The sequence below is a fragment of the Grus americana genome, chromosome 2 (genome assembly GCF_028858705.1).
Source record: "Grus americana isolate bGruAme1 chromosome 2, bGruAme1.mat, whole genome shotgun sequence".
NCBI lineage: Eukaryota > Metazoa > Chordata > Aves > Gruiformes > Gruidae > Grus > Grus americana.
Genome location: NC_072853.1, coordinates 985,130 through 1,212,098, shown reverse-complemented (window position 1 = coordinate 1,212,098; position 226,969 = coordinate 985,130). Strand labels below are relative to the sequence as shown.

Here is a 226,969-nt window from a genome sequence, read left to right as displayed (position 1 = left end):
ACCACACAGAAAGAAAGGAGGCTGTGGCCTGGAAGGGATGAGCAGAGGCCAAAGCCCAGTCCCAAGGCTGGGGCTGTGAGCTTGGGGAAGCTGCATCTTGCAGGAGCTGGGTCTCTGGCACTGGTTTCCAAGCCTCCTGCCCATGTAGGTGACTGTGACTGATGGCCTGGGCACTGGTGGGAGGCAATGGAATCTCTGGGATAGCATCTGGGAGCTCCCGGTGCATCCTGTACACAGCCCCATGCAAACCTCTGCAAAGCAAGACTGGCATCTGCGTGAACGCACGGTTGTGCGGCTCTTCGCCTGTTCCTGACACCGTCATGGGCAGCTGGACACATCCGAGCTACCAGCAAGCCTTCCCATCCCTGCTTCACATGCTCGGTGGCACGCTGAAATGATATAGGTCTGGCAGGGTGGTTTGCAGCAAGAGGGACAGGTCCTGGCAAGGGCTGAAAGATCAGCAGAGCCGGCAGCAGGACCTGCCCTGCCTGTGCATTGCAGGGCTGGAGGAGGTCCCGAGGGGCTGGTTGGTGAGGAAGGGCTGTGCACTGAGGTAAAGGTTGTGGTGTCTCCAGGCTCTCCCAGTGGCAGAGGATGAAAATAGAAGGCAAAGCCTTGTGTTTTCTCCTTGGAAGCTCAAGAGGACCATCCTGGGACTGAGGGCATCTCTCTGCCATTCTCCCCAGCAAGGGCAGTCGGGTGCAGGGCATTGCAGCTACACGGCAGCAGCCATGTACCTGCAGTTACTTTCTCCCTCCCCAGGCAAGCTGATCTCCAAAGTCCTGGAGTCCTCAGTACAGGAAAGACATGGACCTGTTGGAGGTCACGAAGATGCTCAAAGGGCTGGAGCACCTCTCTTGTGAAGACAGGCTGAGAGAGTTGGGGTTGTCCAGCCTGGAGAAGAGAAGGCTCCAGGGAGACCTCGTAGCAGCCTTCCAGTACGTAAAGGGCCTATAGGAAAGCTGGAGAAGGACTGTTTACAAGGACGTGAAGTGAAAGGGGTAATGGCTTTAAACTAAAAGAGGGTAGATTCAGACTAGACATAAGGAAGAGATTTTTTTTATGCTGAGGTTGGTGAAACAGTGAAACAGGTTGCCCAGGGAGGTGGTAGATGCCCCATCCCTGGAAGTCTTCAAGGCCAGGGCTCTGAGCAAGCTGGTCTAGTGGCGCGTGTCCCTCCCCATAACAGGGAGGGTTGGAACTAGGTGATCTTTAAGGTCCCTTCCAACCCAAACCATGAGATGATTCAATGATTCTATGAATGTCGTCCTGCAGACATGCCAGGACCATCTAGTGTGAATACCAGGAGCAGGATGTACAGGCTGCCTGAGATTGGCCTACCTGTCTTGTTTATCCATTTTGATTATCAGTGACTGGGTGGGTGCCTGTCCCATAAGATCCACTGTTCTGGCCTTCCCAAGCGATGCTGAGGCACCATCCCAGATGTCCCTCTGCAGAAACCCTGAGCATCAGGCTGGGAGTGTAAGCAGGACTCCAAGCTCTATCTTGTCTCCAGATGTGTCCTAGTTTCTCAGCTATTGTACATGCCTTCAGCCTTCCCCTCCCTCCCCTCCCTTCACTTTATGGGACCACCACCATCCTGTACTGAGTTTTCAAACCCTCTTGCCTCACATAATGAGCAGATCCTGGGCAGTCTCTCCATGCCACCAGCATGCTGAGTGCTTTACAGCCAATCTGAACCGTTGGCTCCATGCGTCCCATCTCTATCACATCAGATTTTGGTGTCCTCAGCTAGGCTTCTTGCCTGCCCTACTCTGCAGGCAGCCTTGTGCTCTTCAGAGCTCATCGCTTTACCTGCAAGCCCCAGGGAGGTATTAATGCATCTGTTCCTCCTCTGTGATACAACTTTTTGTGGAGAACGAACAAGGGGGTTTTTGTAAGTAAAATTCTAAGAATTGCCATTCCCTGGGCGCCCAAAGTGTGTTTGATCATGTTCAAGTGACACTGCAGGGATTGAAGGTACGTTAAGTAATTACAGGAGAGCGTTAAAATTCAATGCAGTTCTCACTGTTCAAAATGTGTCCAGATATTCACATTTCCATTGGATGACATGCAGGTCACCTGCATCTTTTGTTGTGACTGTGTCCCCAGGCATTTGCTGTTTGCTGCAAAGTTCCGATATCTGGAGTCGTGGGAAACCAATAAATCTCCAGCTTTCAGCTTGCAAAATAAACATGGATAAAAAGTGATAATCAAAACCCAGAAGACTACAAAATAGGACCCATATGGTCTTACTTTTTAGACAAAATCCCACTATTTGAAGAAGAGGGCCTGAATTTTTTTACCATGAGGGTGGTGAGGCACTGGACCAGGTTGCCCAGAGAGGTGGTAGATGTCCCATCCCTGGAAACATTCAAGGTCAGATTGGTCGGGAATCTGAGCAACCTGATCTGGTTCAAGATGTCCCTGCTCATGGCAGGAGAGTTGAACTAGATGACCTTTAAAGGTCCCTTTCAACCCAAACCATTCGATGATTCTATGAATGTCTGATGACTGTCCATGTTCAGTCTTTCTGCTTCATATTCAGACACCCTTCTTTAGAAACCTCTTTCATATCTTAATGGGTCAAGGTGTATGTGTCCATGTCCAGACTGTTTGTGCATGCATCAGTAAAACATTGCTCTCCATTGCACTGACCTCAAAACTTCTCAACCATCTCTGTTTCCAGTGTGACATCTCCCAGCCCACTCTGGGGGACCTAGTTTTGCAGGTTGGACGTGCTCTGTGGACTGGGTGGCCTCTGCTGGCCTTAGCAGAAGGTGACTCCCACCACTGCCCCTTCTCTGTCAGGATATTTCATGGAGCAGAGTCCATTTCCTGCCATGCATGGTAGTTGTAGAGAGTGATCAGGTCTCCCGTCAGCCTCCTCTTCTCCAGGCTAAACAACCCCAGTTCCCTCAGCTGCTCCTCATCAGACTTGTGCTCCAGACCCTTCACCAGCTTCATTGCCCGTCTTTGCACACGCTCCAGCCCCTCAACGTCCTTCCTGTAGTGAGGGGCCCGAAACTGAACACAGTATTCCAGCTGCTGCCGCCTCAGCAGGGCCGACTACAGGGGGACGATCACTGCCCTAGTCCTGCTGGCCACACTGTCTCTGATACAAGCCAGCATGTTGTTGGCCTCCCCGGCACGCTGCTGGCTCATATTCAGCCCGCTGTCGACCAACACCCCCCAGGTCCTTTTCCACCAGGCGGCTCTCCAGCCACTCTGCCCCAAGCCCGTAGCGATGCCTGGCGTTGCTGTGACCCAAGTGCAGGACCCGCCACTCAGCCTTGTTGAGCCTCATGCAGCTGGCCTCAGCCCATCCATCCAGCCTGTCCAGATCCCTCTCTAGAGCCTTCCTACCCTCAAGCACAGCAACACTCCCCACCAACTTGGTGTTGCCTGCAAACCTACTGAGGGTGCACTCGATCCCCTCGTCCAGATCATTAATGAAGCTATTCAAGAGCACTGGCCCCGCTACTGAGCCCTGAGGAACACCACTTATGACTGACCGCCAGCTGGATTTCACTCCATTCGCCACACCTCCTTGGGCCCGGCCGTCCAGCCAGTTTTTCACCCAGCAAAGAGTACGCCCGTCCAAGCCATGAGCAGCCAGTTTCTCCAGGAGAAGGCTGTGGCAAACAGTGTCAAAGGCTTTAATATTGTCCAGGTAGACAACATCCACAGCCTTTCCCTCATCCACTAAGCGGGTCACCTTGTCACAGGAGGAGATCAGGAGAGTCAAGCAGGACCTGTCTTTCATAAGCCCATGCTGACTGGGCCTGATCACCTGGCTGTCCCGAACGTGCTGCATGGTGGCGCTCAGGATGATCTGCTCTATAACAATGGGGCTGGGGGTCACCCAACTGGAAAGAAGCTCTGCAGAAAAGGCCCTGGGGATCCTGGTGGACACTGAGTTGAACATGAGGCAGCAATGTACCCTTGCTGCAAAGAAAGCTAACGGTGTCCTTAGCTGCATTAGGAGGAGCATTGCCAGCACATCTCAGCATTGGTGAGGCCACACATGGAGTACTGTGTCCAGTTCTGGGCTCCCCAGTACAAAAGAGACGTGAACCTACTGGAGAGAGTCCAGCGTTGGGCCACGAAGATGATGAGGGGACTGGAGCATCTCTCGTATGAGGAAAGGCTGAGGTGGGACTCTTTAGCCTGGAGAAGAGAAGGCTCAGGGGGATCTCATCAAAGTCTATAAGTATCTGACGGGAGGGTGCATAGAAGATGGATCCAGGCTTTTCTCAGTGGTGCGCAGTGTCAGGAGAAGAGGCCATGGGCACAACCTGAAACACAGGAGGTTCCCTCTGAACATCAGAAAACACCGTTCTACTATGAGGGTCACAAACAGTGGCACAAGTTGCCCAGAGAGACTGTGGAGTCTCCATCCTTGGAGATATTCAAAAGCAACCAGTTGTAGGTGGCCCTGCTCGAGCAGAAGGGTCAGACTAGATGATCTCCAGAGGTCCCTTCCAACCTCAACCATTCTGTGATCCTTTGAATTCTTCGCAGGTGGCTGCTGGGAGCACAGCATGTCCCCTGAGTGGCCATCTCCAACTCTGGCTGCTCCCTCTTGATGCTGTTAAACCCGTGTTTGGGTGCGGAACACAGAGGTCCCTTCTCCAGCTCAAGGTAGGTGGCGGGGGGAAGAAGTGGCAAGAGCCGAAAGGGAAATTTCTGATCGTCCCACAGACTCAGGTTGTGTACCAGCTATAGGAATGCTTCTGCAGACCCTTCCCCGATGCCCACGAGACCCATCAGAAAACATGAGACAGGCTCTGCAGCAGTTGTTGGAAAAAGTAGAGCTGAAGGAAAAATGATGTTCTCTGTGAGACTTGCTGTAGGATGGATCTGCTGAGCCATGCTAGGCAGAGAAACCTGCTCGAAGCCAGAGGAGCAAGGTGAGCTCAAGGAGACTCAGTTTGTGGCCATCCAGGGTTTTGAGCTGATCCCTAGAGCTATGGGTGGCATAGTCACACAATTCTGTCCCTCCAAACCCTTTGCCTTCTCCATCCTTTTTCTAACAAAGCATGCATGTAGACATCAAACTAAATCACAGGTAGGTTGTGCACCACACATGGGTCAGCAATCCTGGAGCAGGGATCAACCTTGGCTGGGGACAACCTTGCTAAGGCCCCTGTCCATCGCTGCCCTTCAGGCCTGGGCTCTCCGCCTACCTTGTTAGGAGGAAAACCGATTTGGAGGTGGACTTGCGCAATCATCACCTACATCATGGTGGTGTTATCCTTCTCCAAGGATGTAAGCAGGCATGGAGAAGAGTGGTTCCACCACTGACATGACTCACAGACACCAGCTCATGCCTGCTGTCCCCTCCAGAGCACAGCAACATGGATCAGCCTACCTTGGGATGAGTGGCCACCGGGGTTAGTCAGGGCCACGGGCCTTCACGTCACCAGGTCCTAGGTCAATGCCGCAGCTAATGCATTGGTTGCTGCTCGCATGCTGTAGCGAGTCAGAGGAGAAGACATCCCTGCCTGCGCTGGGCTCTACTCTGCTGTCCCGAGCTTTGGGTGGAGGTCATGGGGCTGCTTTTGACCCTCAGCTCCAAAGGGTTGGGGACAAGGGGTCCTGGACAACTTTGTGGTCCAGGAATGGGTGGAATGTTGTTGTGTGGGGAGAAGTCGTGGTAGCCCAAAATCCTTCTGGCCTTCAAGCTTGTTTTCCTTGCATGGACTGCCAAGCCCACACTGATCCTCCAAGAGCAGTAGATGCCATGCAAGCTGGTGGTTACTGGGACAGAGCCTGGAGTAACTGAGGCTGACCCAGTCACTGCTGAGGTCATTCACTGCTGAGGTTAGACCCTTAAGGTCACACGAGGTGACCCCGTTGAAGCAGGGGATGGCGTCCTCAAAGTTGAGAGCAGAGCCCTGTCTCGGACATACCACAAAACTGCTCCGTGGCCTGTCCCATCACACGCATGTTCACATTGAGCTCATCCAGGCACATGTTTTGGGGCTGGTTTTAATCTAGTTCCTTCACTGGATCTCTTCTGAGGTTGCAGTGAAGAGCACGTGGGCCAAATCACCTTGATTTCCAGCAGCCTCTGTGCAGGATCACATCTCCCCTTGGTGTAAGCGAAGATGATGACCATGGTCTTTCTTGGATCAAGGTGCCCAGGAAGAAGGAGGTAACTGCACATACACATCTCAAAGGAGCTTGGAGGAGAACATATGATGTTCTTGGGTCTTTCTGCTCCAAAAAACTACCACCTGAACATCAAGATGTTACGTCCATGGCAAAGACCATTAGATGAGCACCCAGGAGGTGGGCCGTGGGCACCCCTGCACTGGAGATGCCGATCCCAACACCATCCTGGTGAGACGCCCAGGAGGACAGTGGGCCAAATTCCTTCAAATTTGCAAGTCAGGAATTAGGTTGGGGCTTGAAAGGGAATAAAAGAGTTTGTGGGTGATTTCGTACCGTGACCGAACTTGTCCCCTCCTGACAAATTGAAGCCAATGAGCTGCTTCTCCCAATTCCTTTAGCAATGCAATCCCCAAATACTTGGGCATGGAGCAAAAGCTGCTCCAAGTTCTCCTGGTGTCCTCAACTCAAGTGTCACCCCAGCCAGGTGTCCCTCATCGGATGTGCATCAACCTCCTCCCCCCAACCATTTTGGGCTTCACTCTTGGGGTGCTCAGGCCATTGGGGTGCCCCCTGTTATGAACAAAAGGGGGACGGCATGGAGAGGTGTCGATGGGCGTCACGGTGAGGAAACATCTGATGGAGAAGGAGGAGCGAGGTGATGGGAAGGGGATTGGATAAGGAAACCAGGCTGGTAAAAGAAGAGTTTAGACTGGAGAGGACCCCCCAAGTCGGGGAGACTGGGCAGCGCTGGCATGGCCCCAGGGTGCTGGGGTGTGTGCGTCCCCAGTCTGGGGTCCCCATCCATCCCAGTGACACCAGGGAGGGACCTGGGTACAAGGACATGGGGGGAGGTCAAGGAGATGTGGGGGGACACGGGGGCTGTGGGGTGCTGGGGGACATGGGACCCATGGGGTGCTGGGGGGTACAGTGGGGTGCTGGGGGGACACAGGCCGGGGGGGGGGTGTGCTATGGGGCACAGGGGGTCACTGTGGGGTGCAGGTCCAGGGGGACCTGTGGGTCACAGGGTGCTGTGGGGCACAGTGTGTGTGCGTGGCAGCGTGTGTGTGTGCACACGTGTGATGTGTGCTAGTGCGTGTGCAGTTTGTGTCTGCACCGTGCAGCGCATGTACGTGCACAGTGCGCGGTGTGTGTACGTGCACATGTATGTACGTGTTGTACAGTCATACATGTGCGTGTGTGGACGTGTATGTGCACTGTGCCCACAAGCGTGTGCCACGACCGTGTGCGTGCTGCATCCATATGGACTTGTTTGTGCACACGCACGGCCACGGCGTGCACCGTGCGTATAGGTGTGCACCGTAAGTGCGCATACGCGTGCACTGTGCGCGGCGTGTTTGTGGACGTGTGAAGTGCTTACGCTGTGTATGTGCACACGCATGGACGTACGAGTGGTACAGATGTGTGCGCAGCGTGCTGCATGCGTGCACGTGTGTACGGAAATGCACGCTGCACCCGAGGTACGTGTAGCTGCACGTGCACGTATGCACATGCGGGTGCACTGCGTACACACGTGCACCCGCGTGTGCGCCACTTGTACGCGTGCGTACGCAGGCGTACATGGGCGCGCTGCAGGCGCGCGTGCTTGTACGCGCCTTGCGCACGCGTACGCACACCTGCGCCGCGTTTCCACGCGTGCGGGCGCACACGCGCGTGCTGTATGTCTACGCGTGTGCGCACACATGTGCGGCGTCGGCACGCCGGCACGCGCGTGCGCGTGCACTCTACGCGTATAGAGGCGTGAACTGCACGCGTACAGGTGCGCGCGCACGCGCGCGCCCCGCAGCCACGCGACGGCGCGCGCCCCCTGCCCACGCATGCGCGCGCGCGCCCGCGCCCCGCCGAACTACCACTCCCATCAACCCTCGCGGTTCTCCCCGCCCCCTCGGTGGGCGAGTGGAGGGGGCGTGGCTTGGGGCGGGGGGAAAAAGAGGGGGCGTGTCGGAACCTCCTCGGCTCCGCCCCCTCCACCTCTCCCCATTGGCGGCGCCTCCGTTGTCGCTGGTGACGGCGGGACGCGGCGGGGCCGCGGCGCGAGCGCCGGCCTCAGTCGGTTGGCGGGGCGGGGGGGGTGGGGGGTAACTCGGGGGGAGGGGGGGGGGTTGGATTTTGGGGTCGGTTTTGTCTTGGTCGGTTGCACCGGGATCATGGGAGGCCGAACCGGGACCGGGACCACCGCCGAGCGGTAGGACCGCCGGGAACATGGCGGAGAGGTGAGAACCGGTACCGCGGGGTGGGGGTGGGGTTGAGGGGGGGGGGGGGGGTTGCGCCCTCAGAGGGGGCCTGAGGCCTACGCGGGGGAGGGCGGTTGGGGCCTGCTCCCCCTATCCTAAGCGGCCCAGACCCCCCTCAGCGCCCCCGGGGGGCCTAAGGCCCCCCGGGGGCGCTGAGGGGGTTCTGGGCCCCTTTTTCTTACCCTTAGAGGGGGTTCTTCCTTGTCTCCCCCTCTCCATAGGGGTTATGGGGGTGTCCCCACCTCTTTGGGGTGCCCTGAGTGGTGTTTGCCCCCCCCCCCTCACCTTGGGGGAGGGGGGGGTCTGTTTGTGGCCCTTTTGAGTGAGGGGGGTGTTTTCTCCTCTGGGGGGGGATGGGTTTTATTAAGGGGGGATGTCAGAACCATCTTGGGGTTTGGGGCGGGTTTTTTTTTGGGGGGGGGGGGATTTCACACCTGCTCTGCATGGGGGAGGTTTGGATCCTAACCCCACCCTGCTCTCTGTGTGTGTGGGGGGGTGAATCCCAACTCCACTCTGTCCCCCCCCTCTTTTTTTTTTTTTTTTTTTGAGGGGGGCTGGATGCACCCACCTGGTTCCCTGTGGTTGCAGTAGGGAGATGGGGGGGGGGGGACTGGATCTCAACCCCACCCTGATTTCCAGAGGTGCATTGGTAAAGCGGAGAGGGGGGGAGAGGGCCTGGATCCCACCCTGCTCCCTGATGAAGGGGGGTTATGGAGGGGCTGGATCCCACCCTCCTCCCCGTGGGGGTAACGAAGGGGCTGGATCCCCCCCCCCATCCCACCCTGCTCCCTGTGGAGGGGCTGGATCCCACCCTGCTCCCCATGGTGGGGGGGTATGAAGGGGCTGGATCCCACCCTACTCCCTGTGGATGCTCTGCAGGGTGGGGATTTATGGATGGGATGGATTCCCCCCTCCCATGGGATGCAGCCAGGGGAGGTATTTTTACGGAGGTGTAAGGTGTGGCAGGGCTGAAGGGGGGTGCGTGGGGATGGGGGGGGGCGGCAAACAGGGTGCTGTGCAAGTGGGTGTGGATGCAGGGATGCGCTGGGGAAGGGGTGCAGGCAGGGATGGGGCTGCCTGCAGGGGCTGGGTGGGCTGGGGGAGGCGGATGGTGGGGCTGCAGCAGGGAGCGAGCGCAGAGGTTTGGAGGGGGATGCACTGGTCTCAGAGGGGGGAGAAATGGCCGAGTTGTGGTGTTTGTGCTGGAATGGGGTTTATTTATTTCACGTGTGCAGTGGATGGCGAGCTGCTGCTTGGGGCTTTTTTTTTTTTTTTTCCTCCTCTCTGCGCTGCTCTGCTGCTTCCCCAGACCTGCATTCTCCGGCTGCAAAAACTGCAGGATGGGAATTTTTTTTTTTTTTTTCCCCTCCTTCCTTCGCGATAGCAGTTTAATCAACCCTTGGGTGACCTCTACAGATAAACCCGCAGCTGCTGTGCTCCAGTACCTCACCTGGCACATGCAGCTGGGTTTTAAAAGAAAATTAATGACATTGGGGAGCTTGGTGTGAGCCCTTGGGTACCTGCAAGCAGCAGGTGGCTTGGACAGGGTGTGCCTCTGGCTGGGTGTATTTGGACCAGTTGTAGGCAAGGTGTGACACTGTGCTTCGTGTCACCAGGCCAGCGTCGGTGGCCATGCTGTTACCACTACCATCCGTGGATGGTTGGTTGATCTCCTCCATGAAGCATCTGCCCAGGACTGTAGCTGCAGCTGAATGTTAATATACCACATGATCGTTAAAAACAGCGTGATTGCACCTTGTGGAAAAATCTGTTGCCTTCATTTGCAGCAATGTTGAGAGCTGATTTCTTTGGTGCTAGGGGGAACCAACACCCTCGCAATTCCATCATCTGGCTGCTGAAAACTGTCTCGCTGCTGACTTTGGGGGGGGGAGACTGACAGTACTTGGTATTTGGTGCTTGTGGATGTGAATTAGTCTGTGGTTTGAGATCTTGGCTTACACTTGCACGATGCGATCTTCAAGAGGCATTTATCAGCCAACATTTAGTTCTGTTACCAAGTATTGTTCCATGCTGTACACCTCTATTTTTTTTTTTGGAAGGGAGAAGCTATATATTTCTTCCCCATCGCTTAGGATGGGTGTAAGAGGGAGAGCTCAAGACATCTAACGATGCTACCCTTTCTCCACTCAAAGGGAAGCACAGGCATCTCCCATGGGGTTTTGTAGATCCTTGTCCATCAGCAACCAGTAACTTCTTTTCTGCGTGTCTTGGCCAGTGCCTACACTCGGCTGATCAGGAGCTATCTTCCCAGCCTAAAATTTGGATTAATATAACTCTGCACTGGAGTTTGAATCACTGATGGCAGCGTACCTCATTCCACCAGTACCTGGAATGGCTTTCAAGTCTAAATGACTCTTTAATGTTAATCTCAACGACTTGAGTTATGCTAATACCCTTGGGAGAGATAATTTCCGTGTTCTTCCTTTGGGAAGAAAGACATATGTTGAGGCCCTCAATCTCTAGTGAAGTCTTTGCTCTGATGCTAAAAGAGCCGCTGATGGGATATTTCCCGCTGAAATCTATGGTTGCTGTATTCTTCCTGCTGCAGATCAAGACAAAACTAAGGTCTAGCCTGTCTGCGAGCCAGATGTCTTCGTGTAGTTCTCTTCCAAAGGAGGCTGCTAGCAAGACATCAAGATTTGTCAGTGGCTTAAAAAGAGGGGAGGGAGCAAACTTGCCGTCCTCCTGGTAAAATTAATATTGCTGATATAAAGGTGCCTGAGAAGTGCTCGCAGCTGAATTTCTGTGCTCTATTGTTAACTTCATTTGAGGAGCCTGTAACTGTAATTCCTGGCTATACTGTACATGGCTTAAATTAGGTCATTAACTACCCTAATAAGAGAAGCAGAAATGCCATAGTCTCCTGTAACCTGCAGCTCGGAGGGAGGGAGAGAGAGGAGAAGCAACCAGTTGGCCAAGAGCCCAGAGCTTCATAGCTTGCAGCTGAAGAAAAGGTGGGTGAATAGATGCAGGAGGATAAATGTGGTGAAATCTGGTGCTGGCTGGATCTTTGCTGGGAAGGTCCCGCCGTTGCGTGCCGTGGGACTTGCTGCTGGGGTGTTGTGTCGAGGTGGTGGGAGCGAGGAGAGGTTGGAGAATCGTAAACTCATTTAGGTTGGAAAAAGACCCTTAAGATTATCAAGTCCAACAGTAAAAGATTGGAAGGAGAGGGAGACTGCTGAAGTCTGGACTGTTGAAGTTTGTCCAAATCCTGAGTGACGTTGCATTTCACAAAGGATTTTCCTGATACCCATGACGGTGAGCATGTGATTGGTGAGTGCACAGTTTTGGGTTTGATTTTGGGAATTACTTAATTTTTTTTGCTGCTGCTGTCCTATCAGGACAGGAGCCAACTTCTACCCTGGCTGCAACCACAAAATGAGGTTTTTTGGTTAGTCCTAGACAGCTGCTTTAACTGCTAAACTTAACAGTGATGCCAGCTGTACTCTTGACCAGCTTTATGAAGATTAATGAAGATATGTTTATGTATGGTAACGAACCTGGCAACATAAGAGCAGTGAGATGACACAGGTTGTGTGGAGAGCAAGGCTGTCTTTTTATTCTGATTTATAAATATTTTCCATCTGCCTTGTTCTTCCTGGCCTGTATTGTGCATTTCAAACCTGTGATCATGGGTTATAACTATATGAGTGGTAAGATAGCATCATCTTGAAGCAGGAATATCGGGCCTAGACCTGATGGCTGAGAGAGCTTCTGCAACCCATCAACTAGTTGTAGGCTTTCCAGACATTTTAGGTTATGTAGTTGAATCCTAGATTCTGTCCAAAATAATAATTATTAAAAAAAACCAACCCAAAAAAAAGGATTTTATGGAATGCCTGGCTTCTGAAAAATAGGAAAATAGCATCTGCGCACCCGTGATTGATTTGACGTCAGACCTCCTGGGCATGTGTTGTCAAACAGCCCTGCGCAAGGGCAGAGCTGCTCAGGAGCACAGTAGATCTGGTGCGTGTTTGTTTTGCTTGCCTGTTTACAGAGCTGCTCCTCCACCTCTTTAATATTAAAAAAACCTGGTAAAATCTGGGACAATCCCAGCAGCCCGTCTGTACATAACTCTATCTTTAGAGCCGTGGCTTTCAGCAGTTGAATGCCTTATTGCCTGTGGTTGTGATATCTACAACTCATCTCTCAGTTAGGACTTCAAGTCTCTAAAATCCTGAAGCTGGTCCTGGCAGGATCATGGAATCGTAGTTGGAAGGGACCTTAAAGATCATCTAGTTCCGACACCCTCCACTAGCCCAGGTTGCCCAAAGCCTCATCCAACCTGGCCTTGAACACTTCCAGCAGGGAGTAAGGGATGTCCAGGCTGCATGTTGGGCTCTTCCTGACAGACTGAACTTTGCTGTGAAACCTCTCTTCCTAGAGAAGCGGCAGAGCCCTGTTTTCTGAAATAGTTCAGCTTAGGCTGGACATAGCATCGGAAAATCTTGTCATATGGAGCAATGTGACCCTTTGTGGTAAGAAAATGGAGGAGGCCTGTTGCATCGTGTAGCTCCTCTCTAAGGATAAGCCTGATGTTCTCAGGTAGAGTTCCAGGAAAGGAGTTTCTCAACTTTGTGCTTGTTGAAAGCTTGTTGAGGAGCTATCCCAGAGAATTAGGTGAATCCACAGTTCTGTACCTGGATTTGATGGTGACCTACTTTGGTCCTGAACAAGTCGTTAAGCTGCAGAAGATGCCATCAACTCCTGCCACCATGTGGGGGTTGTCATCTGGGAAATGTTTGTGGGGTTGAAGTCTTGAGCTGTAGAAACGTGCAGCATGTTGGTGTAGACAACTTCCTCCCACAAAGTAATTGCTTTAGATAGCAACCTAGGAGCAGCTTCCTAAATCCCCGTTCCAGCAGTGTCCTGTTGTGGTTTCTCCTCGTTCGGGTCAACTGACCTGACCATTATCTCCTGGGTCAATCTGCTCTGACTGCTCAGTCTGTATTTAGGCTGGTGAAGCTGAAGATCCAAGGCAAGATTTTCTGGGTAGGTTTCTAGGTAAACTATAATTTGGATAGCAGACACCGTGTCTCATGAGTAGGTATCTCGGTTTGAGACCGGTTCAGGCGAGGCCTAAGTCCTCAAACCATTCTGTCAATCGTATTCAGACCAAAGGCTTGGGGTGTGTTGTTCCTCTTCTGAAAGATGAAGGTTTTAGCAGCTCACCTCTAGTAACTTGTGAATATGCATGATTTAAAACAAACAAACAAACAAAATACCTACCCAACAACCTTTAAACGAAAACCCACAAACCCAAACGAAACCACTAAATACAACCGAGAAGTCTCTAGGGACTGGGCTGACTCCAGGAGTAAAAATAATGTATAATCTGGTCAGGTTGCAAGTTCCCTGATGGTGCAGCAGAGTGACGGAGGGGACTGGCTCCAAGGGATGGATTGTAAATCATCAGGTTTGGATTTTTAGGCTTGACTGTAGCCCCTGTCACTGTACGCCAGCGTTTTTATGGCATGCTTATTTGGACATGTTTGCCCCAGACAGTAAACATCAGTGAGAACTTCATTTTGGCTGCCGATTAAGATCACTACAAGTGTTACGATGACCTCTTCCCTCCAGTACCTTTAAAAAAATTATTTCTTGTTCCTGTCTTCAGCAGCCATGCTCTCCCTCCTGCATTTTTGCTTCAGTGATTATTTCCTTACATGCTCTAGATAGCGCATTGAACCTAGACCTTTCCTCTTCCTTCCCTGTCTCTTCTCAAAAAAAAAAAAAAAAAAAAAACCAAAAACATTTCTGCTGTAATACTTTTTTTTTTTTCCCACTTTGCAACTCATCCAGGCTGGCTATTTTTAATTCCAGTTGCCAAGAAGCAAGCAAGGGATAAATGTACTCCAGGTGCTGAGGGGAAAGAAGTGGAGCACGCTGTAGATGGCATCTGCACCGTGCCCTTGAAATTAGTCTTTACTCCTTAAATTGCTTGCTGGAACCCCCAAAGCTGGTTTTCTCGGTTTACCAGCTCCTGGCAGCAGTGAAAGAACCACATTGTGCTGAGAGGTGCCTCGTTTCTCAAATTCTTCATCCCTCGCTGTTTCTTTGGCCTTAATAGATCTGGTGATTGTATTTATTTTCTTGCTCTCGCTGCTGGGGCTGCTCCTGCCCTTTAAACATTCTCACAAACAGCTCTGCAAGAGCCAGTCCTTATGGATGCTCAATTTTTAAGGAGCCAAATACATTGCTCTGAGTTTCAGTACTGTCCCAGCTGATTGGCAGGCAACTGGATATCCTCATCTCTGCGCTCTCAAATGGAAAAAAAAAATAAATTTTTTTTTCAAATTGTTAAAGTATTTTTAAACAATAAACGGGAAGGAGATGGAAACGGGCAGAGAGGGTTCATTAACTGTGACGTGTAGTAACCCAGCGGTGTAATTTAGAGAGCAGAAACCACTATTCCCGCAGTGAAAGATGTGGAAATTTTTGATTGTTGATTAACATCTCATAAAACTTGTGGCAAATGAGGCCTGAAATAGACTGTCAGAGGGAGAAGGCTTTGCTTATTGTATTTTACAGACAGCGTGATCCTAGAAGGTTTTGTTCCTGGATTGAACGTTGATTGGAAGTTATGTTTCTGGTATGGAGCAGAGCTTTTTGACTTCTGGTTAAAGTTTGCTGACTTTAAACCGCAGTTTGACTGGGAAGCAAACCCTTGCTGGAAGGGAGGGAGAGGTGTAAGGGATGGGGGTTAGTGGTATCTGGGCTTGAATGTGGCATAGAGGAAAGATGCTTGGGGGTTTGCCGGTGTTATGGCCACCGGTGACTTAGCCAGCACTGGATCAGTCAATACCTGACCTAAAGGTGACTTGCAGGCTGCTCTTCTCTTATAACAGTGCTGTGCATAGGGACTGGGATTATAAATTAGAGTGAAAACCTCAGCAAACACTGGATAAAAATGCAGTGTTGCATGCAGAAACTTAGGATTTCTGACCTCGCTGTAGAATGGGCATATTCTGCAACTGTGTATATAGAATGGGTTGGGTTGGAAGAGACCTTAAAGCCCATCTGGTTCAAACCCCCTGCCATGGGCAGGGACACCCTCCACTAGCCCAGGTTGCCCAAAGCCCCATCCAACCTGGCCTTGAACGCTGCCAGGGAGCCAGGGGCAGCCGCAGCTTCTCTGGGCACCCTGTGCCAGGGCCTCAGCACCCTCACAGGGAAGGATTTCTGCCTCACATCCCATCTCCATCTCCCCTCCTGCAGCTTCAGGCCATTCCCCCTTGGCCTGTCACTCCCTGCCCTTGGCACCAGTCCCTCTCCAGCTTTCCTGTAGGTCCTCTTTACCTGCTGGAAGGCTGCTGTAAGGTGTCCCCAGAGCTTTCTCTTCTCCAGGCTGAACAACCCCAACACTGTTCCCATTTTACAGATGGGAAGAGAAGAGACCTTGATGTGTCAAAATCCGTGCAGTAAAATAATACAGGAGCCTGGGATCTCAGCTCTCTGAGCCGTGACTGGTTTTGACCATGCAGTCCCCTTCTTTACCACCGAGGAGTATAGAAAAATCTCTACGTTAAAGCTAGGTGCCTTCTTTGTGGTGTAGTCCCTACAGAAAACACACGTGCCTGGTCCATTTGTGCTCTTGTCAGATGCACGCGGTTTCTGGGCTGCCTCTTCCTGAGGTGATGACATTTCTCTGTCTGCCTCGTTGCATTTTTATTGATCTTCCCTCTCCACTCCGCACTCTGCTTGAATGTAAATGACTTCCACGGGCAACGTGTTTGGAAACCCAAGCTTTTTACCATCCAGAAACGTTACTTACTCTGTGAATTGAAGCTATAGTATTATGATTTTTATTGATCTTTCTGTAGTGCTTCTTGCAAGCCTGGGAGCTCTTCGCACACGGTTGGGAGAGATCATTGCATTAGATGGAAAAGTGCAATCGCAATCGACTGCAACGTGGCAGCTTCCTTTCTAGAAGAGAAAGAGGGACATTAGGGTGCATTTAAGTAACGGTGGAATTTAGGTTACTAGAGTCAACCCACGGTCTGTCCAGGAAGTTTAGACAAATAGTCCTTCCTTGAAGCCTAAATCCTTTAAAAGATTGTCCCCTACGAAACTCAGGGACAGCGTGCTGAGATGCAGAGTCACAGGTGGACTCGAAAAGGAAAATACTGCGTCTTGAAGAGCCTGTCTTGCTTCCTTTCGGTATGCTGGGGTGGCTTTTTTGGTGTCCATCTGTTAAATTACTCATGTTGGGGAACGCATTTCAAGCTGGCCAAGCAGTGCACTGAGTACACACGCAAGGCTTTGGAGGATATACGGATGTATCATCGGTTTTATTAGTAATTAAGCTGTCTCTTAAGTACTTTCTGAATCCTGTTGCCGACCTGAAGTTGGCTTTCTGGATGCTGTTGTTCTGCTTCAATAAGCTTCTTTACTCCCTTTAATCTAACGTGTGCATCTGTGAATCCACGTCCCCTCAAAGGCAGGGACAGGAGAAATCTTGTAGAGCCTTTTCTATGTGCCTGGTGCAACTGTGGTGGCTGAGGCTTTAAAAAAATAAATAACAAAAACACAAATGCCTCTTACTCGGGCAACATTTAATGTGGTCGGGAACATTTGGGAAGAATTAGGAAAAAGAAAAAACAAAACCACTAGGCGGAAAAATCACTGTTTGGAGCAGAGTTGAGGGTTCCGTGCGCATGCATCTCTGACCAGATCATCAGCCTCTCGGTGGGGCATGTGATTTTCTTCCACTTCCCAGAAAAGTAGTGGGATTTGGGTGAAATGAGCACAGAGGAGGTTGTTTGCCAAGGCTGCTGGACTCTGATTCCTGCTTTGCATCTGCTTGACTAAGCGTGACCTCTGTTCCTTGCTGCTTGGGGGTTTTGGTTGGTTTGTGGGTTTTTTTTTTTTTTTTGGAGTTGAGATCATCTTTCATCCCTCACTGGAGTTAAATCCAGTTGCTGTGTGGAGAAGGGAGCAGGTTGGCTCCCCGTGGTCCCTGGCAGCCTGTGCTGCCGTGGGTATTGCAAAAAGGGAGCGTGGAAGGGGGAGGACAAGAGGTTGCTCAATTTGCAGTAGCTACCTCGGGCTTCTGGTGGTTGTATCTCAAGAACATCCACAGCGCTGGCAGCTGAACACCTAAAGGAGCTGTTCACAAGGCAAGCTTTCTTCTTCCAGCAGTTTTCATTTCCGAGGTGGGAAGGAGATCCAGGTCTGAGTGATTTGAAACCCGTCCCCTTTGCAACATCCCTGGTGGATTTCTTACCTTTCTCCTTCATGGCAGTATACCTCAATGCTAATTTGAAAGGCAACGCTTCCTCCACCTCTCCAGTTCCTAAGAAACCTTCCCTTCATCTTTTTGACCTCTGCCTAAGGACTGCTCTGGGAAATAAGAGCAGGCATATCTCAGTACGCCAGTCTACATCCGGGATTAATATCAAAGCTCTTGTTAGAGCTTTTGTTTTTCTTTTTTCTTTTTTAGTCTCTGCCTAGCTTTGAGGAGAACAGAAAGGTGTTTCTTTGCTTCCTTGCACTAGGCAAGACTTGCTGTTTAGAAGGATCTCCACCCAGAGTTCTCCATTTGGGACTTACCATTTAGAATCATCAAATAACATGGGTTGGAAGGGACCTTTAAAGGTCATCTAGTTCAACTCTCCTGCCATGAGCAGGGACATCTTGAACCAGATCAGGTTGCTCAGATTCCCGACCAACCTGACTTTGAATGTTTCCAGGGATGGGGCATCTACCACCTCTCTGGGCAACATGTGCCAGTGTTTCACCACCCTCATGGTAAAAAAATCTCTTCCTTAGATCTAGTTTGAATCTCTCCTCTTTTAGTTTAAAACCGTTACCCCTTGTCCTATCACTACAGGCACTGTTAAAGTCTGTCTCCATCTTTCATAGATGCCCTTTAAGTACTGAAAGGCTGTAATAGCACAGAATGGCAGGGGTTGGAAGGGACCTCTAGAAATCATCTAGTCCAACCCCTCTGCTAGAGCAGGATCATCCAGAGCAGGTTGCACAGGATTGCGTCCAGGCGGGTTTTGAATATCGCCAGAGGAGGAGACTCCACAGTCTCTCTGGGCAGCCTGTCCCAGTGCTTGGTCACCCTCAGAGGGAAGAAGTCTTTCCTCATATTGAGATGGAACTTCCTGTGTTCCTGTTTGTGCCCATTGCCCCTGTCACTGGGCACCACTGAGAAGAGTCTGGCCCCATCCTCTAAACATCCACCCTTTATTTATTTATAAGTGTTAATCAGGATATGGATCCATATGGATCTTCATCCACAGTTATGCATTGGGACTGGCTGAACAGCGGCTCAAAGGTATGTTTCTGGAGAAGGCTGCAGGCAGACGTTCGCTCTCCTTGCGCTCCAAGCTTGATGATGCTCCAGCTCTGGTGCAGAAGTCGCACAGCACTGACAGTGAGGTGCTGGACCTTGATGGGGCTTCCTAACATAGGTGTGGATGAGAAATTCTGCTTGGTGGGTGGCAGCAGGCTCAGCTGGGGTGAAGGTCTCATGTGGATGATGCCGGGACCAGAGTAGCTTGCGTCACAATGAGTGTGTCCCTAATTGAGTGTGGCTTGATGAAATTGAGCAGTGGGGTTGCAAAAGGAAAGCACAGGAAGCTCTTTGGGTTTTAAAAAATTTCAGATTAAAAGAACTTTCATTAGGACCCCTGCCCCACCCAAGGCTGCAGAGAGCGTTCAGTTCCCTATTTCCACCTTCTGTGCCATTTTCAAGAGATGTTGTTGAATCTGTCAGAGCTCCCAACAGCACTGTTGTAAGAAAAAATTGCAAATGAATACATCAACACTGCTTTCATTTAGAAGCCTTTTGTTTTCCCCTTCTAGTTCTGCATATCTAATGTCTCCTTAATGTCACCTTGAGGAATCTATATTGTAGCGTGGTTGTTCAGTGCAGTGGATCGTATGTGTGAAAATAGGTGAAGTGTGTGTTCAAAAAACCACCACCCCAAAAAAAACAACCTCCATAGTGGTTTAGAGAACACCTTAGCACATTTTCTGTCTTGGCCTTTTATTTTTTTAGTAGGAAGTTCTCTAGGTTTTTGTTCAAGGTAAGTAATGTGCCTTGAACTTCAAACCATGACAAGTGCCTCTGCAGTAATTATTTTTCTGTCAAACTTGAGCTTGCCTAAGCAATACACCTTTCTTCATCAGCTGGAAGGGAGAAGGTGCGTGGACAGGGTTTTTTGTTACCAACAGAAGCAGGAATAAGCTTTGTAAGGAGACGAGGCTTGCTCTGAATGTATTGATCAGGGTTTTAAAGCCACCTGGACTGAGAAAATACAATGCCTGCCTTACTCAAAACCTGTTCTAGAAATTCAACAACTCAACTGTTGTAGCTTTTTCTTAAGAATAAATGATTTCCTGATGAATCCCTGCACCTCTGCATCACCTCTGTTTCTAGTGCTGATGTTCTCCACCATTCCTTTTCACCACCGTGGGATGGGCTTCCAAGCTGAGGCAAGATTCCTAACAAAAATAACTCTTCTATGAATTGTGTTAACAGTATCAAAAAGTAGGGTCTTGTACGGGAGAATGAAAAGTCAAGCCTGGGAACAAGGTTGACCATTAGCTACTAAAAGCAGAGCATGGAATGAGGTTGAGGAGGCCTTGTGTGGAGAAGACCTTAGAAAGAACATAGGATAATGCAGTGGGAGAAAACCAGGGCTTGTTTAGTCATCTGCAATCCCCCAAGTTGTCTTCTGAAAAGATGACACTCCAAACAGGAGACTAATACAAACCCTTGGGAGAAACCAAGCTTGGTGTGCAGGAGGAACAGGTTTGGCAGCAGAACCCTTCAGTTGTTGTCTGATGCTACTCTATGTAGGAAATATCTGGTCCAGACCTGTAAACCACAGGTTATATTGTGTCGCTGTAGCTGGTACTGATAGGCATACTTGTGAACGTTCCAGTCTATTAAAGGGGAATCTGTTTAAAGTTGTTCCAAAAGTGGATCCAAGATGATTAGAGATAGCGCTCCAAAAACACGGAGGAAAGTTTGGCTGGAGTTTATGGGTGGTGGTTATCTGTTTGAGATGCTGTGCTCTCATGAATGGTCTTGCTTGATCTTACCTGACTGTGGATGAGCTTTCCATCAGCTCTTTCCCATGCAGCACTGCAGGCATTATTTGTCTCTGTTCCTTGAATGTGTTACTTTAGTGAATCCGTGTGTCTTCTAAGCAAAGGGAGAGGTCTGTAGCCATTTGAATCTTGAGGTGCCTATTCTTTTAGCAATAGGGAAAAATATAAAAATCTGTGTATGTACTTCTGGATACTCCTGGCATATGTCTCTCCATCTGCACTTAGAGCATGCGGATAATGTGGCTAAAAACACACTTGCAGATAACACTGTATAAATTTTCCCCCTATGGAGTGCAAATATCTTTCATTAAGACTTTTAACTAGCCAAAAAGCAACCTTCCTGGGGTATAATTTTGCAGGTATACCTACGTATAAAGCAAGTCTACTCAGGCACTACAGAAAAGTCTCGTGTCTTGTAGTATAACCGCATGCTTCAAAGCACCTGACCCCTGGCTGATGACAAGGCAAGCCTTCAGAATGGAAGTGTGCTTGCTTTGCATTAGCATGGAGAACTGCAAACATTATGCATAGCTGCCCATACAGTAAAAACCAAAACAAAAATCCTTCGTTTTGGCACCCTGGGGTTAGATGCTACAAGCTAAGTTTCAAAGCTAAATAGACTGAGCTTAAGAGTAGGCCTTCTCTAGTGTAGATCCCACTGCTAAGACTTGAATTCCGATTCCCTTCTTTGTTTCATTTCACAGAAATGAAAGATGCAAAATACCTAAATGGGGAAAATTGAGGCTGGAGCAGTGTATTTAATATGCTAGTGCCATGAGCAGATTGGAGTTGGTTTCATTCTGGAGAACTTGTGAGCTTGGAAAAGGCACCGGCAGAGGCTAGTGGGGAAGACTGCAAATCTGCACATCGAAGTAATTAAAGGTTATCAATGACTCATGTATCTCCTTCCACCCACGTAACTGCGATACGAGTGCTTGCTTTCTCTTTTTGTAATGCATTTCAGAAATCATTTAACCCTCGGGATTATCTCTGCATTTTCAGCTCCCGTCCCAAGGTGGGCCTTTGGCTTTAGCGTCTGCGTGGCAGGAAAGCAGCTGTCACGTAACCACTTTGATCTTGTCTCCGGTCATTCAACTCAATTTCGTGTGGCTACTGGGATCTTGCCTAGCAGCAGAATCTTTTTTTAACAAAATGCTGTCTTAGCTCTAGAATACTACTTTTTTTTTCTTTTTCTTTTTTCCTTGATTCTTCGGTATATTGACAACTTAAAGTCAAAGCTCAAAGCACTGAACTGCAGTTCTGAATACAGGCACAGGATTTATCCCAAAGTGATGAGAGGCTTGTATGTGTGTGTTCATCTCGAGGACGTGGCACTGAAATTAAGAATATTTGGGGTAAGTTCTAGTTCAGTCTCGCTGCGCTGATTGCAGAATTGCATCGCGGAGGCCTTAAAGCCCTGAAGTTTGGTACCCTGAAGACCAGCCACCTGCCCTGAAACGGGGAATAAAGCGGGGTTTTGGGCAGTATCAGCTGCCCCGCTTTTTAGCTGCGGATTCCTACACGTCTCCATGGGACGGTAGGTATGAGGGACTGGGAACATCATACGGTGTCAGAGCTGAGCTGCGTTGAAGATTGACTTCGGCTGGGAATCTGGACTGGCATGAAACCACTGTATCGGTCTGAGGGAACTGTCTGAGATGTAATGCCCTGGGCTTGGGCTCAGGAGGGAAAGGAGCTGAAATAAGATTGTTTATACCAAGTTGGAGGAAAAGTTTATTAGCCCAGTATCCTGTCTCCTGACAGCGGACTCTGTCTTGTATCTTCTGTGGTCCTGGGAGATTGGCACGGAGCAACCACAGCTCTGGGTCCGTGACTTTATGCAGCTGCAAAGAGTTTTGTGAGTGACAGCAGAGCTTTTAAGGGGACTGGACTCTAGCAGGACAGCATAAAGAAATGGCTAGCATTTTTGTTGATCCTAGTGTCCTCTTAACAAAACTGTAGTACATATCTTGACTGTGTTGGGAGCACATGAACTTAAATATCTTCGAGGCGAATATCTCATAATGATTTAAATATCTAGATCTTAAATATTGCTAAGTATCCTTTCTTTTCCCATTCCCTAAGTGATATTTTAATCCTACAGTTTGCTGAAATATAATTGCCATGCTCTTCTGCAAGTAGACTCTTGCAAGATCTTTATCCTGGAGCTATGTGAAGGCTGGTTATCCCCTGTTTTTTAAAGGCAGCCTTTGTGGGAGGCAAAGGCACAGCTCCTACCAGGAGGTAGAAGGAGACCTTCGCTTCCTTGTTAGCTCTCTAGCATGGACACAAACTGGCAGCTCTAATGAAGTTAGGGACAAGGTAACTTGGTCCCTAGCATTCAAAAATACATCCAGAGAGTGTTCTGCACTGTTAAGTATCCTATTTTATGTTATAAAATGAATCCCCTTGCTAGGAAGGTGAGGAATTGGCTACTGGAAGACAAGATCCACTTAACTGCGGTGATCGATGGCAATCAAATAAAAACTGCACTCCCTGGACTATGAAACTAAGAAACATCTGTCCATGGTACCCTTTAAGGCAAGACGTGGCTGTTTGACCTAGGTTTTGGATGTTAACTTTTAACTTAACTGGTTTTAGCTTAGGAAGAACTTAAGGCTAGATGAAATTTTAAACCTGTTTTGATTCAAGCAGCGTCCTTGCCAAGTGACCTACCCACTTCAGGGTTGCATTAATCATATTTTCTTTCTAATACATCCCTAAGAGGTGTTTAGACTGGGAATAGAAAGGCACAAATGTCCAAGAGGGCAATAAAAACCTGCAAAGGTCTGTCAAATAACAGGGGTCAGTGAGTAGAAGCTAAGAAAGGAATGAGAGATAAATGACTTAAACCCTTTACAAGTAATAAACAGTAGGGACAAGGTGATGTGTCAGGAAGACAGGATTGATTGGCAAAGTGGAAATGTGGGGCAAAACCAGCATAACTGTGGCATTAATAGAGAGGGACATAAACTAGCAAGAAGAAAAATAGATGTGAAGGAAGGAGAGGATGCTCCGGGCTACGCATCAAAGTTGCATGCAGCGAGAGGAATGTAGATGGTTTTTGATAGTGATAAGGAATGAAGTGGAGTGCCAGCTCAGGAAACACAGGGAAGTTTGAAGTGGTCGCGATGAGGACATGGACAGCATTTGAGGTCTGAAGTGGCTGCTGGGTTCCTAAATGATACTTGTATTTAATGCATTGCCTTTACCTCTTTAATGCAACTGTGCGAGAAGTCATTTGGGTACAGTGGTGAAAACAGACAACGTAAAATATCCCAGCAAAACTTAATTCAGGGAGAACACAAGGAGACTTAATGTCTTTTCTGGTTTTGGGGGGTTTTTTTAGCGATTCTTGTCCTGGAAAGTTGTGCAATTAGGAATGCCTTCAAGATATTTGGTTAGGCAGTGGAGAAATAGATGAGCTTAAGAATTGCTTCCCTGGAGATTTGCCTGAAGCGGTAACACCTAGAGTGGACCAGACAAACTTTGTAAGCGAGAATCTTCTATGGGTCTTTTGGAATAGTTGCAAATACTGGCTGTAGTAATGTAAACATATCATACTCCTTTTTGCATCAGTAAGATATACAGCAGAAACTACTGGAGCCAGAACAACATATACCTCTATACAAGCACTGTCAAAAATAGAAGGGTGAACAGGGGTGATGTAGGAGGAAAAATTATTGAAAAATAATTTTATCTGCCCTGGAGGTCTGCAGACAGGCTCTAGCTGAAGCCTGGTGTGGGTAGCTGGATGACTGGAGTTAACTGTGACGTGGAATAATTTGACTTGTACAAAATGCCATTTAAACTGTTTAGCAAATGCTCTTTGCATCTGTTCATGCAGTCAATCTTATGAAAGATAACATCCTCTTAGCTTGCAAATTATGTGAAGGATGATTAGTTTATAAGGAAAAACTGAGACAGTGGAAGACTTCAGGTGAATATTAGAAGGTTTCTATACATCACGTATGAAGAAGAGCTGTCTGAGCAGGGAGTAGTACAGGTTAACAAATCGATATCGTTGCTAGCCTTCTTCTGTGCAGTTGCAATTTTCTACTCAAGGGAGTGGAAATAACACGGCCAACTCTACTCCATTTCTTAGGGTGAAATGCTCAGGGTTACTCCTGCGTGCTCATCTCCGCTTTGCTGCGTGGCGAGTATTTTGCTGGAAGTAGCTGTGCTCTCGGCACTTCCCTTGCTCTTTCATCTGAGCTGCTGTTAACGATACAGTTGGCATTAGTATTTGAGGATCTTGTAGCTCTTCCTCTGTCTGCTTCATAGAATCAAAAACTGAAAGGGAAAACCTGAGGTTGGGAAAGAGGCGTTGTCATTCATCCCAAACGACTGAGAGAATGAATGGGCAAGATGCCGAAGAGAGAGGCTGGTTGTACTGAAGTACGGAAGGATGGTCTGAGGATGCAGAGGCAGATGTTCCTGATCCTTCTCAATGAATGGACGTTTGTATTGTAGACAAACGCTTTGCCTAGAACTGTTTTATATGCATTCAGAGCTGGAAGTGAAATCTTTAGAAAGCAACAAACTGATGGTATCCAACCACCACCAAAAAAAAAAAAAAATCCAGTGCCAGTATTCAGTGATTAAAAATTGAATGCTAGCTGCGGTTAGAGGGTATTACTTTAAAGACAGTATAAAGCAACATCTGTGTATAGAATGCTTGGAAGTGATGCACAGCACTGTCCAATTTATTGCTTTTTTTTAGCGTTGACTGAACGGTTTGCGAGGATGAACAATGAGGGGAAAAATAAAGGGCTGTACCCTGTAACGTGAAGGGAATTATCTGAAGGTTAAGTATCTCTGTTGCTTTAGAAAAGCCGTCACACTGAACCTACGGTGATTGCAAAGGCAAAATGAATAAAACTTAAGTAGACGAACAAAGTAGACCTCATTACAAATTGGGCTCTGTGCATGCTGCCTTGGTGGTAGATCCTGATCGATATAGGTGGCGGAGGAAGGTTAAAACAAAGCTCTCCTAATGTTGCTTGTAGCTGAAGCTATGTGCTGCTTTCTTCCCTTGAAAGTCTTTTCTCCTGGAGACTAAATACTGCTTTTCTTAGTAGGGCTGTTGAGATACTTGGAGTATTTTTGGCTAGGAAAGATAATGAAGTCTTAATGCAGCAATCCATTTGATACAGAAGCTAAAAAGACACAAAGAACTTGAGTTAAAATCCAAGTGTGGCAGGACACAGAAATAGAAATGACAAAGTGTGGGGGATCTCATCTCCTAGCCACCTTCTTCCAAGTGTTCCTTCTGTTCTAGGGGCTGGGAGGTGAGATGGCAGGGCAGCTCAAAGCACATCCCTTAAACGAGAAAAGGGATGGGAAGGGTTCTGAGAAGCCTCTGTGTATTAAATAAATAAATAAATAAATAAAATCCAATGTATTGGTACTCTGAAGTCTCTTCTCATACTTTTCAGAGCCTAAATCTTAGAAACCTAGTGGGTTTCCAGGGAGAGGAGAGACGTGCTTGTGGGTATCCAGCTTGCTGTGGTGACTCCTAACGTGAGATGTTAGGAGTCACTGTCACTCCGGTCTTCAAAAAGGGCAGGAAGGAGGACCCAGGAAACTACAGGCCAGGCAGCCTTACCTCCATCCCTGGAAAGGTGATGGAATAGCTCATTCTGAGGATTATCAATAAGCATGTGGAGGAGAAAGTTATCAGGAGTGGTCAGCATGGATTCACTAAGGGGAAATCATGCCTGACCAATCTGATAGCCTTCTACGATGGCATGACCAACTGGGTGGATTAGGGGAGAGCAGTGTCTACCTTGTCTACCTTGATTTCAGCAAGGCTTTTGACACCATCTCCTATAATATCCTCATACGCAAGCTTAGGTAGTGTGGGTTGGATGAGTGGACAGTGAGGTGGGTTGAGAACTGGCTGAATGGCCCAGAGGGTTGTGATAAGCAGCGTGGAATCTAGTTGGAGACCTGTAACAAGTGGTGTGCTTGGGTCAGTACTTGGTCCAGTCTTATTCAACATGCGGGACAGAGGAAGAGGAGATGCTTTCGTCATGACATACAGCTCAAATTGCTTTGATGGCAGAGTCTGACCTGCACATCTCTGATTTGTGCTTTCATGGTTCCTGGGGAGGTGAGCCCAAGTTCGCCTTCCTGAGCGATGTTACTTGATGGTGTCAAGAAACCCTCCTCCCTAAGCTCAGATCAGCTCTTAAGTGGGAGGAAGGAGCTCCAGTTTAGCTGTACTGTTGTTCTAGCTTCTAACCCTTGAATCCACTGTACGGAATTGTGTTTCTAAGGGGGGATGCCTTTTCTTCACACTCCTGGAGATAAATGCAAACTCTTCCCGCTTGGTCTACCAATTTTGTGTGATGCACTTACTTTAACCACTGCTTTAGGTTCATTTATTGTTCACAAATTTTTCTTTTATCTGCCAGAAAGAAGAAAAAGCCTTAAACTGTTCCATAGGGTGAAAACATTTGGAGCAGATTTTTGCATCTGACTCAAGAACCCTTATGTCAGCTGGAGAAAGAAGAGTAATTGAAAATATTCAATACTTCATGAGCCACAGTCCAAGAAAATTTCTAATGCAGCTGTAATGTGATTTGGTTTTTAGAGCTCTCTGTATTGATTTGTCATTTAAAAACTGTCGTGCTCTGTGTCCATTGTACAAGGAGGGAGGAAAAAGAAAATGCTTTATAAATAAATTTCTGAGGACATACAGAGTGGTCTTGGAGTAATGGCTGGACCATAGTAGAATCCCTTATTGGCTCTTGCATCGTGCTTTGGCTGTTAATGGTGTGTAAATTTTATTTCTATTTAAAGCCACTCTGGGACTTAATTTTTCATGTTTCAAGTGCAGAGAGAAAAACGGAGGAATGGGCAGGATCTCCTTAGGGCCCTTGCTATAGGATGCATCTTGGTGGATGTCCACCTGTCTCCCCACCTCAAATTCTAGCTTTGCTCAGTTATTGGGGAACAAGCACGTTTTATACTGAACATGTCACAAACTTGCCTCTGGTTATGGCACTAGGTGCTTGTGCCATTTATCAGCCTGAGTAGCAATAAATTATAAATGTGCTAGAAAAAAACCCTTGATGTTTAAGAATATTTTTTTTTTTTCTCCTCTTCTGCACTTGCCATCTTGCCTCGTTTTTAGCTACAGTTTAGGCTGTGTGACCATGGCTTTTAAGAGCATGGGTCATTGACTTTCAGATTGGCAGGCAGGCTTCCTTCTAGCTCTGATATTGCTCTGAGCAATTAATGTCCAGAAAGGCTGAATTGAGCAGAGCGGGCATGTTGGGTGAAGCGATCACTGGTACCGAGTGCGGTGAAGGTATTGCTTAGAGCTGTGTAGAAAGAGCTCTCGACCCGTGTTCAGCGTGCCTGGCGGTTCCTATTACTCGTTTGAAATTTGTTGCCCAACCAGCTGAAATAGTCTTTTCTTAGGACTGGAGATCTTGTGTTCAGTTGAGGTAGGTTTGCCATGGTATCTGTCTTTGAGCAGGGCTCTTCTGCGTGCTCACAGTGCTCTGCCATCCGGCGATCTTAGCTTGAACTTGTGAGCAAGGACTTGCTTGGTTCTCACAAGTTTCCAAACTTTTGAGTTTATGGTAACAAACGTTTGGGTTTATGGTATCTTGGTTGTGATGATGTTGAGGGTTGGGAGTAGTTTTCCTTTCCCTCGAAACACTGGACCATGTTGAAAGCGCCCATGGAGTAGAGAGCAGAGCCAAAATATTTTATGTCCTTGTAGAAGACCAACAGAGCAGTCTGCGGTGTTGTCTAGCAAAGGTGCAGGGCCTGGGAGGTCCAGCTTCTGAAGGCCAAAGCAGTATATTACTGCCTAGTAATGAAGCTTTCATTGCCTTCCCTTCTGGGATTGCAGATAAAATGCCACTTTCCCCTTTTTCAGGGTAGACGCGTGGTGTTAAGCTGTGCTGGTGGGTATAAAAGTTCTGCTGACTGCAGAGAGGCAAAACGTCCTTTTATACCTGTCTCAGTGTGTAGATGCAGCCTATTTGCTGCATCTGCACTCTGCTCGCTTAAATTCCACGAAGATTATCAGAGGGCTGGAGCGCCTCTGCATTGGAGACACAGGCTGAGAGAGTTGGGCTTGTTCAGCCTGGAGAAGAGAAGGCTCCAGGGAGACCTTAGAGCACCTTCCCGTCCCTAAAGGGGCTACAGGAAAGCTGGAGAGGGACTCTGTATCAGGGAGTGTAGTGACAGGGCAAGGGGTAATGGGTTTTAAACTAAAAGAGGGCAGATTTAGATTAGGTATTAGGAAGACATTCTTCCCTGTGAGGGTGGTGAGTCCCTGGCACAGGTTACCCAGAGAAGCTGTGGATGCACCCTCCCTGGAAGTGTTCAAGGCCAGGTTGGATGGGGCTTTGGGCAACCTGGGCTAGTGAAGGGGCTGGGGGTTGGAACTAGATGATCTTTGAGGTCCCTTACAACCCAAACCAGTCTATGATTCTATTAAATGTGTCTTTGGAGGAGTGTTTCTTGCCTAAATCAGGCCAGGGATTCCATCTGCTTGTAGACAGAAGTGGACATCAGCTGATGACAGAGCTCACTTTGGAAGGATGCTTCTTGGGGGATGACCTGTAACAACTGAATCCCTTGGACCACAGTCTGAGCAGTATCCTGCCTGGCATCTGTCCTGACAGCTGTCAACATCCATGCTGTATCGATGAACCCAAAAGGAAAGTCTCATCACCCAACATGGAGCCTTAAACCAACAGAAGGACTCTGCATTGATTAGCATTGATCTGTCTTGGGCAGCAGTGCCACCACATCAAGAGCAGATTTCTCTTCAGATGAGCTAATGTTTCTGGCTCCTCACCAACTGTTAGGTCCCTTTAGTTTGAAACTTTACCATCAAGTTCTCTTGTTTCTGCAGATTCAGGGACACTCTATCAGGGAGTGTAGTGATCGGACAAGGGGTAATGGGTTTTAAACTAAAAGAGGGCAGATTTAGATTAGTTGTTAGGAAGAAAGTCTTCCCTGTGAGGGTGGTGAGGCACTGGCATAGGTCACCCAGAGAAGCTGTGGCTGCCCCTGGCTCCCTGGCAGTGTTCAAGGCCAGGTTGGATGGGGCTTTGGGCAAGCTGGGCTAGTGGAGGGTGTCCCTGCCCACAGCAGGGGGGGTTGTACTAGAATTGTCTTTAAGGTCCCTTCCAACCCAAATCATTCTACAACTGTCTCCTGCTGCTGCCACTTTTGAAGAAGTTCTGCTTAGTGACTACTCAGGCTGTTGATGCTGCTGACGCTTCTGGTGCTGGTGGAGGGCAGATAATAAGATTTACTGCAAACCGAATGCTCACTTTAACTTGCCATCCCATTTGTGCTGGTCTGCTCTTCTAGGAGTTGAGAAACAAGTGGATAAAAGGAGCTGAGGATCTGATCTGGAAGCCCAGGTGGTACAAGGCTTGAATGAAAATACAGCAGAACAGTGGGGACCTTTGACTGTGTCATGGCTTCAAACTGGTTTTTTGCAGGATTATTTCTAGAATAGCCTTTTAGATCTAGAGTTGTTCACTTTGCCTTTCATTGTTGGCTAGCAGCACCTAGTTTTTCATTTTATTGTTTTTCTAAGCAGTACATTCTTTGATTGTCTCCACATTAGATAAACGTCCCCTTAAATGTCTCGGAACTGAAACCATGGCCTTTGCGTAGCCGATGCAAGCTGCCTACAGACCTTCTCTGTAGACACTTATAGAAACTTGCTTTACTTGTTTGGAGAACATTGAGAGCAGTTCAGACTTTGGAAGTTGTGATGGTTTCTGGTGATAAACGTTTCTGCTGAACTGTGTGAGAGATGTATGCAAAGAGCACTTTGATATTGTGAGTTGTGAGGATCATCTGAAACCCGTACTGTGCAAGACAGGCAAAGCAAGTTCTGAAGATGACAACGACGTCTTGTTCTTGCCTAAATAACAACTGTTGTCCCCCAAGCTCCAGAAAATGTTGCGGTGAGATCGCTTATCCTGGAAGGCAACAAACAGCCAGTGTTTCCTTCAAGTCCCTAAGTAGTGTCTGGGTGATGATTTGCCTAATTTTCCTGCTGCCGTGCTCTGCTCGAGGGATCTAATCAGCGAGCAAATTGCAGGTCTGGCTGATTCTGCAGACCGTGCCTTATCTTATTGAATTGTTGTTCAGGTTCAAGGGACCTGCTTGGCTTTGTCATTTTAAAACAAGCTCCCGAACTTTTTTAGGGTGGTATTACTGGATTAAAGGCTTTACTGTGAGGCTTGGGCACACAATAGCTGCTGGTTTAAGTAGCTTCCCCGTAAAAGCTGCGCTGCGGCAGCATGCACGCGGGCTTTCTGTCAGCGAAGAACTGCGACTTTGTTTAACCACAGGAAGCTTGTTGGGCTCTTTGAATCACCGTGGTGGTGCAGCAGGTTAAGAGCCTTTCCATGGAGAGTCCCTGTGACTCAGCTGCTGCGTAGTAACATCCAGCTTGAATCACTGCTGCACCGATAATCATGTTAAATATAGCCGTTCTGTCCAAATTCTCTTGTCATTCTGAAAAATTCCATTACATAGCATCCTTTTAACCTGGTTACCTGGTTTTCTGTGGCCTTTCAAAGGGATCCCTTCGTTTCCTCTGCCCTATTTTTCCCTGCCCATCTTTATTGCAAGGATGACACGGAAAGAAGAGAAATTTTTGCTCTCCCACAGGGACAGAAGCCCGATTTGCTCACGTAAGGCATCACTCGCATAATCAAACCTTTCTGGTTCTTTGTTCTAGGCACCTATTATTGGAGGAGGAGGATGCTGTGAATTGCTGAGGACTCTTACAAAGAACTAGGAAGGTTTGAATAAAAAGGTAGCAGGTTCAGAAGAAGGATTTGGTAGCCTGTAGTCCTTTTTTTGTCACCGCGTGTAATACATAGGAGTTGAGACTTGGGTCATTTGTCAGTCCTACGTAATAAAAACGGATCGTAATTGCTAGCAGTCCTTGGCCATGTTATACCAAAATTGCTGTAACAGGTAATGATTTTCAATGCTGTCAGTCCAAAAATGACGGTATAGAAAATTAATCACTCTTGTAGCAATAACTTCCCTGTTTTTCTAGTCCGGAGCTCCAGATCTTTAAAGATGTGGGCGATGGGTGGGTGACTGAAGCTCTTCCAGTTCAATAGCAGCTTCTCTCCTGTTTTGTTCTCCAGAGCGGTGGAGCTTGGCCTTCTGCGTGTTTGAGCATTTGTTCTGGGGTGTTAGAGTTTGAGAAAACCTGGGGAAGTGGACCAGGAATAACTTGGCTTTAAATTCAAGCTACTGGCTTTTGGATAGGGAATAATTCCATTTTAAATGGAGTGAGGGGCAAGGGAAGTGGGTTCTATACTAGGAAGTTGATCGGTGGTTTTGCTGTAGAGTAGCTCATCACTACCTGAGTTGCTAAAAATGTTTTATGTAATGGATCTTCCTTATGAGCACCGGAGACCACGCTGACTTCTGTGTCAACCTGTTCTTCCTTCAGAGAACCGAGTTAACTGCCGCTGTTGATACAAGCTTGAATTTGCTATCTGCTGGCCAACTTAATTTTCTGTTCTGATGAACCATTTTAAAGTAGCACAGCAGCCTAGCTTAAAAATCTGCTTTGAGTCCTAAAGACTTAAAAAGACTATAAGTCTAAAGACTTAAAAATATCTATTTAAATATGCATTATGCAAAATGAAGTTCCTGACTTGACTAGAACGGCAGGTATTTCAATGACTAGCCTTGCTTTACAGCTCGGTTATCCCACAGCAGTCTCTCTTGCAGTCTAGCTTCCAGTCTGTAACTCTAACCACAAATCCCAAAGTTTTGAGTCAGCTCCTCATCTCTGCTGGCTCCGGAGTATTTCTCTCACCCCGCCACAACTCCTCTTCGCTTGGCTTTCCCACTTGCCAGCACAGCAATCATTACCTGCTCTGGCACTGAATAAATAGCAATTAATCATACTGTCAGCTATGCAATGACTTCCAGGGCACCTACTATTAAATGGTATAAGACCAATCTTATTTTACCGTGTCTACCTTCACCAGTCAGCTGCTCTTCCTCCTTTCCTTTGCTGTTCATGTACTATAAACTTTGTCCTATCCATGTCTTTTCCTTTGCACTAGCGTAGTACTAATACGTTAAAGAATTGCTATATGCTCGCACTAGTTTTACTAGTGTGTAGACATCTGCTTTTGGTGGTAGGGTGCCAGGCTAAACAGGCTTCTGGCCAGACCAACACTATTCTTCTAGTGACTTGACATCTCAACAAGTTCAGATGAGGACTGAACGCCCGGGGAAGGGGATGAGAATGGGGATGTGTTTGTAAGTGCAACTAATCTTACATCTGTCATGCCTTTGTGGGGTTACAACACTGGTGATCTTTTTTTTTTTTTTTTTTTTTTCACTTGTCCAGGAGTGTATAAAGCCCTGACATAAAAAATGCCCATGTGTCCCACGACCATTGGGCTATGTTTTTAGGTCTCAGGATTTCCCGGACATATCTCTAAGTATTTGTATGTGTTACTCATCCACACATTCATAAAGCTGGAGACTCGCTGGGTCTCTGGTGTGTTTTAGCTGCCTGATACATGGGTGCTGCACTTGATCAGTAGATCCACACTTTCAGAAGTGCTCAGGTACCAGGCTGCCATGCTGGAGCAGCAGACATAGACATGTGTGTTCAACTGGGAGAAGGGTTAAAACTCCTTTGACCCTGTGTCTATCCATGCAGTCTCTATGAACCCAAGTTTTACCATTTTCTCGTTGATCTGTAGGCTCTTTCATAGCTAGCTTGTGTGTGTACAGCTGTAACTTTAATGCTGGATTCTAGCCATGGTGTTTCTATAACATAGACCTGTTCGTATCTATTGGGATGTAGCCCTAAAAAGCACATAAGGGATGGCAAGCTAGACTGAGGGTCTAGCAGGTCAGTACTCCATGGTGGGTACTCGTGCAAATGTGCATGCGTAGTGGTGCATGAGTACTCTTGTCTGTCTCATGCAGAATGAGTTGAACTTACAGCACACGGTGTGTCAGCTACTCTACTGTAACTCCCTCAGTCCCCATTCTTAACCCATTAGCCTGCCTTCAGCTTCGTTATTGTATTTTGACATGATCAACTGCAGTAAAGCTCTCAAGGTTGTAAGTTCTTCCCGTTCGGTCTGTATCTGCTTCTGGTGTAAAAAGCCCAGCAGATTACCAGACCCAAGCCTGCTGGTTTGATATCCTCTTTTCTTGGAAGGTTTTTGAGTCCCTCTTGGTAACTTCCCACCTTGGCAGACCTAATATGGCGTGGTTTTGCTATCTATGGTGCTGTGGAACCGGACCCTTGTCCGGAGCATTGAGTGGAAAATCCCTAATGAACGAACTGTCATATCTGGCTGCTGTGCAGGATTGCGCTCCTAGGGATACGTATTTTTCTAGGTCATCACATCTGCTGCTGGAGCAAGGCTGAGCCAACAGATACCACCAGTGATGCCATTTTGTTAAACTCATTACTGTTGCTGGGCTCCTTCTCCCTGAAGACCTTGCTCTGCTTTATTATGTTGGTTTTGTTTGGGTTTTTTTCCTCCTCACTTCATCTTACCCCTTCTGAGACCTTAAAATACAGCATTCCACTCAACCTTTGTTTCTGCTCCCGCCTGTTGTATACGTGCAGCCACTAAGCTGGGATTTGCTGGGCTGTCCCTGTAGTTGTAACGGGCCAGGGAGGTCTGAGAAATGTACTGGGCAGCCATGTGGGATTTTCTGGAAAATTTTCTCCCTCCTGCCTTTATTTCTCACTTCTTTCTTCTGTTCCATTTCTACTCTTTTGGTTTTTTCACACCTTTTGCATTCTCCTCCTCAGCTCTAGCAGAAACCCTTCAACTGCCTTCATCCCTGGGACGAGAGACTTGGTATTCTGGCAGAAAGCTGCAGAAACAGAAAGAAAAAAAAACCTTCTAGCTGCAGAGGTGTGCGAACTCCCTCTGCAGATGAGGACCTTCGTGAAGCTTCTTCTCATTTTGCAGTACCAGGGTCTCTGTCCCACTCCCCTGGGAACAACCTTGTGGTTTTGCTTCTCCTCCCACCATTTTTTTGGCCATTCTCTGCATGGGCTTGCCTTGCATCTCACTGCAGGTACCTGAATATTCCTCTTCCCGATGCTCTTGACGTGACTGTGCCCAAGTTGCTGTTTCTGCTGTTCTCTTAGCTTGGTTTTTCTCCAACTGTTGAGCTGCTGTTGCAGTAGTCACACTTTTTGTCTTTTTTTTTTTTTTTCTCTCTCCTGTCCTTCCACCCCCATTGGTCTCGCTACCATTCCTTCGATATCTTGTAGGAAAAGATGTTTTCACACTTCAGGATCTTGTGGAGTCTTTGATGCTTGCATATGCAAACTTATTTACATCGTCTTTGTACTGCTGATACCTTGCTGTGTCTTTCAGGTGGCATATTGCTGATATAGCTCTGCTGTATCCCGGTGGGAATTAACCATCATGCTGAGAGACTACTGCTAGCAGCTAAGCCCTGTAAAAAAATGGCATTAATTTCTGGCTATTTTAGTGGATGGAGGGAGTTGTTTGACCACTGTGAGCTGTAACCATGCATTAACAAGACTGAAATGAAGATCCAGGGTGTGGATTTTTGAAAAACGTGATGAAAAACATAAACTGTGTGAAGAATGTCCTCCAATCTTCATTCGAGCCACGGTAAAATGGCTCTCAGCTGTGTCACATGTGATTAAATGATAAAATCCTTGATTGCTGTAAGCTTGCTTCTTTGAGAGTAACACGGTGCTGAGACTCCTGGGAGGGTGGTCTGAGGTTCTGTCCTTGCTGGGTGAGGTGCCTTAAAGTGGGGATTTTGAAGACTCTCTCTTAGCTGCGAGTTTATATGTGCACCTTGGTGGTAGGGTGGAAGGTGACAGCTTCTAGATTTCTTAAAAACATGAGCTTTTCACTGCTGCTCTGCTATTACATCCACAGTGTATTTTTTTGACAGTCACACATGCAAAAGTCATTGCTGAATATCTATTTCCCTAGCTGTTAGAATGGTTGCGAATGATTCCTGTCTGTGGACATCCATGCCATTTGCCTTGGGCAAAAATACCACCATAATTCTTCCATGGAGGAGCTTGCCATTTGAGAGGTGTTTTGGGAGAAGGAGTAGATTGGAGCAGACTTGGGTAATTCAGGTCTTTGTAACTGAGTTTTAATATGGGGAAGGCACGGCTCCGTGCGATGGAGATGGAACGTGATGCATGCAGGGTAGCTGATGGGCTAGCTGAGAAATCAAAATAAATGGTATGGAGTAGGAGGAGACAGATTTTGATGTGGTAGGGAACGAAGACTGGTGTAGGCTGGTGTGGAGTCGCTTTGAGCCTTGCAGATAGGAGGAATTTAACCCAGATTCTTGCACCGAGTCTAAAGTTGAGTTACCCATTTGATTCTGGTATGTTGATGGGAAGCGTTGTTTTGCCCTGCTACGGATCTCTATATAGTTTATTTTTGGAGAGTCTCTAGTGCAACTGCAAGCCAAGAGGAACGATCTGGTGTAGAAGGTGAGGAATGATCTGGTGTAGAAGGTAACCTGAAGGATTGTTTGAGATGTGCAAAAATGGGCTCATGCATGTGATCCCACATGGTCAACTGTGTTTTGGGGAGCACACAAACCACACACGGTGACAGATCTGTGCAAGATGTTTTGAGGTGACTTACTGAGCTTACCTTCAATGACAACCGCAGCAGGATTTTAAGCTCTGAAGCAAAACCTGGTTTATGATCCTGGTCCACAGGTATGTTATGAAGCTAATAATGGATGTTAAGGAGTGCTCTGGCTACTGGCAATTAAACACTGCTAATGATGAAATTTCTCATTACTTCCCTCGTGATTGCAGAGGGACGCTCCTGGTGCAGCCCCCTCGTGCTGCAGCCATTTTATGAGCATCTTCAAATACGGTTATGCAGCAATAAAAAAAAATAATAAAATGTGCATATCTTAAGGAGACAGATTGCTGCCTTCATCTGTCTCCCTGATTAGATGCCAGGGCTGCACTGTGCTGTAGTAACTTCATTCTTTTTCTTTTCAGCGTTTACGTTCCATATATCACCATCCTTTAGTGAAATATTATTCTGCTGGGTGATTTTGAGCATCTGAAAGACTGTAGGCAGGTACCCAGCTGTCTGCTTGCTGACTGAACTTGTGAAAACCTTGAAGCATTCAGGCCCAAAGGTGACCTGCAAAGCAGCAGGATTTAGGGGAACGGGAAGACAGCGTAGTCAGTGAACTTGGCTCTGGGAAAGGCTGATTTAAAGCAAAACTTCCGCTTGTTTTACTGTGGTGTTCTTCATCAAAATCTGAATTTTTAATATAGTTTTCAAAGGTTTCTAAGCAACCCCCTGCAACCCTGTTTGGTTTGCCTTGGCATGATCCCAGCATCCTCTCTCTTCCTTTGGGTTGTCACCAGCCAGGAAGTTTCCTGCTGACTTGGAGTGGTAGGAGATGGCCAGCAATGTCCTCCACTTTGGAAACCCGCTGTCTGCTGCTGCCAGCCGATGTAGCCGGTTGTGTTACTCCCTGGAGGTCTGCACGGCAGGGTTGATAAGGGTTCAAGCCTTTCTGAGATCATGTGCGGAGCATGGTTGTTCGGGCAGAATCCCCTTGACCTTGGAAAAGAAGGGAAATGCAATCTCACCACCACCACCCTCACCTCAGGGGTGGCTAGCTACCATCGACCAAGCTAGATTTGGCAAGTGTCCATTGTGGCTTCTAATGCAGTCTAAACTGTTTGCTCTGCCGTGGTCTTTTATGCGATACTGTGCTTTTTTTTTTTGTTGTTGTTGTTGTTTGATACACATACTGGGTATAAAAACTAATGCTGCGTATTCAACTGTCTCTGCCGTCCAGATTTTTAAGTGCTTACGTTTTAATGTCATCATTTGGCACACTGCTTCCTCTTCATTCCTCCTAGCCTGTTGCAAATCTGACCTTAACGAATGAAGCTGAAAAACAAGATTGGTTGTGGACAGGAAAGCACTTCTTTTGGGGATGATTTTTTTTTTTTCCTGTATCATTGAAGTTGCTTTACTGGCTCTCCTGATGGCACAGAATGCTGAACTGCACGTAATATCTTAATTCAGGTTTGCATGACTTCTTAGGTGACCCTGTCTAACTGTGAAATTGTGCAATGTTGTTGGTTTTTTCCACCTGTGAGCAGTAACCGTAGGAGTTCAGCCGCTCTTCAGAAAGTCATCTTGTGTAATACTGAATTTAGAGAAATGAAAAGATAATTTATGCCATTTGAGAGCATGTACTTAAGTCCTCCACTGGTTCTCCACTCAGTTTCTTAAGCAATCTTCCTGGGTAATAATAAAAACTGGGGAAGGAGGGGGGAAAAAAAAAAAGGCACAGAGTATCCTGCTTCGTACAGTTGAACAAATGAGGCACAGAAAGATATGACTCCCTTTAAAGAGACATTCTGTTAAGGTTAACGGGCTGTGCTCTTAAGTCATTATCCCGGTCTCTTTGTTCTGGTAGCATTTATCTAAAAGGGTGAATTCTCTGGGCCGTGGGATTTTGTTTAGGCACAATTTACCATCGCTCTGAGGCTCCTCCAGTGTGGAGGAACCTGGGCTCCCTCCCCTCAGGGTGAGATGTGGTCCTCCAGCAGTAACGTGCTTCTGAAGATGCGGTCTTGGCGTGAGGGAAAGTGGCCAACAGACTTGTTTCCTTCTGGAGCATTCAGGGTTTCTGTAAAGTTTGATTTGAACAAAAGCTGCTTTTAAATTGCAACAGCAGCATTTTACCAAGGGCCTCTACTGAAATCAATACCTTTTTGGAGGAGTTAAATGACCATGGACGGAGGAAAAGCTAGGTGATGTCTTGTGTTGGGGGATAATGATGCCAAACTGTCTCACAACCAAAATACTGCTGCTGTTCTTGCTGAACATCTCCACTCTGCAAGATTCAAAGTTGGGAGGAGCGCTGCAGCAGTGACCCTCTGAGGGTTACGTGGAGCTGGTGTTAGGATGGCCTTGAGGACATCTGAACCGCTGCGCTGTGTTTTCCATATCTAAAATGCAGTTGATGGCCAAGGCCATCATGTGATGACAAGCTCCTGGGTGCCGAGCAAAGTGGAAGAACTGCAATAGGCATCTGACATACTGATGATATTCAACTATTTCTAGCAACTGTCCCCATCCTGGCATATGACCTAACTCACAATACATAGCTGTCATGGCAACTGTAAAGGTCAGCATACTTTCTAGCTAATATTTAAAGTAGGCAGATAATAGTGTTCTGCCTTGGGCAAACAAGCATCTATTTGGTTTGAAGCTTGGGATGAGAAGTCTGGTCTGGGTTGTCTGAGCTCTTCTTGAACTGGTAGGATTCCAGGTGGCCCTGAGAGGAAAGGAGGTTGTTCAGCTCTCCTAATGTACTGCTAATAGATTACTAGGAGATAATTAAAATTAATCTTCAGCAGCTTGTAATCATCCCTTGCATTTGTTTGCCGCTTGAGACACGGCAGCTGTGTTGTAAGCTGAAGAGGTCTGGTGGAGTGAGGCCTTCTGGCATGTCTGCTGGTGGGTTGGGCATTTGTCTCCATGTCTGTTGGGTTTTTGCACACTCAGGCTGTCAGATCTTGATGAGTTGTGATGTTTCGTTTAGCTCCAGAGCAGCACAACCTCACTAACGAGCAACCTGTATTGGCAGGCTTTAACCAAAATGACTGCACTGGACTACCCAATAGCCATAGACACCCCGGATTTTGGCTGTAACTTTTTTGCCTTGGCGATGGCCAGCGCTGCTGGGAGGGGCAGTGCAGCTGTGAGTGGGCATCTGGTGATGCTGGTGATGGCAGATGGGAAGCTGGGGACACTAGAGTTTGGGATTTTTTTCTTATTATGGAAGAATAGTGGAAAGAGTGCAGATACCAAATACATCGAGTCACTTGAAGACACTTGTTCTTGACTTCAGACCTCAGAGGCTATGAAACAGTTTGGGGTTTGGTTTTGGGTTGGTTTTCTTTCCTTTGAAGATACCAGCACCAGCAATAAAAGCTTGGCTCACTGCAAGTTTTGATCTCCTTGACCTGGTTTTCCAAAAGCTGCAGCCTCAAGATGTCTTGAAGCCAACCTACAGAGGTTGGCAGGCAAAGAGCAGTCCCGTGTGCTCGTGTTAGTGTAGGAAGCAGTAAATCTTCTGGGGACTTGATTCAGCTGAAAAATAACAGGCAAAAACTGTTAACGCTCCAGTGAGACAGGGTAAGAAGGGGCTCCTGGTGATACAATATGGGGAGGAAGTCAACAAGTGTAAGACTGCTCTTCTGTCAGCCAACATTTGTTGGCTTGAAGTGACCATGGGAAATCACAGGTCTCGGGACTGGGTGAAGCCTCTTCTGATGATACTGAAGTAATGATTGAGGACACCTTTGCTGATTCTTCCAGTGATGGCAAAAGTCTTTGTCGTGGACTTCTGCATCCTGATAGGTTGTCCTTGATTTTAGGGAAAGAACCAACCACTGAAGCCAATTCTGTGCACAAAACACCTGGATAGCTGGTGTGCTCTCAGCCCTTAGGTCCAGAAGTTGCATCTCCATTTTGATCCTACACAGATGGAAAGAACTTCTCCCAATACCCTTTTTTATGAGCTACAGAACCAAATATAAACTCTGATTTTATTAAACAGAATTAGCAGACTAAAGCCCTAATTAAGAAGGGCTTACAATGATCTCTCAGAGTAAGTGAAGTCATGGTATCCCTCCTGCCTGTGGACTGGGCCTTACTCACCTCCTTGTTTTTTGGGAGGTTTTGTAATAGGGCTTTTGTAATACTGTTTTGGGAAGCACTTGTGTCTCTTTCTGACTAAGAGTTTACTTACAAAGCCGTCCCTCCCAGAGGATGACAGAGAAAAAGGCTGGTGGAGTGTGCTGGAGTCATCTTCTGTTGCCTTCTAAGTTAAGGCATCTTAAGTATTTTGGTTTGGTTTTTTTAAGTCACTTTCTACTTGGTGTAGGTGAAGTTGACTGCATTTTACCAAACTGAAATTACCACCTCTCCCAGAATAATTCAGTTGATTCTGGGAGGTGGTCAGTGAATTTTAAAAAGCAGCATGACAAGATATTATTGTTAGAGAAGGACCAGGCTCCACAAATGAAATTTCTGAATATAAACTTTAACATTTTCACTGCTGTCCTACGCTTTCCCAGAATCAGCCAGACAAGTGGGTTTCCTGCCCTGTCAGTCTTTGGAGATGAATATTCCCTTTATCACACTGCCTTTCTTTCCCTGTGACGTACGTCCTGCAGTATGATGTCGGAGAAGCTTAAATACTGCAGGGTAACAAACAAATGCTGTGAGGACTGGAACGAAGGTGGGTGTCTTAATGAGAAGACTCACGGCACTGAAAACCTGCCAGCACCCCTCTCTTCAGCATTCAGGCTGCTCTCGTGGGGCTGGCAATTCAGTAAGAGCTCAAAGTCTTGCAAAATGAAGTTGTGAGCGTTTGCTTTGAAAGACAACGAGAATATGAGGCTGTTCTTATAATGTGATTGACCTATTCTGCAGTAGCATCTAATTATATTTTTTTTTAGGGACTGGTTCTTACTTTGAAGAGCTTGTATCTCCACCAAAAAATACAGTCCAATATCCTGGACAGAAGTTATGACAAGCACTGCAGGAAGAGTTAAGCAATGAGATCTTCATGAACATGTTGTCCTAGACGTGTGAGCATGGGAAGGAAGCTTAAGCTGCTTTTCTAGAAAGATGAGCATGAATCACTTGTGTTTCTGTCCTTTGTGAGTAATGCTGTAAATCTGTGGTGCTTGCAACGATGCTTTCACAACCCACCCATGCCATACTGCGTGCATATAAACTTCTATGGAGTAGCATCTCATAGCTGTGCCTCTAGTTGGGTGAACTGAAGTTTAAAATAAAATTAAAAAAAAAAAAAAAAGTGTTGACGTCCTCATGTGCTTTCTAAAAATATGAGCACGCTTTCCTGTGTACGGTATTAGCATAGTTAAACTCTTGTCATTGACATCACAGTTCCGCAAGGAGCCAAGCGGGCGCAGCTGAAGGAACATGTTTGAAACAGGATTTGTCATCTGCAAGCTGTCATGGTTCCCGTGACCTCCTAGTTTATGGGAAACCATTCAGGTTGGAAATTTGCTTTATGGTCACAAACATACCCAAGGAGTGGGTTACTACTGAGGATTATTATTTTTTTTAATTATTATTTTTTTGCATAGTAGTTCCCCCTGTGCAAGCAATCCAGTGGAGTAAAGGTATCTGGACCACAGGGAAAACTCTATTATTTGGAATATATATATTATATATATATATAAGATATAATCCAAAATGCAGTCAGTCCACCTTGCTTATTTTCTGAAAGATGCCTTCAACTCAGACAATTATGTCAGTTATTCCTGTTGTATAAGCAGGACCTTCCTGTCTGTGGAAACCTCCTTTCCACCTTTGCTGGCTTGTGGTGGTGCTCAATATCGAGAATCTTGTTGAATGGGCCTGGGTAAAACCTGGCTATCAGCAGTGGCGAAAGCATCATGCACTTTCTGAGAGACGTTCCCTTATCTCAGTCCTTGGGTATCTAAATTGCACCTTTGCAAATTATCCTTGAAAGCCAAAATCTGTTCTGGTGAACAAATTTAAATTTCCTAGCCTTATTTATCCTTCATTTGCAAATGCTGCTTTTGACTTACAGTGGGCTACGCAACCAAGAGGTGGTCCTCATCATTGGCGTGCAGTAGCAGAAACAATCTTGTATGGGTTTTTTTATTATCCTTCCTTTTCTGCTTCAGTTCTCTGAAGTGGTATGGGAGCGCTGCTTGCTGGACGGAGACTGGGTGCGTAGCCGGTGACCTGCCAAGATGACGTCATGGTGCTACATGGCTGGTATTTAAAGTCAGTAAGTTGGAAGGAGGAAGGAATTCTTCAGAGAGACGAGGCAACCTCTCAAATGGTGACTAGCTCTCAGCACTAAACCCTTCTGCTCCAGATCCACACCCCAAGCACGGGCAATGCAGACTGACCTTGGTTTTAGCGACTAAGCCTCACTCTTGGGTATTTACTGCATGCGTACGCGTTCTGTGGCACTTAGATATAGTAGAAGTCAAAAGGAATTGAATAGATTTCCTAACCTAATGATCCGTGTATCCGAGATGCTGGGTGGTGACTCTGAAATTTACTGGTAGGAACAGCCAGGTGATAAATATTCCCTGCTGCTGAGCTCTGTCTGCTATATCTGTCAGCTCTGTTGCTGGTGACCTAAGCTGGCACAGGCTTAGGTATGATGTACTGCAGGTCTGTCTGCAGTATCATCAAATTCAGCCTGAAAATTCACGTAGCATCTCCTCCGTGTTCAGCGGTTGGCATTTGGCTGGCTTCACCTTCCAACCTTCGCATATGGTAGTACTGGTCCAAAGGGATAAGAAGCCTGGTGCAAGACTAAAGGATGTGGAGGTCTTGCTGGGAGAGCAGGCTTTTGATTAAAGTGTGGGCTTTGGACGCAAAGCACTTGGATTTGCTTCCAAGGCCACACAATATTTCTTTGAATCACTTTGTTTTAACCAGCGTCACAACGGATGGTACCCACCACAGGGTGCGGAGACTCGGTTGAGCAGCTCCAAGAAGCAAAACCCGAGAGCAGTGCAGAAGGAATTTGGAGGCACCAGCCAACTAGAGGCATGTTCTCGCTGCTGGTGGAGTTGGGTAAAATCAGAGAGCGGCATGCTTTATTTCCCCCCTGTGCATCTATGTGTTTAAACAAAGGTCTGAATTATTTTATCTCAAAATAAAGACATGGTGCCAAGCAACAGTGGTAACCCTAGCCCCAGCGTGCCCGAGGTACAGCTCTCCTTTTAAATAACTGGTATTTCCCAGCTGATGGGCAGACGAGACCATGCTGACTTCTTTAAATGTTTACTGGTGTGGTGATGATTAACAGTGATCAGGGATGGGAGGGAGGAGACAAAAGGTACTCCTGAATGTTTGATTCCTTGTTCTCTCAACATTTCAGTTATAATAACCAAAAGGTTAAGTGGAGATCAAAAACAAATAGGAAACTTCGGCTGAGGAAGCTGCGTTACTTGAGAGCCTTTTCAGACTCTCTGGGAGGCACTGTAGAAAGGTTAAAATTTGCAGCTCAAATGTTAGCTGTGATCTCGGTTGAGTGAGCGTCTCAAAATACATCTCGAGTCTTGTTTCGCAAAATGAAAGCTTAAAGCCTTTCTCGGATGAGAGGCAAGAAGGCAGCACGGTTTAAGGGCACAGAAGCAGAAACTTGTGAACCTCTAAGATATTGCTTCACCCCCTTGGAATGGCTCGTCACGCAGCCTGGGCCGCAGAGTGTGATGTGGCGGATTAAACAAGAGGGTCATTGAAGGAGTGGGTGCTCAGCCAGATGTTTTCAGGGACCTTGACAATAGTCCTTTCATTTCCTGCACCCGAGATCCTGTCAAAATCCAGTGCGGCTCTGCAAGGAGGGAGGCTCGTGGTGGTACATGTAGCTGCCGCCTGGGATAGGAGGCTCGTCGGTGGAGTGAATGTCCCAGAGCAGGATAAAAGGAGGTAGACAGAGGCTGTTTCTGAACTGTGGAACTGCTCTGGAAGAGGGGAAACAATATCCTGGACCTGTCAGAAGTGCAAGGTGGAAACTGAAAGAAGGGAAAGCTAGTTCTAACTTCAGTTATCATTGTGAGACTTGGGGGAAAATGTTACGTGGGCTGGATTTCTGAGACCCTTAAAAGCTGATATTTGTATCAAATGTTTGTTTTGTACCAAGGCTTGTCTCGGGTTTTCATAGCTGAATTCATTTCATTAATTTTCTCCAACTTTTGCTGTTCTACACCTGTGAAAGGGATGCTGCGTAATACAACAATTCACTCCTTCCCGCAAACCTAAATAACATGTCTTGAAGTTCCCTCTGTGAATCTGTTAGGGATGCTTTGAAGCTTAAGGTGTCAGATATGAAGTCATATAATCCCTATCTGCTTTATTCATCAGTGGAGAAACTGGTGGAAGGTGTTCAAAAGTAATTCAGAGAGGCTGTGGAGTCTCCATCCTTAGAGATGTTCAAAACCCAACTGGACACAATCCTGAACAATCTGCTCTGGCTGACCCCTGCTTTCAGTAGGAGAGCAGGACTAGGTGATCTCCAGAGGTGCCTGCTAACCTCAACTGTTCTGTAATTCTCTGAAAAAGCTCTTCTAGGGTGCAGGACTCTACTTTTTGGGTGTATGAACTCTTCAGATTGATCGTACCTGGGCAGGAGCTTTCCTGTTCTGTATTTGGGTGTGCATCCACCAAAAGGAATTATCTGGAGCTGACTTTTGCACAGTGGACAGAATTTTCAATTTATGGCATTCAGTTTCTAGCTGAAATAGAGAAGAAATCAAATACAAGATAGTTGCGTTTAAGTATTGGATGTTAACGCAGTAAACAAACCAGATAAGGGCTTAACTGCACTTTTAGCAAATTACTAGAGATCCATCTGTACAGAGGAAGGTAACGAAGGTGTTCAAGGGGGTAAAGCAGCTGTCTTAAGAGGCTGTGAAAAGGCTGGGGCTCCTCCACTTGCAGAGAAGTTGGGTGATGGTGGGGGGAATAGCGTGTTTGTGGACTCAGGAGGGTGGTGGTAAGATGAATGCAGAGCTGCTAGAAGTCCCACAGCACTGGAACCAGGGGAACCTCACGTGACTTAGTGGGAGATGCATTTGGCATGAGTGAGAGAACTTCTCTTAGAATGGGTAGTGCATTTCTAGACTCTTATTGCCACAGAAAGTTGTGAATGCAGGCTGTATGAGAAGGTTCAAAATGGATTTTTTAATTTAGAGACAGTGGGAACAGGTGGGGATGTCTCAAGCCTTGCAATAACTGGAGGGGAGTACAAGGAGATGGAGATGGTGAGCAAGATACGCTTAAACAGCATCTCCTGATGCAACCGTTGGAAAAGTACGGGGCTAGCAGGACCACTGGTGTGGCCCAGGAGGGTGTATCTCATCTTTACTAATACATTAGTGAAATCCATAGTTTGGATGTGCCAGATCATCTGGCACCCAAGTTAGTGCTCGAATTGCTACCTTGCATTTCTTAGTTTAGCTTCCTGTTTCCATTTCTGTGAAGAACATGAACATATTTGAGGGGCCACGTGGATACTTGAGTTAACAGTTTCCAGAATCAACCGAGCCAGGGGTAACCCTCAAGATCTGTGCAAGCCAGAAAGATGCTTGGATCACGTAGGTTGAAAAAATATTTAGTGTGTCAGATGGTATATATATATCTCCAAGGGCTTTGTTTGCTGCTTCTCTATGGTAAGCAGCTCAGAGGGTCCATTTCTTATGCTGAACTTACCAGGAAATGAAACAGGATTTTGGGGGTGACTTCTTCATTTCTTTCCCCTTCCAAGGCATTTCATAAATGTGTAATTTCATGGAATCCTAGAATGGTTTGGGTTGGAAGGGACCTTAAAGAAGATCACCTAGATCCAACCCCCCCCGCCATGGTCAGGGACACCCTCCACTAGCCCAGGTTGCCCAAAGCCCCATCCAACCTGGCCTTGAACACTGCCAGGGAGCCAGGGGCAGCCACAGCTTCTCTGGGCAACCTGTGCCAGGGCCTCAGCACCCTCACAGGGAAGGATTTCTGCCTCACATCCCATCTAAATCGACCCTCCTTCAGCTGAAACCCATTCCCCTTGGCCTGTCACTCCCTGCCCTTGGCACCAGCTCCTCTCCAGCTTTCCTGGAGCCCCTGCAGGGACTGGAAGGGGCTCTAAGGTCTCCCCGCAGCCTTCTCTTCTCCAGGCTGAACCACCCCAACTCTCTCAGCCTGTCTCCATAGCAGAGGTGCTCCAGCCCTCGCATCATCTCTGTGGCCTCCTCTGGCCTCGCTCCAACAGCTCCATGTCCTTCTTGTGCTGGGGCCGCCCGAGCTGGACGCAGCACTGCAGGGGGGTCTCACCAGAGCGGAGCAGAGGGGCAGAATCCCCTCCCTCGACCTTCTGGTCACACTGCTGGGGATGCAGTCGAGAATACAGTTGACTTTCTGGGCTGCAAGCGCACGTTGTCAGGTCATGTTGAGCTTTTCATCAATCAACACTCCCAAGTCCTTCTCCTCAGGGCTGCTCTCCATCCATTCCTCACCCAGCCTGGAGTTGTGCTTGGGATTGCCCTGACCCACGTGCACGACCTTGTACTTGGCCATGCTGAACTTCATGAGGTTTGCACAAGCCCACCTCTCAAGCCTGTTGTGGTGGGTTGAGCCTGGCTGGGGGCCAGGTGCCCACCAGAGCTGCTCTATCACTCCCCTCTTCAGTAAGGCAGGGAGGGGAGAAAGGAGGATGGAAAAAAAAACAACCCCAAACTCGTGGGTCGAGATAAAGGCAGTTTAATGTAGCTAAAGCAAAAAAGCCGCGCGCGGAAGCAAAGCAAAAAGCAAAAGATTATTCTCTACTTCCCATCAGCAGGCGATGTCCGGCCACTTCCCGGGAAGTAGGGCTTCAGTATGCGTACCCCTTACTCCGGAAGACAAACATTGTAAAAAAAAAAACAACGCATGCCCCCGCCCTGTTCCTCCCCCTATTCTCAGTTTCTTATTGCTGAGCAGACGTCATATGGTATGGAATATCTCTTTGGTCAGTTTGGGTCAGCTGTCCTAGCTGTGTCCCCTCCCAAGATCTTGCCCACCCCCAGCGTGCTGCTGGGGAAAAAGAAATGTTGGAAAGACAGCCTTGATGTGTGCTGGCACTACTCAGTAGTAGCCAAAACACTGGTGTGTTATCAACAGTTTGCTAGCTACCAATACACAGCACAGCACCATGAGGGCTGCTGTGGGGAGAATTAACTCCATCTCAGCCAGACCCAATACACCTGTCAAGGTCCCTCTGGATGGCATCCCTTCCCTCCAGCGTGTCGACTCACCACACAGCTTGGTGTTGTCAGCAAACTTGCTGAGGGTGCACTCGATCCCACTGTCCATGTCGCCGACAAAGATGTTAAACAGCCTCAGTCCCAGTACCAACCCCTGAGGAATGCCACTCGTCACTGTTCTCCACTTGGACAGTGAACCATTGACCACACCTCTTTGAGTGCAACCATCCAGCCAATTCCTTATCCACCGGGTGGTCCATCCATCGAATCCAGGTCTCTCCAATTTAGAGACAAGGATGTTGTGCGGGACAGTGTCAAATGCTTTGCACAAGTCCAGGTAGGTGATGTCCCTTGTCCACCAACGCTGTAACCCTGTCATAGAAGGCCACCAAGTTTGTCAGGCACGATTTGCCCTTAGTGAAGCCATGTTGGCTGTCACCAATCATCTCCTTATTTTTCATGTGCCTGAGCATAGTTTCCAGGAGGATTTGCTCTGTGATCTTGCCAGGCACAGAGGTGAGACTGACTGTTCTATAGTTCCCCAGGTCATCTTTCCCCCCCCCCCCCTTTTTAAAATGGGGGGTTATGTTTCCCCTTTTCCAGTCAGTGGGAACCTCACCAGACTGCCACAACTTCTCAAATATGATGGAGAGTGGCTTAGCCACTTCATCTGCCAGTTCCCTTAGGACCCATGAATGTATCTGCTGCTGAATATCTGCTGGAGTGGAAATGTGGGTGCACTATTCACCTTGTAACGTTGGTTGTGCCTCTAAAGTGGAAATCTATCACGCTCTCCAAGAACTGCTGCCTGACTTCTTAGGGTGAATTGCGAGATGAACTGGTCTCACATCTCAACAGCTAATATTCAATAAAATTGGAAGCCGTCAAGGTTCAAAGAGATAATTGTAAAAATGGCTACCTTTAAAATAGAAGTTAGCTTTAAAATAAGAAAATTATTTATGCTGTATTCAACTGTTGAACAGTAAGAACAGAGTTAAAGGATCTACCCATTTCTGCAGTCTCGTTAGTTTCTTCAATTTTTTCAATATAACTTTAGTAAGAGAATTTTCACAATTGCTTAATTGTTTTATCCTACCTAATTATTCTATATTTAAAAAGAAAAACTGCCCAAACAAAAAAAAAAAAGAAACAAAACCTCATTTGCAAAAAAAAAAAATCTAAATCTGAGTCCTGTAGTGTTTTGACACAGTTGCAGAACAACTTTTTTTTCCTATTTGAGACCTGGATACCATCTAATTGGCTGTACCGTGACATTTGAGGTCCTCATTCAGTGCCAGGCACATACAGAGAATGGATTGTCATAAATATAACGGTAAGCATCTGCAAAGCAGGTAAGGGAGAAGAAGCATTTCATACACGGGATGAAAAGCTTTATCCATTTTATCCTCTTGCAAGGATAAAAATGCTGCAGCACTGAAATAGCAATTGCTTAGGAATGTCTAGGGTAATTTTAAGTTCACAATAAATGTTGGTGCATAACTCATATTTGATTATTTGAGTTTTATTATTGAATTCAAACCCCATTTCCTGTTAATTCCTTGGAGTTCCCTTGCCATTCACAGCGTTGGGGCAGAGTGGAAGAAGTGTTTATGAATTCATAACTTAACAGGGAAATAAACAGCAATTTATACGGCGGAGCTGCTTGATCCAGCCTCGCTCAGGAGAATTATGAATGTGGTTATAAAGCGTGCAAGGGAACTTGGATCTCAGTGGTCTGATTCCTCTGTCTTCTCAGCCCTGGCCAAAACACCAAATTAAAATATGCCTAAAATAAGATCTTACTTTAAGTTTAAAAGCCTAAATGCAGACTCTGAAGCTTTTTTTTTTTTTTTTCTTCCCCCAAAACCTACCTGTTACTGGAGACTCCTGAAATTATGTAGGACTTTCAACGTATTTTTGGCTTTAAAGGTACAAGTCTTTATTTTAGACCTGAGAGCGTTTCTGTGTCCAGAAGCACATGGTCTCGCCTCTTGATGGATTTGTTGATCAAAAAGTTACGGCCTCTCAGAAGAAGAGTGATGAGGCTTATGGGGAATAACAAAACATCAAAGATGTGGCCACTGGATAGCAAGATGAATCATTAGTATCTGGAATTGATTTATGACAGTGTAGAGCTCTTCTCAAAAATACCTGAAATTCATATGGAGATCAGTCACTCTTTGAGTATGGACCCAGTATGCTCATGTGTCATAAAAGGTGATTTTTCTTCTGTCTGCTTTTCAGTAGAAAAGAATCAAAAGGTGTTCAGAAACAATGACTGTGGTTGTTACGCATCACTTTGCAATTTATAAAAGCCTCTTTGTATAGAGAATTTCTCCAGCGACCTGTCCTTTGCAGTAGTCTCAAACCCTCATGGATGCCATGAAAGCTCAGCTGTGGTGTCCAACCTGAAAGCCCTCTGCAGCTAACGTAGAGTCTTTAATCATAGAATCACAGAATCTTTAAGGTTGGAAAAGACCTCTAAGATCATCAAGTCCAACAACTCTAGTCTGGGCTGCTGTTGTCTTCTAAGTAGAAAAGTGGTTCAAAGGAAGCATTTGCTCCCAAAGCATGGGGCTGTACGTAATGTCCGCTTGGGTATGTCAGCACTTCTGGAAAGCGTGGTCTGTTGGGGGAATCGCTGCCTTCTGCAGCCTCCTTGCACACATGGCCCGTTGCCGCATTCAGCCTTTTTGGTCCTGTTGACCGAACTGCTGGAAGTCCTGTCCTATCCTGAGTTTCAGAAACCTGAGTGATGGAAATCCATTTCCAGACCAGCTTGGCACACTCAGTAATTACACTTGAAAGCTGGTGCTGAACTCCAGGGATCCCCAAAAGATTCCAGGCACCGAGGGTCACTTATAGAATCATCGCATATTTTGGGTTGGAGGGGACCTTTAAAGGTCATCTAGTCCAACCCCCCTGCAATGAGCAGGGACATCTTCAACCAGATCAGGTTGCTCAGAGGTTTAAAACCATTCTGCCTTGTCCTATCGCTACAGACCCTGCTAAAAGCTCTGTCCCCATCTTTCTTGTAGGCCCCTTTAATTATTGAAATGCTGCAATTAGGTCTCCCCAGAGCTTTCCCTTCTCCAGGCTGAACAACCCCAACTCTGTCAATTCTTCAGTGGATGACTTTGTCTCATCAGGTCCGGTATCTTAATTTGAGGCGATCTGCTTCTAAAAGGGAAAATAATAGCACTGAAGAACCCATTTGTGTTTGACTGTTCTCCTGGAGTGTGCTCAGTTCCAAGCAGGGATAGGAAGCTAACACTGACAATAAAATAATTGGCTCAGAGGCAGGTGATGTTTTGAATTACTAATGAAATACATTGTGGAGCTGCAGGTGGTAGAGCTGCAATGTTATTGTCTGCCTCAGGAATGATCTGAATTATTATTCATAACGTTCAAAGAGCTGCAGTGGAAGGTAGTTGCTGTTAACTGTGTCGGCTATGGATGTGTCTGGGTGTGGAGCTCAGTGTAGCACATCTAAGACATCGTAGAGCAGAAGATGGCTCCTACTCTGAAGAACTTATGGCTTGAATGGAGAGGGTCAAGAAAGTGGAGATAAATAAAGCACAATGATTAGCATAATTGTAGTTATTGTGTTCTGTGGGATGCTTGCTTTGATAAATCTACCTGAAAGAAGAAATGATGGGAAAAAGGGATTAGTGTGGGCAGAGGAAGCCTAATCAAAGCAGCAGGCAGTTCTCTAAAGCCAAAGGCAAGGCTCCTGAGGTAATTCTTGTGGCTGGTCCAACTGGATGGAGTTTCTGGGTGGCTCTTCTCATTTCAGAAGGCTCTGTGATAGCGTGTAGGACAGCAGCGAGGGCATGCGCCGCTGCGCGTGGCAGATGGGTGGCTGGAGATGGTGTGTGCTGGCAACGGAAGTGGTCCCCATGATATTAAAGATGCAGGAGTACAAAACCACAGTTAGAGTTGAGAACGTGCTGGTGCAAGCATTAAAGGCCGTAGTCCTGCGTGTGCTGGCTGGAAAGGTGTTGAGTTTTTCTCGCTCCAGTTCCGTGGTCACAGCAAGAATCAAGTTTTGGAAGCAAGCTCCCAACTACTTCACGCAGAAGCTCAAACCTATCTCTGCTTTTCCTTTTTAATGGTCAACCAACAGTCAAAGATGCTTATATTCTATCTTGCTGGTTTTCTGTCTCCTAAATGAGTGTACTGCGAGGGTTCTGACTTTCAGCTGCTGCTAATTCATATTCTGCCTTTGGTTTTAATTTGAAAGGCCTTATCAGTTGTGTTGCCAACCTGAGCCCCTGTCTGAAGGGTGATGGGGGAGGGCAGATGTCATTGCTTTACAGATGTGGAAATGAAGTAGCGAGTGCCTGGAGTTCACCCAAGCCCATGTTAAAGCCTTGGATGGATGCCCAGTGCAATACCTGGACTGCAAAACTCATCCTGTTTCCAAATAATCAGGTCTTAGCCTCACTGTCGCAGAGATCGTTATGATCTGAAAGCCATAGTTCAATGATAAAAACATAGTATGAGATAACAGTTTGTAGACAAGTTCGTGAAACCACTGAAACTGTATTTTCCAAAATCTTCATTTACTGAAATGAGTGTATTAGTGGAGATTTTCTCTGTGCATACTTTCAAATGTCAGTTCTCCTATAGATCTCTGGCATGGATGTCTTGTATAAATAGACTTTGACTAGTTGTTACTGGAGCTTCCAGTTCCCACGCTGATTCTTATCAAAGAAGATTAGTTCCCAGCCAAAGTTGGTTTTTTTCTTTCTTTCAAGGGATTTATCACATCAAAACAAGTCTGTGGCTTACTGCAGTGCTGAAACTGCCACGCTTATGTACTTGGACTAGTAATGACCTGCTGAGCCACTAGAAAATGGAATGAGGTGGCTTTAGCCCTCCCTAACTCTTCGTTAAGACTGGAACCAGGACCTGCTTCCTGTCTGGCAGCTTTGGGTTTGATAATCACCTGCATGAGGGGTGAGATCATGCACTGACACTTCCATTTTGTATTCCTGCCTTCAGACCGCGTTGAGCAGTTGATAGCTTGGTGGCATCAGCTTTTTCTTTTTTTTTTTTTTTCTTACTGGCACAATGTGATACGACCGGCTCCTCTGCTGATTGCCGTAGCAGGGAGCGTTCTTTGAGAGGCACCCACCAGGCTCTGCGGGAAACTAAAACCAGAGTCAAGTTCATTTAAGGATTAGGTGTTTGCAAGATGCCTGTAATTGCCCTGCCAGACTAAAGCCAGAGAAAGAAATCAGGATAGAGCAAACCCTCTGTACAGATTTGAATCCCCGATGGGATCAGGACTTGTTGAAATAGCAGGGGAGCTGCTGCTCGCACTGGAGGTGAGTGGTCAGAAGTGCCACGAAGGAGATTTTTCCTGCTTTTAGCGGGGCAATGCCTTGGTTTTCAACCCGAAGCACCCAGTTTCACCGAGAACATTCCTGGTTTTAGGAAATGTCCTGTTTGCTTGGCTAGCCTGGGGTGTCTGAGCTGCTCGTTGGCATTGTTAATCTCGAGGGGAACCATCTCACCTCAATATTAAACCTAACATCAGTAGAGCTATTCTACGATAGATGCTGTTGTGTACCATTAGGAAACCAAAGTGCATGGACTGTGTGCTAGGAGCATGGCTGGCACTATTTCTTCCCTCTTTGTATCATCCAACAAAGCTGGGGCTTCCTTAGGATCTAGAAACAGCAAATCCAGGAGGAAAAAAAAAAAAAAAAAGCAAGCCATGCATGTATTCGCAACGCTGTATGGAGAACATACCTCTGCATATAATTGGTAAACTCTGCCATGGAGAAGCTAATCCCTGTGGTATTAGAGTATGATACATTTTTGCATAATAACGCTTAAAAAGATACACTCGCTGACGCTGTTATGGGTGTTAATAAAAAATTGTATTCCTCAGGGGCTATGCCTTCTGTGAATACAGTTTTTCCTAAGAACTTCTACAGTGAAAGACGTTTTACAACCACCAAAGTCTGAAGTACGTCATGCAAAGGGCATGAATAAAATCTTCTCTGGGTGGCCTAGCACTTTCTGACCTCTCCCACTTCTAGTCCTGCACTGTAAATAAAAAAGGGGAAGAAGCTGTTCAGAACAGCTCTTACTTTTTTTAATGGTTGAGTTCAAACATGCTACGCCAAGAACATAAGCTGGTTCAGGAACAAAATGCCTTTAAGGTGTGTCGATTTAGGCATGCTGAATATATCGGGAAAACTCCTGGGCTCTGTTGCTAGAGAGTATTTTCAGGCTTTTGAAAAAATCCTGATCTTCTCAAAAAAATAGATCGGATCTTCAAATGTTTATTGCCTTCATTATAATCATTATGTAAAAGTTTTGGAAGGGGACGGACTCTTCTCAGTGGTGCCCAATGACAGGACAAGGGGCAATGGGCACAAACTGGAACACAGGAAGTTCCATCTGTGTATGGGGAAGAACTTCACTGTGAGGGTGACTGAGCACTGGAACAGGCTGCCCAGAGAGGTTGTGGAGTCTCCTTCTCTGGAGAGGTTCAAAACCTGCCTGGACACCATCCTGTGCAACCTGCTCTAGGTGATCCTGCTCTAGCAGGGGGTTGGACTAGATGATCTCTAGAGGTCCCTTCCAACCCCTACCAATCCGTGAATTCTGACCCTTTCTTTGATCCAGCAAGTCTCAGTGGCCCAGAGAGGTGGTAGATGCCCCATCCCTGGAAACATTCAACATCAGGTTGGACGGGGCTCTGAGCAACCTGTTCTGGTTGAAAATGTCCCTGCTCATTGCAGGGGGGTTGAACTAGATGACCTTTAAAGGTCCTTTCCAACCCAAACCGTTCAATGATTTTATGAGTGGCATAGTTGGACTGGGAAAACTTGTGCCACCAGCAAGTCAAATCTTTTGTGGTTGGCATTTTACAATTGGGAGGAATCTCTACGTTGATACCCAGTGTCTCTTATATCAAAAAGTTTGTCTGTTTCTCCTGGTTTTCTTTTTTTTTTTTTTTTTCCTATTAATCTATGATTTTTGGTAGACTCTTCCAGTAGTAGCCTATGTTTGCATATAGGAAGAAAATGCATGTTACTCGCCTGGCTGCTGGCCAGCTGGGTAATGGCTGTACCTGGAAAGTTGAGGGAAGTTTGGCGGTGCTTTGGATTTGAAAGCATAGGTTACGCAGCAAATATCTTCTCTGGCAATCAAGCAGAAGTATGAAATACTCTAAGTGATCTAAATCAATGGATAGATGGAGGAAGGTCATGAGGATTCAGGTGCAGACTCAGCTGTGCTGAAATATTTTAGTCCACAGTTAAGTGGATTGGCATCATGACTCTGAACGTTTAGTCAGTAAGTACTGATAGAAATAAAACACTAGACTTTTGATTTATTGCTGTTCTTGGTCTCGTGTTGCTTTTGCAAGTAATACCAAGCACTGAGATTCCCAGTATTTGATTCATTAGGGATATATCCAGGGTCGATGGAGGTTCAGCTATTATCTGCTGTCATCCAGGTGGTAGGGTAGAGCATTTGCATCCAAAACGGCATGACCAGGAGGTCAAGGGAGGGGATTCTCCCCCTCTACTCTGCTCAGGTGAGACCCCCCTGCAGTACTGCATCCAGCTCAGGGGTCCCCAGGACAAGAAGGACATGGAGCTGTTGGAGCGAGGCCAGAGGAGGCCATGGAGATGATACGAGGGCTGGAGCACCTCTGCTATGGAGACCTCAGGCTGAGAGAGTTGGGGTGGTTCAGCCTGGAGAAGAGAAGGCTGTGGGGAGACCTTAGAGCCCCTTCCAGTCCCTGCAGGGGCTCCAGGAAAGCTGGAGAGGGGCTGGTGACAAAGGCAGGGAGTGACAGGCCAAGGGGAATGGCCTGAAGCTGCAGGAGGGGAGATGGAGATGAGATATTTAGGACGAAATCCTTCCCTGTGAGGGTGGTGAGGCCCTGGAACAGGTTACCCAGGGAGGTGGTAGATGCCCCGTCCCTGGAAACAATCAAGGTCAGGTTGGACGGGGCTCTGAGCAACCTGATCTGGTTGAAGATGTCCCTGCTCATTGCAGAGGGGTTGCACTAGATGACCTTTAAAGGTCCCTTCCAACCCAAACCAGTTGATGATTTTATGATCCCACCACATCCCTTCTTTTGCTGACACAGTGACATTCACGTGGAGGTGGGGAACGAAGTAACCAAATCTTGGTTATGTGTAAAAACGAGATCAGGACCAGTTACTAATCACATACAGCTATAATACTGAGATACAGCTTTGGCATGCAAATAGGTCATAAAAATGATGCAGTACCTCTTAATTGCGAATTGGAAGGGAGGGGCTGATCAGTGTTCCGCTGCCTGATGCATTGTGCACGGGGATAAACAGAGGTGCTTAAACAAGAGTCTGCTCATCTCCGTGGAGAATTTGGCTTGTTGCAATCAAATGCCCACTGGAAAACTGGTTTTCCCCAGTAAACTAATCATACAGTGCAGTCCTTGGCTTGAGAATGGTAAACAGTTAGGGAGAGATTTGGATCCTGTTGTGTCTTGCCTGCATGTGCTCGGAGAGCTGAAATAAAAGATCAGGAAATTGCAAAGTGCTGACCCCATCCTGCACAATGCAGAATGTTTTTGGTGTTTGCATGGCTTGCGCTTCCGGGGTGAAGGATAGTACTTCAATATGAATAACGCTAAATAGCAATGCAGAACACAGCCGTTCAGAGCAAATATAACACTGTTTATCAAAGTGTAAGTCAGCTGTCTGCAGCTAATTAAAGAGATGTCGGAGTTTTGAATTTGTCAGCTGAATTTAAGATTGTAGAACACTGCTTGTAAAATGTCTCTGTTAAAACCAAAAAAAATTCTTCAAAGAACAGCATATTTGTATGTGGGGTTTCAGGCCCTTACTTTTGTCCTGGTGGCTGTACTGTAACTGCTGACGGGAATATAATGGTAGGTAAGGCAGCAGCAATCCTAGCAGGGCTAGAAATGGGTCAAGGAGCTGGAAGGCAGCATGTGCCCCACTGGCCGGTCAGTGGCCAAGTCCCTGGTCCACTTCCATCTGCGAAGGGCCAGAGTTGTTACCCACCCTTCAGCTCTCCAATTTACCAGACCACTGGCTGGACTCTACCAGGTAGATTTACCAAGGCAAGAATCCCAGAGAGCACAATAGCTACAACCATATTAATCAATTTTGCTTAGTTTATCTCCACTTTCTTGACCCTCTTTATTCAAGCCATAAGTTCTTCAGAGCTGGAGCCATGTCCTGCTCTACAATGTCTTAGAAGTGCAACCAGACCCCATGAAGGTGAGTGGAGAGACTGTTGCATGGATGTCTGTGCAAAGGAAATAAGAGGCACCACGTCCTGGTGACGTGTGACCGACCCAGCTAGGAGCTGGTAATCTCTGAGACGTTGCTTTACTTTGCTTTAAACAGTTTTCATGAGAAGGAGTACCTGAGTCTCAGCTCTCTAATGGCTAATTTACAACCTGGTGTCTTTGCCCAAATCTTCCCTGCCCTTGCTGGTTCAAGCCACTCCAGGCTTGGGGTGGTAGGGGTTGAGGTCAGGATGGGAGTTCCTTCCCGGCTTCACTGTGGAGGATATAGCCTTGAGTGGAATGGGGCAGGATGGGAAAATCAGATGACAGTTGACCTTTCTGGGAGGGCCAGTGAATCTGGACAGCCTGGCTTAGCTTTGTTCATCAGCGAAGGCTTTGTCCCTCAGCTCTGATGCTCCTCGTTTCAGCTCATAGGCTGTCTTCAGCACAGAGAGACTCTGGACCATTTTTCTGACCTTCAGCTAGAGGATTTTATGACTGTCTCTCATGGTCTTCTGTGCTATAGGGAATATTGTTATTTTACAGATTAATAAACTGTGGCAAACAAATGCAGAACCTCTTCTGAGCAAAACTCAGACAGTAAAGCTCTCTCCAAATGAACTTTAATGTGTCCGTTACTCTTCGGCAATTAGTAGGTACCGGTAGAGGATGAAATCCATTGCAGTAGGTGCTGACAAACCTATGATGAGACTCCTTGTCCCCAGACCTTCCATATTTTCTAGAAGGATGAAGAAGGTTGAACGCGAGTTGGAGCTGGATGCCTGAAATCCTCCTACTTATTTTGGGTTTTTTCCCCCCTGAAAGTGTCAGTGTACATCAGGCAGATGTTCAGCTCAGTGAACTTTCCAAGTCACGAGAGCATGAACTTGCTGCCGTTCTCCAGAACAAGGTCGGTCTGTAACATCGTTACGTGGGCATCGGTGACGAGCTGGGAGCCTTGGCTCAGCCTTTGTCTGCCCCTGTCCCTGTGGAGAGGTTCCAGCCCTGAAGCCGAATGCCATCGCTATGTGGGAACAAACAGCCCTTTTTTCAAAGGGAAAGAAGCATTTTCACGCGTCCGGTGGAGGGCTCAAGCATCCAGTGTGTGGGACAAGAGGGAGAGGTAGCGATGGCATGCTGCAAGCCTCGGCCACTGCCTTCAGTGGCAGATGAGATGGAGCACAACTAAATCTCGATGCGGGGAGAGAGCAGGCTTAGGTCTGCCTTTGATAAAAGAGCAGAAGACCCTCATGAAGTCCTTCATCATTATGGTAGGAACAGGCTTCACTTTGCACAAATTCACTGCTACTCTGCATTTGGGATTTATTTGGACTAGATGATCATTGTAGGACCCTTCCAACTGAAAATATCCTATCCTATCCTATCCTACTCTTTTTTTCCCCTGCTTCCCCTCAGTGGTTTAGGAAGGACCAAAAAGGAACAGCCTCCAGGTCTGTCTTTTTTCTTACTCTGGGGCAGTCTGCTGTGCTCGTGCATTTTTTGTGGTAGCTCCATAAAGGTACAATCTGCATTTATTGCACTTTAAGGTGTCTGGAAACTCCAGGTAGTTTGGGATATGGAAGCCCGTGATGAGAGGAGCGGCATGAGCCTCCATCTGCATTTCCCAGCACGTTTAAATTCAGGATCTGTGACCTTCATCTGAAAAGACAGCTGCTTTCCTCTACATTTGTGCCATGGTGGCTAGTAAATATTTATCCCGCCTTTGCTGCTGGTTGCAGTAGCCCCTTTCATTTGGAGCCCTCTCCTTGTCTACAAATCTCAGTTTGGCAACTGTCAAAGCACGATGTAAAGTTTGTTTGATTAGGCTTTTGGCAAATTGATAGAGGGAATTTGGATTACAGGAAAAATACCAATAACTAGCTTTCAAGCTGTCCCTCTGGTGCTCTGTTAATGACTGTGGAATTCCCATCTCTCCAATGCCTTGCATTTGGGTTGTCTTAAATCATTAAAAAGAAAAAAAAAAAAAAAAGAGCGCAGGCTCTCCACGCTCCTGCCAAGTAGGTCAGGGTTTTCCCAGTTGTATGGTTGGGGAAACGGAGACATTATTCAGAGCGACTTTCTCCAAGTTGCTTGGTGAGTTCAAGACAACTGGAAGCACAATAGTGGTTTCAAACATTAGTTCAAGACTAGTCTTTGAGTGATAATAAGTCATTTGGCCTGATCGGAGCCCGATTAAAATAAATCTTGGCAAAACCTGGCAATGTAAATGGCACATTCCTGAATTCTACAATGTAGGCGAAGCTGCTGGATCTGAGATATGGTCCTAAAGAAGTAAAGGGTGGGCAACTAGCGCTGCATAAAATGAGACAATCTTACATCCTTGGATTTTAAACTATGGAAAATGCCACCTGATGTTTCCCATAGGAGGAAATAAGCCAAAAAGCAACAGTGGTTGTTCTACCACTGTTGGGTTGGGGTTTTTTTTGCCTGATCACAGTGAGAAAACAGCAAGGTATGAGTATCACTATGGTATCACCATGATATCAAACTTTAGGGTCAGAGCTAGCTTATGGGACCATGGTGTGTGGATAATCATCAAATCACAGAATGGTTTGGGTTGGAAGGGACCTTTAAGGGCCATCTAGTCCAACCCCCAGCAGTGATCAGGGACATCTTCAACCAGATCAGGTTGCTCAGAGCCCCCATCCCACCTGACCCTGAATGTTTCCAGGGATGGGGCATCTACCACCGCTCTGGGCAACCTGATCCAGTGCCTCACCACACTCATTGTAACAAATTTTTTCCTTAGATCTAGTCTGAATCTCCCCTCTTTTAGTTTAAAACCATTCTCCCATGTCTTATCACTACAGGCCCTACTAAAATTATGATTAAAATGGATTGAATTTAGGAGGAAGAAGAGGTTGGTTTGAATGACAGCAGGTTGGTGGATGTCATTAAGTCTAATGAGGACAGAGTGGGGGTGAGGTAGGGTGGAGGGATGTCCTTGAGTGGGAAGGGGAGAAAAAAGCGGTGGCTTTTAAAGAGTAGCTGCCCAGGCTAGTATCAACACCCCGGCATGCCTCTGACTTGAAAGAATGAAAGAGCCTCTTTCAGCAGTCCTAAAGCAATCAGTAGAAAATAACTCATTTATGAAATGGGCACTTCTAGCTGGGAGAATCATTACACTCAGAATCCTTTTTCTGTTGTAATTTTACTTTAATATTAAATATTCAGGATAAATTGTTACTTGGGAAATTTTTTAGGCGGAAGGTGACATCGTGGAGAAGAGTATGTAGCATTAAAAATGGATTATACAGTGTCATTTCTTGACTGCTTGCCTGAGATATTAAATATGTAGGATTTAAAGCTCAGATCTGGTGTTGATTACACCATGCTTCTAAGGCTGTTTAGGTCTTCTCCAAACTGCTTCTGCTTGGTCAAAATGGGGTTTTGCCTTGTCCAGAGATAAGCTTCAGGCTTGGCAGAAGGACTTCTTCTTGTGTCAGATCTTTTTTTCTCTTCCTTTTATAATCAGGGACTATTCTTCATCCCCTTTGCAAGCCATCTGCTGCAGCTGCGAGTTCAAAACTAATACATAGCGAGGTCAGGCTTCCCTTTTTTTATTTTTAATTTCCTTTTTTTTTTTTTTTCCCCCCTGAAATAAAGCAGATCTGAGGCAGGTCCTGTTGTCTTAAAGCATCAGGATTAGGGCTCTGTAAGTGTATGGGAAATAACTCGTGTGGCTGCTGGGCGGTCTCCTCCTGTTTATAATTACTCTGTTCAGGTTCTTGTAGCAGGCGAGTTATTGTGAATGGGCTCTGAAGTGGGTAGATCGCAAACTTTCTGCAAAAAAAAAATAAAGAAAAGCCCCCCCCAAAAAAAATAAAAAAAGCGCAACCCCTTGTTTCCTGTCTAAGCGTCACGTATTTAGGAGCCCAACTAATTAAGCTCTTCTGAAAGAGACGTCTGGCTCCAGCAAACAGCTTCTCTGTGGTTCTTTCTGTTGCAAAACCCCGGGGGAGGCTGGACTGGGAGGGCAGTGCCATCACCCACACGGCTTCTTCGGAGGGGAGGGCTCTCTGCCAGGCCCTCTGGAGATAGCCTGCCCACTCGCTCTCCTCGGGGAGGCATGCAACGACTTGCTTTCGCAGCCTGTCTGCAAAAGCACCCCAAATTAGACCCTTCAGGTGGATGCGTTGTCAACTGTGAGGAAGAAGAAGGTCGCCCTGAAGACTCATCTCCTGAGCAGCCCGGAGGGATGCTGTGAGATGGCAGATGAGGGGATGACGGGACGTCTCTATGGAAGGAGGTGGGCATCAGGCTTGTAGATACAACAGCCTTACGTCGCTGACGGCACTAATAGCAGGTTTGAAATGAATGCGTTTTGTGAATGTGACTTTCTTTTGCTTCTCTGGGCTCAGTCACGCCTCTGGATTCGAAAACTTAGATAATAAAATATCCCATTGAAACTCATCTTCTTCTTGGTTTTGTGCTGCCCCAAAGGCTGCCTGGTGCCATGCTGCTTGTAGCAAGGAGCAGGCTGTAATTCACGGGCTTTCCTCTTTGAAGCTGTCAACAACCGAGTTGTAAAGCCTTGGGGAGAGCGGGGACGATGGAGGGGAGGGGACATCCAGAGTCTCTTTTCCTGGGCAGATGGAGATCTGTCAGCAGTTTTGACAGCGGAGGCTGATGGGCTTCTGGACTGAGCTTCACTGTCATGCTTAAACTCTTGCAGAGCAAAAGTTGCCTGCTGTTGCTGATTATCTGGTTTCCGTGGGGGTTTTTTTTCAGTATTTTGATTAGGTTCACAGTTTGGGTTTTTGTGCTTGAAGTGAAGTAACAGAATGTCAAATACTCCTTCGTACGCCTTGCTCCCCATTAAACGCTTGCGTTCACGTGGCCCACTCCTATATACGACAACTATCGACGGCAAAGGCGAGCTTAAGAAGTGGTTAAGGACTATTGAAAGCGAGCATTCGCTGGCAGGGGGACAGCCTTGCCCTTTATTGCTCTTTTCCATCCTCACTTGCTGCGACTGCATGGAAGCACTCAAAAGGGCTTGGAGAAACACTGCCGGCTCTGTTCCCATCCCATGTCCTGCGTAGACGGCGGATGCGGTCAAGGGCCACGGTCTGTGCAAGCGCGGGGTGCACGGGACGGTCCTGGAGGCATTGCACCACGTAAGCCCGTCACACGTGATCTTCTGAAAAGGGCTATACAGCTCTGGCCAGCTATTATATTGCAGCCTGTAACATCGAGAGCTGCCCCAGGTCCTCCCTAGCATTGCTAAATCTGCTCTATCCTAATTTATTCTAATAAGGCGAGCTTTCATCTCGTGTCCAAGCTCTTTCACTGCAGGGCTGAGTGTGTGTCACTGTCTGGGACGTGGCATCCTTTGCTTCGGACAGAAATGTTTTCTCGGTGAACTGCTCCGCGGCAGGACAAGGGGAATGAGCTTTTTGTGCTCTAATTTCAGAGTCGAGGGTTTTTTGTACTCTAATCAAGAGGTTTTGATGCTGTAATTAAAAACATGGACTTAATGGGTATTCTGCAGAATGTAAATTCACAGGAAAAATACAAGTCAAACTTTTGAGACCAAAGCACTTTTGTGCTCACTTAGTCTATTGTAATTAGGGGTGTGGTGCTTAAGGAATATTAATTAGCCCCATGGGTGAGGCTGGGGAGCCAGAAAAATGCTGCCTCCACCTCTGCTCCCCAGTGGGAGTTTAGGGGTGGTGAGAGTCGGAGCTGCCTGCTGAGCTAAGCATGGGAGACAGCAAGCGGCAGGGAGCAAAGTTGGTTGGGGGAAGAAGGGTATCCCCCAACCTCCTCCTTTCAAAACAAATAAACAAACCAGAATAAACCAAACCACTTTCAGGAGCCGGGTGCAACTTTCTGCGGTAGCTGGTTTTGCCAAATGAGTTGACATCGCCTCCGTCATTTCCCCGGGGTTAGTGATTGCTGCTTTAATTCCAATAGCAAATTCAAGAGGACTCGTAGCAGATGTTGAAAAGGGAGTTGGTTAATCTGACTGCAGTGGTTGGCATCTACAGACGGGCAAGTGTCCTAACAGAGCATTTGTTTGTCTGCTAGACGTGAGATTCGGTGCCTCGGAAGACGCCTATTCTATCCGCAGCACACAGGTAAAGAGCCTCTGTTGCCACATCCCTGAGGACGTGCTGAAGGCATCTTCCTATCCTTAGAATATCTAAATTATAGCTAAATTAGTCCCTGGGAATCCTGTAAGACTTCCTCTGGATGGATAATGAGGCAGGAACTGATCAGTTAACGAGTGGTTGCTTGGGTGCAGGTGATCAAGAGCAGCTCAGGTATTTGGTGAACAAGCCCAGCTGGCAGCAGGTTTGTTTTCAGGCGGGTGACTACGACAGTTTGAACAGAAAAAATGGTTTTAAGGCTTTAAAAGAGAAGGCTGCAACAATTAAAAACAGTCCGACATAGGAGGAAAATAGCTATAGTAATTATGGTGGTGAACGCAGTGATCAGGAAGAAGGGAGAAATGATAGGGCAGAATTATCAATTAGATACTGACTCAGGAGATCAAAATGGCAGAGGGAGAAATTAGTGCTGAGAAGCTAGCTTTGTGGCTAGCCAACGTGTACAAAACTTGTTCTCAACCGCAGGACGGGTCTATTATTTGATGCAAGGGATATACTCGCTGGTAATGCAGAAAATGCAGAAGAACTCAACCTCCTTCTAATGTAATTTAACCTAGTGGTGTTTAGAAAATGGAGACAGAGGGTAAAGTTTAGATGCATTTTTAAAAAATTGGATCGTTTATGGCTAATAGAATCATAGAATAGCCCGGGTTGGAAGGGACTTCGAAAGATCATCTGGTCCAGCCTTTTGTGAGACCAGATAACTGTAGGAATAGCTCTTCAGACCATCATTTTTTCAGTGAGTCTTGGAAACTGAGGAAACCAGAAGGTCTAGATAAAAGCTAATATTGTGCCAGTATATTAAAAAGGGCGAACAGAAAGATCCAGGTAACTGTCCTGGCAACCTCGTGTTTGGGGAAAAACAATGTGTTGGCTGGTAGAAAACAATTAATAAAGATTTAATGGCATCGTGGGGTCCATTAGCATGAGCATGGGGTTAGGGGTTGCGTTGACCTCCAATTCTGGCAGATACAGGGAAAGCTGATCTGCCGTTGTTTTAATTCTGGGAGGCTTGAAGGCGAATGGTAAATAATCAAGGGGAAAAAACTGGACCTGGACTTGGGGACCTGGAAAAGTGATTTCTCTTCTGTGGGCTATTTTTTCATGACTTTCTGTGCCTTGCGCTTCAAATTGGGGTTCGCTGCTTGCTGGCAGCTGATGGTCGTCCAATGTCTGTGGGTGCTCTGCTCATCTGGTGGACAACCGGGTCCAAATATTGAGGCTAGAATGTCTGAACTAGACACTGGGCTCAAATTTTTGGATGGAGATCAGATTTTTTTTTTTTTTCAAGTTTTCCATTAGCAAATTCTAAAAGGAAAGAAATACTTTCCTAAGAAAAGCCCTTTAAGTTGTGGATTTCTATTTTCAAGTTAAAACTAGTTCAGGGAAGTCTGAAGGCCTATGCTACACAAAAAGTCAGACTAAGATAAGTTTTAAGTTTTCGGTTGCAGCACGTGAGATCACTTTTTTTTTTTTAAATATTCATTTCACTGGCAGCTGCTAGCTGTTTTCCTCTGAGATCTGGTTAACCCAGTTTCTCCTCCTGCAGTATCTGCAGTAATGAGATAGACTTCAGTCTGGTACCAGGCACGTCACTGCGACATGCGGTGTTGTGGCTTCGTTATAGGACCAGTGAGGAACGACGGAAGGGAACCAGGGGACGTGAGATATACCTGCCACTGTGAGATATCCTCTGTTCGCTGTCTCCTGTGCTAGATCTAAATTTGGCTGTAACGTCTCCTGCTTGACAGCATCTGGGGCGCACAGCTTGAGCCTGGACCTCTGCCGTGGTTGGTGCTGTACAGACATAGTGGCTTTAGTCTGTTTAGACAAGGCAGAGTAGGTCCTGTGAGGGTTGATGGGCCTTAAGTGATGTGGCAAAGCTGGGGGAACCCCAGCCATGGGGTGGTCTCTCTCTGTTTGGGTACATTGAGTCCTGAAGTGTCTGGGGGAAGATTTGGCTTTGCGTAGGTGGGCCAAAGTGTCTTGAGAACCTCTAGGAATGTAGAAAGCAGTGTCAAACACAATTAAGTGCGTCAGAAAAGCTACATGGGAGTGGGAGGAGGTGTTGTACTGCCTTAAGACATGTTGAGATCCCTTAATAGGCCTATTCTGAAGTAGTTAGTGCCGTGCTAATGGACGTTGTCCCACTAATGGGGAGAAGTGAAGAACAGGAACTGGTTCCACCAAGTTGCAGCAAGCACTCTATGCATTGTCCCTGTAGCTGCTTCTTCCACACCTCTGGTTCTTGGGATCACAGGAATAAATGGTCACGTCTAGCCAACTTTCACTTCTGTCTGTGCTCTGCTGTCATCTTCTCCAGAAGTTACTGGTTTACATCTGTCCACATGCGGTGCCCAAGCAGAATATGCAGCTTGTGGGATGTATAACCTGAAAAAACCCCAAAGGACAACTTGAAAGGCTTGCTACTACTGTGAGACTTGTTTGTTCTCAAGTACCTGATGACTGCTACTGTAGCTGCATCTCCATAAAAATGCTGCTCTGTTAGTTGTTGTACCTAGTGAGAGGCTTTTTTTTTTTTTTTTCCCCAAAGGTGAGACTCCTTGGATTGGCAGTTTTGAATCTGGGTAGCTGAAGGACCATCGTGGGAAGGACTCTGGCTTTGTGTTGCCTTTCCTGGCAGGAAACCATGGTTAAAACACTTGTTGTGGACTTCAGTTTTCTTTGGCTGCTTCTAAGCATGTTACTTCGCATCCCTGTTGCAGCCACAGAAGAAACAGCAGTGAATAAAACAGGGTCATGAGCACACCCAGTCTTTCTCTGGTTTCTAAGTATTTCAGACACTTGCTGCCACCTGACATAACTAGAAAGAATTCAGCAGTATATTACAGTAAAATATGTACACACCCTGAAGATGTACAGGTGTCTTAAGTGCAGGTCCATGGCCATTTTGAATTAATTTGGGAGAGTGTATTTCATGCCTGGGCTTGACACAGAGGTGAATGGACTTTCCATGGCCATGTAGCTGACGACACCAGGGCATGAGCCTGGTCAGGTCTTCACTATGCTTCTGCCTTTTTCTGGAATGGCTAAACCACAAAAAGCAGAGAGAAACAGAGACAAAAAGGAAGCATTTTGCATGTGGTTGCATAATGAAGCTGCAGAAGATTAGGGATTAAACAACACTGAGAGATCTGGAAGTTTACCAGAGTATGAGAGCTCCCATGATCCAAAGGCTCCAGAAATTGTTCTGGAAATACTGGTTACCATAACGCTTGCTAGCATGCTGTAGCACTCAACGCTGCCAGTTCAGAGGCTCCTTCCCGGAGACAGATCGTGCTTTCTGCCTGGATCAGGCTGCCCAGAGAAGCTGTGGCTGCCCCTGGCTCCCTGGCAGTGTTCAAGGCCAGGTTGGATGGGGCTTTGGGCAACCTGGGCTAGTGGAGGGTGTCCCTGCCCATGGCAGGGGGATTGGAACTAAATGGTCTTTGAAGGTCCTTTCCAACCCAAACCCTTCTATGATTCTACAGTTCCTTACCCTCAACCCTTCCTTCTTGAACATCATCTTCACCTGCAGCTGCTGCTGTGCTCTCCCGTTACCCTGAGTGGTGGCTCGTTTCCCCTTACAAAGACTGTCTGTGTGTTGTGGACTCAAAATTGTTGAGGTTGGACAGTCTGAATCTCTGCTTAAAGCAGGGTCAGTCTTGAATTCAGATGGGGTTGTACAGCCACTCTCAGAAACCTCCAGGAACAGATTCTGCAGCCTCGCGGGGCCCCTGTTGCATTGCTTGACTGTTATCATGAAAAATGTTTCCTTGTGAAATATGAAAGTATTTTTCCATCCTCATTCTGCCAGGGAGAAATGGCTCTTCGCATAAGTGGGAAAGAATTGGTTTGTATCAGTTTGCATTCCTATGCAATGGAATTTTTCTTTTTAGCATTTGAATAAACCACTAATTCTCCATCTTCTGTATTTCTGTTTAATGGCAATCGTGGTGGTAGGATATGGTTATTTTTGTAATACAATTAAAGTAAAACAACTTCGGCTACCGTTACTGCTATCCTTACATGTCTTCATGTCACCTGTTTTTCCTCCCCATGTTGGAATTCTCCAAGAAAAACATATAAAATCTGTTTTACACTTAGAATCAGAGAATCACAGACTGGTTTGGGTTGGAAGGGACCTTAAAGATCATCTAGTTCCAACCCCCCTGCCATGGGCAGGGACACCCTCCACTAGCCCAGGTTGCCCAAAGCCCCATCCAACCTGGCCTTGAACACTGCCAGGGAGCCAGGGGCAGCCACAGCTTCTCTGGGCACCCTGTGCCGGGGCCTCAGCACCCTCACAGGGAAGGATTTCTGCCTCACATCCCATCTCCATCTCCCCTCCTGCAGCTTCAGGCCATTCCCCTTGGCCTGGCACTCCCTGCCCTTGGCACCAGCCCCTCTCCAGCTTTCCTGGAGCCCCTGCAGGGACTGGAAGGGGCTCTAAGGTCTCCCCGCAGCCTTCTCTTCTCCAGGCTGAACAAGCCCAACTCTCTCAGCCTGTCTCCAGAGCAGAGGTGCTCCAGCCCTCGCATCATCTCTGTGGCCTCCTCTGGCCTCGCTCCAACAGCTCCGTGTCCTTCTTGTGCTGGGGCCGCCCGAGCTGGACGCAGCACTGCAGGGGGGTCTCAGAAGAGGGGAGTAGAGGGGCAGAATCCCCTCCCTTGACCTGCTGGTCACACTGCTGGTGGTGCAGCCCAGGACACGGTTGGCTTTCTGGGCTGAGAGCACACATTGCCGGGTTGTGTTGAGCTTCTCATCCCCCAACACCCCCAAGTCCTTCTCCTCAGGGCTGCTCTCAAACGCTTGCGTCAGTTCAGCCTAGCTCAGCCTCCTGATAGACAGTGGACAGCTTACTCTTTTCTGCACTCACATAATTCCACTCATGCTTGGGTGCTGGGAGATTTGGGAGCTCTTTCTGTACAGCTCATGATTTTTGATGATATGATGGTAGTCCTGATAACTTCTGTGTGAATAAGTGTCACTACACACCATAACTCTGCCCGCTGATTCCGTCTTTTATTCAGGATAGATGCGGGGATGGGGTTATTTGATCACAAAGATGATGCGAGGGCTGGAGCACCTCTGCTCTGGAGACAGGCTGAGAGAGTTGGGGTGGTTCAGCCTGGAGAAGAGAAGGCTGCGGGGAGACCTTAGAGCCCCTTCCAGTCCCTGCAGGGGCTCCAGGAAAGCTGGAGAGGGGCTGGTGCCAAGGGCAGGGAGTGACAGGCCAAGGGGCATGGCCTGAAGCTGCAGGAGGGGAGATGGAGATGAGATCTGAGGCAGAAATTCTTCCCTGTGAGGGTGCTGAGGCCCTGGCACAGGTTGCCCAGGGAGGTGGTAGATGCCCCGTCCCTGGAAACAATCAAGGTCAGGTTGGACGGGGCTCTGAGCAACCTGCTCTATTTGAAGATCTCCCTGCTCACTGCAGGGGGTTGGAACTAGATGGTCTTTAAAAGTCCCTTCCAACCCAAACCATGTAATGATTCCCTGAACTTGACCACCTGGCTGCAGATTCGTGCCCGCTGTTGTAGGGCTGGGACAAGTGCACGATAAAATGATGGAACTAGCTGAAAAATTCAGCAAATTAACCATGACACGTGGGGAAAGCGGAGCAGGGAAGTGTGCCTTCCCGGCAAGACCTTTGTCAGAGCCACGCTGCCTTCCCACGGGGTGTCTGAAAAAGACGCTGCAGGGAAGGGTGCGACAGGGATACGGGACTTATTTCCACATGAGCAGTCTGAGGGAAAACTCTGTAAGTTTGAGTGTTAAAGTTCAGTATTGCTTTGCTAAAAAGATCCTTCTGAAATGTAGCTGTATGCTCATTTACATACTCCACCATAGGATTCCTAAGGAGTTAAATGTGAACTGGAAAACTGCGGCTTTGATGTGATGCTGAAGAGCATGCATAAATTGTGGGGGAAGTCTTACAAGTCAGTACAGGATGCTGGGAACAGGCAGTAGGACACCGTGTTTCAGTTCTTTGGACTGCCTGCCTGCTGGGCATGGGCTGAGTTCAAGCCAGGAGCCGTGCCTGCCTGCAGATCGCTCCGGAGGCTGAAAACATCCGGGGCTTCGGCAGCTCTGGCTCTTCTCACAGTTGACCAAGAGCGGGTGTTCAGCCAGATCTTGTCACGCTGATCATCTTCTGGGTTACTTCCTCGCTTAACGTCCTCAATTCTCTGCCTTATGGCCAAGAAGATAAACTCACAACGATGGGAGATCTGTTTAAGAGCTTAATGCTCTATTTGGTCCATCTTCCAGGTGATGAAACCAGTATCTCCTGCACGGCAGAGTCCTTGCTGCTAGGACCTAGGCTTATGCTGATAAGATATGGAAATGTCATGAAGCTGCAAAGATTTAAGCTAGGTTTTCCAGCTTGTTTTTTGTCACTTCCCATCCGTGCAACAGCAAAGGAAAAGCGGATTGATGTTTTTTATCTTGCTGCAGATCTCCGTGTGCGTCTCTTTGGATGCACCTTAGGTAAAACCGCAAACTGACCCCAACAAGGTGCAGAGTAGCATTTGGGGAATGACCTGGGAAAAAACCAGAATACCAGTGATGGGGTGTTGAGAGATGCTGTGGCAGCTGCCCAAGTCGTCTGTCTGGGGGAGCTGGCTAACCTCCACGCCATGTGCTTCAAGATCCTTCGCTGGCGAATGAAAACCCAGTGCTGGAGTGTTTTCCAGACCAATCTGTTCCCGCTGGAAACCGAGCGCAGACACTCCATCTATTACTGCGGACTGGCTAGTATGTGCTGTATAAACAAAAGCAGGAACTGTTGTTGTGTGGCACTTCATCAACGCTTGTTTAGCTCCTAGTCCCGAGCAAATGAAACTTGGCATGGCCTTATGCTTCTCTTTTTGTCTTTCCAAAGAACAAAACCAGTTGTTAGTGACCAGGGAATGTTTGGAACAGCTTTCAGGAGATTACAAGAGTGCCTCGCCGATCTACAGATGCTGCAGAAGAAACATTCCTCCACGTTCCCACTGCGAACAGCTATGTTCTGTATTCGGATACTCAGAGAAGTGGGTTAAGTACCAGGAATCTGAGCATGATTCAGCTCAAACAGTACTATCGGAGCAATTTATCTGGCTAATTTTAGTAAAATGTGTTATTAAATGGATTAAGGTAATTAAACATTGTTATCATTAATAGCTTACGTGATAACATGCCCTGCCACGGGGCCCTTCTTATCTGCGACCTCACTGTAACAAATTAGGGCCCACCAAAGATGATGATTATCATTGTAGAGGCAGCTTGACGTAGGTTTTTTAGCCCTTCAGTACTACAGTAGGATCAAAACCCCAGGTTTTACATTTCAGAAGCGTTAGCCTTTAATGCTGCAGAGTGGAGTCAAGATGTCGTAGTGTTTTTTTCACCTTTAGGGTCAATGCAATTCCCCAAGTGCTGCTGATCCCCTCTTGGAAGAAAACAGAGTTGCTATCCATCTTATAAAAAGAAAACCAAGAGCAGTTCTTGTTCCTCCGGGAGAGCCCCAGCAGGAGCATGAGTTACCACAGGAGATGCGATAGCAAGGGAAGATACGCTGTCACTCCACGCACGGGTAGCCGCAGCACTAATTTTTGGGACTGCGATGATGTAGGAATTGGTTTTGCTCGATAGTTTATGGGGAGTGCTTTACTCTGAGGGTGCCCAGCAGCAGGCAGAGCTGGCAGTGTACTAAAAGCCTTGAATAGCTCAAGCTGAATGAAAAAGCTGGGAGGTTTGAGGCCTCTGTATTTTTTTCCCTTTTGTTTTAGTACCAAATTAGCAAACGACACTCTTTTATTTCTGTGCATGGCTGTAGCTCTTCTAGAATTTGGGGGAGGAGGGGGAACAAAAGCAAGCTGCTAGCAATATATCATTTTGAAACCAGTATGTGGCTGTTGACAAATCGGCATGTAGTTATGGTAATGCACAGCCCACCTTCAGACCCCGGAGAACAGGATTTAATGGCAGGTTTCTGCAATTTTCCCCAATTGGAAATAATGCAGCGAGTCCTCTGAAGAATTTTGATCCTTAGAGCTGTCAAACACTAAATGTTTTATGTGCCCTGTCGATTCAGGCAAAGCTTTTCAGTAGGATGAACACAAAATCTCCATAAATGGCATAAACAGCTGGGATTGAGGGCACGGCTCTAACGAAACACCTACTTCCACGCTCACCCAAGGAGGCTGCAGCCACCTTCTTGGGGCTTGAGACTTCATCAGTGTATGAGTCTTAATGTAGTCAGAACTGAAACACATTAACCTCTCCTCCTGCCTTGCTCCAGAAGCTGCAGAGCATCTCTTAGAGGGAAAGATTTTGTTATTTCTTCTGCACAGATGGAGACCTGATGTTTGACAAGAAGAAGATCTTCCCAAGTCCTCTATGGAGCAAGGACAAAGGGATACATGGAAGAGTCCACTCGCTTGCTGCTGTAGGAGCTGTTCCTCTCCTTCCTGGATACAGGCTGGGCGATGAGTGGATGGAGAGCAGCCCTGAGGAGAAGGACTTGGGGATACTGGTGGGTGACAAACCGGACATGACCCGGCAATGTGTGCGCTCAGCCCAGAAAGCCAACCGTGTCCTGGGCTGCATCCCCAGCAGTGTGACCAGCAGGTCGAGGGAGGGGATTCTGCCCCTCTACTCCACTCTGGTGAGACCCCCCTGCAGTGCTGCATCCAGCTCTGGGGGCCCCAGCACAAGAAGGACATGGAGCTGTTGGAGCAAGGCCAGAGGAGGCCATGGAGATGATGCGAGGGCTGGAGCACCTCTGCTCTGGAGACAGGCTGAGAGAGTTGGGGTGGTTCAGCCTGGAGAAGAGAAGGCTGCGGGGAGACCTTAGAGCCCCTTCCAGTCCCTGCAGGGGCTCCAGGAAAGCTGGAGAGGGGCTGGTGCCAAGGGCAGGGAGTGCCAGGCCAAGGGGAATGGCCTGAAGCTGCAGGAGGGGAGATGGAGATGGGATGTGAGGCAGAAATCCTTCCCTGTGAGGGTGCTGAGGCCCTGGCACAGGGTGCCCAGAGAAGCTGTGGCTGCCCCTGGCTCCCTGGCAGGGTTCAAGGCCAGGCTGGATGGGGCTTTGGGCAACCTGGGCTAGTGGAGGGTGTCCCTGCCCATGGCAGAGGAGTTGGACTTGATGATCTTTAAGGTCCCTTCCCACCCAAACCATTCTATGGTTCCCTGTGATAAATAAGGTGGGCTCATCCAACCTCATGCGGCCCTTGGCAGTTGTGCCCATGGCAAGTCTTCTCAACTGTGCCGCACCACGTGTTGTGCAATCTGGGCCCCTTGAAGTGATGTCGCTGCTGTTTTTTTCTTCCTTTCCCCTCTGCTGAAGTGGGCTGGGATGACATAACTACACATGGACGTCTTTGAATAGCAGAGGTCTATGCGGTACTGCTGGTTTCTAACAAATATAACACGGAAAGATACCTGAGGTGCTTGGAATGGAAAAGCAATGAGATCTTTGAGATCTCCTGGCTTCCACGTGGAGCATCAGACCCGGCTCTGGAAAGTGCTGTCGTGCACAAGCAAAGCTTTACCCCTGCACCAGACAGCCCAGCATAGCTGAACAGATGGTGCTGCAGCCTGATCATTCCAGGAATGTCGTCCCAACCGTTGAATAATTGGTGTGGGGGAGAGCCTCTTCCTCGCTGAGGACCAGATGGGCTTGCTGCGTCTTCTTAGAGGGCATCATGTTAATGTGAGCATTTAATGAGAGCTGGGCTTCTTCAGCCTGGACAGGAGGCTGAGAGTGGGTCCAACTGTCATCTTCACGTACCTAATGGGACAATGGTGAAGACAGAGCCAGGGTCTTCCATGGGTGGCGTACAGGGGAAGGGTGAGAGGCAATGCATAGCTGCAAGATGGAGGGCTCTCAATTTGGTCTCAATTTGCAAGGTCTCTACCCGAAAGTGATCACCTAGAGAGGCTGTGAGAAGTCTATCCTTGGACATTTCAGAATTTAATTGAAAAAGGCCCCGAGTAGGATAATTTCCAAGTTACCTGTACTTGGTAGAGGAAGGGAAGGTGGCCCAGGTGACCTCCAGAGGTCCACTCCAGCTTAAAATATTATAAAATCAGGGAAAAGTGATGTTGGGCTATAACTCTCGTGCTTCAAGCTTTCCATCTCCTGTCTAGAACAAGGACTGAGACCTTGAGAAGGAGGGGGAGGGTGTTCTTGCTCTTCTGGTGGTTTTATTTTGGGGGTTTTTTGGAAGATTCACACGATTTTCCCTAACTGCAGACAATTTGCTGCATTCCTGTCTTAAATTTCTTCCTCCTTTTCTGCACAGCCTTGCTGCAGTTGGATATAGGGCCCTCTGGGAAGCTACTGCAATATAAGTATCTGAGATTTATAGCAGGGAGCAGCCTTCCTTATCCTAGCTGACCATCCAGGCCAAGTTTTGAGGACTATCCCATAGTTGTCGCGTTCGCCTGCCGAAGGGTGTGAGCCTCAGGAATCCGCCGCTTCTGCCAGAGGAGTCTCTGGAAACAGCAAATGCTCTCACACCTGCCAAGTCACTCTCTCGCGGTGGGTTATTCGGTTTGGGATGGGGTTTTGCTCTTTGGGCAGGTTTCCTTTTATAAAGTTTGTTCCAAGGACTGGCGAAACATGAAAGCGTTTCGTTTCATCGCATTGATTTAATGCGATGAGATTGATTTAATGTGATTTGTGTATAAAAGGAGCAATTTTAGGTGAAATGTTATTTATTGACACCCCTGAATTATTTCTCAGAAGTTAAATATCCAAGTTTTAGTCCACAGACTGGCAAAAAAAAAACCCAAACCATTTTTATTTCTGGCATTTTTTTTTTTTTTAAGTTTCAGGTTATTTAGGCTTGTAAAGCAATTTTTCAGTTTATCCTTAAGGTCCGCTGGTTTTTTTTTCCCCTAAGAGAGAGAAAGAAGAATGTAATTTTGCTCACAGGCTTTGCTGCGTACGCTTCATAAAAATTGACTTTTGTCATCTCATCCAAGAGCACTCGTGGAAAGTCTCTGAAAACGACTGGTTCTGCTTTGCTCTGGTACTTTTTCAGGATAGTTTACGTTGTCTAAGAGCATAGTGATTGCGTGTGGGGCTGATAGAGAAGGGGAGAAGCTTGGAAAACATGGTGCAGAGCAATACACTTGCTTTTGAGCTTGTTGTATAAGTAATAAAATAGTTTCCTAGTGCTGTATTCAGTTATTTACATATATCGTGAAGCCCTCATGCAAGGGCTTTACGATACGGCATGAGAAGGTGTACACACTGGAGGTAGGAATCCAGGACTCTTCAGTACCATCTTTCATCCAAACAGTTTAATCATGTTCTAAGTTGGACTGATTTTCTTGTGTGCTTTTATCATATCAGAAATAAATTGGATTTCCAGATTGAGCAGGAACACTTGGTTTCATTGATTCTTCCTGATACCTTTGTTCTCCCTTCCATGTCCATCCATGGCGTCTTGTTCTTAGATTATAAACTGGTCTAGTCCTGGCCTAGGCGTATTTGAACAGCCTTTAAAACTTCAGAAGAAGCTGTTATTAGTGCCGATATGAACCCTTTGAGCTCCGTAGATGATATTTAGAGGGATGGTTTCTGCAGCATCCTGGGTGAAACTGGCTCAAAATGTAATGTGCATTCATGGAGGATAGATCTGTTGGTAGGTCTCAAAGCACGATGCTCTGGATACAAACTCTGGGTGCTCAAACTGCTGATTTACCAGCAGCATAGAATCCTAGAATGGTTTGGGTTGGAAGGGACCTTTAAAGGTCATCTAGTTCCAACCCCCTGCAATGAGCAGGGACATCTTCAAATAGACCAGGTTGCTCAGAGCCCCGTCCAACCTGACCTTGAATGTTTCCAGGGATGGGGCATCTACCACCTCTCTGGGCACCCTGTGCCAGTGCTTCACCACCCTCACAGGGAAGAATTTCGTCCTAAATATCTCATCTCCATCTCCCCTCCTGCAGCTTCAGGCCATTCCCCTTGGCCTGTCACTCCCTGCCCTTGTCACCAGCTCCTCTCCAGCTTTCCTGGAGCCCCTGCAGGGACTGGAAGGGGCTCTAAGGTCTCCCCGCAGCCTTCTCTTCTCCAGGCTGAACCACCCCAACTCTCTCAGCCTGTCTCCAGAGCAGAGGTGCTCCAGCCCTTGCATCATCTCTGTGGCCTCCTCTGGCCTTGCTCCAACAGCTCCACGTCCTTCTTGTGCTGGGGCCCCCAGAGCTGGATGCAGCACTGCAGGGGGGGTCTCATGAGAGCAGAGCAGAGGGGGACAATCCCCTCCCTTGACCTGCTGGTCACACTGCTGGGGATGCAGCCCAGGACATGGTTGGCTTTCTGGGCTGAGAGCACACATTGCCGGGTCATGTCCAGTTTGTCACCCACCAGTATCCCCAAGTCCTTCTCCTCAGAACTGCTCTCCCTCCCTCGCTCCCTCATTCCTTATTAATACAGGGGGTTGTCGGGACGCAAGTGCAGGACCTTGCCCTTGGCCTTGTTGTACCTCACGAGGTTCACATGAGTATGTTGTTTTTGCTGTGTCTCTCTCCATGCCTGTGTCTCAGTGACCATCCGAGATGGCTTTCTTCTCCCTCTCTGGGCTTTTCTGACTTGCATAGCACAGATGCTCTTGGTTTTGGGGTGCCCTTCTGCTGTTGCATTAATTCCAGCTGGCGTAATGATGGCACGGAGGAGAAGCCGATCTCACGAGGTGTCTCCTTCAAGTGGTCACCAAGTGTGTGCAACCACCAGGAGAATTTTAAATTTAACTCTTGAAGGCCTTGCATCCCCTTGGGAGCAGGAATGGTCCTAGGGGAAGGGATGATGTGAGGAATGAGGGCTGGATGCTCGGACCTCCACCAGGAAGGTGCGGACCCATCTTTCTCCTTAAAGGAAAGCATTTGGGGGAAGGGGGAGTTGGGGGACAACCTGCTTTCCTAACTCACTTTTAAATCATCCTGGCAGGCTGAATGACAGATTTCACACCAACTGTGCCGAGCGATTGGATTCTGCGCCCGGGCATGAGGCATGCTATCGGAATGATTTATAATAGCGGAACATATGGCCAGGTTTCAGTGTGGGTAGCACGCGTTTCCCCTCCGTTTTGCCTCTGTTTTTTATCCGTGCTTGTGTTCGGAGGAACAATCGAGGCTTTTTGTTTTCTACCCCTTGTTCTGGTAGCGAAATACGATGCACGGGGGGTAGGGGAGGGCTTTAGGTTGGCGAGGAGCAGAAACTCCGACCGTCACACGGATCCAGCGCGCGGTTGTAAATTTGCTCCTGCGTTTCTGCAAAGGGTGGAGGGATTTTGAGCTGGGTCAACCTGCGCGCAGCAAGCTTCTCCCTGCTGTTCTGCCGCGGGGGGAGGTTTCTTTTGCTAAATGAGATTTGCTGTCTCGGGCTACCGTCTTGGTGCTTTGAAGCAACGAGCACTTCATGTTTTACAGCGTTATCTCCTCGTCCTATAAATATCACCGCATCACTGTCGGGAAGAGGGGGAGTGCTGCGTCCTAATGTTTTCTTCCTATCAGAGTAGGACTGAGAGGTTATCTGATATTTAGGTGGGAGCAGGCTCTTGCTGGTAATCTCTGCCGTTGTTTGGAAAGGTCATCTTGTCTTACAGGCTCTAATTGCTCCAATCATCGCAGGGATTTTTAGGGTTGAACTCCGCGTTTACAGGATGCAGCAACTGCAACGGTTAAATTGATTTGACGTCCTGGGAACAAGGATTGCTTGTTTTCATCCCCGGGCATTCTGCAGCCCCGCTTGGAGTGAGTCATCCCAAGTCACCATCCCTCCTCCTCCTCAGTTCCTCCCGTTGTCCCGAGCCCAGCCGCGATGGGAAATCAAATGATGTCAGGATCATGACAGGTGGCCGCTTTTTGGCCTCAAAACTGGGCGAATCACCTGCTCGTGAGCAGCTGCTGCTTCCAGCCCTGCTCTGCGACTGCCCAGGATCGCGCGTGAGTTAGGACAAGGTCCTTCTGCCTTGCGCTAAACAAAAATGCCCCTAAGACCTTGCTCGGTATTTGCAAGGCAGGCACTTGACCCCAAGCGAGCTGTGCCAATGTTTAATCTCGCTCTGGCAAGCCCGCGGGGAGGATGCATATTTTTCTCTGTATGTCAGATCTGGTGTTCGTAGTTTCCCTAAGTCAGTCTTTCGCAGACCTCCAGTTTCTTAAATATTTCAGAGTTCAAAAGCACAGGGTGTGCTTTCAGACTTGCTTTCCACGACTTGCGGTTAGATTTAGTAAATCCGTGAAAACAATCTTTTCCAGACACCCCTGCAATGCTAGTTAGTGCTAAAGATAAAATTAGTTTACTGTGGATTATTCCTTGTTTTCTGGCATTATCAAATATTCTTCTTTTCCTCCCAGTGATGTTTGTCATTGGAACTCTCGTGAAAGGACAAATTTGGCACCGGGGGCCAACCTGGTAGACCACAGCTGCAAGTTAAATATTTAAGGGTGTGTATTTGCAATCCTATGCTGGAAACCGCTTTAATTTCCCCACGTTAAATCTGTAAAATGGTATTAACCTCTTGTGCTCTGATACCGCTTCATTTAGCAAAGAGAAGGTGTGAAGTTTTACAGCTTTGGTGGAATTTTTGTCCTTTTCCTGCTGCCTTCAGACCCCAATGACTTTGGGAACCCCGTTTCTTGCTGTGGTACTGACTTCTCCGTGTGAGAAGGTCATAAATTTCCTGCTCATTTAAGGTCCGTCACATTGTCACCGGTCTAAGAGCGTCACTGCGGTGAGACTTGCTGCCTTTCCTTTCCTACACCCAGTACTTGCTATCCTCATCCACGCTCGGGCTTTTTTCCATCTAGGTTTTACCTTGGTTAGTTTTGAAGCAGTAAAATTAAGTCTTTGTCCTTCAGGATTGGGTCAAATTGAAATTATAGCTCCATCGAAATGAAGTTTTTCGTAATCAACGGGTTGAAAAAAGCAGTAGTTCAAGCAAAAAGGGTCTAGCACACGTGGCGGGGAGGGTCGGGAGTCGGCAGCTGCGGCCGTCCGTGCTGGAATGCCTGCCTGCTCCTCTCCCTCGCTGCCCTGCCGCTGCTGGGCGAGAGCTCCGACACTGCCTCTGACTTGGGGGGGGGGTTTCCCCTAAATATGATCAGCCCCCATCCTTAGGGATGCTGATCCTCCTGTCCCCAGAGCTCAAGGATATCAGTCATAGAATCATAAAATCATCGAATGGTTGGAAGGGACTTTTAAAGGTCATCTAGTCCAACCCCCCCCCCGCAAAGAGCATCTTCAACCAGATCAGGTTGCTCAGAGCCACGTCCAACCTGACCTTGAATGTTTCCAGGGATGGGGCATCTACCACCTCTCTGCACAACCTGGTCCACCACCCTCATCGTAACAAATTTCTTCCTTATCAGTCCTCCATCCACAATGGGTATCTTGGAGCTTGTCCCTTTCTGGTTTGGGTGGGTGGGTGTCCCCCACTTTAAAAAAAAAAAAAAAAAAAACCCAACTTTTAGCTTTAGGGTGATCTTGCAGAGCTAAGACAATACACATGACAAGATCACTGCATCCTGGATGCAACCTATTACAAACAAGGAACATCCCAGCTTTAGCTTTGGAGCACATAGAAAACATCGTAGTGGAATAAGACGTGTAAAAATGGGCAAGAAAATAAGACCCAGCTTAGCTGAGCTGCACTAAGGACCCAGCTCTGCATCGGCTCTGCCTGCACGAGTCTCTGCGCCAGGGCAGCGGCGCAGCTGGGCGCACAGCCACGGGGAATTTGGAGGGCGGGGGGGGAAATAACGTGCTTGCCAATATTTTTATAGACTTTGCTGGCTGGAAGCTCAGCTTTGTGGTGTTTGATATACGGCCCCTGATGTGCTTGTTTTCACAATCTCGGAATTGAAATGGGAGCTCCTCAGATCTGCAGAATTCCTTTTTGCAGAAATTTTGGGGGCGGGGGGGGTAAGTTTCTGCCTTCAATTCTGATCACACCTGATTTTTTTTTTTTTTAATTTCTACAGGTTGTTGCTTGTTTGTAGGCTTTTGGCAAATGGCTTAAAGTTCAAAGCATTCCGCTCAATATTTCACACTTCCAATATTGCAGAGAGATTATTACTATTAATAACACATTAATCATCTTTCCTCTGAAGATTTTGATTGGAAAAGCAAAATAAGATTATTTTTTTCAAGAAGCATTAGAGTCAGTGTTGGCAAGTCCCAGTGCTCGGGTAATCTTCAGTCTGATTTTTAGAAACTTCAGCACTGAAAATTTGGGTTTGTGAATACAACACTGACACTAAAGCTGTACTAATGTCTAGACCTGATTTGGGGAGACACATATGGCATGTTCTTACAGTGCCAGCACACATGAAGCCACCATCCAAAATGATCCACCTTCAAGGTGGAAACCATCTGCTACATTGGTTTGAGGAGATGCGGATTCACCCAGCACCCACCTTGATCCCACCTCGGAGGCTGGGCGAGACCCACCCTGGAAAACCAACTCTACCTGTCCCGAAACTGCCCCACAGATCCCAGCACAGGGGCATCACCGAGTGACTAAGACATAAGAGAAGTCAGCGTAAGGTGTCTTGCTAGTTGGTCTGGCTGGAAAGATGTGGTTTGGGTCCACTGGTTTGAATCTGGTTTGGCCGGAAACCCATGTGGTCTTAGAGATTTTAAAGAAAAAAAACAAACAACGTGGTTACTTGACAAAGTTCTTTTGCTGGTCTGATGGATCTTTTGGCTGTTCAGCAGAGGTCTATGATGGAAGGAAATGCTTTCAGTAAATGAAAAGTTTCTTATCAAGCAATGCACAGGTGCTTTTGGGATGCAACCTTAGCATCCTGGAGAGGATGCTGGCTGCATACTGGGGTGCACGGATCGGTATCCTGCATGTCCCAGCCCTTTTTCTGGGAACTGTGCCTGCTCTTTCCCTCTCTAGCTCATCCCACGGTACCCTCCAGCTCTCTCTGCCACCCTTTTTGAACAGGCAATGGCAGCAAACGACTCAGCCGGCTCAGCCCGGTGCTGCCGCCTCTCCCACGCCGCGCGGGCTGAGCTCTCCTGTCCTCAGCAAAGAGACGATTTGGGTCCTTCTGTCCTCAGCCATCCTCCTTCCTTTAAAAAAAAAACTTCTTAGAGGCTGATATCCTCAAGACCTTGACCTCTTCAATTTGGTTGAAACAAGCCAACAAGCTAAAAAAGTTATTAGTCAGTGTATGGAGAGATATAGGATCACATAAGCCTCCAGCGAAAATGCTGGAGCTACTTTGAGAAGCCTGAGGTCAACCCAGCGAATTTGCTGCTTTCATGCAGATACTTGATTCATCTCCGCCTGTTTGTGTTATCTGCTTTCCGGCAGCTTCCTAGACTCTTTTTATTTTTTGGAGTTTAAAGGAGATAATGCATAGCTAACGCTCGTGCTGTGAAGGTTGGATTGGGAGCATCGGTACTCGCCAGAAAGCGGTTGAACTTGCTCTGATAAGAGGGAAAGAAATCGGATCCATCCTATCCTCTTTCTGAAGCTGTCCTTTGAAGCCGCGGGGGGGGGTTTTGTGTGCAAGCTGGTGTCTTATTCCTGTGTCCTCTAGGCCAGAAGGGACGTAACGATGCCAAAATCATCTATGCAAAACGGGACGTTGGGTGACGGGAGGGGTAGAAAATCTTCACGCGGCTTCAATCTGCTCTCCGTGGCAAAGATTTCTCTGGGAAGGGGAAAAATGTCCGGGGCAGAGCAGGGTGATCCCTCCCCCCAGTACCTTGCTGCTTCTGGGGATTTCCTAACCTTGGAATATCCTATTTAATAGCTACCAACGGGCTTGTCCTCCTTGAACTCATTTAATTCTCTTTTGAACCTATTTATGGGGTTTGGCTGCATTGCTGAATACATTCCACAGCTTAATTATGTGCTATGAAAAGTAATTTCCTTTAGTTGTCTTTTAAACCTACTGCCTGATAACTACAGAGCAACCAATAAAAAGCATCCTGAAAAAAAAAAAAGAGTAATCGTTTCCTAGTCCCCTTCTCTGCATTACTTTTTATGTATAATGTGAAACTGGATTTTCAGCAATGTCTTTGCCGATCTAAAATAATCTTTGGCTGTGTTTTACGCTCCTCTGGGACTTCTACATTCCAGACTGTCCTGGTTACTCTTTCCTAGGTCTAGTATATATAGTTTATATTTTTTTATTATTTTTATTTAAAGGACTGCAGTGGCACGAACACGCGGGATGTGAGCGCTTCTTGGTGGACTTGCCCGATGCTGTGGTCTCTGTCCTGTTTACTCCTTCCCAGTAATTCCTGACACTTGGAATAGGGAAGGTGGCACACAACAGCGCTTTGGGATTCCCCTGGGATCCCTGCTGATCCTCAGTACCGTCTTACCACCAAGGCATGAAGACGCTAAACTCATGACCGGTACCATCTTGTTATGGTTCATTTAATCTGTGACATCTTCAAGCTTATTTTTTTCTGACATCTCAGTTTGACGTAGCCTAGTCATTCAGGTTTTTCCTCAAATAAGAAAGACTTCAGCATGGGAATGTCCCTTATATTTGAATTTAGTCTTCCTGCTAAGGCCTTATTTTTGGTTGCTTTTTTCTCTCCTTGTTTATCCATCAGCTATTCCCCACACCCGCTCACATGCCATTTCCTAGTAGATTCCTTTACTGAAGCTTTAATTTTCTTTTATCGTCTCCATTTTAGTTTAGTTTCTATGGGAACAGAGACAAAGATGGAAATGGAAACTACCTGCTCTTGTCTTCCTACCGGGACACGTCTTTTGTATATACAGTGCAGTAGTTGAGAGGAGCTGAAGTTCAGGAGGCTGCTTGGCTTCATCCAACAGGTCTTGTGTGAGCGAGCGGTGGGGTTGATCAGGCAGTGGGTTACAACACAACGTTGTTATATTCTGCTTTATCTACACGCAGGGGTAAAAAGAGCTGGGAAACCTCTGCGGGAGCATCTGTGAGCAGAAATACTGGCAAGGCCGACTCTGCCCTCCTAGGAACTGTTCCTGGCTGTTAAGCCTGAGATCTCCAGTGGTGAATCTCATCCCAAATCTCATGGATTTTGATTCCCAGTGGAAGCGCGGCATTGCAGCAGGGATGGGTTTTCTGCTTTGGGAGCTCTTGAGATGGTGCTCGGCGAAACGCTGGAGAACATCAGATGTGCCTTTTGGGTCTCAGCTCCTGAGCACGTGGTGGAGTCAGCTCATGGCGGGGAGGAGGTGGCACGTTGAAATGATGCTTTCCCTTGATCGGAGGGAGATGCACGTTCCCCTGCCCTGCGTGGGCAAGGCAGCTTCTGCGCATGAAGCAAATGCTAAACAAATGGCAACGCTTAGGTTTGTTCCTTCTGCATTTTACAAGGTTTTTCTCACAGCTCGCCCATGATTAGGGAAGACTGATTTCCTTTGTACTCGCCCGTTGTTGCTTCAACAGACCTTTGCAAAGGAGCGAAGGCTTAGGCAAGGTCTCTGCAGTTCCCATAGTGATTGTAATATTAATATTTAAAAGCGGCGTTCCAGATTATCCAGATATCTATTTCTTCAGAAAAGAAAGGAGCTGGCAAGAGCCGTAGTTCCTGGTGTCAAAGCTGGCGGAGAGAGCTGGGAGGCTTAACCTTATGCAAAAATACTCCTCCATGGTTTGGCTTCCAGAAATGCTGAAGAAGAGCCTGGCTAGCTGGGAGCAAGTGGCCCAGGAGCTTTCTCAGAAAGCATTTCAAGTGAACCGCCTGCAGCAACGGCATATCTAAATACGTGTTGCCCCAGTTTAACCGGGGCCAGGAATTACTTAGTGCCTGTAATTTAGATTGCAAATTACTCTTGAGTTGCAAATCTCATGTTCATATCTCTAGCAAATAAAAGGCGCCAAATGACTTAGGGGAAGTTTAGTGCAGACACTGTCGGTTCTGCCATGCTGTGTTGCCCCACGTGCGTGCGTACCCCTTCCAGAGCCGCTGTGTGAGCAAGGGTCTCCAAAACAGCATCTCTCGAACCAGGATCGCTGGTGGTCTGTGAAAAGCAAGCGATCTGCCTGCCGTTTCTTTTTCAGCTGCCAAATTCCCTCCAGACGACTAAAATACACGATGGTTTTCCATGCGAGCGCTGTCATCAGGCTGCTCTGCCTTCAAATGGCAAAGGGGGGTGGCTGGGATGATGCAGCACTGAGCAGAAAGGCGGCGGAGATGCCTTCAAGCACCCCGCACGCAGCAGGAAAAGGGACCCTCAAAGGTCTTTCAACGTATGGTGTGGCAGGCTGGTGTTGAAAAGAAAAAGATCCTGCTTGTTTGAAGGTTTCAACTTTTAAGCTAAAAGAAGGTAAGTTCAGACTAGATATTAGGAAGAATGGTTTTATGTTGAGGGTGAAACACTGGCACAGGTTTCCCAGAGAGGTGGTAGATGCCCCATCCCTGGAAGTGTTCAAGCCCAGGTGGGATGGGGCTTTGGGCAACCCGATCTGGTTGAAGATGTCCCTGCTCATTGCAGGGAGTTAGACTAGAGGGGCTTTAAAGGTCCCTTCCAACCCAAACCACTCGATGATTTGATGATTCTATGAAACATAGTGATTCAGCGCCATTAAACTGAAAATCAGTTTTCCCAGGCTTGCTTGCTAGGTGGCATCTCATCTTCTCCCAAGCGAGTCGCTTGGGCTCCCTGGCTCTGCCTCACTTCCTTCTGTCCCTGGAGCTGCCCTCCTTCGCTGGGGGGCATGAAGGAGAAAAAGTCCAGGCTTGCAGGGGATCACTTATTTACGCTCATTTTCCCGGTCCTTTTTCTGCTGCAAGTTGAACCATGCTGCCAGAGAGGGAGCATGAGATTTTTCTCTTTTTTCTTTTTTCTTTTTTTTTTTAAATTTCTGAACAGGGTAGGTGGTTGTTGTGCAACTCGGAGAAGTTATTTATACATTTCTGTACTCTGTCCCTATCTTGCAGCGTGCTTTCCTCCTCCAGTGCGGCCGTGGGCGGAGAACTGCAGCTCCATTTCTTCCTGGAACGTCTTTTTTGTTCACTTTATTACCAGAAACAAAAGCTGGAGGTACCGAGTTAGACTTATAAGCCTGGGGGCAAGAGTTTCATCTTCTTTTTCACGTCTTTCCAAGGCATTGATCATTCTGGCTTTGGACCCAAAAATATCTTCTAGGGCAGTAATTTTTCAGCAGGGGTGTGCAGACTGCCGGAGACATAGGAGACCTGGGGTTTGTGGAGGTTGGCACACAAAGCGATAATATCCACGGCGTCCCACTGCTCGAGGAACGCCTCTCCTTCGTACAAACAGTCCCAAAAACCTGTAGGCAGGATCAGGAACTCGCTGCGTCACTCTCATTAACGAGCCTCTGTTGTGGCACTAATTGCTTGAAGCTTCCTCTGAAGATGAAGGGTGTGTGCGTGGAGGGGGATGCTTCTCGGTGAGGGTCAGCACTTCTTGGTGTAAATCCTGGCGCTCTCCCAAAGGCAAGAAGTAATTTGGGGTAGTTTGGGCATGGTGTCTGGGAGACTGAGGATGACAGCTCCTGTGGAAGGGCACGATGCCCTACAGAGCCCAAACTTGTCGGAGAACGCAGTAATGAAATACTTTGGGGCATGTCCGTCTGCCCAGTGTAGCTCACATCTAACTCTAAGAAAAACTTAAAACCAATCTGACTTCCAGTCTAATAAATACAAAATGTCTGAAGATCGCGTTGAGTGGAATAGGCTCTGACACTCTCATGAAAGGCTTCCTTAGCGTGTTCCTCTGAAGCTCGTCATCTGATGTGGACAGAGATGGTAAGTGGTAGGGAGGAGAGCAGTCAAAGTCCTGTCTGCTGGGAAGGTGTGAGAGACCGGCCCTGGGAAAATCCAGTTTGTGCCAGTCTTTATCCTACAACAGGGGTACCACTGGAGATAGAGTGGTGACAGTATGGTTGGGACCATGTTTGGCCATGATTATGGATGATACAGGTACTCTGAGGTTACATCTGAGCCCCCGTGCTCCCTTAGGAGCTCCTGAGCATCCTTGACCTTGTGATGGCCTTCAGCACTCGATAGCGGTCTGGAGTGAGCTCTGCATCCCCATCACGTCCTTGTGATCTTGGTTCTTCTCTGCTTTTCCTAGTGTCTTAAATTAGCTTGAAATTTCTGGAACCTTGCTTTGATGCTTTGCTTTTTTTTTTTTTTCTTTCCCCATGGTTCCTTTCCATTCTACCTACACAAGTAAATTAGAAATGTTTTTTCACAGAAAAGAATATAGTTTGAATCTGGAGATGCTGTGAGCAGTCACTAAGCACTTGAGGACTTGGTCGCATGCAAAAAGTTTGAAAGTTTGAGATTTCCTGATTATGTTCAGAGAACAGATCTGGAAATGTCAGAGCGCGCCATCTCTGAGGTACCAAAGCTGTAAATTTAGGACAGTTTCTGTATAGTTGATGTTTTTAAAACAAAAATCAATCCTCTAAAAGCAGTGGTTTGACTCCATGAGTTTGAAAGCACAGAGCTTTTGATCTTGTTTGATGCGTAAAGCAGGTCAGTTGAGAAGTCATCCCTAGCTGCACTTACTCACCGCTCCTGCATCTCTTCAGACTTCAATGTATAGGTTGTGCTGCTGCTTTTTGAACTGGTGGAGGTCTCTGGATACAGCGGGTATGTTTTAGTCTCCCCGTAAAATCATAGAATCATCAAATGGTTTGGGTTGGAAGGGACCTTTAAAGGTCATCTGGTCCAACCCCCTGCAATGAGCAGGGACATCTTCAGCCAAATCAGGTTGCTCAAAGCCCCATCCAACCTGACCTTGAATATTTCCAGGGATGGGACATCTACCACCTCTCTGGGCAACATGTGCCAGTGTTTCACCACCCTCACGGTAAAAAATTTCTTCCTTAGATCCAGTCTGAATCGCCCCTCTTTTAGTTTAAAACCATTCCCCCTTGTCCTATCTGTACAGGCCCTGCTAAAAAGTCTGTCCCCATCTTTCTCAGGAGCACAGTTTAAGTATTGAAAGGCCACAGTAAGGTCTCCCTGGAGCCTTCTCTTCTCCAGGCTGAACCACCCCAACTCTCTCAGCCTGAGGTCTCCATAGCAGAGGCGCTCCAGCCCTCAGATCATCTCCATGGCCTCCTCTGGCCTCGCTCCAACAGCTCCATGTCCTTCTTGTGCTGGGGACCCCCGAGCTGGACGCAGTACTGCGGGGGGGTCTCACCAGAGCAGAGGGGGACAATCCCCTCCCTTGACCTGCTGGCCACACTGCTGGGGATGCAGCCCAGGACACGGGTGGCTTTCTGGGCTGAGAGCGCACGTTGCTGGGTCATGTCCAGCTTTTCATCCATATGGGGAGAGGGGGCAATATCAGGCTAAATCAGAGCTCAGGATCCAGCTTGATACTCCAGCAGCTCCTTGCCTTGATCCGTAACTGCATAAAGACCCCGAACCTTGCAGCTCGTAAGGATTTGGAAAGAAATCCAGCACGTGACTGCCAGCAGCGCTGCATCCCCTGCTAGGCAGTAGCTATTTCAGGACAGTGGGAGAAAACAAAGAAAGACCTCTGCTCTGTCCTGACATGTATCTGCAGTAATTTCAGCGAAGGGGAAAGTGCTGACAAGGCAGAGATTGAACTCTAAAGCCACCTTAGGAAATAATAAACTTTTCTATCAAAGCGAATCAGTTGTATATTGGCCTGAGTCTTTGCTCATCCCTTTCAAATAAAATAAAAAAAAGGAAAATCCTGCTCCGGCAGGCAAGAGCCGTCGGCTGCGTGTATTAACGCCGCGCTGCTTTGATGGGGAAGGGATCTGACTTTCTTTGCAATGTCAGGGGAAGGTTAGCAGGCTGATGCGGCGAAAATTAGACGTGATGTAACTATCGCAGCGCCAGTCGACGGCATGAATATTACGGCATGGCGTGCGTGACGAGGCTGTCAGGAGAAGTTAATAAGTGTTGGTTTTGTGGGTAGCGGGGGGTCCGTTCCCACGACGGGAGAGCGGGATCTCAAACCTTACGGCTCGGAAAAAGAGAAAGAAAACTTCCATTTGATAGGGGTTGGCAGGGAAACGGAGCGGAGATGCTGGCTGCAAGGCTCTCCCGCTGGCTGATGCACTCGCGATTTCTGGGGTTGATAAGAAATATGACATTTTTTTATGCTGAGGGTGGTGAAGCACTGGCACAGGTTGCCCAGAGAGGTGGTAGGTGCCCCATCCCTGGAAACAATCAAGGTCAGGTTGGACAGAGCCCTGAGCAACCTGATCTAGATGAAGATACATTATTAGCATGAAAAGAAGATGCATTATTAGCATGAAAAAGCAGCAAAAACCCCGTTTTCACACAAACCGTGGCCGATTGGTGTTGTTCCTCTAAGAGCATCATTAACACAAGCAGGTTCTTTGTCAGGAGAAGAAGCTCCAAGGTCCGAGCAAACAGAAAAGCCCTTCTCTGGATGCTGTTTGTGATGAAGAGCTTTCTCCCTGTCTTGCTCAGCAGTTTTGCAGGCTGGTGACCCTGGTGATGACTGGTATCGATCGGTGGGTGCATGAGGAGCTTGTGCATCTCAGCTACAAAAAAAAAAAAACAATCCAAAAATCCATCATGCCCTGATACAGGACTGTGCAGACAGCTCAGTGGGAGCTGATCCAGCTGCACAGCCCTACGAAAGCTCGTGCAGAGGGATGGAGCCAGCAGGAGCATTAGGTGATGGTTTTGTGGTCTCCTTAAAGAGCTGTAAGTTTTGTGATGGTCACTGGGTGGTGTCTGTTTGTGGAGAGACCTGCAGATCCACCTGGACCGTGCTGGTGGGCCAACTCCTCCAGGGATGGGTGGAGATCAGGGGTCTGTGCTGGGGAGTGCAGAAATGGGAGAAAATCTAAGGATGGAGGTGTTAATATGTTTAAAAAGGGAGGGGGAGTTGTTAATTGAGCCCAAAAGAACTAAATGACAGCTGCCCCTTCCCCCTGGGCAGAAGTGCATAGTCACATTGGTTTCCTGAGTCATTAATGCCTGATTTCATAGCACCAAAAATGTGCCCGCTACCCAAAATTTGTGGATTCTGGGCTTTGAAACACTTAAACTACTTCATGCACGTGGGTTGGGGCAATCCCCAGTATCCACACAGGCTGGGGGATGGATGGATGGATGGATGGATGGATGGAGAGCGGCCCTGCAGAGAAGGACTTGGGGGTGTTGGTGGACGAGAAGCTCAACATGACCCGGGCAATGTGCGCTTGCAGCCCAGAAAGCCAACCGTGTCCTGGGCTGCATCCCCAGCAGTGTGACCAGAAGGTCGAGGGAGGGGATTCTGCCCCTCTACTCCACTCTGGTGAGACCCCCCTGCAGTACTGCATCCAGCTCGGGGGTCCCCAGCACAAGAAGGACACGGAGCTGTTGGAGCGAGGCCAGAGGAGGCCACGGAGATGCTGCGAGGGCTGGAGCACCTCTGCTCTGGAGACAGGCTGAGAGAGTTGGGGTGGTTCAGCCTGGAGAAGAGAAGGCTGCGGGGAGACCTTAGAGCCCCTTCCAGTCCCTGCAGGGGCTCCAGGAAAGCTGGAGAGGAGCTGGTGCCAAGGGCAGGGAGTGCCAGGCCAAGGGGAATGGCCTGAAGCTGCAGGAGGGGAGATGGAGATGGGATGTGAGGCAGAAATCCTTCCCTGTGAGGGTGCTGAGGCCCTGGCACAGGGTGCCCAGAGAAGCTGTGGCTGCCCCTGGCTCCCTGGCAGTGTTCAAGGCCAGGTTGGATGGGGCTTTGGGCAACCTGGGCTAGTGGAGGGTGTCCCTGCCCATGGCAGGGGGGTTGGATCTAGGTGATCTTTAAGGTCCCTTCCAACCCAAACCATGATTCAATGATTCTGTGCAGAAGAACTACTCTTCTACTCCCACACAGAAGATGTGGTGATGTGGTTCAGCCTAGTTCCCTGCGAGGGAGGGGAACTGAAATTACTTTGTGACCATCACAGAAGACATTTGCCCAGGGACCATTACTGTGGTGTGGTGGATGCAGGACAACTGGAGTCAATCTGCAACACGGATGGCTTGCGATTTTGGCAGGGAGCATACCCAATTTTGGGATTCATCTATCAGCGTGACTCTCTAGGCAGGAGGAAGGAGGGTGAGGAGCGGCGTGCGTGGGCAGCACAGCGATTTCGTGGTTTGGCTTTCCAGGAGAGCAAACAGTGGAGACGCAGAAGCTGTTTGCCCAGTTTCTGCGGGCTTGCTGAGGACCCACGTGTCGGCCAGCTCTCGTGTCACGTTGCATCCCCATTTAACAACTCCCCGGTTCAGCACCTGCACCCTGAGCAGGTAACTCCTGCTCGGTGGGAAAAGTTGGAGGTTTTTTGGTAACTCCGTCCCACTCAAAGCTTTTCTGCCAGCTCCAGCTGCCGTAGCAAAAAGCTCTGCTCCTTTGGTAGCCTGCCCTGTTTTTTTTTTCAAGCTGCCTGCATCTGTCAGGCCAGTTAGCAAAGAAGTATTATACCTTTCGGGTTAACGATGTATTTTCATAAAAATGTTCATTGGCACTGAAATTACTAGTGCAGAAACAAACCCCAGCTCCCAAACACTTTGATATTCTGCTAACTATTATCTACCTACAGTTAATACTGGGTTTTTTGCTGACGCTCAGCAATTCTGTATCTGTGCTGTGCCTGCATTCAGCAGTCCAGGCTTTCTAAGGCTTGGCACCGAGGAACTACCTTTTTCTGATGGCTAAAATATTTTTTTTTAAGTAAAATATCCCTGCAAAATAACATGTATAATAAATAAAATAATGTGCATAACAACCTAAATTGTTCTTCTCAGTCAGGGTGTTTAAGAATCAAAGCAACATAGTGTAGATTATATTCTAGATTATAGATCATCCCTGGAAATGTTCAAGGTTGGACAGGGCTCTGAGCAACCTGTTCTGGCTGAAGATGTCCCTGCTCATTGCAGGTGGGTTGGACTAGATGACCTTTAAAGGTCCTTTCCAACCCCAACCATTCGATGATTCTATGATTAATTTATTATTTTCTATTTATTTATTTTATATGGTGGGAATGAGGTGGGAATCATCGTCTTTGTGGGACTGTGCACGAACGCGGGGATTTTGGTTCTTGGAACATGTGTGGATCTGGAACACCACCATGCCTAAGTGATCACCCCGGGGGTGAGGAAGTTGGGGAACAGAGCACCTCAAGTGCTGTAGAGCTGCTTCCAATGCTGCTTGATCCTCCTGGGCACAGTTTGTGCCTTCTTAGAGGGTTCAAGAGTCAAAAAAAAAAAAAAAAAAAATCCTCCAGCTTCTTCCCCTTCCAGTTACACAGATCTTTGCTCTGAGCCGTTTCCTTCTGATTGAGACGCCCGCCGAATCGATGCGGGCTTCTGACCCCATTATGCTCTGATATAGAAAGATGCTTGCTCGGCTATTTTTCCCTTGTAACTGCAGTTATCAATAAATCCCAAGTCATTTTAAGCGTAAAATACTTTGAAATTTAAGCTTCTCCTAATCGGATTGGCTCAGGGCATTAATTGCTGTGGTGTCAGGAGGGATATGGAGGAGGATTTCTGGAGTGATGTCTGGACAAGGCATGGGTAATATTGAGCGGTGGGTCACTCAACAAGCAACACCCAAGTTGCCCAAGAGCCTCCATGGTTCTCTGAGGCCACATTAACCTTAATGATACAAATTCTGGCTTGGTAAAACCCAACTTCTATCACAACACGAGCACTGTAAGCCCTCTGATGGCCCCCGTGCCTCGGGATTGTTGTTATGAACCATCGTTCGTCATCACAGCCTAAACATGGTATGGGAGGTTCATCATCCCGTGCATGCCCACGGTCCATCAGGAGGACCCTCTTGCGCTCACTGCATGGGGAGGTGACCGACAGCATCCCCCGAGCATCCCTTCGTCACTCCCTACCTTCGGCGCAAAAAAATAAAAGGGTTTCCAAGGAGATGGCATTGCCGTGTGTTAAATACGCAGTGACTGGTGCCACGACAATTAAACCGATGGGACGCGTGGTGGAAACAACTGAAAACGATGAGTCGGAGGACCTGAACAGCGGGATGTCCTTGCAGGGTTTCTACAGCAACAAAGTGAGGCGGGTATTTGTTCTCTGCCGGCTTTCTCGCCGCGTCTCCAATCCCGTATTGCTCTGGGGTGGAGGAGGGAATACATAGCATCATCGCTGTGGGACCGGATCTCCTTCCTAGGGAAGCTCAGGGTGATGATCCTCTCCTTTAGCAAAATAAGGCACCTGAAACTTGAAGTTCAGTTGATTCTTGTGGCCTTTTGAATAAAGTTATAAAGTTAAACTAAGTCAGGGTTCGTTTCAACTGGCTTTGCATTTTCAGAAATCTAATCTCAGCATCAACTGGGCTCCTTTTCTGGACAGTGCAGGGAAAAAAATGGATTTTGGGTGAGTCTCTGGGCTTTTTGGAGCCTTTCCTTTACAATAAGGTGGAGGTTTTCTAGGCAGCACCGTGTGTCTGAGGCTCCCTGGGCACCTTTCACTCTCCTGCATCAGTTATAAATCCCTTTAACCCAACAGCAATAACATCTGCAATGTCTTGGACCACACTCAACGGGCTATTTAAATTTAGATTACTGCACTGCACGGTGCTATGGTGAGATTGGTCTGAGTCTATTTGGCTACCAGAGCTTGCAGCAGACTTTACTACCCATCACGGAGGGGTTTTGGCTGAAGCAGTAAATAATGACGGTAATTCTGGGCCAAGACTGCATCTGGTACCCAGATTAGTTATGCTGCACCTACTAGCTAGCAGCAGCACGTCGCCCACCTGCCTGTTATCCCCGCTGCTGTCTTATTGCGTCATACCTGGGAAGTACTATGTGTGGACTCTATTTCGGGCAAATATCGAGAGTTTTAGCCCTGAAGTTTGTGTTTCTGGGAGAAAAAATGCAACATTTTTTACAAAGCTTAAGACAGGATCTGGAATAAGACATGCCTTTATCGGGACCCTGTCTCCTAGTCCCATGGGGTTTTCTCTCCAAATTCGCTGTCGCATGGGTACATCAGCTTCCCTGTCTGTGCCACAGGTCCAGCCGCTCCAGACCTGTGGATTTCGTTTGACTTTCAGGCAGATGAATCTCAGATTTGTGTATCTGACGGAAGATTTTTGTTGTTCTCCCTTTCTGTTGCCCAGCGTGGGGCTGAGGACGGTGGCCCTTGGCTATTGATCCTCTGCTTTGCAAAGGTGCGGCATATTGAGCTGCTTGAGTTGATGAATTACCCCAGTAAATTAAAAGGCTGGGGAGAAAGGAGAACTGTGAACGCTAAATTTCTTCTTCTCCAATGGCAGGGAAAATGATGATGCAGAGAGAGAGGACCTGTAGCCCAGACACTGCTCGACGTTATTAAGCTGATAATTCACAGTGCAAACCAAGAGGAAATTAAGGGCTCTGGGACGAAAGGTCCTCACATTTCCTTAACGCACTGACTTTTTCTTTTGGGGTGCTGCAGACTTTGACCCTGGCTGGTTTATGGCCCATGATGATCCAATTCTGTTGGGTCAAAACAGACTTTGGTCTTTTTCAAGGTCCATGGAGCTATTTTTATCCTATCCTGTCCTATCCTATCCTATCCTATCCTATCCCATTTCTAGTCTAGTCTAGTCTACTTTATTTTTGCTTCCCTGTGATAACCATGGAGTGCTTGAGCTCTCCTTTCACCCTAGAAGAGCCCTGGATAAAGGACTTTTTATTCCTCCCTGATGCAGATAGCCCAATATCTTCTTGGTAGGAAGATCCAAAGTCCTGCTGAAGCAGCTTCCCTCGACTCCATGGAGGTTATTTTAAACTAAGGTGGTCAAAAAGAAGCATTAAAACTGGGACCAAAGCGCTGACGTCCATCTAGGGCCAAAATAATTTCAATTTAAAATGCTGGATCGGTGCATCACGCTGAGACCCATATTAAAGCCTTCAGTGGAAACCTGGAGGAAATATTTAACTCTGCAAAGCTTGAGTTGGCCTCCAGCTGTACTGTCATGCTGCATTAAGGCTGCTCGTTAGGTCTGAGTTCTGCAGAATGAGATGAGGCATCGTCTAGGATTTCCACTTCTCCGAGTGCTTAGTCTCCGCTCTGCAAGGAAAGGCTGCTCGTTAGGTCTGAGTTTTGCAGAATGAGACGAGGCATGGTCTAGGATTTCCACTTCTCCGAGTGCTTTTAGTCTCTGTTCTGCAAGGAAAAGCTTAACTGTGGCTCTTTCTCTCTATGCCAAGAAGAGCTGGATACGTTTTCATCATGTAGGTATGTTTATTCAAACCTGGAAACCTCTGGCACCTGAAAAAAAACCCTCCTTTTTTTCAATCCAGTGGTTTAAATCGAGTTGGAAGATGAGCTGGACCTGACGGAGGGCTTAGGGCCAGGCTGCCAGCGTCTCCGGCTGCCGGGGGGCCCATAAGTGCTCCCCCCCCCCTACTCCCCGAGGACTTTTTTTCTTGCAAGTGCTTGAGCAAATTGGGCATTTCTGAAAACCCCACAGGGGACTCGCTCCCGGTAAAAGGCGGCGAGATGCCATCCGTCACTTGTCTGACTCACTGAATGTGTCAGTTTTAAATGCCACCTAGTTTGATAAGCTTCACTTAGCACGCTGGGGGCTTTTTATTTTATTTTTTTTTCCTTATCTATTTCTATACCTTTCTTAACAGACTTGTAAATGCAGACGAGGACAAATTCCAAGTAAGAAATTTTAGTTAATACGAACATCCCTTGTGTCTTTTTACATAAGCCCACACAAAAATGAAGAGTACGAATAAGATGCGGCAGCCCGAAAGCCTCGGGTGTCCCCTGGATTAGCAAAAGGTGACACCTGCAGTGTTTGGGGTAATCTGAAAAATCGGTTAAATTGTCTGTTCTTTGGGATTACGACTTCTTTTAATCCTCTTTTGCATTTCTAAGCTCCGTTTACTGCTTTATGATTTCAATAACCGCCTTCGCTGTGTTTCCGAGTGAGCTGGGTCACCGCGTTGGGCTGATGGTGCCTGGCCCTCAGCTCAGCAGGGGTTGAGGCGATGGGAGGAGGGTTAAACCAGATTTTCTGCTCCGTGTTTTGGTGATGAGCTCCATACTCTATGCAGACACCAACGTGAGACCGACTCCTAATTTAATAAATGCGCGGGGGCGGGGGGAGGGGGACACCGAGCAGCGTGTAGCTGATCTCTTCTCCCTGGGATCCAGTGATAGGATCCATGGGAACGGTTCAAAGCTGCAGCAGGGGAGGTTTAGACTGGACGTTAGGAAGCATTTCTTTACCGAAGGGTGGTCAAACACTGGAACAGGCGTCCTAGAGAGGTGGTCAATGCCCCAAGCCTGTCAGTGTTTAAGAGACGTTTGGACAATGACCTTAATAACATGCTTCAACTTTTGGTCAGTCCTGCAGTGGTCAGGCAGTTGGACCAGATGATTGTGTAGGTCCCTTCCAACTGAGAATATTCTGTTCTATTCTGTTCTATTGTATTACATTCCATCCTAGCCTCGCCTAGCCTAGCCTAGCCTAGCCTAGCCTGTTCCATTCCATCCCATGGCATCCCATCCCATCCCATCCCATCCCATTCCATTCCATTCCATTCCATCCTACCCTACTCTACCCTATCCTATCCTATCCTATCCTATTCCATTCCTGTCCAGTCCAGTCCATTCTAGCCTAGCCTAGCCTAGCCTATTGCATTCCATCCCATCCTATCCCATTCCTTCCATTCTGTCCTACCCTATCCTATCCAATTCCATTCTATCCCATCCCCATCCCATCCCATCCCATTCCTTCAATTCTGTCCTACCCTACCCTATCCAATTCCATTCCATTCCATTCCTCCACATGGAGCCCAAGATGCGGTTGGGTCTGTTCAGTCCTGGCTGGCTCCATCCCTCCCACCGCTGGGTTTCGGTGCTGATGCAGCCTGTGCTTACAGCTGAGTTGAGGTGTGTGGTTGAGGCGGGTGGTTTGGGGAAGGTGCTGGAGGTGGGACGCGCGCGCCGGAGAGCTGGCACCTTTGCCCGGTGTTGAAATCGAGGCAAAGGGGTTATCTGGCTGTCAGACTTGCTGAATTCCCCTGGGAGCTGAAAACCAGGGACTGGTTTGTAGCCCTTCGCGAGTACTGTGTTTAGTGTAAATAGTGCTGCGGGACTCGGCATCGATGGGGGAGGAAGAAAGAGTTGCTGTCCTCACCCAAGCCGCTCTTCTTCTCCATCCTGCCTCCCCAGATGCTGCAAGCGTTGAATCATAGAATGGTTTGGGTTGGAAGGGACCTTCAAAGATCATCTAGTTGAAGCGTCTTTCTCTCTCTCTGTTTGTTCTCCTTCAGGCTGGAATGGGTGGAAATCATCGAGCCTCGAACCCGGGAGCGCATGTACGCCAACCTCATCACGGGGGAGTGCGTGTGGGACCCTCCCGCCGGGGTGCGGATCAAACGCACAAATGAAAACCAGTGGTGGGAGCTCTTCGACCCCAACACCTCCCGTTTCTACTACTACAATGCCACCACGCAGAGGACAGTGTGGCACCGGCCACAGAACTGCGATATCATCCCTCTGGCCAAGCTGCAGACCCTGAAGCAGAACACAGAGTCACCAAGGGCTTCCACGGAGAACAGTCCCGGGAGGAGCAGCAATGTCAGCAGGGAGGGCAGCACCAGTTCCTCCCTGGAGCAGGAGCTGGAGGGCAGCGAGAAGGTGCAGGAGCAGAGGTCGAGCCGTCAGTCAACCCAGTATGCAGTAGTGAAAGAAGAAACAGAAAGGTAAAAGCAAGGCTGGCTCTGCCGGCACATCACAGGCGCGTGCGACTGAGCTCGGTGATGGGTTGGCGCAATAAAATTGCAAGTTCAGATAATCTCCCAGTGCTGTGGAAGAGCGGGGAGCAGAGCCCTCGTCCTGCAGCTCTTTATTTCTGTTGTGCAGAGGTATTTTATGGATGGCTCCTCCAGGTAGATTGCTCGTGGGTCTGTGCACCAAGTCTTAGAGAACGGGTTTGCTCCTCCATAAAACAATCATAGCAGGAGGAGGTGTAAGCACCTGTGAAAGGTGTTTCTCCTTGTCAGGGGCAACTTAGATGTTCCCTCTGGAAAGGTACATTAGAGAAATAATTTCTTGTCCTCTGAAATACATGGGTTTAGAGAGTGGCGTGGTTTCAAATGATTTCCCTGGATAAGATCTCCCTAGTAAGGCAGCGTGATTCATGCTGCAACCACGGGTTGTCCCACTGGTCTGCAGAGCTCCTAACAGGGATGATTTCTCTCGTAAAGGAGAAGCTTCAAACTGAGCAGTGAGTGAGTGCTCAGTTTCTAAGGTCCAGCTGTGTATGGACAACGTACCGCGACGTCTGCGTTGCTGCTCTGTGCGTTTCGTTTCATGCTTTTATGGCTTGCAAGCTGCAGATCAGGAGGTTCATTATTTAATACATTTGTATTCTCTTCGATGATGCCTCTTGCAACGTTAATAACCGAACAGCGTCACCGGCGAGCAATCAGCAGCGCAACTTCTGCTCGCAGCTAGCTCTGCTTCCTTACAGCTGGCGCACAGAAACTGCGGCTATGCGATCTCACGGTCACGCAGGACGGGAACAGGAACTCCCAGCTCAGCAAGTGCTTTCATGTGGGACCTCAGGCGCAGCCTTGCCTCCACGCGTCTAGCCCGTGAGGGTAGGCTTAATCTCCCTGAGCTTTTGGAAGATCCTCTGATAAAATCGCTGCGTGTGGGGATGGTATCTTTCCTCCCAAGGCAGGTGGTGTTGGGAGAGGCAGATAGTTTTGATGTTCGGTCACAAGGATGCTGGGTGAGCTGGCTGTCGCTCGCTGCAGGCAGACGCGGCTGCGCACGGTGGCCAGGTCTGGCTGGGTCTGTTCAGGGTACGCTGCCAGCTATTTGAGCCAGTCTTTGCTAGCCCATTGCCAAAAATACCGAGCCCTGACCTTCGATAGGACACTAAATCCTCAGCTGTGGGGAATACAGATTCCCTCTGGAGTGGCAATGCTTTCTCAAATGAAACTAGCAGCATCCAGAAGAGCCACAACCCTCCTGCCCACCCCGCGTCTTGCTTCATTTGACTGTAACGGAGATGGAGAATATATTTCTCCCAGCCCTTTGTGCTGGGCGTTGCACAGATACGGCAAAACAATGCCTTTCTTGAAGAGTTTCAGGATAAAGACCAAGGGACTCCAGGCAGCCTTTGGAGTTGTGCTGAAAACCGCTTCTCCTTTCTCCCAGGGCCCTGTTGTTGTGCTGGCTGGCCCATGTGTGAGCAAACATCTCCTCTCCCTCCCATCTTCTTCCTCCCAGCACCAAACGCTTTCCTCGCCCAGATCTGCAACTCTGCTTCGCTGCCCTACACCTCCATCCCACCCAGGTTCACCTTCCCACCACCACTTTCTGGGTTGCCCAATTCTTCCTTCTTCCATCCAGTTCCACGCTGCTGATGTTTATGGCCTTCCTGTCCCGGCATGTGTCCTTCTTGCAAGCTGCGTAGGTGATGCCAAGCGTCAAGAGAAATAAATGAGGTGCTGCCTGCATCATGCCCGGGCGGGGTTTCCTGGCACTTACGCTCATTTGGAGGGATCCCATCTCCCATACCTGAGTTTGGATGGGCAGGGGACGTCATCCTGGGTACAGGGAACAGGAGCGACAACAGTTGGAGCCTGTTTGGGGGTTTGCAGACCAGAATCATGGGGGTTTCTTTCTAGGATTGCAGTTGCTGTTTCATAATGTGCTCCCCTTGAGGGAGTCCTCCATGTTGCAGCAAGCTGGGCTCAGGGACTCCCTTTCTTTCCCAGGTTTTTACTCCTGTAGCTCCATTTTTTACACAGCGAGCACCTGGGATGGATTTTCCACCTCTCCCTGATGGGCATGGCCAACAGCTTCTCTTGCAGCTGGCAAATGACCTGCTCAGTGCTCCCAGCCCTTGGGCTGAACTGGTCCCAGTTGCCCATGGGAATGTTGTTTTCTCTCTCCTTTTTTGAACTCCTCATCACTAAGTCTTCTCTGAACCTCACAGCAGATCCAGGAGGAACCTGGATGTCCCTGAAAGGCATGGTCCTCAGTGCTCCCACGGGCAGTAGCAGCCTGTTGCACCAACATCACAGATTTCTGAATCACAGAATCCCAGACTGGTTTGGGTGGAAGGGACCTTCCAAGACCATCTAGTGCAACCCCCTGCCATGGGCAGGGACACCCTCCACTAGCCCAGGTTGCCCAAAGCCCCATCCAACCTGGCCTTGAACACTGCCAGGGAGCCAGGAGCAGCCACAGCTTCTCCGGGCAACCTGTGCCAGGGCCTCAGCACCCTCACAGGGAAGAGTTTCATCCTAAATATCTCATCTCCATCTCCCCTCCTGCAGCTTCAGGCCATGCCCCTTGGCCTGTCACTCCCTGCCCTTGGCACCAGCTCCTCTCCAGCTTTCCTGGAGCCCCTGCAGGGACTGGAAGGGGCTCTAAGGTCTCCCCAGAGCCTTCTCTTCTCCAGGCTGAACCACCCCAACTCTCTCAGCCTGTCTCCAGAGCAGAGGTGCTCCAGCCCTCGCATCATCTCTGTGGTCTCCTCTGGCCTTGCTCCAACAGCTCCATGTCCTTCTTGTGCTGGGGACTCCCGAGCTGGATGCAGCACTGCAGGGGGGTCTCACCAGAGCAGAGGGGCAGAATGCCCTCCCTCGACCTGCTGGTCATGCTGCTGGTGGTGCAGCCCAGGAGATGGTTGGTGAAGCAGGAGCTTGCTCCCAAAGCAGCATGAAGGGCTAACGGGAATCGAGACGATGGGTTTTAATCTCAGCGGCTTCCTGGGGAAGGTCCATTCCCCATAGTACTTGCGTGCTGGACTGCAGAAGCTAGCGTGGATGCTGCAGGTCACTAATCCTGTCCTCCACCCACACATTTTCTCTCCTTTTCCAGTGCTTGGGCTAGGCAGGTGTATCGCGGGATACAAAGCTGCTGGGTACAGTGGGAGGAGGGAAGACTGCACCTGGGCTCTCAAATAGAAGGGCTTAACCTGTGGAAACCTTCTGCTGGCTTTGCTGTTGGAGGAGAGCAAGCCAGCCATGGGGTGGTTTTGCTCCTGGCTGCTGGAAGGCTCTTTCAGCCCCGGCAATTCGTAGCTTTGGCCTTGCCGGGCTGGCACAGAGCAGATACCAAGTCTCCTGGCTTTAAAAATAAAATAAAAATTAAAAAAAAAAAACCCAGATGCCACTAGAGGGAGCAGATATTCCTGCTCAGTGGACAGTTTCCACCTGCATCCCTGGAGGTGACACAACGGTCCTGTCCCTTCAGCTCAGCCAAACATCCCGCTCCAGTGGAAGCACACTAAAGTCGTTTGACCCCCATGTCCTGGCTGGGAAAAAAAAAAAAAAAAAATTTCCTCATTGACCTTCCCTTCTGAGCAACTGGAGTGGGCATGCTGGAAAGCCTGGAGAGCTTTGCTGAGACCTCAAGGTCACAGGGACCCATTAAGGGAAAGATTTCCAAATGTTGAGGAACACTTGGAGGGGGTGAGGATGCTGCTGCGTGGTCTGTCACTGCCACGCATCCTTGCAGCTCTTGCCACGAGGGAGGTCTGGCAGCAAAAATAACCTTATTCCCACCAGAAATGGGATGGGCAGCTGGCTCAAGGGAAGGGGAGATGCTGTGGGTTGAGCCTGGTAGATGTGGTTGAGCCTGGTAGATGCAGCATTTCCAGCAGGCGTGGGGTGGATGGGAAGCTGCAGAAACATCGCTGTAGCGCCAGCAAATCGCGGGCAGCTAAACGGTTAAATCCATGTGGAATGGGTGTGGAAGTGGGTAGAGCACAGGCTGGCGTGCAGGCTCTGCACGCTGCTGGAGACAACTGCCGGGGACGCTGTGACGGGGGTGTTTGCTCCACAGCCCTGGGGATGGCCCATAGCTGGACGACCCGAGGGGGTTTTATCCAGCTCTGATTGCTATAGCAAAGCACAGATGAAGAGGGAGGGCTTGCTTATGCCGATCTGCGGGAAAGCTTCCAGGGATGCAGAGATTTCATCTCCAGAAGCGGCTGATGCTTTCAGGCCCAGGACAGATAAGCCGAACATGAGCTGTGCAAATTAACAATTGATTTTTGATGGCGGCGATAGCAGCTGCAAAGGGCAGAGCCAGTTCAGGCATTTGTGCCTCGAGCTTCTCAGCATTCAGGGTATCTCTGCGTTTTAGTGTGGGTTTCTGACCACGAGCAACTTCCAGACACAAGCTGAAAAAAATACGTATTTCTATACAGAATGTGTAATATCTTCTGTACCTGTCTGAGTCTTAAAACTTAGGAAAGCTGCTTCAGGCAAGGAGCGTTGCAGCGCAGACGAACCGGGTGTTTCTTGTGGTGCTTAAAATATCTGAAGACATGAAAACTTCTGCAGAAGGACGCGGAAAGTACCATGCCTCTTTATACCTGAAGCATGAATAGGAAGCCACTCGACGGAGCTCAGACAGTTGCTGGCTCTCAGTGACCCCGTGGATGAAGTTTTTTTTATTTTACCTTCAAGTTTTCCTTGTAAGCATTAAAATATATACCACCATGGATGCCCTGGCTGAGCAGAGGTGAAATTGTGACTGATAGTGAGGCAGATCTTGAGCTTACGTGATCTCCAGCCCTGCTTTCAGTGACATCTCCGATGCTGCATGCCTGTCTGCCCACCGAAGTGATGGTTTTGACCTGAGGGTCAAACTGCTTTATTTCAGTCTTCCTCGATGAAGAGCACTGCTGCATCCCCTTACTGTAGGGATCATACAACCAAAAAATCATCAAATGGTTTGGGTTGGAAGAGACCTTCAAAGATCATCTAGTCTAAGCCCCCTGCAATGACCACGGACATCTTCAACTAGCTCAGGTTACTCAGAGCCCCGTCCAACTTGATCTTGAATATTTCCAAGGATGGGGAAATCCAGGGTTGGGATGACCTTAGAGGGCTGATTTTGTCAAGGCCAGACCTGCTGGGAGATGCTTAAGCACTTGCTGGGCTCCAAGGTGTTGGAGAATCCTGGGTTGGAGGACCCAGGGCTGCGTCTGAACCTTGCTGTCCATGGGCAGCCAAGGAGAGACCCTGAGATGGGGACGATATGTGCAGTATTGGTGAGGGGGGAAATTATTTGGGGTCACCTCTGCATGGGGGCAGTTGGTGTTTCTGAACCTCAACCCTAACAACCCTGAGATGAGGATGGATCTGGGCATCACATGGTGTGTTGGAGATGACAACTGGAAATACTTCATTTGCATCAAAAGGAGGAAACGGAAGGGGATTATTTGTGAGGCTGGGGAGGGGTGATGTGGGGCAGGTTGAGTATCACTTCAACCAGAGACATGCTTGAAATCTTCTTGGTAGGACAATTTAAAAGGATGTTTTTTCACTTCTTGGTTTTGTTTCTCATAGAAGAACCAAGGTGGGAAGGAAGCTCTGGAGGTCATCTGATTGAACCTCCTGCTCCAAGTTTCATAACATTAAGTCTTACAGTCACTTCGACAAGGTTTCTGGCTAAGCGTTTCCCTCCTGGTCTTAAAAGGGAGGTCAGGGGAAGTGGGCAAGTCTTGAGCAACTGATCTCATTGGAGTTTGCACTGAGGTGCCCCACACCCTGTGGTGACCAGAGGATTTAGGAACCAGAGCATCTGGTTTGGTAGGAGATGGTGGAGGCTGCTCCGAGTCCGTTCCTCATGTCCTCGGTGCCGCAGCGGATCGAGTTGGGGCAGGTTCCATCACACGTGTGCAGGCCGAGGATGCCGTCAGCCCTCACATCCGCAGGGAATGCGCTGTTGCCAAGCGCTTGGGTCTCGCTGGACTTGCCTTATGGTGCTGTAGTGAGATGGGATTTGCACGTAGCTATAATTAGCAGCTGGATCCAGCTCCGCAGACTGCGGTAGGAAGCACGGCTGTGTTGTCTCAACTCGGTGAGCTGGCGTGTGTTCATCTTTGGGATCTCAATAGTAGGTTTGTCTTGGTGGTCAGCAAAGGTAGAGCACTTCCCAGCGGGAATGTCTTGCTTATGCTGTCTTGCCGTAGACTTTGCCTTGCTTGGCTTAAAATGATAACTTTTCTACAAAGCATAACATGTCAGCTGTGAAATCTCCGAGCAGGCTGCTGCCGGCACGTCGGCTGGGTTTTATGTCAGGTCACTGGGTTTTTCTACACTGTCTGAATGTGTCTGTGGTTAGTGGTCCGTGCAGAGTCTTCCTGTTGCTCGAAATCCTTGGAGAAGGCTTGAGGGTGGAGCAGAGAAGACCTCCTCCTTGGACCTCATGCTGTCACCCACGGAGGACTCGGCTGTGCCGCCAGCGAGCAGCATTTCTCCCCTGCTTCACCAGGGAGGGGTGACAAGTGGAGACTTGAAGGACGAGCAGGTGGACCTTCTCCGACCTTCACAAGAACTTTCCTTGGACCACCACACAGGACTCTTTGAGAATAGGGGGTCTTTACCGAAGTCCCGTCTGCTGTGAAATTATGCCCAAGTTATTTCTCAAGACTTGCACTTTTCTTGCAGGTCTCCCCTCCCCGATTCTGAAGCCTGGCGTGACATTGGAGAAGATAAAATGCAGCACTTAGATCTTTCTGGATTAACTGTAGCTGAGCTGAAATAGCTGAGGGGTATTCCCTAACAAACCAGTCCCTGGGACATGGCAGAGCTGTCTGGGGTCGAGGCATGATGGTAATCGGTCCTGTCGTGTGTCGGGCAGAGCGGGGTGGCTGCAGGTAAACGCACGGCTTTAAAACACAAATTCTTGTCCCTGGTGCAGGCAGCAGCCATCTTCTGACTGCAAGAGTCCAAAAAAGCAGCTTTACAGTTTAAAAGATGGCTTAAACCTAGAAAATGTGTTTTGAGTGTCTGGGGAGCTGTTTCTCAGTGCCTCGAGTGAACAAAACCACAATTTTGTTTGCAGTTCTCTCAATTTATATCCTTTTTCTGAAGGCGTTGGGAAGACCTGCCATGCTCGGGTTTGGAGCGCAGGTGGATCAATGACATAAGTCTCTGCAGCATCTGCTGCACGGGGATTTTCCAGGTCCCTGCAGAGATTCTCAGCCCTCCTCCAAAACAAGCCTCCGCTGTGAAGAGAAACCGAGGAAGGATGTGGGGTTGCTTCACAAAGCCGGTCGCAGCAGGGCTGCAGCATCAAGCAGATCCCAAAGACCTTCCTTCCCAACATCTTGCCTCCAGCAGTAGCATAATGCGTGAAATTCAGAGCATTTCTTCACCCAAAGGTTGGATTTTCCCAGCTGGATGACATCTCCATGAGTGGTGGCAGGTCACTTCATGAGGATGCTGTGGGTGCTGGCTACATGGGACATGTTCCTTTCCATCTCAGGGCTTGGGTGTCAAGGAGCTCCTCTCCAGCAGCTGGGTCACCATCACACCGGCAGACCAGCTACGTGGTGGGAGGGGGACCACAAGCCTGCTGCATCTCTGTGCCAAGACCAAGTGGTTCTTCTCGATTTAGAAGCACTCCACCCAGGACAGAAAGCTGTCAGTGGTTCCGCAAGCTGTGAACCCTCACATGGACCCGGTCTCAGCACAGGTTCAGGCAGGGTTTGTAGGATGGGCTTTCTTCTGGGTTGCCGTCTCTTAAAAAACATGTCAAATTGTTCTGCTCTGAGGTCAGAGAACGGGTATTTCGATGCATTGGCGTGCACAGCTCGGACAGAGGAGGGATGGTTGGGTGCCACTTGTCCCCTTCCAGCTGATGAACCCAAGTGCTGATGGCTTCCCACAGAGGAAAAGTGTGGAGGATACATCTAAAACCCATGTAGCTCCAGGAACACCACTTCGGCATTTCTGAAAGTGGAAATAAATAAGCTCTGCTCCTTGTTGCCTTCTCCATCTGCTGGTACCAGAGGACGGAACGTTTCTGCTTCCTGAGCGGACGTTCCCAAGGTCTGGAAAACCCTCCGCAAGCAGCCGAGGTGCAAGCGCCCTGCAAGCACAGACTTCTCCTCTGCGTGGCTGCCATGGAAGGACTTGTTCTGAAACAGCATTTGGTGTCCTTTACATCTCTGTGGTGTGTTCATCTAGAAATGGGCATCTTGGTACTGCCAATATCCCAAGGCTGGAACGGGGCCAGCCATGGCTTAAACAACATTTTTATGGGTTAAATTCATAAAGTTTGGTCAATATTCAATGCTGAGTTAACTAACCATGGGAAGAGTTTTCCAAAGGATGTCCTGAGTTCTCGATGGCCATGTTGACCTGCTTCTGGGTGAAGGTCAGAGAGCTGGAGCACCTCTGCTATGGAGAAGGGCTGAGAGTTGGGGTTGTTCAGCCTGGAGAAGAGAAGGTTCCGGGGAGACCTTATTGTGGCCTTTCAGTACTTAAAGGAGGCTTTTAAAAAAGATCAAGAGAGACTTTGTACCAGGACAAGGGACAACGGTTTTAAGCTGAAAGAGAGGAGGTTTAAATGAGACATAAGGAGGAAATTTTTTACGATGAGGGTAGTGAGGCCCTGGCACAGGTTGCCCAGAGAAGCTGTGGCTGCCCCTGGCTCCCTGGCAGGGTTCAAGGCCAGGTTGGATGGGGCTTTGGGCAACCTGGGCTAGTGGAGGGTGTCCCTGCCCATGGCAGGGGGTTGGATCTGGATGGTGCCTAAGGTCCCTTCCAACCCAAACCATTCGATGATTCGATGAAGTTTTTGCTCCACCACAGGAACAAAAAAATAGGAGGAATTTGTTGAAGCCTGGAGTCTGCTCCCCAGCTGCTGTTACCACGTCGGATAGTCTGCGTTACACTGATCTAGATCAGCCCTAAATAGCTGCATCGTCCCTCCCATCACTCAAGGGTGAAGAGGATGGTCCGGAAGCCCTCTACCCTGCTGGTCCCCAGCGCTGCGGGGACATCATCCCATCCCCAGGCCACAGCATACCACTGCAAATCCTTTTCTTCCTGGTGTTTTATCCGCGGGGTGTTATGTGCGAGAGTTTGTGCGTACAGGCAGCAGGCAGAGCAGGAGGTCAGAGGACCGAGGTCCCCCGGGGCTCTGGTGGCCGAGAGATCCAGCACAGGCTCTGCCTGCCCTCGGAGCAGGCTCCAAGGAGTCCCGCTCGCTGCTACAGGGATGCTGCCAGCCTGGGGAAGGGAACATTTGAGGAAATTGTAGATATTATTGAAATGGAGATTATTTTTTTTCCCCTCTTCTTTATTTGCTGCCTGTAGTAGAGCAGCCACATCCCTCCCGTTTCCCTCGCCATGCTCGTTTCTTCCCTCCTCCCTGTAAGCCTTGCAGAGGTCACGGGGTTATTTTTCAGCAGACGTGAGATTCCACCTTATCGAACAAAACCCAGCAAGATCCAGGGCGGTGACCTTCAACGGATGCCGCTTTGACCACAACCTTGACCTGCTGCCGGGGGTGCACCACCAGACCAGGCACGGGCTTCCAGGTCCACCTTGAGAGTTTTTACATAGACCTGCTCCAAACTGCTGTTGCTTTGGCCTCCACGACAGAGTGCGGAAGAAGGTTGATATGGTTTTGCTAGGAGGTGCAGCACATGTTTGCTTTGCTGTCCTGATTCGTCTCGCTTCCTGTTTTCACCTTCTGTTGGACACACCTCGACCAATAAAAGGATTCATGTCCTCAGGACATGGGATTGGTCCAGCATCTAGGTGAGGATGGTTCAGGCAACCCATTTCAAACAGCTGAATCCATCACAGCTGGATTGCTCTGAAGGTTTTTGGTTTAACAATTACCACGCAGCCTCCCTCGGCTTCATACTCTTCTGCTGGTTCCATGAGATCCTTAATCTCACAAACCTCATCAGGCATGGTGTTGGGGAGAATGCTGATTGGAACCATCGGGGTTGGGAGGGAGACAGGCAGCTTCATCTGCAGCATGGGAGACAGGGTGGGACTGGGCTCTGCACTGTAATTAAAGCCAAGAGCTCTCTGCAGGAAATCACTTTCCAGGTCATGAGTCTTTCTCCATTGTTTTCACATGCTGCAAGCAGATTGCACGTTGCACGGAGGCTGCACACAAAGCCGAGCTCCCAAATTCACTGTCTTCCAACATCTTTTTGTCTTGTTTTATCCCTGTTATCGACTTAGCCGAAGTCATTCCCACCCATATCATGACAGACGCCGGGCACTCTTGCTCTGCAAGTGAGATTCTCATCTGATGATGCTTGGCATCACTGTGGATTTCTCCTAATGACCATAGTTGGTCAAAGAGCAACTCAGTTGAACGAGATGATTGTTCTAGGTCCCTTCCAACAGAAATATTCTATTCTGTTCATGCCGTTATTTACGTTTCTTATGGTGCCTCCAAGCAGCTCATGAGGATCACGGGAGGCAATTGGGTTAACCTGTGTTTCTGCTGCTGGGTATCCATATGGATGTTGGGTCTTGAGCCCCTGTAGGTGAGTGACCTCTTGTGATCACCAACAATTGTTGCCTTAAGTATTGAGAGAAGATTTAATCATAGAATGATTTGGGTTGGAAGGGACCTTTGAAGGTCATATAGTCCAACCCCCCTGCAATAAGCAGGGACGTCTTCAACCAGATCAGGTTGCTCAGAACCCTGTCCAGCCTGACCTTGAATGTTTCCAGGGATGGAGCATTGCCCGGCAGGGCGCAGCAATGCCTTTGATCAGCCGGAGCACGACAGACATCTTTGCAGACATACCCCTTCTCCAGCCGTGATCTCTCAGCGTCCCCATTTTGTCTGGATATTTGATTTCCGCATGCTGGGAGACTGTCTCACTCGACTTCTTTTGGCTTCAGTTTTCCTTCCTCCTTGCCAATGCCGCAGCCGCTCAGATGTCGGCTGTGCCGGGTCTCGCCCCAGCTGGCCAGGTGAGTTTTGCACCAGAGGAAATGTTTAAAATGATGCTGTTCAGAAACCCATCTTCTGGGCTCAACGGGTGCCACGGACTCCTTCATTAATTTTCATTCGCTCACCGTGCTCCAGTCCTGCACCCTTATTGCAGTCAAAATGATAACGATGCGAGCCAAACTCTTGGGTGTTGAACCATCTGGAAAAGTACACGGGTATTTGGAGATGGCATCGAGCGGAAAATGCATTTCCAGTATAAAGCTAACAGCACCTCAAGATTTAACTCCCCTTCTTCATACCATTCTCAAATATTTCAGAGAAAAATGTTCATATCTTACATTTCTTGCTCTAAGCCAGGGCGGAAGATGAAGTCAGGGACAAAGCGCTCAGTCCTGTTTCTTTTTAATATCCTCTCCTTGAATTCTCCGCTGCCCGCTGCGAAACAGGACTTGGGATTAGACGGATATTTGTCTAATGCAGCCAAGTGCTTACGTAGATCATCAGACCCAAAATACAGTTTACATAATGACAAAGAAAACCATCTTTTAACTTTTATTAGAAGCAGGGGCTGTAATTAAGAGTATGAAGCCTTGCAGGCCAATGATTAGAACAGAGGATTAGGCACTGGGATTTCATTTCTATTCCTGGCTTTGCCATCGAGCTGTGCTATTTCAGTCAAGTCACTTTCCCTTATTTTAAAAATAAAAGCAATGCTGCCCTCCGAGCCGCTGTGAAATGGTGCCACTTCCTGTTCTAGGGTGAAAAAAAATGCTTAATTTAAAAAAAAAAAAATTTATTAGATGTTTGGTGTTCTGTCAGAGGTTCCCATGCTAAAACTGCCAGAAGCAAACTTGTGTCTATGCTGGTGCTTTTGCAATCCACAGTTTCGGGTGTTAATGGAAAATCACCTTCAAAGTGTCCTCCACCCCAGCTGGGCAAAGGTCCACGCCAGGAGACAGCTCCCACCGGGAAAAAAAAATGCAGAGCTGCCTTTTGCAAATGCTGCCGGCTCCGAGCGAGGCGGGAGGTGAGAGGCAGCTCCAGATGTGCCGCTCCTCCAGATGTGCAGCTCCTCCAGATGTGCCGCTCCTTTTCGTACGTCACTGCGGTACAGAAGCAGCTACTGGCGTTTCACGCTCCAGGGATGGTGTCGGTGCTCCTGCTCCTGATGCTCGCTGCAGTTGTGAGGTTCGTCGCTCCTTTTTGTGCCCACCGAGGGTTGCATCAGCGTCACACCGGGGAAACGCGGGCGTTGCGAGTATCGGAGTCGATGGACCTTGCGGTGTACGTGCTCTGCGTGTGCTGAGATGAAGCAGTGCCAGCCCCACTGGACAGCAAATGTTGGGAGCTTTTAGCAGCATCTGTTGTATCTCGGTAGCACGTTGAAAACCTCGCCCAGGCATCTGACTTAGCGATTGTCATAAAAGACATTTGGCAATTGGTTTTGGAATCTGGCTTCTGCATAATTAGGCTCGTACAAAATCCCATTAGTCAAATAGGGGATTAGCCCAGAGTCCTGAGTCCCAACTGCGTTTGGGCAGGTGATGTGGGGGTTGGTGCAGGAGGATGGGCATTTTCATTTGATTTTATTTTTTTCCCCCTTATTAAGCTGTCTTAATTCCCTCGGTCAGGGCAGCATGGGGCTCAGGAGTAACTGTCAGGCTGTGAGCACCCTCCAGCTCTTGACGTACGTGGTGAAGGTGCAGTTGCATCATGCGCCTGGTGTGGACAACATAGGCTGGAGCTGCAAGAGCTCGACTTGTTTTTCTGGAGTCTGTTCTGGTACAAGCGTCAGGGTTGTCGGTGCACGGGGTTGTTCTGGAACAGCTCCAGCATCTGAAAGTCAAGATTTCTGAGCTGCAGCCTCAGGCTCCCTTGAAGAGCCACGGAAACCTGGGGTTAGTGGGAAGATCTCTTCCCATTGCAGTAAGACCGTGTTGATGTTTATTTTGTCTCAAAGTAGACTAATGTGTTACAAGGCCTCCTTTTTCTGGAATAAATATTCAGATTGACATTTGATAGGGAATAACCATTTTGTTTGCATTTAGCATAATGCATATAGCTTTTTTGTTGCATCTTAGTCTAATGCAAATCATAGAATCATCGAATCATCACATGGTTTGGGTTGGAAGGGACCTTTAAAGGTCATCTGGTCCAACCCCCCTGCAATGAGCAGGGACATCTTCATCTAGATCAGGTTGCTCAGAGCCCCGTCCAACCTGACCTTGAACGTTTCCAGGGATGGGGAATCTACCTCCTCTCTGGGCAACATGTGCCAGTGTCTCACCACCCTCAGCATAAACAATTTCTTCATAACGTCTCATCTAAATCTCCTCTCTTTCAGCTTCAGGCCATCCCCCTTGTCCTGTCACTCCCTGCCCTTGTCACCAGCCCCTCTCCAGCTTTCCTGTAGCCCCTGCAGGGACTGGGAGGGGCTCTAAGGTCTCCCCGCAGCCTTCTCTTCTCCAGGCTGAACAAGCCCAACCCTCTCAGCCTGTCTCCATAGCAGAGGTGCTCCAGCCCTCGCATCATCTCTGTGGCCTCCTCTGGACCCACTCAACAGGTCCATGTCCTTCTTGTCCCGGGGACCGCCGAGCTGGACGCAGTGCTCCTGTGCAGCAGTACTGCTGCCTCTAAATGTGGCAAAGCCCTGGAATTCACAATATTAAGGGCACTTGGTGGGGTGAAGTGTGCACGGGCAGCTTCTGCTGAGCGGAATGAATTCATTTTTGGTGCATCGGTTGGATGACATTAGACACCTGCTTGCCTGCTGCTATCCAGAATTGAAGGGCTCTTAGTTTGGTTTAGTTGAACTGACTTTAGGGGCAAATTCAGAACCTGAGCTAGAGCCACTTTTAATTTTAGAGGAAGGTTAGGTTTCTTCTGGTAAAATAAATGGGCCTGGAATGCTATGTATATTGACTTAAGTACATCATATAGTACAACTTAAACAGGACTGGGATTTGGGTCCAGAGTCTGCTTGGCCCCCCAACAGAAGCTGGAGGAAAGGGAAATACATTGAAAGCACTTAAAACACACAGTCTTGAGTAAGGACTTTGCTTCAGCTGTCTGTCCACCTACAAAAGAGAAAGGGATAATGCTGAAGTTATGGTTGCACCAGCCCCACCGTGGTTTTGTCTTCTTTTCATGGAAGGGAGAGCACATGGAGGAAGATGTAGCGTGTTTTTCTGGTACAAACAATGTACAACCTTGCTGCTGTGGAGAGATGGGCCCCATGTAGTCATGCCAGTTGTCTCAAGCTGTGACAAACTAGTGCTCATCTTGGTTTAAATATGACTCCTGATGCCTCTTTTGGTGTTCATCTTGGTTCTTGTGGAGGTGCAGGCTTTGGCCATGTTCATCAGTTATTTAAAATAGAAGGCAAGTGAGGGTGTAGGCAAGAAATGATTGGGTTGGGAAGGAAGAGGCTACTCAAGGGAGTGCCATGCTGAGGGTGGCATTAGCAGGAGTATGGTGGCATCTGCAACCAACCTGCCCACAGCCCTAGAGAACTAAAGATTGGTCAGCATTACCTTGATTGTGGACTGAGTCCTTCTGGAAGCCATTTCTGTGGAGGTGGATGACGCAAAGGTGGTTGGAAGTGGCCAGCATGGATTTACCAAGTGTGAATCATGTTTGACCAACCTGATTGCCATCTGCGATGATGCAACTACGTATCTGGATGGTGGGAGCATCTGCCTTATCTCTAGCAAGGTTTTTGATGTATCACACATGCCATTCTTGTGTCCGAGTTGGGACATTAGAGTTTAGACAGGGACACTACTAGGTGGGTAAAAAACTGGATCATCAGGCTCAGAGGGTGGTGGTTAATAGTTCATACCCAACCTGATGGCTGGTTGCAAAGGGAGCTCCTCCCAGGCCCATCCTGGGACATATCCTGTTCCACATCCTTATCAATAACTTGCAGAGGAGACAGAAGTCACCCTCATCAAGTCTGCAGAAAAACTGCTCTGCTTGAGCACAGGGCTGATGTTCAGAGGGATCCAGACAGGCTGGAGGAGTGAGGACAGGCTGGCAAGAACCTCCTGAAGCTCAGCAAGGCCAGATGTAGCAGCCGGGATGGATTAACCCTCTCTGGGCAGTGGCTGGCTGGGTAACAGCTCTGCTGAGGATCCATAAAACTGGGCAGCTCTATGCTAAACGCAGGTGAGCAGTGTGCACTGGTAGCAAGGGAGGCTGGTGGCATCCTGGGCTGTAGGATACTATAGCCGGTAGATTAAGGGAAGTAATTATTCTTCATTAGACCACAGCTGGGCAACTGCATGTAGTTTTGGGCTCCCCAGGACAAGAAAAACTTGATCAAGTTGAGTGAGTTCAGTGGAAACCCACCAGGACGGTCAGGGGCTGGGGCACATGACATGTGAGGAGAATATGAGGGAGCTGGGCGAACTTTGCCTGGAGAAGAGAAGGTTTTGGGGGAGACCTCAGGTCACCCTTCCAATACCGAAGCAGCACGATTGCAGCACTACCGTAGCAGGACCAGTCAGCCTTTTGGTTAGAGCAGGTTTTGCTTTCTGAAAATTTCTGAGTATGATTTTACCCATCAGGACTTCTGACATGTGAATCAGTTCCTGTAGACCATGTCTGTGGAAGCCCTTAATTGCCATCCCTCTCCTCCACTTCAGAAACTAATTTGGGTTGAGTTTTCTAGATTATCTCCATACCAGCAGAGTTCAGGAGTTAAGGTGCTGCTTTTGTAGCACTTCTGTGGACGTTCAGGGAAACCCATGGTGGTGGTTTGGTATCTACCTGAGGTTGGTTGAAGCTCTCAGCCCACCTCGGGGAAGTCTGGTGGAAACATCATAAGAAACCCACCTGCAAAGGTGAGTTTTTCTTTGAGTGCCTTGTTTCAATTTTCACTCAAACTGACCGATTATTGATTCAGGCTCCTTTAAGCAGAACAATAGGACCCTGTCAAGATATCTGTGGCTTCTCCAGGCAATGCAGCAACTTCATTACCATCACTTCACTTCCTTGCTGCTGGCATCCCATGTAGATCCAGATGCTGAAATCTGCAGCAAGGGCCACCTTCTGTTTCTTTTCTGGTCAAGGTAGCAGCCTCCAAGTGTCTAGTTCCCCAAGCTATTTTCTTGGAAAGATCACTGGAGTGAGCATGGAGATGTTGGAGATGTTCCTCTGAACAAGATCAGCTGGTTGTGCCAGTACTGGACATCTTGGTGGTGGCTTGAACATCAAATGTCCCATTGGGTACGTCATTTTGGGGGTTGAGTGCCCATTGTGGTGGCCCAATGAAGTCTTGCTTTTTGTGTGCTCTCACTTTTTCGTTGTTGCTGTTGGAAGCAGTGGAGGGAAGAGACTTTGCTCTGGGGCTGCCATTGCAGTTTTTCCTTCTCATCTCTTGCATCTTCAGACTGTGTCTTCACAGACACTCACTTTGGTTTGTCAGCTATGCTCTACCCTACAATGGCCAACCAAGCATTTCTTCATCTGTTTTGCACAGCTGTGGATTGCTTGGTGGATATCAGCTATAAAAAATAGCTGAGGATTTGTTCACAGCTGGGACATGCGTGGTCCAGGTCTGGTGAGGCTGTTGTGGCAGCAGCCCAGTATTTGGATTTGGGGCACGATGCACATTGGTCCTGTGACCTCAAGTCCTGGAGAGCCACATGGAGCTGAAAACCCTCTATATCCGTGAAACCTGGGATCCGGAGGAGTGGAACTTAACTTCTGGAGGTGTGTAGACCTCGCTGATGGCAGTGGAAGAAGCTGTTTGTCCATCACACAGGGAATACAGACTTCACCCATTGGGTTTAATGGTCCTGTTTTGGCAGTGACCTGACTCCAGTTGAGTTTTTAGAAGGAAGCTCCTATGTTTCTACTGGACTTTCCCTGGGAATGCTGCTGTACATCTCTACAACGTCCTACCACCGCAGAGGAGGCTGTTCCTGTGCATGGAGGGGCTATAAACCAAGGAGAAGACCATCTCCTTGGGAAACCACAGCCTGACCAAGCTCTGTGACAGCCGGAGCAGATGCCATAGCTCTGAAGGCAAGACGCCAGCTTGGAGAAACGCTTGCCCTCTTCCCAAAATCAGCACAAAGCCTTATCTTCTGATAAGCCAGGGCAAGCGCAGGCATTTGTAGGGGCTTCTGCTGTGAAAAAAAGCTGTTTGCGTCCCATTTGTGCGGCGTAAAGGCAGGCAATGGTAATGACAAACTAACAGGATCATTTTCTTCTCTGCAAAAGTCTTTTCAATGCCACCGGGCTGCAGCAACGCCAATTTTCCTTCTGCGGAGAAGGTGAGGCTGGAAGGAGTACAGACAGCAGCAGGTCAGCTCCTCGAAGCCTGACAAAATTGCTGTGAGGGCTTTGGTCTCTTTGATGCAAACTCGATTGCAGCTGAAATCATTGGAATAAACCTGCTGTGAAGACACAAGCGTGGGACTGCTGCCCGTCCTGGGCTTTGGGACTGCTAAAGCCAGTGCCTGTAATATTTTCTGCACATCCTTAACCCCCCCAGGATGGAGGGTACCGCTTATTTCTGCCCAGGGCAGGGCACTGCTGGCATCGGGGCAGAAATAGAAAGAAGAAAAAGTTTTAATCTTCCGATTTATCTCCTGGTAAGGAGCGTGGTCCCACACTCAGGGTTTATTCAAGGGGTAACATTTCAGGAGACTGTGCTTACAGTTTTTAAAGTAGCAAAGGCAGGGATGCTTGGAGAGCCTTTCCGGGCCAGGCGTGGGCGTGCGGGTAGTCCTGCACTTTGGTCTGGCTCTGCTTGCACCCAGGGAGCTCCGGGAATACATTGGGTCTCCTGGGAGAGGGTGAATATGACAGCAAAAAAAAAAAAAATCTCCAGCAGCAGCAGCAGCATTTGCACGCGGTGCCGTGGTGCGCTCAGCCTCTGCTCTGGGAGCGAGCAGATACCCTCCGGGGATGCTCAGTGGTTTCCAGCCTCCTGGTTCGTGGCAAGCAGGCGAGATGCTCTGCTAAGGGAGGATTCGTACTTGCAGCATCAGCAGGGCTGTGCTTGGGACATCAGCGGAGCAGAGGGAGGGAGGGAAGGGGTGTGCATCAGCAGATTGCAGCTCGGGGACCCCCAGCCCCACTGAAGCACCCCCCCCTTCCTCCTGCACTATCCCCCAAACACCCCCTTAGTCCCATCAAGCACCAAAGAAGCTGAAACCATCGGGCAGCGATTGCTGCCAGCTCGTTCCCTCTGTTCCAGGTGCCAGGATTAAGCTCCACGGTGCCCCTTTCGGATGTTGCTCCATCCCTTCGGTTATTTTGGCAGACTCTGAGGACAGGTGGTTTTGGCAATGCGCCCGTGCCAGGCAAAAAAGCACCCGAGAGCTGTTTGCAGCCACAGCTGATGGAGCTGTTGCTACAGAGATCTTGCCAAAAACAGCCTCCAATCAGCTCCCGACACCGGTCTGATGCCGAGCTCCGCTCGGAGCCTGGGGAGCCAGTGAAACAATAAATAGTTGTCAGCTTTGCCCATAAAAACCCCGCGTTCAGTCCTGCAGGGGACAGCGGATTCACAGCAGTTGTGTGGCTTATTATTTCCCTGAGTCTTTCTCAAAGCATGTGCGTTTTGTGCCGCTTGTGCAAATGTGGCATTTGTCCTCCCCCGTGCTATTTCTGACCTTCCCCCTCGTCCCACCACGTACCTGGAGGTTTGCTCCAGGCAGAGCCGTTGCTTGGTTTCCTATCATCCTTCCTCCTGCTCGGATGCTGCTGCGAGCAGAAGGCTTTGCAGGACCAGCTGTGGCTCAGCGGGCAGCACCGACCTGTGCCAAACTGCGCCCAGGTTCACATCTGGCCTTACAGAGCCTTGTTTCCCAGGTTGGGGTTAACATCAAGATTTGGAAGGTGCTTTTTCTCCCAAAAAAATAATCGATGTGGTCTGTCTGACCCCACCTCCACGAGGAGTGCTGGAGATGCTGGCATCCAGCAGAGATGGCATCAGGAGGATCCCTCAATAGAGGACAGGTATTGTAAGCTCAGAAAAATGTACATTTTCATTGAATCATCGAATGGCTTGGGTTGGAAGGAACATTTAAAGACCATCTACTCCAAACCCCCTGCCATGGGCAGGGACACCCTCCACTAGCCCAGGTTGCCCAAAGCCCCATCCAACCTGGCCTTGAACACTGCCAGGGAGCCAGGGGCAGACTCTTGGTTCTTGTTTTGCCCCAGCTGCGGTGGGATATACCCAAAAATACCTTGGGTGGACTCTGTGGGAATGGAGTGGTGATCGCTCTTCTGACATTTAGGGTCATTTTCTCCTCTGCTAAAAGAACAGAGTGGTGAGCTTCAAGCTGTTGGGTGTTAGTGCTGATCTCAGCCCACGTTTAGATGTGATGAGCTGTTTAAAGATGTTCCTCTAGTGTACTTGGGCATAAGTGGGATGATCCAGGAGAGCTTTCACAGATGCTTCCAGCTCCCTTGTGGCCAGGTTGCTGGGCAGAGATGGTTTTCTGCTGCCAGGCCCCCAGGTACTTGCAAGACTCTTTCCCTCACCCTTTCTCCCCAGATTTTTTTCCATGGATAGGGCAGACGAGCAAGGGATCAGTTTGTTTTCCATGTGAAGAGCATGGGCTAAGGCATCCGCATCTCTCCGGTGTGACACATCCACCGTGCCCAGCATCGCACCGGCTCGTGGGAGGGGGTGAGCACAGCTGGGGAGAGCAGCAGCCCCCTCTCCCATCCAACATCCATTTCATAACCTTCCTTCATCTTGAATCAAACGGGTTTCGTTTCCCATCAGCAGTAGTTATCTCCATCCGCACTAACTCAGCATCCTCTGGCACATCTGGACCGTCTCCGACAAGATTTCTGTGCAGATGGAGTTGATGGCTGAGCGAGTCCATCCCGCCGAACGCCCCTCGAGATGCAGGGAGGCCAAAGATTTGGTCTGGAGCCGATGCCCGGAGGCAGCGTGGTGGGAGTTGAGCAGGGGATCTCCACGGGGATCTGCGGGAGGACGGGCCGGTGGTTGCACAAACCCGGGGGTGGCCGAGCCGGCTGCGCTTGCTTCTCCAAGCCAAGCTGAATTTCAGGGGGTCATTAAAAGTCGCTCACTGAGATTTCAGCATAAATGAATAGCAGCAGGCGTGGAGCTTGCTGGAGAGCCGGGGGCAGGCTTGCCAGCTATTTAATATTTAAGCAGCAGCATTGTTAGATTCCTGCTAGCCCGGCTTCCCATGGGCAGCGATGTAATGGAGCGTTTGTCCCCTACCCCTTGCCTGCCCCCCCCAGGAAGCTGGTTTTTCAAGGTTTTTAAGCCAACGCCTTAAGAATTGTGCTTGACAAAGGTCAGACAAACAGAGCCACTGGATTAAAACGAAGAAATTTGTTACCGTGAGGGTGGTGAGGCACTGGATCAGGTTGCCCAGAGAGGAGGTAGATGCCCCATCCCTGGAAATATTCAGGGTCAGGTTGGACGGGGCTCTGAGCAACCTGATCTGGTTGAAGATGTCCCTGCTCATTGCAGAGGGGTTGGACTAGATGACATTTAAAGGTTCTTTTCCAACCCAAACCATTCAATGATTCTATGATTAAGGTGCTTTCTGCAATACCTGTCTCTATCCAGTGACTTAGGGCTGCTAAATGGAGATGGTGGGGCAGAACTCACTTGTGCTCTTCTATGCGCACACCGTTGCAGGAACAAAGCCGCAAAAGGGTTTTGCTGGTGGGACTTTGCAGCCCGGCAGAAATCTGACCTGTGTTCGAACGCAGCACGGCGTGCACGGGCATCAGTTCTAGGGTGTCTTTTGCTGTCGGTCTTGCTGAAGGTGGCGGGATGATCAAAGGTCCTTAGTTACACGGAAAAGGCAAACAGCCTCTTCATCTCCCGAGAGCATCGGTCTGCCTGCGCCCTGCACGGCGTGCCGTGCCTCTGAACCGGGGCTGCAGGGTTTGTAGCTTCAAGGTGGGCTTTTCCAGACTCCACACCAGTAAGGATTTCCCAGGATTAGACTGAAATGATGATTTGATGGGGTTAAAGCAAGGCCTAGGCAAAGTCTGGGTAGTGATCTGTGTCGTTCTTCACGTGCCATATCATGCTCATGGGGCTTTCATGCCATAGCTGATGGCACATCCGAGTCTAGGTCACCAGGAGGACATTCGTCTGCAGATGCATCGTCCTCGTGGTGCTGCCTGAAGGTCTGCAGGCTTTAGGGTCTGCAAGCTTTAGAGTCTGCAAGCTTTCAGTCCCCATGTCTGGTCCTTTCTGAAACCATGTAGATCTTTGCTTTTGTGGGTCTGAGTCTGATTGCCAGGAGTCTGCGTAGTTTGACAAGTTTCCACATTCCTGCAGCAGAAAACGCATTTTTGCTCCATTTGGACAGAAGCACTTGCTTCCCCAGAGGGACTGGCTGCCTGTAGTTAAGCTGTTGACCAAATCTGAGCCAACTCTCCGCAGCTAACCAGCCCCTGGGCAAGCAGGGGCAAGTCTTGAGCTACTGTTGGTTTTGTAGGCTGGGCAGATGTTGTAGCACTCCAGCCTGCTCCAGGCAGCACCATCAGCTTCTTGCAGAGGTCCTTCTCCACACCAAGCTCCAGGTTTCAGCAGGAAGACAAACGGGCAAAGGAGAACAGTTTTATTTATTGGTAAGACCAACGATTAAATCTTGGCTCTACAAGCCGAGGCTTAGCGTGTTAAGTCCAATGAGGCTGGGGAGCTGCTCCTTGATCTGTCCCTCTTCCACCTCCTAGGGACATGGACCCTCGCTGCAGAACCAATTCCCTCCATCACCTTGTCCCAGGCAGGGTGGTGGCATCTTTGACCCTTGTCTTCCTCGAGACATCACAGCTTCAGGGAGAGGCACCTTCAGCAAACATAAAACGACATGCAATGTCACAGCCTGTCGTCTCCGTGCTTTTGATGACCACACACTTGTCGTGCTCACCTTCATGCTTCATCATTTCCACAATTAATGCAGCGTAGCCTTTGGCAGCTCCCCGACCACCATCACATTGAGCTTCCATGTTTCCAGGCAGGGTCTAGTCTGGGCACCACGTGCACCAGCTACTTCACCTCCTGGCCTCAAGATAAACTAGGACGGTGCATGCTGTAATACCTTGGAGATGGCTTTTTGTTCTGGAAAGTTTCTTTTAAATCCCTTCTCACCCCCAAAATTTCACCTTGAAGGTGAAGGGACCCTACCTGCCTGCTGTGTGCAACACAGGAGGTGTGGAGATGCCTGGTCCATCCTGACTGTTGCTCCCAGTAGAAATGGAGCAGATCTCTGCATCTCAAACATCAGTAACCTTGAGAGCCAGAACCAAACGTGGGTCTGCAAAATGTCTTCCAATTATCAAAGACAAAACAAAAAAATCATAATTTGATGTCTGTGAACTTCAGCATCCCTCAGCACCTTTGTCCTCCAGAACAGGTTATCTGGTGGAAGATTGTCACCAGTTCTGTGATTGTCTCCTGCTTGTGGTGTGATATCTATTTCCAACGCGAGCCAGACTTCCAGTTTTAGGGATGCAGGTCAGCTAGCCAGGTCTTTTTTTAGTCTACGTGCTGTGACCTCGTGGCATCTTTTTGTTCAGAACTTGCTAAAATCACCCCAAAAATAACGAGTGGGACCTTCTCAGTGGCAGTGGAGGGGCAAGTTCATCTCCTGTTAAGATGCAGAAGAGCAGAGGGGACGTTCCAGGTGTTGCTGTGTTCATCCTGACCTTGAAGCTTGCAGCTCGTGGTGTTGCAGATGGACGCGATCCTTGCCATCAATCTCGTTTGCAGCTTCACTGGTAAGAGCTGATTGCGACAATAACGAAGCCAAGTCTGACTCATCAGTACCTGATTGAGGAGCGATGCCACCCACAGCGTGCCAGCAGCGATTTTACTCCTGATCTGGCTCAGCTGGTGGGATGGATTTGAAGCTCTCCAGTCGATCTTGATCTGACCGCTTTGCCTGGACCACGCATGGATCGTATGTCAGCAAGACCTGAGGTTTTAATCGATTTATCTCAAGAGGAGGAGGTGGCAGTCTAAGGAAACTTCCTTTAAAGATTATGAGGTGTTAATATATGTCAAGTCAGCATGTGTATTCGAGAGCAAACTGTGTTAAGCTGTTTCATCCCACCAGCCTCATGGGCTGCCCCTGCTCCTGAGCATGTTTTGGAGCTCCAGTTTCAAATTCATAGCGGGATAGAAAGTGCAGAAGGAGTTGCCTTAAGACAAGGGTTGTACTGTACCGTCTGCTGCACGAAATACCAAACTGGAAGGAGAATCTCCCTCCTTAGGTATTTCATCCAAGTTTTGAAGACAGATGTGAATAACCTCCATTCACCTATGAGCTCACACATCCCTCACCTCATGCATCCAGCTGGCATGGGCCAGAATATTAAAAGCCGCATAACTCTGTGGCTGCTTCAACAGCCTTTGCTGTGTTTGGAAGAACTTTTGCACGAAAGCCTCTGAAATTCCAGCAGCTGCACGTTGGCCGAGAAGCAGCCGACGTCGTTACTGGGAATTTACGGTCGGCTCGTTTTCTGCTAATTGGCTGGCCAGATGCTCGTGGTGCTGCTATGTGCTCCTCAGATCCTCTCTGTCAGGTAAGCTTGAGAAGAGACAGAGATTTTGGAAGCCAGAGCCCGGAGGAGACTTCATCCCCACTTTGCTCCCAGATTCCTGTTGCTTTTAGCAAGGAAGGTTTGCCTTGAGATGCAAGGAGACGTGCTGGGTGCCCTTACTTGCAAGTGTTTTGAAAAATATGAGACCAGAAGGAACAGCTGATGATCAGGTGAATTTTTTTTTTTTTTTTTTTTGGAGAGGAGGGGAAGAAGTGAGGTGCACAGCGGGTAGAAAACTTCTGGAATTTGTTGCAGTGGGAAGCTGTGGAGGTTGATATTGCTGCATGTTCAGGAGGGGATTAAAGAAATTCAAGACAACTGGTCCATAAACATCTCTGAAGTGGGTGCCTTGGAGGACACCTCCCTGCTGTCACCCCTAGCACAGAGACTGGGTGCTGCGGGGCACGAGGGTATGGACCACAGGCGGTGGCCGGGGTCATGAGCTCTCCATAAACAGCATCTCTTGCTGCCATGGTTTGAAGCAGAGTACTGGGCTGGAGACACCATTGCTCTGACCCAAGAGGACATTTCCTACTTTGCAGGTCTTTCCAAAAGGTCCATGAAATAGGGCAAATGGACAGATCTTGCGTAGGGAGGCTAAGGTGGCCTGAATTCTTTGGTTCCTGGGGAAACCTGGAGAAAAGGAGAGTCTCCCTTTCAGTTCCACAGCACCAGGGATTTGCCCTGATGACATAGTCCTTGAAGGTTCTCCAGGCCATGGTTGGGCAGGGATGCTACCACAAGAAGAGAAACCTGTTTACCATGAGGGTCTTTCCCTTGCTCAGCTTTGATCACAAGAACTTGCCCGAAGGAGACTTTGCTTGGGGTCTTCTCCCAACATCCATTGCCTTCCTCTTCAGTAAACATTAGGTACATCCTCTTACAGCAGCAGGCCTCTTCGTTAGGAAGCTTCCTGAGCGTTAGCGCCTTCCATCCAGGGATTTGCTTGTTGGGGAGGAGACCCTGGAGCCATGGATCTGGGTGCAGCACTGGGCGTCATAGCTGATGCTTTTCTCTTGAGAAGACGCTGGGCGTTGTGGAGGAGGAGGAGGAGCACTCATTCACATGCACTCGAGAGGAAAAAGGGATTAAGCAATTCAACACAGTCATAATTTCAGGGCTCGGAAGTCTCATTAAAATTAGCTTTGAAAGAAGTTTAATTTTATTGCCGCTTTTTTGAGGTCTATCCTATTAAGAAGATTTGTTGCTTTTCCTTTTTCTGAAACCATCTGATCTGAATTTTATTAACATAAGCAACTTAATGTGTACATAGGGGGGGTTTAATGCTGTTTTTTCGAAAACTGCTCCAAATGAAGTTATTTCTCCAGATGTTTGCTGTTATGTTTTGATGTGGAGCAAATGTCTAATAATTTGCTCAGCACCATGTGTTTTCTGAACGAGCCTGATTATTTGCACATCCCCACAGTGGAGGACTGTTAAGGCAAAAAAAAAGACCTTTCCTGTGCTCATTGAGCAAATATTGGCAACGAGTACAAACAATATTGGAAAGTGTTGCCCTTAGACAAAGACCGATACCTGGTCGTGTGCCTCATTGGGAGGTGTTGGAGGGTCTCGGTGTGGATGCTAGGCTGCTGGGTAAGCATGAAGCCAAAGGGAATGTGGAGCAAGAGTGGGTTTGCTCTTCTAGGAGAGGCTTTAAGCTGGTGCTAGTTCAAAAAGTAGCATGTAAATGCCGTCCTGCACCTCCAGGTGCTTTTTTCTGTGTTTTTCTAACTCAGGTAAGGTATCTCTTGGAATAGATTGGTAGCTGTTAGTGCTGTGACCTTCTCTGTCTTCAGGGAGCGAGAGCTCTGTGGGCTCAGATGTTACCAACTGCAATGTGGTAGATAAAAATGTGCTGAAAAGGGCTTTTCTGGGGCTCGCTGTCTGCCCGTGTTGGCTCTGCCCATCTGAGATGAGCAAGGAGCGAGAGCAACACACAAGGCATGAGAAGGGGCTTCACTTGGAAAGGACCATGAGTGGGACAAAGCTATGAGATGTTTAGGATCTGTCCAGGCATGTCTACAGCTGTTCTTCACAAATAAGCATAGTTAAAGGGAGAATGTGGTGTTTGCAGGGTTTGAAATGAAGCCGGAGACCATAGCCGTGGAGGACTTGGTCATCATCTGCTAAACAACTGATTAATGGCTCAAAACTTGATGCGAGGAGGTGGGTGTAGGTCCCAAGTACAGAGCCCAGACTGGTGGGGACCGGGAACTCATCTCTGTGGATGCATCTTCATTAATTCTAAAGTGAAGGAGACTTTAATAAGGGCACACGCGCGTCACAGTCACCGTTGGTAACTCCTTGTTCACCATTACTGTATTGCAGTTCGTCGCCTTCCGGAGTGTTTGAGAAAGAATATGACATTTATCGGGATTACAGTGCGGAAGGTCAACTCCTCCACTACAGGTAGCCAAAATTTCCCTCTGGTACTGGGATTGGGGTCTGCAGCGTGGCCTCAGCGGCGAGGTGGGGGTGTGGGACAGCTGGTAGCACGCCAGCTGTCCCACGGGGACAGGGCAGTAACACCGGTGTTTTCTTTGTGCTCTTGTGATCCTCCTCCTCATCTCCTTCCCTTCACGTGCTGTGGTTTTCAGCTTTACTACCACCCTTAAATAAACCTTAAGATATATTTTGATGGTTCTTTGGAGCAGGGACCATCCATCCTCTTTATGTGGTGGTTCTTGTTTGAGTGGCTCCTGCCCATGACCAGAAACTGGAGCAGGACAGGAGGAGCAACAGGGCTGTCCAGTCATGGGGTCGCACCTCAGGGTGAGCTCCTGGTCCATGGGGTTTCATTAGGCTCCATCATTAGTTTGGGAAGGGGCAGGTCTCAGCTGGTGCTGCTGGTCCACTCCAACGCCTGCCGTCACGATGGGGTGGTGGCTTGAACATCTTTCCACACTGGAACTGGTTTCTAGGCTCTTTTCTGGGATTTTTGAATCAAATATAAGCAGGTTTGCCTGGGCATGGATTTAATCCATCGCCACAGCGAGCCTGGCTGATTCGGTGTTGCCGTCTCCATAGAGCCCTTGGAGGTGGAAAAGCCTCCTGAGAAATGAAGCCATCTCTTCCTGCCTGTGGGTCCAACTGCTTTTCAGAGTCTGTTGGTAAGACAGATATGAGCTTTCTCTTGCTCGGATCGGGATTTCAGGTGCTGGAGAGAACGACCACCTCCATCTTTCATGGATTTATGTTGCTGGACAATAATGCAGTGTCATGCTTGTCTTCATTACAGCTCAAAATGCCCCTCTTAGAGTTTGCAGAAGGTGATATGGATGCTGTGGTTTCTCGCTAGTACTGATGTGGACTAATGCCTTGGACATGGGCAAAAAATCACCAGAATTGAGTATGTCTGACTGGATGATCAGAGGAGGGGAACAATCGTGTGCTGGGCTTCTGGAGCCTGGCCCAGCACCTGCATCAACTCTTTCAAAACAAGCTTTTTGCCTTCAAAACCCAAATTACTGTCAGTAGGGCTGGATTTAGGAGGGGCTGAGAAATTGCTCTTGATACAGCCCAGATGACTCCTTGCCCGCCCTTTCTTAGCTGACCCACCTTGTCCTGCCCCAGAGCATTTGGGAGATGTCCCTCTTGGTCACCGCCTGCCAGGATGGAGGTGGTGGTGAGGATCTGCAACCTCTGGGACCTCCCCATGGACCCATACAGACCCTTCTCGCCCTGACCCCACCCCAGCCTGCACAGGTAGGGTTGTGTGGTACCTGCTGGCCTCATCCAGATCAAATCAGATGGGAAGAGGGAGGGTAAACACCTGCACTGGATGGTTTTACTAATACAGACCTGCAAACAAATGGTGGCCTGAAGCCTTTCTCTGTAACACCACATTCATCCCAATTCCTACCTTTAAGACAGCAGGTCTACAGACTACAGTCAAATTTTGGGGGCTTTGGAGTTGATGCCTGCCTGGTTGCTTTGAGATTTGACAAATACCCCCAGTCTCTGTGCTTTTTTGGAGTTGAAGCACCTCTAGTTCTCGCTTTGCTTTCCTGCTCGTAGCAGGGACCGGGAGGGTGTGATGCTCTGCGTTCCCTTCCCCGCTGCTCCGTGACGGGCTGGCGTGCCAGTCGTTGGCGGTATGGTTTGCAGCAATCTCCATCCCGGTTCAAGACACGCGCGAGTGGAAAAATCACCCAACGGTGTTGGCCGTGCTCCACCCTGCCTGCCCTGTAGTTCACTGCTTCTGCAGTGACCTCCCAGGAGCGTTGGAATTAATTGCCATCTAAGTAAGAGGGAGAAAAACAAGCTTTCTAGGAGGGAAAACAAACAGGGTAATGGTATCTGGTGTTTATCCTCACCAGCAGAATGCTCTCCTTGAGCACCAGGTGAGCTGAGAGAGACCTGCCCACGGACAGCTTTACTCCGAAGCATCTCTTCCGCATGCTGGGTGGATGCAATTCCCTGTCTGTAGGCAGGAGAAGTGAGGAAGAGTGGAACGGAGTGTGATTTGGCAGGTCTGGATCCACTGTTTGGTTTGGAAAACAGGGTTTGCAGGTGCCTCCTGTGCTCTGCTCTTAGGCACCAAGCGTGCTTCGGTCGGAGTTGGCAGCGGGAGCTTTGCCTGCAGCCAGGGACGCAGCCAAGCGCGATGGACCGGTGACGGGGACACGGAGCAGTGACAGGGACGCGCCACTCTCTATCCTGAGCAGTTTCATTCTGCAAACAGCGTTAGTGATTCGGCACTGATCGGTTCTGACCCGCCACCAGCTGGGTGGCAGTGCCAGATACGAGCTGCAATCGGAGGCAAGGGACGATGCGGGTTTTGGGGACCACGGTCCCCACCCGCCAGCTGGCTGATGCCCGTGGCCGCCCAAGCAATTAAAAGATTAAATTTCACTGCGGTTAGCACACATGACCTGTTTGCATCAGCATGTGCTTTGCTGCAGGAGATGCCTCCATCTTCCTGACCCCAGCTTCACCGCCTGTAAAAACCCACGGACAGCCCTCGCCACCCTTCCCCCCCCAGTCAATTCCAGCCAGGAAGCTAATTAGCAGCTTTGCTTAATTAGCTGAGAGTGGACTTCCTTCTGGAAGAACAGGTCTCAAGTGCCTTCTGTCTGGGGGCTGCCAGTCGAGATGGAGAGAGGAGCCGACACAGCCTGGGGTGGGGTTTTTTTTAACCATGTGAGTGCCACACGCACGCTGCTCTGGCGCTCGTGAAAGCTGAAATCAAAGCTCACCGATCCTGCCTCGCGGTGGCAGGGATGATTTCATGTCAATCGGGTTAATTTTAAGGAGAAGGGTGCATGGCACATTCTGAAAATCACCCTGCGTAAAGGCATCTTGGTTTCAGTTTCTCCAAAGCTTAGCTGGCAGCTCTTCCTTGGATGGTCGAAGGCTGGGCAGATCCCAGAAGGTGCAAAGGGCATTGCTGGGGCGGTGATGGTGGGCAGCACCCATGGCACAGGGGAGGCCACCTGGAAGCCCAACGTTGGCGTCTACCTCTGGATGGCTCCGAGGGATGCGTGTGTGGTCCTTCGTGCGAACGGGAACACCCTTGAGGTATCTCTGCCTGAAGTGACCAAGACCTGGGGGTGGGGACCACAGTCCAGATACCTCAGGGACACATTTTTGGGAAAGGCTGTTGCTCCAGCACCCTTGGCCAGGTTGCAAAGGGATGGGGGTCTTCCTGCAGGCTCATGGCAGCACTGAGGTGGTGATTGTGAAACAGGCTGGCACCCAACCAGAGCTTTAAAGACCCCATTGTGGAGTGGGCTGAGCCCTCGAGTGCTTCCACCAGAGCAACGCTGCCCCAGCTCCTCCAGATCCAGCCCTGGGATCTAGCCGCTTCCAAATGCCATTCATGAAGTGATCCTGGAGGCTTCACAGTTGGGTGGCAGATCAGGTCTCCAGCCCAACAGCCTTCACAGGTCCTTCCAACCCTCTCTTCCTCACCAAGTCTTGCAGTAGCCCCACAGGTTTTTCTCAAAAGCCACTGTAAGTGCACGTTGCCTCCTTTGAAGGCCAAGATAAGAGGTGGGCAGACAGCATACTTGGCAGAGGGACAGAGGATGGAGTTACACAATGCATCTGTAGGTCTCTGGTGGCTGAGGAAGCTTGGTGAGACCTAGGCTGTGGCTAGCTCCCTTCTGGGCATGTGTCCATTCACTTCCATCACCTCCTTCCCTCTGGTTGAGAAGGGAGAAACTGGAGGACTTAGAGATGTTTGGACAAAGTATGGGAGCAAGGTGGCTTGTGAGGGGACAGTTGTCCTCGCCTGAAGGCTGGGTACAGGCAGATGGAGAAGCAGGAGGTTGGCTGATGGGGGAGAGGACCTGTGGGGTTCCGCTGGGAGGCTACCCTTATCCATGGCATCATCATCCTCAAGTGCAGCTTTGGGGTTCAGCCGCCTGAGTCACCCCGGGAGCTGCAGCAGCATCCTCAGGAGCAGGCAAGGATTCTTCCACTTCCTTGACAGCGCTGGCTCGGTGCTCCCGGCCAACAATTGCTGCGAGAGATTTTCTAATATAATGAAGATTGGTGGGTGTCATTAAGAGGATGACGTCTTGCTCCGTCTGTCTAGAAGGCATTTGTAGGAAAGCCCTTGGATCCAAATCCCATCGAGACAGGCAATTACGATAACTGTTCTTAACCCTTTCCTCTTTATTCCTTCTGACTTGTGGTCCCTGGAGCCCAGTTGCTTAATGTCCTCATTTTTCCTACCATGGTCCTATTGAGAGGGCTGAACTTGTTGCTAATTCATGCAGTGGGGTTTTTTGCCAAGAAGTCTGTTTGTTTGTGGGACAAATCCCAGGTCTCTGTCATTGTCCCATGCTTGTGTTGGCCAGTCAATGGATGGAGGCTCCAAGACTCCTAGAGCTGTTTTTTCAGATCAGAGACCTTCAACTTGCTCCTCTGAATTTGTCTCCTCTCCCAGCACACAGCTGCTCTGCTCCTGTCACCCTCTTTGTTCCATACTGCTGGTTGGGTGGATGTTGTGTACCACATGCAGGTGGTCAGGGCTTTGTGACCACCAGGAAGATGCTGGAGCTTCCTGGTTGAGGGAAACGCAGCATGTCACACATGGAGTGCAGCAGCAAAGCATAAATGACCCTCTTCTCTTCTGCTCTCCGGGAAACAGGAGATTCATTATTTGGGGACTTGTCAAGAACAGAAGAACCTGACCTAAAAATGTGCCCCAGTCCCAGTTGCAGGCTCCTCTGCTCTGGGAGAAGGTGAGAAATCTGCTCACTTGAGTATGCAGTGTCCAGCTCTTAGGGACACCTCCAGTTTGGCCTGGCTGCTCTGTTTCTTCTGTAACTCTTAGGTCAGACATGGAAGCAGAGATGATCAGTGGACTGTCCTCCAGTGGTGGAGCAGCTGGAATAGCTCCTCAGGGCCTGGGCTTGCTGCTGCCCTGTGAGCCCCTGCCTGTCCACCCCTTCTTTCTGCTCCCACCTGCAGTGATGGCAACGTGCATGCTTCAAAGCCATGGAGAAACCCCCGTTCTGTGCTTCAGAGCTAGAGAAGCTGTGGCCACCCACTGCAACTCATGTCTGTGTCTGGTTGTATCACCTTGGCTTTGTCTCTGGTACAGTGATGGGATGTCCAACCCATGAGCAGGGAGCAATGTGTCCTGTTCCTGCTGGGGATATTGTGGGAGAGCAGGACTTCATCAGCAGAGGATCCTTGTAATGCTCTTGACAAAATCTTCCCCAATTTGTCCTAGACTTTTCTCAGCCAGGAGATTTTAAAGATGTCTTTGATCTTCTCATGATTTTCTACATCTCATGGTCAACCCGAGTCACTTCATAGCTTTACTGTTTAGCAAAGCAAGTATGAAGTGAGGAGAGAATTGGGGCTGGCTTCCAAAAGACTTGGCACCATCTGTCCATAGCTCTACAGAGCCTCGTGTGGCCCATCAGCCACCTGAAGTTTAGGAGATGGTGATGTGTCGGTCCTGGGTGACCTCTGTTTTAAGACATGGCTGCAGTTTGCCAACTTTCTATGGTTTTCTCCATCTCTTGGCTGTCACAAGAGTTGTGTGCTCCAGATGTTGCTCGATTCATTCCCCAGCCATGGGAGTGTTCACTGTCCAACTCTCGCACTGACCACGTTCAGCCCTTCTCCATTTGGGCACACCTGGTTGTTGGTGCCATAGTGCCTTCACATGGATGCATTTAGTTTGCACTGTTGGCAAAGAGGTATGTGAAGCCAGGTACCAAATTCAGGAGGAGACTTGTAGGAGCTTGGAAGAAGCCTGGGGCGGAGGTGAGGAGCCACCACACCAGACTTTGAATGTAGCTCCTGCCAGCTGGCTGTGCACTGGATGTGTGGGAACAAATACAGCCACAACACCGGGGAGATGAAGTTCTCCAACCCCTTCTGGTTGCAACCTCTGAATTCATCCAAGCTTCCCAAGGAAGCCCGTACCCCAGAGCCATCCTGGGTATGGGGGCTCAGCATCTCTGGGCTGAAGCTCCCTTTCGCCGCTGGTGTCAATTTTAGCCAAGGCAGCTGCGAGGCTGCATTCCTCTTCCAACGATGACAAAGACGCATGGCTCAAGCGTGCCCATGGACATTTGTTGGCCGAGGAGACACCTGCCCAGCAGAAGCAGCGCAGTGGCTGTCCCGGCTGTCCCGCACGGCGACACGTGCTGCTGCCAGCTTGTCGTGCTTTAACCCGGCCGGCAGCTGAAACAACCGCACAGCTGTTCGCTCAGTCCCCCCCCCCACCAGTGGGATGGGGAGGAGAGTCGGGAAAAAAAAAAGTGAAACTCGTGGGTTGAGATAAAGACAGTTTAATATGACAGAAAAAGAAGAGAATAATAATAGCAATGATAAAAGAATATATAAAACAAGGGATGCACAGCACAGTTGCTCACCACCCGCAGACCACCAATGCCTAGCTAGTTCCTGAGCTGCACTTTAAACCCCCAGCCAGCTTCCCCCAAGTTATATGCTGAGCATGACGTCATACGGTATGGACTATCCCTTTGGCCAGTTGGGGTCAGCTGTCCTGGCTGTGTCCCCTTCCAACTTCTTGTGCACCCCCACCCTCCTCGCTGGTGGGTAGTGTGAGAAACTGAAAAGTCCTCGACTTGGTGTAAACATTGCCCAGCAACAACCAAAATGTCAGTGTGTTATCAACATGAATGAGTAATGAGGAGACACAGACCTAATACCAGTGATTCCTTGGAGAACCATGAGAGCGAAATCCCGTAATTTGGAGCAAAATTGAAGAGTGGCTTGGAGGGCTCATCACTGTTCTTGGATATACCACTGTGGTGTAACCTCCTGGGCTGAGACTTCCGCCCCAAGTTCTCCAAGTCTCCATGGGGCAGTGGGGAGGCAATCCCAGTCTCTCCCTTCCTCTCCAGAAGGTGACAGCTGGTGTTTCCTTCTCAAATATAACTTGGAGCCTGGACCATGGAGCTGGGAGCAGTTTCCTCCACACTCTTTGCCACAGCCTTGCACTTTTTCCATGCTCAGCCAAACGCCGAACTGTAGTCTTGCTTTGAAAAGTGAACTACTGTCCTCATCCTTCAACATGTGCCGAGTAACATCTCAAACGTGTGTGTAGTACCCTGTAGTGTACCCCTGAGCCAAGAGCAACCCTTCCTGCTGAAGGACATCCAGCAAACAGACAAGCTCCAGCTTCCAGAACCTGTTTGTTCTTCAAAGCCAATGTGCTGCTGATGGCCGTATCCGCTGGCTTGCACACAAGCTGGAGCAGCAGGTCTAGCTTCACTCTATGGCCAAAAGCTCTTCTCTAAGAGAAGCAGCTACTCAATCAGCCTTGCCACAGCTGTGGTAGCAATCAGCAGCTTCAAAGTCACTCATGTCCTGGGATGGGTGGAGGTGAGTCCATGGGAGAAGGAAGGGTCTGGCACATCACCCTAACACCCAGCAGGAGTCTTCTTGTAGTCCTTGGTCCGTGTCCCAGAGCCTGGTCAAAGAGGCACAGGAGAGATCTTCTGGTGGGGAAGAGCTGGGGGAGGTGGCACCAAGCTGCAGACTGAGCCCGGGGGTGTTTGTAGTAGGGATGAATGATTCAGGTTGGAAATACCAAGAGGGTGATGGGCTTCAGCTTAGCGAGGGGAGGGCAGTGCTCCAGGGCATGTGAAATCTGCTCCGGGTAGGCAGGAGCTAAAAATCGCCATTGTAGGAACTTGTTGTCATGCTTACGGAGACAAAGGAAGCAGATCCCCTATTGATCTGCTATTTAAGGAAATGTCACTTCTGTTCTCTTTGTATTTTGCAGCTAATTCCTCTTAAAGATAAAGGCGTCTCTGTGCTCCCTTCTCCCTGTTCCCTCCTCCCTCTCAAAAAAAAAGAAAAATCTCGTCTTGTTTCAGTGACATTTGGGTTTCAGAAAACAGGCTATTTTGGGTGATTGGTTTAATCATACATCTGAGATGGGGAGAGCAGCCCTGATTGCCTCCTGGGGATCTGGCCTTCGGCTTCCTGCAGGCGTCCATGCCCTCCATGTGCGTTGGCTGGCGTGCCGTGCCTGCCTCGGATGCCAGGATGGGTTGCGTTGAGAATCTGCCAACTTGGCAGACCCTGATCTTGTGCTTCCTCCTGGTCAGTTCCTAATGAGACTGATCCCGGGGGGCTCACTGGAGACCCGCCGTCCACCATGGCTTGTCCTCTTGTAGCTTGAGAGCTTGCTGATCACAAACCAAGAGGACAAGGTGAGTGCTGTGGCCAGGTAAGGTAGGTAACCAAAGCTAACGCAGACCTGCAGCGAGGTCAACCTGGCCTTCAGCAATGAGCTACCAGCCCAGGGCTCACCAGGGACAGCCGTCCAAGCTTGTTTCAGCGTTTCCTTGTTAGCTACAGCCCACAAAATCCCTTTGCTATAGATTTGTGGCCTCCAATGTGGGGTCAGCAGAGCGGGCTGCAGACCCATCCACCACGCCATGCTCCACTCAGCGTGATGTTCAGAAACTGCTGCAATTTCACCAGAAAATGGAGGGTTTCATCATCTCGGCGGTGTCTCAGAGCCCTGCTTTCCCCCTCACTGCTGCAAAAAGGGTGGCTGAAAAATTCTGCGCTGTTGAATGGGGCGGGGGGGGGGGCGGGGAACGGACACGACACGGGGAAGGCTCGTTATCTCCTTCTTGTCTTGATTCAGCTTCCGCTGCTGCTAATTAGAGCGGATGCCATGGGAGCAGCTTTTCTGAGAGAGGAGGAGTTAGCAGCGCTCGGGCAGCGAACGTGGGAGATATTTCATGCAGAGATTTGGTGTTGCGGGCCTGAAGCTAAAAGCGATCTGATAGCGCCGTCCAGAGACAAGGGATCGGACAATCCCTGAACGTTGTAGCCTTCTCCTTTCATTAAAAAAAAAATACAAATAAAAAAAAAAGGTATTTTGACAGAGTGGCTTTTCCATGCCTTGGTCACAGGTATCAATTCTTCAGTCATATTTTAGTTGGAGAATGAAATCATCATGCGCAGAGGAGGCTTGTGAGACCTTAGACACTCTTCAAACCAAGCTTTGCAGTTAACAGAGATGGGCTGAAGGTTGGGCTTGAACCTTTCCATTGCTCTGGATTTGCCCCAACAAGACCAAGCCTGATGTTCTGCTTCCAGGACACCCCATGGCTCATGTTGTATCCATCACATGGTCCTTGCGAACTCACTGCTGGTATTTAGTAGGCGACAGAAAGCAGAGGGCAGCTATGACACCATACGATTGGTGGTAATGCTGCACCTTCTCCATGGTTCCTCCACAGATGGGTGATCCTGCCCAGAGCAAAGACCAAGTCCTGGATCACCCTGGGAAGAGGTTGGCAGGTCATGGAGCTGGTCTCCTGCCATGCAGCTCCATCTGGAGCTGTCAGCCCCCCCCCATTGTCCCACCAGGAGCAGTGGGTGACACCTGGTGTCCATGAATACAAACAGCGAGATCGGTCCATCTCCGCCTGATCCCGACAAGCATAAAACCTGTTCTCATTGCAGTTTCTCTTGGTTTTTCCCTGTTGGAGAGATGTGTCAACCCATCCCAACCAAAGCCAAAGGAGGATGAGAGAGGGAGACCCATGGACGCAGTAAGCAGAGGAAAGGAGAAACTTGAAGGATGAGAAACACACAACAAAACACAAACCCAAGGGTGTTCTCTGCTGTGCCGGCTTGGTTTTGCACCAGCCTTGGGTACCAGGTGCAGCCTAACCAGGAGAGCTCAGCCCAAGCCATGGCTCAGCTCTGTCCTGCCCCGTCCAGAACATTGCTAGGACGTGGCCCAGTCTGGATTTGACCACGGAAACCAGTTTAGCATCACTGAGGTCAGTGCAGGGGTTGGGAAACTTGATCCCAGCGCTCAGACTTCTCTCCAAATAACCAGTTTATTGCCCAAATGACGCAGATTTCATCTCGCTCACACCGGTTTCTGTAGGAATTGTTTTTCACCATATCTGCAGGTTTCTTAAAAAATAAAGTCCAAGGAAGACGTGAGATTTCCAGGTATGTAGCTAAAGATGGGAACAGGGATTGCAGGTGTAGGAGAAGGGTTGGAGAAACCCCAGTGGGGTTGCAGGCACACCTGCAGTGACTCCTAACCTCAAAAAACCTCTAAGCGAGGAGCACTTGAGCAAGAATTTAAAATTTCAGGTACAATCTAAGCTCTAGGATATTTATATATGCTGTAAACGTGTAATTCTGTACGTACAAATTTTGGGGAACAGCAATACTTGCAGATGAAGAGCAATGAAGTCTTAGGGATGGCGGATTTTAACCCGTCTTCCTATCCAATAATTTAGTTATAAATCAGTAAAAAAAAATTTGAGTTTTCTGGTGGTTTTTGCACACTTACAGAAGCTGAGTGGCTGTCCTAAGGACAATTTCCTAACTGGAAAATTTAAGAGGGTTCATCGGAGGTTTCGGTCTGAAGCTCAGACATCTTCTAGGCTTGCTGCGGAGAGCAGGCAGGCTCTTCCCAGCTGCCCACCTTTTCCCTGTACTCGCAGGAAGAAATTTGTGCTGCCGGAGCGGCGTCGGGCAGCGTGCCAGGTACAGGGAGGTTTTCTGCCGTCGGCTCATCGCTGACCCCGGCTTTCGCAGCAGGATGCGCTCGGCGCAGCGGCCGCCCATCCCCGGCAGTACCCAGCTGGGAAGAAGGGGGGGGGGGGGGGCTGTGCTTCATCCCTCATCCCCCATCCCCGGGGAATTGCAGTCGGTCCAGTTTAACACCGGCCAGGGGATCTTAAAGGCGTTAAGCTCAGGAGGGTGGTGAAAAGTCACGGGGAGGAGATGTACCCAGCTCCCGCGGCCGGGGGAGGAAGGTGAGGAAGAGCGAGGGCAAGGGGACGGTGGGGACAGCTTGGGGACAGTGCCTGGACACGGTTGCGTGGTGGGGCGGTGGTGGGGTGCCCAGGGGACCCTGTGCTTTTCCAGTGGATGCGAGCCCCGATGCATCCACAGGACATTGGAAACCAATCTATCTGAATTAATCATCCAAATTAAGGGCTTTTTTCTCCCCTGGGAGGGGAAAACCCATTTAATCTTAGCGCTAAATTATAGTCTTCATCTTCAAAGTCTGAATAACACTGGCGCAAGCAAAAGCATCTTGAAAAAATGTGTGCATTTAGGTAGGTTTTGTGAATATTCTTGCTTTTAAATCTCCTTTGGAGAAGCGTTGTGGTATCATTCATTTAAAAGCCAGAATGGTGCTGTTAAAATAATTGCACTTAAGCCCAGCTGTGACCTGTGTTTTATTCACTAGTCCTGCGTTGGTTTAATGTAGCTGCCAATCAACTGCATTAAAGGCATCGCGGTAGAAATCATGAACATAAAAAAATAATTTTGGTTGTCATGACTGTTTTTTGAGCTGTGGATGGTCTCAGTTATCAAAATAATTATATTTAAGTGCCTGGGATGGTGTCTACGTGCCTGCGGTAAAGACACGGTGCAGGGTGAGGATTGTTTGTGTCTCTCCAGCAAAAGCAACTGGAAGCAAAGCAATTCCTGGGCGAGGGAGCCGGGGAGCGTGCAAGGAGCGTGCACGCCATTCGCGGAGCTTGCACGCCATTCGCGGAGCGTGCACGGAGCCCAGCGCCGGAGATTTCTCCTCTCACCTCTGCCGTTGACTTTCGGAAGGCTGGAAGAAGATCAGGGAGGGTGGTGTTTGAGTAGGCAGGGAGATGTGAGAGCATAAGTCACTTGAGTTGCTTTGGAAAAATCCTCCCCTAAATAAATGACATGTTTCAGTCCACTGAAATTATGCAAATTTGCGAAGAAATTGATTTTGCCGATAGAAGATTAGAGGGATTTGGGAAGTAGTTTGTCATGGAAAATGTACTCAGAGTTGTAAGTAAAATCTTGCCTTCCCCACAAGGAGAAAACAGCAAAGAGAACGCGGTGCCAAGCCAGAGATAACAGAAATACTTTGAATTTCTGGAGGAGCTCGGGTGCCAGGAGGGTGGCAAGCCTCAGCGGGGCTCGGTCTCCTCTCTAGCAGCATCGCTTTTCATTTATTGGAGTAACTGAGCTGCTCGTGGGCACGGAGAATGCAGCAATTTAGCCGCAAAAAGGCCTTTCGCAATGTTCCATTTGCAGGCAGAAAATTCAATTTAGTCTGTAGCAATGCTTTCTAGTGTTTAGCAATAATCCAGGGCAGTACGACAGAGCTTTCAGGTTTATTGGTTGCTGTTACTTAATATTTTGATTGAAAGCTCTACCTTGGCTAGATGATTTGACGGGCAGGGTTGCTTTGCAGGGATTTTTATTCGTATCCGCTGCTGCCAGATGCAGGCTGCTGGCTGAAATATTAATGCAAGCTGCAAATCCAGGAATTAAAAGGTGCTTTCACCGGGTTTGAGTTAAAACACCTGGCCTTAGGATGGATTCCTGTCCATTTGGGGACGGTGGAAGAGCTGAAGCATGGGGGTGTGCAGAGCATCACTTGGTGCTCGTCTCTTACTGCTTTGTGGTATCCGGGTTTTTAGGTTGGAGGTTAGGTCTGGCTTGCTGTTGGGGTGGGAAAGGGGCATCAGACTGGGCAGCTCGTCCTTACGGAGCTGCTCTTGACTTGCAGTTCTCCCTCCTTCTCCCCGGTGCTCCTCTGCTGCCAGGTCTGCATGCAGGGATGCCCGCGGAGCCGGCCAAAAACCCACGGGTGGTGGTAGGATGGGCTGAATGTCCATGCAAGAAGAGGAGTCATTGGAAAACATAACGGCGTTGCTGCAAAACCTCCTCCATCTGTGCAGATGAAGTGTCTGTGGCTGCAGGTCCAGGCTCTGCACGTGAGGAAGGAAAAGCTCTGCCGTCCCTGCCGCATCTCCCTGCCTGCTCCCAGCGAGGTGTCGCTGCCTGCAAGGCAGGGCTAACCCCAGCCGCGCTGCCACCGGTGCCTTGCACCGCGCTTTGCGGTGTTGCCACATCCCGGAGCATGGTTGGGACCCTGCTCTGGCCACCACGCGGGTCTCGCTGTCACCCAGACCACAGATGTGACCCAGATGGTGTGAGGGGAACACCACATTTCAGGGTGAGGGGGGAAGATGTCCACCCAGCTTTCCCTGATTTTGTTTCCTTACTTACGTGCTGGTGTCCCCTCCTTTTAGCTGAAGAGGCAGAGAAACGCCAGCAGGTTGATCTCCCATAGTTTTGGAGATGTCTTGCTCTTTTGCAAATAACTTTGACGATGTGGGAGAATGGCTGTGCATCCCCATTGTCCTCTGGCCTTTGTGGTCCAGCTGGTCTCACCTTGGTGCATCTGGGGGACTTTGGAGACACCTTCTGCGTGTCCTGCTCTTTCTAACCGTAGCAATGTCAGGGTCACCCACGGAAGCAGGAGGAGATGGGGCTTGATGACACCAAGGTGACACACTGACTGGCAGCTTGTGCTGCTCTGGCAGCTTTGCTTTGCCGAGTATTGTCGGGGCCGTGTGTCACAGAGGCTTTCCAAGGTTGCTGATATTTTTAGGGCGATGGCTATTAATCACTCAACCTCATCTCCAAAAACAAAGCTCCCGTGGACATGTCTGGAGTTTAGTCATCTGTGTGTAATAGAAAATTATTAGCAACGTGGGGAAAGGAGTAGCAGAAAGTAGAGAGGTGATGAAAACTTTGGCTCTCGGGTGGCCTTGGAGCAGTCAGCGAAGACCTTGGCTCCCAGTCGTCCACCCATGAGGTTTGGGGGACTCCAAGGAGGCACCTGGAATCTGATCCCCTTCCTCTGTGATGTGCTGCAAATCACTAATGAGCCGGGATGGTCTCATCCCAGGTTAGAGAATTAATTGGGGAAACCTATTTCTGAGCAGTAGTGGGAGGTGGGTGATGATGCTCATGGCTTGTGGTCACACTCGAGACCAGAAACAATTTCTTTACCCACTGCAGAGAAGGAACTAGCTACCAGGAGAACAATTTGCTTGGTCCCATCCCACCACAACTTCATAATGTTGCTTATCCTTCCCTCGTGGGACGAGTCTTGCCGTTGAAAGCAAATGGAGGATACAAGGAGATGCCGAGAGAAGCCATGAGATTTGATCTAGGGATGCAAAGTGCTTGGAGATGCCTGTGGGCAGTGTCCTTTGCTCTTGGGGGACAAGTCCGGCACAGATGTGGTTTAGTTATGTGTCACCCAACTGGTGATGGTGCAAGATCCAGCCTGTGGGATGCAGAAAACCTGATGATAATTTCCACTGTACCAGGTATGCTGCTTTGATGGTGCCAAAGCTGGACTGTGCGAGCAATGGTGGATACCGACCCCACATTAACGAGCAGAAGACATGGTCCATCACTTGGCAACTCAAAGAGCTTCTCCCGTGGGTTGTGAACATTGTTTGCAAGTGATTGAGAAACCCAAAGACAGGTGGTGCTCACGGCAGGACCCCCGGCACGAGCGGCTCCAGGTGGGACACGCTGCCTGGCTCTGTTGGCAATCCTCACTGGCTCTTCTGCTTTCTTGCCTTCAAAGCTGTAGGGTCGGTATGTAAAAAGCAGCTTGTTAATGGACATTAATGACCTTCGGTTGGGCAGAAGGAGTAAGAGCAGAGGGAACATGGAGCCTTTTTAGGATAGGAGAGCCCCGCAGAAGCTGCATCCTGCAGCCAAGGAATTGCGTGTATAAACCTGAATTACAACTAAACTCTTGATAGAATTTGTGATTCTACTTAAAAATCTCAAAAACGGCATTTCAATCATTTTAACTATCAGAAGCACATACGTCCCTGTACTCACTACCTACAGTGGTGGAGGCTTTGGTTTTTTTTTTCATTTGTTCACGTGAAGAATGAAGCCAACTTCTGCCTCGATGGATTTTGTGGGGTTTGAGGTGATTTTAGGAAGATCTAAGGGTTTCTGCAGACAACACAGCCTCCTGCGGTCACTCCAGACTGTGGGGTGCCACCATCTCCTTGGGTTTCTGCCCTTATGTTTACAGGGTCCATTAGATCCTTGTCAGTGAGCAGCAGCATCCGTGTGCATTAACCATCGGAGCAGCCACATGACATATCCCAGGGCTGGTACTCTGCCTCGGCCACGCTCCCCCAGTTCCTCCCCAAAAGCCTCGGCTAATGCCAGGTTGGCCAAGACCCTTGCATGTGGTCCAGGCAGGAAAAGCAGCATGTGCAGGAGCAGAGCGAGAAGCTGCTTTCCATTTACATTAGTTGGAAATCAAGCTTGCAGGGTTTTAGCTTTGGTAGTCCGAAGACTAAAGAAATTGGATCTGATAAAAGCGGAGTGCAGGGGCTAAGAGAAGATGCTGAAGTTGCTCCAAAACACAGAGCCCACCCACCAGTCTCATATGTGCCTATGCGTAATGGAAAGCCAGCACTGAAAGCATCAAAAAGCACATGAGGAACCCAGGACTGGTGCCCCACAGCCCCCGTGGGATGAGGAGGAGTGTCCCAGTCCGGCAGCTCTGTTGCATCACTCCAGATCTGATTTCCCTGGCTCCTGCCCAGCCTTGGACCAATTATCCATCCCTTCTTCTAGTTCATCATCCTCAAGATGCAAATCCCTGTCTGTGCCGATGGCATGAGCCGGAAGGGAGGTGATGAGGATGTGCTGGGTACCACAGGGTGGGTTCTGCAGCCAACTCCGTCCTTGCAAGAGCACCTTGGGCTTCCCAACCTGAAAACCAGACCTTGAGCTCGCTAATTTGGTGGCAGAACCAGGGTGATGTCCATGGAGGTGGCACGCAGCCAGCAGCGGTTGCTGAAGAATATTAAGGGCAAGCCAGTGACCCAGGCTGTAATTACTGCAGTTAGTAACCATGGTGAAAATAAATGAGTGTCCTCTGTGGTCGGATAATTGATGAAGGAAGAGGAGACCTCGGTTAGCATCCATGTGGCAGCGGGAAGGTGATTTGTTGCTGGTGGGGTCGTTAACCCTTCTTGCCCGCTGGCATCATGCTGCCTCCAGACTTGGTGGGAAATCTGCCCATTAATGATGCAGCAGGAGGGGGATGAAATCAATTCTCAGAGCTCTCCGTGGTGGATCTGTCCTCTCACCTCACTCATTGTTTTAGCCTGTTGATGCTGGGCGATGCAGCCAAGCGTTTCTTGGCGTTTCTGACCTAGCAATGCCTTCCCCCGTCACCATGCCCCGATAGTTTATGTTGTTCAGGACATGTTCCTAGGGTTGTGGAGGGAGTTTTCAGGGTCTGGAAGGGCTCGATGAGTGGTTGAGATCCAACAACCAGTCTGGAGGGACCAGGAGGGACCCAAACTCATCCAGGTCTTCAACGGCAAGAAGCTGGCAGGAGGCTCAAGTCTAGAAGAGCTCAAAAAGCTGCTACAGAAAGGGAAAGAAGAAATTGTTCCCCATGTCCCCTGCAGTGAGGACAAAGTCGTGGGCAAGCAGCGAGCAGGGTGCCAGGAGATGGTGGAGCCTCATGCAAGGAGATATTTATATATGCCTCGTTGTGGGCATTTTTCTGCAAAACTCAGTAATTGGACTCACTCCGCCTTTTTCTGAAGGACAGAAAGGACAAGTGGCTGTGAAAAAATAACTGAGAATGAGAGAGGAATGAACTGGGAGAGCAGCCTGTGCTCCCAGACATGGCACAGACGGTGCCTCTGGTATCTTCTGTGCCAGCATGGGACTCGGCGAGGAATTGATAACACAATGTGCTTCCTTGTGCTTTGGACACAGCAGCAAACTCCAGCTCAGATCCCTCCTGCAAGACAGGCGATGCTTTCAGCATCTCCATAAAAACCACCTCTGGTCTTCCTCCTGAGTGTCCCCTGCCTGGATGGCATCTCTCAACACCGTTAAACATGGATTTAGTGGATGAAAACCCTCTTCTAGTTGGGATGATCCATGTGCCACCCTGCTGTGCTGGGTTGTGCAGGGGCAGAAGAACCTTTTCTTGCAGAACTGTCCCCCCGGTGGCCATGAAATCTTTTGGACGAGGTGGAAACGACTGGAGAGCAGCAGGGGTAGCAAAGAGGAAAACCAAAGCATGGTTTTAAGGAGATAGAAGCGGGGAAGGCAGCGTGAGGTGGCCGGAGCTCGTGGCTCAGCTGCCCTCACGGAGAAACAAGGAGCCATGTTCAACCTTCGGGACATGGTGCAGAAGATCTCCCTTTAGCCATGCTTCCACAAAAGCAGGGGAGAAGGTTTAATTCTTAATTAATGTGGTGACTTGGCATAAGGAGAGCAGCTTCGAGCTCTCAGGATCCACTAAGAGTGATTGGTGGTGAGAAGCATGCGTTGGGCAAGACGTCAGATGGGATGTTTTGGCACCAGAACTGGAACCAAGGCTGGTGGGCTGCTCAGTGGGACCTCTGAGAGCTGTGCTGGCAGTGGGGCTTCTGGAGATGGTGCATGCTGCCAGAAAAGGAGTGGGAAGTCCATCTTCTGCTGGGCACTATCTCCCTCATCTCTGGGATTTCATCGTGAGAAGAGGCACCAGTGACCTGTAATCGATGAAAGCTGTGGGTCACTGGGTTCAAGAGATCCAGTATGGAGTTGGCAGTAACTCAGAGTCTTGTACTGTCAAGTACTTCATGTGGATAGGAGCAGAAGCATGAGCCACCTCTTGGGCCAGCTCTTCATGATATGAGATCACTGTCCTTCATCAGAGATGACGTGGGTTGGGACACAAATGAACCTGAGCTGGGTGGCAAGGCTGCAGCCAGCAGTGTCCGGCTCCTGCACTTCCCGATGGGCACATTTCCCACCAATGGGCTGCACGGAGCACAGCAGAAGGGTTGGTCCCCAAAGGTCACCCAACATTTTGGGGAGAACAAGGTACAAACCACATCCCCAGTGTGTCTGCGGGAAGGAGGCATCTACATCCAGCTCCAATGTCACAACCTACATCTGGGAAACTTGTTTCCTGCCTCTTGTCCAAGTTTATGATGATGTTATGAAATTATTTTCTCCTACTCCGCATCTGACAGCAGCACACTGGCAAGGTGGTGGGCAGCATCCCAAATGAAGTGATAGTTGCCTTTGAGGCTGGAGCAGCGTAGACATGTCTAAGGCTGAAGCCCAAGCTTGGCTGAAGTTTTGGTCCTCCAAGTATTTGATACTTCATTTTGTGAGGAGGTGGTAACTTGAGGTAGTGAGTTGATCCAAGCCTTGACATCCATCCTCCTATACAGGGGCAGTTTTTCCACGGTGGATGATCTGCCAGCTCGGAGCTGCCCCAGGAGAGGTGGATTCATTTGAGAAGGGTTGAGTTGCTCCCACCCCTTGGGCTTTCTTGCCCATCCCAGGACACTGAGCAGCCCTGAGGGGAAGGTTTGACCAGCCCAGATGGAGCCCAGCCAGCCTTGCCCAGATTGCACAGCTCCCTGCAACCCAGTCCCAAGGAGTTAATCCTGCAGGGCCGAGATTATCCTGAGATTATAATTATTTCTGCATGTGAATTATTAATAAAGAGCAAATAAACCCTCTTTGATTCATTGCAAATTGCAATTAGGGATGAAAGGGAGAACCTGCAGACGTGCTGCTGGAGCATTGGTGATGGCTTTGCTTTGTCATTTGGAGGAGATGTTACCCATCAGGACTATCAAATGCCTTAACAAGAAGATGGATTTCGGGTAGAGGTGAAGGAGATCTCCTCCTGGCTCTGCTTGGAGGCTCCAGGATTTTTCCATTTGTGGATGAGTTGGTCTCCACTGAGCCCTGCTCGGGTGAGCTCCAGGTGTGCTCAGCACATCATCCGGCTGAGCTTTCACCCCTGCTTGCACCAGGACTGCCGCAGAAGCTGCCTGTTGGGTGGAGATTTGGGGATGATAATTCACATCTCAGAATTAAGATCCCCGTTGGCACTTGTTCGCACGTGCATGTTGTATGTACAAAAACGGGCTCCACCAGGCAGTTTCCAGCCCGATACCACACGGGTTTGGGGCGTGTAGGTACAGTCTCTACGAGTCACGCAACAGCACGATGCTGTAGGATGCTCCACGTTGAAAGATGTTCAGTGGAAGTGTGCAGGGCATCATTGCACAGGATGCAAAGTGGCTGAGGGATGCAGTGAGCTTAAGCATCAAGAAGAGGAAGATGTGGGCATCTGCCACCACCGGTCCCACTCCCACTTGCCTCTCCATGGGCATCGCACACATCCTCGCAGCCGTGTTGAGATGCTCATCCCATCCGGGGCTGACCCACGGGTTTTTTTGGGCAATGAAGGGGATGGAGGGCAGCTGCTGCTCTCACCTCCAGCAATGCTTCTGCTCCATCCCTTTGGAGACCCAGGTGTCCATGCATCATGCGGGTTTAGGTGGTTGGTTAAGCTGTCCCTCCTCTCCCTGCCCCAGCATATCGGTACTCCGCTTCGGTGATGCCAGAAGTAGACTTGGGGTACAAGGCAACGGGGGTTCACGTTTTATGGGGCTGGAACATCTCTGCGCAGGTTGGAGTTGTGTTTTCAAGGTTTTTGCCTTCAACTTCTTTTTAAACCATGCTCGGGATTATTATTTTTTCCTGGTTTTAATGTAACCCAGCTCTCACTGAGAACCAGAGGACGGTGTTAATCCTGGACAGGGGGCTGGACGGAGAGGGTGAGATGGGTTAATCCTGGGTGCTGCAAGGAATGGAAAGCAAGAAGAGGTGGGAGAGATGGGGCTCTGCGTAGGCAGCTCTCCCTCTCATCCTGGGACTGGAGATCTCAGCAAGGGGCCAGTCCTGGGTGGGGACCATGGTGAGGTCACTCCACACTCCTCACAAAGGCTAAGTTCCCAAACACCCATGAAACTGTCCCCAAATGGACATCTGCCCCCAGGCTTGTCCCCAGCAGATGGGCCGTACTCCCTCCTCCACCACCGTTTGGCTCCAAGAAGCACCGAGGAGTGAGCGGGGAGGGCTGATTCAGGGCTGTCTCCTAGAGATGTGCTCCAAGGGGTGTCATCATTTTTCAGGGCTTGGCTTTCCAGCCTGCATGTCCTTCATGCACCCTGGGGATTGCTGAGGTCTGTGGGAGCCAGGGAGGGGTGCGGGCTGGTGCCACTGCATTTGAGGCGGTGGCAATGCCCTGGTCTCTCCAGCACCGATGTGCTCTTCACCTGGTGGAAGAGGCTTGGGGTACTTGGGCATGTCCATCCTTTGGGCTCTGCTGCAGCCAAGGGTCGGGGGGGGGTCCCGGGGCAGCAATATGGGGGCGTCTGTATGCCTGTGGGCATGGGGGGCTTCACTCACTGATGACGGCGCTGTGTTTCTCCCCGCAGAACATCATCCCTGCGATGGAACGCCGGCACCAAGGAGCGGATGCTGATCAAGGTGACCGACCGCGAGCCCAGCTTCCTCATGCACCAAGGCAACGGCTACGCCCCCGAAAACCAACCAGGCACCCGTTCACGGCGACCCTCAGGGGGCCAACAGTCACCCAACCTACAAACCTTTGCCCCCGACACCGACAACTCTGTTTTCTTCCCAGAGAGGAAGCAGTCACCCTTCTTGAAGAGGGCTGAGCACGTTGGCAGCTGCTCACCGCTGCTCGGCCGGGGGGACTCCTTCTGCTCCCCGCTCCAAGCCCAGCACCGCAAGCACTCCAGCGAGTCGCAACCCTCCTCGCCCCGCTACGCCTACGAGCCCCCCCTCTACGAGGAACCCCCCATGGAGTACCAGGCTCCCATCTATGACGAACCCCCCGTGGATATGCAGTACGAAGCCAGCGGGAGCTACAAAGCCGGCTCGCCGCAGAAATCGCCCATCCGTAAACCTCATCCCTTCCTGCAATCACCCAAGCAAGGCTCCAACTCGCCCTACCAGCAGTTGGTGCTCACCAAACAGAAGTGTCCCGACCGGTTCATGAGCCTGGAGTACAGCCCCGCTGGCAAGGAGTATGTCAGGCAACTGGTCTATGTCGAGCAGTCAGGCTCCAGCCCCAAGATGAAGACGGGGTTGAGGCACAAATATTCCCCCAACCCCATCGGCGGCTCCTACTCGCTGCAGCACAGCCCCTGTCTGGTCCGAGACCAACGCTTGGAGATCAAATCGGGTGACTACAGCAGCATGGAGGGACCCGACTTCTGCCCTGGCCCAACAGGTGGCCAAGTGGCCCAGGGTGAGGACTCCATGTCGTGGTCCAGCCAACAGGACACCTTGTCCTCCACTGGCTACTCGCCCTCCACCAGGAAGAGGAAAAGCCGAAAGCCTTCCCTATCCCATGACCCCAACGCCTCCTCCACGGACGGCTCGGGGGACCGGGAGGTGTTGGGTGAGCAGATGCTAGGTGAGGAACGAGCCACCCTGGGACCCAACAGGTCACCGATGAACCGTACAGAGAGCAAGGCGGTGGAAGCGGAGGCGGCGCGGGGCTTCCCCGAGCCCTTCTTGGCACAGGCGCGTTTGGCTTGGGAAGCCCAGCAAGCCCACTACCACATGAAACAACGGAGCAGCTGGGATTCCCAAAAGGACGGTTCGGGTTATGAGAGCGATGGTGCCCTCCCTTTGCCCATGCCGGGTCCGGTGGTGCGAGCCTTCAGTGAGGATGAGGCGTTGGCACAGCAGGAGAACAAGCACTGGAAGAGGAACACCTTCGAGAAGCTGGGCTTCCCCCAGATCCTGCTGGAGAAGAGCGTCTCCGTGCAGACCAACCTGGCCTCCCCCGAGCCCTATTTGCATCCATCTCAGGTAATCCATCCATACTGGGGGATGTCCCCGGCGTTGGGGGGCTTCGCCACGTGCCCCGTGCTGCCAACCCTTGCCCAACGTGCGGCACCTCCTTGGGTGCTGCACCAGGTCGGGCAGACCATACCACGTGACAGCGCGGCGTCCCCACCACCCTCCCGGTGAAACCTCCTTCTTCTTGTAAAGCTGGTTTAAATCCCTGCCTCTGCCACAGATCCAGTGGGATGGTTCCCAGGCGATCCCACATCTTCATAGCCACCAAGTGCCGGCACCGGCACCTCTGCGCCGTGGCTTCAGGTGCTGCTTCTCCTCCCACGGTCTAGCTGCTGCTTGGTGGGAGCCAGCTCCTGGACCCTGAGCACCCACCTGGCTCCCAGGGGAGCCCAAAGCGCCCGTACCCGGCTCTGCTCGGTGCTCCCGGCACACGCACAAGGCTCATGTGCTTTGCAGTAACTCATCTCCTTGTGTTCCTCGTCATGGCACCATCGGAGGGCGGCGGTGCAGGAGATCCCACAGTGGCTCAGCCCGGGCTTCATAGCGTCCTCCAAGAGCGCTGGGTTCTAGGGACACCCAAAATCCCATCTCTGGTCCCCATCCAGCTGGAGGAAACACATGAGCAGGGATGTCCCTTCCGCAGCGTGAGGGGAGATGGCTGGGGTGTGTAAATGGCGTCGAGCAAATCAGCCCTTCTGCTCTCTCCACCTGCTTCCATCTTCAAAGGGGTCCTCTGCCAGAAATGAGGGTTTGCTCACCAGATTGTTCCCAGCCGTAGCAGTTCAAGGTGCTGGAGCAGCACCGCTGGCCCTTGGCTTTCGCGGTGAGGAGGAACGTGCACTGCCACATTTGAGTTGGGGTCTTGACCCCACCACCCCAGCTCCAGCCATCCAAGTAGTCGCTAAACCCCTCAGCAGACCCACCAGTAACTCTGAGGCAATTTCCAGTTACAGCAGGAGTTTTTCCCAGTGAGGACTGAAAGTAAGTTGAGGAGCTTCATCCCTCTGGTGCAAACTGTCCCGTCTGATCGCAGGCGGCACACCACAGAGATCCTGCCTCGGTCTCCTCCCTGGCACAATGGGATCAACAGTGGTGATGACCTGGCTGCCAGATTTGCTTTCTCATAGAAGTTGGTCCTTAGCAAACTGGTCCCTCAAAGTTGGTCCTTAGTGACCTGATCCCTCAAAGAAGTTGGTCCTTAGCAAATTGGTCCCTCAGAGTTGGCCCTTAGCATGCTGGTCCCTCAAAGAAGTTGCTGTTTAGTGAGCTGGTTCCTCAAAACCTTGGGATGAAACAGCCACAAGCACAGCAGCTTTCCAGGATCTGCTTCCCAGGGCTCTGAGCTGCCTGTTCCCTCCCTGGGACTGAGCTGCCCCAGTCCTGGAGACCCCTCCTGCCCCAAGCTCCCAACCCAGAGGAGCTCCTGGGGCTGCCATAGACCATTCTTGTGATGGTGTAGCCCTCCAGCTGCTGATAGTGCCCCATGGGCTCTGACCTAGACCTGTTGGAGCTGGCTCATCACCTGTGTCCATCTTCCAGCCCATCAGATGTTTCCCATCAGCAGGTCCTGGCTTCCAGCTCTCGTGTCTTTTCCACACCAGCATCCGACACCCAAAATCTGCCCCTCTGACCCGTAGTGCCCCACTCTGGGCAAGGACAGTGATGCCACCTGTGTCCCCACAGCAAGAGGAGGCCAGAGATGGGCTGGGAAGGTGGGGAGGCGAAGACAAGGTTTCCAGAGGAAGACCACTTGATTTGCTTTTGGATGCATCAAGGGTTGATGTAAGGACGCTAGGACTGGCTATAACGGCTTTTTAAAAATGGATGATGATGCTGTGTGGGGGGCAATTTGACCTGGAAAACTGCCTGGAAGATGGAGCTTGGTATCAGCAAGGAAAGAGACCCTGGACATAGACCTGGAAAACACCAAATAATCTGGAAAATTCTTATTTGCCCATGGAAATGTGTAAGGAAACCGGTGGGGCGTCGCATCCAAAGGTAGCAGAAGAAACTTCCCTGTGCACAAATGTCTCCAAGCACTCAGTGGTTCCCCAAGCACGAGGCGGTTCAAACCCAAAACTGGGTGAGCTCCAAATCTGCTTTGGTTGCTCACGTTGGCCAGGAGGAATACCTGCCCAGGCATTCCTGTCTGGTTGACCCTGTCTGATGTTGTCCTCAAGCTGAAGGATGCCTGTTCCAGCAAGAGCAGATCTTCATCCATGCTGGGAACCGGCTCCTGGCAGCTGCTTTGCTCCTCATGACTTTTCCCCAGTGGTGGGATTCACCAGCCTGGTACCTTGAGACTTGGGAGTCCACCTCATCCATGGGAGTGTGCTTATTTACCTGTATGACTTTATAAACTCATCCTGTGCCTACACTGGATTCAGCACGCAGCTGGTGGAGCCAGCAAGGATTTGTCCATGTCTGGAGATGGTTTAATCTCATCTTTTGTTGGTGATGGTGATCACCAAGACCTGTAGTGACAGGACAAGGAGCAATAATTTTGAACTGAAAGAGAGTAGGTTTAGGTTGGACATGGGGAAGAAATTTTTCACCATGAGGGTGGTGAGACACTGGACCATGTTGCCCAGAGAAGCTGTGGATGTCCCATCCTTGGAATTGTTTAAGGTCAGGTTGGATGGGGCTTTGGGCAACCCGTTCTAGTGGGAGATGTCTCTGCCCATGGTGAGGGGTTGGACTAAATGATCTTTGAATGTCCCTCCCAATCCAAACCATTCAATGATCACATCTAAGATTGTCACATGGTTTTTAACTCGGTTTCCTACGCCCCCATCAGCTGAGAACCTTCAACACTGGTTGAAGCAGAAGCCTCTGCAGACCTGTGGCCAGCCCTGACAAGGAGCTTTGTGTGGAGAGTTATCACACTGCCCATAACAGCAAGATGTGCCAGAAACGGAGAAGAAAACGGGACCAAAACAGTGCTGGGGATGATGTGCAGGGAGATGGAGAGACCTGGCAAGGAGCAGAGTGCGCAGGAGATGTAACAGAGTAGCCCAAGCAACAGGGATGTGCCCAATGTCACCGACGGCATGTCCCAGTGTTGGCCCTGCACCAGGGTGCATCCAAGCCCTGTCCACGTGGCACCAGGACCTCCAACAGTGCACTTGAGTTTGCTTTTGGGTTTGAGCGTTCCCCTAATCCCCGAGCCAAAAGGAGGGTCATCCCCTGCCAGGAGGTCACTGCCAGCTGCCATTGACACCAGATAGCTTACCCCCTTGTTGTCACTCTAGACTTCCCCCAAGTTCATTTAGGACTGTGCTAATTAGGGCTTAAGCTAATTATATATTGGCACTAGCAGCAGAGGACCCATCGTGTTTTGCTGCCTATGTCACTCCCCAGCCTGACCACGCTGTCCACTGGAGTGGCCTTGGCTGGAGAAGGCTGATGTCCCCAGCCGACGTGGTCCTTTGCTTCTCCCTGGGTGCCCTGGATGAACAGTGTGGCGGTGGTCCAGGTCATGGACCAGCTTTTGGAAGAGCCACAGCAGCGATGGCTGCAGAGCGAGAAGCCTTGGAGCAAATGTTGCATCTCCTTCCACCCAGAAAGCCCCACATGCCTTCAGCTGACCAGCAGGTTGGAGGACCTTTCAGGTGATGTAGCCCCCAGAGGAATGGCAGGGCTGGGTCCCTCAGGGGGTGAAGGTCCCGTGTCCCCACAGCCAGTTCCTTGCCATTGTCACCGCAGTGCAGGATGGGAGCTCAGCAACGTCAATGGAAAGAGGAAACCTCAACACTGGGAAGGAATGAGCTGTTGAGCGAGGAGACAAGAAACTTGGACTTGTTTAAAGAAGCAGAGGCTCAGCCATCTTCCAGCAGCTCTGGTGGCTCTTTGGTGGTTTCCTTGTCCCCTCCTGGACTTGCCACCCACACGTGGCCCTGGCTCTTTCCACCTTGGTTCCGCCTCCTGCTTTTCTTCTTCTGTTCCTCATCTAAAGCCCATCCCCAAGGCACCACTGCAGTCACCTTACACGCGGTCCCTGCTCAGGGCCACCAACACGGTTCCCCTGTATGTACTGGGGACAACAATGTCACCTCTGAATGGTGTGGCATGTCCTCCTCTGCCAAGGGAAGGCCTTACCTCCCACCTGCCCATGGGTCACATCCCCAGGACCACCAAGCCCAGGTGATGCTGGCCCGGCTGTTGCACTTTGCAGAAGAGGGAGCTGACAGACAATGAAGCCACATTGGCTGGCTGCAGGACCAGAGAGTAGTCCATCCCAAGTGCCCTTGGTTGCCTTTTTCCATTCTGGTCATCAGCTGTTTAAGTGTCCCTCCACCTCCTGGGGTGATATCCATAAGCTGTTCTGGTTCCAGTAGCAGAAGGACACTGGTCTGCAGGGCCCTTTGCTCCGTGGAGATCCTTCCAGGCTGGGTGCTCTGCAGGTGAGGTTAGATCCTGGAAAGCTTGTGTCCCTCTGCTCATGGGATATAAAGAAACAACATCCATTTTGATTGTGGTTTGGAGGAGCCATCAGCGTCCTCCTGGGCATGTGACCGCTGGAGAACCATGCTTGAACATGGCTCCTGGGGAGAAGAGGTTATTCAGAGGGCTGGTTACAGGTGAGTGTGTCCCCTCCCCAGTGCCCAAAGGACCAGTGGAGCCCAAAGCCACTTGCCCTTTGCTTCCCCCACATTATTAATAGCCGCCAGCTTCTTCTGTCGATGACTGCAAAGCCTCAGTGACCAGAGTGCCAGGCATGAAGAGAGTCCAGCATGTCACCTTTCAGGTGGCTTCATTTATCCTCCCACTGGTCCCCTCCTTCCCAGTGCCAACCGGTGCCACAAGCTGCCTTGGCCGCTGGCACTGGGACGGCTCTACTTGCCCATGATGGGATTGAGGAGTAGCTCCTTGGAGAGGACGTAGCTTTCGGTATGGACATGGGGTGACCTCTTGAAGCTGTGATGATTGGTTGGTTTGTTGGTTGATTTGTTGGTTGGTTGGTTGGTTGGTTGGTTGGTTGACTGGTTGGTTTGTTGGTTGGTTGGTTTGTTAGTTGGTTAGTTTGTTGGTTGGTAAGTTGGTTGGTTTGTTAGTTGGTTGGTTGGTTGATTTGTTGGCTGGTTGGTTAGTTGGTTGGTTGGTTGGTCTGGCGGTGTGGCCATGCTGTTAGTAACATTGACTTGTCTGGCTGTTGTCTCCTAGTCAGAGGATCTCGGTGCCTGCGCCCAGTTTGAGAGCAGCAGGCAGACCAGGAACATGATGCCTAGTGCCAGCTGTGTCTTCCCCACCTTCAACCTGCGGAAGCCCTCCTCGGAGACGGACATTGAGAACTGGGCCTCCAAGCACTTCAACAAGCACACCCAAGGACTCTTCCGCAGGAAGGTGTCCATCGCCAACATGCTGGCCTGGAGCAGCGAGTCCATCAAGAAACCCATGATCATGACCAATGACCGCAATGTCAAGAAAGAGGCGTGCGAGATATTTAAACTGATTCAGATGTACATGGGGGACCGGCGGGCCAAGACGGACCAGCTCAACGTGGCCTTGGAGATCGCCACCAAAGGCTGGAGCATGCAGGGTCTGAGAGATGAGCTCTACATCCAGCTGTGCCGGCAGACCACCGAGAACTTCCGTTACGAGAGCCTGGCCCGGGGCTGGGAGCTCATGGCCATTTGTTTGGCCTTTTTCCCACCCACACCCAAATTTCATTCCTACCTAGAAGGATACATTTACAGGCACATGGATCCGGTGAATGACACTAAAGGTAAGAGCAAAACCGCTGCCCGGTGGCTTTTGCCCCTGCTGACGTTGCGATCCATTTACTTATTATCATTGTGTTCCTTTCCCCTTCGCATTCATGAGTCTCCTTGTTGAAAGGTGGGCAAGGAACTCATCCAACAGCCCTCCCGGAGGTGCAGCGAGCGCGGTGGTGCCTTTACCGCTGTCCTTTCCTCCCCGGCGCACAGAAATCCAGCATGAGACCCAACACGAAATGAGCCTTGACACCTTTGCTGCAGGCTCAGTGTCACCTCCACTGGGGGTGGCCATAAGCGAGAGTTCCCACGAGTTCTCCTGGCCCGTGAGGACTCCTTTAGAAGTCACTTCCAACCCAAACCATTCTGTGATTCTGTGATTTCACCATCACCATCCCCATCTCCATCTCCAGATGCTTCTTTTGGCTTCTAGAGTAGCTTCGGACCAAAAAACACCCATGCTGGAAGGGGACCCAGCTTGATTCCTAGCTCCTGAGGTGGTTTTTTGGTCATGGCAGATAGAAGAGACATAAATTTTGGCTACTTGACCCCAAATGGGTGGGAATTGTAGGAGTCCTTCTCCAGTCCTGGGCTCAGCCCTCCCTGCTCCTTCACCACTGGTGCTGTCTCATGGGTCATGGTCTGGCAGGAGCGCGGAGATCATCGGTGCCTGCCATGAGTCTGGGAGGAGGGGATGCTGCCTGCTGGCTACCCGCGGCACAGCCGGAGGGTTGGGCACCCCCGTGTCCCATGGATTGGTGCCATCTCATGGTGGGTCACCGATGAGGCAGAGATGGGGGTCCGGGAGGTCCCCGGTTTTTGCCGTTGGCCAGGCAGCCTTGGGAGATGGAGCCCAAATTGCTCCCGGTGTTTTCAGGATGGGCAGGGACATCTGGGGGACACGGGCGTCACGTGGAGCCATGGTGGATCTGCCCAGCTTGGGCACAAGGGGAGATGAACCCAACGGAGGTGGCCACACGGAAAGCCGTAGGGTGGTTGAGAAGGCTCCGGTGCCGGCATGCCGGAGTGCCGGGTTGGGGCTGGCACACGGGTAGGTACCACCGGGTGGAGGAGACCCCCCCCCCCGCCATGGTGGCACAGCCGGGGCTGGGGGCTGCCCGTGTCCCCCCCCAGCCTGCCCACAGCAGAGGTGTCAAGCTCATTTCACCGCCGTCGCCGTGCTCACGCTGGATTTGGCGCACCGGCGGTGAAAACCGGCACCCTACCGGGAGAGGGTCCCCCCCCGTCCACCCCCCTTCAGCAGCGTGCGCACGCTCAGCTCTGCTCCAGCCATGCTCTGCCGCCCAGCCCTCAGCCGTCGCCAGACTGGGTTGTGTTCTTCATTTTCATTTTATTTCCATTTTCTTTTTTTTTTTAATTTCCATTTTCATGTCTATTTATTGTTTATTTTAATTTTAATTTAGATTTAATTTTTATTACTTCCTGGTTTATTTTCATTTTCATTTTATTTATTTCTTTATTTTCATTTCTATTTTATTTTTTGTTTCATTTTCATTTTCATTTTATTTAATTCATATTTTCATTTCATTTTATTATTTTCATTTCACTAATTTTTCATTTTAAATTTTTTGTTTATGTTCATTTTTATTTTCATTTCCATTTTTCATTTATTTTTTATTTTCATTCTCCTTTATTTTTATATTATTCCATTTCTATTATCAGTTTTATTTTCAGTTTAATTTCATTTTCATTATTCTTTTATTTTTATTTTTCATTCTTTCTTACTTTCATTTTTCATTTCCTTTTTTAATTTCTTCTTCTTTCTTATTTTCATTGTTCATTTCATTTTATTATTTTTCATTCTTTTTTATTTTCATTTCCTTTTTTTATTTATTTTTCATTCTTATTTTCATTTTTCATTTCCTTTTTAATTTATTTTTCTTTCTTATTTTCATTTTTCATTTCATTATTTTTCATTCTTTGTTATTTTCATTTCCTTTTTTATTTATTTTGCTTCCTTATTTTCATTTTTCATTTCCTTTTTTATTTGTTTTTGTTCTTTGTTATTTTCATTTCCTTTTTTATTTGTTTTTCATTCTTTGTTATTTTCATTTCCTTTTTTATTTATTTTTCTTTCTTATTTTCATTTTTCATTTCCTTTATTTGTTTTTCATTCTTTTTTATTTTCATTTCCTTTTTTGATTTATTTTTCTTTCTTATTTTCATTTTTATTTCTTTTTTTTTAATTATTTTTCCTTTTTTATTTTCATTTTTCATTTCCTTTTTATTTTTATTATTATTATTATTATTATTTTTAAAAAATATATTTCACTTCTATTTTCATTTTTCCCCTTCCGTTCCATTCCCTTGTCTTCATCGCTTTGTTTGTTTCCCAGTGACCCAGCACATTAAAGAAATCCTGGAAAGGACCAATAAGAAGAAATCCAAATTGAGAAAGAAACCCAAGCCCTATATCGAAGAGCACGACGGTAGGGGCCGTCTCGCCGCTCGCTGGGGGCTTCTTTCTCTCGGCCCCAGCAGCCGACCTCCTTCCTCCCGGCTTTTCGTCCCCCCCGCTCCCCTCGGCTCTGCTCCCTGCCCGGACGCTCGGCGGGGTGGGGGGCGCGGGGAGGAGGGGGCCGCCCCGGGACGAGAGTGCCTGTAGGGTTTCATATCCGCAGAAAGAAGCGGAGGGCGTGAGCAGGAAGTCGATGAATAGAAATAAAATACGCGAATATGGAGCATTATCCATAACGGTATATTTATGTTATATATGATGTTATATTTGAATATATAATATCATATGTAATGTTATACACCCATATTTGATGTACCGTTTCATATAGTCTGTAATAAATCAGTTAATATAAATAATACTAATATATAGGCATTTATCATATTATCGTGCTATATAAAAATATAACATTAATATAATATACTAGTATATAATATAATTGTTATATATTATTATACTATTACTATTATAATACAATATAAGATATAAATATATTGATATAAGTATATAATGCTATATATCAATATATGATGTTATACTTAAATATACAATGTTATATATAACGTCATATATCAATATATAATGTTATATATAACGTTATATATCAATTTACAATGTTATATATAATGTCATATATCTATATATAATGTTATATATGTTGTATATCAATATATGTTACATGTAATGTCATACATCGATATATAATATATAATTCCATATCAATTTATAATGTTATATATAACATTCTATATCCATTTATAATGTTATATATAATATTATCTATAAATCTATTATATATAAATGCATCAATTTAATAACGATTAACAAGGGGGGGAAAGTAGGGATTTAATTAAGCAGAGGCACTTAGAAGATGCTGCTGGATGACCCCAGGTGGGCACGAGGATCCTCGGTGCAGCGGTCATCACCGGTGGGGTGGGGGACACGCGGGATGAGCCCCATCTCCTGGCGTCCCTCTGGGTGTTGGGGGGGTTTGCCGGGAACCCACCGGTGGGAGCGGGATGCCGGTGACAGTGAAGCCAAGAGGTTCCCAGCACAAGGGATTTCAGCCTGAAGCTCCAGCGATGGTGGGGCTGGGACCCGGAGCTGGGGAGGGGTGGAGGCACCCCAAGAAATGGCTTTAGCGGCATCCCTGAATTAAGGTTGCTCTTGAGTATCTTCATCAATGACGGACAATGAGATCGAGTGTGATGGGTTTGGAGATGACACCAAGCTGAGTGGTGAGGTTGATACTCCTGAGGGAACAGATGCCATCCAGAAGGACCTGGACAAGCTGGAGGAGCAGGTCCATGTAAACCTCATGAGGGTCAACCAGGCCAAGGACATGGTCCCTCAGCTGGGTGGGGACAACCCCCAGTATCCATACAGGGATGGACAGTGGAGAAGGACTTGGAGGCGCTGGTGGGTGACGAATGCGACATGAGCCGGCAATGTGCCAACTATGTCCTGAGCTGCAGCCAAAGATCAACCTGATCTAGTTGACCTTCAGAGGTCCCTTCCAACCCAAACTATTCGATGTTTTGATGACTCCAGCACATAGAAAAGGATGGGCACCAGATTTGGGGTCCACCTGGTCCCGGACATCCTTGGGGTGGCTTCAGACCCCCCCCATGCATCCATCAGCCCCTCACACACACACAGAGGGGGACACCAAAAAAAATCAGAGAAACCCTTTGAAGACAACAGCATCTGGGACGGAGGGAAGAGTAGATGATCCCGATTCCCCAAATTTGGGTTTAACCAAATTTTTAACCACCCCCGTCACCAGCGCCTCTCCAGGAGCCCTTTTTTCCCCTTTTTTGCACCAATATAAAATAGAAAAAAGCACATTTTTCACTCCTGGATGGTTCTCACCAGCGTGACAGGTTTGGGATGCGCCAGGACACGTGGCTCCTGCCATCCAAAAGCCGCACCGATGGTAGGACTGGTGCTGGCACCATGGTTTCAAAGCTACCAAAGGAGAGAAGGTCCCAGATGATGGATTTTTTTTTTTTCTGTTCAATTTACCTATTTTTAGGCTCTTGGAAGAATTTATGAGGCTGCCAGAATCTTCTGGGGTGGTCCAAAAGGTACCACCAGGTCCCCAGGGGCTCTTGTCTGTGGGATGCTGGAGCATCTCCCTTGGGATGATCCCATTGGCAGCTCGGGGATGCTCCAAGGGTTGAGGGTGCCATCTCCTCGTTGAAGAACATCAGGAGGAGGGGATGGATGGTGCGGAGAGGGATGAGGGTGGAAGCGGTGGCATCAGGAGGAGAGGATGGATGGTGTAGGGGGGTGACAGTGGAAACGATGACTGTGGGGTGAAAAAACCAACCCCAAGAGGCGGAGGATGGAGCCGAGGAGGCTCCACGTTAGGTGGGCACAAGGACATGGCTCCTCCAAGGTCTGAGGCTCTTGGGGAGCAGGTTGAGTTATGGGGACACCCCCTGCAAGGTGGGGTGGCTGCTGTCTGGGGTGGGGGGGGGATCTCATCCTCCTCAAACTGTCCCCCAGGTGTGGTGATGGAGCAGCACCGGCGCTGCCCCACATCCTGGGGGGGGATCCTGACACCCTCCTGGAGCCGGGATGAGCTTCACCCCCCCGGCAGGGGACAGGCCACCCCATGACTCCCCCCATCACCCGGAGCTGACCCCCCCACTCTGTTTTCTCTTCCAGGGGTGGCAATAAGCACTTACGCCAAGTACTGCTACAACAAGCTGCAGAAGGCAGCTCTGACGGGAGCCAAGAAGGTATCGTCCAACCGTTGGGCATGGGGAGGGCAGCGGTGGGCAGCCACCCCTGGCCGGGACCACCGAGGGGGCTGCCGGGATCTGGGGATGGGGTCTGGAGGAGGAGGAGAAGGGATGAAGCTGGAGAGTAATGGGAACGGCGCAGCAGCTTGCACCAGACCCGTGGTGAGGACGCTCTGGGCATCTCCAGTGTGGTTTGCCCATCACTGCATCTCCTCTGGGGACCTTCTGGGGTCCACCAGGTCCTTCCCAAACCTCCCTGGCACCAAGGCACCGAGCAGGGATTAAGGAAATGATCCTGGAAGCAAAACTCTGGAGGAAAAGTGTGCTGAAGATTGAAAAGGAAGCTCCAGCAGCTCCCGTCTCACCAGGTTTCTCCATCACCGCGGCAGCTCGCCGAGCAGGATCCATCGCCGGGGCCATCGCTGATGTCATGGCGGCAGCTGATTTATTAATAAAACACCCCAGACAGGGATTAATTTACAGCCTGGGGTGCTCTTCATGGCCCCACCACGGCTGCTTCCCCCCCCTCGTTTTGTTGGGGATAGAGAAGACGCGGTGGAACCTCTCCTCCGCAGCAGCTCGGGTCCTCCCTGCAACGGCTGCCGAGACAAGGTCCAGCGGTGGGGGGGATGCGTCACCCGCCGAGCTCTCCAAGGGCTCATCGATGGCCGTGTCCTGCTGACCCTTGAAGGCAAAGACAGGAGCGGTGGAGGACCCGGACCCTGCGGCTCCTTCTGTCATTGGCTCTGTCTGGAGGGGGGGTGCTTGGCCAGATCCAGCTGTTGGGGAATTGTGTCCATCTCCTCTTCTACATCCCACCACGCACATGGCCGCTGTGTCCATCCCTTCTGTGTCCCACCATCCATGTGGCCACTGCATCCATCTCCTCTTCTGCATCCCACCACGCGCACCTCCATTACGTCCATCTCCTCTTCTGCATCCCACCACGCACACCTCCATTACGTCCATCTCCTCTTCTACATCCACCATACACACGTTGGTTGCATCCCTCCCTTCATCCCACCATAGAATCACAGACTGGTTTGGGTTGGAAGGGACCTCAGAGATCATCTAGTTCCAACCCCCCTGCCATGGGCAGGGACAAATGAACACATCCATTGCATCCATCTCCCTTTCTGCATCCCACCATGCGCACGGCCACCGTGTCCATCCCTTTTGCTTCTCACCATGCACGCATCTGCTCCATCCATCTCCTCTTCTGCATCCACCATGCACACATTGGCTGCATTCATCCCTTCATCCCACCACGCGCACATCCACTGCATCCCTTCTGCGTCCCACCGTGCATGTGGCCACTGTGTCCATCTCGTCTTCTGCATCCACCATACAACGTCCGCTGCATCCATCTCCTTTTCTGCATCCCACCACGCACATGGCTGCTGTGTTCATCCCATCTGCATCCCACCATCCATGTGGCCACTGTGTCCATCTCCTCTTCTGCATCCCACCACGCACACCTCCATTGTGTCCATCTCTTCTACATCCACCATACACCATCTTGCCATGGCCCCGCTCATCTCCTGCACGGCAGGAAGGACAGCAGTACCCTGCTGTGACCGAACCACCAGCCCAGCTGGTGGTGGCCCCATGGCAGAGCCTGTGGGTCCCACCAAGCACCATGGGGAGAGTCCCCAGGACTGGATTTGCTTTCACATCAAGACAGTGGGTGGAGACACCTGCCCACCAGCTGCATTTTGGTGCTGAGCTTCTGGCACATGGTGCAGCTGGAGACCTTGGCCAGGTTGGCTGGAGTTCATCCATGGCTCCATCTGCTGTCCCCATCATGTGATGGGCTTGAGCTCTGGACGTGTCACAACCAGCTCTGGAGCTCAGTCATGAGGTGCTGGGATTGAGCAGGACCCCACATGCCCGTCCCGGCTGTGGGGATGCCAGCCACAGCTCCTGACAGCGCCGGTGGCCTCTCTTGTCTCTCACAGGGTCTGAAGAAGCCAAATATCGAGGAGATCCGTCACGCCAAGAACGCCGTCTTCAACCCTTCCATGTTCGGCAGCTCCCTGCAGGACATCATCAACATGCAGAAGGAGCGGTACCCCGATCGGCAGCTGCCCTGGGTGCAGACCCGCCTCTCTGAGGAGGTCCTGGCGCTCAACGGGGACCAGACCGAGGGCATCTTCAGGTAAAGCCACCTATGGCTGTGGGGAGACCCCCAGGATGGTGGCAACCCAGACCTTCTCATGGGGGAAGCCATAACGAGTCACCTCGTTATGGGGCAGCAGCCCTCCTCCCCACTTCCCCATGGGTGTCTTTCTCCTCCCATGGGGCAGAGAGCAGCCCTCAACTTCTCCTTGCTCCAAGGCCGTGAGGATTTCTTCACAGCAGGTTCACGCCTGTTCTCTGATGCCCACCAAAGTCACATCAGGGTCTTGGGGTCTGCACACAATTCCCTGGCCCCACATCGCAGCAAGATGCCACGTCCCTGTGGGCAGTAACCAGGTCCCAAAATGGCTCCATCCTCAGCTGATGTCCCCTCAGCTCTCCTTGAGCCCCACATGCACCCAGGGGGGGACCCCCAAAGCCCGGGGGGGGTCTTAGGTAGGTGGGTCCCCATCTCTTGCTTGTGGACTGACGTCTCTTCCCCTTACAGAGTCCCCGGTGACATCGACGAGGTCAATGCCCTCAAGCTGCAGGTGGACCAGTGGAAGATCCCCACCGGCTTGGAGGACCCCCACGTTCCCGGTAGGACCCTGGGGCGCTGTGTGGGGGTGTAGAATCAAGTCCGCCATCCACCAGGTCTCACATCTCCCCATCTTCTCCTCGTTCTCCAGCCTCCCTGCTGAAGCTTTGGTACCGGGAGCTGGAGGAGCCGTTGATCCCCCATGAGTTTTACGAGCAGTGCATCACCCACTACGAGAACCCCGAGGCAGCCATCGCTGTCGTCCACTCTCTGCCCAGGATCAACAAAATGGTGCTGTGCTACCTCATCCGCTTCCTACAGGTATGGAGGGGACCCCCACCATGTCCCCCCCTGAGGCTACCTCCCAGTCTGGTTGCCTCTCTTGAGGTGGCTCCGAGTTCCCCAAGTTGATGTGGGGTTACCCACCTGGTGACCTCCATCTCATCCAAGAACCAGGAGGTCTACGTGGTCCCACCACCAACCCGTCACCACCACCTTCTTCCCCTGCTCCAGGTGTTCGTGCAACCGGCCAACGTGGCCGTCACCAAGATGGACGTCAATAACCTGGCCATGGTGATGGCCCCCAACTGCCTGCGCTGCCAGTCGGACGACCCACGGATCATCTTCGAGAACACCCGCAAGGAGATGTCCTTCATCCGGGTGCTCATCCAGCACCTTGACACCAGCTTCATGGAGGGCGTCCTATAGCAGCTGCCACCGAGTCCCCCCCCACCATAAGCTCCCTCCCCTCCGACCCCGCTCGCCCGAGGAGCACAAGCCGGACGCCGCAGAAGGAGGGTGCTGGGTGGCACGTCCCCACCGGTGCTGCGGCACCCTGCCTGTCTCCATCCACCCCCACCCATCCTACAGCAGGACACGGGACTGCTCCCCATGCCCCATCCCGACCCTCCGGCCATCTCACTGCCCACCTCTTCACCGGTTGGAGGGATCGGCCGGTTTGGGGGTCCCCAGGGGCTGCAGCACCCATGGAGCAGGCAAGGACCATCCCAGCTCCACGGGGACGGGTGGCCTTTCCAGACCGGGTGTCCTACGTGGTTGTGGGTGGCAGCAGGGATCTGGAGAGCAGGTGACCACGTAGGGGATGGGGGAAGCTGGGTGGGGGGAGTCAAAGTCCCCCCACATCTCCATTGGGGTTGGGTCTCTGGCTGAGAGCAGAGCTGTGGGGCAGCCATGGGGCAGGGAGCACCTCCGGGGTGGGGAGAAGCCACCGGTGCTGAGCTGAGCAGGCGTCGAGCACCTGGAGAACGTGGCACTTTGGGGACCAGAGGGCACAACCAGGGGGCATCTCGCGGCGAAGCTTGGTGCACCCAGGGGTGGGGGCTGGGGGTCGCTTTGGGAGCTGCTGTGCCCCGGGTGGCTCACTGCGGCCGGTCACCCATCCTGGGGTGCTGGAGGAGCTGGGCAGGCAGGTCACTGCCCGCGCACGTCATGATGCCCATCACTGGCACCACACCAGACCCATCTTACCACACGTTGGCACCAAAGGCCCTGTCTCAGCACCCACCATGTCTGCTTGGCCCTGCTGGACCCATCTTGGTACCCATCATCTGTTCCTGGTCCTGCCCAATCCATCTTGGCATCCTGTCATGTCTGCTTGGCCCTGCTGGACTCATCTTGGCATCTGTCATGTCTTCCTGGTCCTGCTGGAACCAACTTGGCACTCATCATGTCCTCCCGGTTCTCCTGGAACCATCTTGATGCCCATCATCTCTGCTTGGTCCTGCACAAAACATCTTGGTACCCATCATCTCTTCTTGCTTGCGCTGGATCTGTCTTGGTGCCCATCATCTTCTTCTGAACCCATCTTGGTGCCCATCATCTCCTTCTGCTCCTGCTGGACCTATCTTGGTGCCCATCATCTCTGACCCTGCTGGACACATCTTGGCATCTGTCATGTCCTACTGGTTCTCCTAGACCCACCTTGGTGCCCATCATCTCCTCCTGGTCCTGCCTGAACCATCTTGGCATCCATCATATCCTGCTGGTCCTGTGCAAACCATCTTGGCACCCGTCATCTCTGCTTGGCCCTGAAGGACACATCTTGGCACCCATCATCTTCTCCTGCTTCCCCTGGACCCATCTTGGTGTCTGTCATATTCTCCTGCTCCTGCCCCAATCTATCTTGGTGCCTGTCATCTCTGCTTGGCCCTGATGGACACATCTTGGTACCTATCATCTCCTCCTACTTCTCCTGCACCCATTTGGGTGCCCATCATCTCCTCCTACTCCTGACCAACCCATCTTGGCACCCATCTCCTCCTGGTCCTGCCCAACTCAGTGCCTATCATCTCTGCTTGGCCCTGATGGACGCATCTTGGCACCTGTCATGTATTCCTGCTGGACCCATCTTGGCAGCCATCATCTCCTGCTTCTCCTGGACCTATCTTGGTGCCCATCATCTCCTCCTGGTCCTGCCAAACTCATCTTGGCACCCATCATCTCTGCTTGGCCCTGCTGGACACACCTTGGCACCCATCATCTCCTCCTACTCCTGCCCAACCATCTTGGCACCCATCATCTTCTCCTGCTCCTGCCCAACCTATCTTGGTGCCCATCATCTCTGCTTGGCCCTGCTGGACACATCTTAGCATCTGTCATGTCCTCCTGGTCCTCCTGCACCCATCTTGGTGTCTATCCTCTCCTCCTGCTTCTGCCCAACCCATCTTGGCACCCATCATCTCTGCTTGGCCCTGATGGACACATCTTGGTACCCATCATCTCCTCCTGGTTCTCGTGCACCCATCTTGGTACCCATCATCTCCTCCAGCTCCTGCCCAACCACCTTGGCACCCATCATCTCCTCCAGCTCTTGCTGGACCCATCTTGGTGCCCATCATCTCCTCCTGGTCCTGCATGATCCATCCTGGCATCCATCATCTCTGCTTGGCCCTGATGGACACATCTTTGCACCTGTCATCACCTCCTGGTTCTCCTGCACCCATCTTGGTGCCCATTATCTCCTGCTGGTTCTCCTGCCCAACCATCTTGGTGCCCATCATCTCCTCCTGGTTCTGTCCAACCATCTTGCTGCCCATCATCTCCTCCTGGTTCTCCTGCCCAACCATCTTGGTGCCCATCATCTCCTCCTGGTTCTCCTGCATCCATCTTGGTGCCCATCTCCTCCTGGTTCTCCTGCCCAACCATCTTGGTGCCCATCATCTCCTCCTGGTTCTGCCCAACCATCTTGGCACCCATCATCTCCCCCTGGTTCTCCTGCACCCATTTTGGCACCCATCCTCTCCTGCTCCTCCTGGACCCACCTTGGCCCCCTCGTCCCTGCCCTTCCCCATCTCCCCCATCCCCACCGCTGGAGCCGAAGGACCCCCCCCGCCAACGGGAGGTGCCCCCCCCCCCCCGCCATGGCCCCCCCCCCAAGTGCCTTCGGCTCCACCCGGGGCAAAGTGGGACCACGGGGGGCACCCAAGGGGCACCCACTGCATGGGTGGGGGGCACCCATCAGAGCATAGAGATCTATAAAGAGAGTTATTAATTAGACACCCCCCCCTAATTTTCAAGCCAGATGCTATTTTCTCGGGGGGAGGGGGGGGTGTCCCATGGGTGGGGGGGTCCCATGGGTGGGGGGGTCCCATGGGTGGGGGGTCCCATGGGTGGGGGCCCCCCCCGGCGGGACCCAGCGCTACCTCCCAGCTCTGCTCACTGCCAGGCGCGGGGGGGGGGGGGGGACACACGACACACCGGGGGGGTGGCAGCGGGGGGGGGGGGGTCCCCGATTCCTTAATTTCCATTTATTATTCCCCCCCCCTCCAGGTTTTATATATTTTTTTTTCTTTGTTTTCTCCTTTTTCCCCCCCTTTTTTTTGTTTTTAGATTCGAGGTTTTATTTATTATTAAAAATCAGAAAATTAATTAAAAAAAATAATAAAATTTAAAAAAAAAAGGGGGAGGGGGGAACCCCCAAACCCCACCCCCCCCACACACACACACCCCCCCGGCTGCTACAGTCCCCACCCCCAAACACTGGGGGGGAGGGGCAAGATCCGCCCCTCCCCCACCCCCTCCCCCACCCCCAAAAGGGGGGGGATGGGGGAGGGTTGAGGGGGGGGTTGGGGTGTCCTATAGGCTGCCGAACTCTGTAATTGGGGCGCGTGGACGTATAGAGGCTCCGCCCCTTTGTGTGAATAAAGTTCCCGTATGGCCAGCGCTTCCTCGGGCCTCGTTCACTCTGGAGCGGATCAAGGGCCGGGAGGTTGGAGGGGAGGGCAGAGACCCTATAGGGGCTATAGGAGGGGGCGGGGGGGGGGGGGGGGGGGCGGCACGGGCCTGGTTGTGCCCCGTGGGGTGTGCAGGGACATATAGGGGTCTATAGGTGGGTCCATAGGGAAGCCGCACCCAGGCCATACAGCCCCTATAGGGGTCTATAGGGGTGTATGTGGTCTATAGGGGTCTATATGGTCACACACCCACAGGCTGTGTAGGGACACCCCAACCATACCATACAGCCCCTATAGGGGTGTATAGGGTCTATATGGTCACACCCACAGGCTGTATAGGGACAGCCCAGCCATACCATACAGCCCCTATAGGGGTGTATATGGTCTATAGGGGTCTATATGGTCACACCCACAGGCGGTATAGGGACAGCCCAGCCATACCATACAGCCCCTATAGGGGTGTATATGGTCTATAGGGGTGTATATGGTCTATAGGGGTCTATATGGTCACACCCACAGGCGGTATAGGGACAGCCCAGCCATACCATACAGCCCCTATAGGGGTGTATATGGTCATCCCCTGCCCATGCCATACAGCTTCTATAGGGGTCTATATGGTCACACCCACAGGCTGTATAGGGACAGCCCAGCCATACCATACAGCCCCTATAGGGGTGTATATGGTCATGCCCCACCATGCAGGCGCTATAGGGAAGCCCTACCCAGGCCCTACAGCCTCTATACATCTCTATAGGGGTGTGTCTGGTCACCCAGGCTGTATAGGAACACCCCAAACATGCCATACAGCTTCTATAGGGGTGTATATGGTCACACATAAACACGCAGGCTGTATAGGGACAGCTGACCCAGGCCATACAGCATCTATAGGGGTGTATATGGTCATCCCCCGCCACGCAGGCTGTATAGGGTGTGTATAGAGCTCCCCTATAGCAGGACAGGGTGTACCGGACAGTATAGGGTGCATAGGGCAGTGTATGCACCCCCCTCCCGGGATGTATGGGGTGTATACGTACCGTCCAGGGGCTGTAGGGATGTACACGGGATGTATGTGGGGTCTATAGGGGGTGAACGGGTGTATGGAGGGGCGGGTGGATGTATATAAGGGTGTATGGGTGTCTATAGGGGCACTTGGGTCTATATAGGGGTCTGGGCGGGTCTATAGGGGGTGTGGGGGTGTATAGGGGTGGTAGGGGGTCTATAGAGGGTATGGGTATGTATAGGGGTGGGCGGGTGTATATAGGGGTGCACAACAGTGTGTATAGGGGTGCATGGGTGTGTGGGTGCCTATAGGGGTACGTGAGTGTCTATAGGGCCAGGTGGGTGCCTATAGGTGGTGTGGGTGTCTATAGGGACAAGTGGGTGTTTATAGGGATGCATAGGTGTCTATAGGAGGGGGGCGGGTGTCTATAGGGGGTATGCATGTCTATATGGGTGCAGGGGTGTCTATAGGGGCTGTGAGTGCCTATAGGGGTAGGGGGTGTCTATAGGGGTGTCTATAGGGGCTGTGAGTGCCTATAGGGGTGCAGGGGTGTCTATAGGGGTCATAAGTGCCTATAGGGGTGCAGGGGTGCCTATAGGGGCTATGAGTGCCCATAGAGGTGCCCAGAGGTGCCTATAGGGGTGTCTATAGGGGTTATAAGTGCCCATAGGAGTGCAGGGGTATCTATAAGGTGCCTATAGGGGTGTCTATAGGGGTTATAAGTGCCTATAGGAGTGCAGGGGTATCTATAGGGTGCCTAGAGGGGTGCAGGGGTATTTATAGGATGCCTATAGGGTGCCTATAGGGGTGTCTATAGGGGTGTCTATAGGGGTGTCTATAGGGGTGTCTATAGGGGTGTCTATAGGGGTTATAAGTGCCCATAGGGGTGCAGATGTGTCTATAGGGGTGTCTATAGGGGTTACAAGTGCCCATAGAGGTGCCCAGAGGTGCCCATAGGGCTGTCTATAGGGGTTACAAGTGCCTATAGGGCATCTATAGGGGTTATAAGTGCCCATAGGGGTGTCTATAGGGGTTACAAGTGCCTATAGGGTGCCTATAGGGTGCCTATAGGGTGCCTATAGGGGTTATAAGTGCCCATAGGGTGCCTATAGGGTGCCTATAGGGTGCCTATAGGGGTTATAAGTGCCCATAGGGGTGTCTATAGGGGTTACAAGTGCCTATAGGGTGCCTATAGGGTGTCTATAGGGCATCTATAGGGGTTATAAGTGCCCATAGGGGTGCCTATAGGGGTTACAAGTGCCTATAGGGTGCCTATAGGGGTGCCTATAGGGGTTACAAGTGCCTGTAGGGTGTCTATAGGGGTTATAAGTGCCCACAGGGGTGCCTATAGGGTGCCTATAGGGGTTACAAGTGCCTGTAGGGTGCCTATAGGGTGCCTATAGGGTGCCTATAGGGGTTATAAGTGCCCATAGGGGTGCCTATAGGGTGCCTATAGGGGTTACAAGTGCCTGTAGGGTGCCTACAAGGTGCCTATAGGGTGCCTATAGGGTGCCTATAGGGGTTATAAGTGCCCATAGGGGTGCCTATAGGGTGCCTATAGGGGTTACAAGTGCCTATAGGGTGCCTATAGGGGTTATAAGTGCCCATAGGGTGCCCATAGGGTGCCTATAGGGGTTACAAGTGCCCATAGGGGTGCCTATAGGGTGCCCATAGGGGTTATAAGTGCCTATAGGGTGCCTATAGGGGTTACAAGTGCCTACAGGGTGCCTATAGGGTGCCTATAGGGGTTATAAGTGCCCATAGGGTGCCCATAGGGTGCCTATAGGGGTTACAAGTGCCCATAGGGGTGCCTATAGGGTGCCCATAGGGGTTATAAGTGCCTATAGGGTGCCTATAGGGGTTACAAGTGCCCATAGGGTGCCCATAGGGTGCCCATAGGGGCTCACGGCTGTCTGTCCGTAGGGTCTCTCCAGGGCCCTGTCCCCGCCCGGAACGGTGCAACCGACGGACCGGACCGGGCCGCTTCCGGGGCCGGGCCCGCTTCTAGGCCCCGGTGTCGGTGTCAGGCCCCGGTGTCGGTTCCAGCCCCGGTACCGGCTGTCGGGATGCGGCTGTTACCGGTGCTACGATTGCGGCTCCACCCCGGGGCCACCGGAGCGGCGGGGCCCGGTGTCGGGTACCGGCAGGGGCAGAGCCCGGGGCCCCGCACCCGCGAGTATTTCTACTACCTCGATCACCAGGGCCAGGTACCGGTAACCGGGGGAAGGGGGGGACACACGGGGACGGGGGACACGGTGGCACCGGGGGGGGGGGGGGGAAGCGGGAGCAGCCGATCCCGGGGGGGGCGGGGGGGGGCGGATTTTGAGGCTTTTTCCTGCTTTTCCTCAGCTTTTCCTGGACGACACCAAAGTCAAGAACTTCATCACCTGCTTCAAAGGTACCGGGACCCCCCAAAAAACCCCCAAACCTCCCCCCCCCCAAAAAACCCCCAAACCTCCCCCCCCAAAAAAAACCCCAAACCTCCCCCCCCCAAAAAAAAACCCCAAACCTCCCCCCCCAAAAAAAACCCCCAAACCTCCCCCCCCAAAAAAAAACCCCAAACCTCGCCCAAAAAACATCCCCCAACCTCCCCCCCCAAAAAAACACCCCAAACCTTGCCCCCCAAAAAAAACCCCAAACCTTGCCCCCCCAAAAAAACATCCCCCAACCTCACCCCCCAAAAAACATCCCCCAACCTCCCCCCCCAAAAAACATCCCCCAACCTCGCCCCCCAAAAAACCACACCCAAACCTCCCCCCCAAAAACATCCCCAAATCTCCCCCCCAAAAACACAACCCCAAACCTCGCCCAAAAAACATCCCCAAATCTCCCCCCCCAAAAACATCCCCAAATCTCCCCCCCCAAAAACACCCCCCAAACCTCACCCAAAAAAACACCCCAAAACCTCCCCCCCCAAAAAACACCCCCAAACCTCCCCCCCAAAAAACGCCACCTTCCCGCCACCCCCCCCATCACCCTTAATTAAGATCCAATCCTTAATTAGGGTCTCCTCCCTAACGGGGGGGCCAAGCCCTTGGCAGCGGGGTGGGAGAGGGGGGCACCCCCCAACTCTGGCACCTCTGCGGGTGGCGAAATCACCACCAGGTGCTATTTGCATATTAATTACCTCATTAATTAAGCAGCTCTTGCTTTTAATAACTCCCGTTTGCGCTTCCCGGTACGGTAATTCCTCCCGAGCCGACTGCTCCACCAGCCCCTTCCCAAAATGAAATCCGGTTAACGAAACCCCCCACCCCGCAGATAATTAACCCCCTCCTAGGGTTAATTAATTAACCCTAGGAGGGGGTTAATTACCAGGGATTAACGAGCCGCTGTCTGTCCGTCCATCCCGGCAGACGTAGGGTTCCTCACCTTCTTCTTCAAGCGGCTGGAGCCGAACCGGAGCGGACGTTACGAAACCGAATTCCCTTTCCTCTCGCTCTGCGGTCGGGAACGGAATTTCCTCCGGTGCGACGATCGTCCCATCGTCTTCACCCAAATTTTGCCGGGTTCCGGTGAGAATCGATTCCTCTCCTACTGCGGCGGCGGCGAGCGTCTGGTTGTACCATTTCAACCAGAAAGTTTAGTGGTTTTACCGGAAAACGGGCGGCTTTATCATCCGGCACCGGCAAAGGCGGGTGGCGTGGGTTTGGTGCGCTCGGCGTTGGCTTTCGAGTGGAGTCCCGGTTTCGAGTACGGTCGGGGGCCGGCGCAGCCCCCCACTCATTTTGTCTGGGAAGGACGGCGCTACCGGCTCACCGAAGAATTGCTACCGCTGCTTCGTGCCGGCACTGGCTGCGCCGGGGAATCCCCGGCTGTCCCGGTCACCCCACGTCAGGGCTGAGTTTGGGGACCCCCCCCAACCGACACCCCCACACCGAGAGGACAAGGGGCGGCCGGAGCACTGGGCTCGCCGCGGCGGGGCGGGTGGTGCCGCGGTGACCGAAACCCTCGTTAATTGATGAAAAACAAAGAGCTTTAACCGCGTAGCCGAGCTGTGCCGTTTCCTCACCCCAAAGCGCCGAACACTTGGGGTACAGGGAGGGGATTTGGGGGGGACCGCGGCAGGAGCACGCGGTTATTGTAGGGTCTGCCGGTAAATAACACCGCAGTGATGGTTTCTGCCGGGACTCTGCTCCCTCGGCAGTAATTTATTAACCGGTCTCCCAGCGTTAATTAATCAGCTTAAGGAGAGCCTGGATGCCGATGCGCCCGCAGCCAGCACGCTGTCCCGGTGACGCGTGGCACCGCCGGGCGTTAGCGGTGGCACCGGGTGCCCCCGGTTGGGGCTGACGCTGGCGACGCGGCGACAACAAAAGGGAGAAGGTAACAGAAAAGCACCGGGATGAGGAGGAAACACCGAATTTGGGGAGGAAGGAGGGGTTGGGCGACACCGGTTCGCCGGGTGCCGTCGGTGGGACGAGGGCTCCGAGTTTCGCCCGAGCTACAAGGCGAAGTAGTCGAGGGCACCGTGCCGGCAAAGGCTGGTGGTCCAGACGGCGTCGGCTCTGCCAGAGCTCACCAGCATCCGGCGCAGCTCGGCGCTCACCGCGGCAAAACGTTCCTCATCCACCGCGTCCTCGAAGAGGCGGCTGGAGGCGGAGGGCGGCCAGGTCGGCTCCCGGCTGTAACAATCCACGGGGTACGGATAAACCACCAGATGTAAATCCGGGAGAACGGCGGTTTTCCGTAACAAAGTCTTGAGTCCCGGCGTGGAAACGGGATTGCCAAAAAGTCCCAGGCAACGGAGGCGAGAGCAACGGCAAAGCGCCGGCAGCAGAACCTCCAACCGGGCGTCCGTCAGCCGGCACTCCATGAGGTCCAGGTGGAGGAGAGAGGCCGCGGTTTCCTCCAGGAGATGCCGAAGAGGTTGGAGAAGATTCTCGGAAAAATCGTGGCCGCTCAGGTCCAACTTCTTCAGCACCGGAGCGTGGAGGCTTTGGGAGAGGAAGGTGACGTCGCCGGGAAGGAGGTAGCAGAACGCCAGCTCCAGGCTTTCCAGGGGAGTCTCCAGGTCGCTGCCGGGGGGGTAAATTGAACCGTGAGACCCCACCGAGGCCGTCACCGTGCCGGCTGCGAGCCGGGAGGGAGCCCCCGCCAGACTAAACCTCGTATTAAATCTCCGACCGAAGGAACGGGGACGGTTCCCGTATTCCCGGAGGAATCGGCGGCAAACCCACCCGGATCCCAAGCACCCCCCCGCCATGAATTTTCGCGCCACGGCATGGAAAAAAAAAAGTGGGTCGGGGACCTGCTCCACCGGGAACTTACCCGAGAAGCTGCCTCAGTTTCCCCGAAAGCCTGGAGGAACCCAAGTTGAGCTCCTTGAGGCACGGCAGCCTCCCCAGCTGCGCGGCGAGGCGCCGGATGCCGGCGTCGGTCCCCGCGGTGAGCCGCCGCACGTCGACGTTGCTGTAGGGCAGCTTCAGGCTGAGGAGATCGGGGAATCTGGTGAGGTGCGGCAAAACCGCGCAGAGACCGGCCAGCCCCAGGTTGTTGAAGCGCAGATCAACGCGCCGCACGCCGGCGGGTTCCAGCGATTCCAGCAAACTCACGGTGCCAGCGGCGGAAAGCTCCTCGGCGTGGAAATCCCGGCATTTGAGGCGCAGGGGACCGGCGGCGGCGGCGATCTGCAGGGCGTCGCGAAGGACGCTGAAGGACGTGCCGTTGACGAAGAGATCGGCGCGGACCTCCACGCCGACGGGTCGCGGTGCTGCCGAAACGCCAGATGGACCTTTGCGCCGTTTGGAGCCGCGTTTCAAACATTCGTTTTGGTGTTTGGAGACCTCGATGCAGGCTTTGGCCAACGCCACCGTGCCGGACCAAAGACTCATCCCCTCCGGGCCGCGGTCGGTGTCACCGTCCTGGAGACCCGTCATATCCAGCACCCGCAGGCGGCACCGGCTCTCGCTGGGCGAGGAATAAAACGGTGAATAAACGAGCAGGAAAAAATCAGAGAACCGAAACAACCGCGCGGCCGGTTCCCGGCAGAGCTACGGCCAACCAGCCTCGAGGCGGGGTGAGGGTCGCGGTCCCGCTTTCCTCCCACGTTTTCGGCGCACAAAACAAACCCGGTGCCGACCTATGGATTCCTCCCTTCACCGCGGTCGGAGCTCACGGCACCAAAACGAGCATCGTCACCTCCGTGTGTGTCCCCCCACACCGGGGAGAGGAAAAAACGGCTCCTGCTCATCCCGGTGAAATTCGGCAACCCGGTACCCACCTCGTCCCGCGGCAGGACTCCTCCAGCGCCCGGCGGAGATGCGCCACGACGGCCAAGATAACGGCCTGGATACATAATTTGCTGGATTTTTCCCCAAAGAGCGAACGACGGTTACGGTGAGCCAGCAAGCGCCGAAAGCTGAGGACAGGGAAGGGCCACGATCCCACCAAATCCCGCAACGCCAACGTCCGTCCGTCCAGGAACGCGGCTTGGAAGAGGACGGGGTAGAGCTCGGCGGGGAGAAGGTCCATGGCGCGGCGGGCGCCGGGGCGGTGACTCACCAGCCGGCGGGCGCAGAGGAAGACGAGGGAGTGCATGGCGCCCGGCCCTGGGGGCTGTGGGCAGAACGGGGTGGGGGTGGATGGAGGTTTGGGGGGGGCGGGGGGGAGCGCTGGGAACCCCCCTCACACTGCTGGGGGTTGTGGGGGGCAGAATGCGGCCCCAGGGCATCCCCTAATCCAGACACACACCCCCCCAAAGGTACTTTTGCGGGGACTCTAGAGGCCCCATAAAGGTGACACTCCTAAACCAGCCTCCCTAAACCAGCCCCCCCATCACCCCTAAACCAGCACCCCACATGACAAGGACCCTCCCAGCACCCCTAAACCAGCCCCCCTCCCATCATGGGGACCCCCCCCCAGCCTCCCAAACCCAGCTCCTCCATCCCAGGGAACCCCCCAGCACCCCTAAACCAGCTCCCTCATCCCAAGGCCCCCCAGCACCCCTAAACCAGCCCTCCCCCATCACAGGGAACCCCCCCAACACCCCTAAACCAACCCCCCCATCACATTGATACCCTCCCCAGCACCCCTAAAACAGCCCCCCCCATCACGGGGACCCCGCCAGCCCCTACAGCACAGGGACACACACCCCCCCAGCACCCCAAACCCAGCTCCTCCATCCCAGGGAACCCCTCAGCACCCCTAAACCAGCCCCCTCATCCCAAGGCCCCCCAGAACCCCTAAAACAGCCCCCCCCCATCCCAGGGACCCCCCCTCAGTCCCCCCAAAACCAGCCCTCCCATCCCATTAACCCCCTCCAGCACCTCTCACATAGCCCCCCCATCACAGAGACGCCCCAGCACCCCTAAACCAGCCCCCAGCACCCCAAACCCAGCCTCCCCCCTCCCCGGGACCCCCCAGCACCCCTAAACCAGGGCACCCCCCCCCCAACATGGCGGCCCCCTCCGGCCCCGCCCACTCACCGCGCGCCCGCAGCCCCCCACTCTACGCCGGGCCCCTCCACTGTCCCACTCCCGCCGCACTTCCGGGCATGCGCGTTACCGCCCAGCACCGCCTCGCACCAATCAGCGAGCTAGATCTACCAGAGGAGGCGGGCCCAGCGCCGTTCCTTGGCTACTCCCGCCCTCCTCGCCTTCTCATTGGTTTTTACTGACGTCCGTCAGTGTTCCCCCTCTTCCCATTGGCTGAGGCGCGGCGGGAGCGGGAGGTTCGCTCTCTCGCCGCTCTGAGGCCTGGACGCCCGGGAGGTCCCGAACCCCCCTCGGGTGAACCGGCCCCGGGGAACCGGCCCCGCGCTGGGCCCCATGGAGCGGCAGCGGGAGGTGAAGGCCGTACTGAAGCAGTGGGAGGCGGCATTCCTCCGGGAGCGGCAGAGGAAGCCCACCCAGGTGCCCGGGAGCGGCGGCGGGGGGGTGGAGGCCTGTGGGAGAGGGGCCCTTCCCCGGCACCGAGCCCCTTTTCCCAGCCGGTTGTTGGCGGTGAGCTCGGGCCTGCACCAGAAAACCTCACGGGCGTCCCCCGGGTTGGGCTTCCCCCGTACCGGGAGCCGGTTTCCCTGGGTTACAACAGTCCTCTCGTAATACAGTAGCAGCAAATAACAATAATTTGGGTTTAGAGCCCAAAATAACGATTTCTAACGCGTTTGCCTTGCAGGCCGACATCGAGGCGGCTCCGGAGGGCACCAGACGTGAGTCCCAGCCGTGCCCCCACCCCAGGGGGATTTTTGGGATCCTGGGTGGAGCTGTGGGTGCTCCGCGGGTGGGGGTAACCCCTCACACCGAGCCGGATCCTCGTCATCGGGGTGGTTTGACGTCAGACGGAGGGGTTTTGGTAGCGCGTGTTGATGCAGGAACGACCAGGGGTTTTCGGTAAGTACCAAACATGCCAAAAAAACCAGCTTTGATCTCTCACAGGGCTCTACAAGGAGTACAAGATGCTCAAGCAACAGAGAGAAGAGTCGGATCCTTCCCGGCTCGGCTCTTCCTGCCGGGAGACCTCAACCACGGAGCAGGTACCGGAGAAACCCCCGCTTCAGCCGTGGGTTTTGTCTCCAGGAGCCGCGAATCCTCCAGTCTCACCCTTGATGCGAGCGTTGTGGGTGTTGTAGGCAACACCCCGCTCGTCCCACCTGCTTATAAAGGGGTTTATTTGATCTTTTTAGGGGAAAGTTGCCTAATTACGCTGTTTAATGCTTATTTTTGAGTTAGTAGATGAATAACGCGCCCCAAACGCAGCATTTAAGGACACCGTAGGGGTGGAAAATCGAAACGCCTGCGATCCCTCCCATGCTTTACGCTTGCTAGCATCCGGGCAGCTGAAAGTGTGGGCTCGTTTTAATTAGCCTCTTAACGAGGCAACAGTGGAGCCAACCCCTGTGCTTGGGGTGAGGCGTTAAACACCCCAGAGCTGCATTTTTCACCCCAAAACGCACAGGATGTGCTTCCCGCAGCCAAAAAATGCCACAGTTTGATAACGTTGTGCCTGTTCTCCAGCTCCTTTCTCCTCTCAGAGGTATCAGGACTCTTTGTGATAGGCTTCATAGATTTTGGGGTTAAAAGTTTGGATTTAATGATTTAAAGTGTCATTATAGGCACCAGACTCTGGTTGTTGGGGCGCACACCTGAACCGGCAACAGAAAAACCAGGAGCAGAGCCGTCGCGGCAGCGGCGTGCCAAAAACCTCGGCGCAGTACTACGGGATGAAGCTGAAATCCAACCTGGGAGCTGCCGGGAAGGTCAGGGCCAGCCGGGGATCCACGCTGCAGCGCAGAGAGAAGCTGCTTGTGCCCTTTTTTTTTTTCCCCCCCCCCCCTTTCTCTGGCAGCTCCGAAATCACAGCCCCCTCCTGCCAGAGCCCCCCAAAATTGTAGCCCCTTCCTGCCAGAGCCCCCAGTGCTGTTAGCACAGGGGGGAGCTGCAGGGCAGGGAGCACCCCCAAACGCTGGCAAAGGTCCCGTTTGGTTTGGAGGTGGGGTAGGGAGTTTTGGAGGACGATTTGACCCCCGTCTGTCCTTTCCCCCCCTCTGCAGGAGACACCCCTGACCCCGAGGAGAACCCCGATTCCCAGGAGGAGCGTCCCCAGGCTGCGGACAAATTTGGGGACAGGTGACAAAGCCACATCTCCGGCGGAGGCTTCGCAGAGCGAGGGAAACGAGCCGGGAGATCTCATCCTTCCTCCCTCGGTGTCGGGGTTGGCTCCCATCATCCTCGCCACGGGTTTGAAGCCGTCTCTGCCGCCGCCGAATAAATTCCAGCAGCTGAAACGGACGGTGGTACAGAGACTGGGCTCGCTGGATCCCGCCTGGCTGCGGAGGTGCCAGGGGACACCCGGGGACGAAGGGATGATGCCGGGTGTCACGGAGGAGGGGGAGCGGGGAGAGATCCCCCCAGAGAAGGAGGGAGGTGATGGGAGGCCGTCAGCAGGAGACTCCGGGAGGAAAAGGCCGTGCGGAGACGGCGCAGAAGATGTGGCGGCCACCACAAAGCTCAAGCGGTGTCGCCGAGGCTCGGCGGAGGGAGAGTTTGGCGCTGCCGGCGGGCTGAAGCAGAGCAAGGAGGAAGAGGAGGAGAAGGAGGAAGAACGCGTGGGAGCCCAAAAGGAGAGCGAGAAGATGTCGGATCCCTCGGAAAACATCCTCGGGGAGTTCGAGGAGGAGAAACCCAGATCCACCCGCAGAGCCGTCGCTGCCAGGTAGGTTCTACCCGGCGATGCCCGCTTGCCGGCAGCTCGCTTCAAACCCCCGCGGGGGCTCTGCCCGCTCCTGCCTGCGCTGGGTACAGGCAGGAACAGGAGGAGGGGAAGATGGGGACCCGATCACCCCCCCCGACACAGGCAGTTGGGGGTTCCTGGCCAACCTCTCTCCCCGCAGAGCGCTTCCGCGGAGCGGCGACAACTTCGTCAGGCTTAACCTGAAGAAGAAATCTTACGTCCGAGGTTCCGCCCTGCGGGGAAATCGCCTTCGCAAACAGGTAAACGTCCTGCCCGGCGGCTGCCCCGGCATCTCCCGTGGCATCACCAAAAATCTCCTATTGGACAAGACCTCCAAACCCATTTCCAGTCAAATTTTAAATTTATCCACTCCAGGATGACTTCAGAACTCTTCCAACTCTCACTCACCTTTGTGTTATTCTTTGAATTTCCGTATTTTACCTTTTAATTACTTTTTCATTTTTTGGTCATCCCCAGCTCTGTGATGGCATCGCAGAGCGGCTCGGTTCCCTGCTGCCTGACTTCTCAGCCTTTTCAGCTTCAGCTCTGTAACAAAAGCTTGGGATTTTTTTAATATCTCCCCCTAAATTAATATTTTGGGTGAAATCCTTCAGGATCATCTCAGGAAGGTGACACAAATTGCCTTTATTTTTAAAGCTCGGTGTGTTTATGCAGCACTTTGGCAAAATCCCAGCGCCGGGGCGAAGTAAAATATAATAAAATAGACTTTTTTTTTTTTTTTTTTAAATAAAATTATAAAAGTAACTGCAGACGGTCCCGCTTCGCAGGTGCGGAAGCAGAAGTGGCTGAAGAAAGCGGAGCGATTCGGAGGAGGCGGCGGATCCGTCGACCGATGCTCGGACGTCTGCTTCAGGTGCGGCGAGACGGGGCACTGGGCATCTGCGTGCCGGGGCCGAGGTAAGGCTCCGAGCGCCGGATTACGGGGTTTATTTGGCAAAGCCGTACGCCGGGTTTGGCTCTGGCTGTGCCGGAGCTGAGGCTGGAGGATGGGGAGAGCAGCGATCGGGCTTTTCCACCTCCCTGCAGCTTCCTTTCGGTGTTGGTTTTGAGGATTTTCAGGGATAATAATTTGCAGGAAGAGGGTGAAAAGATGAGGTGGGTTGTTTTTTTGGTTTTCTACCGTGGATTTAAGTAGAGAAGGGACTCGCTTCTCGCCCGCAGAGACGGCTGCTGGCCTGCTGCCGGAGGAGAGCAGCGTCGCTGATGAAGAGGAGGAAGCTCCCCTGCCCACGCTGGAAGAAGTGGCCCGGAGAACCAACACCGTTTACCGAGAACTCTCCGGTGAGGCCCCGGTGATTTGTGGATTTACCTCGCTCTCCGCTGACACGCTGTGGCTGGCTCTGGGATGAACTCCTGGAGACGCGGAATCGTTTCCTTTTTTTCCCCGTTGGAAGTTTGTGCTCCCGGGAGGGTTTGCTTAGGATCCAAAGCTGGTTTCGGCACCCTGGGTTTATACCGGGACGCGTTTCTGCCGGGAACACCGGCCCTAAAATACAGGCAGGCTCGCCGCGCTCGCTCCTGGTGGGTCGGAAAAGCTTCCTGCGGGTCCCGACTGCTGCCTTCCTTCACGGCAGAGAGCGGAGGCAGCAACCGGGAAAAATCCGAGACTTTGGAGGCGACGACGACTTACCTGGATATCCAGAGGCCGGCGTACGAGCCGCCGGCTCCCCCAGCGCCCGTGGAGCCCCTCTACAGCCCCGAGCCGGAGGGGAAGGTGCAAGGTACGGCTCCCCGCGGCGCTTTGAGCGGGGCCGGGTGGGTTTGGTCCCTCCGGTCCCCTCCTGCCTGGGTGTCGTTCTCCTGCAGAGACCCCAGCGGAGGTGTTTGAGGCTCTGGAGGTGTTGGGCTACAGCTCCTTCCGCCCGGGCCAGGAGGTGGCTGTCATGAGGATCCTGTCAGGTGGGTGTTTCCCCCTCCCTTCCTCCATGATTTTGGGCTTTCCGTGATCCCCTTTCCCGTGTGGGGTGACCGGATTGTCCCCGAGCAAAGTCCCTGACCCCTTGTTGCGCCAGGCTTGTCCACGCTGGTGGTGCTATCGACGGGGATGGGGAAGTCCCTCTGCTACCAGCTCCCCGCTTACCTCTACCACAAGCGTTCCAAGTGCATCACCTTGGTGGTCTCCCCGCTGGTGTCCCTGATGGATGACCAGGTACCGCTCGGATATCCCGGTTCTCCCACCCCGACCCCTCTTCTGATGCCGCTGGGTGCTCCCGTGCACCCAAAACGGGGAGATGGGTGTCCAAGGGGGGGGTTCCCCCCCCGCCCTCAAATCACTGGAGGCTACTGTAACCGCGTGGCTTCGCTTCCAGGTCTCGGGCTTGCCGCCATGCCTGAAAGCCGTCTGCATCCATTCCAACATGACCAAATCCCAGCGGGAAGCAGTGATGGAAAAGGTGAGGGACTGGGGGCTCCAAACTCTCCGGGGAAGACCTGTGCGTGATCCCGGTGAAGGCAGTGCCGGATGGCGGCAGTGCCAGATCCCGGCTAGGCCGTTCCCTTGGGAGAGCGTTTCTCCGGTGTTCCCGGATCCGGTGTTTCCCGTAGGTGAGGCAGGGCGAGGTGCAGGTGCTGCTGCTGTCCCCCGAGGCCCTGGTTGGGAAAAGCGGATCGGGATCCGGTTACCTGCCCTGCGCCGATCGTTTGCCGGCCGTGGCTTTCGCCTGCATCGACGAAGCTCACTGCGTCTCCGAGTGGTCCCACAATTTCCGTCCCTGCTACCTGCGGCTCTGCAAGGTGCGGGGAGGAGGAGGAGGAAACCGTCGGGGTGAGGAAGGACGTCAGGCTTCCGCTTTTTCTTGAGTTTTTTTTTTTTTCCCCCTCCTCTCGGCAGGTTCTCCGGGATCGCCTGGGCGTACGCTGCTTCCTGGGGCTGACGGCAACTGCCACGCTTGCCACGGCACGGGACGTGGCCCAACATCTCGGCATTCCGCCGGAGGAAGGGATAACGGTGCGCTCCGCTGCCGTGCCTCCAAACCTCCGCCTCTCCGTCTCGATGGACGAGGACAGGGATCAGGTAGGGACGAGGATGGGTTTAAATAAACTGGATTTATCGTCGCGCCGGGTTCAGGGCGGATCTTTTAGGAGAGAAGGTTCCCCAGCGCTTTTGGGGGGGACCTTCGCCCCCTTCTCTGCCTGCAGGCCCTCGTCTCCCTGCTGCGGGGGGAGCGTTTCGGGTGCCTGGACTCCATCATCGTCTACTGCACGCGGCGGGAGGAGACCACTCGTATCGCGGCGCTTATCCGGACCTGCCTCCAAGGAATGCCGCTCAAGGAACCCACCGGAGCCGGGACTCCAGGCCGGGACGCTGCCGAAAGGAAGAAGGGAAAGGGTAGGCGGCACGGCTTCGCTCTCAGAAAGGAACGTGAGTCCAAAACGTTCCATCCGGAGAATCCCTAGGGAACGAGCTGTGCTTGTGGGACTCTCCACGGAGGTTTTTTTTACCTCCCGAAATCTGGCTCCATCAGCCGCTTCGCCCTGGCGCAGCGCGTTTATCTTCCCCCGCCTGCGTCAGAGGCTTTGATTACCTTTTTTTTTCTAGCGACAGCCGATAACGATGGCTGCTTATTACCTCTCGTTAATAAACCTCGACGTTGGGTTTGGTGCGCGGGGAGCCTTTGTTGTACAGCTCTCTGGGATTTTTCTCCCCAAACCTCATAACTGCGACTCAAAAATCTTTATTCTCCCTCAAAAATCCTCAACGTGGATCCGTGGCTGAGCTCTGGAAGCGTTTGGCCCCGGAGGATCCTCTCCCTCGCCTGCTTTGTTTGCCGAAGCTGGGAGAGTTCGTGTCATCCCGCTTCCAAACCAGCCGGGGCTTGACGACTTCTGGCAGCTAACGAGGAACGCGTACTCCTTTTCCTGGGGAGCAGCAGCCCCGCTCCTGCCCGCAGCATCCCCTGGCCAGGGCCGATTTCTGCCCAGGCAGAGTTTCCTGCTCGTTTCCATCCCTAGAAATTACATTTTTCACGCCGCAAATCACTAATTAAACCCCGTTAAATCCTCTCTCCCCTCTTTTCTTTCAGCAAAGAGCGGCCGCCGCCCGCTGAAGTGGATCGCGGACGCTTACCACGCCGGCCTGTCCGCTGCCGAACGTCGCCGCGTCCAGAACAGCTTCATGAGCGGCCAGCTCCGCGTGGTGGTGGCCACGGTGGCCTTCGGCATGGGATTGGATAAATCGGACGTCCGTGGCGTCGTCCATTACAACATGCCCAAAAATTTTGAGAGTTACGTGCAGGAGATCGGTCGGGCCGGGCGAGACGGTGAGCCGGCTCGTTGCCATCTCTTCTTGGACCGGGAGGTAAGGCCCGCTGGCTGGGGTGTAGGGGGAAAGTGGTTTTTTTAGGGTTTCCCCTCAATTTGGGGGGGTCTTCCACCATCACTTCCCCAGGGCCGGGATCTCCAGGAGCTGCGGCGTCACATTTATGGCGACACGGTGGATTTTTTCACCGTCAAGAAGTTGGTGCAGATGGTTTTTTCTCCCTGCAAGTGCCTGGAGCTGCACCGGAAGCACCAAGACATCGTCAAGGTGAGGAAGGGGGCTGCGGGCCTCGCTCCCGTGGCTTTGCCAGCTAATTAACGAGTTAATAAACGAGCTAACGGGGTAGAAAACATTTTAATTATTTCGGTTCCTGTGTCGGGAAGCTAAATCGGGAAGTTTTGGGAATGCCAGAGCTGCGGCGAGGCAAGTCGCGGTGTAGGATCTGGCCGAGAACGGGCAGGAGGGCGGTTGGGCTGTCCCAGAAGAAAGGCAGGAGCCTGCCCGTCCTCGTCCCGGTGACGCCGCGCCACGTGCCGCATCCCTGGCAGGAAGGGGAGGCGGAGGACGCCGAAATAGCCGATCTCTCGGAGGAAGACGTCGACGCGACGAGGCGGAGCGAGCGACGAGCGTGCTACAAACACGAGCGAGCCGTTCCCATCCAACAAACCGTGGAATCCTTGGACATGTGGGAGGAAGGTGAGGAAGAGGGGGATAACGGGACCTGAGTGTAAGGCTGACGGAGGTTCCGAAGGGATCGGGATCCCTCCGCAGCTCCCCGCTCTGCTCTCCCACAGGCATCGAGACCCTCCTTTGTTACCTGGAGCTTCACCCGCGGCGCTGGCTGGAGCTGCTGCCTCCCACCTACTCTTCCTGCCGGCTGCTGTGCTACGGGGGACCCCGGCAGCTCCGGGCTGTGGCACGGAGGTTAGAACCGCGCCGCGGTGTTCCCAGGGGGCGGCCGGAGCTCCCGCGGCGTGCTCTCTGCCGGGTGGGAGCCTCTCCGCGACGCTGGGATCTGTTGGAGGTAAAAATGAGGCTCCAAACTACGGCGGTAGCGGGTTTTTGGTGTCTCCTGCTCTCAGTTCTCCCCCCGTCGCCGTTTTCCTGGCCCGGGAGCGCCTGGCGGGGAGGGACCACGGTCACGCCAGCTCCCTGGAGTTCGACGTCGTCTCGCTGAGCGACTCCATGGGTTGGGAAGTGCCGTTGGTGAAACGCGCCCTGCGCCAGCTCCAGTGGGATCCGCGGTTGCGGCAAGGTACCGGAAGGAGGAAATCCCTCCTGCGCCGTCGGCGGCTGGCCGGGGGGTCTCGGTAGGTGCTAGATCTTGGTGGACGTCAGCTCAACCAGCTCTTGGTGCCATCAGATGGCCGCGGCGAAGGGAAGAGCGGGGTCCTGGTGGAGTTTGGAGACCTGTCCTTCCACCTACGCGCCTACGGCGACCTCACCGACCAGGAGCTGGACTCCGTCTGCGATTTCCTCCACCGACGGGTGATAGCCCGGGAGAAGACGGCTCTCGACCAGCTCCGCGCCTGCTTCCAGGCCTTCCAGAGGTGGGAGAAGACCACCCAACCCCTGTAACCCCCTCTCCGTGGTGGCCCTACGGTTGCCCGCCCTCCCATCCCTCCCAGTTTGGTACTGGGAAGGGAGGAGGTTGACACTGGGGTGCAGCGTGGCCTTCCAGACCTGTGATCCTCACCCCGAGGATGAGGAAGAGGAGAGGAGCTCCCGCCTGAAGGCTTTGCTCAGCGACTACTTCGAGAAGGAGCCCGTTGGAGAACAGGCTGAGCCTGGCTGTGAGGAAGAGGAGGAAGATGATCTCGGCGATGCTAAAGTGAGCAAATCCGCTTTTACTGGGAGCTGCTTCGGGTTCCGACCATTGCCCGGCGTTTCTGGCACGCGGCACCCCCGGTTTAGATGAGGTCGAGGATGGGTTTGGGGTGAGGAAGAGGAGGGACGCACCTCCCCCCCTCACCCCACCGCGTCCTTTCCTTCGCAGCTGCGGGACTGGGAAAGCCAAATCCGCGCCGACATCCGCCATTTCCTCGCCATCCGCCAGGACGAGAAGTTCTCCGGCAGAGCCGTTGCCCGGATATTTCACGGCATCGGTAGGAGAAGGTGGGGGGGGGGGGTGGCGGGTCAGGTGCCAAATTGGGCTTTTTCTATCCTGCCCTGGCTCCTGCCTGTCCCTGCCTGTCCCCTTCCTAACCGGGGGCTTCTCTGCCCGTTCCCCGCAGGCAGCCCCTGTTTCCCTGCCCAGATCTACGGCCGCGACCGCCGGTTTTGGAGGAAATATCTCCCCTTTGACTTCCACCAGCTCGCCCGCCTGGCCACCGAGGAGATCCTGGCCAGCAGGTGAGGGCAGGAGACGAAACGGCGCGGTCACCTCGCCGCGTGACGAGCACGGGCTCGTTTACTGCCTACATGCGCCCCTGCCTGCTCCTGCCTTGCCCTGAAGCTGCACGAGAGGGGCCAGGGAGGCCAAGCGCTGCCCTTCCCCCGGCTCCGGGGCTGCCTGTCCTGCCTGTCCTGCCTGCCGGGGGGCTGCCTGCGCTGCCCGCGCTGAGCCGGCGGGGATTTTTATCTGGATTTTATCAAGGAATTAATAAAGGGCACCAACCTTTACCCCGTCCCTGCCTCCACTTTGCTGCCTGCGCCCAGGGAATCATGGGGGGGGAGGGGGGAGGCTGTTGCCATGGTGATGTGGAGGTGTTGTTACTATGGCAACGGCAGGGGAGGTGGTACTGGGTGGGGGGAGGCTGTTACCATGGCGATGGGGCGGTGGCTGTTGCCATGGTGATGCAGAGGAGGCTGTCACCAACCACGGAGGGGGGTCCATCACCGTGGCAACGGGGGGGTGATGGGGACATGTCACCGTTGCCATGGTGATAAGGGGAGAGGGTGTCCGTTGCCAGGAGGGTACCGGGGTCCCTGCCCTCACCGCACCCAGCAGGCTGTGACCACCCCGGCACCCCTGTGTGCCACCGCAGCTCTGGCTCCCTGCCTGCTCCCTGCCCGCTCCCTGCCCGCACCGCCCAGCGAGCACCCGGCTCTTGGGGAGCCCTAGGGAGGATGAAGCCCTTGACCCCCCCCAAAAAGCAGTTTGGTTCTTGCCGCCGGCAGCTCTCGGCTAACCGAAACCATCCCAGCACGGCTGGGGTGCGAACTGGTTTCCAACTGGAGGACTTCACGCCCCAGTTTCCTCCTGGCGCTGGGCTCCGCGCCGTCCCTCCCCGGCGTGGTGTTGTCGGCAGTTCGGGAAGGTCGCACCTTGCCAAAACCCTTTTAAACATTAACCGGTGGAGCCGGGCGCCGAGCCCGTGCCGTCCCCGAGGAACGCCGGCACCGCGCAGCCTCCCCCGTCCCTCCTCCTACGCCATCCCCAGAGGAAACACCGGCTCACGGCACGACCCGCGGCACGGGCGGTAAAAGCCGAGGGCTGGCCATAGCGCAGGAGCTCTCCTCCTCATCCTCTTCCCTTCAGGTTTTCCCGGCGTCGTACCGGAGCAGGGAGGCGGTGAGGGGACGCCGGTAGCCGGAGCATCAGGGAGGGGTCGGCAACGATTCTCCAACCTTCTCTCACCAGCGCGTCTCGTGGTAAACGCCGACGGTGAGACCTACGGGAGCCGGTGGGCTTGAGATGCAGCCGGGGAGGGGGTTGGGACCCTCTCACCACGGTGAGACCCTCTCACCGGGGACCAGGGTGGTCCCCAACAACCACGTCCCCCTTCACCCACAGCACCCCCCCCCCCCCGCCATGACCCTGCCCTGGGCTCTGCTGCTGCTCGGCAAAGTCCTGGCACAGGATACGGCCGACCAGGGCTGCCTCGTCCCGCCGGCTGGTGAGTCCCAGCCCTTCGCCCTTCCTCGCGTCCACGAGGTCGCTCCCGGTGAGAGGAATCCTCGCTGGGACGCCCCGGTGATGGGTTGACACCCCCCAGCTTATAACGCGGCGCTGGGGCGGCCGGCCAGCCAGTCGTCCGTCTTCGCCAACGTCAGCATCGCCACCAACGCGGTGGACGGGAACCGGGACGGCGTTTGGCAGCACGGCTCCTGCGCCCGCACGCTGACGGAGCGGGAGCCGTGGTGGAGCGTGGACCTGGGCGGGCGCCGCGCCGTGGCGGCCGTGGTGGTGAAGAACCGGCAGGATTGCTGCTGGCACCGGCTGCGGGGAGCACAGGTCCACGTCGGGGACGCGCCGGCCGAGCGCGGCAGGGACAACCCAATGTGAGCCGAAGAAAACGGGAGGGTTTGGGGGGCCATCACCACCCCATCGGTGCCGCAACCTCCTGAGCCCCGTCTCTTCCTTCCCGGCAGCTGCGGCACCATTACAGACGCTGGCCCCGGCTCGCTCAGCACCGTCTGCTGCCAGGGGTTGCCGGGTCGCTACGTCACCATCCTCATCCCCGGCCGGGAGGACACACTGGTGCTGTGCGAGGTGGAGGTGGTGCTGCACGGCTGCCTGCCCCTGCCCGGAGGTGAGGGGCTCCCAGGGGGGCGGTGGGGGGCCGGCAGGGCCGGAACCGGAGCCGGCAGCCTCACGCCATGCTCCCTCCGGCAATTCCAGCCCCCAACGTGGCGCGGGGCCGTGCCGTCGCCCAGTTGTCCACACTGAACGGCATCAGCCTGGCTGCCAACGCCGTCGACGGCAACGGCGACGCCAACTGGGAGCGCGGCTCCTGCGCCCACACCGAGAAGGAGCTGGAGCCTTGGTGGCACGTGGACCTGGGCCACCGGCACACCATCTACGCCGTCACCATCACCAACCGCCGCGACTGCTGCTGGGAGAACCTCCTCGGCGCCCAGGTCCACGTCGGGGACTCCCTGGCCAACCACGGCAAGCGTAACCCCGTGTGAGTGGGGTCCCCGGCGAGGTCCCCCACCGTGGCATGGGACTCTCCCACCAGCCGTAGCCGTGACGGTTCCCTCCTGGCAGCTGCGGGGCCATCTTGGACACCGGTCCCGGCTCCACCAGCACCATCTGCTGCAACGGGCTGCCGGGTCGCTACGTCTCCATCATCATCCCCGGCCGGGAGGATTTCCTCATCCTCTGCGAAGTGGAGGTGACGGCACAGAGCTGCGTCCCCCCGCCCGGTGGTAAGGACTGAAAGACCCCCCCGGCAGGGAGCTGGCACATGCCGGATGGCCACCAGCAAGCGCTGGCCTCCCCCGGCCCCACAGGGTTGATTTGGTCCGTGCAGCGCCGGGGGAAGCGGGGGGCGTGGGGGTCCCGAGGTGGGGCACAGGGATGTCCCACGTGTCCCTAAGCTGGCGGCACGTCGGTGTGCCAGGATGCGGTGCAGGGGTGACGGGAGGGACAGTCCCCTGCGCCAGCTCTGTGCCGGTGGGGTGATGCCCGGCCATGGGTCACCGCTGGCAATGAGCGCCTGGAGCCGGCGTCACCATCCCGTGGCGTCCCCCAGCCCAAAACCTGGCCCTGCGGCGCCCGGCGGCACAGTCCTCCACAGCCAGCCAGGCCGGCAGCGCCATCAACGCCGTGGACGGGAACTGGGATGGGAACTGGCGGCACGGCTCCTGCTCTCAAACCAAGAAGGAGCCGGAGCCATGGTGGACAGTGGACCTGGGCCGGCGCCGCACCGTGGCGGCCGTGGTGGTGAGGAACCGCCTGGATTGCTGCTGGCACCGGCTGAAAGGTGCCCGTGTCCATGTCGGGGACTCCCTTGCCGGCCACGGCACCAACAACCCCGTGTGAGTGCCACCACGCTGCCCTCCCAAGTGCACGGCTGCTTCGGCGCTCACCCACCCTGACCCCCGTCCCCGTCCCTGCAGCTGTGGCACCATCACAGACACCGGTCCCGGCTCCACCAGCACCATCTGCTGCCGCGGGCTACGTGGCCGCTACGTCACCGTTGCCGTGCCCGGCCGGGAGGAGCGGCTGAGCCTGTGCGAGGTGGAGGTGGTGGAGCAGGGCTGCGCCGTGCTGCCCGGGGGTGAGTGGGCCAGGGGCGGACACTGGGGGGGTCTTTCGGGGACACGTCACCCCCAGCCCGGCCATCCCCGCAGCCCAGAACGTGGCCCTGGGCCGCCCGGCCACCCAGTCCTCGGTGCTGGACGCCAGCAGCGTCGCTGCCAACGCCGTTGATGGGAACCGGGACAGTGACTGGGAGCGCGGCTCCTGCGCCCACACCATGGAGGAGCCGGAGCCGTGGTGGCGCGTGGATCTCGGCCGCCGGCACATCGTCTATGCGGTGCTGGTGAAGAACCGCCATGACTGCTGCTGGGAGAGGCTGAAGGGTGCTGAGGTCCGCGTCGGTGACTCCCTGGTTGACCACGGCCGCCATAACCCCGTGTGAGCCCCCAGACCCATCACCACGGCCGGGACCCCTGTCGGGACCATACCGGCTCCTCTTCATCCTCCTCCTCCCCCTCCCAGCAGCTGCGGCATCATCACGGATGCCGGCCCCGGCTCGCTCAGCACCATCTGCTGCCACGGGCTTCATGGTCGCTACGTCTCCATCCTCATCCCCGGCCGGGAGGACGCGCTGGTGCTGTGCGAGGTGGAGGTGATCCGGCAAGGCTGCGCCGTGCTGCCTGGAGGTGAGCTGCCGGCAAACCCCCACCCACCCCAGGCACCCCGGCACCCACCCGCCCACCCACTCTTGGCAATTGCAGCTCCCAACGTGGCGCGGGAGCAGCGGGCGACGCAATCCTCCACCTCCAATGGCTCCGGCGCCGCGTCCAAGGCGGTGGACGGGAACCGGGACGGCGTTTGGCAGCACGGCTCCTGCAGCCACACGCGGCGAGAGTGGGAGCCGTGGTGGAGCGTGGACCTGGGCGGGCGCCGCGCCGTGGCGGCCGTGGTGGTGAAGAACCGGCAGGATTGCTGCTGGCACCGGCTGCGGGGAGCACAGGTCCACGTCGGGGACGCGCCGGCCGAGCGCGGCAGGGACAACCCAATGTGAGCCGAAAATGGGAGAGTTTGGGGGGCCATCACCACCCCATCGGTGCCGCATCCTGAGCCCCGTCTCTTCCTCCCCGGCAGCTGTGGCATCATCACGGACGCCGGCCCCGGCTCGCTCAGCATCATCTGCTGCCAGGGGTTGCCGGGTCGCTACGTCACCGTCCTCATCCCCGGCCGGGAGGAGCAGCTGGCGCTCTGCGAGGTCGAGGTCTACAGCGTCTTCCCCGAGCTCTGAGAGGGCACCGGGAGGTGGGACCCCATCAGTGGGTTCCCCCCCCAGGGGACAAGGGGACCGGAGGCATGGCCAAAGCCACCCCACATCACCGGGACACCCGGGGTCGGTGCCGGGACACAACTGGGGGGGATCCTCTGAGCGGGACTGGACCCCATGGCATGGCGGCCACCCCAATAAACGCTGCCACAGCCTCTGTCTGCTCTTTGTGCCTTTCCTTGGGCTCCCGCCAGCGCGGTTACGGCACAGCCGCGTCCCCCCATCCCCACAGTCCCCCAGGAGGCCATGGCAGATTTGGGCGGCGAGGCGGCGTCAGGAGAAGCGGCGCAGGAAGGCGGCGTGGAAGCTGGTGAGGGTGAGCAGCACCCGCTCCAGCGTCTCGGCCGGCGGCAGCAGGGACAGCCTGGGGGGACAGGAGAGAGAGGGGGGGCAATTTGGGGGGGGACGACACACATGGCCGTGGGGATGAGCCACCACCCCGGGGATGAGCCACCATCCCTGGCGATACCACGTGGGGATGGGGTGGGATGGGTACGGGTGCGGGGACAAGGCTGGGACGGGAAAGGGATGGGGAAGGGGGACTCAGGGCAACGCGGTGGGGTGTCCCCCAGCACCCCCAGCACCCCAACCCAGCGGCCCTGAGTTACCCCACGTGGTGGGTGCCCTCTGGCTGCCCGAACTCGCTCCCCGGGGCCAGCACCATCCCCGTGGCCTCCAGCAGCTCCTGGCAGAAGAAGACATCGGGCTCCAGGCCCAGCGCCTGGGGGAGAAGGGACGGGAGGGTCACCCTGTGCCATGGTGGGGGGGGGTCCTGTCCTGGGGTGTCCATGGCCCCAGGGTGTCCCATGGCCCCAGGGTGCCCTGTACTCCCATGGTGTCCCCCCTCCCAAGGTGTCCCACGTCCCCATGGTGTCCCCTCTCCCGTGGTGTCCCCTCTCCCAGAGTGTCCCATGTCCCTGGGGTGTCCCACGTCCCCGGGGTGTCCCACATCTCCAGGGTGTCCCACATATTCGGGGTGAGTCATCTCCCATGATGTCCCCCGTCCTGTGGTGTCCCCCCTCCCAAGGTGTCCCACGTCCCCATGGTGTCCCCTCTCCTGTGGTGTCCCCCCTCCCAGAGTGTCCCATGTCCCCCGGGGTGTCCCACGGCTCCAGGGTGTCCCACATACTCAGGGTGATTCATCTCCCATGATGTTCCCCCTCCCAGGGTGTCCCACGTCCCCATGGTGTCCCATCTCCCATGGTGTCCCACATCCCAGGGTGTCCAATGTCATTGGGGTGTCCCACATCCTCAGGGCGTCCCACATACATGGGGTGATTCATCTCCCATGATGTCCCCCCTCCTGTGGTGTCCCCCCTCCCAGGGTGTCCCACATCACCGGGGTGTCCCACGTCCCCATGGTGTCCCCTCTCCCATGGTGTCCCACGTCCCAGGGTGTCCCACGTCCTTGGGGTGTCCCACGTCCTCAGGGCGTCCCACATACATGGGGTGATTCATCTCCCATGGTGTGCCCCCTCCCATGGTGTCCCCCCTCCCAGGGTGTCCCACATCACCGGGGTGTCCCACGTCCCCATGGTGTCCCCTCTCCCATGGTGTCCCCCTTCCCAGGGTGTCCAACGTCATTGGGGTGTCCCATGTCCCCAGGGTGTCCCATGTACTCGGGGTGATTCATCTCCCAGGGTGTCCCCCCCTCCCGTGGTGTCCCCCCCCCAGGACTCCCCCCACCCCAGGGTGCCCCGCACACCCCAGCGATGGCTCCTGTCCCCAGGACGCCCCCGTGTCCCCGGGGTGCCCCACACTCCCACGCCGTCCCACGTCCCGGGGGTGGCTCCCGTCCCCAGCGTGCCCCCCCTCCACCGGTGTCCCACAGCCCCGGGGGGCCCCTCCCCACATCCCCGTCCCCCGGGCGCTCACCCGGGCCTGGCGCAGGGCGCGGGGCGGGAGCTGGATGCGGGGGAAGGCGCGGGCGCCGCCATGCAGGGGCCGGCAGCGGATGCCGGGGGCCCGGCCCAGCACCTCCTGCACCAGGCGGGCGTTGTGGGCCAGGTCACGGTGCAGCCCCTGGGTGTGCTGGGGGGTGGGATGGGATGGGATGGGATTGGGAATGGGATGGGGATGGGATGGGATGGGATGGGATGGGGATGGGATGGGGATGGGGATGGGATGGGGATGGGGATGGGGATGGGATGGGGATGGGGATGGGATGGGGATGGGGATGGGATGGGGATGGGATGGGGATGGGATGGGATGGGGATGGGATTGGGATGGGGATGGGATGGGGATGGGGATGGGATGGGGATGGGATGGGGATGGGGATGGGATGGGGATGGGATGGGGATGGGATGGGGATGGGATGGGATGGGGATGGGATGGGATGGGATGGGATGGGATTGGGAATGGGATGGGATGGGATGGGGATGGGATGGGATTGGGAATGGGATGGGGATGGGGATGGGATGGGATTGGGAATGGGATGGGGATGGGATGGGGATGGGATGGGATGGAATGGGGATGGGATGGGATTGGGAATGGGATGGGGATGGGATGGGATGGGGATGGGATGGGATGGGGATGGGGATGGGATGGGATGGGGATGGGATGGGGATGGGATGGGATGGGGATGGGATGGGATGGGATGGGATTGGGAATGGGATGGGATGGGATGGGGATGGGATGGGATTGGGAATGGGATGGGATGGGATGGGATGGGATTGGGAATGGGATGGGGATGGGATGGGGATGGGATGGGATGGGGATGGGATGGGATTGGGAATGGGATGGGGATGGGATGGGGATGGGGATGGGGATGGGATGGGGATGGGATGGGATGGGATGGGATGGGATGGGATGGGATTGGGAATGGGATGGGGATGGGATGGGGATGGGATGGGGATGGGATGGGATTGGGAATGGAATGGGGATGGGATGGGATGGGATGGGATTGGGAATGGGATGGGGATGGGATGGGATGGGATTGGGATTGGAATGGGGATGGGATGGGATGGGATGGGATTGGGAATGGGATGGGGATGGGATGGGATGGGATGGGGATGGGGATGGGATGGGGATGGGGATGGGGATGGGGATGGGATGGGATGGGGATGGGGATGGGATGGGGATGGGAGGGGATGGGATTGGGATGGGGATGGGGATGGGATGGGATGGGAGGGGATGGGATGGGGATGGGATGGGATGGGATGGGGTGGGGATGGGGATGGGGATGGGATGGGGATGGGGATGGGATGGGGATGGGGATGGGATGGGATGGGATGGGGATGGGATGGGGATGGGGATGGGATGGGATGGGATTGGGATGGGATAGAATCATAGAATCTTTCAGGTTGGGAAAGACCTCTAAGATCATCAAGTCCAATCATCAACCCAACACCACCATGTCTACTAAACCATGTCCCAGAGTGCCACATCTACATGGATGGGATGGGGATGGGACGGGGTTTGGGCACATGCGCCAGCTCCCACCTCCTGCAGGGCCTGCTGGATGGGATCTCCGTCCTCTGGTGGGTCCATGAGGAGGTCGAGCAGGATCCGCCCCAGGACACAGGGCCGGGGGATGGACTGTGCCAGCTGGAACGGCACCACGACGCCCTCCTCCATGTTCACCAGCTCCAGGAACCCCGCACGGAAACCACTCCTGGGGGACACAGAGCTGCTCCTCACCCCCCACCCACCCACCCACCAATCCACCCGCCATCCCACAGCACGGCCCCCCCCCTTATCCGGCGCTGCCGGCACTCACTCGCCGGCGACACTTTTGGAGAGGGAGTAGAAGGAGACGAGCTGGACGGTGGAGGCGAGCGGGGCACCCATCTCCCCCAGCACCCGCTTGAAGGAGAGGAAGGGGCGGTCGGGGAGGAAGGCTCGTTCCTGCTGCACCTGCGGCACCCAGGGTCAGGGGGTGCTGGGGCGGGGGGCACGGACACCCCCCCCACCCGCCACCTGCCACCGGCACCCACCTCGTCCGCCAGCAGCAGGACGTTCTCCTCGCCCGCCAGCCGGATGATGTCCTCCATGCTCTGCCGGCTCAGCACGTGCCCTGCCAGGGCGGGGGGAGACCCCTCGTGTCCCCCCCAGCCGGGGAAACCGAGTCACGGGGCCACCGCGCCGCCCCACAACTCACCCGTGGGGTCCCCGGGGTTGACCACGCAGAGCGCCTTGGGGAGGCATCGCGCCCGCGCCCGCCCCAGCGCCCGCCGCACCGCGTCGCCGTCCACGGCCCAGCCCCGCTCCTCGGCCAGCGGGTACGGCACGGCCACGGCCCCCGCCAGCCTCGCCGCCGCCCCGTGGAGCGGGGGGCCCGGCACCGGCACCAGCACCCCCGTCGGCTGCACCGCCGTCTCGTCCACCAACAGCGACATGACGAACTGGGGTGGGGATGGGAATGAGCTGGGGGGGGGGGTGGATCCGGCACGGGATCCCCCCCCGATGGGGATGGGGACGGGTGCTCACCGGGAGGATGCTGGCGGTGCCGCTGCAGAGGACGACGTTACCGGGGTTGCAGGGAACGCCGCCGTCGCGACGCTCGAGGAAATGGGCAACTCTGGTCGGGACCCCCAGTGCCCGGTGCTCGTGGTTGTACCCCCCTGGGGACGGGGACAGAGCCGCTCCCGAGCACCCCGAACCCCACGGCACCACGACGACACACACACACGCACACACCCCCCCCAAAAAATGGCCTTGCCAGGAAGGGGCACCCCATGGGACTGGGACCCAGCACCCCACGGGCTGTGCTGGGCACCCTATGGCTCTGGGCACCCTATAGATCGTGCAGGCACCATATAGGCTGTGCTGGGACACCCTATAGATCATGCAGGCACCCTATAGATCATGCAGGCACCCCACAGGCTCTGCTGGGACACCCTATGGATCATGCAGGCACCCTATAGATCATGCAGGCACCCCACAGGCTCTGCCAGGACACCCTATGGGTCTGGGCACCCTATAGATCATGCAGGCACCCTATAGATCATGCAGGCACCCCACAGGCTCTGCCGGGACACCCTATAGATCATGCAGACACCCTATAGGTCATGCAGGCACCCTATAGATCATGCAGGCACCCTATGGGCTCTGCCAGGACACCCTATGGATCATGCAGGCACCCTATAGATCATGCAGGCACCCTATGGGCTCTGCCAGGACACCCTATAGATCATGCAGGCACCCTATGGGCTCTACCAGGACACCCTATGGGTCTGAGCACCCTATAGATCATGCAGACACCCTATAGATCATGCAGACACCCTATAGATCATGCAGGCACCCCACAGGCTCTGCCAGGACACCCTATAGATCATGCAGACACCCTATAGGTCATGCAGGCACCCTATGGGCTCTGCCAGGACACCCTACGGGTCTGGGCACCCTATAGATCATGCAGACACCCTATAGATCATGCAGGCACCCTATAGATCATGCCGGCACCCACAAGCCCTGCCAGCCCCCCTCCTCCCATGCCGGGCACCCCATGGGACCCCCCCAAGCACCCTATGGGCCATGCCAAGGGTGACACCAAGCCCCCCCACCCCGTACACTTGTCCCCCCCACCCCAACGATGCCGAGCACGCCCCGAGCCGTGCCGGACCCTACCGATGTTACCGGCGTCCATCTCCCGCAGGACGCGCCGTGCCCGGTGCCGGGCAGCCTCGGGCAGAGCGGGGCTGCTGAGCAGCTCGGGGCAGGCACAGGCGGCTGCGACCTGGGGGGACACGGACGGGGGTGACGGGGGGGGGGGGAGGGACGGACACACACCACGCACACACGGTGACCGTCCGGTGGTGCCAACCCCGGTGCCCGGCTGTACCTGGCGCAGGACGGCCAGCGGGCCGCGGCCCATGGCGTGAGCGTCGTCGCTGCTGCAGTCCTCGGGGACGCCGGGTACCGCTGGGGTGCCCCGTGTCCCTTCCGCCGCGGCCATGGGCGCTCTGCCACCGTCCCTGCGGGGGGGGGACAGGGGGACGGGGGGAACGGGGAGTGACGGGGGGGGGGAACGGGGAGGGAACGGGGTGGGAAATAGGGTGGGGAACGGGGAGTGACGGGGTAATGGGGGTAACGGAGGTAACGGGGGTAACGGGGGTAACGGGGGTAACGGAGGTAACGGGGGTAACGGGGCAGGTGACGGGGAGTGACGGGGGGGTAACGGGGAGGGAAAGGGGTGGGAAATAGGGCGGGTAATGGGAAGTGACGGGGGTAACGGGGGGAGGGTAATGGGGAGGTAACGGGGCGGGTAATGGGGCGGGTAATGGGGTGGGTAATGGGGTGGGTAATGGGGAGTGACGGGGGGGGAATGGGGGGGACGGGGGTAACAGGGAGGTAACGGGGCAGGTAACGGGGGGGGGGGACGGGGAGGGAAAGAGGCGGGAAATAGGGCGGGTAACGGGGAGTGACGGGGTGGGAATGGGGGGGTAATGGGGAGGTAACGAGGTGGGTAATGGGATGGGTAACGGGGAGTGACGGCGACGGTAACGGGAGACAGGGGGGTAACAGGGAGTGACGGGGGGGGACAGGGCGGGCAATGGGGCAGGGAACGGGGAGTGACGGGGGGATGGGGGGACGGGGGGAGGGGGACGGGGCGGGAACGGGGCGGGAACGGGGGCGGGTAATGGGGAGGTTAACAGGGACGTTAATGGGGAGGTAATTGGGGGGTAATGGGGAGGTAATTGGGGGTAATTGGGGGTAATTGGGAGGTAATTGGGGGGTAACTGGGAGGTAATTGGGGGTAATTGGGAGGTAATTGAGGGGTAATGGGGAGGTAATTGAGGGGTAATTGGGAGGTAATTGGGGAGTAACTGGGAGGTAATTGGGGGTAATTGGGAGGTAATTGAGGGGTAATGGGGAGGTAACAGGACGGGTAACGGGGTGGGTACGGGAGCAGGAATTCGGGCAGGTCGTGGGGTGGGTAACGAGGCCGGCAATGGAGGTGGTAAAGGGACGTTGGGAGGGGGTTGGGGCGGGCACAAGGCGGGTAACGAGGTAGGTAATGAGGTGGGTAACGAGATCGGTAACGGGGCAGGTAACGGGATGGTTAATCAGGCAGGTAACGAGGTAGGTAATGAGGTAGGTAACAGGATGGTTAATCAGGCAGGTAATGAGATGGACAGGTAACGAGGCAGGTAATGGGATGGTTAATCAGGTAGGTAACGAGGCAGGTAATGTGACAGGTAACGAGGCAGGTAATGGGATGGCTAACCAGGCAGGTAACGAGGCAGGTAATGGGACAGGTAATGGGATGGTTAATCAGGCAGGTAACGAGGCAGGTAACGAGGCAGGTAACGAAGCAGGTAATGGGACAGGTAACAGGATGGTTAATCAGGCAGGTAACGAGGCAGGTAACGAAGCAGGTAATGGGACAGGTAACGGGATGGTTAATCAGGCAGGTAACGAGGCAGGTAACGAAGCAGGTAATGGGACAGGTAACGGGATGGTTAATCAGGCAGGTAACGAGGCAGGTAACGGGATGGTTAATCAGGCAGGTCAGGCAGGTAACGAGGCAGGTAACGGGATGGTTAATCAGGCAGGTAACGAGGCAGGTAACGAGGCAGCGGTGGGTGGGGAGGGGGCTGGGTGCCCGGGGGGCACCTGGGGACAGCGGCCGTGGTGGGTGACGGGGATGGCGGGAGGTGGGCAGGGTGACGGGGGGGGGGTGGGCATCGCTCCCCGGCACCCCGTGTCCCCGGCACCCCTGGGTGCCCCGTGCCACCCACAGCACGTGGCAGGAGCCGGGCACAGCGGGACCGACCGACGGCCGGGACCCTGCCCGCCCCGGGCACCCCGGCACGCGATGTACCGCCCCGGCACGCCACGCACCGCCGAGCCCCTAACCATTAACCCGGGCCCCCTCCTGCCCCCCCGGCCGCGCTCACCCGCAGCTCCGGCTCCTGCCCCGGCCATGGCGGCGGTTGGCACCTCGGGGGGCTCCGGCCGCCCCCCGTCCCCAGCGAACCCCGGCAGCCCACCGGTGACGTCGTCTCCGCTGCAGCCCCTGCTCGAGCGGGCGGCCGCCATCGAGGCGGAGCTGGCCCAGGTGAGAGACCCACGGGACCCCACGGGACCCCACGGGACCCCACGGGACCCCATGGCCACCCAGAGCCCCACGGGGACCCACAGGCACCCACAGCCCCATAGAGACCCACAGGCACCCATGGGTCTCCACAGCCACCCAAAGCCCCACAGGACCCCCCCAGGCACCCACAGGTCCCCACGGCCCCAGAGCCCCACGGGACCCCCAGACACCCAGAGACCCACAGGGACCCACAGGCACCCAGGGACCCACAGGGACCCACAGGGACCCACAGGCACCCACTGCCCCACAGCCCCAGGGCCCCACAGCCACCCACAGGTCCCCACGGCCACCAAAACCCCACGGGACCCCCAGGCACCCACAGCCCCACAGGACCCCCAGACACCCAGAGCCCCACGGGACCCACAGACACCCACGGGTCCCCACGGCCACCCAGACCCCGTGTCCCTAAAGCCCCCCCACAGGGCACAGCTCCCACCCTGGGGTCCCCCCACCTCGTTGGGGTGCCCTGGGATGCTCTGGGGTGCCTTCCCCTCCCCAACGCCCCCCCCCCCCCCCCCCCCGGCCATGTCCCCCGGGCTTGGGGGAGGGGGATACGGGGGGGCACGGGACGGTGTCCCCCTGAGCTGCCTCCCGCCCCCAAGGGCACGGACAAGCCCTTCACCGAGGTCACCCGCTGCCATTTCGGGGACGCGGTAGCCGCCGGCCACCAGCCCGCTGCCTTCCTCCGGCAGGTAACGGGGACCCCCGCGGCTGCCCGCACTTGGGGGGTGCCCCACAGCTGAACCCCCCCCCACACACACAGCCATGGGGCCGCTGAGCATCAATCCAGGCACCACCAACGCAGATGTGGGGCACAGCTGGATCCGTGACACCCACCCACCCACCCAGCACCCTGGGGATGGGTGGGGAGGGCCGGATCCTGACCCTGGGGGTGCCCCCGGGGTGTCGGGGTGGGGGGGGCTGTGACGGGGGGGGGTCACCGGATCCCTGCAGGTTGCCGCCATCTGCGCGTACCCGGAGCTGCTGGGTGCCGAGTGCGTGCCGGCAGACGCCAAGCGCCGCGCGGGCCAGATCCTGCGGCACCTGCAGGGCGGCAGCCCAGGTACGACGGGGACGGGCGCGCCTTGGGGGGGGTCCAGCCCCACGGATGGGGAGCACGGCACGGAGGGTTTGGTGGATTCGGTGACGCCGGATCCGTCCCCAGGGGCGTACAACCTGGAGTACGTGACCGACACCGTGGCCGAAAGCGTGGCCCGTTACCTGGAGCGAAGGGACGGCGGCATCCCCAGCGACCCCCGCTGCGTCGTCCCCTGCGGTGGCACCGCGGCGGCCATGGTGGTGAGCGCGGCACGGGGCCCGGCGGTGGCACCTCCACGGCCGTGGGAACACCGAGGACCCTCCAGCCGTCGCGGCTCTTCCCGGCAGGACGTCATGTCGCTGTTGGTGGACGAGACGGCGGCGCAGCCGACGGGGGTGCTGGTGCCGGTGCCGGGCCCCCCGCTCCACGGGGCGGCGGCGAGGCTGGCGGGGGCCGTGGCCGTGCCGTACCCGCTGGCCGAGGAGCGGGGCTGGGCCGTGGACGGCGACGCGGTGCGGCGGGCGCTGGGGCGGGCGCGGGCGCGATGCCTCCCCAAGGCGCTCTGCGTGGTCAACCCCGGGGACCCCACGGGTGAGTTGTGGGGCGGCGCGGTGGCCCCGTGACTCGGTTTCCCCGGCTGGGGGGGACACGAGGGGTCTCCCCCCGCCCCGGCAGGGCACGTGCTGAGCCGGCAGAGCATGGAGGACATCATCCGGCTGGCGGGCGAGGAGAACGTCCTGCTGCTGGCGGACGAGGTGGGTGCCGGTGGCGGGTGGCGGGTGGGGGGGGTGTCCGTGCCCCCCGCCCCAGCACCCCCTGACCCTGGGTGCCGCAGGTGCAGCAGGAACGAGCCTTCCTCCCCGACCGCCCCTTCCTCTCCTTCAAGCGGGTGCTGGGGGAGATGGGTGCCCCGCTCGCCTCCACCGTCCAGCTCGTCTCCTTCTACTCCCTCTCCAAAAGTGTCGGGGGGTAAGAACCGACCCCCCCAAACTCTCCCTGAGTCCCCCAAACCCCCTTTTCCCAGCCCCCTCCACCCCCTGCTCCCCCAGGGGCGGTTTCCGAGCAGGATTCTTTGAGCTGGTGAACATCGACCCGAGCGTCCTGAAGTGCTTCTACACGTGGGGGATGTCGGTGTACCCCCCCATCCTGGGGCAGGTGATGCTGGACACGGCCATGCAGCCCCCGCTGCCCAACGATCCCTCCTACCCAGCCTTCCAGGAGGTGGGTAACGCCGGGTCCCCTCCCCGCAGCCGGATGCCGTGGGGACACCTGGGTCCTGCTGGTGGCAGGGGGTGATGTCCCACAACTTGCTGAAGGAGAGGTGGGCTCTGTGCATCCCATCCTATCCCCATCCCATCCCCATCCCATCCCCATCCCATCCCCATCCTATCCCCATCCCATCCCATCCCATCCCCATCCTATCCCCATCCCATCCCCATCCCATCCCCATCCCATCCCCATCCCCATCCCATCCCCATCCCATCCCATCCCCATCCCATCCCATCCCATCCCCATCCCACCCCCATCCCATCCCCATCCCCATCCCATCCCCATCCCATCCCCATCCCATCCCAATCCCATCCCATCCCAATCCCATCCCATCCCATCCCCATCCCCATCCCATCCCATTCCCATCCCCATCCCATCCCCATCCCCATCCCATCCCCATCCCATCCCAATCCCATCCCCATCTTCATCCCCATCCCCATTCCCATCCCATCCCCATCCCATCCCCATCCCATCCCATCCCATTCCCAATCCCATCCCATCCCCATCCCATCCCATCCCATCCCCATCCCATTCCCAATCCCATCCCATCCCCATCCCATCCCATCCCATCCCATCCCCATCCCATCCCCATCCCATCCCCATCCCATTCCCAATCCCATCCCATCCCCATCCCATCCCATCCCATTCCCAATCCCATCCCATCCCCATCCCATCCCATCTCATCCCCATCCCATCCCCATCCCATCCCATCCCATCCCCATCCCATCCCCATCCCATCCCATCCCCATCCCATTCCCAATCCCATCCCATCCCCATCCCATCCCATCCCATCCCATCCCCATCCCATCCCCATCCCATCCCCATCCCATTCCCAATCCCATCCCATCCCATCCCATCCCATTCCCAATCCCATCCCATCCCCATCCCATCCCATCCCATTCCCAATCCCATCCCATCCCATCCCATCCCCATCCCATCCCCATCCCATCCCATCCCCATCCCCATCCCATCCCCATCCCATCCCATCCCATCCCCATCCCATCCCATCCCCATCCCATTCCCATCCCATCCCATCCCCATCCCATCCCCATCCCATCCCATCCCATCCCCATCCCATCCCCATCCCATCCCATCCCCATCCCCATCCCATCCCATCCCCATCCCATCCCATCCCCATCCCATTCCCAATCCCATCCCATCCCATCCCACCCCCCAGCACACCCAGGGGCTGCGCCGTGACCTGGCCCACAACGCCCGCCTGGTGCAGGAGGTGCTGGGCCGGGCCCCCGGCATCCGCTGCCGGCCCCTGCATGGCGGCGCCCGCGCCTTCCCCCGCATCCAGCTCCCGCCCCGCGCCCTGCGCCAGGCCCGGGTGAGCGCCCGGGGGACGGGGACATGGGGAGGGGCCCCCCGGGGCCGTGGGACACCGGTGGAGGGGGGGCACGCTGGGGACGGGAGCCACCCCCGGGACGTGGGACGGCGTGGGAGTGTGGGGCACCCCGGGGACACGGGGGCGTCCTGGGGACAGGAGCCATCGCTGGGGTGTGCGGGGCACCCTGGGGTGGGGGGAGTCCTGGGGGGGGGACACCACGGGAGGGGGGGACACCCTGGGAGATGAATCACCCCGAGTACATGGGACACCCTGGGGACATGGGACACCCCAATGACGTTGGACACCCTGGGAAGGGGGACACCATGGGAGAGGGGACACCATGGGGACGTGGGACACCCCGGTGATGTGGGACACCCTGGGAGGGGGGACATCATGGGAGATGAATCACCCCATGTATGTGGGACACCCTGGAGCCGTGGGACACCCTGGGGGACATGGGATACTCTGGGGGGGGACACCACGGGAGAGGGGACACCATGGGGACGTGGGACACCTTGGGAGGGGGGACACCATGGGAGGGGGGACACCATGGGAGTACAGGGCGCCCTGGGGCCATGGGACACCCTGGGGCCATGGACACCCCAGGACAGGACCCCCCCCACCATGGCACAGGGTGACCCTCCCGTCCCTTCTCCCCCAGGCGCTGGGCCTGGAGCCCGATGTCTTCTTCTGCCAGGAGCTGCTGGAGGCCACGGGGATGGTGCTGGCCCCGGGGAGCGAGTTCGGGCAGCCAGAGGGCACCCACCACGTGGGGTAACTGGGGTGGGGGGGGGGCAGTGGTGGGCATGTGTGGGTGACAGGTGATGAGATGCTGGGGGCGGGTGGTTGGGGTTGGGTGATGAAAGGTGGTGCGGAGGGTGGTGGTGGGTGCTTGGGGTTGATGTTTTGGGGCTGGGTGTTGGGGTGGGCAGTGTTGGGGTGTCATGGGGTGGTGGGGGGAGATGGGTTGGGTTGGGCAGCTGGGGTGATGGGAGATGCTGGGGCTGGTGGGGTGGGTGGGGGAGGTCTGGGGCGGGTCAGGAGGTCTGGGCTGGGTTTGGGGAGCTGGTTCAGTCTGGGGTGTTGGGCTGGGGGAGACTGGTTTGGGTTGGGAGGTTGAGGATGGATGTTGGGGTTTGAGGTTGGGTGTTGGGGGCTGGTTGGGGGGGGGGGGGGGTTGGGGTTGGGGTTTGGTTTGGGTGTTGGGTGCTGAGTTTTGGGTTGGGTTTGGGGCTGGGGGTTGGGTGTTGGGGTTGGGTGTTGGGTGTTGGGATTGGGTGTTGGGGTTGAGGTTGGGTGTTGGGGTTGGGTGTTGGGTGTTGGGATTGGGTGTTGGGGTTGAGGTTGGGTGTTGGGGTTGGGTGTTCACTTTGGGGTTGGGAGGCTGAGGTTTGTGTTGGATGTTGGGGTTGGGTGTTGGGTGTTAGGGTTGGGTGTTGGGGTTGGGGTTGGGTGTTGGGGTTGAGGTTGGGTGTTGGGATTGGGTGTTGGGGTTGGGGGTTGGGGTTGGGTGTTGGGGTTGAGGTTGGGTGTTGGGATTGGGTGTTGGGGTTGGGTGTTGGGATTGGGTGTTGGGGTTGGGTGTTGGGGTTGAGGTTGGGTGTTGGGATTGGGTGTTGGGGTTGGGTGTTGGGGTTGGGTGTTGGGGTTGAGGTTGGGTGTTGGGCACTGAGGTTGGGTGTTTGCTTTGGGGGTTGGGTGGTGGGGGCTGAGGTTTGGGGTTGGGTATCGGGGTTTGGGTTGGGTGTTTGGGGCTGGGAGGTTGGGTTGGAGCTGAGAGGGTTGGCAGGGTTGGGTGGTTGGAGCTGGGTGTTGGGGGCTGGTTGACACGGGGAGCGTGGGGTCGGGGGCTGGGGGCAGCAGAGTTTTGGTGTCGGGGGCTGGGTGCTGGCTGGGACAGGTGGGTGAGGACCGGTTTGGGGGGGGCTGGTTGAGGTTGGACAAGGGGGATGTCACGGATGGCGGGACTGGGGAGAGGGTTGGGATGGAGGGGCTGGTTGGGGACCACCGGGTTTGATCACCAGGAGGTTGTTGGGGTTGGGTGGAGGGGGGGTGGTGAGACCACCCGTGTCCCCACTGTGCCCCCCAGGCTGTCCCTCCTGCTGCCGGCCGAGACGCTGGAGCGGGTGCTGCTTGCCCTCACCCGCTTCCACGCCGCCTTCCTGCGCCGCTTCTCCTGATGTGGGGGGCCACCCCGGCCCCGTGTCCCCACCCTTGACCCCATTAAAGCCCCCCCCCCCGAGATCGCACTGCACCTCCGCCACCCCGTGCTGGGAAAGAGGGAACCCCGAGGGACCCGTGTCACGAGTGCGGGGGGGGTCTCAGCCCAACCCCAACGGCTGTTGGATGGGGCGGAGGGCACCCATGGGTGCCCGGTCGTAGGTGACGCACGGCTCCACCCGGCTGGTCTCTACCCTTTTATTAGCGGGGTTCCAAGGGGAGAGCCGGCCCTGCCCGCCGGCCCGGTGCCATCCCCCCCCCAGGGGACATGGTGACAGTGGCGGGGGGGGGGGAACCAGCCCCGGGACACGGGGGACACAAAGAGGTTGAAGGCACTTGGAGACCACCGAGACCACCCAGGGCAGGGGCCCGGCCCGCGGCAACCGGGGCCCGGCGAGGAGTGTGGGGTGGGGGGTGTCTGGGGGGTGCTGGGAGGGTGGGGGGGACACGCCGGCGTTAGGAGTACTCCTTGACGAACTTGGTGTAGAAGCTGCTGAGCTTCTCCAGTAGGACCTGCAGCTTCTCGGTGGGGGGCAGGATGGTCATCCTGGGGTACAGGGGGGTGGGGGGGGCTGATACCAGGGCTGGGTGGGGGGGACACCCCCACAGCACCCCCCTGAACCCCGTACCCCCCCCATCTCTACCCCCCCAACAAGCCCCTCACCACTCTGCACCCAACCCATTGGGCACCCAAACGCGCTTCTCGCTCCACCCTGCACCCCCAGACCTTGCACCCACCCCCCCCCACTGCGGACAGGGGCTTTGGGGTGGCAGAGGGAGGGGGGGGGTGTCCATCCCCATATCTCCACCTCTGCCCCCTCCCCATCCCATGACACCCCCTCCCCGTCCCCCCCGTCCCCATGGGCACCCACCGGAAGTGGAAGGTGCCTTCCCGCTGCCCGAACCCGCTGCCCGGCACCACGCAGATGCCCGTCTCCTCCAGGAGCTTCATGCAGAAGAACATGTCGGGGGCCTGGCCCTGCGCCTGCGGGGCGGGACGGGGCTCAGCACCACACGCTCAAGGGGTCCCGGACCCACGAATGGGGCAGGGATCAGCCCCACACATCTCAAAGGACCTTGATTACTGCCTGGGACTCATCCTGCCCAGCCCCACCACCCGCAGGACTCATCCTGCCCAGCCCCATGGCACCAGGGACTCATCCTGCCCAGCCCCATCACCCCCAGGACTCATCCTGCCCAGCCCCACGGCACCAGGGACTCATCCTGCCCAGCCCCACGGCACCTCAGCGGCGGCCAGGGCGTGGGGCGGCAGCTCGATGCGGGGGAAGGAGTACATGGCGCCCTGCACGGGGTTGCAGTGGATGCCGGGAGTCTGGTTGAAGATCTCCTGGGTGAGCCGGGCCTTGTGCGCCAGGGCGCTGAGCACTGCCTGCTTCTCCTGCCGGGACAGCCAGGCTGGGGACATCTCCTCTACATCCCATCCCATCCCCATCCCATCCCATCCCATCCCCATCCCCATCCCATCCCCATCCCCATCCCATCCCCATCCCATCCCCATCCCATCCCATCCCCATCCCATCCCCATCCCATCCCCATCCCCATCCCATCCCCATCCCATCCCCATCCCATCCCATCCCCATCCCATCCCATCCCCATCCCCATCCCATCCCCATCCCCATCCCATCCCCATCCCATCCCCATCCCATCCCATCCCCATCCCCATCCCCATCCCATCCCCATCCCATCCCCATCCCATCCCATCCCCATCCCCATCCCCATCCCATCCCATCCCCATCCCATCCCCATCCCATCCCCATCCCATCCCCATCCCCATCCCATCCCCATCCCATCCCCACCCCATCCCCATCCCATCCCCATCCCATCCCATCCCCATCCCCATCCCATCCCATCCCCATCCCATCCCCATCCCATCCCATCCCCATCCCATCCCCATCCCATCCCATCCCCATCTCCATCCCATCCCATCCCATCCCCATCCCCATCCCATCCCCATCCCATCCCATCCCCATCCCATCCCCATCCCATCCCCATCCCCATCCCCATCCCATCCCATCCCATCCCCATCCCCATCCCATCCCCATCCCATCCCATCCCATCCCATCCCATCCCATCCCCATCCCATCCCCATCCCATCCCCATCCCCATCCCATCCCATCCCATCCCATCCCATCCCCATCCCATCCCCATCCCATCCCCATCCCATCCCCATCCCATCCCCATCCCCATCCCATCCCCATCCCATCCCATCCCATCCCCATCCCCATCCCATCCCATCCCATCCCCATCCCATCCCCATCCCATCCCCATCCCCATCCCATCCCCATCCCATCCCATCCCCATCCCATCCCCATCCCATCCCATCCCATCCCCATCCCCATCCCCATCCCATCCCATCCCCATCCCCATCCCATCCCCATCCCATCCCATCCCCATCCCATCCCCATCCCATCCCATCCCCATCCCATCCCCATCCCATCCCATCCCATCCCCATCTCCATCCCATCCCATCCCCATCCCCATCCCATCCCCATCCCATCCCATCCCCATCCCATCCCCATCCCATCCCATCCCCATCCCCATCCCATCCCATCCCATCCCATCCCCATCCCATCCCCATCCCATCCCATCCCATCCCATCCCATCCCATCCCCATCCCATCCCATCCCCATCCCCATCCCATCCCATCCCATCCCATCCCCATCCCATCCCCATCCCATCCCCATCCCCATCCCATCCCCATCCCATCCCATCCCCATCCCATCCCCATCCCATCCCATCCCATCCCCATCCCCATCCCCATCCCATCCCCATCCCATCCCATCCCCATCCCATCCCCATCCCATCCCCATCCCATCCCATCCCATCCCATCCCCATCCCATCCCCATCCCATCCCATCCCCATCCCCATCCCATCCCCATCCCATCCCATCCCCATCCCATCCCCATCCCATCCCATCCCCATTCCCAATCCCATCCCATCCCCATCCCATCCCATCCCATCCCATCCCCATCCCATCCCCATCCCCATCCCCATCCCATCCCATCCCATCCCATCCCCATCCCATCCCCATCCCCATCCCATCCCATCCCCATCCCATCTCATCCCCATCCCATCCCATCCCATCCCATCCCATCCCATCCCCATCCCATCCCCATCCCCATCCCATCCCCATCCCATCCCATCCCATCCCATCCCCATCCCATCCCCATCCCATCCCCACCCCACCCCACCCCATACAGTGATGAAGAGCTCATATGAAGGGTCCCCAGGTTGTGGTGGGTTAACGACTGCATCCAGGAGGATCTGCCCCGGCACGGGTGGGCACAGCCGCACCGACACCAACTTGGCCAACTGCTGCTGCACCTCGGGGTCCATGTTCACCACCTCCACGTAGCCGCTGCGGAACCCACACCTGGCACGACACGGCGGGGGACGCGGGGACACGTGGGTGGGAGCCCGTGGGTGGAGACTCCAGAAGGCACTTACAGGGGGGCACCCATGGAGAGGGAGTGATGGATGGGGGACCCTCAGAGGAGGAGCCCTGGACAGGGACCCACAGATGGGGATCTACGGACAGGAACCTATAGAGGGGGACCCACAGGTGGCACCCATGGACGGAGGTCAGTGATGGGAACCCACAGAGCAGGAGCCACCAGGCTGGGGCCTCTGTGTCCTCTGAGACCCACAGAGCTTTGTCACGTTGTCCCCACAGGGCATCACCATCTGCCCCCCAGGGAATCCATGGGGTGGTGGCATCACCATCCCAAACCCATGGCATCCGTGAGGTGGTGGCATCTCCATCCCCATCCCAGGTCTGTGGCATCCCTAGGACCTGTGGGACCACGGCCACCCATCCCTGGGGTGACAGTGGCCAGGTGGGCTGGGGCAAGCAGGGTGGTGGGACTCACTCGCCCATGAAGCCCTTGGAGATGGAGTGGAAGGAGGCCAGCTCCACCACCTCCGAGTAGGGTGGCCCCATCTCGAACAGCACCTTCTTGAAGGAGTGGAAAGCCGAGCCCTCGGCGTAGATGTTGTCCTGGTACACCTGGAGGAACGGGGACACGGCGGGGCGTCACCCGGACGTCGGGGTTCCCCCGGGGATGGAGAGAGGGGACACCCCGTGGGCCCCGCTCACCTCATCGGCCATGAGGAAGAGTTTCTCCTCGAAGGCGAACTTGATGACGTCCTCGATGCACTGCCGGCTCTGTACCTGTCCTGGGGGGGACGCGGCCTCAGGGGACATCGTGGTGCTGGCACTGGGGAGGGCCCAGCCCTGGCTCTGGCTGGGTTTTGGGGGATCCAGCCCCGGTACTTGGTTGGGTTTTGGGGGTCATGGTCCCAGTAGAGCACTGGGGGTCCCAGCACTGGACTGGTAGGGCATTGGGAGTCCCAGCCCTGGTACCAGCAGGGTATTGGGGGGTCCCAGTCCAACCGTGGGGTCCCAGTCCAGGCACAGGGTCCCAGCCTCAAACTTGGGGTGCCAGTCCCAGCCTAGGGGTCCCAGTCCAGTCTTGGGGTGCCAGTCCCAGCCTAGGGGTCCCAGTCCAGCCCCCATGGTCCCAGTCTAGTCCTGGAGTCCCAGACCAGTCTTGGGGTGCCAGTCCCAGTCCAGGGGTCCCAGCCCAGTTTTGGGGTCCCAGGCAAGTCCCAGAGCCCCAGCCCAGCGGTGCCAGCCCAGGGGTCTCAGTCCAGGGGTCCCAGTCCAGGGGTCTCAGTCCCAGCCCTGGGGTCCCAGCCCAACCCTGGAGTCCCAGTCCAGGGGTCCCAGTCCAGGGGTCCCAGTCCAGCTTTGGGGTTCCAGCCCCAACCCTGGGGTCCCAGCCCTGGGGTCCCAGTCCAGCTCAGGGGTCGCAGTCCAGTCTTGGGTCCCAGTCTAGTTTTGGGGTCCCAGTCAAGTCCCAGGGCCCCAGCTCAGTCTTGGGGTCCCAGCCCTGGGGTTCTAGCCCAATCCTGGGGTCCCAGTCCAGTCTTGGGGTCCCAACCCAGCTCAGGGGTCCCAATCCAGCTCAGGAGTCCCAGTCCAGGGGTCCCAGTCCAGTCTCAGGGTCCCAATCCAAGGGTCCCAGCCCAACCCAGAGCTCTCAGTCCAGCTTTGGGGTCCCAGCCCCAGCCCAGGGGTCCCAGCCCAATCCTGGGGTCCCAGCCCCAGTCCAGGGGTCCCAGCCCAGTCTTGGGGTCTCAGTCCAGCTTTGGGGTCCCAGCCCTGGTCCAGGGGTCCCAGTCCAATCTTGAAATCCCAACTAAGTCCAGGGGTCCCAGTCCAGGGGTCCCAGCCCAATCCTGGGGTCCCAGCCCCAGTCCAGGGGTCCCAGTCCAGGGGTCCCAGTCCAGGGGTCCCAGCCCAATCCTGGGGTCCCAGCCCCAGTCCAGGGGTCCCAGTCCAGGGGTCCCAGCCCAACCCAGAGCTCTCAGTCCAGCTTTGGGGCGCCAGCCCAAGGGCTCCCCTTCCCCTCCCCGGGATCCCCCTCCCCGGGGTCCCCCCTCCCCGGGGTCCCCCTCCCCGGTACCGGTGGGGTTGCCGGGGTTGATGATGCAGAGGACGCGGGGGCAGCAGTGCCGTCGCCCCTCGGCCAGCGCCCGCCGCAGCTCGGCCGGGTCCAGCGCCCAGCACCGCTCCTCCGCCAGGTAGTAGTTGAGCTGCACGGCGCTGAGCTCGGCCACGGCCGCCGAGTAGAGGGGGTACTGCGGGATGGGGATCAGCACCCCCGTGCGCGACCCCCCCGAGCCCGACACCAGCAGCTTCAGGATGCTCTGCAAGGACGGGGGGGACAGCGGGGTGTGGGGACGGTGCGGGGACGGCGGGGGGACATGGGGGGGGGGGGGACACGGGGGTGTGGGGAGATGGCGGGGGTGTGTGGGGACACGGGGGGGGTGGGGGGGGGCATGGGGGTGTGGGGACATGGGGGTGTGGGGAGATGGCGGGGGGTGTGTGGGGACACGGGGGGGTGGGTGTGGGGGGCATGGGGGTGTGGGGAGATGGCGGTGTGTGGGGACAGTGCGGGGATGGCGGGGGGACACGGGGGGTGGGGACACGGGGGGTGCGGGGATGGCGGGGGGACATGGGGGGGTGGGGGTGGGGACACGGGAGGTGAGGGGACAGCGGGGGACATGGGGGGGTGGGGGTGGGGGGCATGGGGGTGTGGGTGTGGGGACATGGGGGGGTGGATGTGGGGGGCATGGGGGTGTGGGGACATGGCAGTGTGTGGGGACAGTGCAGGGATGGCGGGGGACACATGGGGGGGTGGGGACACAGGGGGTGTGGGGATGGCGGGGGGACACGGGGGGTGTGGGGACAGCGGGGGGACATGGGGGGGTGGGGGTGGGGGGCATGGGGGTGTGGGGACATGGCAGTGTGTGGGGACACTGGGGTGTGGGGGGCATGGCGGTGTGGGGACATGGCAGTGTGTGGGGACAGTGCGGGGATGGTGGGGGGACACGGGGGGGTGTGGGGGACACAGGGTGTCTGGGCATGGGGACAGTGTGGGGGACGGGGGGCGTGGGGACAGTGTGGGGGACGGGGGGTGTGGGCGTGGGGGACTTGGGGGTGTGGGGAGATGGGGGGTGTGGGGACAGTGTGGGGACACGGTGTGTGGGGGGACACGGGGGGGTGTGGGGACAGCGGGGGACACGGGGGGGTGGGGGTGGGGGGCATGGGGGTGTGGGGAACATGGGGGGTGTGGGTGTGGGGACACGGGGGGTGTGGGGACGGCGGGGGGACATGGGGGGGTGTGGGGGGGGCATGGGGATGTGGGTGTGGGGACAGTGTGGGGACACGGTGAGTGGGTGTGGGGGACACGGGGGGGGTGGGGACAGAATGGGGACGGGGGGTGCGGGGACGGTGCAGGGACAGAATGGTGTGGGGACAATATGGGGGGGGCAGGGGGATGTGGGGACAGCGTGGGGACAGGACGGCGTGGGCAGAGCCTGGTCACAGCAGCGCTGGCACGGGCCTGGGGGGGTGCGGGGACACCGGGGGGGGGGGCGTGGGGACACCAGGGAGCGTGGGGACAATGCGGGGACACCCCGTCCCCAGTGCCCCCCCCCCCGATCTTGGCAGTGCCCACGCGGGGCTGGTGCCAGCCCCGGCACAACGGTCCCTTTGTGGGTCCCCGCCGTGGGAACGGCTGCGGGGTGGCAGCCAGCCCGGAGGGGGGCCGGGTGACATTGGGGAGGGGGTGGGTGGCCCACGTCCCCGTACCACGATGGCGTCACTGGCCCCGGTGGCCAAGAAGATGTTCTGGGGGCTGGCCGGGACGCCGTCGCGGCGCTGGATGAAGCGGGCCACATCCTGCCGCACCAGCTCGATGCCGGGGCTGGCGCTGTACGCACCTGCCGGGGTGCACAGAGGGGGGTGACACGGGGTCCAGGGGGGTGACACGGGGCGGGGGGGGGGTTGTCCCCTACCCCCGGGGCCCTCACCGGCGCTCTGCCCGCCGCAGGCCGCCAGCAACCGGCGGGCCCGATCCTTGGCGTCGGCGGGGATGGAGGGGTCGGTCAGCAGCTCAGGGTACAGGCACAGGGCCGTCACCTGGGGGGGGGGGACACCCCTCAGCACCCTCCTCCGTCCCCTCCCGGACACGCGGGTGTCCCCGTGGGGGGGGGGTGTCCGTCGTCGTTGTCCCCCCGCAGCCCCGGTACCTGGCGGAGGAAGGTGATGGGCCTCTGCCCCATGGCCTGCGCGTCCCCGATGTTCGCCTTGATCACCTCGGTGAAGGGCTTGGGGACACCCTGCGGGGAGGGGGACGGGGGACATGGGGACATGGGGACACAGGGGGACATGGGGACATGGGGACATGGGGACATGGGGGGACATGGGGACATGGGCGGGGACATGGGGGGACGGGGGACATGGGGACATGGGGACATGGGGACATGGGGACATGGGGGGACATGGGGACATGGGGCAGGGATGGGGACATGGGGACATGGGGACATGGGGACACAGGGGGACATGGGGACATGGGGACATGGGGGGACATGGGGGGACATGGGGACATGGGGGGACACGGGGGGACATGGGGACATGGGGGGACATGGGGACATGGGGCAGGGATGGGGACATGGGGACATGGGGACATGGGGACACGGGGGGACATGGGGACAAGGATGGGGACAGGGATGGGGATGGGGACAGGGACACAGGGACACAGGGATGGGGACAGGGATGGGGGACACAGACAGGGATGGGGATGGGAACGGGAATGGGGACGGGAATGGGGACAGGGACACAGGGACACAGGGATGGGGGACACAGACAGGGACAAGGATGGGGACAGAGGATGAGGACAGGGGACAGGGATGGGGACAAGGATGGGGACAGGGATGGGGACAGGGTGGGGGACAGGGACAGAGGGACAGGGACAGGGGTCAGGATCCGGCTGTCCCCTCCCCGGGGATGGCACCGCTGCGGTGGGGGTGCCACCAGCAGTGGGGTGACCCCACACCCACCCACCCCCCCCCCCGGGTCCTGGCATCACCCCAGTGTCCCCTGTCCTGGGGGGTGACTGAGACACGGGGACCTTGGGGACACCGGGGACACCAGGACACAGGGACATGGGGGGGGGGGGGGGGTCCCCGTGCCAGGTGCCCCCGGTCACCTCTGTGGGACGCCGGGCTCTGCTCCGCCTGGCACCCTGCCACCCCCCTGGCACCCACTGTCACCCTGCCACCCCCCCATGCCCCCCCCCCATCACCCACTGTCACCCTGCCACCCCCCTGGCACCCACTGTCACCCTGCCACCCCCCCATGCCCCCCCCATCACCCACTGTCACCCTGCCACCCCCCCCATGTCCCCCCCGTCACCCACTGGCCCCCCCCTGCCACCCCCCTGCCACCCCCCTGGCACCCACTGTCACCCTGCCACCCCCCCATGCCCCCCCCGTCACCCACTGGCACCCCCCTGGCACCCCCCATGCCCCCCCTGTCACCCACTGTCACCCTGCCACCCCCCCCCCCCCCCCCCCCCCCCTCCCCGTCACCCCCAGGGCTGGGCAGCGCTGGGTGGGGGGTGGGGCAGCCAACAGCACCCCGGGGTGCAGGGGGACCCCGACAGTGTCCCCAGAGAAGCCACCACCCCCCCACCCCATCCCAGCACCCAAGGGTGCCCAGGGCTGGGTGCCAGGAACAGGGAGTGCCGGGCAGGGCGAGGCTGGCTCCCTGCCCCCGCCGCTGGGTGCTGGGTGCTGGGGGGGGGGCAGTGGGTACTGGGACCCCCCCACACCCCACCCGTGGGACCCTCCTCCCTATTTTGGGGGTGCTGGTGCCCGGGGAAGGGGGGGGGGAGGGTTAGGGGGGTCCCCCGGGGTGAGGGTGTCCCATGGGTGGGGGTGTCCTAAGGGTGACGTGGTGCTGGGACAGGGCAGCGCGCCGTGGGTGCTGGGTGCTGGGGGGGGGGGTCCCGTGTCCGTGGGTGCCCGGCTGGGGGGGTCCCGGGTCTGGGGGTGCTGGGTGGGGGGGGTCCCCGGTTTCAGGGTGCTGGGTGGGGGGGTCCCTGGTCGGGAGATGCTGGGGGGGGGGGGGGTCCCCAGGTCCGGGGGTGCCCGGGGGGGTGGGGTGCCCAGTTAGAGGGTGCTCGGCTGGGGGGGGGGGGGGGTCCCCGGTTTGGGGGTGCCCTGTTAAGGGGTCCTTGGGTCCCTGGGTGCAGGGGGGGGGAGTCTCTGGTCCGGGGGTGCTGGGTGGGGGCTCCCCGGTCTGGGGGTGCCCTGTGAGGGGGTCCCTGGGTCCGGGGGTGCCTGAGTAGGGGGTCCCCCGTTTGGGGGTGCCCGGGTGTGGGGGGGGGGGTGTGGGGGGTCCTCCGGTCCTGGGGTGCCTGGGGGTGGGGTGCCCAGTCTGAGGGTGCCCGGCTGGGGGGGGGGGGTCCCGGTTTAAGGGTGCCTGGGTGGGGTGTCCCGGTTCTGGGGGATACCCTGGGGGGGGGGGGGGTCCCCATTCCGGGGGTGCCTGAGTAGGGGGTCTCTGATTTGGGGGTGCCCAGGCGGGGTGTCCCGGTTCCGGGGGTGCCCTGTGAGGGGGGGGGGTCCCGGTTCCGGGGTGCCCGGGGGGGGTGTCCCGGTTTGGGGGTGCCCGGGGGGGGGGGTTCCCGGTTTTTTTGGGGGGGGGGGGGTGTTACCTGCCGCAGGTCCTGCTCCAGCTGCAGGGCGCGGGTGACGATGGGGCCCCGCACCGCGTATTCCACCCGCCGCACCGCCGGGTTCATGGTACCGGGGGTCAGCACCGGCCCACGGCCCCCCACCGGGCCCGATCCTGCCGCTCCCGGACCCGGTCCCGGTCCCGCCGCCGCCGCCATGGCCCGTCCGGTCGGGAGCCTGCGGGGCCGTAACGCCCTCAGCGCCCGCATCCACCCCCCCACCCCTGCCTCCGCCGCCCCGGGGCACCGGCTCCGCCACCGGCACCGGCCAGACCCGGCACCGAGCACCCACCCGCCTCCTCCGGCACCGCCCCGGGCAACGGGCACCGGGTACCGGCACCGCCCCGGGGGCAACGAGCGGTTGCACAGGGGGCAACGGGGGCAACGGGGGCAACGGGGGCAACGGGCAACGGGCAGGGGGCAACGGGCAACGGCACCAAGGGCTGGCACCGGGCACCGAAACCGGGCACCGGGGGCTGGCACCGGCACAGGGCACCGGGCACCGGCACCAAGGGCGGGCACCGGGCACTGGCACCGAGCACTGATACCGGGCACCGGCACCGGGCAGTGGCACCGGGCATTGACAGCCGGTACCGGGCACTGGCACCGGACACCGGTACCGGGCACCGACACCGGGCACCGATACCGGGCACCGACACCGGGCACCGGCACCGGGCACCGGCACCGGGCACCGACACCGGGCACCGATACCGGGCACCGGCACCGGGCACTGGCACCGGGCACCGGCACCGGGCACCGGGGGCTGACTGACAGCCGGTACCGACACCGGGGGCTGGCACCGGGCACCGGGCAGCGGCACCGGGCGCTGACAGCCGGTACCGGGCGCTGACACCGGCACCGTGTTCCCCCCCCCCTCCCCGTGTCCGTGGGCTGCCGGGGGCTGGGGACACGGGGGATGAGGGGACACGGGGGGACGATGACATGGGGACACGGGACAGACGGGGGGACATGAGGACACGGGGCGTGGGGACACGGGGGACACGGGAGGGACACGGGACAGATGGGGGGACATGAGGACACGGGGCGTGGGGACACGGGGGACACGGGGGACACGGGACAGACGGGGGGACATAAGGACACGGGGCGTGGGGACACGGGGGGACACGGGAACATGGGGGGACATGAGGACACAAGACATGGGGACACGGGGGACATGGGGGACACGGGACAGACGGGGGGACATAAGGACACGGGGCGTGGGGGCACGGGGGACACGGGACACGGGGGGACACGGGACATGGGGGGACACGGGGGGACATGGGGCACGGGAACATGGGGGGACACAAGGACACAGGGCGTGGGGACACGGGGGACACGGGGGACGGGGGCACAGGGACACGTGGGGGGAATGGGACACGGGGACACGGAGGACGTGGGGATGTGGGGGGACACGGGGGGACACGTAGCCCAAGGACATGGGGGGACACGGGGGGACACGAGGCATGGGAACACGGGGGGGGCGTGGGGCACGGGGACACGGGGGGACAAAAGGACACGGGGGGGCACAGGAAGGGGGCGGGGCCGGGGGGCGGGGCTGGGGGACACGGCGACAACTGCGGGGGGGGGGGGACGCGACACGACTGCCCCCCGCCCCTCCCCCACCCCACAGCCCCCCGCCCCTCCCCCTCCCCACCCCGCCCCTTTTCCCGCCCCCCAACCCCGCAGCGCCCCCTACCGTCCCCAACCACCACCCCCCGCCAGCCCCGCCCCTCCCCTTCCAAGCCAATCAACGCGCGGAAGAGTTGGCGCTGGCCCCGCCCACCCCAAAGCCCATTGGCTGCAGCTGCTTCCAAGGCGGGAAAGTGGGCGGGGTCACCCCATAACCGGGGGGGGGGCGGGGGAACCACCTCGCTATGGGGCGCCCCACTGACACCCCTCGCTATGGGGCACCCCATAGACACCCCTCGCTCTAGGGTGCCCCATAACCAATCCCCCGCTATAGGGTGCCCCACCGCCACCCCTCGCTGTGGGGCACCCCATAACCGACCCTCCCTCCCCGTGGGGTCCCCCACAGCACCCCTGGGGTACCCCACACCCATCCCCTTTGGGGGTGCCGTGGGTCCCACCCCACTCCCCCCCCCCCCAAAGAAGTGGGGTGCCCCACGGGGTCACGGGGTGGAGCAAACCCCTTTTCAGCCCCACACCACGTGGGGCCACCCAGCTCCCCCCGCCCCACTCCCAGCCCCCCAGCGCCGTGGGGCTGAGCCCCCCACCCCCCCAGCGGGACCCACGGCGGCTCACCTGTGTCCGTGGGGGGCGTGGGGAGGGGAAGCTGTGGGGCAGGGTGGGGGGGAGCACCCCGGGGCGTCACCGCCGCACGCTGACCTTCGCGAGCAGCTGCCTGCCGGCTCCCTAAATATAACCGGGTGCAGGCAGCTGCCTGCACTGCCCTGCCCGCTCTGCCCCAAACCCAGCCCCACGCCGTGTGGGGTGCAGCGCCGTGGGGCGAGGGCAGGGTCCCCCTCCCCGGCTTGAAGCTTGACCCAGGGCTGCGGGGGGGGGGGGCAGGCACAGGCAGCACCACACCCTGCCTGCACCCTGCCTGCACCCACAGACCCCCCGCGGTGGGGGGGGATGCCAAGGATGAGGCTATTTTTACCGCGGCGGCGAGGTGACACCGCGGCGGCGGCGGGACGAGGGCCACCCCCCCCCCCCACACACACACACACACCCCCCTCCCGCTGCCCCACGGCACGGAGACGGCAGGCGGTGCAAAACCGAGAGAGCTTTGATTTGTGTCAGAAAATACAACCACCCCCGTTTCGGGGAGAAAAGAGTCAAAAAAAGGCAAAAGCGACGCCCAGCCGTAACGCTGGGACACACACGCACACACCCCCCCCCCCTCCCCATTTCTCCACGGGGGGTGGGTTTTGGGGTGCCCGGCGCTGCACCCGTGGGTGCCGCGGCCGTTCACATCACCTTACAGCAACGGCGCTTCTCGGCCGGCGCCTCCTCGGCCGGAGCCGTCAGCTTGAGGAGGGGGGGGTCGCCGGTGGCGCCGGCGGGTGCCGCCGCCGGAGGGGGACCCGGGCTCCCCCCGATCGGGTGCTCCTGGGGCCGCGGGTGCTCCTCGGGCCGCGGGCGGTGGAGTTTGGCGGCCGCTCGGTGCCGTTTGAGGTCGGCCAAAGTGTGGTGGGTTTTATCCCGCGCCGGATCTACCGCCGGATCCGCCGCGGCGCCGGCGCGTTCCGGTTTTTTGGGATAGAAAGCCGCGCCGTTACGTTGCGACGGCAAATCGGGGGGTTCCGTCGGCGTCGAGCCCGCGGGATCCTGCGAGGAAAAGGGAGACGCCGATGTCACCGTCCCCGGTGCCGCCGCCAGGGGGGAAATCCGCCGCCCGAATCCCCGGTGACTCACGGCCAAGTGACCGTGGAGCTCGCCGTCCGTTTGCCGGTCCTCGTCCTCGCTGTCGCGGTGCTCGGCGCGTTGCCAGACGATGGCCTCGCGCTCGTGTTCCTTGCGGTAAAGGCTGGTGCGTTCCGAGACGCTCACGCGCCGCACCACCTTCCTGGGGAGGAGATTTTGGGGGTGAAGGTTGGGGGGGGGGGGGGTGTCTATCCGGTTACGGTTACGCCGGCGCGGCGTTTCTCCGGCCTTACCCGCGGCTGCCGGCGCTGGAGGTGCGACGCTGGAGCAGGGATTTGTGTTTCTCGTGGGATTTCATGACGGCGGCGTGTTTGTGTTTCAGCTCCAGGAGTTTGGCCCGAACCTCCTCGTCCGCGCAGACGTCTGCGGCGGCGACGACATCGGCGTCACCCCAAAGGGGACACGAACCGCCGGCAACCCCCCAAAAAAAAAAAAAAACCAAACCCCTCGGCGTTCCCCGCCTGCGGCGCTGGGAATCCCCCCTCCAAAAAATAAAACTCACCCAAGGGCGTCTCGTCCAGCACCGATTTCCCGTCGAGGTCGGCGCCGTGAGCCACCAGCAGCTCCACCAGCTGCACCTGCGGGACGGGCGGGAGGTGAGAGACGGTGAAATCTGGTGAAATCCGGCGAAATCCGGCAGGGGCTGCCCGTCCTGCCCACGTTTACCTGTCCCCAACAAGCGGCGGCATGGAGGGGTTCCCAACCGTCCTCGTCCCTGGCGTCGATGCCGGCGCGGTGCTCCAGCAGCAGCTCGGCCGCCTCCGCGTAACCGTTGGCCGCGGCGATGTGAAGCTGCCGGGGACACGGCACGCGGTTGGGGACGGCACGGCTGTCGGCGTCGCCGGCGTCGCCGCGTGTCCGCCCGTCCTACCAACGTTGCTCCGTGTCCCCGCGGCGCATCCAGGTCGGCTCCTGCCTGTACCAGCTGCCGGATCTCCTGCACCATGTCGCGCTCGGTGGCGGCACGAGCCTCCTCGATCTTCTCCTGGGTGATACCTGCGCCGGCGGGAGACGGGTGAGGAGGAGACGCCAGTTCCTGCCCACCGCTCTGCCAGATTCCTGCCCTCACCCGGCAACCGGTCTCGCTTTACCGGCGCGGTGAAGCTCACCCTGTTCCGCCATGGCGGTTTCGATACAGTCGAGGGTGACCTCGTCCTCGCACAGGTCGTACGGCATGTTCCCGTCCGAGTTGACGGCGAGGAGGTCGGCACCGCTGTTTTGGGGACAGGCGCGGCGGTTACGGCAACGCCGGGGTCACCGCGGCGCCCGTCCCCGAGCCTCCCGGTCGCGCCGCGGTACCGTTGGATGAGGAGCTGGACCAGGCGGAGGTGACCGCAGGTGGCGGCGGCGTGAAGCGGCGTCCAGAGTTCGCTGTCGCGGGCGTTGACGTCGGCGCCGGCTTCCAGCAGCACCGTCACCACGTCGCCGTAGTCGTCGATGCAGCACTGCGAGGGAGAAAACGCCGGCCGCGGTTACAGGGTGCGGCGGTAACGGGGAGCCCTCCCACCACCGAAACACCCCAAAACCTCCCGGGGACGGAGCCAGGACGGATTCGGACACCGCGGTGGGACGAGCCGGTGCCGGGATCCCCACACCCCGGTGCCACCAGCGTCCAGCCGCCGGCACGTCCTGCCGCGCTCGGTTCCGGCTGCGCCGCGGCCCGGCATCACCAGACGGAGCCGGTTAACGGGATGGAAAAGACGGAGGGAGAGAAAGAGGGAGAGGCCGGAGCTGCCGGCTCGGTGCCGGCGCGGCCGTACCTGGTGCAGCGCGGTGAGACCGTCCTCGTTGCAGAGGTCGGGGCTGATGCCGCTCTGCAGGAACTGCCGGACTGCGGAGAAAACGGGTTTTAACGAGGGTCCTGCCGGCTCTGCGGGCAGCTGCCGGCACCGCGGGGCATCCCGCCGGCGTTAAACCTGGCGCCGGGACTCGGGTACCTCCAGGCGCCCGGTGCCGAGCAGGATCTGGCTGCCACGCGCCATAGCCGGATTCCTGGATGCCGGCTACGAGCCGCCGGCTCGCTTTTGGGGATATTTGGAGGTAAAAATCAGGATTCGGGGCTGATTTTGAACCCCAAAACTGTTCAGTTTGGGGGTTCGGGGGTTCGAGGAGCCGCCGGTCCCACCGCCGGCACCCACCTTCCTCGGCATCGTGCCGGGAAGCCGCCTCCAGCAGCCGGACGCTGTCGGGGAACGTCACCCTCTTGCCTTGGCTGTTGCTCTTCGTCCTCCTCCTCTTCCTCTCGGCTCCGACCTTCGTCCCCTGCGTTTCCTTCTCCGTCTGGGCCCATTTTTTCAGCTGCTGGGCCCGGCGTTTCTGAGCGTGTTTCAACCGCTCCGGCGTGCTCAGCCGCGCCACCGCCGGCATCTCGGCCAGCAGCTCCGGGTGTTCGGCCATGGCGAGGAGCTTCGTCGGAGAACGGAGCGTATCCCACCGGGAAACGGGTACGGAGCCGCCGGCTCCCTCACCGGCATCACCCGCGGCCCCCCGTGGCTTTATCCCTGTATCCCGGTGCTTTCCCGGAGCGTCGCCGCAGGCGCCAGAGACAGGGATCGGCGCTTCGCGACCATCTCCCGCCCCCACGGGTGCTCCCAGACGCCGGTTTTAGCACCCAAAATCGCCGGCGGGGGGAGGCCGCAGGGTCCCGTTAAGCCTCGGGGGCGACGATCCGTCCCCGGCACCCAGCGATCACCGGCGGTTTGGGACGGAGCCGGATCCGAAGGCACGGAGGGGCGAAGCCGGCGTCGAGGCCGGAAAAATCCCGACGGTCCGATCCCAAACGCTCGTTTGCCACCTAATTATCCCGACGAGCTTTTGCCTTCCTGCTCTCTGTGAGCGTTTGCCGGTCATTCAGCAACCGCCGCCGCTCCGGTCTCACCGAGGAGCCGATGGTCCGGCACGGAAAGCTGCCGACAGGCAGAGGTACAGGCAGCGCTGCCGGAATCTCCGGTAACCGGCAGCCCTCGGTTACCTCTGTGCCGCGGCTCCGGTTTCGCCCAGCGGCGCTGGGATGAGCTTCACGTGGCAGCCAGAAAACTACGGGAAAAAGGGAAAGGAATCGTTAAAGGACCGGGAGAGGCTCCGGCACAGCCCGGCTTTGCCGGTGAGAGCCGCACCGTGCCCAACCCACCGCCGGTTTTGCCGTCTTCCTAATCCAGGATTAACCTACAATCCAAGCTGAAGCGAATTCCCCCGGGGTTCTGGCCGAGGAGCCGCCTTCGCCGAAGCTGCCGCGCCCCGGTGAGAACCGGCACGGCCGTACCGACGGCACGTCGGTAACCTTGAGGGGTCACCCGCCGCGTCGGCGGGAGAGGACGGAGCCTCGCCGGGACAAAACGCCGATCCGCCGCCGGCCGAGGGGATCCCGGCACGTCCCAGCTGGAGCTGCCTCGCCGGTGCTTGCCGGTTCGGCGCGGTTAAACCGAAAGAGCCGCAGCCGAGCGCCTCGCCCCCACGCCAGCATCGCCCGGCAGGCAGGGCGGGTTTCGCAGGCAGGAGGGACAGGCAGGAAAGGGCAGATTCCGGCAGAGCCGGCGCCCTGCGGTCCCCAAACCGGGTTCCCCTGCGAGTCGCCGCCGCGACTTCGCCGGGCAAAGTCCGGCAAGGGGAAAAAAAAAAAAAAAAAAAAAATTCCTGCGCCTTAATCCCGGCATAAATCCCCCAGGAACGCCGGCGGGCGCTGGGAACGCCGGGGCCGGTGGTAAATCCTCTCCGAACCCGGGGTGTGATTGAAGAGGGGGATCGTCCGGATACCGGCATCACCGGAGCCCCTCGGTCCGTCCATCCCATAATCCCACCGGCCGCGCTTTTACCGGGAAGGGTCACGCCGCGAGCGAAAAACCGCGGCCGGCATCCGCGGCGCAACTCGACCCCTCGACGGGCACGCGAATCCACCCCAGAATCCCCCAAATAACCCCAAATTTCAGAGCCCACGTGCCGCGGAGAGCAACCTCGCGCTCGTTAGAGCCGCCGGCCGGCAGCTCCTTCGTTAGCCGGCGCTAACGGACCCCGGCAAACGCCGGCCATTACCCTTTCAAATTTCTTTCCTCCCGCGTATAAAAAAAACCCGAACCCCTAATATTTTATTTATTAGCATTTCCGTAAAGCCGCGTCGGTTCCCGCTGCGCCGCGGTGCCGGTGACCCCCAGAGCTGGCCTGAACGCCGGGGGGGGTCCCCAGTGGGTGTCGTGTCCCCCACCCCCCGTATCCCCAGGGACCCCCCGAGGGGACCCCACGCCCTGGGGGGGGGGGGTGGGGTGGTGTCTCCAGAGGACCCCCCCAAGGGGACCCCGATGTCCCCACGGCTGGGCTCTGTCACCTGCCTCCCCCCCCACGGCTCCTGAGGGGGGAACCCCCCAAAAAGGGGACCCCCACAGCACGGGGGGGGGGTATGTTCCCAGGGGACCCCCACGGCCCCCCAGGACACCCCCACAGCCCCGGGCCTGTCCCCAAGGGACCCCACGGCCCCGAGTCTGACCCCAGGGCACCCTCACGGTCACTCAGGGGACCCCACGGCCCCCCAGGACACCCCCACAGCCCCGGGCCTGTGCCCAGGCTCCCCCCCCCGAGCACACCCGGGGCCCGGGGCCGGTGTCCTGCCCTGCCCTGCCCTGCCCTGCCCGTACCTGGCGGTCCCGGGGCCGCGGCCCTGCCCGTTCCGCCGCCACCGCCGCTGCTGCTCGGGGCGGAGCCGCCGCCGCCGCTCTCCATAGCAACCGGAGCACACTTCCGGTGACGCCGGAAATAGGCGGGGTTATCGCCGGAAAGGGGCGGGGTTATCGCCGGAAGTGAGTGGGGGAGAGAGGAGTGGCGGGGCAGAGCTGCCACTCCCAAGATGGCGGCGGGAAGGGGGCGGGGCGAGGGGCGCGGCAGCCCCTGGCTGGTGGAGGGGACGGTGAACGACATCCCGGGGTCACGGGGATCAGTGTCCCCTGGGGCACTGGGGTCACCCCGGGACACCCCCCACCCCCACCGCGGCCCTGGCCCCACGCCCCGCCCCCTGGTCGAGGCCCCGCCCCTTTCCCTGGCCCCGCTCCTGTCCGTGGCCCCGCCCCCTGGTCGAGGCCCCGCCCCCTTTCCCTAGCCCCGCTCCTGGCCCCGCCCCCGCCCTCAGGCCCCGCCCCTTTTCCTGGCCCCGCCCCTGTCCGTGGCCCCGGCCCCGCCCCTTTCCATGGCCCCACCCCCTTGTCAGACCCCGCCCCCTTGCCCAGGCCCCGCCCCCTTGACCAGGCCCCGCCCCCGCAGTGTCTGGGCCCCCCCCGTGCGTGGGGTGCAGGGGCCGGAGATGGGCGTGGGGACACGGGGCGTGGGGACACGGGGGGGCTCCGGCGTGGAACCCTGCGTGTCCCCGTGTGTCCTTCCCCCCCCCCCGGGTGTCCCTGCCCCCCCTCGGGGTGTCCTGGGTACCCCCCCTGCACCCCCGAGGGACCCCCAGGGACACTCTGCCACATCCAGGGTCACCCCAGACCCCCCCAAATCCCCCACTAGTGTCCACATACCCACCCGTGTCCCCCACCCCCTCAACAACACCTCCCCTGTGGGTGCCTTGGGGGGGGTCAGGGTGTCGGGGGTCCCCCCCAGGTCAGGGCAGCACCCAGCACCCCGCGGCTCCTTCAGCACCTTTATTTGCAGGGTCCCGCCCGCAGCCCCACACCGGGGGGGGGCACAGCCCCCCCCCCACCCCGACACCCCATCTCTGGGGCGAGCAACCCCTGAGCGTGTGTCCCCCCCCATCCTGGGGTGCAGGGCCCCCCCCCCAATCTGTGCCCAGTTCTGGGGGGCCAGGACCCCTCCCCAAATGGGGGGACGCACACACAGTTCAGGGGGTGCCCCCCCCCCAGCACTATTGCACTCATGTCGGGGTCCCCCCCGCCCCCCTCAGAAGCTGTAGGGGCTCAGGGATGGGGGGGGGGGGGGTCCCCTGGATATTCTTGGGAGGCCAGAAGGGCTGGGGGGCAGCGGGGGGGGAGGGAGCGGGGGGCAGGGAGCCCCCAAAACACGGGGGGGCGGGAGGGGCGCAGGCGTAACAGGGGAGGGGGGAGAGGGGAAAACAGCGGGGGAGGGGGGCGAGGGGGGGCCGGGGGTCCCACCAGGGTGGGGTTCCCACGGGTGGGGCGTCCGCATCCCCCCCCCAAGGCAGCGGGGGGGGGCGTGGGGAGGGGGGGCGCAATATCCGCTCGATGGAGAAAGGGGGAGAACGGGGGGGAGGAGGGGAGGGGGGGCGGGGGGGGAGGGGCGGGGGAGGGTTGGGGGGGTACGGGCACCCCCGAAGGACGAAGGGGGTCAAATCCCGGGCGAAAGCGGCCGCCCCCCCCCCCCCGCGCCACCGCCGTGTTCTGCAGCCTGAGGGCGGCGGGGGGGATGCGGCTCACGTCCACCGTCCAGTAGTTGCCCTTGGCCTTGGGCTTGGCCGGGTCCTTCAGCACCTGCGGGGGGGGCACAGGCTCACAGACACCCCCAAAAAAAAAAAAAAAAAAAAAGTGGGGACCCCTCCAGGGTCACCCTAAGATTCCTCCTCCCCATCCTGCTGCACCCCCCCTTGTCTCATCCCAAGGGCCCCCCCGTACCCCTAAGAATGGGACCCCCCCCAGCTGCACCCCAAAACTGGGATTCCCACCCCCCCCAGAGTGGCACCCCCCCCAGCTGCACCCCAAAACCGGGACTCCCAACCCCCCCAGAGTGGGACCCCCCCCAGCTGCACCCCCAGCAATGGCACCCTCAGACCCTACGGAACAGGACCCCCCCCACCGCACCCCCAGAATGGGATGACCCCCCCCCACCACACCCCAAGACCCCAACCCCAACCCTGCAGCCCCCCCCCAAGTGAGCCCCCCCCAGCTCAGCCCCCGGCCCCCCCCAACCCGTGCCCCCCCTTCCCCCCACTCCAGCTGCCCCCCAACCCCCATCCGGGGTGCCCCCCCCAACCTCCCCCACTCCAGCTGCCCCCCGACCCCCAGAGCCCCCCCACACCCCAGAGCCCCCCCAACCCCCCCCACCCCAGCTGCCCCCCCAACCCCCAGAGCCCCCCCAACCCCCCCCTCCAGCTGCCCCCCAACCCCCAGAGCCCCCCCACACCCCAGAGCCCCCCCAACCCCCCCACCCCAGCTGCCCCCCCAACCCCCAGAGCCCCCCCACACCCCAGAGCCCCCCCAACCCCCCCCACCCCAGCTGCCCCCCCGACCCCCAGAGCCCCCCCACACCCCAGAGCCCCCCCAACCCCCCCCACCCCAGCTGCCCCCCCGACCCCCAGAGCCCCCCCACACCCCAGAGCCCCCCCAACCCCCCCCACTCCAGCTGCCCCCCAACCCCCAGAGCCCCCCCACACCCCAGAGCCCCCCCAACCCCCAGCCCCCCCATGCTGCCCCCCCGTGCCCCCCACCTTGGCGAAGCAGGGGTTGGACGAGAGGTTGTGGCGCACGGAGTCCTTCCAGCCCTGGTAGCCCCCCCCGAAGAAGGGGAAGAGGCTGCTGATGGCCTGGATGATCTGGGGGGGGCACGGCAGTCTGGGGGGGGGGGCACCCCCAAAACACCCCCACTGACCTCCCCCCCCACAGCCCCCCATGGGAGCTCTGGAGTCCCCACCCCGCAGTGGGGGACACCCCCCCCCCCGCACCCCGGGAACCCCCCCACACCCCAGGGGCCCCCCCGCAACCCAAGGACCCCCCCATTAACCCCCCCACACCCTGGGGACCCCCCCGCACCCCAGGGACCCCCCACTGACCCCCCTGCACCCCAAAACCCCCCCACTGACCCCCCCACCCCACTGACCCCCCCGCACCCCAAGGACGGCAGCAATGGCTGCCAGCCCAGTGCCCCAGCATCACATCCCAGTGCTCCCAGTATGGCCCAGTAAGGCCCAGTAAGTCACCCCAGGACAGACTGGTCCCTGAGAATGGCACCTTGCACCCCAGTGCTCCCAGTACAGCCCAGTGCCCCTGCCCCACAGCCCAGTGCTCCCAGTACAGCCCAGTCCTGCAGCACTGCACCCCAGTTCTCCCAGTCCATCCCAGTCCCAAATCCCAGTTCTCCCAGTCCCTCACCCCAGTCCATCCCAGTCCCTCACCCCAGCTCTCCCAGTCCATCCCAGTCCCAAATCCCAGCACTCCCAGTCCATCCCAGTCCATCCCAGTCCCTCACCCCAGCACTCCCAGTCCATCCCAGTCCCTCACCCCAGCACTCCCAGTCCATCCCAGTCCATCCCAGTCCCAAATCCCAGCACTCCCAGTCCATCCCAGTTCTCCCAGTCCATCCCAGTTCTCCCAGTCCCTCACCCCAGTCCATCCCAGTCCCTCACCCCAGCTCTCCCAGTCCATCCCAGTCCCAAATCCCAGCACTCCCAGTCAATCCCAGTCCCTCGCCCCAGCACTCCCAGTCCATCCCAGTCCCTCGCCCCAGTCCATCCCAGTCCATCCCAGTCCCTCACCCCAGCACTCCCAGTCCACCCCAGTCCCAAATCCCAGCACTCCCAGTCCATCCCAGTCCATCCCAGTCCCTCGCCCCAGCACTCCCAGTCCATCCCAGTCCCTCACCCCAGCACTCCCAGTCCATCCCAGTCCATCCCAGTCCCTCGCCCCAGCACTCCCAGTCCATCCCAGTCCCTCACCCCAGCACTCCCAGTCCATCCCAGTCCATCCCAGTCCCTCACCCCAGCACTCCCAGTCCATCCCAGTCCATCCCAGTCCCTCGCCCCAGTCCATCCCAGTCCCCGTCCCCCACTCCCGTGTCCCTTCCCGGCGCATCCCCGACGGGGCGGGCGGCGGCTCCGGCATCCCGTGGGTTCTCGTGGGTTCCCGTGGGTTCCCGGGGGTCCGGGGGGGTCCCGGGGGTCCGGGGGGGTCCCGGTACCTGGGCGAGCTTGAGGCGGCGGCCGGGGGCGGCGCGGATGACGAGGGCGATGAGCGCCAGGTAGGAGTAGGGCGGCTTGGGGTGCCGGCGGTACCGCTGCCGTGCCGACCGCCCCGCCGCCATCGGCCCGCTTCGGCTCGCTTCGGCTCCGTCCGGCTCGGTTCGGCTCCGTCCGGCTCGATTCGGTTCGGTTCCGTCTCGGTTCGGCTCCGTCCGGCTCGATTCGGTTCGGTTCCGTCCCGGTTCGGCTCCGTCCGGCTCGATTCGGTTCCGTCCGGCTCGATTCGGTTCGGTTCCGTCCCGGTTCGGCTCCGTCCGGCTCGATTCGGTTCCGTCCGGCTCGATTCGGTTCGGTTCCGTCCCGGTTCGGCTCCGTCCGGCTCGATTCGGTTCCGTCCCGGTTCGGCTCCGTCCGGCTCGATTCGGTTCGGTCCGTCCCGGTTCGGTTCGGTCGGGTTCGGTTTTGCCAGGCCCGGCCCAGTTAAACCCAGCTCAGCCCAGTCCCCGCCCGCCCCGTCTGGTCCCCGCGGGGCACCGACACGGAGGCGCCGGGTCGGGTCGGGCTTTATCAGGGACCGGGACCCCCCGGGGCGGGCGGGGGCTGGGGGGGAGGGCGGAAGGCCCGGGGGGGGGGGGTGCGGGGTGTGGGGGGGGGTCACAGCCCGGGGGGTGCGGGGTGGGGGGGGTCCCGTGGCAGTGCGGGGGGCACACACGGACACGGACACGGACACGGACACGGACACGGACACACACGGCGAGGTACCCCCACACCGGAGTCTGCACCAGTGCTCCCAGTGCTCCCAGTGCTCCCAGCCCCCCAGTATTTCCAGTACCTCCAGTGCCCCCGGTGCTGCGAGTACCCCTGTGCCCCCATTTCCCCAGCACCCCCAGTGCCCCCAGTGCTCACAGCACCCCCAGTATTCCCAGTGCCCCCATTTCCCCTGCACCCCCAGTGCCACCAGTACCCCCAGTGCTCCCAGTGCCCCCATTTCCCCAGCACCCCCAGTGCCCCCAGTGCTCACAGCACCCCCAGTATTCCCAGTGCCCCCATTTCCCCTGCACCCCCAGTGCCACCAGTGCCCCCAGTGCTCCCAGTGCCCCCAGTGCTCCCAGTGCCACCAGTGCCACCAGTGCCCCCAGTGCCACACGCCCCCCAGTGCTCCCAGCACCCCCAGCCCCCCAGCATCCACAGTGCTCCCAGCACTCCCAGTGCCCCCAGTCCCCAGCACCTGCAGTGCTCCCAGGGCTCCCAGTGCCCCCACCACCAGCAGCCCCCCAGCATCAGCAGTGCTCCCAGCGCCCCAAGTGCTCCCAGTGCTCCCAGTGCCCCCAGTGCCCCCAGTGCTTCCCAGTGCTTCCCAGTGCCCCCAGCACCCCCAGTCCCCAGCACCCCCAGTGCTCCCAGTGCCCCCAGCACCCCCGTTGCCTCCATTTCCCCTGCACCCCCAGTGCTCCCAGTGCCCCCAGTGCCACCAGTGCTCCAAGCACCCCCATTGCTCCCCGCACCCCCAGTGCTCCCAGCGCCCCCAGCACCCCCAGAGTTCCCAGTGTGCCCAGCACCCCCAGTGCCCCCAGCACCCCCAGTGCCCCCAGTACCCCCAGTGCTCCCAGTGCCACCAGTGCCACCAGCACCCCCAGAGTTCCCAGTGTGCCCAGCACCCCCAGTGCCCCCAGCACCCCCAGTGCCCCCAGTACCCCCAGTGCTCCCAGTGCCACCAGTGCCACCAGCACCCCCAGTGCCCCCAGCGCTTCCAGTGCCTCCAGTGCTTCCAGCGCTCACAGCACCCCCAGTACTCCCAGTGCCCCCAGTGCCCCCACGGCTCCCAGAGCCCCCAGCACCCCCAGTGCCTCCAGTTCTCCCAGCGCCCCCAGTGCCCCCATTTCCCTAGCGCCCCCAGCACCCCCAGCATCCCCAGTGCTCCCAGTGCCCCCAGCACCCCTCCCCCCACCCGCCCCTCCCCCCGGGGCCGCCCTTTGTTGTGCAAAAGGTGCCGGTGCCGCCAGCCCGGCTCCGCCGCCGCCGGGGGGGAACGGGGGGGACAACGGGGGGTGGGTGGGGTTGCAGGGAGGGGGGCACAGGGGATGGGGGGCACAGGGGATGGGGGGGTACAGGGGATGGGGGTACAGGGGGGCAGGGGATGGGGGGCACAGGGGATGGGGGGGTACAGGGGGGCAGGGGATGGGTGAGGGGGCACAGGAGATGGGGGGCACAGGAGATGGGGGGTACAGGGGGGCAGGGGATGGGTGAGGGGGCACAGGAGATGGGGGGCACAGGAGATGGGGGGTACAGGAGATGGGGGTACAGAGGATGGGGGGGTACAGGAGATGGGGGGCACAGGGGATGGGGGGGTACAGGGGTGCAGGGGATGGGGGGGTACAGGGGATGGGGGGCACAGGGGATGGGGGCACAGGGGATGGGGGCACAGGGGTGCAGGGGATGGGGGGGTACAGGGGATGGGGGGCACAGGGGATGGGGGCACAGGGGATGGGGGGGTACAGGGGTGCAGGGGATGGGGGGCACAGGGGATGGGGGCACAGGAGATGGGGGGCACAGGGGATGGGGGGCACAGGAGATGGGGGGCACAGGGGATGGGGGCACAGGGGTGCAGGGGATGGGGGGGTACAGGGGATGGGGGGCACAGGGGATGGGGGCACAGGGGATGGGGGTACAGGGGTGCAGGGGATGGGGGGCACAGGGGATGGGGGGCACAGGGGATGGGGGTACAGGGGTGCAGGGGATGGGGGCACAGGAGATGGGGGACACGGGATGGGTGGGGGGCACAGGGGATGGGGGGTACAGGGGTGCAGGGGATTGGGGGCACAGGGGATTGGGGGCACAGGGGATGGGGGGTACAGGGGTGCAGGGGATGGGTGAGGGGGCACAGGAGATGGGGGGCACAGGGGATGGGGGGTACAGGGGGGCAGGGGATGGGTGAGGGGGCACAGGAGATGGGGGGCACAGGGGATGGGGGTACAGGAGATGGGGGTACAGAGGATGGGGGGGTACAGAGGATGGGGGGGCACAGGGGATGGGGGTACAGGGGATGGGGGTACAGGGGTGCAGGGGATGGGGGGCACAGGAGATGGGGGACACGGGATGGGTGGGGGGCACAGGGGATGGGGGGTACAGGGGTGCAGGGCACGTGGCAGGGCAGGAGCGGGGGGCACAGGGTGTCCCAGGGCAGTGGGGGTCTCCCCCCCCCCCCAACATGGGCTTTGCAGAGCGGCTGGCGCTGGCGGGCACCCTGCCCCCCCACCCTGCCCCCCCTCCCTGCCCCCCCCAACACACAGCACCCACTGCCGTCACATCTGCTCTTTATTGGGTCCCATCTCGGGGTGGGGGGGGGGGACACGGGGGGGGGGTCAAAGGGTGGGGGGGAGACGGGGGGGGGGACACAGGGACGGGGTCACCTATGGGTGCTGGGGGGCCCGAATGGCTGTGGGGGGGAGGGGTCCAACTGGGTGCAGGGGGGGGGGTCCCAGCCGGGTTGTGGGGTGCCCCCCCGGGGGTCCCTGACCCCCCCCCCAGTCTCGGGGAGGGGTGCTAGCCCCGGAGCGCGGGGTGCACGATGTCCCCGGGGTGGCTCAGCCAGACGTCGAAGATGCTCTTGTTGGGGGGGGCCATGGCCTGCGCCCCCCCCTCGGACTCGGGGTCGGGCCCGGGGGGTGGCGGGGGGCCATGGGGCAGCACCCCCCAACGCAGGGCGAGGAAGGGGGGGCCGCTCGGGGGGGCCACGGCGTTGGGGGCCACGGCGGTGCTGTAGGAGGTGGGCAGCTGCCCCCAGGTTGGGGGGGGGGCGCGGGGACCCCCCCCAGGGTCAGAGTTGGGGACACCGGACCCCCCTGACTGCACAACATGGGGGGGACCCGGGGGAGGGGGCAGCCAAGGGGGTGCCGGGGGGGCGGCGAGGCGAAGGACGGGTGCGGACCCCCACAAGCCGGCCGGGGGGGGGTCCTCGTGTGCCGACGGGGGGGTCCCCGATTTATCCGACGGGCGTCCCCCCCCTTCCTCCGGGACGTCCCTGAGCAGGGAAGCGATGGAGAAACTGGTACCGCCGCGACGATGGGAGGGGCCGGGGGGGCTGGGGGGGGGGGTCGGGGACCCCGCAACTGTAGGGGTGACCCCGAAGGACGAAGGGGGTCAAATCCCGGGCGAAAGCGGCCGCCCCCCCCCCCCGCGCCACCGCCGTGTTCTGCAGCCTGAGGGCGGCGGGGGGGATGCGGCTCACGTCCACCGTCCAGTAGTTGCCCTTGGCCTTGGGCTTGGCCGGGTCCTTCAGCACCTGCGGGGGGGGGCACAGGCTCACAGACACCCCCAAAAAAAAAAAAAAAAAAGTGGGGACCCCTCCAGGGTCACCCTAAGATTCCTCCTCCCCATCCTGCTGCACCCCCCCTTGTCTCATCCCAAGGGCCCCCCCGTACCCCTAAGAATGGGACCCCCCCCAGCTGCACCCCAAAACCGGGACTCCCAACCCCCCCAGAGTGGGACCCCCCCCAGCTGCACCCCCAGCAATGGCACCCTCAGACCCTACGGAACAGGACCCCCCCCCACCGCACCCCCAGAATGGGATGACCCCCCCCCACCGCACCCCAAGACCCCAACCCCAACCCTGCAGCCCCCCCCCCCAAGTGAGCCCCCCCCAGCTCAGCCCCCGGCCCCCCCCAACCCGTGCCCCCCCTTCCCCCCACCCCAGCTGCCCCCCCAACCCCCAGAGCCCCCCCAACCCCCCCCCTCCAGCTGCCCCCCAACCCCCAGAGCCCCCCCACACCCCAGAGCCCCCCCAACCCCCAGCCCCCCCATGCTGCCCCCCCGTGCCCCCCACCTTGGCGAAGCAGGGGTTGGACGAGAGGTTGTGGCGCACGGAGTCCTTCCAGCCCTGGTAGCCCCCCCCGAAGAAGGGGAAGAGGCTGCTGATGGCCTGGATGATCTGGGGGGGCACGGCAGTCTGGGGGGGGGGGCACCCCCAAAACACCCCCACTGACCTCCCCCCCCCCCCACAGTGGGGGTAGGGGGGAGGGGAGCCGACCCGATAGAGGCGACAGAGGCGACAGAGGCGACAGAGGCGACAGACCCCCCGGCGCCGCGAGTCCTGGCCCCCCCCCCCCAGGGGGGATCTGCATAAGCGCTGGAGCCGGCCCGACCCCCCGGGGATGGAGCCCGCCCCCCCCAAACCAGTGCCCCCCCCCAAAATCCGGGCACCTCCCCAGTCCCGGTGCCCCCCCCCCCGAAAAAAAACCCGGTGCCCCCCCCCCCAAAGTCCTGGTTTCCTCCCCCAAAAATCCCGGTTTCCCCCCCAAACCCGGTCCCCCCCAACCGGGTTCCCCCCCAAAACCCGGTCTCCCCCCAAATCCCGGTGCCCCCCCCCCAAATCCTGCTGCCGCCCCCCCCAAATCCCGGTGCCCCCCCCCAAAACCCGATGCCCCCCCCCAAACCCGGCGGACGCGGCTCAGCCCCGACGGGGCGGGCGGGGGGCGAGATTGGGGACCGGGGGGCACCGTGGGGGGGCGGGAACGGGGCAGGGGGGTCCCGGGGGGTCCGGGGGGGTCCCGGGAGGGGGATGCCGGGGGGTGGGGGGTGATGTCCCGGGGGGCTTCGAGCGAGGGGTCCCGGGGTGCCGTAGGCGGGTGCGGGCTGCCGGGGGGGGTGGGGGGGGTCCCGGGGGGCTCCCGGGGAGCGGATGGCGGGGAGGGGGGGCCGGGGGGGGCCGGGGGGGAGAATCCCGGGGAGGGGGCTGGGGGGGTCCCGGAGCTGCGGGATGGATCCCGGAGGTGGATGGCGGGGCCGGGGGGGTCCCGTGGGTTCCCGTGGGTTCCCGGGGGTTCCCGGGGGGGTCCCGGGGGTCCGGGGGGGTCCCGGTACCTGGGCGAGCTTGAGGCGGCGGCCGGGGGCGGCGCGGATGACGAGGGCGATGAGCGCCAGGTAGGAGTAGGGCGGCTTGGGGTGCCGGCGGTACCGCTGGGGGCGGCCCCGGGAGCCCGGGGGGAAGGGAGGCATGGCCGGGGGGGAGGGGGGCGGGGGGCATTTAACGGGAGGGGGCGGGGAGGGGCGGGGTGGGGAGGGGAGGGGAGGGGGTGGGGTGGGGTGGGGTGGGATGGGATGGGGATGGGGATGGGATGGGGATGGGGATGGGATGGGATGGGGATGGGATGGGATGGGATGGGGATGGGATGGGGATGGGATGGGGATGGGATGGGGATGGGATGGGGATGGGATGGGGATGGGATGGGATGGGATGGGGATGGGATGGGGATGGGATGGGATGGGATGGGATGGGATGGGATGGGGATGGGATGGGATGGGGATGGGATGGGGATGGGATGGGATGGGGATGGGATGGGATGGGATGGGGATGGGGATGGGATGGGATGGGGATGGGATGGGATGGGGATGGGGATGGGATGGGATGGGGATGGGATGGGATGGGGATGGGATGGGATGGGGATGGGATGGGGATGGGATGGGATGGGGATGGGATGGGATGGGATGGGGATGGGATGGGGATGGGGATGGGATGGGGATGGGATGGGATGGGATGGGATGGGGATGGGGATGGGATGGGATGGGGATGGGATGGGATGGGGATGGGATGGGATGGGGATGGGATGGGGATGGGATGGGATGGGGATGGGATGGGGATGGGATGGGATGGGATGGGATGGGGATGGGATGGGATGGGGATGGGATGGGGATGGGATGGGATGGGGATGGGATGGGATGGGATGGGGATGGGATGGGGATGGGGATGGGATGGGGATGGGATGGGATGGGATGGGGATGGGATGGGATGGGGATGGGATGGGGATGGGATGGGATGGGATGGGATGGGGATGGGGATGGGATGGGATGGGGATGGGATGGGATGGGGATGGGATGGGGATGGGATGGGATGGGGATGGGATGGGATGGGATGGGGATGGGATGGGGATGGGGATGGGATGGGGATGGGATGGGATGGGATGGGGATGGGATGGGGATGGGGATGGGATGGGATGGGATGGGGATGGGATGGGATGGGATGGGATGGGATGGGGATGGGGATGGGGATGGGATGGGATGGGGATGGGATGGGGATGGGGATGGGATGGGATGGGATGGGGATGGGGATGGGATGGGATGGGATGGGGATGGGATGGGATGGGGATGGGGATGGGGATGGGATGGGGATGGGGATGGGATGGGATGGGGATGGGATGGGGATGGGGATGGGATGGGATGGGATGGGGATGGGGATGGGATGGGGATGGGATGGGATGGGGATGGGATGGGGATGGGATGGGATGGGGATGGGATGGGGATGGGGATGGGATGGGATGGGGATGGGATGGGGATGGGGATGGGATGGGATGGGATGGGGATGGGGATGGGATGGGGATGGGATGGGGATGGGGATG

At 54.5% G+C, this 226,969-nt stretch overlaps 10 protein-coding genes across 27 annotated transcripts in view; 5 read left to right on the top strand and 5 right to left on the bottom strand.

The window, feature by feature from the left end:
* Positions 1–8,221: 8,221 nt before the first annotated feature.
* On the top strand, positions 8,222–157,783 carry ARHGAP39 (Rho GTPase activating protein 39). Of its 3 annotated transcripts, XM_054817329.1 has the most exons (11): positions 8,222–8,351; positions 94,927–95,358; positions 121,253–121,333; positions 141,505–142,912; positions 148,067–148,628; positions 150,975–151,067; positions 153,767–153,840; positions 155,802–156,001; positions 156,470–156,561; positions 156,651–156,820; positions 157,013–157,783. In XM_054817329.1, the coding sequence occupies exons 1-11, from the start codon at positions 8,341–8,343 to the stop codon at positions 157,205–157,207; spliced, it is 3,318 nt and encodes a 1,105-aa protein (XP_054673304.1). In that variant the 5' UTR covers positions 8,222–8,340; the 3' UTR covers positions 157,208–157,783. The 3 variants fall into 3 exon arrangements, with proteins under 3 accessions (XP_054673304.1, XP_054673305.1, XP_054673306.1); XM_054817330.1 differs by lacking the exon at positions 121,253–121,333; XM_054817331.1 differs by lacking the exon at positions 150,975–151,067.
* A 5,861-nt stretch (positions 157,784–163,644) lies between these two features.
* C2H8orf82 (chromosome 2 C8orf82 homolog) lies at positions 163,645–165,673 on the top strand. The gene is made up of 3 exons (XM_054814753.1): positions 163,645–163,899; positions 164,042–164,090; positions 165,049–165,673. Exons 1-3 carry the CDS (start codon positions 163,759–163,761, stop codon positions 165,534–165,536), a joined length of 678 nt encoding a protein of 225 aa, XP_054670728.1. The 5' UTR covers positions 163,645–163,758; the 3' UTR covers positions 165,537–165,673.
* A 134-nt stretch (positions 165,674–165,807) lies between these two features.
* On the bottom strand, positions 165,808–169,208 carry LRRC14 (leucine rich repeat containing 14). 2 transcript variants are annotated; one of them, XM_054814752.1, is made up of 5 exons: positions 169,120–169,208; positions 167,916–168,250; positions 167,248–167,602; positions 166,964–167,122; positions 165,808–166,710 (listed from the first exon to the last, which is right to left on the bottom strand). In XM_054814752.1, exons 2-5 carry the CDS (start codon positions 168,230–168,232, stop codon positions 166,258–166,260), a joined length of 1,284 nt encoding a protein of 427 aa, XP_054670727.1. In that variant the 5' UTR covers positions 168,233–168,250; positions 169,120–169,208; the 3' UTR covers positions 165,808–166,257. The 2 variants fall into 2 exon arrangements, with proteins under 2 accessions (XP_054670727.1, XP_054670726.1); XM_054814751.1 differs by having other exon boundaries at positions 166,964–167,602; positions 169,120–169,207.
* A 35-nt stretch (positions 169,209–169,243) lies between these two features.
* RECQL4 (RecQ like helicase 4) lies at positions 169,244–179,714 on the top strand. 8 transcript variants are annotated; one of them, XM_054814733.1, is made up of 25 exons: positions 169,322–169,545; positions 169,811–169,844; positions 170,071–170,168; positions 170,748–170,891; positions 171,186–171,847; positions 172,026–172,125; positions 172,654–172,783; positions 173,027–173,167; positions 173,461–173,607; positions 173,693–173,785; positions 173,899–174,035; positions 174,196–174,279; positions 174,431–174,619; positions 174,717–174,899; positions 175,025–175,247; positions 175,909–176,183; positions 176,274–176,411; positions 176,693–176,840; positions 176,939–177,068; positions 177,227–177,399; positions 177,508–177,694; positions 177,813–177,975; positions 178,141–178,249; positions 178,379–178,496; positions 179,626–179,714. In XM_054814733.1, exons 1-25 carry the CDS (start codon positions 169,462–169,464, stop codon positions 179,660–179,662), a joined length of 3,927 nt encoding a protein of 1,308 aa, XP_054670708.1. In that variant the 5' UTR covers positions 169,322–169,461; the 3' UTR covers positions 179,663–179,714. The 8 variants fall into 8 exon arrangements, 7 of the variants coding, with proteins under 7 accessions (XP_054670713.1, XP_054670712.1, XP_054670708.1 ...); XM_054814734.1 differs by having other exon boundaries at positions 169,323–169,545; positions 173,048–173,167; XM_054814736.1 differs by having other exon boundaries at positions 169,323–169,545; positions 175,025–175,214.
* LOC129202275 (uncharacterized) lies at positions 179,615–183,428 on the top strand. 2 transcript variants are annotated; one of them, XM_054814746.1, is made up of 12 exons: positions 179,615–179,751; positions 179,881–179,983; positions 180,083–180,368; positions 180,459–180,619; positions 180,709–180,994; positions 181,078–181,238; positions 181,565–181,850; positions 181,932–182,092; positions 182,166–182,451; positions 182,539–182,699; positions 182,775–183,060; positions 183,145–183,428. In XM_054814746.1, the coding sequence occupies exons 2-12, from the start codon at positions 179,899–179,901 to the stop codon at positions 183,296–183,298; spliced, it is 2,313 nt and encodes a 770-aa protein (XP_054670721.1). In that variant the 5' UTR covers positions 179,615–179,751; positions 179,881–179,898; the 3' UTR covers positions 183,299–183,428. The 2 variants fall into 2 exon arrangements, with proteins under 2 accessions (XP_054670721.1, XP_054670720.1); XM_054814745.1 differs by having other exon boundaries at positions 182,536–182,699.
* A 5-nt stretch (positions 183,429–183,433) lies between these two features.
* Positions 183,434–190,618, bottom strand: LOC129203724 (alanine aminotransferase 1-like; the record flags this gene model as incomplete). The annotated part of the gene is made up of 11 exons (XM_054818591.1): positions 183,434–183,698; positions 183,943–184,055; positions 185,210–185,365; positions 186,776–186,947; positions 187,053–187,189; positions 187,270–187,349; positions 187,434–187,677; positions 187,763–187,896; positions 188,903–189,011; positions 189,117–189,323; positions 190,556–190,618. Coding segments are annotated over 11 exons (1,506 nt in total), but the record flags the coding sequence as incomplete, so codon positions are not given.
* A 307-nt stretch (positions 190,619–190,925) lies between these two features.
* Positions 190,926–197,265, top strand: LOC129202274 (alanine aminotransferase 1-like). 4 transcript variants are annotated; one of them, XM_054814743.1, is made up of 11 exons: positions 190,935–191,336; positions 191,978–192,067; positions 192,330–192,438; positions 192,541–192,674; positions 192,762–193,005; positions 193,090–193,169; positions 193,250–193,383; positions 193,464–193,635; positions 194,861–195,016; positions 195,678–195,790; positions 197,106–197,265. In XM_054814743.1, the coding sequence occupies exons 1-11, from the start codon at positions 191,094–191,096 to the stop codon at positions 197,194–197,196; spliced, it is 1,566 nt and encodes a 521-aa protein (XP_054670718.1). In that variant the 5' UTR covers positions 190,935–191,093; the 3' UTR covers positions 197,197–197,265. The 4 variants fall into 4 exon arrangements, with proteins under 4 accessions (XP_054670717.1, XP_054670719.1, XP_054670716.1 ...); XM_054814742.1 differs by having other exon boundaries at positions 190,926–191,336; positions 192,541–193,005; positions 194,912–195,016; XM_054814741.1 differs by having other exon boundaries at positions 190,932–191,336; positions 192,541–193,005.
* Positions 197,266–197,418: 153 nt separating this feature from the next.
* GPT (glutamic--pyruvic transaminase) lies at positions 197,419–209,911 on the bottom strand. Of its 3 annotated transcripts, none has more exons than XM_054814748.1 (12): positions 209,609–209,911; positions 207,329–207,524; positions 204,858–204,947; positions 204,639–204,747; positions 204,418–204,548; positions 202,727–202,970; positions 201,355–201,434; positions 201,128–201,264; positions 200,457–200,631; positions 198,480–198,635; positions 198,109–198,221; positions 197,419–197,783 (listed from the first exon to the last, which is right to left on the bottom strand). In XM_054814748.1, exons 2-12 carry the CDS (start codon positions 207,503–207,505, stop codon positions 197,693–197,695), a joined length of 1,503 nt encoding a protein of 500 aa, XP_054670723.1. In that variant the 5' UTR covers positions 207,506–207,524; positions 209,609–209,911; the 3' UTR covers positions 197,419–197,692. The 3 variants fall into 3 exon arrangements, with proteins under 3 accessions (XP_054670723.1, XP_054670724.1, XP_054670722.1); XM_054814749.1 differs by lacking the exon at positions 209,609–209,911 and adding an exon at positions 207,639–207,696; XM_054814747.1 differs by lacking the exon at positions 209,609–209,911 and having other exon boundaries at positions 207,329–207,611.
* Positions 209,912–210,076: 165 nt separating this feature from the next.
* Positions 210,077–215,483, bottom strand: PPP1R16A (protein phosphatase 1 regulatory subunit 16A). 2 transcript variants are annotated; one of them, XM_054816047.1, is made up of 11 exons: positions 215,359–215,483; positions 212,872–213,769; positions 212,494–212,564; positions 212,033–212,178; positions 211,843–211,946; positions 211,605–211,729; positions 211,400–211,525; positions 211,236–211,311; positions 210,967–211,096; positions 210,725–210,875; positions 210,077–210,637 (listed from the first exon to the last, which is right to left on the bottom strand). In XM_054816047.1, the coding sequence occupies exons 2-11, from the start codon at positions 213,128–213,130 to the stop codon at positions 210,278–210,280; spliced, it is 1,548 nt and encodes a 515-aa protein (XP_054672022.1). In that variant the 5' UTR covers positions 213,131–213,769; positions 215,359–215,483; the 3' UTR covers positions 210,077–210,277. The 2 variants fall into 2 exon arrangements, with proteins under 2 accessions (XP_054672022.1, XP_054672023.1); XM_054816048.1 differs by lacking the exon at positions 215,359–215,483 and adding an exon at positions 213,864–214,276.
* Positions 215,484–223,121: 7,638 nt separating this feature from the next.
* FOXH1 (forkhead box H1) overlaps positions 223,122–226,969 on the bottom strand; it is an 8,785-nt gene continuing 4,937 nt past the window's right edge. The window contains exons 3-6 of the mRNA XM_054818590.1: positions 225,438–225,533; positions 224,401–224,505; positions 223,681–223,860; positions 223,122–223,424 (exon numbers count right to left, since the gene is read on the bottom strand). Of these exons, the coding sequence (XP_054674565.1) occupies positions 223,122–223,424; positions 223,681–223,860; positions 224,401–224,505; positions 225,438–225,533 (684 nt within the window). The remainder of the gene's footprint in view (positions 223,425–223,680; positions 223,861–224,400; positions 224,506–225,437; positions 225,534–226,969) is intronic.

Excerpts from the sequence above, each read along its gene's own strand:
- RECQL4 (XM_054814733.1), top strand. The coding sequence starts at position 169,462 with ATGGAGCGGCAGCGGGAGGTGAAGGCCGTACTGAAGCAGTGGGAGGCG. Across the intron at positions 173,608-173,692 it reads GCCGGAGGGGAAGGTGCAAG|AGACCCCAGCGGAGGTGTTT; the intron begins GTACGGCTCCCC and ends GTTCTCCTGCAG. Across the intron at positions 173,786-173,898 it reads TGTCATGAGGATCCTGTCAG|GCTTGTCCACGCTGGTGGTG; the intron begins GTGGGTGTTTCC and ends TTGTTGCGCCAG.
- PPP1R16A (XM_054816047.1), bottom strand. The coding sequence starts at position 213,130 with ATGGCCGAACACCCGGAGCTGCTGGCCGAGATGCCGGCGGTGGCGCGG. Across the intron at positions 211,097-211,235 it reads GCTGGACGAGACGCCCTTGG|ACGTCTGCGCGGACGAGGAG; the intron begins GTGAGTTTTATT and ends TCGCCGCCGCAG. Across the intron at positions 210,638-210,724 it reads AGCTCCACGGTCACTTGGCC|GATCCCGCGGGCTCGACGCC; the intron begins GTGAGTCACCGG and ends TTTTCCTCGCAG.
- LRRC14 (XM_054814751.1), bottom strand. The coding sequence starts at position 168,232 with ATGCACTCCCTCGTCTTCCTCTGCGCCCGCCGGCTGGTGAGTCACCGC. Across the intron at positions 167,603-167,915 it reads GAGTCCTGCCGCGGGACGAG|CGAGAGCCGGTGCCGCCTGC; the intron begins GTGGGTACCGGG and ends TTCCTCGCCCAG. Across the intron at positions 166,711-166,963 it reads AAACTGAGGCAGCTTCTCGG|CGACCTGGAGACTCCCCTGG; the intron begins GTAAGTTCCCGG and ends CCCCCCCGGCAG.
- ARHGAP39 (XM_054817329.1), top strand. Across the intron at positions 142,913-148,066 it reads CCTATTTGCATCCATCTCAG|TCAGAGGATCTCGGTGCCTG; the intron begins GTAATCCATCCA and ends GTTGTCTCCTAG. Across the intron at positions 153,841-155,801 it reads CTCTGACGGGAGCCAAGAAG|GGTCTGAAGAAGCCAAATAT; the intron begins GTATCGTCCAAC and ends TGTCTCTCACAG.
- LOC129202275 (XM_054814745.1), top strand. The coding sequence starts at position 179,899 with ATGACCCTGCCCTGGGCTCTGCTGCTGCTCGGCAAAGTCCTGGCACAG. Across the intron at positions 180,369-180,458 it reads CGCGGCAGGGACAACCCAAT|CTGCGGCACCATTACAGACG; the intron begins GTGAGCCGAAGA and ends CCTTCCCGGCAG. Across the intron at positions 181,239-181,564 it reads CTGCGTCCCCCCGCCCGGTG|CCCAAAACCTGGCCCTGCGG; the intron begins GTAAGGACTGAA and ends GGCGTCCCCCAG.
- LOC129202274 (XM_054814741.1), top strand. The coding sequence starts at position 191,094 with ATGTACCGCCCCGGCACGCCACGCACCGCCGAGCCCCTAACCATTAAC. Across the intron at positions 192,068-192,329 it reads CCGCTGCCTTCCTCCGGCAG|GTTGCCGCCATCTGCGCGTA; the intron begins GTAACGGGGACC and ends GGATCCCTGCAG. Across the intron at positions 193,384-193,463 it reads CTCTCCAAAAGTGTCGGGGG|GGGCGGTTTCCGAGCAGGAT; the intron begins GTAAGAACCGAC and ends CTGCTCCCCCAG.
- C2H8orf82 (XM_054814753.1), top strand. The coding sequence starts at position 163,759 with ATGCGGCTGTTACCGGTGCTACGATTGCGGCTCCACCCCGGGGCCACC. Across the intron at positions 163,900-164,041 it reads ACCTCGATCACCAGGGCCAG|CTTTTCCTGGACGACACCAA; the intron begins GTACCGGTAACC and ends GCTTTTCCTCAG. Across the intron at positions 164,091-165,048 it reads CTTCATCACCTGCTTCAAAG|ACGTAGGGTTCCTCACCTTC; the intron begins GTACCGGGACCC and ends CCATCCCGGCAG.
- GPT (XM_054814747.1), bottom strand. The coding sequence starts at position 207,556 with ATGCGGGCGCTGAGGGCGTTACGGCCCCGCAGGCTCCCGACCGGACGG. Across the intron at positions 198,636-200,456 it reads CATATGAGCTCTTCATCACT|GAGAAGCAGGCAGTGCTCAG; the intron begins GTATGGGGTGGG and ends CTGTCCCGGCAG. Across the intron at positions 198,222-198,479 it reads ACGCCCTGGCCGCCGCTGAG|GCGCAGGGCCAGGCCCCCGA; the intron begins GTGCCGTGGGGC and ends CCCGCCCCGCAG.